This window comes from Stegostoma tigrinum, chromosome 10 (genome assembly GCF_030684315.1).
Source record: "Stegostoma tigrinum isolate sSteTig4 chromosome 10, sSteTig4.hap1, whole genome shotgun sequence".
Lineage (NCBI taxonomy): Eukaryota > Metazoa > Chordata > Chondrichthyes > Orectolobiformes > Stegostomatidae > Stegostoma > Stegostoma tigrinum.
The window spans coordinates 874,641-1,162,998 of NC_081363.1; the positions used below are offsets into that span (position 1 = coordinate 874,641).

The 288,358-nt window shown below is 46.1% G+C and overlaps 3 protein-coding genes across 13 annotated transcripts; 1 reads left to right on the forward strand and 2 right to left on the reverse strand.

Annotated features, from left to right (window-relative positions):
• The first annotated feature begins 2,028 nt into the window (after window positions 1–2,028).
• Window positions 2,029–26,384, forward strand: erg28 (ergosterol biosynthesis 28 homolog). 9 transcript variants are annotated; one of them, XM_059648879.1, is made up of 5 exons: window positions 2,029–2,057; window positions 7,990–8,123; window positions 18,658–18,748; window positions 18,986–19,104; window positions 19,639–26,384. In XM_059648879.1, exons 2-5 carry the CDS (start codon window positions 7,991–7,993, stop codon window positions 19,725–19,727), a joined length of 432 nt encoding a protein of 143 aa, XP_059504862.1. In that variant the 5' UTR covers window positions 2,029–2,057; window position 7,990; the 3' UTR covers window positions 19,728–26,384. The 9 variants fall into 9 exon arrangements, with proteins under 9 accessions (XP_059504862.1, XP_059504864.1, XP_059504863.1 ...); XM_059648881.1 differs by lacking the exon at window positions 2,029–2,057 and adding an exon at window positions 3,782–3,913; XM_059648880.1 differs by lacking the exon at window positions 2,029–2,057 and adding an exon at window positions 3,807–3,847.
• A 13,836-nt stretch (window positions 26,385–40,220) lies between these two features.
• Window positions 40,221–180,802, reverse strand: LOC125455671 (heme transporter FLVCR2). 3 transcript variants are annotated; one of them, XR_009446210.1, is made up of 12 exons: window positions 179,973–180,801; window positions 140,482–140,623; window positions 134,199–134,339; window positions 125,170–125,237; window positions 102,599–102,702; window positions 59,472–59,582; window positions 54,961–55,066; window positions 52,392–52,503; window positions 51,244–51,302; window positions 47,813–47,902; window positions 41,012–41,791; window positions 40,221–40,835 (listed from the first exon to the last, which is right to left on the reverse strand). XR_009446210.1 is itself a non-coding variant. In XM_048537964.2 (11 exons), the coding sequence occupies exons 1-11, from the start codon at window positions 180,486–180,488 to the stop codon at window positions 41,726–41,728; spliced, it is 1,515 nt and encodes a 504-aa protein (XP_048393921.1). In that variant the 5' UTR covers window positions 180,489–180,801; the 3' UTR covers window positions 40,221–41,725. The 3 variants fall into 3 exon arrangements, 2 of the variants coding, with proteins under 2 accessions (XP_048393921.1, XP_048393922.1); XM_048537964.2 differs by having other exon boundaries at window positions 40,221–41,791; XM_048537965.2 differs by lacking the exon at window positions 47,813–47,902 and having other exon boundaries at window positions 40,221–41,791; window positions 179,973–180,802.
• A 66,896-nt stretch (window positions 180,803–247,698) lies between these two features.
• batf (basic leucine zipper transcription factor, ATF-like) lies at window positions 247,699–266,307 on the reverse strand. The gene is made up of 3 exons (XM_059649418.1): window positions 266,155–266,307; window positions 259,085–259,189; window positions 247,699–249,116 (listed from the first exon to the last, which is right to left on the reverse strand). The coding sequence occupies exons 1-3, from the start codon at window positions 266,218–266,220 to the stop codon at window positions 248,913–248,915; spliced, it is 375 nt and encodes a 124-aa protein (XP_059505401.1). The 5' UTR covers window positions 266,221–266,307; the 3' UTR covers window positions 247,699–248,912.
• Between the last annotated feature and the right edge of the window lie 22,051 nt (window positions 266,308–288,358).

Genomic DNA, 288,358 nt, shown 5'->3' on the forward strand with positions numbered 1-288,358 from the left:
CCTCCTCATCTCAGTTCTGAAGTGTTGTCCCTTCACTCTGAGGCTGTGGATTATGGAATTCCCCCTGTTCTATATGATTTCAAGAATGAGTTGGATGATAAACCATCAATGCAATAAATGGAGCAGATTTGAAGAGCAGAATCACTACAGCTGCTCCAATTTTCTCTTATTTTCTGGCTGTTTATCATTGAATTGTCTTGTGAAATTTATTAAATTGCCCTTTTGTCCCAGGTGGTCATTGAATTATAAATTTATGAATTAGGAGCAGAAATAGTTAATTCCATCCCATGAGCTTACAGTGCAATTCTTTAAGATCATGTCTGATTTGTATATGAAGATACTGTGGTGCCACTCATAAAGTATCCATCTCACTGCTGTGAAAAATAATGTAATCCTTTGAAACTAAAACATTTGATCCACAATCCCAAATCATTTTCAAATCCAAGACTCTCTTGGTACATTGAGCTATGTACCACTGTTCAACTTCTTTTTCACAGTTTACAGACTAACAATATGTAGACCCATACAATGTTCAAATGTAGCAAAGATGTGGAGGTGCCAGTGCTGGACTGGGGTGGACAAAGTCAGAAGTCACACGACATCAGGTAATAGTCCAACGGTTTTATTTGAAATCACAAGCTTTCAAAGGCAGCCCTTTAGTCAGAAATAGAACATTAATTAATGAACTCCCAAATAATGGTGCAAGAAATAATAAGCCCCTAGTTAAGGAGCATGAAAGAAGAAACTGTCATGTAAGGGGACATTAAATAATAAAATCCGAAAGAACTGCAAATGTATTAAATAATAATCCACTGAGAAATGGAGGGTAAAATAGCAAACATCTGAGAAATGGGGTGTTAAATAATAAACCTTGGAAAAGGGAAATTAAAAATAATCCCTAGTGAAATGGAGAATTCAATTATAAAGCCCCAGGAGTCGATCAATAACAATGATCCGGGGGAAATGCAGTGACTGTGTGGAGTTTGCACATTCTCCCCGTGTCTGTGTGGGCTTCCTCCAGGTGCTCTGGTTTCCTCCCACAGTCCAAAGATGTGCAGGTTAGGGTGGACTGAATGTGGGAAATTGCACCATAGTGCCCAGGGATGTGATTAACCATGGGAAATAAAGGAATTGTCTGAGAAGCTGGTCGGAGGGTCGGTGTAACTCAATGGGCCAAATGGCCTGCTTCCAGACTGTACAGATTCTATAGTTCTTTGAAATGAGTCATTTGAAATAAACTCCCGGAAAATAGAGAATGAAATAATAAACTCCTGGAAATTGGAGAATTAAATAATAAAACCCGGGAAATACAGAATTAAATAATAAACTCCTGGAAAATAGAGAATGAAATAATAAACTCCCTGGAAAAGGAGACTTAAATGATAAACTCCTGAGAAATAGAGAATGAAATAATAAACTCCTGGGATTTGGAGAATTAAATAATAAATCCGGGGAAATACAGAATTAAATAATAAACTCCTGGAAAATACAGAATGAAATAATAAACTCCCTGGAAAAGGAGACTTAAATGATAAACTCCTGAGAATTAGAGAATGAAATAATGAACTCCCGGGAAATAGAGAATTAAATAATAAACCTCCAGGAAATAGAGGATTAAATAACAAATCTCTGGGAAATGCAGAATTAAATAATAAACTCCCGGGAAATGGAGAATTCAATAATAAATCCCCAAAAAATACAGAAGAGAATTAAATACTAAACTCCTGGGAAATGCACAATTAAATATAAACCCCCGGGAAAAGGGGAATTAAATAATAAAATCCGGGGAAATGGAGAATTAACTAAAAAAACGGGAAATACAGAATTAAATACGAAACCACTGGGAAGAAGGAGAATGAAAAGGTGGAGAATGGGCGCGGTGCTCGTAGTCAATCAGCATAGAGCAGAATCAGGCGGTGACGTCTAGGTGTTTGATTGGTGCAGACGTCTGCCAAACATGAACACTCCACCCGATAGACCACCCCAAGCCAATCGGCAACGGAGGAGGGTGGGAGATTGGACAAGCGATTTTTTTTTATACACCGCACTGTCGGAGGGTCAGTGCTGAGGGAGCGCCGCACTGTCGGAGGGTCAGTGCTGTGGGAGCGGGCGCTGTCGGAGGGTCAGTACTGAGGGAGCGGGCGCTGTCGGAGGGTCAGTGCTGAGGGAGTGGGCACTGTCGGAGGGTCAGTGCTGAGGGAGCGGGCACTGTCGGAGGGTCAGTGCTGAGGGAGCGGGCGCTGTCGGAGGGTCAGTGCTGAGGGAGTGGGCACTGTCGGAGGGTCAGTGCTGAGGGAGCGGGCGCTGTCGGAGGGTCAGTGCTGAGGGAGTGGGCACTGTCGGAGGGTCAGTGCTGAGGGAGCGGGCGCTGTCGGAGGGTCAGTGCTGAGGGAGTGGGCACTGTCGGAGGGTCAGTACTGAGGGAGCGGGCGCTGTCGGAGGGTCAGTGCTGAGGGAGTGGGCACTGTCGGAGGGTCAGTGCTGAGGGAGCGGGCACTGTCAGAGGGTCAGTGCTGTGGGAGCGCCGCACTGTCGGAGGGTCAGTGCTGAGGGAGTGCCACACTGTCGGAGGGTCAGTGCTGTGGGAGCGCCGCACTGTCGGAGGGTCAGTGCTGTGGGAGCGCCGCACTGTCGGAGGGTCAGTGCTGTGGGAGCGCCGCACTGTCGGAGGGTCAGTGCTGAGGGAGCGCCGCACTGTCGGAGGGTCAGTGCTGAGGGAGCGCCGCACTGTCGGAGGGTCAGTGCTGAGGGAGCGCCGCACTGTCGGAGGGTCAGTGCTGTGGGAGCGGGCGCTGTCGGAGGGTCAGTACTGAGGGAGCGGGCGCTGTCGGAGGGTCAGTGCTGAGGGAGTGGGCACTGTCGGAGGGTCAGTGCTGAGGGAGCGGGCACTGTCAGAGGGTCAGTGCTGTGGGAGCGCCGCACTGTCGGGGGGTCAGTGCTGTGGGAGCGCCGCACTGTCGGAGGGTCAGTGCTGAGGGAGCGCCGCACTGTCGGAGGGTCAGTGCTGAGGGAGCGCCGCACTGTCGGAGGGTCAGTGCTGTGGGAGCGCCGCACTGTCGGAGGGTCAGTGCTGTGGGAGCGCCGCACTGTCGGAGGGTCAGTGCTGAGGGAGCGCCGCACTGTCGGAGGGTCAGTGCTGTGGGAGTGCCGCACTGTCGGAGGGTCAGTGCTGAGCGAGTGGGCACTGTCGGAGGGTCAGTGCTGAGCGAGTGGGCACTGTCGGAGGGTCAGTGCTGAGGGAGTGCCGCACTGTCGGATGGTCAGTGCTGAGGGAGTCCCGCACTGTCGGACGGTCCGAGCTGAGGGAGCGCTGCACTGTCGGACGGTCCGAGCTGAGGGAGCGCTGCACTGTCAGAGGGTCAGTGCTGAGGGAGTGGGCACTGTCAGAGGGTCAGTGCTGTGGGAGCGCCGCACTGTCAGAGGGTCAGTGCTGTGGGAGCGGGCACTGTCGGAGGGTCAGTGCTGAGGAAGCGGGCACTGTCGGAGGGTCAGTGCTGAGGGAGCGGGCACTGTCGGAGGGTCAGTGCTGAGGAAGCGGGCACTGTCGGAGGGTCAGTGCTGAGGGAGTGGGCACTGTCGGGGGGTGTCAGTGCTGAGGGAGCGCCGCACTGTCGGAGGGTCAGTGCTGAGGAAGTGGGCACTGTCGGAGGGTCAGTGCTGAGGGAGCAGGCACTGTCGGAGGGTCAGTGCTGAGGGAGCGCCGCACTGTCGGAGGGTCAGTGCTGAGGGAGCGCCGCACTGTCGGAGGGTCAGTGCTGAGGGAGCGCCGCACTGTCGGAGGGTCAGTGCTGAGGGAGCGCCGCACTGTCGGAGGGTCAGTGCTGTGGGAGCGCCGCACTGTCGGAGGGTCAGTGCTGAGGGAGCGCCGCACTGTCGGAGGGTCAGTGCTGAGGGAGCGCCGCACTGTCGGAGGGTCAGTGCTGTGGGAGTGCCGCACTGTCGGAGGGTCAGTGCTGAGCGAGTGGGCACTGTCGGAGGGTCAGTGCTGAGCGAGTGGGCACTGTCGGAGGGTCAGTGCTGAGGGAGTGCCGCACTGTCGGATGGTCAGTGCTGAGGGAGTCCCGCACTGTCGGACGGTCCGAGCTGAGGGAGCGCTGCACTGTCGGACGGTCCGAGCTGAGGGAGCGCTGCACTGTCAGAGGGTCAGTGCTGAGGGAGTGGGCACTGTCAGAGGGTCAGTGCTGTGGGAGCGCCGCACTGTCAGAGGGTCAGTGCTGTGGGAGCGGGCACTGTCGGAGGGTCAGTGCTGAGGAAGCGGGCACTGTCGGAGGGTCAGTGCTGAGGGAGCGGGCACTGTCGGAGGGTCAGTGCTGAGGAAGCGGGCACTGTCGGAGGGTCAGTGCTGAGGGAGTGGGCACTGTCGGGGGGTGTCAGTGCTGAGGGAGCGCCGCACTGTCGGAGGGTCAGTGCTGAGGAAGTGGGCACTGTCGGAGGGTCAGTGCTGAGGGAGCAGGCACTGTCGGAGGGTCAGTGCTGAGGGAGCGCCGCACTGTCGGAGGGTCAGTGCTGAGGGAGCGCCGCACTGTCGGAGGGTCAGTGCTGAGGGAGCGCCGCACTGTCGGAGGGTCAGTGCTGAGGGAGCGCCGCACTGTCGGGGGGTGTCAGTGCTGTGGGAGCGCCGCACTGTCAGAGGGTCAGTGCTATGGGAGCGCCGCACTGTCAGAGGGTCAGTGCTGAGGGAGCGGGCACTGTCAGAGGGTCAGTGCTGAGGGAGCGCCGCACTGTCGGAAGGTCAGTGCTGAGGGAGCGGGCACTGTCAGAGGGTCAGTGCTGAGGAAGTGGGAATTGTCGGAGGGTCAGTGCTGAGGGAGCGGGCGCTGTCGGAGGGTCAGTGCTGTGGGAGCGCCGCACTGTCGGAGGGTCAGTGCTGTGGGAGCGCCGCACTGTCGGAGGGTCAGTGCTGAGGGAGCGGGCACTGTCGGAGGGTCAGTACTGAGGGAGCGGGCGCTGTCGGAGGGTCAGTACTGAGGGAGTGGGCGCTGTCGGAGGGTCAGTACTGAGGGAGTGGGCGCTGTCGGAGGGTCAGTGCTGAGGGAGTGGGCGCTGTCGGAGGGTCAGTGCTGAGGGAGCGGGCACTGTCGGGGGGTGTCAGTGCTGAGGGAGCGCCGCACTGTCGGAGGGTCAGTGCTGAGGGAGCGGGCACTGTCGGAGGGTCAGTGCTGAGGGAGCGGGCACTGTCGGAGGGTCAGTGCTGAGGGAGCGCCGCACTGTCGGAGGGTCAGTGCTGAGGGAGCGGGCACTGTCGGAGGGTCAGTGCTGAGGGAGCGCCGCACTGTCGGAGGGTCAGTGCTGAGGGAGCGCCGCACTGTCGGGGGGTCAGTGCTGAGGGAGCGCCGCACTGTCGGAGGGTCAGTGCTGAGGGAGCGCCGCACTGTCGGAGGGTCAGTGCTGAGGGAGCGCCGCACTGTCGGAGGGTCAGTGCTGAGGGAGCGCCGCACTGTCAGAGGGTCAGTGCTGATGGAGTGGGCACTGTCGGAGGGTCAGTGCTGAGGGAGTGCCACACTGTCGGAAGGTCAGTGCTGATGGAGTGGGCACTGTCGGAGGGTCAGTGCTGAGGGAATGCCGCACTGTCGGAGGGTCAGTGCTGATGGAGTGGGCACTGTCGGAGGGTCAGTGCTGATGGAGTGGGCACTGTCGGAGGGTCAGTGCTGAGGGAGCGCCGCACTGACGGAAGGTCAGTGCTGATGGAGTAGGGACTGCCGGAGGGTCAGTGCTGAGGGAGCGCCGCACTGTCGGAAGGTCAGTGCTGATGGAGTGGGCACTGTCGGAGGGTCAGTGCTGAGGGAGCACCGCACTGTCGGTAGGTCAGTGCTGAGCGAGTGGGCACTGTCGGAGGGTCAGCGCTGAGGGAGTGCCGCACTGTCGGAGGGTCAGTGCTGATGGAGTCCCGCACTGTCGGAGGGTCCGAGCTGAGGGAGCGCTGTACTGTCGGAAGGTCAGTGCTGAGGGAGCGGGCACTGTCGGAGGGTCAGTGCTGAGGGAGCACCGCACTGTCGGAGGGTCAGTGCAGATGAAGTGGGCCCTGTCGGAGGGTCAGTGCTGAGGGAGCGGGCACTGTCGGAGGGTCAGTGCTGAGGGAGCGGGCACTGTCGGAGGGTCAGTGCTGAGGGAGTGGCCACTGTCGGAGGGTCAGTGCTGATGGAGTGGCCACTGTCGGAGGGTCAGTGCTGAGGGAGCGGGCACTGTCGGATGGTCAGTGCTGAGGGAGCGGGCACTGTCAGATGGTCAGTGCTGATGGAGTGGGCACTGTCGGAGGCTCAGTGCTGAGGGAGCACCGCATTGTCGGAAGGTCAGTGCTGATGGAGTGGGCACTGTCGGAGGGTCAGTGCTGAGGGAGCGCCGCACTGTCGGAGGGTCAGTGCTGATGGAGTGGGCACGGTCGGGTCAGTGCTGACGGAGCGCCGCACTGTCGGGGGTGGTGTCAGTGCTGAGGGAGCGCCGCACTGTCGGAAGGTCAGTGCTGATGGAGTAGGGACTGTCGGAGGGTCAGTGCTGAGGGAGCACCGCACTGTCGGAAGGTCAGTGCTGATGGAGTGGGCACTGTCGGAGGGTCAGTGCTGAGGGAGCACCGCACTGTCGGTAGGTCAGTGCTGAGCGAGTGGGCACTGTCGGAGGGTCAGTGCTGAGCGAGTGGGCACTGTCGGAGGGTCAGTGCTGAGGGAGTGCCGCACTGTCGGATGGTCATTGCTGAGGGAGTCCCGCACTGTCGGACGGTCCGAGCTGTGGGAGCGCTGCACTGTCGGAGGGTCAGTGCTGTGGGAGCGCCGCACTGTCGGAGGCTCAGTGCTGAGGGAGCACCGCATTGTCGGAAGGTCAGTGCTGATGGAGTGGGCACTGTCGGAGGGTCAGTGCTGAGGGAGCGCCGCACTGTCGGAGGGTCAGCGCTGACGGAGCGCCGCACTGTCGGGGGTGGTGTCAGTGCTGAGGGAGCGCCGCACTGTCGGAAGGTCAGTGCTGATGGAGTAGGGACTGTCGGAGGGTCAGTGCTGAGGGAGCACCGCACTGTCGGTAGGTCAGTGCTGAGCGAGTGGGCACTGTCGGAGGGTCAGTGCTGAGCGAGTGGGCACTGTCGGAGGGTCAGTGCTGAGGGAGTGCCGCACTGTCGGATGGTCAGTGCTGAGGGAGTCCCGCACTGTCGGACGGTCCGAGCTGAGGGAGCGCTGCACTGTCGGAAGGTCAGTGCTGATGGAGTGGGCACTGTCGGGTCAGTGCTGAGGGAGCGCCGCACTGTCAGGGGTGGTGCCAGTGCTGAGGGAGCGGGCACTGTCGGAGGGCCAGTGCTGAGGGAGCGGGCACTGTCGGACGGCCAGTGCTGAGGGAGTCCCGCACTGTCGGATGGTCCGAGCTGAGGGAGTCCCACACTGTCGGAGGGTCAGTGCTGAGGGAGCACCGCACTGTCGGAGGGTCAGTGCTGAGGGAGCGCTGCACTGTCGAATGGTCAGTGCTGAGGGAGCGGGCACTGTCAGATGGTCAGTGCTGATGGAGTGGGCACCGCATTGTCAGAGGGTCAGTGCTGAGGGAGCGCCGCACTGTCGGAGGGTCAGTGCTGAGGGAGCGCTGCACTGTCGGAAGGTCAGTGCTGAGGGAGCGGGCACTGTCGGAGGGTCAGTGCTGAGGGAGCGCCGCACTGTCGGAAGGTCAGTGCTGAGGGAGCGCCGCACTGTCGGAAGGTCAGTGCTGATGAGTGTGCACTGTCGGAGGGTCAGTGCTGAGGGAGTGGGCACTGTGGGAGGGTCAGTGCTGAGGGAGTGGGCACTGTGGGAGGGTCAGTGCTGAGGGAGTGCCACACTGTCGGAAGGTTAGTGCTGATGAGTGTGCACTGTCGGAGGGTCAGTGCTGAGGGAGCGCCGCACTGTCGGGGGTGGTGTCAGTGCTGAGGGAGCGGGCACTGTCGGAGGGTCAGCGCTGAGGGAGCGGGCACTGTCGGAGGGTCAGCGCGGAGGGAGCGCCGCCCTTTCTCACTGTCCCCTCCCTCTCTTCCACTTGCAGGATGAGCCGGTTCCTCAACCTCCTTCGCAGTTGGTTACTGATGGTTGCTATTGTTGCTGCAGGAAACACAATTCAGTGTTTCTGGGACCACAGCTTTTTATCGGACAAATTGTACACTGGAAGCCCAAGGCTCGGTAAGACTTTTGGTCCCAGTGGGCTGTGGTATGCAAGACCGAGAACCACAGAAGAAGCAGTAGCAATATTTATGCTATTTGGCTCCTTGAACCTGTTCTCTGAGCGAGTGAATTCTTAAGAATAACCACGCTCTGAAAGATTTTCCTCTGCATCTCTGTTGTAAATCGTTGTCCCCTTATTTTGCGACTGTGTGCTATATTTGTGTATTCCCCCAAACGGGGAAACATCCTTTCACCATTCTCTCTCTCTCTCTCTCTCTCTCTCTCTCTCTCTCTCTCTCTCTCTCTCTCTCTCTCTCTCTCTCTCTCTCTCTCTCTCACTCTTTTCTCCCTCTCCTTCAATCTTGGAAGTTAGGCAATGGCCAAGGTGTTGAATAGGTATGTCTTGTCAGTCTTCATTGGAAGACACAAATAACGTGCCAATAATTGATGACCAGGAGGCTGTGGCAGGTGAGGACCAAAAAACGATCATTATCACTAAAGAGGTAGAATTGGGCTAAAGGTAGATAGGTCTCTTGTCCGTGTTGAAATGCATTTAAGGGTGCTAAAAGAGATGGCATCAGAAATAGCAAATGCGCTCGTGATAATTTACGAAAATTTGTTGGACTCTAAGATGAGTCTGACTGATTAGAAAACAGCAAATGTGGCGCCATTGTTCAAAAGAGAAGTAGGGAAAAGGCGTGTAATGATAGGCCTGTTAGCTTCATCTGTAGTGGGGAAAATGCTTAAATCTATCATCGGGGAGAAATAGCAAGACCTCTCGTTAGAAATTGTCCCATTGGGCAGACACAGTATGGGTTCATGAAGGGCTGGGCATGTTTACCTAATTTACTAAAAATATTTGAGAACATTACGAATGTCGTGGACAACAGGGAGCCATTGGACTGTGGTGTATCTGGATTTCCGGAACGCATTTGAGAAGGTGCCGCACAAAAGGCTGCTGCATGAGATAAAGATTTCCACAGTATTACAGGTAATGTATTAGTATGGATAGTAGATTGGTTAACTAACAGGAAGCAAGGAGTGAGGATGATTTGGTGGCTTTCTGGCTGGTGATAAGTGGCTGGTGATGTGCCTCAGGGATCAGCAATGGACAACAATTGGATAATTTATAGAGCTGCAGCTCTATAAAACCCTGGTTAGACCACATTTGGATATTTGTTCAGTTCTGGTCACTTCAATATAGGAAGGATATAGAAGCTTTAGAGAGGGTGCAGAGGAGATTTTTACCAGGATGCTGAGGAAAGGTTAAGGGAGCGAGCACCTTTCTCATTTGAACAAAGAGGAATGAAAGGTGACTTGATAGAGCTGTGCAAGAGGATGAGAGGCATACAGTGGATAGCCAGAGACGTTTTCCCAGGGCAGAAATAGCCATCACAAGGGTGCATAATTTTAAGGTGATTGGAGAAAGGTATAGGGGAGATGTCAGAGGTAGGTTCTTTACAAAGAGTGTGGTGGGTGTGTGGTATGCACTGCTGGTGGTCGTAGTGGAGTCAGATACTTTAGGGACATTTAAGCGACTCTTGGATAGACACATGGATGATTGTAAAACGTAGGATATGCAGGGTAGTTTGATCTTAAGAATACGATAATAGGTTGGCACAAGATCGTGAGGCCAAAGGGTCTGTACTATGCTACTCATCTATGTCAACAAAGTGTGGAGCTGGATGAACACAGCAGGCCAAGCAGCATCTTAGGAGCACAAAAGCTGACATTTCGGGCCTAGACTCTTCATCAGAAGGACTTGGATCGGAAATTCGCTTGCTGAAAGAAGACAGAGGGTGGTAGTTAATGGGAAATGTTCATCCTGGAGACCAGTTACTAGTGGTGTACCGCAAGGGTCGGTGTTGGGTCCACTGTTGTTTGTCATTTTTATAAATGACCTGGATGAGGGCATAGAAGTGATAATGGGAACTGCAGATGCTGGAGAATCCAAGATAATAAAATGTGAGGCTGGATGAACACAGCAGGCCCAGCAGCATCTCAGGAGCACAAAAGCACAAAAGGGCATAGAAGGATGGGTTAGTAAATTTGCAGATGACGCTAAGGTCGGTGGAGTTGTGGATAATGATGAAGGATGCTGTAGGTTGCAGAGAGACATAGATAAGCTGCAGAGCTGGGCTGAGAGGTGGCAAATGGAGTTTAATGCAGACAAGTGTGAGGTGATGCACTTTGTTCGGAGTAACCGGAAGGCAAAGTACAGGGCTAATGGTAAGATTCTTAGTAGTGTAGATGAGCAGAGAGATCTCGGTGTCCATGTACACAGATCCTTGAAAGTTGCCACCCAGGTTGACAGGGCTGTTAAGAAGACATACAGTGTTTTAGCTTTTATTAATAGAGGGATCAAGTTCTGGAACCAAGAGGTTATGGTGAAGCTGTACAAAACTCTGGTGTGGCCGCACTTGGAGTATTGTGTACAGTTCTGGTCACCGCATTATAAGAAGGATGTGGAAGCTTTGGAAAGGGTGCAGAGGAGATTTACTAGGATGTTGCCTGGTATGGAGGGAAGGTCTTATGAGGAAAGGCTGAGTGACTTGAGGCTGTTTTCATTAGAGAGAAGAAGGTTGAGAGGTGACTTAATTGAAACATATAAAATAATCGGAGGGTTAGATAGAGTGGATAGGGAGAGCCTTTTTCCTAGGATGGTGACAGCGAGCATGAGGGGGCATAGCTTTAAATTGAGGGGTGAAAGATATAGGACAGATGTCAGAGGTAGTTTCTTTACTCAGAGAGTAGTAAGGGAATGGAACGCTTTGCCTGCAACGGTAGTAGATTCACCAACTTTAGGTACGTTTAAGTCATCATTGGACAAGCATATGGACGTACATGGAATAGTGTAGGTTAGATGGGCTTGAGATCGGTATGACAGGTCGGCACAACATCGAGGGCCAAAGGGCCTGTACTGTGCTGTAATGTTCTATGTTCTAGAAAAGGGGGATGGGGAAAGGATTCTGAAATAAATAGGGAGAGAGGGGGAGGCGGACTGAAGCAGGATAGAGGAGAAGGTAGGTGGAGAGGAGAGGGTAGGTGGAGAGGAGAGTATAAGTGGTGTGGTAGGGAGGGGATAGGTCAGTCCGGGGAGGACGGACAGGCCAAGGGAGCAGGATATGCTTAGTAGGTGGGAAATGGAGGTGCAGCTTGAGGTGGGAGGAGGGGATAGGTGAGAGGATGAACAGGTCAGGGAGGTGGGGATGAGCTGGGCTGATTTTGGGATGCAGTGGGTGACAAAGGAAGTCAGGAAATATATCAAAGAAAGAGAGACAGCCTATAAAGTGGCCAAGAGCACTGGGAAATCAGAAGATTGGGAAGGCTACAAAAACAAAGAATAACAAAGAGAGCAATAACGAAGGAGAGGATCAAATATGAAGGTAGGCTAGCTAGTAATGTTAGAAATGATAGTAAAAGCTTCTTTCAATACATAAGAAACAAACGAGAGGCAAAAGTAGACATTGGGCCGCTCCAAATTGACACTGGAAGCTAATGGTGGGAGATAAGGAAATAGCTGAAGAACTTAATAAGTACTTTGCGTCAGTCTTCACAGTGGAAGACATGAGTAGTATCCCAACAATTAGGGAGAGCCGGGGGCAGAGTTGAGTGTGGTAGGCATTACAAAAGAGAAGGTGCCTGTCAGGAAACTGGTGAGTCAGAGATTTTAAATCTTTTAAAAAGCTTACCTTGAGTGCCGGTGCTTTCCATTTCTGGTTGCAGCAGCAGCGCGAGCGGGAGCTTGGAGCAGGAGCCTGTCGGGAAGCTGGTGAGTCACTGTTTTCAAATTTATAAATGTTTACCTCGTGAATAGGTGGAGTGTACGCTGAGCAGGAGCGGACACAGGACTGGTGAGTAAGTGACGTAATATATTTGTGTGGTTGCATTACCCGAAACACTACGCGGATAGTGCCTCCCACCCATCCTCCTCGTCTAACCAAAAAAAAAGGTTCTGTGTGCCTGATTGGTAAGGTAACAAATTTATTTTTTATTCTTTATTTTTTGAACAGTCTCTTTGGGAATTTAGAATAATGGGAACGGAGATCAGGGCAGTCGAATGTTCCTCTTGCAGAATGTGGGAGGTAAGGGTCACCTGCTGACTACATCTGCGGGAAGTGCACCCAACTCCAGCTCCTTGAAAACCGCGTTAGGGAACTGGAGCTGGAGCTGGATGAACTTCGGATTATTCGGGAGGCAGAGGGAGGTCATTGAGAGGAGTTACAGGGAGGTAGTCACTTCTCGGGTCCAAGAAGAAGGCAGATGGGTTACAGTCAGGGGACAGAAAGGGAACCAGAAGGCAGTGCAGGGATCCCCTGTGGCCATTCCCCTCAACAATAAGTATACCGTTTTGGATACTGTTGGGGGGGGCCACTTACCAGAGGAAAACAGTGGGGCACAGGTCTCTGGCACAGAGTCTGTCCCTGCTGCTCAGAAGGGACGGGGGAAGAGGAGCAGAGCAGTAGTCATTGGGGACTCCATAGTTCGGGGGGCAGATAGGAGGTTCTGTGGGGACGAGAGAGACTTGCGGTTGGTGTGTTGCCTCCCAGGTGCCAGGGTGCATGATGTCTCTGATCGTGCTTTTGAGATCCTTAAGTGGGAGGGGGAGCAGCCCCAAGTCGTGGTCCACATTGGCACCAACGACATAGGTAGGAAGAGAGATGGGGACTAAAGGCAGAAATTCAGGGAGCTATGATGGAAGCTTAGACCTAGGACGGACAGGGTTGTTGTCTCTGGTTTGTTGCCCGTGCCACGTGCTAGTGAGGCGAGGAATAGGGAGAGAGAGGAGTTGAACACATGGCTACAGGGATGGTGCAGGAGGGAGGGTTTTGGATTCTTGGATAATTGGGGCTCTTTCTGGGGTAGGTGGGACCTCTACAAGCAAGATGATCTTCACCTGAAACAGAGGGGTACCGATATCCTGGGAGGGAAATTTGCTGAGGCTATTTGGGTGGGTTTAAACTAATTCAGCAGGGGATGGGAACCAAAATTGTACTTCGAGTATAGAGAAGGTTTTGAGTAGGGAGGCCCGAAATAAAGTTTCAGGGAAGCAAGATGGCACCGGCAAGCAAGAAGTTGGTTTGAAGAGTGTCTACTTCAATGCCAGGAGCGTCTGGAATAAGGTGGGTGAACTTGCAGCATGGGTTAGTACCTGGGACTTGGATGTTGTGGCAATTTCGGAGACATGGATAGAGCAGGGACAGGAATGGTTGTTCCAGGTTCCGGGATTTAGATGTTTCAGTAAGAACAGAGAAGATGGTAAAAGGGGCGGAGGTGAGGCATTGTTAGTCAAGGACAGTATTACAGTTGCAGAAAGGATGTTTGGGGACTCGCCAACTGAGGTAGTATGGGCTGAGGTTAGAAACAGGAAAGGAGAGGTCACCCTGTTGGGAGTTTTCTACAGGCCTCCGAATAGTTCCAGAGATGTAGAGGAAAGGATAGCGAAGATGATTCTCGATAGGAGTGAGAGAGACAGGGTAGTTGCCATGGGGGACTTCAACTTTCCAAATATTGACTGGGAACACTATAGCTCGAGTACTATAGATGGATCAGTTTTTGTCCAGTGTGTGCAGGAGGGCTTCCTGACACAGTATGTAGATAGGCCAACAAGGGGCGAAGCCTCATTAGATTTGGTACTGGGTAATGAGCCTGGCCAGGTGTTAGATTTGGAAGTAGGTGAGCACTTTGGTGATAGCGATCACAATTCTGTTATGTTTACTTGAGTGATGGAAAGGGATAGGTGTATACCACTGGGCCAGAGTTATAGCTGGGGGAAAGGCAATTACGATGAGATCAGGCAAGATTTCGGGAGCATAGGATAGGGAAGGAAACTGCAGGGGATGAGCACATTAGATATGTGGAGCTTATTCAAGGAAAAGCTTCTGTGTGTCCTAGATAAGTATGTACCTGTCAGGCAGGGGGGAAGCTGTAGAGTGCGGGAGCCGTGGTTTACGAAGGAAGCGGAATCTCTGGTCAAGAGGAAGAATAAGGCTTATGTTTGGATGAGATGTGAAGGCTCAGTTAGGGCGCTTGAGGGCTACGAGGTAGCCAGGAAAGACCTGAAGAGAGAGCTCAGAAGAGCCAGGAGGAGACATGAAAAGTTGTTGGCGGATAGGATCAGGGTAAACCCTAAGGCTTTCTATAGTTATTTAAGGAATAAAAGAATGACGAGAGTAAGATGAGGGCCAATCAAGGATAGTAGTGGGAAGTTGTGTGTGGAGTCAGAGGAGATAGAGGAAGCACTAAATGAATATTTTTCAACAGTATTCACTCTAGAAAATGGCAATGTTGTCGAGGAGAATACTGAGATACAGGCTACTAGACTAGGTGGATTGAGGTTCACAAGGAAGAGGTATTAGAAATACTACAGAGTGTGAAGATAGATAAGTCCCCTGGGCCGGATGGCATTTATCCTAGGATCCTCTGGTAAGCCAGGGAGGAGATTGCAGAGCCTTTGGCATTGATCTTTAACTCATCCTTGTTTACAGGAATAGTGCCAGATGACTGGAGGATAGCAAATGTGGTTCCCCTGTTCAAGAAGGGGAGTAGAGACAACCCTGGTAATTATAGACCAGTGAGCCTTACCTCAGTTGTTGGTAAAGCGTTGGAAAAGGTTATAAGAGATTAATTTGATTAGGAATAGTCGGCATAGTTTTGTGAAGGGTAGGTTCTGCTTCAGAAAACTTATTGAGTTCTTTGAGAAGGTGACCAAACAGGTAGATGAGAGTAAACCGGTTGTGGTGTATATGGATTTCAGCAAGGCGTTCGATAAGGTTCCCCACAATAGGCTATTGTACAAACTGTGGAGGAATGGGATTGTAGGAGATATAGCAGTTTGGATTGGAAATTGGCTTGCTGAAAGAAGACAGAGGGTGGTAGTTGATGGGAAATGTTCATCCTGGAGACCAGTTACTAGTGGTGTACCGCAAGGGTCGGTGTTGGGTCCACTGCTGTTTGTCATTTTTATAAATGACCTGGATGAGGGCGTAGAAGGATGGGTTAGTAAATTTGCAGATGACACTAAGGTCGGTGGAGTTGTGGATAGTGACGAAGGATGCTGTAGGTTGCAGAGAGACATAGATAAGCTGCAGAGCTGGGCTGAGAGGTGGCAAATGGAGTTTAATGCAGACAAGTGTGAGGTGATGCACTTTGTTCGGAGTAACCGGAATGCAAAGTACAGGGCTAATGGTAAGATTCTTGGTAGTGTAGATGAGCAGAGAGATCTTGGTGTCCATGTACACAGATCCTTGAAGGTTGCCACCCAGGTTGACAGGGCTGTTAAGGAGGCATACAGTGTTTTAGATTTTATTAATAGAGGGATCGAGTTGCGGAACCAAGAGGTTATGCTGCAGCTGTACAAAACTCTGGTGCAGCCGCACTTGGAGTATTGCGAACAGTTCTGGTCACCGCGTTATAAGAAGGATGTGGAAGCTTTGGAAAGGGTGCAGAGGAGATTTACTAGGATGTTGCCTGGTATGGAGGGAAGGTCTTACGAGGAAAGGCTGAGTGACTTGAGGCTGTTTTTGTTAGAGAGAAGAAGGTTGAGAGGTGACTTAATTGAAACATATAAAATAATCAGAGGGATGGATAGGGTGGATAGGGAGAGCCTTTTTCCTAGGATGGTGACGGCGAGCACGAGGGGGAATAGCTTTAAATTGAGGGGTGAAAGATATAGGACAGATGTCAGAGGTAGTTTCTTTACTCAGAGAGTAGTCAGGGAATGGAACGCTTTGCCTGCAACAGTAGTAGATTCGCCAACTTTAAGTACATTTAAGTCGTCATTGGACAAATGGCTGATGAAATTCAATGTGAGCAAATGCGAGATTTTGCACTTTGGAAAAAAGAGCACAGGCATGGACTATTTGCTAAATGGTGAGAAAATTTGTAAAGCAGAAGTACAAAGGGATCAGGGAGTGTTGGTCCAGGATTGCTCTAAAGGTTAACTTGCAGGTAAAGTCCGTGATTAAGAAAGCAAATGTAATGTTGTCGTTTGTCTCAAGAGGGTCTGAATATGCAAGCAGTGATGTGCTTCTGAGACTTTGTAAAGCTCTAGTTAGGCCCCCATTTAAAATACTGTGTCCAAATTTGGGCCCTGCACCTCAGGAAGGACATACTGGTGCTGGAGCGTGTCCAGCGGAGAGTCACATGGATGATCCCTGGAATGATAGATTTAACGTATGATGAATGGCTAAGGATCCAGGGATTGTATTCATTAGAGTTTTTAGAAGATTATGGGGAGATCTAATAGAAACTTACAAGATGATGTATGGTTTAGAAGGGGTGGACGTTAGGAAGTTGTTTCTGTTAGGCGGGGAGACTTTGACCCATGGGCACAGCCTTAAAATTAGAGGGGGTAAATTAAAACTGAAATGAGACGACATTTCTTCAGCCAGAGAGTGGTGGGCTTGTGGAATTCATTGCTGCAGAATGTAGTGGAGGCCGGGACGTTAGATGCCTTCAAGGCAGAGATCGACAAATTCTTGATCTCAGAAGGAATCAAGGGCTATGGGGAGAGTACAGGGAAGTGGTGTTGAAATGCCCATCAGCCATGATTTAAATGGCAGAATGGACTCGATAGGCCGAATGCCTTACTTCCACTCCTATGTCTTATGGTCCTATTACCTTCTGTTACTGTGGAGCTGGATGAACACAGCAGGCCAAGCAGCCCAAAAGCTGACGTTTCGGACCTCGACCTTTCATCAGAAATGAGGGAGGGGAAGGAGGTTCCAGCTCCACACTTTGTTATCTCGGATTCTCCAGCATCTGCAGTTCCCGTTATCTCTAACCTTCTGTTAGTGTCCTGTTTACCTTCTGCACCTTTTGTGCCCCACTGCGTGTTTACGTGTGTGATGTAAAGCTATTTTTTGTATTCCCATGGTATTCCTTAGTCAGTTCGTGTTTGACATTTAGCTAATGCCCATGTCTTGTGCTGCCCCAGACCTCTCACCTCATGCGCCATCTTTTCTCCTTCCCTACACTGTGCCCATGCTCCTGCTGTTTTAGTTTACAATCTCCCTGATCTCACGAGTGAACTCCCAATCTGATCCCAGGCCTGCTGAGATGCACCCTATCCCTTTTGGATATGTGCCTTCTATCCCAGAACAGGTCTCAACAATCTGAAGCTGTCCCTCCTACACCATGATTCAAGTTGCACCTTGATCCTTTGCAGCTTCCTGCTTTTATCCTGACCACCACGTGGCGCTGACAATAATCCAGACATTACTAAACTCAATAACAAAGTGTGGAGCTGGATTAACACAGCAGGCCAAGCAGCATCTCAGGAGCACAAAAGCTGACGTTTCTGGCCTAGACCCTTCATTAGAGAGGGGGATGGGGAGAGGGAACTGGAATAAATAGGGAGAGAGGGGGAGGTGGACCGAAGATGGAGAGAAAAGAAGATAGGTAGAGAGGAGAGTATAGGTGAGAAGGTAGGGAGGGGGATAGGTCAGTCCAGGGAAGACGGACAGGTCAAGGAGGTGGGATGAGGCGGTAGGTAGGAAATGGAGGTGCGACTTGAGGTGGGAGGAAGGGATGGTGAGAGGAAGAACAGGTTAGGGAAGCGGAGATAGGCTGGGCTGGTTTTGGGACGCAGTGGGGGGAGGGGATGAGCTGGGCTGGTTTTGTGATGCAGTGCGGGGAGGGGAGGTTTTGAAGCTAGTGAAGTCCACATTGATACCATTGGGCTGCAGGGTTCCCAAGTGGAATATGAGTTGCTGTTCTTGCAACCTTCGGGTGGCATCATTGTGGCACTGCAGGAGGCCCATGATGGACATGTCATCTGAGGAATGGGAGGGGGAGTTGAAATGGTTCGCGACTGGGAGGTGCAGTTGTTTATTGCGAACCGAGCAGAGGTGTTCTGCAAAGCGGTCCCCATGCCTCCGCTTGGTTTCCCCAATGTAGAGGAAGCCACACCGGGTCCAATGGATACAATATACCACATTGGCAGATGTGCAGGTGAACATCTTGCTTGATATGGAAGGTCATCTTGGGGCCTGGGACAGGCGTGAGGGAGGAGGTGTGGGGCAAGTGTAGCCCTTCCTGCGGTTGCAGGGGAAGGTGGTGGGTGTGGTGGGGTTGGAGGGGAGTGTGGAGCGGACAAGGGAGTCGTGGAGAGAGTGGTCTCTCCGGAAAGCAGATAAGAGTGGGGATGGAAAAATAGGTTGGGTGTTCAGTTCCCATTATCACATTACTAAACTCGAGTCCACTCCTTTTTCACCACCTTCCTAGTTAGTGAAAATCTGACCATTGGACCTTATTTATCCACAATCTTCATATCATTAATACCAATGTATTTGGACAAACAAAGTAGGAACGGAGCAGGCCAGTCAGCCCTCCAGCCATTCCTACTTTATTCCTTACACTGCGACCCTGCCTCACTCTGTTCCACCTTGAGAATATTCTGCACTGTCTCCATGATGTACTTGACTGTGGCCCCCAGGGAGTCAGTACACTTTATGGGATTCATACTGACAGTAACAAAAATGGAGTTTTAGTTGTTTCTCTCTTGACCTTGTTTTGCTGATGGTTGTATTTCAATTTTGTTTCTGTGTAGTGAATGGTTTGCAGGCGAGGACATTTGGGATCTGGACTCTGCTCTCTTCCATCATTCGATGTGCATGTGCAGTGGACATTCACAACAGAACGTATGTAACTGTGGCACTACACCATAACATCGAGGGAATTTTACTCTGTATCTAACCCTATACTGTCCATGTCCTGGGAGTGCTTGATGGGGACGGTGTGGAGGAAGCTTTACTCTATATATAGCCCTATGCTGTCCATGTCCTGGGAGTGTTTGAATTGTTTGTCATGAGTCATTTTCTTGCTGGAGGATGTAGGATTTTGTGATGTCAACTGTTTGTTCCTTTCTGTACTCACAGGTTGTACCACGTGACTCTGTGGACCTTTATTCTTGCTCTTGGTCACTTTGTGTCTGAATCCATCATTTATCTCACAGCACCTATGACGAAAGCAGTGATGGCACCCCTGTTAGTGTCCAGTAAGTAGACCCTATGACTGTACCTTGGAGCAATCTGACAGAGAGGATACAGCAATTGGTAGCCTGAGAGGTCAGAGAGCACTGGCTAGAGCACCGACTTGTTGATTGGTACAGATGCCAAAATTAGCTGTCAGTTTCAGTTACAGAACTTAACAATTATCCACACCAATGCAGTACCACAGAATCGGCTCATCCTGTTGCTGAATTGCTTTTATCAATTTACCATTTGATTCTGTAAAATCTGTTGTTAATGCTGTGTAAATCACTCACCATCCTGACTTGGAAATATATTGTTGTTCCTTCACTGCTGCTGGGTCAAAATCCTGGAATTCCCTCCCTGAGGGCATTGTGGGTCTATCTATAGCATATGGACAGCAGCGTTTCAAGAAGGCAGCTCGCAACCACCTACTCAAGTGCGACTAAAGATGGACAATAAATGCTGGCTTTGTGAACAGAAGGATAGGGTTAGTATGTGTGTTGGATGTTCTGTTTGTTCCACCTCTTTGCATTGACTGTTGTCCCCTCTCTCCTGAGGTTTCTCGATCCTGGGAATGTTGGTTGGATTTCAGTACTTGGAAGATTCTCAAGAGGGAACCTCCATTCGACCAAAGAAAAGGATGTAGAGCCTCTGATGGCCTGGCTGCTCAGAATAATGGTGTACAGAGAGTGTACAGATAGGTTTCTGGCTGCTGCTCATTCAACTAGTTCACCTGGGTACTCTGTCAACTTCATTCATCACAATCAGTGACTGAAAGCCATTCGTTAGCTGGAAAGGTCTTTCCAATGTTCTGAAGTCATAAAGTGTGCTTTAGAAATAAGAGTTTATTTGGACTGTGATACAACATAGAAAGAGGCTATTTGGCTTATTGTATCCATGCTTGTCAACATTAATCCCATTTCCCAGCTCTTTGCCGACCACTCTGGAGACTACAGTAATGCAAGTGAACATTTAAATACTGCTCAAATGTTACAAGAGTTTTTGATTCAACTAAACAATTAGGCAGTGACTTCCAGAATCCCAACATCTTCCGAATTTAAAAAAAATTCTTAGCTCTTCTCTTCACTTTCTGCTTCTTACCTTGAACCTATCTCCTATGTATCAGGTCCCCTATCAACCTTCACTCCTCCATGGTAAAGGCCTATTCAATCTTGCCTCATTATTCAGACTCTTCAACCTGGGCAACATCCTAGTAAATGTCTTCTGCGCCCTTGCCAATGCAATTACATCCTTTTGTATAATATGCAACCAGAGCTGCACACTGTGCTCCTGCTGTGGTCTAAATTACATTATATACAGCTCTATCTTTGCCTGCTGTCTCTTGTATTCTCTGACTTGGCTAAGAAAGATAAGTAACCCAAACGCCTTCTTAACTACCGTCTCTACCTGTCCTGTAGCTTCAGGGATCTGTGGACGTAGTGGTAATAACACTGGAGTGGAAATCCCGAAACCCAGGTTCAATCTGTGGGGACATGGGTTTGAATCATGCCATGACAGATGGTGAAATTTGAATTCAATAAAAATGTGACAATAAAAGCTAATGTTCTTGTAATCATTGTCAATTGTCATAAAACAAATTGGGTTTACTGATGACCTTTAGGGAAGGAAATCTGCCATCCTTACTTGGTCTACCAAATACATGATTCCAGATTCACTGCAACATGTTGACTCTCGATTGGCAAACTTTTGCCCAGAGAGTGATGGGAATCTGGGACTCATTAAAGGTGGGAAAGGTAATAATATTGAAGAAGTATTTTGATGTGCACTTGCAGTGCCAAGGCAATGGAGACCATGAATCAATGCTGGAAAATGGGATTACAAAGAAGAACAAAGCAGCACAGCATAGGAAAAGGCCATCAGGCTCATGAAGACTGCGCTGGCCTGTCACACTTCCTAAACTAAAAACCTCTTGCCTCCACACGGTCCATATGTACATAGACGATTTAGAACTGGGAACCAAGTGTAGTGTGTCAAAGTTCACAGATGCCACTAAACTGACTGGTAGAGCAAAGTGTGCAGAGGACACTGATAATCTCCAGAGGGATATGGATAGATTAAGTGAATGGGCAAGCTTCTGGCAGATGGAGTACAATGTTGGTAGATGTGACACCATCCATTTTGGTAGGAATACCTGTAAGAGGGACTATTATTTGAATGGTAAAAAATTACAGTATGCTGCTGTGCAGAGGGACCTGGGTGTCCTTGTGTATGAATTACAAAAGGTTGGTTTGCAGGTGCAACGGAGAATTAAGAAGCTAAATAGAATTTTGTCCTTCATTGCTAGAGGGATTGAGTTGAAAAGCAGGCATGTTACAGCTGTATAGGGAGCTGGTGAGGTCACGCCGAGAGTACTGTGTATAGTTTTTTTCCTAGAATGATGACATCAGCTTGTATGAGGGGGCATAGCTGCAAATTGAGGGATGATAGATTTAAGACAATGTCAGAGGCAGGTTCTTTACTCAGAGAGTGGTAAGGGCGTGGAATGCCCTGCCTGCCAATGTAGTTAACTCAGCCACATTAGAGGCATTTAAACAGTCATTGGGTAAGCATATGGATAATGATGGGATAGTGTAGGGTGATGGGCTTAGATTAGCTCACAGGCCGGTGCAACATAGAGGGCCGAAGGGCCTTTTCTGCGCTGTATTGTTCTATGTTCTATGTTTTCGTCTCTTTGCTTGAGAAAGGATGTACTGGCACTGCACGGGTGCAGAGGAGATTCACTAGGTTGATTCCAAAATTGAAACTGTTGCCTTTTCAAAGAGAGACTGAGTAGATTGTGACTGTACCCACTGGAATTTGGTAGAATGAGACAGAGCGGGGTCTTATAGAAACATGTAAAATTATGGTGGGAATAAATAGGATAGAAGCAGGGAGTTGTTTCCAATGGCAGGTGAAACTAGAACCAGGGAGCATAGCCTCCAAATAATTTAATTTGAGTTTTTTTTTGACATATGTACCAAAGTGCAGTGAAAAGCTTTGTTTATGAGCAGTATGGGCAGATCAAACTAACATAGAACATTACAGCCCAGTACAGGCCCTTCGGCCGTCGACGTTGTGCCAACCTGTCATACCGATCTCAAGCCCATCTAATCTACACTATTCCATGTACGTCCATATGCTTGTCCAATGACGACTTAAATGTACTTAAAGTTGGCGAATCGACGACCATTGCAGGCAAAGCGTTCCATTCCCTTACTGCTCTCTGAGTAAAGAAACTACCTTTGACATCTGTCCTATATCTTTCACCCCTCAATTTAAAGCTATGCCCCCTCGTGCTCGCCGTCACCATCCGAGGAAAGAGGCTCTCCCTATCTAACCCTCTGATTATTTTATATGTTTCAATTAAGTCACCTCTCGACCTTCTTCTCTCTAATGAAAACAGCCTCAAGTCACTCAGCCTTTCCTCGAAAGACCTTCCCTCCATACCAGGCAACATCCTAGTAAATCACCTCTGCACCCTTTCCAAAGCTTCCACATCCTTCTTATCATGCGGTGACCAGAACTGTACACAATACTCCAAGTGCGGCTGCACCAGAGTTTTGTACAGCTTCACCATAACCTCTTGGTTCCGGAACTCGATCCCTCTATTCATAAAAGCTAAAACACTGTATGCCTTCTTAACAGCCCTGTCAACCTGGGTGGCAACTTTCAAGGATCTGTGTACATGGACACCAAGATCTCTCTGCTCATCTACACTACTAAGAATCTTACCATTAGCCCTGTACTTTGCCTTCCGGTTACTCCTACCAAAGTGCATCACCTCACACTTGTCTGCATTAAACTCCATTTGCCACCTCTCAGCCCAGCTCTGCAGCTTATCCATGTCTCTCTGCAACCTACAGCATCCTTCGTCACTATCCACAACTCCACCGACCTTAGTGTCATCTGCAAATTTACTAACCCATCCTTCTACGCCCTCATCCGGGTCATTTATAAAAATGACAAATAGCAGTGGACCCAACACCGAACCTTGCGGTACACCACTAGTAACTGGTCTCCAGGATGAACATTTCCCATCAACTACCACCCTCTGTCTTCTTTCAGCAAGCCAATTTCCGATCCAAACTGCTATATCTCCCACAATCCCATTCCTCCGCATTTTGTACAAGCAAGGGTGTACAGATCAAAAAGACTTAGACAGAGGCATGCAGGTTACATTGCACAGGGTTTGCGCTAGGTAAAAGCAACATGAGCAAGATCAATATTATGTGAGGCTAGAATCCATTCATCAGTTTAATGACGGCAGGGAGGAACCTGTGTGTGTGTTCAGACTTCTGAATCTTCTGCCTGACAGAAGAGGATGTAGGAGAGCATACCAGGGAAGGATGGGTCTTTGATAATGTTGGCCACCTTTCTGTGGCAGCAAGCCGGTTAAATGGAGTCCATTGATGGAAGGTCGGCTTTCCTGATGGCCTCGGCTGTGCATACAACTTTCGTAGTTTCTTACGGTCCTGGGCAGAGCAGTTGCCATACCAGACTGTTACGCACCCGAACAGTATGGTTTCAATGGTGCATCTGTAGAAGTTGGTGAGGGACATTATGCACATGCCAAATTTCCCAAGCTGCCTGAAGAAGAGTTGTTTTGCCTTTTTGACTGTCGCATCTGTGTGGCAGGAGCCCAAGGCAAGTTGTTGGTTATCGTCACTCTGAGGAACTTGACACCCGGCACCCTCTCAAAGTGAGTTCTGTTGATGTAGATGGGGGCATATTCTCCTCCTAAGAGGAAGCAGATTTAGGACTGAGTTGAGGAGGAAGTTTTTCACCCAAAGGGTTGTGAATCTGAAATTCCTTGCCCTGTGAAGCAGTTGAGGTTTCCTCGTTTTTAAGGCAAAGGTAGGTTTTTGAACAGTAAAGGAATTACGAGTTGTGGTGAGTAGGTAGTTAACTGGAGCTGAGTCCACAAAAAAAAAATGCCAGCCTTGATCTAATTGAATGGCAGAGCAACCTCAATGGTCCAGATAGCCCACTCTTGCTATGATTTCTTAAGTTCTTATATCGGTCTGCTCACTCCCTATTCATGTATCTGTCAAGGTGTTTCTTGTTGGCAGGAATGCTGTCATATATGTTTCTATCACCTCCTCTGCTATCACTTTCCAGGCACTCACTTCCCTCTGTGTGAAACTCTCACATGTTCTCTAAACTGTGCACCCCTTGTAATTGACATATCTACCATGGGAACAAAATTCCAGAACTATCCATTCTCTCCATGCCCATCATAATTTTGTAAACTTCGATCAAGTCACCCCTCAGCCTTCGATAATCATCAAGTGATAACAAACCCAGACTGTCCAATCTCTCCTCATAGAGAATACCCTGCAAATGAGCAACATTCCAATAAACTGTTTCTGACCCTCTCCAAAGCCTCCGCATCCTTCTGCTAGTGTGGTGACTAGAACTGCACACAGTTTTTGAAATGTGGCCTTACTAAAGTTCTATACAGCTGTAACATAACTTGCCAATTTTTAAACTCTATGCCCCAACTAAAGAAGGCAAGTGTGCCATATGACTTCTTGATCACCTTATTCATTTGCATTGCCACTTTCAGAGAATTGTGGACCTGTATACCTAGATCCCCCTGTATGTTGATACCACAAAGGGTTTTGCCATTTACTGTACAATTCCCTCCTGCATTAGATCTTCCAAAATGCATCACCTCGTACTTATCTGGAATTTCTCTGTCCAAGTCTCTCGCCTGTTTTATATCCTGCTGTATCCTCTGGCAATCTTCCTCATTACCTGCAGTTCCCCAAATCTTTGTGCCATCTGCAAACTTACTGATCAGACCTCATACATTCTCCTCCAAATTATTTTTGTATATTACAAACAATAGGGGCCCCACCACTGATTCCTGCAGAACACCATTGGGCACAGATCTCCAGTCAGAAACTATATCCTTCCACCACTACTCTCTGTCTTCTTTGACCAAGTCTGTTTGTATCCATCTTACCAGCTCCCTGCAGATCCCATGTTCACCCTCTGTATCAGCCTTCCATGAGGGACCTTGTCAAAGGCTTTGCTAAAGCCCATGTAGACAACATTCAGCACCCACAAGCATCATTTTCATCACTTTTGTCACTAGTTATTAGACTGGATGTTAAAAAAGAATTCCATCCTTTATCTACAGACAACAGTGTGGAACTGGAGAAACACAAGCAGGCCAGGCATCATAAGTGGAGCAGAAAAGTTGACATTTTGGGTCGGGACCCGTCTTTAGGTAACAGTTTTACTCCTCTGTCTGAGACTGGTCTACACGTTTGAACCTGACATAATGTTCCTGCTATGTCCGTGCCACCATCGCAATTCTTTTTATCAGAGCCTAGGATTCTGTACATTTTCTAGTCACTTATTCAATTTGCCCTGCCATCCTGATTTATGAACCTTTATTTCCAGATCTCTCTTGATTCTGTGCTCAGATTAAAATTGTAAGATTAGAGCACAAAGGCAGGTAAGTTATTGAAAAAGCTGCATAAAACACTAATCCAGCCCAAACTGGAATATTGTACCTTAAGAAGGATAGTAAGATATTAGAGAAAATGCGGAACAGCTTCATGAGAATAATTTCAGAGATGAGAATCTTTGGTTATTTATATTGGAAAAGTTAGGCTGTATTCCTTGGAAATCATTGAGGGATTTGATAACTATTTTGAAAAATCATGAGGAGACAACACTGAATAGACAAGGAGAAACTTCTGAATCATGAAAGGATTGGGAACCAGGTGGCACAGATTGTGGGTGATTTTCAAAAGTAAGTAGTGATCTGAGGAAAATATATTTTAGTGCAGCAAATGTCTTAAGTCATTCTGCTGAGCAGAAACATCTGCGCAGACATGATGATCTGAATGGCCTTCTTTGCATGGTAACAACTCTGTGACTTTCTGATCAAGATTTGGAACATACTGCTTGAAAATGCCTTGATGGGTAAGTCAATTAGTTACCAAAGAGGAAGGATTTACAGGAGAATGGGCTGTATCAATTGCCCTTGCAGTGCTAGCATGAACATGATGACCCAAATGGCCTCCTTCTGAGCTGTAACCATTTTATAATTGTATAAACACAAATTGTGATTGAACTTTCAAGGGACAGCTATATTTCTAAGCCAGAGAGCACCTTAACAAATGTTACATAATTGTTCAGTTTTATTATAGTGTTCACATCCACATGGGCAAGCACAGTTCGAACTTCAATCCCTGGTAATCTCTTCTGATAGAACACATAGTTCAAAAGAATCATTTCTTATAAAAGCTGCATTTTTTTCAGTTGTAATTAAAATATTTTAAATTTATGTCCTGAATGCAACTTGGTCTTTCAGATAATATCCAGTCTGATATTTTGATTAGTATTTCATCCTGAAGGGTTCGACTTGTCTTTGGGAATTAGCTGCATGGGTTTTGAAACCTCTAGCTAAATCTGAAACATGTGACCAACTCTGATACCAGCCACTGTTCCAAATCTCCAATGCTCCAGTCCTGTTGATGTTATTCATCTGTTTTTTGTTTGCAGTTAGAACTTAAAGTAGATTTCAGTTTAATGCCGAGTTGCCAGCCTTAAGCAGGGCTTTAATAGGATTTCCACTGACACAACAGCATAATTAAGCACTGGTACAGACTCTATGGGTTGAATACCATAAAATTGTATGATTCTAAAATTCTGTGACCTGAAACTGATTTCTCCACAGGAAGGTCAGTTTTGTCTAAGGCCCATATCAAAATAGCCAACTTAGTGCAACTTAGCACTTGAGTGTGCTTGCAATGGAGTGCCAGTGTTATGTAATTAAGGGAGTTAAGGAGATGACGGTCACTGGACTGGAAACATTAATTCTGCTTTCTCTCCACAGATGCTGCCAGGCTGGCTGATTTTTTTTTCCAGCAATTTCTATTTTTGTTTCTGAATTTCAGCATCTGCATTTCTTTGTTTTTTATTGTTTAAGGAAAAGAGGTGTTATGTCGCCTTCGCTTTTCCTCATCTTTTTCAGCCAGAGGAATTTATTCTCACTGAACCTGTTGACCAATCTATTGGATTTCTGGGGGTAAAAGGAAAACATAGATTCTGTGTATAGATTCCCAGATGACATTTGATAGAGTGCCACATGAAAGGGTACTTTATTCACATGGCTAGAAGATTGGCCCGCTGACAAGAAGCAGAGAGCTGACAGAAATGAGTCTTTTTAGGTTTGGAAGAATTTAATGAGTAGTGTTTCACGGGGGTTAGTGCAGTACAACAGCTGATTATGGACCCAGGTTCGATTTCACCCTTGGGTGACTGTGTGGAGTTTGCACATTCTCCCTGGGTGCTCCGGTTTCCTCCCACAGTCCAAAGATGTGCAGGTTAGGTGGGTTGCTAACTTGCCCGTAGTGTTCGGGGAGGTGTGCATTAGGTGGGTTATTGGGGGAGGTGGGTCTGGGCAGAATGCTCCGAGGATTGGTGTGGACTTGTTGGGCCAAAGGGCCTGATTCCATACTGTTTGATGATTCTATGATAAATGACTCAGATGAAGGGATAGAAGGTATAGTTAGTGAATTTGCTGACAACACAAATATAAGAAGGTAAGTTGTGATGAGGACATAAGGAGACTATGAAGAGATACAGGTAGTATAAGTGTGAGTGGCAAATGAACTTGGTGTGAGGAAATGTGAAATTGTCCTCTGGCAGAGAATAAATTTAAAAAAAAAACCATATTATGCAAGCGGTGAAAGATTTCTGAGCTTGCAGATGCACGTGAATTTGGGTATCCACGTTAATGAATTCCATATGGTTAGTGTGCAAATACAGCAAGTAATCAGCAAAGACAAGAGAATATTATCATTTATTGTAAGGGGAATAGAATTCAAAAGTGGGGAGATTAAACTTCAGTTACATAGAGGATTGTGAGACCACATCTGCTAAAAGACCAATTATCTTATTCAATGAAAGATGTAAACCTGTTTGAAGCAGTTCAGAGATTTACCAGAGTCGCATTAGTAAAGGGAATTAGTGATATAAGGATATAAAGGCTAGGCTTGTATCTATTGAAGTTTGGAAGAGTAAGAAATTACGTGCTTGAAACTTATAAAATCCTGAGGTGACTTGACAAGAAACCATCAAACCGAAACCCACCCACACCACAATTCACTGCTGCACACCGTGAAACATCACCCAAAGGGCACCCCACACCACAACATACCACCCATACATTGACTGCCTTCAGTCCTATTTGTTTGTCAAATATTTTTGCCCTTCGTGGTAGAGACTAGATCTTTCATTTCATCAGTACCTTGTCCATTTGTTATATTTCAGATGTTTATCATGTCCTCCATTTTGAAGACTGGTGCAAAATATTGGTTAAAATTGCCTGTTCCCTGTTATCAATTGCCCAGCATTAACCAAGGGTTCCTCTCTCATTCTAGCTACTCGCTTTTACTTCATGTATCTGTAAAAGCTCTTGCTGTTTGTCTTTATATTTCTTGCCAATTTACTGTCATTACAACTTTTTCCCTCTTTATTAGTTTCTTAGTCATTCACTGCTGAATCCTAAAACAGATTCCCAATCCCCTGACCAGCCACTAGTTCTCGCTGCTTTGAATGCTTTGGTTTTTGATTGGATGGTGTCCTTGACTGCCTTTGGTGACCATCAGTGGTTCATCTTGTCATTGGGTCCTTTCTTGGACTGGAATTTTTTTTTGTGATTATTACAAAATATCTGCTGCTCATCCACTCACCCTCTCCTTAGACTATTTCCCAGCCTACATTAGAAATCTCTTGTAATTGCCTGTATTTAAGTTGATGACATTGATTTGAGACCTGTATTGTCCTCCCTCAAACTGAGTTTGAAATTCCACTAAGTAGTGATCACTGCCCTGAGAAGAGGTACCCTTCTGTATCAGAAGTCTTACTAATTCTACCTCATCTAACATTACTGGATCTAAAGGAGCCTGTTTCTAGATGGGTTCTGCAAAGTACTGCTCTTAAGATTAATCCCTGATTCACTGTACAAATTCATCTTCCACATTACTCTTGCCCACCTAATTGTTCTAGTCAATATTCAGATTAAAGTCACATGACTTTTGTAGTGTCCTTTGTACATGTCTTTTCTGACTTACACTTTGCCTTGATAACTTTTGGGGGCCTCTACATGACTCCCTCTCATGATCTCATTTCTTTGATGCTCCATATTTCCACTTAAACCGATTCCACATCATGACATCTTGCACCAATGATCCTATTAAACCACCACACTGATACCAACCTTTATTGACAAAGCCACCTCCTTTTCCTTCTTGTCTCTTCTTCCAGAATGTCAAATGCCTTTGAATATGGAATTCCCAGTCCTTGTCACCCTATAACCACATGTCTAGAATAACTATCAAGTCAAATTCGTTTATTTGTGCTTCCAACTTACTTATCTTGATGCAAATGCTTTATTTTTAATTTCCCACATGTTGATTAGATTTGGTGTAGGTATAGAAGTATAAGAGGGAGAGAAATTTCTGAAATATCTTAGGAGACCAGCGCACTCTTGGTCTCAACTTGTAGCATGCACTCCTGGAGTGAGTGCTGTGGAATGAGGTGTGCAAAGTGAACCAGGTCTCAGCGAGGCAAAGATGTGGGAAAGAGTAATCATTCTATCACAAGATTTGGACTGGCAGTGGGGAAGGCACTATTTAACATATAACTGTAAGTTGGAAGAGTGATAATTTCAATGGGATGAGGGGGATTTAGTCAAGGAAAAATAATATGATAGAAAAAGCTGTAACTGAATAATAGGTAACCTTTAAGCAGCAGGAGTTTTGGGTACAGTCAAGGGCACATTGTAATAAGAGGGAAAGACAGAGTTAAACCAAGGCCAGTGATAATGGGAACTGCAGATGCTGGAGAATCCAAGATAATGAAATGTGAGCCTGGATGAACACAGCAGGCCCAGCAGCATCTCAGGAGCACAAAAGCTGACGTTTCGGGCCTAGACCCTTCGCCCGAAACGTCAGCTTTTGTGCTCCTGAGATGCTGCTGGGCCTGCTGTGTTTATCCAGCCTCACATTTCATTATCTTAAACCAAGGCCAGAGCTCTTTGAATGTTAGAGAGATAAATGACAGAATGAAACAAAACCAAAAATGGCCTTTGAGACATTCTTCAAATGAGATTAGAATCATAAAGTCATACAGCAAGGAAACAGACTCTTTGGCCCAATTTGTCCATGCAAACCAGATTCCCAAAATAAACCAGTCCCACCTGCCTGCCTGCATGTGGCCCATATTCCTCTGAATCTCTCCTATTCATGTACCTGCCCAAATAACTTAAATATTGTAACTGTACCTGCATCTACGACTTCCTCTGGCACTTCATTCCACACACCAACCACACTCTGTGTGAAAAGGTTGTCCCTTAGATCCCTTTTAAATCTTTCTCCTGTCACCTTGAAAACTAATTTTGAACTCACCGACCCTTAGGAAAAGGCCTTTGCTATTAACCTTATCTATGCCCCTCATGATTTATAAACCCCTACAAGGTTTACCCCCAACTTCCTACACTCCAGTAAAAAAGGGTCCCAGCCTAACCAGTCTATCCTTATAACTCAAACCCTCCAGTCCCAGCAACATCCTGGTAAATCCTTTCTGAGCCCATTCCAATTCAATAACTACAGCAGGACGACCTGAGCTGTACACAGTGCTCCAAAAATGGCCTCACTAATAATAATTTTTAAAAAGGCATGTCGCAGAGATTGATCTTTCTTTGAAATTAACATGCTCAGCATAGACATTGAGATAACTTGTCAGTTTTGATGCATTTAGAGAAATTTGATGCTTCAACACAGTGTCCTTCAAAGCAAGGAAGTCATAATTGGATGAAGCACATTGGATGAGTATTTATTGTAAAAATAGCATTGGAACAGGAACATTTTGAAGGGAGACTTTTTTCTGCCAGTCATACTGCAAGTTTTTACCTGTTTTGAATGAATAAGTTAATGTAAGTTTTATAAATAATCAGTAATGTGTGCACTTGAGGCTTAAAACAGAACAGAAAGTGCTATGCACATCAGTTGGTCTAAAACAAGTTCTTCTGGGTTTCAATACCATCAACTGTTATGAAGTTGTGTAGAGTAATCATGCATTGGAAGGCAGGAAACTCTATAATTGTTTTGCAAAATAATTATAAGGGAGGAAGACTGCGTAGTCACTTTTAGAGGTGATGTGCTTGTCTAAGCTTGGAGATTTAAATGAATAAGTATTTGTAAGCTAAATAGGTAGGTAGAGACAGTTCTGAAACTGAAACATGTATCAATTGGCAATGTGATTGTAAACCTTAAGCTTGTTTTGATGTTTTTGGCAACCAGCTGGAATCAGCCAATTAGTTTAAACCAAGCAGTTAGGGATTGAAAGTGAATTGAATTTAAATCTTATGGTTTTGACAACCTTGGATCATCTTACAGTTGTATAAGACTTTGGTTCATGTTATAGTTGTATAGGACTTTGGTTCGGCCACATTTGGAATACTGCATACAGTTCTGGTCGCCACATTACCAAAAGGATGTGGATGCTTTGGAGAGGGTGCAGAGGAGGTTCACAGGATGTTGCCTGGTATGGAGGGTGCTAGCTATGAAGAGAGGTTGAGTAGATTAGGATTATTTACATTAGAAACATAGAGCTTGAGGGGGGAACCTGATTGAGGTCTACAAAATCATGAGGGGTATAGACAAGGTGGATAGCAAAAAGCTTTTTCCCAGAGTGGGGGACTCAATTACTAGGGGTCATGAGTTCAAAGTGAGAGGAGGAAAGTTTATGGGAAATATGTGTGGAAAGTTCTTTACGCAGAAGGTGGTGGGTGCCTGGAACGCGTTGCCAGTGGAGGTGGTAGACGCAGACACAATGGTGTCTTTTCAGATGTATCTGAATAGGTACATGGATGGGCAGGGAGCAAAGGGATACAGACCCTTAGAAAATAGATGACAGGTTGAGACAGAGGTTTTTCTGATGAAGGGTCTAGGCCTGAAATGTCAGCTTTTGTGCTGCTAAGATGCTGCTTGGCCTGCTGTGTTCATCCAGCTCCACACTTTGTTATCTCAAATTCTCCAGCATCCCATGATCTCTTATACAAGTGAGACTTGGGTTAATTGGAACAGCATGCCAGTAGAATCTAGTTCAATTTGGGAATAGTTAGTAGTTAGGGGGTATTGGTCAGTTTGTTGAATTGGTCGAATAGATTCAAACAGGCTTGGGGATGAGTGTCCTAGATCTCTTTAAATAAAACTTAGGTGAGAGAAATCTATTTAATTTCGGTTACTTGTGGTTGGTTGAATCAAAAGTGAGGGAAATGGCTCTTAACATTGGTAAAGATGTTCTGGAATTGGAAGATGCTTCACAAATTTGTGAGAAAGTTTAGAAAAACAGAGGAAGGGTATTCTTCTGGAATTAGAAAACGGGCTAGAATTGGGTTTAACTAGGGACAAGAGGAAAGCTGAAAATGTAAAGGAGTTAGTCAAGCATTTAGGTGTATCAGAGAAACAGGAAAGTACAGGGGAGCTAGAAAAAATGAACTTGTAATTAAGACATTTGGAGTTAGAGAATGAAAGGGAATTGAAACAGTTTGAATTATGGTTACAAGCAGAGGAAAAATAAAAAGAGAGGGAGAGAGATGGAGGAAAAGAACGAGAGAAAGGGAAAGAGTGTTTAAGTTGGAAAAGATGAAGCTGGAACTAGAGGCAAAAAGAATTCAAATGGCAGAAGGAAAAGTACAAGAGGGAAGTGATGGTGAGCAAACCCAGCATAGCCAACATCCAGGTAGAGATATATTCAAATATGTCCAAATTCAATGAAAAAGATGCAAAAGCCTCTTTTATTTCCTTTTGAGAAAATGGATGACCAGACGAAGTGTCTGGAGACAGTGTGGGTAATGTGAATTCAGACCAAGTTGGTAGGCAGGGCTAGTGAGGTGTTTGTAATGCTGTCAGTGGAGGTTTCAGGAAAATATGACAAAGTAAAACAGGTTACTTTGAGTGCCTACAAATTCATACCAGAAGCAAATAAACAATGGTTCAGAAATATATAGAAGGAACCATGTCAGACTTATATCGGATTTGAAAGAATTGACCATGGCAACTTTGATAAATGGGTGAGAACGTTAAAGATAGAAAAGACATATGAGGATCTTCGAGAGATTATTCTGCCGAAGGAGTTTAAAAACTCACCTCCCGAAATGATAAGAGCATGTGTTCAGGAACAGAATGTCCAAACAGTGAGAAGAGATGATGGATGAATATGCATTAATGCATAAATTGAAATTTACCTTCCTAAGCAATTTCATTCAATGAGGGATAGAAATTGGGAAAGAGGGAAATCCTTAAATGAAAAACAACAAGTAGATCACACGGTAACAGATTACGATGTGAAAAAAGAGGGAAAAGGCATCAAGTGTTTCCACTGTAAAAGAGGGGGCACATAAAGTCACGGTGCTGGTGCTTGAAGAAAGGTGCTGGGAAAAAGGACGTGGTTAAAAAAAGAAGCTTATTTAAGGTAGTGAAGGAAATCCCAAAAGGAGTTGTGGAGCTGCAGGAGAGTGCACAGCATAGTCATGGGCTGGATAATGATATGGTGCCCAATCTCTACAAAGCCTTCACATCTGTGGGTAAGGTTTACTCTGGAAGAACAGGGAGAGAAGGTAAAGAAGTTAAAATATTGAGAGATATGGGAGCTGGTCAGTCTGTAATAGTTAGAGATGGAAGTATTAGCACTCCTTCTGAAATGTTACCTGAGAGAGTGGTAATCTGTGGAATAAATGAGATTTAGCGCTCCTCTGTGGAAGGGAAAGCCCAATCAAGACTGAAGTGGTAGTGATTGAAATAGTGCCTATTCCAGGAATGCAGTTTGTTCTTGCAAACAACTAAGCAGGAACAAAGGTGGAAGTGATGCCCTTTTTAGTGGAGAAGCTGACGGAAAACCAGGGAACTGAAGAGTTAGAAGAAAAAGTGCCCTGGAGATTTTCTGGACTGTGTGGCAACTAGATCCCACAGCCATAACAAAGCAAGAAGGGAAAACAAGAGAAAGATGAAGGAGTTAAGGTCCAGTTAACTGGCACTCTGTTTGATGAAATGTTGAAGGAAAAACCTGAGCAGGTAGTCATCAGGCAAAAGTGTTTAGTTCTGAAAAATTAATGGATTTACAACAAAAAGTTGAGACAATAAAAGGTCTATATCATAAAGCCTACTCAGAAAAGGAATCAGAATGGATTCCAGAATGTTATTACCTTAAGGATGGAATCCTAAGGTGGAATTGGAGCCCGTGACAGGTTAGTGCAGAGGAGAAATGGATGGAAGTTCACCAGATTGTGTTGTTAGTAGCACACAGACAGGAAATATTGTGGGTAGCACACAGACGGGAAATATTGTGGGTAGCACACAGACAGGAAATATTGTGGGTAGCACACAGACAGGAAATATTGTGGGTAGCACACAGACGGGAAATATTGTGGATATCACACAGACAGGAAATATTGCGGGTAGCACGCAGAGACAAGAAATATTGCGGGTAGCACGCAGAGACAGGAAATATTGCGGGTAGCACAGATACAGGAAATACTGCAGGTAGCACAGATACAGGAAATATTGTGGGTAACACACAGACAGGAAATGTGGGTAGCACACAGACAGGAAATATTGTGGGTATCACACAGACAGGAAATATTGTGGGTAGCACACAAATTACCTGTAGGAGGTTATCCAGGAGTGAGGAAGACTCAAGCTGCGATACAGCAGTATTTCTATTGGCCTGGATTACGTAAAGATGTGGTGGAACTTTGCTGTACCTGTTATACGGTGTGTTGGATGGCAGGAAATCCACAGGCAGTAATAAATCCAACACCTTTGATGGTAATTCCCTCATTAGAAGAACCTCCCACATGGGTTATGTTTGATTGTATGGGTCCCCTCACTAAAACCAAAAGTGGGAACCAGTATTTTCTAAACTTAATGTGTGTTTCTATCAGATTTCCGAAGGCAATTCCAATATGGAATGTCAAGGCAAACAAGGTTGTGGAGGAGTTAGTTGTGGAGGGAGATTCAGTCAGACCTAGGGTCCAAATTTACTGCCAAACTATTTAAGGAGGTCATGGATAGCTTAGGCATCAAACAGTTTAAATCAAGTGCGTCCTAAATGCTAGGGAGCATTGGAAAGGTGGCATCAGACCCAACAGATCATGCTGAGGGCTTATTGCCAGGTTTACCCAAATGATTGGGATATGGGTGTCCCATTTATATTGCTTGCTATTCGAGATGCTTCAAATGAATCGACTCAGTTTATTCCATTTGAGTCAGATATTCAGACACGAAATAAGAGGGCCTTTAAAATTAATTAAGGAAATGTTGATAGGTATGAAGTCGGAGATATCACAGTTTGATCATGTATCTGTGTTGAGAGAGAGATTAAACAGAGTCAGTGAATTAGCTAGATAACATCTGAAGGTGGCACAGCATCTAAGGAAGCAAGAAACAGATAAGAAATGTAAAATGTGTATGCCTGCCTGTGGGGATAGAGTATTGGTGCTGTTACCAGTGGTAGGTCACCCCTTCAAAGTGAGGTTTAGTGGTCCCTATTGGATTGAGAAGAAGTTAATAGACAATAGACAGTAGGTGCTGGAGTAGGTCATTCGGCCCTTCGAGCCAGCACCACCATTCGTTATGATCATGGCTGATCATCCACAATCAGTATCCTGTTCCTGCCTTATCCCCATAACCCTTGATTCCACTATCTTTAAGAGCTCTATCCATCTCTTTCTTAAAAGCATCCAGAGAGTTGGCCTCCACTGCCTTCTGGGGCAGAACATTCCATATATCCACCACTCTCTGGGTGAAGAAGTTTCTCCTCAACTCTGTTCTAAATGGCCTACCCCTTATTTTTAAACTGTGTCCTCTGGTTCTGGACTCACCCATCAGCGGAAACATGCTTCCTGCCTCCAGTGTCCAATCCCTTAATAATCTTATATGTCTCAATCAGATCCCCTCTCATCCTTTTAAACTCAAGCGTATACAAGCCCAGTCGCTCCAACCTTTCAACACATGATAGTCCCGCCATTCCGGGAATTGACCTTGTGAACCTACGCTGCACTCCCTCAATAGCAAGAATGTCCTTCCTCAAGTATGGAGACCAAAACTGCACACAATACTCCAGGTGCGGTCTCACCAGGACCCTGTACAGCTGCAGAAGGACCTCCTTGCTCCTATACTCAATTCCTATTGTGATGAAGGCCAGCATGCTATTAGCTTTCTTCACTACCTGCTGTTACCTGCATGCTTGCTTTCAAGTCAGGGAAATAATCTGGTAAAGAAACAACTTTATCGGGTATGTCATGTGAATATGCTAAAACCCTTCTATGAGAGGGACAGGGAACTGGAGAAACAGGTTTTAGTTACTGCCCCTCAGAGTGAAGAATCAAATCCAGATGATTTGGATTTTGAAGTGCCTCCGAATAAATTAAGTAATAAGGAAGTCCTTAAAGAATGGGATAGGATAATGAGCTATCCGTCTCAGGAGCAGAGAACTGAATTGAAAGGCTTGTTGTAGCACTATGAGGACATATGTAAGAATAGAATGAGGAGGACTATTATCAATGATTTGGGTGAGAATGTACAAGGCATGATTAGTAAGTTTACAGATGACACTAAAATACAGTATCACGGACTGTGACAAAGGTTATCAGAAATTGCAGCAGGGTCTTGATCAGCTGGGAAGTGGGCCAAGAAATGGTAAGTGGAATTTAATCTAAGATAAGTGTGAGGTGCTGCATTTTGGAAGGTTAAGGGGAATGATAGGGCCTTAAGGAGTGTGGTGGAACAGAGGGACCTTGGAGTTCAGGTGCACGGTTTTCCGAAAGTGGAGTCACAGGTAGACAGGGCAGTGAGGAAGGCTTTTGGCACACTGGCCTTCATCAGTCAGGGCATTGAGTGTAGAAGTTGGGAAGTTATGTTGCAGTTGTATAGGACATTGGTGAGGCTGCACATGTAGTATTGTGTTCAGTTTTGGGAACCTTGCTGTTGGAAGGATGTTATTAAACTGGAAAGCGCGCAGAAGAAATACAAAGGACTGAGTTACAGGGAGAGGACAATCATAGAATCACTACAGTGTGGAAACAGGCCTTTTTGCCCAACAGGTCCACACTGACCCTCAGTCTCCAGGGATGGATCTGGGTGGAATACTCTATGTGCAATTTAGCATGGCCAATCTACCTAGCCTGCACATCTTTGGATTGTGGGAGGAAACCGCAGCACCCAGAGGAGACCTATGCAAACTCCACACAGTCACCCAAGGGTGGAATCGAACCCGGGTCCCTGGCGCTGTGAGGCAGCAGTGCTAACCACTGAGCCACCATGTCAACCTAGGACAAGCTAGACTTTTTTCTTTGGAGAATAGGTGACTGAGGGGGGGAATCTGACAGAAGTCTATAAGATTATGAGAGGTGTGGATAGGGTGAATGCACTCAGTCTTTTTCCCGGGTTGGGGAATCAAGGACTAGGGGCATCAGTTTAAGGTAAGAGGGTAAAGAATACATGGGAACCTGAGGGGCAACTTTTTTACACAGAGGGTGGTACGCACATGGAATAAGATTCCAGCAGAAGTAATTGAGGCAGGTACATTAGCAACATTTAAAAGGGCATTTGGATGAATACATAGATAGGAGAGATTTAGAAGAATATGGGTCAAGTGCAGGGAAACGTAGTTGGACATTTTGTTCAGCATAGGCCTGTTTGGGCTGAAGGACCTGTCTCCATGCTGTAGGACTCTATGACTAATTTTATTGAAATGAGTTTGAAGTACGTATTGCTGTTCCAATAAAACAACACCCCTACAGGCTTAATCCTCTCAAAGCCACACAGAAGAAGCTGAGTCAAAGCAAGTGGAGTCCTCCGATCGTGTTGATGGTACTCAGTGATTCTGCATGGATTATCAGAAGGTCAATGCCCTAACTGAATCAGACTCATTACCAATTCCAAGCCTGGAGGACTCTGTGGTAAAGGTTGGACAAGCCACTTACATCACTAAGTTAGACTTACTTTATGGTTACTGGCAAGCACCTTTGTTGAAGAGAGTGAAAGACATTTCTGCATTTGTAACCCCAAAAGGGGGTAATTTTAAGTAATTTTCTTTGATATGAAGAACACACCAACCACTTTTCAAAGGCCTATGAACAGATTTGTGGCAGGATTGACTAATTGTGCCGTCTATATAGATGACATTGTGATCTTTTAGCCATTTATGGAAAGATCACCTGGTGCATTTGGTAGAGCTCTTTAAGACTATAGGTGACAAAACTGGTTATAAACTTAGCAAAAACAGAATTCACGAAGGCAAAAGTTAACCTTCTTGGGACACAACATCAGACATGGAAGGATGACCCCGAGGAATGTGAAGACAAAGGGCATCGAAGAATTTCCAAGATTATCCTCGAAGAAAGAGGTGTTTCAATTTTTGGAACTGAGTGGATTCTATCGGATGTTTGTACCAAACTTTAGCAGCATGATGGTACTGCTAGCAGATTTGATGAAGAAGAACATGAAATTTTGCTGGGCACAACATGCAAGGATACTTTTGAGAATTTACAAGCAGTTTTAACCACCACACCAGTTTTACCCAAATTTCTTGAAAACCCTTTAATGTTGCTATCAATGCCAACAATGTCGGAGTTGGAGCTGTGTTAATATCGGAGGATGACAGCTGAATTGAAAGGTCAATTGGTTATTTTTAAATGAAACTCAATATCCACCAGAGATAATATCCTCCGTTGAAAAAGAGTTATTTTGAGTTTGGTACTGGCCTTACATTTTAATCTTTATGTTACAAACAATATTTTGGAGATGGTTGTGTATACAGATCACAACCCTCGCACCTTGTATGGACAGGAAGAGGAGACTACTTTGTAGGAGTATTATGTTACAGACTTTTAGTTTATAGATTGTACATGCCGTGGGTCGTCAAAATGTTATTGCAGATGCGTTATTGTGGATTTAAAAGAAAATATATAGATAAGATAGAACCAATTTGATCCAACATTATATGGGTATGCAGAATTAGAATGGAAGGTGTAACTTTAGATTTACTGGCCTATGTATCTCGTGATTATGATGTTACGATTTAAAACAAAATGAAGACATCATTTCATAATGGTTCATTTTTTCTTGGGGAGGTGGTATTAAGTTGTGTAGAGTAATCGTGAATTGGAAGATAGGAAGCTACAATGTATTTGTAAAACAATGATAAGGTGGGGGGGAAGACTGTGTAGTCACTTTAAGAGGTGATGTGCTTTTCTAAGCTTGGAGATTTAAATGAAAATGTGTCTTTAAGCAGCTGAATAGGTACCGCCAGTTCTGAAATTGAAACGTGTATCAGTTGGCTGTGTGATTGTAAATTGTAGACTTGTTTTGTGTTTTGGCAACTAGCCAGAATTAGACAAATAATTTAGTCCAAACGCTTGATGATTGGAAGGCAGTTGAACTTAAATCTGATGGTTTTGACAACCTCAGATCAGCATTGTAAAAAAAATTGATATGTCATCAAAGGTATATAAGGAGAGGGTTTTTGATAATCAGTGTGAGAGTGAACTGCCATCTGAGAAATAAGCATCTAGCTCTCACAAGAAATCGCTGAGCTCCCTAAGAAAGCACCATGTATCCATAAAAGGTACCATGGCACTTCTAGCTAAGTGTCCTCACAGAAAAAACATCCCTGACAGTGGGATGGCACATTTCCTTCCCTCATTGGTGTTAGCGAACCAGATGGACCTGTCCCCAAAAGTGACTTATTTAGTAAAACAAAGAACCGCAGGTGATAGAGATCTGAAACAAAAATTGAAATTGATGGAGAAATTGGCAGCATCTGTGGTGAGAAAACAGAGTTAACTTTTTCGAGTCCAGTAACTATTCATCAGAACAGTGGATGCATGGTTATCATTAGATTAGCTTCCATTCCAGACTTTTACTGAATTCAGATTTTACCATCTGCCTTGGTTGGATTCAAACCCATGTCCCCAGAAAACCAAGCAATCTTAATCAGTAATCTGGTCATATTATCAGTCCACTACTGTCTTCCCTAAATTTAAATGTTGCACGGTCTGTGTCTTATGTTAAGGTCATGTTATGAAACAATCAAATCAATCACATTTTAGCCATTACAACTAAAATTTTATTTATAATTCTTAACCTTATCTCATTTTTCAATTTGAAATACCATCAACTGATCTTGAAAATTGTGCTGCTATTTTCCAAATGTTGCTGAATAAAATCTCAGTTTTCTTACTAAAAGTTAGAATACAGGCAAGTCAAACCAGTACAGAACCTGCTAGAGTTGTCCAGCACCCTCAGCTCTGTCCAAAGAGCAGTAATCGGGTTCATTACAGAGCTGTATCAAACAGTAATTACAATTCCCAGGGGACTTTCCGAATAATGCAGCTGACAAACAGTGATGGTTCATTCATTAAAGCAGAAGTAGTTGTCCAGAAATACAAAAATATGGGAGCATCAGGAAGCTAAATCATCTTAGCATTCCTGTTGTGCTGGCTTCAGAGAATGACAGGATGGTGCAGCACACACGGTCAACCTGTCCTTACTTAACACATTTTTTTTGTTGAGACCTTTTTAGCAGGCTTTGTATTTATTTCAAAAGTGCATTGAAGAAGATACATGATAATTGGGTTTACTCCGTGTTGCAATGCCAAAAGCAGCTTACAGATCTGCCTCTCCATACAGTACACCCAGATGTGGACTCCAGGCACCAGCTGTACCTGCAGCCTGTAGGCACAAGCCATAGGCAGGCCTGAACATGACATAGACTTAAATTACAGGCATGAACTGTACACAGGTTTGAGCGACAGGCCCAAACTACAAGCATGAACGTTATACAGGCCTAAGCTATAGGTATAAACCTTATACAGGCCCAGGCTACAGGCACCAACTGTACATAGGCCTGAACTACAGGCACGAACCATACGCAGGCCCAAGCTTTAGGCTCAAACTGGAGACAGGCCCAAGCTACAGGCATGAACGTTATACAGGCCTGAACTACAGGCACAAACTGTATGAGAGCCTGAATTACAAGCACCAGCTACAGCACACACTGACTACAGGCACAAGCTGTATGTCCAGGTTCTAAATGGAGGTAGCAGCAAATATCAGTTATTACTTCTGCAGAGTCTTCAATAAAATGTGAGGCAGAATATAGTCTTTTTCCCCAGGTGCCTGCAGGTGTTATTTATGCTTTAGTACAAAGTACTGTAAATCTTTCAGGGCCATGCTGAGCAGTGATAGCTATGAAGGAATCCTTCCAAAATCATGTGAGTGAGGCTCTGACAGCATGGTCTATGAATAGCAGCCCTGCTGTGCGTGTGCCAGTACATGTCCCTCAGAAGACGAGAGATTTTATTAAAGGCCACAATTTGGAAAAGAGCAGCATGGAGTCTTATTATGGAAATGCTTCCCCGCAGCATAAGGGTTTAGCTAATGCAGATGAAGTGATCATGATACATATTCAAAATACTAGGCTTTGTCAAAATCAGTTTCAAAGAAAATCTGCAGGTATAAAACAATCCCTGTCCTCCTCATCAGTGGGGCTCATGGTGCTGGCTGTGCGTTCAAGGTTGTATCCGCAAATATAGATGGTTCGCTGGAATTTTGTTCATAGTGCTGCCTCGTTTAAGATTATGGAACTGCAGACTCCCTCCTCAGCTTTCCTGGCAAATGGCTGTGAAAGGTAGGGGAATAAAAAAACAAAGCATGCATTAGGGACACAGTGACAATATCCAGCAGCTGCAGCAGCCTCTATTTATAGGTGAGGTAGAGAGCACACAGACTAGAACCCAAACTGTATGTCCCACTGGAGGTCGCAGACCTGATCCCAGAGTCACTCAAATTGCAGGCCACACTTCCACAGTCAGAAACCAAACAAATTACGCAAGCCCTTTAAATGCCTCCATAACAAAAGTTCGAGCACTTTATTACTGGATAGTGTGAATGATGAAACAGTGAATGGGAAAAGAAACACAAGAAAGTCAGATGTTGTTCAGTCACCCTGGCACCAATGGCAGTTCAATGTGATCACCTGCTGCCTTCAGCTACCTCCATAAAGCTCTGAATTCGGGGCCAACTTCAACTTCTACTTAATTACAGGATTTCAATTTATAAATATCCAACTGGGATGTCAGGTTCCCAACTCAGCTGTGCAAATCTGACTGTCAGACTTCACACTTGCCCCCCCCCCCCCCCCCCCCCCACCACCCAGCCCCGCCAACCCACCCCATCACAATGCTATGGCACTGAGCTCCAAACGCAGCAGCGTTTTGCTACCAGTGAAGTCCAAATCAAACAGAATGCAGTGTGCTTGTGCCCCTGGGCAGTCCCCTCTGTTACTGCTGGGGGAGGGGGAGGGTTGGGGGGGGGGCGTGTTGAGGACACAGCTGGGGAGGTCTGCACAATGCCAGCGAGACTGCTTACTCAATGTCCAGTTGGTACCTGCCAACCCCAGGCACTGTACTGCTGCCTTTGACAAAACACATGAAAATCGGAGCACATCAGTGGCAAAAACCAGTAAAAAACATTAATAATACTCAGAAATGAACACACCAGAGTTAGGACTGATTGTACACAAGCTAGGTCAGACCTGTATATGTCATTCACATGTTTTACTGGCTTCTCCTTCTGGTGATCCATCTGACATTTTCATTTCAAAATATTCTATGTTCTCACCTCTGCAGGCGACGAACATTTCAGCCATGCGTTAAAAGGGACTTATGGGAGGAAACTGGGAGAGCAAGAAGGAGGAGCAGGACAAATGGACACTGGGGTCTGTTTCAAACTATCATGGTTTTTCAGTATCTTTGGTCATTTTAAATGCCTCAGTTCAATTATCCCTCAATAGTTTACATTAAAGGGAACACAAACCAAGTGAAGGTAACCAAGAATTATCAGAATTTACAGCATTGATTGAGGCCATTCACCACAGTGTATTCATTCAGATAATCCAGCCTGACCAATTCCCCATGTCTTCTTTGAATGTTATAGTTCTTTAAGCACAGACAAACTTTCTGCTAGAAAAACCAGGGAGTTTTAGCGTCTTTACTTAAATCACTTTTTTGGTGAAAAATGTTATTCCTGAATTATTTCTAAATATTCCACCAATTAAGGACACTGCACTCAATCCCACTCCCCATCACCAACTCACCCCAGACCATCCACTCAATCCCACTCCCCATCACCAACTCACTCAGACCCTCCACTCAATCCCACTCCCCATCACCAACTCACCCCAGACCATCCACTCAATCCCACTCCCCATCACCAACTCACTCAGACCCTCCACTCAATCCCACTCCCCATCACCAACTCACCCCAGACCATCCACTCAATCCCACTCCCCATCACCATCTCACTCAGACCCTCCATTCAATCCCACTCCCCATCACCAACTCACCCCAGACCATCCACTCAATCCCACTCCCCATCACCAACTTACCCCAGACCATCCACTCAATCCCACTCCCCATTACCAACTTACCCCAGATCTGTCTTCACAAGTGAAGCAAATCATAGAAGAGCAACGGTTGAAGATTTTTCCTCGGGCTGGAGGCATGTGACTAATTGCGGCCCCAGGTGTCAGTGCTGGGACCTTTGTTATTTGTTATCTAATGTACAAGGTATGATTAGGAAGTTTGCAGATGATACAAAATTAGGAGGTATCATTGATAGAGAAGAAGGCTATCATCAGGATCCCTCGGTAATCATATGGGGAAGTGGGCTGAGGATTAGCAAGTCCAATTCAATACAGATAAGTGTGAGGTGTCACCCTTTGGAAAGTTAAACCAAGATAGGACTTATACAGTAAGTGGTAAGGTCCTGAGGAGTGTCGTGGAACAGAGGGACCGAGGAGTACAAGTATATAGTTCGTTGAAAGCAGCATCACAAGCGGGCAGGAAGGTGAAGAAGGCATTTAGCATGCTGGCCTTCATTGGCTCAGGCATTGACTATGGAGTTGGGACGTTATGTTATAGTTGTATAAATTGTTGGTGAGGTAGCACTTGGAGAATGGTGTACAGTTTTGGTCACCCTGTTTGGAAAGACATAATTACACTGAAAGTGTGCAAAGAAGATTTATGAGGATGTTGCCAGGACTAGTAGGCCCCGAGTTCTGGGAAGAGGTTGGCCAGGATAGGATTTTATTCCTTGGAACACAGGAGATTGAGGGGTGACCTTATTGAGGTGTGTAAAATCATGACCGGTACAGACAGGATGAATGAATATAGTCTTTCGCCTAGGGATGGGGAATTGAAAACTCGGGGGCACAGGTTTAAGATGAGAGGAAAAAGATTTAAGAAGGACCTGAGGGACAACTTCTTCCCGCAGAGCATGGTGTGTACATGGAACGGGCTGCTGGAGAAAGTGGCTGAGGCTGGTACAATAACATTTAATTAACATTTGGACAGATACATGGATGGGAAGGGTTTGGAGGGATATGGGCCAAATGAGGGCAATTGGAACTCGTTGAGTGGACTCCATGGTCAACGTGGATCAGTTTGGGCTAAAGGGCCTGTTTCCATGTTGTATTACTCTATGACTCTGTAGAATGTGATGTTGTGCTGTGAAATTTCCAATTAGACATACATTGATTTTTTGAGATATGAAGGATTTTGTGTGCTACATCTGAGGTCAACAAACCCAATAATTATTGTTACCCCACTTTTACAATTATTCTAATCTGCTTTGAAGTGGAAAAGGAATGCTTTGTATAAAAATCCCAATGTGAAGCAATAATGCATTCCTGGATAGGTCTTATAGATTGGGTCTTAGCTAAAACTGTGAATGGTGTATGATCTACAACCAACAGTTTTCCTTTCAGTGCTCTAATACTGAATGACAGGGAGTAATCTAGGAACATTGATATCAGTTAGTTACCATTGATCATTACTGGAAGCCAAAGTCTAATGATTTATTCTGAGGCAGGAATGCAGAGTCAATTAAGCACACTTCCTAGTTCAAAATGCTGCAATAAAATGTTAATACTGTGAGGCTAATTCCCCGCTGATGCACAGACAGAGTATGTGTACGCTGTGAAGTGAAGGCCTCGGACAGAAACATGAACATACAAACAAGAAACAACAGTACACCACTCAGCCCGGTCAGCCTGCTTCCCCCATTCAGTAAGATTGTGGCTGATCGGATTTTAACCTCAATTTTACATTCTTGCTTATTCCCCGGTTTCTTTTATCCTGTTCATCCATCAAGAATCTATCTACCTCTGCCTTAAAAAATATTTTAAAATGGGCCAGCATTTACTGCCCATTCCTAATTGTCCTGCAGCAATTTTTAAAGTTCATTCATGGGATAAGGGCATGACTGGCTTGGCAGCATTTATTGCCCGTCCCTAATTGGCAGTTAAAAGTCAGCCACATTGCTGTGGGCCTGGACCCACATAGACCAGGTAAAGGACATTAGTGATTCAGAGTGGTTCTTCCTGGCAATGGGCAATAGATTCATGAGGATCATTAGATTCTTAATTCCAGTTTATTACTGAATTCAAATTCCACCCTCTGCCATGGTAGGATTTGAACCCAGGTCCCCAGAACACTACCTGGGTCTCTGGATTAATAATCTAGAGTTAATACCATTAGGCCATCACCTTTTGAAGAAGGGTATCCTAAAGACTCTGAACCTTCTGAGAAAAAAATGCTTCTTCATCACTGGCTGGACCAACATTTATTATCCACGGATAATTGTCCAGAGGGCAGGCAACAGTCTGTCAATGACCAACAGTCTGATGTTGGGAAAAACCCATCTGGTTCACTAATGTCCTTTAGGGAAGGAAACTGCCATCCTTACCTGGTCTGGCCAACACTTGACTCCAGACCCAGTGTGTTTTTCCCTCTTGTTGGTTCCCTCACCGCCTCCCACAGACCCAGTCTAGCAGCTATGTCCTTTAGGACCTGATCAATTCGATCAGCTGCATAGCTGCTGAGCCACTCCTGGTGGTGGACATTGGAATCCCCCACCCACAGTACATTTTGTGCTCTCGCCATCCTCACTGCTTCCTCCAAGCATTGTTCAACATTGAGGAATACTGATCCATCAACTGATGGAGGACGGTGTGTGGTAATCAGCAGGAGGGTTCCTTACCCATGTTTAACCTGAAGCCATGAGACTTCATGGGGTCTGGAGTCAATGTTGAGGACTCTGAGTAACACCCTCCTGACTGTATCCCACCGTGCCACCCCCTCTGCTGGGTCTGTCCTGCCGGTGGGGCAGGACATATCCAGAGATGGTGATGGCGGTGTCTGCGACATTGTTTGTAAGGTATGATTCTGTGAGTATGACTGTGCCAGGCTGTTGTGTGACAAGTCTGAGAGACAGCTCTCCCAATGTTGGCCTTCATTAAATTCAAAATAGTCTTAGAGCACATGTCTCTCCCTAAAACTGTGTGTAAAATTCAAGCACATTATAGTTGCTGTTATCCAGGGACACTTTCACAATCCACTCTCATTGATCCACACCAAGTCAAGTATAGCCTGCTCTCCAGTTGGTGCCATAACATGCTAATCTAAGAAAATGTCCTGAAAACATTCCATGAATTCCTCATCTAGGCCACTTTCCTGTCTGATTTTTCAGTCCTTATGGAGATTAAACTCCCTCATGACGATTGGAGTACTGTTTTGACAAGTTCCCATTGGTTCTTTGATACCCTGTCCTACCATGTTGTTACTGTTGGTGGGTCTGTGCACAACTCTCACAAGTGACTTCTTGCTTTTATCAATCCACATCCATATTCTGGTTTCCTGAATTAAGGTCATCCCTCTCTACTGTGCTATTATCGTCATTAACACAGCCACCCCTCCACCCTTTCCTGGCTCCCTGTTCTTCCCCAGTGTGACATACTCTTCAATATTCAGGTCATAATCTCAGTAATTCCTTCTTCTGTTGCATTTCCCCAGTGATTGATTCACCACAACTTCTCAAATCAGTGACCCTGCCCTCACCATTTATTTTAAAATCCACTGTACTTCAGAAATGCAGTACTTTAGAAGCATGCTTTAGAAATGCAGTTGCCAAGATCACCAGTCCCTGGATGGTTCAGGTGTATGTTGTTCCATCATTCAGCTTCCACTTTCCCCAGTGGTGCCAGTGCTCCACAAAAGGAACACATTTCTCTCAGTCAAGTCTTTCAGACACGTATTAATCTCTCTACCCTTGTGGCTCAGGTAACTATCTAAATATTTGAGGTTCTGCTTCTCACTTTGGTGCCTATGGCTATGCAGAATCTCTTTCCTAGTTCTACCACGGGTGCCCACATGGATCACGGCAATTAGATCCTCCCCATCCCACTGTCAGTTCCTCTCCATCCCAGAGCAGACAAACAGAGAGCCTGGACTCAAGCTCCTTGCTGCAGACAGCAGTGTCAATCCCTTCGTGTAGTACATTGTTCAATGCTCATGGAGGGTAGAAAACCAACCCCAAAGTGTGAATGGTAAATATAAGCTCTCTCTTTGTTCCTTCATGGGATGTGAGTGACAATGGTTGGGTCAGCATTTATTGCTGGACCCTAGGAGCCCTGGAAAAGATGGTGGTGGGTGAGCTGCCTCTTAAACTGCTGCAGTTGCATGCTGTGAGTGCTGTTAGAGAGGGGGTCCCAGTGAAACTCATTGCTACCCAATGCTGGTTTCTGTGGGCAGCTCGAGCAGTGGAATTTAGTCATTCTGCAAAAGGAGTTTCTAATTCCTACCTGTGACGTCAACAACCGACGAGGCAAGATGAACGAGGAAATTGTGGCAGCTGTTGATCCATAATCGAGAAGGTGATTTGCTCCTAAGTTCTATAAGACATACACCATACATCTTGACACATTAATGACCAAACATCATTGACAGTTAGTGCTCCTCAATGTGAACAATTACTGCTCGACAGAAGGCATGTACTAGACAACATCATCCAATAGAAACACCAGAAACAACAATTAAACATCCTTCAATGGCTTTGTGAAAACACCACCATTGTCAACGTGTGGTTCATTGTCAACTCGAACTCAGAACACACCATGACTACATTAAGCATTCTTACAGACCCATGTGGATATTCTATACAATTCAGAGAGGCACTATATAGAATGCATTGGAAATTCTCGTCTCTCTCCTCAATGACAGATACAGAACATATGGACAAATTTCTTTTGCCCATACTGAACACAGTCCTCAGTGTTAATGTATGTAGCTTCGAAGCACATGTAAATGCACACGCTGTGAGCCCAATGGACAATCTTAAATTGGCTTCTGGGATAACTCTTAGCACAGTTGGGATTATGTAGAGAATGCTGTCCATTATGAGATTCACATCTGATGTTGGCCATGATGTTCTGAGGATTATAAGCGCAGGCTGATTAGCATGCTGCCCACTGTGGGTGGCCAAAGGGATGTGTTGTTTTGATATGGTCCACTGTCACTGGGATGGGTACCCTATGTACCCAACATCACACAGGCACTGTAACTCATATCACATTACACATTTGTGTGGAATGTGAAACATCTTTTTGGCTGAAAGGCAGTATCAAGCTCCTGAACTTGACAATTCACAGTCTCAGTTCATTGACACCATGTATACCAAAATAGCTGGCATTGCCCTGGGATCCCAACTAGGTCAGGATCTTGCTAACAAGAGCAGCTTGTCTTTGATTAAATAACCATTTGCGCATTTCTGATAAACAAATGATACATTTGTGATCTTTAAATTTGCAGCTGCTAAGAATTTCTTTACTCAGCTTCAATAAGCTCTAATATTCCGAGCTCAGTTTATCATTGACATGGAGAAATCAAACCAAGTGCCCTTGCTTGATGAGACAACAAGGTGTGGAGCTGGATGGACATAGCAGGCCAAGCAGCACCAGAGGAGCAGGAAAGTTGATGTTTTGGGTCTAAGAGTCCAGGCCTGAAACATCAGCCTCCCTGCTCCTCTGATGCTGCTTGTCCTGCTGTGTTCATCCAGCTCCACACCGTGTTATCTCAGATTCCACAGCATCTGCAGTTTCTACTATCTCCTTTGCTTGATGCATCAGTTGAGAAACTTGCCAATGGCTTCTATAGTTCCCAAGACCTGCCCCACCCCCACCCCCTACCACACACACCCCGTCACTGGGGCAGTCTGTGATCCCTACTCTCAGCTCCCCCAGCCCCAGGCTGAATGCCTGTGTCAGCCCACCCCAGTCTAATGGAAATCAAGCTCCTGCTATTTATGGAGTTGTCACAGAAGTTAGGGGCATAGGTTTTTTATAGCACAGAAAGAGGCCCTTCAGCCCATCACGTCCACAGAGGTCAGTAAACATCTGTCTATTCAAATTAACGATATTATTAAGGTACACAGAACTCCCAATTTCCCTGTCATTCAGACCTCAGGCTGACAGAAAGATCAGACCTACTTTCTATATTTAACAAGAATTACTATTTTTTAAATGAAGAAATAGATTCCAGCTAAGGTAAACAACATGGACATATAACGTCACTAGTTTTGTTTTATTCACCCACAGGGTGAGGTCATCTTTACTGGCCATCACCAACTGACAAGATGGCAGGTTACAGTTAAGAGTCTGGAGTCACATGTAGGCCAGATCAGGTAACAATGGCAGATTTCCTCCCTAGAGGACATTAGTGAATCAGATGGGTTTCTCTTGAAAATCAATTGGATAAAGAACAAAGAAAACAAAGAACAGTACAACACAGGAACATGCCCTTCGGTCCATCAAGAATGCACCAACACATGATCCCTTTCAAAACAAAAAGCCTTCTGGCTCTTTGCAGTCGTCTATTCCCTGCCTATTCTTGTGTCAGTCAAGGTGCCTCTGAAACACTGCTATTGTATTCCCTTCCACCACCTCCTCTGGCAGTACATTCAAGGCATTTACCACTCTAAAAAAACTTGCCTCTCACATCTCCTTTAAACTTTCCCCCTTTTTACCTTGAACCTATGCCCCCCAGTAATTGACATTCTATTCTGGGAAAAAGACTCTGACCATCCATCCTATCCATGCCTCTCATAATGTTGTAAACTTTGATCAGGTTGCCCCTCAATCTCCAATGTTCAAGTGAAAACAAACCCAGTTTGTCTAATCTCCTCTCATAGCTCATACCCTCCAAAGCAGGCAACATCCTGGTAAACTCTCTGACCCTCTCCAAAGCCTCCACATCCTTCTGGTAGTGTGGTGACCAGAACTGCAGACAACAGGGGGCCTAAGAAATTCTGTACAGCTGCAACATGACCTGCCAACTTTTATACTCAATGTCATGAAGGCAAGCTTGCCACACCACTTTGTGACCACCTTATTCACTTGTGTTGTCACGCTTCAGGGAACTGTGGACCTGTATGCCTGGATCCCCCTGTAAGTTGACGCTTCTAGGGTTTTTGCCATTTATTGTACCCTTCCCTCTTGCATTAGGTCTTCCAAAATGTATTGTCTTGCATTTGTCTGGATTAAACTCCACCTACTATTTCTCCCCTGAAGTCTTCAGCCTGTCAATATCCTCCTGTATGCTCCAGCAATCCTCCTCACTATCTGTAGCTTCTCCTAATCTTTGTGACATATGTGAACTTGTTGGTCAGGCCAGCTGCATTCTCCTCCAAATCATTGAAATATATAACAAACAAAGGGGGTCCCACCACTGATCCATGCAGAACAACACTGGTCACAGATCTCCAGTCGGAAAAACACCCTTCTGCTGCTCTCTGGTCTTCTCTGACTAAACCAATCATTAGACGCTTAATTTCACCATGGCAGGATTTAAACCTGGAATATTACTTGGGTCTCTGGATTAACAGTATAGCAATAATACCAATAGGCCACCACCCCTTTCTCACTGATTCGAAGCAGAAGGAAATTGTGAGCTTTGAGAGCTAGCAATGTTGGCCTTTGCAATGGATGCTATTCTTAAACATTTGTTGATTTTGGTCTTTACAAAGGTGGCAGGGCTAGCACATTATATGTGGAGATGATAAAGAACATTTACAGCTAGTCATAGTGCGGATCTGATACCTAATCATTTGTTGAATGATTAGTAATTCATTGTAACAGAGAATGACGTAAGTGTGAGGTTTGATGTGAGAACATTTGCAAAGGACAGATGTTACCTAAACATTGCCCAGTAGATGAAGGCTGAAAGTTGTTTTACTCACTGTGTCTGGTGAGGCATGCATGTTCGCCTTCTGTCTCCTGAGGTCTGCCTTAATTGTAGCTGTTAAATGAAACAGTTGCATTGTTAATTAACTTCCCATTTCTGTGCTCCCTGTTCCTCCTCCTTATTAACAATAAAATACCAGAAATAATGATTCTGAAGCCCAAACATAAAACCATTCCAGGGCATTTCAACAGACGTGTTGTGAGCTTAGAGAGAAGCAGCATTAATTTACATCACGGAAACAAGGCAACACTGTGCTGTCAGTAGCCAGTGTTGTCTGATTCTGACTGAGTTGTGTTCGGCTCTGTCATTTATCAAATTATAAAAGGACTTAGTAGCATGGCTTAATAAGTGAGTAGGCAGAATAAAATTTAACAAACAAATACGTAAATGATTGCACATAAGAAGCAACAATAGGTAACAAATGAATGGTGCTGAACTGTGATAAATATAATTCACACACATTTCATATCTCATATCTCTGGTCATGTTAAGAGATAAGATTTCATTCTTGTGGCGTATGGGTGCTGATGACATTTGTGAAGGGTCTGAGAAAACGCAAGGTCAGACAGTTCTTTCTCGAACCATGACCTAATACAGTTTGTATAAAGTTACAGGATGTCCCAGAATTTATTGCTCATTCCTAGTTGCCCTTTGAGAAGGTAATACTGATTGAACTGCTCCAGTCTCTGTGCTGAAGACTGACCTACAATGCCCTTAGGAAGGGAATTCCAGGATTTATACCTAGCGCCAGTGAAAGAACGGCGATACATTTCCAAGTCAGGATAGTGAGTGGTTTGGAGGGGAACTTGCAGGGGGTGGTGTTCCCATGTATCTGCTGCCCTTGTCCTTCAGGGTGGAAGTGGCCGTGGGTTTGGAAGGTGCTATCTGAGGATCTTTGGTGAATTTCTGCAGTGCATCTTGTAGATGGTACACATTGCAGCTACTGAGTGTCGGTGGTGGAGGGAGTGAGTGCTTGTGGATGTGGTGCTTATCAAGCAGCTGCTTTGTCCGGGATGGTGTCAAGCTTCTTGAACGTTGTTGGAGCTTAACACCCAGGATGTTGATGATGACTGATAATTCCTTTTTTGTGACTTTATCGGATCATACTGTAATTTCCAATATGTACAATACAGATTTTCTCACCTGTTATCACAGTTCCAATGAAGAGAAACACAGAGATGAAAATATTCCCTGCCACAGTCCCAAAGTGATCAATCAGTTTACCTTGTGCAATGGTAAAGGTAATCCCAAAAACCTAAAATATAAAAGCACAAATCTAAATTCAATTCAGCAAATTTTAACATGTTTTGTCTTTCCTTTATTCATTCATGGGATGAAGGAGTCAGCGACCAGGCAGCATTTATTGCCCATCCCTAATTGCCCAGGGGGCAGTTAAGAATCACCCACGTAGCTGTGGGTCTGGAGTCACATGTGGGCCAGACCAGGTAAGGATGGCAGTTTCCTTCCCTAAAGGACATTAGTGAACCAGATGGGTTTTTCCAACAATTGACAACTGATTCACAGTCATGATTAGATTCTTAATTCCAGATATTTATTGAATTCAAATTCCACCATCTCCTGTGGTGGGATTCAAACATTACATGGGTTTCTGAATTAACAGTCACTATCACTAAGCCATTGCCTCCCCATTTTCTCAAAGGTGAAATAATTTTTGGGACTAGATGAGGGTCTTGAAAAGCAAGTATGGAAAACAGAAATGTGATTTTTTTTTTCTAATGAAGGGTCTAGGCCCGAAACATCAGCTTCTGTGCTCCTAAGATGCTGCTTGGCCTGCTGTGTTCATCCAGCTCCACACTTTGTTATCTGTGATCCCATATATTGCCTTGTTTTTTTCCAAAAGTTGAATTTACAGCCAATGTGCAATAAGCCTTGGGGGATAAAGGGGAAGAAGTTAATTGAGAAACTAATCAGAAGACACCATGCCTGGTTTCTAAATTTTGAAGATGGAGGTGGAGGTGAGGATGAAGATGAATTTCAGAGTTTGAGGACCTGGGAAAGTATTTTTGGAGCCCCTACAATGAGTCCCAAAGGAGACCTGAAGATGTCAGAAGAAGGAAAACTCAGGGAAGGAGGAACTATGGGATGTGTACTTGATGTTTAGGTGGAATCTGACAGGAATTACGAAACAGAAATGACCATGCTAAAAGGGAGACAGTGTGATGGAGACAGAGATAAGGTGAAATAGGGAGGGAGAGAGAGAGAGAGAGAGAGAGAGAGAGAGAGAGAGATAATTGGATAAGTTTACACACTGAAGACAGGTGGCAGGGATTGGAAAAATTCCCGGACTTAGTTTGCAAAAACTGGATAATTTTATTTCTCAGTTTTTTTTATAGTGGCTGAAATGGGAAAAGGAATTCTTTTAAAAAGCCATGTGAAAAGGACTGTGAAAGGAATTGCTGCATGCATAAAAACAAGTTACTAAAACTCAATGCAAATCATGTTAACACTGAGTTGGGGAGCAGGCTGGGAGTGGGGGTGGGGGGGGGAGTTGTGGGGTTTGTGTGGGGATGCTGAGTTCTGATTAGTTCTGGCGCAACTGAGCAGTTTATGGGTGCACATGCTACTGTCCGGAGCTTACAGATTGCTGTAAGGACAGATAGCATGCATTTCTCTCCAGTAAAATATCTAAAAGATTGAAGAAAGCCAATTTATGACAATGTCAGGCAGAAAATAACTGAGAACCAGTTATGGGAAAGATGTTATCAAGCTGGGGAGAGTTCAGCAGAGATTTAGCAGGATATTGCCAGGTATGGAAGTTTTGAGTTATAAAGAAGGGCTGGATTGGCTGGGACTTTAACTGTAGCGTAGGAGTTTGAGAGGTGATCTGATAGAAGTTTATAAAATAATGAAAGGCATTGATAGAGTTTAATGGTAGTTGTCTTTACCCTAAAATGGGGAATTTCAAGACGAGGGGGCGCATGAGAGGAGAAAGATTTAAAAAAAGACATAAAGGCAAATTTTTTACACAGTGGGTGGTTCGCATGTGAAATGAACTTCCTGAGGAAGTGGGAGAAATGGGTACAATTACAACATCTAAGAGATATTTGGATGGATATATGAACAGGAAAGGTTTGAAAGGATATGGGCCAGGAGCAGGCAGGTGGGACTAGTTTAATTTGAGATTATGTTCAGCATGGACTGGTTGGGCCGAAGGGTCTGTTTCTGTGCTGTATGACCCCATGGCTCTATAACCAAAAGGAATATCGAAGGCTCTGCACATAGGTAGTAAAGCAAATGAGAGAATCACAGAGGAATGATGAGAGGAGCTGACATAATGAAGTGTCCCAAAGTCTTGCCCGTCCATCTATATAAACAAAAGGGTAGTAAAAGAAAGAGTATGTGTTGCAAATCCAGCATTAGCAAATTAGATCTGGTGTGGCTTGCTCTCCCTGTGTGACAACACAAGACGCAGGCCAATGAAACCTTAACAACGAGAGGAAATCAACAAGCACTAGGCAGCTGGTTTAAATGGGACTGGGGATAAGAAATCATCTATGTCCAGGATTTCTGAAATGTCCACATTGTCCAACTGATGCTTCAAATCCCATTTATCAGTGGAAGGTCACAAAGAGGGCGACTGGATGAGGTCTAGGCCCGAAATGTCAGCTTTTGTGCTCCTGAGATGCTGCTGGGCCTGCTGTGTTCACCCAGCCTCATATTTTATTAGACTGGATGAGTAATTTTGTTTTACCTGTGCAGATTCATTAAGCAGGCCGGAAGACGTCCCCTCAGACTCTGGGTAGGTAAGTTCTGCACCAAATTCAAAGCCAAGGGGTAAGTAGCCTGTCATAAAGAACCTGGAAAATAAACAAGAAGAATGGCTGCATGAGAACCATCCTCACAAACACAATTAACCTTTGTAGAACAAAAACAGACATTGCTGGAAAAGCTCAGCAGGTCTGGCAGCATCTGCTATGGTAAAAACAGAGTTAACGTTTCGGGTCTGCTGACCCTTCCTCAGAACCAGACTAGAAACATTAACTGTTTTCTCCTCCACAGATGCTGCCAGACCTGCTGAGCTTTTCAGCAACCTCTGTTTTTGTTCCTGATTTACAGCATCCGCAGTTCTTTCGGTTTAAACCTTTGTAGAAATTTACTTTCGGGATATGGGCATCATTGGACAGTTTGGCATTTATTGCCATTCCATTGTTGTTCACGCTTTCAGAAACTGCTGTCCCTGCTCTCTCTCAAGAACAGAAATATTGCAGAAACTCAGCAGGTCTGGCAGCATCTGTGGAAAGAAAGCAAAGTTAATAATCTGAGTCTGGTTACTCTTCATCAGAACTGACAGCAGTGAGGAAACGGTGGTATTTATGCGGAAGGTGGGGAGTGGGTATTTGGAGAAGAAGGAGAGAGGAGAGGTGAGTTGATAGGTGGAGATGGAGCCCAAAGAGAGAGGGGTATGAAAGGGGAGCGTAAACAAGGGCAGAAGAAACATAACAGGACAAGGGTGTGGGATGGGTAAAAAGCATGGAATGATGGAGTCAGGTTCTAAAGTGATTGAGCTGGATGTTGAGTCCTACAGGCTACAGGATTCCCAAGTGAAAATAAGGCACTGTCCCTCCAGTATACACTGAGATTTGCTAGAGCACTGCAGTAAGCCTGAGACAGAGAACACTGCAGTGTGCAGAAGTAGCAGGGAACAGGAATCTCGGTCTTTTTTCGCAGACAGAATATAGGTCACGCTTCGTTTCCCCAAGGGAATTGAAAAAGGGATTGCAGTTTAAGAATAAGGAATTGGTGTTGTGATTCTTTAGATTTCTGATGGGTCTTTAGCACAATTACTGAATGTAGTATTTGCCCCCTTACCTCAGCATCACTCCTGCAGAGGGTGTGTGGCAAAGGTTCACTAGATTCCATGCTCAGACAAGGAGACTGCCCTCTGAGGGGAAATTGAGGGCAATGGATCTATATTTTTGGGTGTTCACAAGGAGAGTTGAAAATTTTGGGGAATACAAACAACTGGGCCTCAATTTCTCCTCAAAATAGAATCCCAATGGATTAATTGAGTATCTTTTGTTGCATTCCCCCCTTCGGTAAGTATATCCTTCTTTCAATAAGGAGACCAACACTGAACACACTGCTCCAGGTGAGGTCTCACCAAGGCTCTATGCAATTACAGCGACTCCTGACCTTAGGTCCTGTTGTGATGGAGGACCATGCACTGTTTGCCTTTCCAGTTACTTGCTGCACCTGCATGCTAACTTTTAGTGACTCATGGACAAGGACACCCAGCTCCCCTTGGACACCTGCACTTCCCAAACTCTCCCACTTGTATTTTTTTCATCAAAATGAATGGATGAGAGTGTGCAGGAGTCACACAGGGTGTGTGCCAGCTGTTGAGACACATGGAAGGGAGAACACCTTGGAGGAGGGTAGTTCAGTAGATATGCAAATATATAAAGGGATTATACAGGAGGAAACAGTCAGGAGCCCAGAAAACTAATTGTTGTCAATGAATCAATCCTCAGGGAATGGAGCACAAAGGATGGGGTGGGATAGAGAATGAACTATTTCTAAATCCACCATCAAGCATCCCAGAGGGGGTGGCGTCTCCGTCAGTGTCAAAGCAAAAGGCATCAGATTCCCCAGTGGGAAATGACAGAGTTGGAAGCTGTGATATTCATCAGTAGCAACAGACAGCAAGAAAACAAGGTCCTGTGGAAGACCTCAGCAGCTAATGAGGAAGTTAAAAAGCAATATCTGGAAGGTAATCATAGGATGAGATATCGTTCAAGACAAAGGTTTCGGATTCATTAAACATTATGTCAGTCTCTTGTCATTCTTTGATCATCCTCTAATTCAGTCTCTCCCCCCTTACACTGAGGCACTCCCTCAATACTGTCCCTCCGACATTGAGGCATAATAAAGAAGAAGAAAATAAATATTGAGGGTAAACTCAAGCAATATCAAAATGGATAGTAAGAGCTTCTTTAGGTATATAAAATGGAAGAGCGAATCAAAATGAATATAGGCTGCTTAGAAAATGAGGTTAGGGAACTAATAAGATGAGAAAAATGTATGTAATATCGCTAAGTTTGCAGATGGCACAAAAATAGGTGATAAAGCAAGTGGTGAACGGTGACACAAACAGACTGCAGAGGGATATAGGCAGATTAAGTGAGTGGGCAAATCCTGGCGGAAGGAATATAATGTGCAAAGTGTGAGGCCATGCATTTTGTCAGGCAGAATAAAAGAGCTATTAAAAAGGGATAGGCACTTAAATAGGGTTAGAAAGTTACGGAACAGAGAAATCTGGCTGTTCTCATTCATGAATCGCAAAAAACTATCAAAGTTCAGCAGTTAATAGGGAAGGCAAATGGAACGTTGGCCTTTATTTCAAAAGGAATGGAGTATAAAAATAAGGAAGTTTTGCTAAAACAATACCAGGCACTGGTCAGACCGCAGCTGGAATCCTGTGAACAGTTTTGGACCCCTTATCGAAGGAAAGATATACTGGAGGCAGCCTAGAGAAGGCTCACCAGGCTGATACCAGGTACGGAGGGACTGTCTTATGAGGTGATGTTAAGTAGGTTTAGCCTGTACTCATTGGAATTTAGAAGAGTGAGAAGAGACCGTTTTGAAAGCAGCAAGATTCTCAGTGGATTTGATAGGGTGGCTGTGGAGAGGTTGGTTCCCCTTATGGGAAAGTCTCAAACCAGAGGGTCATTCAGGATGACTGCACTGGTCTAGTGGGAGATCTGAAATAGATGCCATCAAACTCTAACCAGTGTCTAGCAAGGCTGTGTACAGATCCTACACTATTTACAATCTACCTGACAGTCTGTATCTGCCTCAAAACAGTAACTATCCTATTGTGCCTATACTAAATACCATTTAGATTGAAAACTCTAACCTCAGATTATCTCCATGCCAAAACTAAACCAACTACCATTGACATTCTTGATGTACATTTTGCAGATGAGTGCAGTGACATGGTGCAGAGGGGATAATCTCCTCCACCAGTTCCTGTTTTCCCAACTCTCCAATAGCCAATGCTCCAGAGGAGGTCAAAGAAACTGCATCAATGACAGTTTGAAGCTTTCCTTGAAGAACAGAAACATTAATATTAACCGCTGGGAGGAATTTGCCATCAGGTAATTCAAATCTGCACCCCTGTCTATTGTACTTTCTGGACATAGTTTCTTCTTTGTTGCTCAATTTTGAAAACAAAATTGTGAATTGGCCTTCTTTGTTCTGAGGAAAGCCACTCCAGTTCTCTCGGCTCTTCTTACATCTGATGTCCTTTATCATTGCAGTAAATCTCCTCTGCATTCCTTTCCAAACCCTTTGCATTCAAGTGTAGTGCCCAGAACTGAATACATTTTTCTGGATTAACCAGTGACTTATAGAGGTTTAGAGCAAATTCTTTAATTTTTATTCCATTCCTCTGTTTGTAAAGTCTAGGTGATTGGACAATTGGACTCTCCTGTTGCTGATTACAAGGGCTTTCTGCTTGGCAACAACTATATGATTGGTTCTCAGGTAGGTGAACAACTTGAGGTTGGCAACAAGATGGAGAGAAACCTTCAGATCTCCACAGGCTCAGCAGCATCCCACTGTTCTCTGCAGTAAAAGCCATTTTATGCCTGTAGAAAATCAGTTTACTTTTCCTTCTATAGTTGCTCTAAACTGTGACTTCTAATTAATAAGTCTGACACCTTTTATAAGTTCCAGTCACCCTGTGGCTCCTACAAGCCAGTGGAAGCAGCAAGGGAAGGAAGGCCAATTTGCAACATTCTGACCAGCCCATGGTGCACCTCAGCAGCTCTTAAGAATAAGGACAGCTGAACTGCTTTTGATCTTTCCCTCTGCTCAGAACACCCATGTTAATTTTCATGCAAGCACAAGTGCGTATGTCTAAGAGGGATTTACTGAGGATTGGGGGAGAGTTAGGAGCTGACAGTTCCATATTGCTTACCTGTACCTACAATCTACTTACCGGAAATAAATAGCCATTTTTGTAAGAACAGAAACCTATTCTGTGCTTTCTGTAAATGTGAATCTAAACATTAGGTAAATTTCAGAATTCTGTATTTTTAAATAAAAATCTTTGACTCTGTGACAATTTGAAAGGCTTGATTTCCTACAGGCTACCCCAGCGAGGTGTAACATAACACATACCGACCAGTCAGCTTGAGAGGCTTCCCATCTGGCTGTTCTATCACTATCAGAAAACAGCGTAAAGATGCTTCAACTTACCCCAGCATTCCAGCAGTCAGAAAGACAACCCACAGGTGACCCAAGTTAAGCGTGAATGTGAAAGTCACCATCCCTGCGAAGGCCAGGAAGTAAACCACTGATGTTGTTTGTCTAAGAGAAAAGGAAAAAGATGAGCAGTTTAACAGGATTGCTAGTGTACGGGCTTCCCCTTTCTTACAACGGTGTGTTAGTATCTGTGAACTTTCCACAGGTAAAGTACATCACTGATGGTTACTTGCCCACCCATTCCTACTTGGTAGCTTGGTTTATCTTCATCTGTCAGTCTCTTGGAAGACTCCTACTTCAGGCAGGTGCATGAGGTATGAAGTGTCTTGATCTGTTTCATCCAATGACCAGTTCACTCTGTTCAAGATGAACTGCTGCTTCCCTTCTGTAATGTCCATCAGTGATGGTAATTACCCTGGAACTGCCTTCTTTATTAAAAGGAAGCTGCCACAAATATCATCAGCTATATTATTGTCAACAGAATAAACAGTGAAGCAGACGTCCTGTGTTGACATGAGCCACACAAACCATCCTAAATCACACATAACAGTTAAAAGAATCCCATTCGTCTTGTCCAGTCAGTCTAGCACACAAAGTTCTGCCCCTGTTCACTCTGACTTCATGCAGCCCAATAGCCCATGGTTGTGCAGAACAGGAGATGTTTGTGTTTAATATCTGGGGCAGTGCATTCAAACTGAGGCTGAGACCTCACACTCAGCCCTTTGAAGGAAATCCCTAGTCAAGCAGTTAGCCATATTAGCATTGCTTTGTTACATGAAAGCATTCAGCAGCCTGGCGAAGTACCGACGTGCTGTTCCACAGAGTAGTACGATGCAGGGTCGTGCACAGCGATGCTCCGAACGCCGGATTCCTGATCTCAGCTGGACCACCAAAGGCAGGGGCACCGAGTAGAGAAGAGGGAAAAATCGAGGAAGTCAACTTGTGGTCCTCCTAGCACCCAGTTAGAAAATGGATGGAACTGTTCTAACAAGAAAGAATAATCTCTGTTACACTGAGTCCCAGTGAAGGGACTGCTAGCACACTAATTAACCACGAGAAACACTGAAGAGGCCCAGAGGCTTCTCTGCCCAATCTCTCCCAAACAAAGGGTTGAGTTAGAAAGGGGAAGAAAGGAAGGCCTAAGGAAGGAATGAAACAAAACCACAATGGAAAAGCTCCCATCAGACTGAATTGCCCACCACAGCATGTGGTCAGCTCTCATTACAGCAAGGAAGTGGGTGATCTCCCACTGTGAGCACACCAAAGCAGCACATGGTAAACCTGCCATACTCAGTAGCTTGCTGCCCAAGGGAGTGAAGATGTCATCACTGCCCATCGCCCTCCCTCTGCCCCTCCTCCAAAATTACACAACAGTCGAGCCAACCCAGCACCCACCATCCCCCCAACCCCACCCAACAGCAGATGGAACCCGGGATCAGTCATGCTGTGTGTTGCAGCATCCACACTGTAGCCTGCTTGCATCAGTCATAACTGGTTTCACACAGATGTCACTGACACTGTCAGTCCTGTTAAACAGAGATGCACAAAACACTCAGGAAAGCTAAGCGTTAGTGGCACATTCAGAAATATACAGAGACATCTATTCATGGAAAATTTCAGCAATAGGTATACACAAAGAAGCACATTTTTATATTAATACCATCTTTACTGGTGAATGGAAATTTCCACAAAGTAAAACCTCCAGTCATAGAGTCATACAGCATGGAAACAGACTCTTCTTTCCAAGTAGTTCGCACCGACCTTGTACCCAAACTGGTCCCACTTGCCTACGTTTGGCCCAGATCCCTCCAAACCTTTCCTATTCATGTACTTATCCAAATGTCTTTTAAATATTGTAGCTGTACCTGCATCCACCACTTCCTCTGGCAGTTCATTCCACACACAAACCATTCTCTGTGTAAAAAGGCTGAACCTCATGTCCTTTGAATAACTTTCTCCTTTCACCTTAAATATGCCCCCTAGTTTTGAACTCCCCGACCCTGGGGAAAAGGCCTTGGCTATTCACTCCATCTATGTTGCTCATGATTTTATAAACCTCTATAAGATCACCCCTCAACCTCCTACGCTCCAGTGAACAAAGTCCCAGCCTATTTTTATAACTAACGCCCCATTCCCAGCAACATCCTTGTAAATTTCTCCAGTTTAATAATATCCTTCCTCTGTAAGGGCAACCAGAACTGGGCACAGAACAGGCCTCACCAACATCCTGTACAACGTCAACATGCCATCTCAACTCTTATACTCAAAAGGTATGAGCAATGAAGGCAAATGTGCCAAACTCCTTCCTCACCACCCTGTCTACCTGTGATGCAAACTTCAAAGACAATTATGTACCTGAACCCCTCGGTCTCTGTTCTACAACACTACCTAAGGCCCCAGCATTAATTGTAAAGTTCCTGTCCTTGTCTGTATTACCAAAATCCAATATCTCACTTTCATCCAATTGAAACTCCACCAACCATTGACCCAATTGTTCAAGATCACTTTGTAATCTTTGATAGCCTTCTTCAGTGTCCAGTCATTTTACAGAGTGTTACATAAAGAATCAACACAAGTGGGCTAGGAATCAGAGCCCCGGGTTCTAGGGACAACATTTCGAATCGCACCATGGGCAGATGATGAAATTTGAATTGAATATGACTACTGTCAATTATAGTCAAACTTATTTGGTCAACTAATTGAAGGAAATCTGCCATCCTTACCTGGTCTGGCTTACATGACTCCAGAATCACATCAATGTGGTTCACTCTCCTCTACCCTCTGGGCAATTAGGGATGGGCAATAAATGATGGTTTAGACAATGGCACCTATATCTTTTGAATGAATACAAATAAGCTAATCTAATAAATCAATGTGTCAAAGCAACATGTTTTGAATAGGTGTGCACATAAACAATGCTGGTACATCAATGTAACAACTGTTTTTAAGACTGAGCAGTTCAGCTCAGCAAATAAATGAATGTACGGGAGTGAAGAAAGAATATCAGAATGGCCAAGGCTCCAGTCTAACCTGTGCTGACAGCGGCTCTCATGTGGATGTTGCTGAACCGCAGTACTATAGAGGTCAGAAGGGGTGAGAAAATGCAAGAAAAGTCAGGAATCCCATTGGTATCTGTGCTCACTGATCCCTGCAGAAAAATGCAGACATGCCTTAGGAGAAGACCATCTCAAGGGCTCAGACTCAGGCTCCTTAATGACATTCACAGTCTAATGGCATCATTAAGAATGTATGAAGGTACCAGTGAGCTACTGGTCTGTGTGCATAACTGCAGCAAAAGAGTTCACAATTTTGAGGATGAGAAGTAGTTCTCAGAATTATTAAAGACCATTGCCAAACGAGTGCTGATGAAATCAAACTGTTACTGATCCACAGTTTGAGGAGTTGAACAATAAACTGATGATGGCACATATGCTAAAATCTCCAGTAGGTTAATCCAATTTCTTTATATCCAAACACAATATCTGTTGACCATCATCTGGGGAAACTGCCTAAAATTAAAACAGTTCTAAAAATATTAATGGAGTCATTGTATCAAATGTAAGATGATCTCATGTAATCCGAATATTTTATCACAAAAAGAATTTATATACACACAGTCAAGAGCACACTATGTTTTGTAAAAGGCACAGCCAGGCAAACATTTTGTATTTTTCTATGATGGAACCAAGGACTCAGATAAGAAAATAACCATCCAGAGAGTGATGAGACGTTGCGATAGAGATTCATCAGGGAGTGATGAGACGTTGCGATAGAGATTCATCAGGGAGTGATGAGATGGTGCGATAGAGATTCATCAGGGGGTGATGAGATGGTGCGATAGAGATTCATCAGGGAGTGATGAGATGGTGCGATAGAGATTCATCGGGGAGTGATGAGACGGTGCGATAGAGATTCATCGGAGAGTGATGAGATGGTGCGATAGAACATAAAACATAGAACAATTCAGCGCAGAACAGGCCCTTTGGCCCTCGATGTTGCGCCGACCTGTGAACTAATATAAGCCCCTCCCCCTACACTATCCCATCATCATCCATATGCTTATCCAAGGACTGTTTAAATGCCCCTAATGTGGCTGAGTTAACTACATTGGCAGGCAGGGTGTTCCATGCCCTTACCACTCTCTGAGTAAAGAACCTGCCTCTGACATCTGTCTTAAATCTATCACCCCTCAATTTGTAGCTATGCCCCCTCGTACAAGCTGAAGTCATTATCCTTGGAAAAAGACACTCACTGTCCACCCTATCTAATCCTCTGATTATCTTGTATGTCTCTCACTCCAGACCAGGCAACATCCTGGTAAATCTCCTCTGCACCTTTTCCAATGCTTTCACATCTTTCCAGTAATGGGGCGGCCAGAACTGCACGCAATATTCCAAATGAGGCCGCACTAGCGTTTTGTACAAGGAGCAAGACAGTATTTGGGGAAAGCATAGGTCCACTCAAGGTCACAGGAGGGAATTTATATGTGGAGCTGGAGGAAGTGGGTGAAGTCTTTAATGAACATTTTGTCTTGGTGTTCACGAAGGAGAAAGATGTGGTGGATGGTGAGTCGAGAGAGGGGTATGTTGATATTCTGGGGCATGTCAACACAGGAAAGGACATGGTGTTGGGTGGTTGGAAAAGCATTAAGATAATGGAAGAGCTTAGTTACATGGTTAGGGTGGAGTGACTAGGGTTGTTTGACTTGGAACAAGACAAGATTGAGGTGAAGTTTGTTTAGATAAGGTAGAGAAAGAAAATTTGTTCTCTTTATACAACTGAAGCAAGACTTCACTACTTTTGCACACAATTCCTATTGTAATAAAGGATAACATTCCATTAGCCGACCCAGTAACTTGCTGCCAATGCACATTAGCCTTCAGTGACTAATCAACAAGGCCACCAGGTCCCTTTGAACACTTGCACTGTCCAACCTCTTACTATTTCAGAAATACTTGGCACGTTTGTTCCTTACACCTAAGTGTATGACCTCACATTCTTCCAGATTATAATCCATTCACCATGTTTTTGTCCAGTTGTTGAGTCTGTCCAAATCCTCCTAAAGCTGCTTTACATCTTCCTCAAAATCTTTATCAAACCCCCACATATCTTCTTTCTTAGCTTCATGCTGAAGTTCCTCAATCCTGAACCAGTCTTGTGAACTGTTTCTGCACTCTCTCCAATGCTTTCATATCCTCTCTAAAATATGCTAGGATGCTGTATGCTTTACGAACCATATTTCCAACCTATTCCACCACTTTTTATGATTCACACACATGTACACTGAGATCCCTCTGTTCGTTAACACTGAATAGAGTAGTGCATCCTTTCATTTATACAGTCTTGCCATCATTTTGCAATCAAACTGAACCACTTCACATTTCTCCATGTTGAACTTCATCTGTCACATATCTACCCATTCCATAACTTGCCTACATCCTTGGAAGCTCTAAGCATTTATTTTCTCAGTTCATAATCCCTCCCAGCTTCGTATCATTTGCAAATTCTGAAGTGGCGCTTTGTACACTAAGGCTGAGTTTATTAATATCTATCAGGGAGAAAATCACAAATATTCTACCACTGAGCAATAAGATATAAGTATGTGTATAAACATGGCAATTTAGCTCATCATACTCTGGCTGCCAGATTTTCGCCCACTCACTCAACCTATCAATTCAGGGAAGATTGCCAATGCAGTACTGTTCTTTAAGAAGGGAGACAGACATGGTCATCATTGATCACAAGGAAACTACTCACTACAGTCTAGTGAATTGACCTTCACTGATGGGGGAATGACTGGAAGCAATTCTGAGGGATCGAATTATTTTGCACTTGGAGAGGTGAGGATTAAAGAAGAGCAAAGGCAGAAACCCTCATAACAATCCATAACAATTCAGGGAGGCAGTGATCTAAGTGGGATTATCATTGGGCTGTTAATCTGGAGACGCAGGTAAAGGTCGAGGAACCTGGGCTCAAATCCCACCACGGCAGATGGTGAAATTTAAATTCAATAAAAATGAGGAATTAAGAATCCAATGATGACCATGAAACCATTGTTGCTTGTCAGAAAAACCCATCTGGTTCACTGATGTCCTTTAGGGAAGGAAACTGCCATCCTTACCCGCTCTGGCGTACATGTGACTCCAGACTCACAGCAATGTGGTTGACTCTTAACTGCCCCCTGGGCAATTAGGGATGGGCAATAAATGCTGCCTGGTCAGTGACACCCTCATCCCATGAATGAATAAATAAAAGCATTAAGATCTACACGTGCAATGCCAAAGTACACAACGCTATGGACCAAGTGCTGGAAGTCGGGATTAGAATAGTTAAGTGGCTGTTTTTGACCATTGGGTTGAAGGGTCTGTTCCTGTGCTGTACTGTTCTATGTTAATTGGGTGCAAAACTGTGAAGTAGCCAAACTCTGATTGAATCGCGTAGTGTTTATTAAAACCATACACAACACTCCAGATGTAGTCTCACCAAGTCCATATACAATTTCAGTAACATGTTCCCACTTTCACATTCCATTTCTCCAGCAAGATATGACAAAATTTAATTGTCTTCTAAATCACTTACTATATCTACATACTACCTCTACTTGGTTCATACACCCAGACACCAAGATACCTGTGTACATGGGAGTTTTTCCATCTTCTCCATTTATCTAACATTTTGATTTTCTTTCCTTCTGGAAAAGTGGATACGTTCACATTTCGCCATGCCTTACTCCATCCGACAAAGTTTTGCACGTTCTCTTGAGTTAGCTGTATCTACCCAAATCCTCATTATTACCGACTGTCCTTTCTGTTATCAGCAAATTTACTGGCCGTGTATTGGTTTCCTTCTGCTAAGTCATTGATGACAGAATTGCTTCAGAGATAATGGGAACTGCAGATACTGGAGAATCTGAGATAACAAGGTGTAGAGCTGGATGAACACAACAGGCCAAGCAGCATCGAGGAGCAGGAAAGCTGACGTTTCGGGCCTAGGCCCTTCATCGATGATAAAACTGTAAATAGTTCACCATTCCTCTCATTACATCTTGCCAACTGCAAAATGGCCCATTTATCTCCACTTTTCCAAAGTCAAATACTCTTTCTCTTTCACAAACCATGTGCTTTTACCTGATTGCATTAACATTTCTAAGTGCCCTGCTATAACCTCCATAATAATGGGTTCTTAATATTTTACTTTTGCAAGCGTTAGGCTAACATGCCAAAGATTTCCCAGTTCTCATTTCCTTCCTTTCTTGGCAGAGTGGTCACATTTTCTATTTTTCTAGTGTTATAGATACATCCCTGTATCCAGGGAATTTCAGAGAATTAAAACAAATGAACCTATGATTTCAACAGCCACTTATTTTAAGAGCTTAGAATGAAGTTCCGATATTTTCTCAGGACCTTCTTCCTGGTGATTGTAATTGTTTGAAAGGAGTCAGTGCTACAGTGACAATGTCATGGATCTAGTAATCCAGAGTTCCAGATTAATATTCTGGGAATGCAGCTTCAAATCCCGCTGGTGGTGAGAGTTGAATTGAATAAAACTCTGGGATTAAGAATCTAATGGTGACCAGCTAATCTTCACTGATGGCTGCTAAAAAAAATCTGGTTCACTAATATACTTTCAGGAGGGAAATCTGCCAACTTTACCTGGTCTGGCCTACGCATAACTCTAGACCCAGAGCAATGTGATTGATTATTAAAACAAAAACAAAAAGGCAGATTACCACCCGAATGGCTGTAAATTGGGAGAGGGGAGTATGCTGTGGGGCCTGGGTGTCCTTGTGTACCAGCTGCTGAAGGTAAGCATGCAGATGCAGTAGATGGTAAAGAAGGCAAATGGTATGTTGGCCTTCATTGTGGGAGGTTTTGAGTACAGAAGCAGGGGTGTGTTGCTGTTGTTATACAGAGCCTTGGTGAGACCACACCTAGAATATTGTGTGCAGTTTTGGTCTCCTTTTCTAAAGAAGGATGCACTTGCTCTCAAGGGAGTGCAGTGAAGGTTTACCAGGCTGATTCCAGGGATGGTGGGACTGACGTATGAGGAGAGATTGACTAGGTTGGGATTATTTTCACTAGAATTCAGATGAATGAGGGGGATCTCACAGAGACTGATAACATTCTGAAAGGACTGGACAGGGTAGATGCAGGGAGGATGTTCCCGATGGTGGGTGTGTCCAGAGCCAGAGTCACAGCGTTAGGATTCGGGGTAGACCATTTAGGACAGAGACGGGGAGACATTTCTTCACACAAAGAGTGGTGAGCCTGTGGAATTCATTACCACAGGAAGTAGTTGATGCCAAAACACTGAATGTATTCAAGAGGCAACTAGATATAGCACTTGGGGTAAATGGGATCAAAGGTTATGGGACAAAATCAGGCCATTGAGTTGGAATGATTAGCCATGATTGTGAAAAATGATGCAGCAGGCTCAAAGAGCCAAATGGCCTGCTCCTGCTTCTATCTTCTATATTTCTATTAAGATCAGTTAGGGATGGGTGATAAATGCTGACCCAGGCAGTAACCTCCCCACATCCCATGACTGATTAAAAATTAAAGTTTTCTGTCAAGCACAAGATTAATTGGAACCTTTTTTTGTTTCCATTTGCTGTGTGTAATGGATTCTATCCACTTACTGAGCAGGCTCCAAGCAGCCATTGCTGCAGATCAACACCTTCCCCAGAATATCAGTTCTCTACACCAATTGAGCGGGCTCATCATTTCGAAATGCTGTCTCCCATTTTATATTAACAGCCTGCTGCAAAACAGGAGTCTCTTCCCTCGGAGATAGTAGGAACTGCCCATGCTGGAGAATCCAAGATAACAAGGTGTAGAGCTGGATGTACACAGCAGGCCAAGCAGCATCAGAGGAACAGGAAAGCTGACATTTTGGGTCTAGACCCTTTTCTGAAGAAGGGTCTAGACATGAAACATCAGCTTTCCTGCTCCTCTGATGCTGCTTGGCCTGCTGTGTTCATCCAGCTCTACACCTTGTTATCCCACACGTGTACTTCCTCATTCACGTTGCTGCTGGACTGCCCTGATGTTTGTTTTTGGCCATAAATGGGAAGTAAATGAGCACACAAAGTAGAAAATGTTCACCCACACACAGAGGTGACCATCACCGGGCACAAGCTCTGTAGCTAATCTACGGTATATGACTCAAGGGCCAGTCTTCCTCAAGTAAAATTCCACAGACGCTTTGCTGACAAAACATCCTACAATTCCTAGCACCTGATCCATTAATGCCTCCTTCGTGGTTTGATAGAGAACTGGTCAAAGAAGCTCTCATATTTCAGAAATATCCCTGAACCTTTCCCCTTGCACCAACATCATTCAATTGATATTTGGATAAAGAAAGTCTCCCAGTATCATCACTATGTTGTTCTCAATCGACAGGAATCAGAGAGTCAGGATAGTGGGAGAGAGCGGGGGAGAGGGAGAGATTGACCACTGAGGGGAGTGTTGATGTTCCAACATAGAGACTTAGATAGGGTGTAACAGACCAAGTAACAGATTGATGTGCCATTGTACATTCCAAACCAATCAGCCTGGTTTCCTCGACATTAAACACCACCCACAGAACTCCGAAAATGCTGTGTCGGATTTTTCAAGGATATTTTTGAGAGAGGTAGGGTGGGAAACAGAAAATGAGAGGCAGCTTTAGAAGAGTAGATGGAGTATAGACAACAAATTTGCGATCTGATGCTTCCAGCGAATGTTATAATAATTAAAATAATTGAATAATTAACTCAATTACAGAAAAATTAGCTGTTTGACAGCAGTAATCTCCTAAAATACACTTGCTCTGACTGCGACATAGGAAAACCAGCACAAAATATAGTTCAGAAATAAATACAAAATATTGAACAAACCCCTCAAACAGTGAAACAGGTTCAGTAAAGGATGACAGGCTGACCGGAAATGGCATTTTAATTTTCCAGTTAGTATGTAGTGTAAACTTAAAGTTTTTCTGAACACTAGCTACTTGTAAAATAATATTATTGTCCTTGCATTTGGACATTTCTAGCCCATATTCTGCAAGCTGAATCCTTTAAGAGTCATGGTTGACACAACAAGTTCTAAATTCCCTGGCACTCTGAGGCTTCAATTATTTACAATGGTTCTAGGGGTTACAGTACACCTCTTTTAAATGATGGCATCAAGAAAAACGAAATCTTTCACAGGAATCTAGCAAGATGCACTTGACAACTTTCATGGACATTACTCATTTAAGTTAAAATAAATGCCATGCACTTGCAGATCAGGCATGAGCTGATGTCTTCACAGTGAAATGAACTCAAACAATCCACTGTTTTTAACAATGGGCCCTAGCTGTATTATCTGCTGAAGGGGGAGATCGGATAATGATGAGATGATCCAGGAGGCTGTTTGACTGATCGAGTGTGTGCTGGCTTTTTCAAACAGCAATCAGTGGGACTCACTGCCACAGAAGGCTGAGAAGGCCAGGTCACGGAGTACATTTAAGACTGAGATAGATAGGTTCTTGATTATCAAGGGAATCAAGTGTTACAGGGAGAAAGCGGGAGAATGGCATTGAGGAACTTAACAGCCATAATTGAATGGTGGAGCAGACTCAATGTGTCAAATGGCCTAATTTCTGCTCCTATGTCTTATGGTCTTATGGTCAATCCATTTCCCATACTCCCACTCCCATTGCCCAACAGCTTTCATTCTTTGTTAGTGTGACTGGGGCTGGTTTAAACTAGAAAGGCAGGGGACTGGGAACCTACACAGGATGACAAGGGAAAGTGAAATAAGGTGGCACAGTGGCTCACTGCACCAAGGATCCTCGGTTGACTGTGCAAACTCTACACATTCTCCCTGCATCTGCGTGGGTTTCCTCTGGGTGCTCCGGTTCCCTCTCACCGTACAAAGATGTGCAGGTTGGGGCAGATTTGCCACGCTAAATTGCCCCATTGTGTCCAGGGTAGGTGAGAAAGCTGTGGGAAATGCATGGTTACAGGGAGGGGATGGGTCTGGGAGCTCTTCCAAGGGTCATTGTGAACTTGATTGGTTGAATGAGCTATTGTATAGGGATTCTAGGAGAGCAATAAAAGAAAGAACAGTGAAATGCAAAAAACAGTTAACAGGGTTATTGGCAAGAGAGAAAATGAATCGCAAAAGGGTAAGTTGTAAGATAAGAGCCCATGTGAGTGGAAGTGATATATTGGTGTGGATAGAGAATTGGGTCTTGGGTAGGATATAGTGAGAGGGGGTATGGAGTTCTTTTTCAGTCGGTGACCTGTGATCAGTGGATTCTACAGGGATCAGTACTGGGGCTACAATTGTTTACAACATAGATAAATGACTTGGAGGAAGGAAGTCAATGCACTATAGCCAAACGTGGAGATGGCACAAAAGTATGTGGAAAGGCAGAGAGATATTGAGAGGTTAAGTAAGTCAGCAACATTTGGCAACTGGGCTGTGTGGAAAATTGTGAAGGTGTTCATTTTGGAAGGGAGAACAAAAGAACAAAATATTATTTAAATGGTTAGGAACTTCTGAAAGCTGCAACACAAGGGGACTTGAAGATATTTGTGCAAGAGACACACAAAGATAGAACACAGGGAGAGCAGGTAATCAGGAAGGCTAATGGAATGTTGGCCCTTATTTCAAGAGGATTAGAGTATAAGAGTAGGGATGTCTGACTGCGACTGTACAAGGTGCCGGTGAATTACATGTAGAATACTATGAGCAGTTTAAACCTCCTGATGTAAGGAAAGGAATCATTACATTGGAGGCAATTCTGAGAAGGTTGATGAGGATGAACCCTGGTATGGATGCTCATTTTATATTTGAAGACTACACAGATTGGGAGCCTACTCACTGGAGTTCAGAAGAATGAGAGGCAATCTCATGGAAATATTGGATTCTTAAGGGGCTTGACAGGGTAAATGCTGAGAGGATGTTTCCCATCATGGGAGAGTCTAGGACCAGAGGGCATAGCCTCAGAATTCAGGGGTGCCAATTTAACACTGAGTCGAGGAGGAATTTCTTATTTCAGAGGGTTGAGAGTCTTGGAACTTTTTGCCACAAATAGCTGTGGGGGCAGAGCCCAGGACACAGACAGCACAGGTTCTATTTTTATTCATTTGGGGGATGTGGGCGTCACTGACTGGCCAGCATTTATTGCCAGTCCCTAGCTGTCCTTGAGAAGGTGGTGTGGTGAGCTGTTAAATACAGAGTAAATGTTCCTCTACACTTTTAAACTGAAAGTAAAGACCCCTAGAACATAGAACATAGAACATAGAACAGTACAGCACAGAACAGGCCCTTCAGCCCACAATGTTGTGCCGACCATTGATCCTCATGTATGCACCCTCAAATTTCTGCGACCATATACATGTCCAGCAGTCTCTTAAATGACCCCAATGACCTTGCTTCCACAACTGCTGCTGGCAACGCATTCCATGCTCTCACAACTCTCTGCGTAAAGAACCTGCCTCTGACATCCCCTCTATACTTTCCTCCAACCAGCTTAAAACTATGACCCCTCGTGCTAGCCATTTCTGCCCTGGGAAATAGTCTCTGGCTATCAACTCTATCTATGCCTCTCATTATCTTGTATACCTCAATTAGGTCCCCTCTCCTCCTCCTTTTCTCCAATGAAAAGAGACCGAGCTCAGTCAACCTTTCTTCATAAGATAAGCCCTCCAGTCCAGGCAGCATCCTGGTAAACCTCCTCTGAACCCTCTCCAAAGCATCCACATCTTTCCTATAATAGGGCGCCCAGAACTGGACGCAGTATTCCAAGTGCGGTCTAACCAAAGTTTTATAGAGCTGCAACAAGATCTCACGACTCAAACTCAATCCCCCTGTTAATGAAAGCCAAAACACCATATGCTTTCTTAACAACCCTGTCCACTTGGGTGGCCATTTTAAGGGATCTATGTATCTGCACACCAAGATCCCTCTGTTCCTCCACGCTGCCAAGAATCCTATCCTTAATCCTGTACTCAGCTTTCAAATTCGACCTTCCAAAATGCATCACCTCGCATTTATCCAGGTTGAACTCCATCTGCCACCTCTCAGCCCATCTCTGCATCCTGTCAATGTCCCGCTGCAGCCTACAACAGCCCTCTACACTGTCAACGACACCTCCGACCTTTGTGTCGTCTGCAAACTTGCTGACCCATCCTTCAATCCCCTCGTCCAACCCCTCAACCACTCCTGGACAGGGACAGCATGGGGTCAGGTATAGAGTAAAGCTGTTGCTACCGTAACCCCATCAAACACTTCCAGGACTCTCTATACCAATTCATCTCTGCAAGGTCTTCATAGAATAGAACCTTTACAGCATGTAAGCAGGCCCTTCGGCCCAACAAGTTCACATTGAACCTCAGAACATCCCACCCAGACTCATCCCCCTATAACCCGCCTAATCTACACCTCCCTGAACACTACAGGCACTTTAGCATGGCCGATCCACCTAACCTGCACATCTTTGGACTGTGGAAGGAAACCGGAGCACCCGGAGGAAACCCACGCAGACATGGGGAGAATGTGCAAACTCCACACAAACAGTTGCCCGAGGGTGGAATTGAACCCGGGTCCCTGGCACAGTGAGGCAGCAGTGCTAACCACTGAGCCACCGTGCCACTCCACGTTTGCTGAAGATGGGCATGTGACACCTAAGTGCTAAAACTGTTACTCCTGTGGTACAGAAGAAACAATGAAAACTAGATACAGTAAGTTTACAATGGATTCTAAAACAATGCAAGGGCTATACCAATATATTTATGGGTCAATTTCACCTATTTTATCACATACCTAATCACACACTTTGCAGTGAAATTGCACATGCAGAAGAACATGAAGAGGTTTAAATGTCTGCTGCCCTTATCCTTCTAGATGGAAGTGGTCGTGGGTTTGGAAGGTGCTGTCTGAGGATCTTCGGTGATATTCTGCAGTGCATCTTGTAGATGGTACACACTGCTTACTGTATCTAGTTTTCATTGTTTCTTCTGTACCACAGGAGTAACAGTTTTAGCACTTAGGTGTCACATGCCCATCTTCAGCAAACATGGGGTGGCACAGTGTCTCAGTGGTTAGCACTGCTGCAACTGAGCATCGGTGGGGGAGGGGGCAAATGTTTGTGGATGTGGTGCCAATCAAGCGGCTGCTTTGTCCTGGATGGTGTCAAGCTCCTTGAGTGTTGTTGGGGCTGCCCCCATCCAGGCAAGGGGGGAGTATTCCATCACAACCCTGACTTCTGCCTTGTAGATGGTGGACAGGATTTGGGGAGTCAGGGGGTGAGTTACTCCCCGCAGTATTCCCAGCTTCTGGCCTGCTCTTGTTCAAATGCAACACAATGTGGACTATATCTAGGCTTGGACTGACAAGTAGCAAGTGACATTCAAGGGCAGCAGATACATGGGAACACCACCACCACCTGCAAGTTCGCTCCAAGCCACTCACCATCCTGACTTGGAAATTCATCACCATTCCTTCACTGTCACTGGGCCAGAATCCTGGAATTCCCTCCCTAAGGGCATTGCAGGTCAACCTACAGCAGGAGGACTACAGTGGTTCAAGGAGGAAGATCTGCACCACCTTCTCAAGAGCAACTAAGGATGGGCAATAAATGCTGGGCCCAGCCAGAGACAGACACATCCCACACATGAATTGTTTAAAGAATGCACTGCTTCAGTATCTGAGGAGTCACGAATGGTGCTGAACATTGTGCAATCATCGGCGAGCATCCCCACTTCTGACCTTATGATGGAGGGAAGGGCATTGATGAAGCTGAAGATGGTTGGGCTTCGGACACTACCCTGAGGAACTCCTGCAGAGATGTCCTGGAGCTGAGGTGACTGACTCCAATAACCACGACCATCTTCCTATGTATCAGGTATGACTCCAACCACTGGAGCGTTTGCAACCCCCCCCCCCCCAACCCCGCCAATTCCCATTGATCCCGGTTTTGCTCGGGCTCCTTGATGCCACACTTGGTTAAATGCAGCCTTGATGTCAAGGGCTGTCACTCTCACCTCCCCTCTGGAATTCAGCTCCTTTCTCCATGTGTGAACCGAGGCTGTAATGGGGTCAGGAGCTGAGTGGCCCTCGCGGAACCCAAACTGGGCGTCACTGAGCAGGTGCCACTTGATAGCCCTGTTACTGACACCTTCCATCACTTTACTGATGATTGAGAGGAGACTGATGGGGCGGGAATTGGCCGGGTTGGATTTGACCTGCTTTTTGTGTACAGGACATACCTGGGCAATTTTCCACACTGGCGGATATACCAATGTTGTAACTGTTCTGGAACACTTGGCTCGGGGAGCAGCAGGTCTGGAGCACAAGTCCTCAGTACCGTTGCTGGAATGTTGTCAGGGCCAATAGACTTTGTGGCATGCACAGCTATGAATCATTTCTTCATATCATGTGGAGTGAATGGAAGGAGTTCAGCTGGCGAGACTCTCCTGTTGGTAGCTTTCATTTCCTGGTTATTCTGTTGTAACAACCAGAACAATGTGAAGTACGTGGCGAAGCTTCATGGAGCACTTTGGATATTTTTAATTAACGGTTATTACACACCTCTGGAGCAGGGTAGGATTTGCACACAAGCCTCTTGGTTCAGAGGCTGGGACACTACCACTTTGCCATGAGACCCTGCAATGAAGGACCTTTCTTTTCATATCCAGAATTGCTCTTATATGCAAGTGAACAATCATTCTGCCCACTGCCAAATCACTTAGTGGCACTTTTCATCTGCTAACCATCACCAGTAAACCACACCTGGTGTTCAGGTGATGAACTTATGTGCAAATTCCATTAAGGGTACGCAAACCATTGCAGTGAGGGAGAAGGGGAGGGGCTAAATAAACATGGAGTCGCCCACCGTTCTCTAAAGGCATCAATAGCATTGGCAGACGCCATGTGCTCCCTCTCCAAGGACACCCGGACCGTGGAGGAGGAGCAAACAGCCAGCAGAAATGGCCCTCTCCACAGCCTGTAAGCTGGGCCTGTTTACAGCCAGCCAGGCCAGGCGCATGAGCAGAATCATGAAGTGGTCTTTTGATCTGCTCACACCCCTCCGCACCAGGTGCTCAAAGATCAGGAGCATAGGACCGAAGAGCAACGCAAAACACAACAAAAGATTTTTCAAACAACTAAAGATATGGTGCAACCACCCATAACCAATACATACATGATTGGAGCACTTTTATTCGCACAGAAATCATTGCTGGAATTAGTGGGCAGGTATCTCACTCTAATTAACTGTCAGTTGGTAAATTTGGTTACATTAACCTTCCCTCCCATTCACACACTGCTGAGCTCTGGTATTGTTGCAAGATCATTTCATTTCAGATTTCCAATGTTATTGTGAAATCCATACCCCAATAAGGCCAACACACTGTCAAAACAAACGCACAAATCCCATCGGCAAGCGAAAGAAACTGACACCTCCAGTTTCATGTGAGATTCACCTCTTCATGACTCAGTAATTAAAACAAGCAAATCTGAGTGATAGACAGTCCTGGGATTGAAAAGCATAACCTACCAATCAATTAGAGTTAAATTCTTTCTGACACATTCATTTGCCCAGCACAGCTATGAGGAAGCAGCCAGTCAAGCGAACTGAACTGGATTAAGTTAAAGAAACATTTTCACATTCCAGCCGTGTCATACACATCCATTTGGTTAACATTAACATACTCCTCCCTATGGTCTGAGACATGCTGTCAACTGGCTGACCCAAAGTAGTAGGAGAAGGATGTGAGGGAGACATACAAGATTGAGGAACATGAGTAGCATGCATACAATTTGGATAGTTCTGGACAAACATTAATCTGACTCCGCTCACATTTGCAAATCACAGATAGTTCAATGCTTTTGATTCATGTGAGAAACTTAAATGCAGTTATGTACCTGGATTAATTGGGAGCACTGGCAGTGCTGTGTGCCATTTATTTGCAGCACTCAAACACAAAATAAAGTTAATTCATTTACAGTTATAATAATCAGAAGATATTGTCGAAGCTTGATTGTAAGCGACTGATGTTTACCAATTGTTTCATAAAGCTCAAATACAACAGGACTCTGTCAAACAGGTTCCCCACAGCAGTGGAATGCCATTCACTCCAGGTAATGAACAGTTCTTTGTTTGAGGTGTGCTTGCTGCAGGTGTAGATAACCAGTCTTTATAAACCCACTGACTAACATTGTACGTATATTTAGCAAATCGCAACAAGATGATACAGTTTCCACATAACGCTATCCTGGGCCTAACTCACAGTCATTGTTCAAGTTGGGGCTGCATTTTTTAAACACAAAAATTAAGTTCTTACCTGCTTGGCTTTCCGTGGTGTCCTTTTATTGCAAGCAAATAAATAAAACACTAAAAATGATTCTGTACAATGTAATAAGAACAATTAAGGTAATCAGTGATCACAATAAATGCAACAATTAAAATGTGCTTTTCTAAAAAGATTTTTTTGACAGAACAGCATTTAGTAAGGAAAAGTTAAAAGTTTAAACAATACTCCTTTACAGGCACAGAAAATAAAACTGGCTGGTAAATTCACAGGAGATTGATACAGGAGAACCATTTAACTCCTTTAATTATACCAACTGTAGAAGTGGGAAAATGAACTTTAGGTTAAAAAGATGTGACAGTATGGGCAGAGTCTGAGGAATCATAAAGAACAGTTGATGAAAAGATAATTTTCCAAATTAGCAATTAATTTGAATTCTTTAATGTGGCCCATCCCAGGAAATATCAGGGTAAGTTGCAAGGAATACTGTACTTTATGTTTGAAATACTTAAAGAAGCATTCTTTTCTGGCACAATTAGCAAGAGACAACAAACATTGGTCCTTTCAACATTGCTCACAGCACACAAACCCAGAAAAAAGTCCCATCTCCGGCACTTGAGTTAGAAATTAGGCAGGCATTCTCAAGACCTTGGATGGAGAGGTGAGATTCCAGGATTTAGCATATTTTTATAAAACAAAGAGTTTTGGGAGCTAGAGATCTTAAACAAACAAAAACAGAATTTGCTGGAAAAGGTCAGTAGATCTGGTACAATGAGTTGAGAGAAAACATTCAAGTTCTTCAATGCTTCGAGTTCTGATCAAGTGTCACTGGACTTGAAACATTAACATTGTTCCTCTCTCCACAGATCTGCCAGGTCTCGCCGAGTTTCTCCAGTCATTTCTCTTGTTTGTTTGTGAGCATACTTGTGTGTGATGGAAGAACCACAGAGAGTAACATGGGCTAAACACCACAGAAAATGTCCATTGAACCCAACCCAGAGGTTTTGGCTCAACCAAGCCTGTGATCAACATTCCTCCTCTAAATCTACCACCATAATCATCTTCTCCCACATTGTAGGGATTGTATTTTCTCCCTCAGAGAAAGTAGCCGCAGGAGTAAGCCAATGAGCTCTTCATGCTTTTCCCCAGGTCATTTGAACCCTTTAACTCTAACAGTTATATCTATCTCCTCTGAAAACATCCACTCTTTCAGCCACAACTGCTTTCAGTGGGAGATCGTTCTACAAGCTCACCATTCTTTGGATGAGAAAATTACTCCCCATCTCATCCTGAGACTTTAACCCCTAGTTCAGGACCCCCTGCTGTCAGAAACATCCTTCCACATTTACCTTGTCTAGTCCTATCTGAATTTTATAAATTTCCAACTTAGATCACCCCTCATCTTTCTGAACTCCAGTGAATATAACAAACCGATTCTACCTCCCGCTCCATACATCATTCCTATCATCCCATGAATTAGTGTGGTGAATCTTCATTGCACTCCCTCCATCACCGGAACATCTTTCCCCAGATAAGGAGATCAAAACTGCACAGGTGTGGTCCCACCAAGGTCCTGTACAATTGCAGTGAGATATCACTGCTCCTGTACTGGAATTCTCTGTGAAGGCTAACATATCATTTACCTTCTTTACCATCTACTGCATCTGCATGCTTACCTTCAGCAACTGGTGCACAAGGACACCCAGGTCCCACTGCATACTCCCCTCTCCCAATTTATAGCCTTCAACATAATAACCTGCCTTCCTGTTTTTGCTTCCAAAGTGAATAACCTCACATTGTCCACATAATACTGCATCTGCCATGTCTTTTCCCACTCACTCAGCTCATCCAAATCACACTGAGACATCTCTGTATCCATCTCACAACTCAGCTCCCACCCAGATTTGTGTCATCTGTAAATTTGGAAATATTACATTTGCCTCATTTAATCATTAATGCTGTACGCACTATGAATAGCTGGGGTCCAAGCACTGACCTCTAATGCTGATTCCCTTCAGCTCCTCCACGTCACTGAGTTCCCCAACCTTTCTAACGTGTCATTCGTGTCCTTCTTTGCGAACAGAGTCAAAGTATTTATTTAATTGGACAGCCATTTATTTGTTCCCCATTTATAAATTCCCTTGTTACTGACTGTCACGGACCTACATTTGTCTACATTAATCTTCTCCACATACCTGCAGAAAGTTTAGCCAGTTTTTATATTTCGTTCTCTCTTACTCTATTTTCCTCTTCCGATTCTTAATCAATCCCTCTGTCGTCCTTTCCTGAGTCCTAAACCGTTCCAATTTCTCAGATTTGTTGTCTTTTTCTTGACAATTTGTATGGCTCTTCCTTGAATCTAATACTATCTCCACCTTCCCTTGTGGCCAAACCGTGATTTACCTTTCATATTTTGCTTTGTGCTGGACAGGAATGAATAATTATTGTTCCAGAATTCTCAGAACTGGTGCCAATTCCTCAGAATCCCTCCCACCTAGATGAGTTCTCCAGCCAAGTGTCCAATTGATTGATCCTCCTTTTTTATGCTCAGTAGCACATGGCACTGGGAGTAATCTTGAAGTTACTTCTTGAGGTCCTGCTTTTTAATTTCTTTTCTTACACCCTGAAATCTGCCTTCAGGACCGCACCACACCGCCCCTCACTTCCGATCTATCGTGCTGGTACCAAAGTGGGCCACAGCTGCCGGCTGATCTCCCCCCTCCAGAAAGATGGCCTGTGGCCTTGTGAAGTACTGTACCATTCTGCCTCAGCAAGCCTTGTCTTCATGTGTACCATTTACATTCATGAGCATAATGCTGTTAGCAGTCGGTTACATTCACCACCCTCTTGGGCTGTCTATATTGACACAACACAGGCAAGAACTGCGCAAAACAAGAACACACTTTGGCAGATTTTGAAGTAGGAATTAAGAGGAATAAACACTGTAGAGAAATAATGTTACAAAGGAGTTGTGGAATCCCATTTGAAACACCCAGAGAAGCTTCACTTTGCCTCATAATCTGTTAAAGGAATGGCTAAATGAAAGAAATCCCTGATTCTCAATTTATAAATCAACAAGAAGCCATTTATTTATCTAACTCTAAAAGTTAACAAATTAACAGAACTGGCAACAAACAATTCCCCCTTAACTACTAACTATTCTCAAATAAAATAAAATTCTAATATTATGCTGTTCTAATATGTATAGCTCCCACATACATAAACAAAATTAATTTTTTAAAAATTAAACCTTAATCTCTCAAAATTACAGGCAGGATAAATCTTCCGGAATGCTCTTTGCCTTCTCTGCTGTCCTTCAGTCATAAACACCTTTCTCACTTGAATTCTTTTGTCAGGCAAATCAGGTAACAATGTCATAGTTGATTTAGATGGAACTTACTCTGAGGTCTTAGAGATTTCTGTGAGGGCCAGTGATTTTTTTTTTTCTTTCTTTAGAGCTGCTGGCCATTGAAAGTTATTCTCTTAGCAGATGGCAGTTTGCTCTCACAGCAATTTTCAAATGCCTCTTCTTTTATACCCTTAATGACCTATCAATCTCTTATCAGAGGATTGGTCCTAAGTTGACAAAATCATCAGATTTAAATTTAATTGGATTTTGGTTTCTAGGGCCTGGTTTAAATAAATTGGGTAAATTCAAAAAACTGTTATCTGGGTAAAAAATGCTGCTTTGCCTGATAACATTGTAGCCTTGTGATACAATGTTTGAATTTCAAGAACTCTCTGTGCATCTGCTGCTATCTACAAACCTTTTCTTTTTAATCTCAAAGCCTAAAATAAACACATTATTTAAAGGGACCACACACTCTTCACCCCTATCATTTCACAAAGAAATTCTAACTTCCTGCCTTCCAGTCTACAAATACAATACCAATTTCACAACACCCCCCCCTTAAAAAAATGAACCATCGTTATGAAAAGATGGCTTTGTTTTTTTTCTCTAAATGTTCACACCATTATCATGAGATCCAACGGGTCATTAATGTAGAGTTACACATTTCATTCTGATTCTATAAACATATACTTGACATTGAACACCTCCATGTCTATCTTATGTACACATTTTGAATTTAAACCTGCTACAATGCATCTGCGATAACGTTTTCATGACCCTCAACATTTACAGTCTGTAAGTTAATCGCTTGTAATGCAAGGCTCCAACGAAATAGTCTGGTGTTCTTATCTTTAACTCTTTCCAAAAATGTCAAAGGGTTGTGATCAGTGTACACAACCGTCTCTAATATGTTTTTTGCAACATAAACATTAAAATGTTGTAAGTCCAGTGCCAAATTCAATCACTCCTTTTCAAGGGTGGAATATTTTCTTTGGTGGATTGGCCTCTCAACACCACAATCATCCTCCTGCATCAACACAGCTCCAACCCCAACATCACTAGTGTTGATGGCGACTTTAAAAGGTTTCAAAAAATTTGGTGTGGTTAAAACTGGGGCATTGGTTAACATTGCTTTTAAATTTGCAAATGCCCCCGGTATTGTTCTGTCCACCAAAATTTTGTGTTCTTTTTCAACAAGTCCACCAGGGGTGCCACCACACCACTAAAGTTGGGACAAACTTACGACAGAATCTGCTCAGTCCCAAAAATCAGAGAACTTCTTTCTTTGAGGATGATCTTGGAAATTCCTTGATGGCTTTTGTCTTCACGTTCCTTGGGGTCATCCTTCCATGTCCGATGTTGTGACTTAAGAACATCACTTCGGTCTTTGCAAATTCTGTCTTTGCCAAGTGTATGACCAAATTTGCCTTCTGTAATCTCTCAAAGATCTCTGCCAAATGCACTGTGTGATCAGTCCACAAATTGCTAAATACTACTAAGTCATCTATATAGACGGCACAATTAGTCAATCCTGCCACAACTCTGCTCATAAGCCCTTGAAAAGTGGCTGGTGTGTTCTTCATATCAAAGGACACTATTTTAAATTGATACAGCCCATTTGGGGTTAGAAACACAGAAACATCCCACAGTATTTAAGGAAGTAGCTCTAGAAATAGTGGATGCATTGGTGGTCATCTTCCAGGATTCTATTGACTCTGGAACAGTCCCTGCAGAGTGGAGGGTGGCTAATGTCACTTCAATATCCAAAAAGGGACTTTTAGGGAAAACAGGGAATAATAGACCGGTGAGCCTAAAATCAGTAATGGAGAAATTCTCAAAGCCATCGTCAAGGACTGCATAGCCCAACATTTAGAAAGCAGTGGCAGGATCGGGCAGCGTCAGCATGGATTTATAAATGGGAGATCATACTTGACAAATCTGTTGGAATTCTACAAAGATGTAGCTAGTAGAGATGGCAAGCGGGAGCCAGTCGATGCAATATCTTTGGACTTTCAGAAAGCATTTGAAAAAGTCCCACATAAGAGATTAATGTGCAAGATTAAAGCGACTGGGATTGGGAGAAGTGTAGTGATATGGATAGGGAATTGATTGGCAGAGAAGAAACAAACAGTAGGAATTAATGAGTCCTTTTCAAATTGGCAGGCAGGAACTAGTGGGGTGCCACAGGGATCGGTGCTGGGACCCCAGCTATTCACAATATCTATTAATGATTTGGATGACGGAACAAAATGTAACATCTCCAAGTTTGCAGATGGTACCAAGTTAGGTGGGAGGGTGAAATTTGATGAGCATGCAGGGATCCTTCAGCTTGATCTGGGCAGCTTGGGTGAGTGGGTAAATCAATGGCAGATGCAGTATAATTTGGATAAATATGAGGTTATTCACTTTGGAAGCAAAAATAGAAGGCCGATTACTACCCGAATGGCTGTAAATTGGGAGAGGGGAGTATGCAGTGGGACCTGGGTGTCCTTGTGCATCAGCTGCTGAAGGTAAGCATACAGATGCAGTAGATGGTAAAGAAGGCAAATGGTATGTTGGCCTTCATTGTGGGAGGTTTTGAGTACAGGAGCAGGGGTGTGTTGCTGTTGTTATACAGGGCCTTGGTGAGACCACACCTAGAATATTGTGTGCAGTTTTGGTCTCCTTTTCTAAAGAAGGATGCACTTGCTCTCAAGGGAGTGCAGTGAAGGTTTACCAGGCCGATTCCAGGGATGGTGGGACTGACGTATGAGGAGAGATTGACTAGGTTGGGATTATTTTTATTAGAGTTCAGATGAATGAGGGGGATCTCACAGAGACTGATAACATTCTGAAAGGACTGGACAGGGTAGATGCAGGGAGGATGTTCCCGATGGTAGGTGTGTCCAGAACCAGGAGTCACAGTCTGGGGATTTGAGATAAACCATTTAGGACGGAGATGAGAAGACATTTCTTCACCCAAAGAGTGGTGAGCCTGTGGAATACATTACCACAGGAAGTAGCTGATGCCAAAACATTGAATGTATTCAACAGGTGACAGGATATATGATAAAAACCAAAAGAACTGTGGATGCTGTAAATGAGGAAACAAAAAAAAAATGCTGGAAAAGCTCAGGAGGTCTGGCAGCACCAGCGAGGAAGGGTCACTGGATCTGAAATGTTAACTCAGTTTTTTTTCCTCAACACTTGGGATGAATGGGGTCAAGGATTATGGGGAGAAAGCAGAATTAGGATATTCAGTTGGACAATCAGCCATGATTGCGAAGAATGGAGGAGCAGGCTCGAAGGGCCAAATGGCCTCCCCCTGCTCCTATGTTCTATGTTTCTAAACTTTCCTTTGCTGTCTCCAGCAAAGGTACTTTCTGGTAACCACAAAGTAACTCCGACTTTGCTATGTAAGTGGCTTGTGCAACATTTTCCACACAGTCCCCCAGCCTTGGAATTGATGATGAGGCTGGTTTAGTTATGGCGTTGACCTTCTGATAATCAATGCAAAATTGCTGAGTACCATCAGGTTTGGGAACCCACACGATTGTCAAACTCCACTCCACTAATACTATAGCACCTCATGTACTACAGTATTATTCCAACTCATTCTACTTCCGCACATGTCCTCACAGCATTATTACAAGCCTTTCAATTCAGTTCTCTAATCCTGAGACAGAAAGCTCATTATCCTATCCCATTCTTTAAGGACTTCCTTATTACTTAATTTATTCGGAGGCACTTCAAAATCCAAATCATCTGGATTTGATTCTTCACTCTGAGGGGCAGTAACTAAAACCTGTTTCTCCAGTTCCCTGTCCCTCTCATAGGAGGGTTTCAGCATATTCACATGACATACCCGATAAAGTTGTTTCTTTACCAGATTATTTCCCTGACAACTTCTTTTCAATCCAATAGGGACCACTAAACCTCACTTTGAAGGGGTGACCTACCACTGGTAACAGCACCAATACTCTATCCCCACAGGCAGGCATACACGTTTTACATTTCTTATCTGTTTCTTGCTTCCTTAGATGCTGTGCCACCTTCAGATGTTATCTAGCTAATTCACTGACTCTGTTTAATCTCTCTCTCAACACAGATACATAATCAAACTGTGATATCTCTGACTTCATACCTATCAACATTTCCTTAATTAATTTTAAAGGCCCTCTTATTTCGTGTCTGAATATCTGACTCAAATGGAATAAACTGAGTCGATTCATTTGGAGCATCTCGAATAGCAAGCAATATAAATGGGACACCCATATCCCAATCATTTGGGTAAACCTGGCAATAAGCCCTCAGCATGATCTGTCAGGTCTGATGCCACCTTTCCAATGCTCCCTCGCATTTAGGACGCACTTGATTTAAACTGTTTGATGCCTAAGCTATCCATGACTTCCATAAATAGTTTGGCAGTAAATTTGGACCCTAGGTCTGACTGAATCTCCCTCCACAACTAACTCCTCCACAACCTTGTTTGCCTTACATTCCATATTGGAATTGCCTTCGGAAATCTGATAGAAACACACGTTAAGTTTAGCAAATACTGGTTCCCACTTTTGGTTTTAGTGAGGGGGCCCATACAATCAAACATAACCCATGTGGGAGGTTCTTCTAATGAGGGAATTACCATCAAAGGTGTTGGATTTATTACTGCCTGTGGATTTCCTGCCATCCAACACACCGTATAACAGGTACAGCAAAGTTCCACCACATCTTTACGTAATCCAGGCCAATAGAACTACTGCTGTATCGCAGCTTGAGTCTTCCTCACTCATGGATGACCTCCTACAGGTAATTTGTGTGCTACCCACAATATTTCCTGTCTCTGTGCTACCCACAATATTTCCAGACTCTGTGTGTTATCCGCAATATTTCCTGTCTCTGTGTGCTACCCGCAATATTTCCTGTCTGTGTGCTACCCACAATATTTCCTGTCTCTGTGCTACCCGCAATATTTCCAGACTCTGTGTGTTATCCGCAATATTTCCTGTCTGCGCGTGCTACCCGCAATATTTCCTGTCTCTGCGTGCTACCCGCAATATTTCCTGTCTGTGTGTTACCCACAATATTTCCTGTCTGTGTGCTACCCACAATATTTCCTGTCTGCACGTGCTACCCGCAATATTTCCTGTCTGTGTGTTACCCACAATATTTCCTGTCTGTGTGTTACCCACAATATTTCCTGTCTGTGAGTTACCCACAATATTTCCCGTCTGTGTGCTACCCACAATATTTCCTGTCTGTGTGCTACCAACACCACAATCTGGTGAACTTCCATCCATTTCTCCTCTGCACTCGCCTGTGCTCCATTTCCACCTTAGGATTCCATCCTTAAGGTAATAACATTCTGGAATCCATTCTGATTCCTTTTCTGAGTAGGCTTTATGATATAGACCTTTTATTGTCTCAACTTTTTGTTGTAAATCCATTAATTTTTCAGAACTAAACACCTCTGACTCATCCTCTACCTGTTCAGGTTTTCCCTTTAACATTTGCCTGAAGAGATAGGAGAGGTCCTGAATGAAAACTTTTCTTCAGTATTCACAACTGAGAGGGGCCTAGCTGAGTAGGACAGTGTGAAATAGGCAGGTAGGTTAGAGGAGGTCAATGTTAGTAAAGAAGACGTGCTAGGAATTCTGAGAAAGTTGAAGACAGATAAATTCCCCAGACCTGATGGGATTTATCCAAGGATTTTATGGGAAGCGAGGGATGAGATCACAGGGCCTTTGATGATGATCTTTTCGTCCTCACTGTCCACGGGTATAGTGCTGGGAGATTGGAGAGAGGAAAATGTCATTCTCTTGTTCAAAAAAGGGAACAGGGATAACCCCGGAAATTACAGCCCAGTTAGTCTTAAATTACTGGAAAGGGCTCTGAGAGACAGGATTTATGATCACTTGGAAAGGCACAGTTTGATTTGTGACAGTCAGCATGGATTTGTGAGGAGTAGATCATGCCTCACAAACCTGACTGAATTCTATGAAGAGGTGACCAAACACGTGGATGAAGGTGGAGCAGTGGATGTGGTATACATGGATTTAAGTGACGCTTTTGATAAGGTTCCCCATAGTAGGCTCCTGCAGAAGGTAAGGAGGCATGGGATAAGGGGAAATGTGGCAGATTGGATTCAGAATTGAAGACAAAGGGTGGTAGTGGACAGAAAATATTTAACATGGTGCTTAGTTACAAGTGGTGTACCACAAGGATCTGTTCTGAATCCTCTTCTATTTGTGATTTTTGTAAATGATTTGGGTGTAGGAGTGGAAGGGTGGATTAGTAAATTCGCGGACGATACGAAGGTGGGTCGAGTTGTAGATAGTGCGGAGGGCTGTTCTAGACTACAAAAGGACACTGATAGGATGCAGAGCTGGGCTGAGAAGTGGCAGATGGAGTTTAACCCTGAAAAGTGTGAGGTGATTCATTTTGGAAGGACAAACTTGAAAACAGAATACAGGGTTAACGGAAAGATACTTGGCAGTGTGGAGGGGCAGAGGGAACTTGGGGTTCATGTCCACAATTCCCTGAAAGCTGCCACCCAGGTGGATAGAGTTGTTAAGGTACATGGTGTGTTAACTTTCATTAATAGAGGGATTGAGTTCAAGAGCCATGAAGTTATACACCAGCTATACAAAACTCTGGTTCAGCCACATCCGAAGTAGTGTTTCCAGTTCTGGTCACCTCATTACAGGAAAGACGTGGAAGTGTTGGAGATTTGCCAGAATGTTGCCTGGAATGGAGGGAAGGTCTTACGAGGGAAGGTTGAGAGAGCTCGGGTCTTTCTCTATAGAACGATGAAGGATGAGAGGTGACTTGATAGAGGTGTACAAAATGATCAGAGGGATAGAACATCGAACATAGAACGTAGAACATTACAGCGCAGAATAGGCCCTTCGGCCCTCGATGTTGTGCCAACCTGTGAAACCAATCTGAAGCCCATCTAACCTGCACTATTCCATTATCATCCATATGTTTATCCAATGACCATTTAAATGCCCTTAAAGTTGGTGAATCTACTACCGTTGCAGGCAGGGCATTCCACACCCTTACTACTCTCTGAGTAAAGAAACTACCTCTGACATCTGTCCTATATCTTTCACCCCTCAATTTAAAGCTGTGCCCCCTCGTGCTCCCCGTCACCATCCTAAGAAAAAGGCTCTCCCTATCCACCCTATCTAACCCTCCGATTACTTTATATGTTTCAATTAAGTCACCTCTCAACCTTCTTCTCTCTAATGAAAACAGACTCAAGTCCCTCAGCCTTTCCTCATAAGACCTTCCCTCCATACCAGGCAACATCCTAGTAAATCTCCTCAGCACCCTTTCCAAATCTTCCACATTCTTCTTATAATGTGGTGACCAGAACTGTACGCAATACTCCAAGTGCGGCCGCACCAGAGTTTTGTACAGTTGCAACATGAAGGAACTCCTTTTTTTCCCAATTTCCATCCCTCATGAAATGAAATTGCTGTTGGGAGGTAAAGTTTGAAAATGCACTAATGCGTATTCATCTGCATCTCTGCAGCTGTTCTCACTGTTTCAACTTTCTGTTCCTGAACAGCAGTCTTTATCACTTTGGGAAGAGAATTTTTGAACTCCTTCAGCAAAATAATCTCTCTAAGATCCCCATATGTCTTTTCTGCCAACGATGCTCTCCCCCGTCTGTCAAATTTGTGATTAAATTCTTTCAAACTCGATATTAGTGTGACTTAGAACATAGAACATTACAGCAGAATACAGGCCCTTCAGCCCTTGATGTTGTGCCGACCTCTCATACCAATCTGAAGCCCATCTAACCTACACTATTCCATGTACGTCCATATGCTTGGTTCCTTCTTTATGTTTCCGAGCCGATGCCTGTTTGCTTCTTGTGCCAATTTGTAGGCGCTCAAAACAGCCTGCTCACACTATTCATTTTCTCCTGAAACCTCCCCTGACAGCACTGCAGACACCTCACTCGCCCTGCCTACTAACTTGGTCTAAATTCACATTACCCACACTGTCTCCGGACACCTCATCTGGCCAATTTCTCAAAGGAAATGGCAGAGGCTTCTGTATCTTTTTCATCAAATTTTGGTAATGTTGGGACATATTTGTGTAGGGTCTGATGAAGGGTCTAGGCCCGAAACCTCAGCTTTTGTGCTCCTGAGATGCTGCTGGGCCTGCAGTGTTCATCCAGCCCCACACTTTGTTATACTATTTTTTCTTGTACTTTTCCTTCTGCCATTTGAACTTCAAGTTCCAACTACATCTTTTCTGACTCAAACATTCTTTCTTCCCTCTCTTTTTCCCTTTCTAACTCCAATAGTCTTATTTGCAATTTAATTACTTTTAATGCCCTGCCCTTGTCTGTTTTTCTGTATACCTAAATGCTTGACTAGCCCCTTTAACAATTTCAGCTTTCTGCTTCTCCCTAGTTAAACCCAATTCTAGCCAGCTTGCTGAGTCTAAAAGTATAAGCTTCCTCTGTCTTTCTAAACTTTTTTGGAAAATTTAGGAAAGAACTTCAAACCCAGAGCCTCTTTAGTACTGTTAAGAGCCACTTCCCCCACTTTTGATTGAACTAACCACAAGTAACCGAAATAAAACAGATTTTCCACTTCTCACACAAGTTTTATTCATGATTCACCACACTAATCCCCAAGTATGTTTAAATCTGTCCAAATCTGTTCAAATCCATTCAGATTACGCACACAAACCAGCCAGAACCCTGATTCAATCCCCCAACCTCTTACAAAGAGGTGGTCATCCCCCACCCCGATAACTATAACCGAAAAACCCAGGGAAGATCACCACACCACACAATCTATTAAAGGAGTGGTTAACTGAAAGAAATCCCTGATTGTCACTACATAATCAACAGGTAACAATTTATTCATCAAACAGTTAACAAATTAACAGAAGTACTAACAAATTGAACAATTCCCCCTTGACTGCTATCTAGTCTTGAATAAAACAAAATTCTAATATTATGGTGTTCCAATCGATATAACTCCCACTTATATAAACCAAATTAATTTAGACCATAAGACCATAAGACATAGGAGTGGAAGTAAGGCCATTCAGCCCATCAAGTCCACTTTGCCATTTAAATCATGGCTGATGGGCATTTCAACTCCACTTCCCTGCACGCTCCCCATAGCCCTTGATTCCTTGTAAGATCAAGAATTTATCAATCTCTGCCTCGAAGGCATCTAACGTCGTGGCCTCCACTGCACTCTGCGGCAATGAATTCCACAAGCCCGCCACTCTCAGACTGAAGAAATGTCTCTCATTTCCGTTTTAAATTTACCCCCTTTAATTTTAAGGCTGTGCCCACAGGCCCTAGTCTCCCCGCCTAATGGAAACAACTTCCTAGCGTTCACCTCTTCTAAGCCATACATTATCTTGTAAGTTTCTATTAGATATCCCCTCAACCTTCTAAACTCTAATGAATACAATCCCAGGATCCTTAGCCAGTCATCATACGTTAAACCGACCATTCCAGGGATCATCCGTGTGAATCTCCGCTGGACATGCTCCAGGGCTAGTATGTCCTTCCTGAGGTGTGGGGCCCAAAATTGGACACAGTACTCTAAATGGGGCCTAACTAGAGCCTTATAAAGCCTCAGAAGCACATCGCTGCTTTTATATTCCAACCCTCTTGAGATAAACGACAACATTACATTCGCTTTCTTAATCACGGACTCTACCTGCAAGTTAACGTTTAGAGAATCCTGGACCAACACTCCCAGATCCCTTTGTACTTCTGCGTTACGCATTTTCTCACCATTTAGAAAATAGTCCAAGCCTGTATTCTTTTTTCCAAAGTGCAAAGCCTCACATTTGCTCACGTTGAATTTCATCAGCCATTTCCTGGACCACTCTCCTAAACTGTCTACATCTTTCTGCAGCTTCCCCACCTCCTCAGTACTGCCTGGCTGTCTACCTATCTTTGAATCATCGGCAAACTTCGCCAGAATGCCCCCAGTCCCTTCATCCAGATCATTAATGTATAAGGTAAACAGCTGCGGCCCCAACACTGAACCCTGTGGGACACCACTCGTCACCGGTTGCCATTCCGAGAAACAGCCTTTTATCCCAACTCTCTGCCTTCTGTCAGACAGCCAATCCTCAATCCAAGCGAGTAGTTCACTTTGAACACCATGGGCCCTCACCTTGCTCAGCAGCCTCCATGAGACACCGTATCAAAGGCCTTTTGGAAGTCTAGATAGATAACATCTACTGGGTTTCCCTGGTCTAATATACTTGTTACCTCTTCAAAGAATTCTAACAGGTTTGTCAGGCATGAACTCCCCTTACTAAATCACTGCTGACTTGTTCTAATCTGACCCTGCCCTTCCAGGAGTTTAGAAATCTCATCCTTGACAATGGATTTTAGAATTCTACCAACTACCGAGGTTAGGCTAATCGGCCTATAATTTTCCATCTTTTGCCTTGGTCCATTCTTAAACAGAGGGGTTACAACAGCAATTTTCCAATCATCTGGGACTTTCCCTGACTCCAGTGACTTTTGAAAGATCACATCCAAAGCCTCTGCTATTTCGTCAGCCACCTCCCTCAGAACTCGAGGATGTAGCCCATCGGGGCCAGGAGATTTAGCAATTTTTAGACCTTTTAGCTCTTCTAGCACCTTCTCTTTTGTAATGCCTACCATACTCAACTCTGCCCACTGGCTCTCCCTAATTGTTGGGATACTACTCATGTCTTCCACTGTGAAGACTGACGCAAAGTTCTTATTAAGTTCTTCAGCTATTTCCTTATCTCCCATCACTAGCCTTCCAGCATCAGTTTGGAGTAGCCCAATGTCTATTTTTGCCTCTCGTTTGTTTCTTATGTATTGAAAGAAGGTTTTACTGTCATTTCTAACATTACTAGCTAGCCTACCTTCATATTTGATCCTCTCCTTCGTTATTGCTCTCTTTGTTATTCTTTGTTTTTGTAGCCTTCCCAATCTTCTGATTTCCCAGTGCTCTTGAAAACACGTTAAAAAAATTTTAAAAACTTAAAGCATTATTTCTCAAAATTACAGCCAGGATAAGTCTTCCAGAATGTCCTTTGCCTTCTTCGCTGCCCTCCAGTCAGGAATGCCTTCATCCCTTGAATTTTTGTGTCAGGAATATTAGGAAAGAGTTCAGTACTACCTTTATTTAGATGGTGCTTACTCTGAGATCTCCAGGGTTTCTGCAAGAGCAAATGATTTTCTCTTTCTTTAGAGCTGCTGGCTGTTGAGAGCTGTTCTCTTAACAGATGGCAGTTTGCTCTCACAGTGATTTTCCAATACCCTCTTCTTTTATACCCTTAATGACCTATTAATTTCTTACAGTAGGATTGGTCCTAGGTTGTCAAAACCATCAGATTTAAATTTAATTGGGCTTTGATACCTGGTGCCTGGTTTAAATTAATTGGCTAAATTCAAAAACCTGTTACCTTGGTAAAAATGCAGCTTTGCCTGCTAACAGTATAGCCTTTTGATACAATATTTGTTTTTCAAGAACTCTCTGTGCATGTGCTGTTGCATGCAGACTTTTTCGTTTTAATCACCAAACTTAAAAAAGCACATAGACATTTAAAGGGACCACGCATTCTTCCCACCTATCATTTTACAAACAAATTTTAACGTCCTGCCTTCCAAACCACAAATATGATACCAACTTTACAACAGTAGTCCTGTTTGATGTATGCAAGTGTTTGACGGTGTGCCAGGATGTTCAGAAGCTCAAACATTTTCATTTCAGCTGCCTCTGGAAGCTTTTGAAAATCAGACAGCCAGGACAACATACCAAACATCATGGCGATCAGCCAACTTGGCATGTCAAACATGTATGCCACAATGAGATGGTCACAACTGACCTGCTGATTTCGCCAAACTGCCTGACATTGATGCACTGCCCTCCATGGAGAGTCTAACTCTCGTCACGGTAGAGGAAGTGTTTCAAGAATACTCCCAAGACTTCACTTAGGAATGCTGCTATTAAGCCATAGCTCTGGGAGAAAGTCGCGCTAAATTATTTCAATAAGCAGTCAAATATAAAAATAGTTGGTGTAGCTCTCATCAGAAGCAAACATGTTTCAGAGGCAGTGAGAATACAGTAGGAGGAGCAAATCCTGAGCCCATGACTCAAGCAAAACTCAGTCATCTAAGTATCGTGCTATGTTTACAGAACATTCTGGTTGTAGATCAGCCATTGCAATCAGCTCTGCATTAACCAAATTCTGTCAAGACTCTACACAATATAGTCATCTTCATCCTAAAGGATAAGCAAGTGTCCATCAAGGTCAGTGTAATTTTGTGCTCCTGTGTGCCATTTCAATAATGACAACAGCTTTTACATATTGGAAAAAGAATCCATTCATTCAATAGTCTTTGTGCTTTCTCTGACAGTAAATCATTTAATGTATTTAAAGACTTAACATACCAGTAAAACTAAAACAAAAACCACTTGAGCAACCCACACTCTCGACAGAAATTATAGGTAATTACAAATAGAAAAAAAACAGAAAACATAGAATAACACTGATGTTACTCAAAGAAGACAAAATACTGTGGATGCTGGAAATTTGAAACAAATGTGGAGAATGCTAGAGAAACTCAGCAGGTCTGGCAACATCTGTGGGGAGAGAAACAGAATTAATGTCTCAGACTGAAGAAGAATCACACTGGACTTGAAACGTTAATTCGGTTTCGGTTGTAAGAAACCTATCCTTAAAAACCCTCACAATGTTGGAAAGGGGGTATGAAGAAACCAGGTCAGTGATAGGTTACCTTCCCCATGGAGAGGAGAAGGCTAAAGGGGCAGTTGAAGGAGGTATTTAAGATGTTGTAGGAATCGATTGGGTAAATCTGTGGGCAGTCCAACAACTGTTAGAGTTGGTGAGGCTCAGTTTACTCAGAGGGTGTCAGTTGCTGTGACAAAATCCACATTTAAAATATTGTGGTCTGAAGCTGTGAACAGTGATGGCAAAGACTGCAACTTCAGGCCATTAGATCATAAGATAAAGGAGCAGAATTAGGATATTCGACACATCGAGTCTGCTCTGCCATTCAGTCATGCCTAATGTGTTTCTAAACCCCATTCTCCTGCTTCTCCATTCACTCTTGATCTCTTTACTCATCAATAACCTATCTCTGCCTTAAATACACTCAATTCCTTGGCCTTTCCAGCCCTCTGTGACAATGAGTTCCACAGATTTACCACCTTCTGGCTGAAGATATTCCTCCTCATCTCATTTCTAAAGGGTTGTCTGTTCACCCTGAGGCTGTGTCCTCGGGTCCTAGTCTCTCCTACTGGTGGTAATATCTTCTCCACGACCACTCTATCCAGTCCTGCCAGTATTCTGTTTCAATGAATATTCTCCTCATCCTCTTAATCTACATCAAATACAAACTCAGAGTCTTCAACCATTCCCCCTATTGATAAGCTCTTCCTCCCCAGGATCATCCTTGCTAACCTCTTCTCCAAGACCAGCACGTCCTTCCTTAGTTATGGGTATTAAACTGCTCACAATATCTCCAATGCTGTCTGACCAGAGCCTTAAACAGCCTCAGCAGCACATCCCTGCTCTTGTATTCTAGCTCTCTTGAAATGAATGCTGACATTACATTTGCCTTCCTCACTGCCAACTGAACCTGCACGTTAATCTTAAGAGAATCCTGAATCATGTCTCCCAAGTCCCCTTATGCTTCAGATTTCTCAATCCCTTTCCCATTCAGAAAATAGTTTGCTCCTCCAAACGCACCAAAGTACATGACCTCACACTTTCCCCACATTGTATTCCATCTGTTACTTCTCTGTCCACTCTCCCAGCCTGTCCATGTCTTTCTGCAGCCTCCCTACTTCCTCATCATTACCTGTCCCTCCACCTTGTCTCTGTGTCACATACTATCATTTCCATCACATGCCTGATGCAGGCTGATATTTCATTGAATTGCTGGTGACACAAACTGCCTTTCTTGGGCATCAAGTCCTAGAGTTCGTTTGAAGCTCAAAGCTATTGGCTCAGGAAGGGTTGCTCCCAGCTGCATTGTAAAACCTGTATGGTCCAACAAGTAGAGGCTTAAAAACAACTATTTAAAAATGGCTCACTAATAAGTGAATAAAAACCAACATGGGATTTAGGAAAGAGATAATAGGAACTACAGACGTTGGAGAATCTGAGATAACAAGGTGTGGAGCTGGATGAACACAACTGGCCAAGCAGCATCTCAGGAGCACAAAAGCTGACGTTTCGGGCCTAGATGAAGGGTCCAGGGCCAAAACATCAGCTTTCCTGCTCCTACGATGCTGCTTGGCCTGCTGTGTTTGTCCTGCTCCACACCTTGTTATCTATGGAATTTGGGAAAATCTTATTTATCCATGAAATGTTTAGATCATAGAGCTTGGGATCACATTGAGCATTAGAGGAGAATTGCACGCATGCACAGGAGTATAGACAATAGGTGCTGGAGTAGGCCATTTGGCCCTTCGAGCCAGCACAACCATTCATTATGATCATGGCTGATCATCCACAATCAGTATCCTGTTCCTGCCTTATCCCCATAACCCTTGATTCCACTATCTTTAAGAGCTCTATCCATCTCTTTCTTGAAAGTATCCAGAGAGTTGGCCTCCACTACCCTCTGGGGCAGAACATTCCATATATCCACCACTCTCTGGGTGAAGAAGTTTTTCCTCAACTCTGTTCTAAATGGCCTACACCTTATTTTTAAACTGTGTCCTCTGGTTCTGGACTCACCCATCAGTGGAAACATGCTCCCTGCCTCCAGAGTGTCCAATCCCTTAATAATCTTATACGCCTCAATCAGATACCCTCTCATCCTTCTGAACTCTAAGTGTATACAAGCCCAGTCGCTCCAATCTAACAACATATAAGAGTCCTGCCATTCCAGGAATTGACCTCGTGAACCTACGCTGCACTCCCTCAATAGCAAGAATGTCCTACCTCAAGTATGGAGACCAAAACTGTACACAATACTCCAGGTGTGGTCTCACCATGGCCCTGTACAGCTGCAGAAGGACCTCTTTGCTCCTATACTCAATTCCTCTTGTGATGAAGGCCAGCATGCTATTAGCTTTCTTCACTGCCTGCTGGACCTGCATTCTTGCTTTCACTGACTGATGTACAAGAACACCTAGATCTCGTTGTGCTTCCCCTTTACCTAACTTGACTCCATTGAGATAGTAATCGGCCTTCCTGTTCTTGCCACCAAAGTGTATAACCGCACATTTATCCACATTAAACTGCATCTGCCACGCATCCGTCCACTCACCTAGCCTGTCCAAGTCACGCTGTATTCTAATAACATCCTCCTCACATTTCACACTGCCACCCAACTTTGTGTCATCAGTAAATTTGCTAATATTACTTGTAATGCCTTCATCTATATCATTAATGTATATCGTAAACAGCTGAGGTCCCAGCACCGAACCTTGTGGTACCCCACTGGTCACTGCCTGCCATTCCGAAAGGGACCCGTTTATCACTACTCTTTGCTTCTTGTCAGCCAGCCAATTTTCAATCCAACTCAGTATTTTGCCCCCAATACCATGTGCCCTAATTTTGTTCACCAATCTCCTATGTGGGACTTTATCAAAGGCTTTCTGAAAGTCCAGGTACACTACATCCACTGGTTCTCCCTTATCCACCTTCATAGATACATGCTCAAAAAATTCCAGAAGATTAGTCAAGCACAATTTCCCCTTGGTAAATCCATGCTGACTCTGACCTATTCTGTTACTGCTATCCAAATGAGTCGTAATTTCATCTTTTATAATTGACTCCAGCATCTTTCCCACCACTGACGTCAGGCTAACCGGCCTGTAATTTCCTGTTTTCTCTCTCCCTTCTTTCTTGAAAAGTCGGACAACATTTGCCACCCTCCAATCCGCAGGAACTGATCCTGAATCTATAGAACCTTGGAAAATAATTACCAACGCGTCCACAATTTCTAGAGCCACCTCCTTAAGTACCCTGGGATGCAGACCATCAGGTCCCGGGGACTTATCAGCCTTCAGACCTAACAGGCTATCCACACCATTTCCTGCCTAATATAAATACCCTTCAGTTCGTCCATTATCCTCGGTCCTTCAGCCACTATTGCATCTGGGAGATTGCTTGTGTCTTCCCTAGGAAGTATAGGACTTAGCAATAGAATATTAGGTCATTTAAACTTTGAACCTGCTTCATAGTTCACCACATTGTTTCTGGTCTGATTGTAATTTCAACCCCAGGTTTCCATCTGCCTTCGTGATCTTTAATGAAGGTTATTTTTATGGGGTTTGATGAATCAGGATGGGAAGGTACTCATGTGTAGTACAAAGACCACCAGGGATCTGGTTCTGTGAAGCAGATTTGGAGAGTTTGAGGAGCCTATGGACCATGTACAGATTTTCTCGCCTCTGATGCAATGCTACGCTGCGAGGAGAGATTGAGTAGATTCAGTCAGAGGATTACAAATGTGTTTCTCAGTCAGCTCTGACTCTCAGCCAATAAGCAGATTCCCGACAATGTCATTGGATTATTTTGGGCACGAATAAAATTAAGGAACATGTGGCAAGGACTGAGGAGTAAAAATGACACAGAATGTCATGGATAATTTTATACATAGATGGAGCAGGTTCATTCAGCCACATAAACCTCGCCCTCTCATCAAAGCCTCAACATAATGAACATATGAATTAAAAGCAGGAATAGGCCATTCAGCCCCTTGAGCCAGCTCTACCATTCAATAGGATCATGATGTGGAGATGCCGGTATTGGACTGGGGTGGACAAGGTCAGAAATCACATGACACCAGGTTATAGTCCAACAGGTTTATTAGAAATCACAAGCTTTCGGAGCCTCAGTCCTTCTTCGGGAGAGAGGCTTTATCAGACACAGAATTTGGAACACAGACCAGTACTGCATGGTACGTGCCCTTCAGCCCATGATGTCGTGCCAAACCTTTACCCTAAACCTAAGGTCTATCTAACCTCCACCCCTACCTTATACTATCATCAGAATTTGTAAGTAAAAGATGAAAAGTCACATCATTGATGAGGATACTTTAAACAAACCGAAGATGCTGTTAAATCTTTAATCAGTTAGTAGGTTTTAATTAATTAATATGTATATTTAAATCCCCAAATTCCTTTCAAGTCACGGTCCTGAGAGAAGTAAAGGTTTTATCAGTGCAAAAAAAGGTGCATTTTAGGTCAGACATATTATGTTAGGTGTGAGACCGTTTAGAAACTGTGTTTTAAGTTTCGAGTCAGACTGGTTTTATTTCTAAAGTAGGAATTTATAAAACACCGTATTGACTGACTCTATGAATTGTGTGTTTTTGAATAATAAAATGCATCTCTGATTCCTCCTCAGTCCCTCGTACCCTTGATAATCTTTCACTTCTTTATGTATTAAAAATCCATCTAGTACTGCCATAAGATATTCACGAGGAAGAGGGTTCCAAAGATTTACAATCCTCAGTGAGAAAAAAATGATCCTCCTCAGTTCTAAGTGGCTAACCCCATGACATCCTACACGGCTGTGGCAAAATTCAATCTTCCCGTTCTGTCCGCTGGTCCTTCCTGCAGCCTTAGACATGGTGACCATACCACCCTCCTCCAAATCTACTGCTCTCAGCTGCATTCTTTCTAACCTGGCAACCACTTTGAATAGCTTCTCCTCCTGCTCCTCTACCATTAATTTTGGTATCCCCAAGGATTGATCCTTGGTCCTCTCTTATTTCCCATCTCCATGTCGCCCCCTCAGTTACCACATCCAAAGGCACATTTGCTGACATTCACATGGAGCCTAACAACACCCAGATCACCACAACACCTCTTTCAACTCCTCTACTGTTGCTAAATTATCAGACTGCTCATCCTAACATCAAGTACTGGATAAACAAATTAAATACAGTGAAAAACAACCTGTAGATTCCAATCCCTGCTTAGACTTCCATTCCCTAGCAACTCACTGCACTCCTCTCCCTACCAACATTAACCCAGCCTGTTGCCTGGACGTTACACTTCGTTTGATCCAGGGAAAAATTTGTGAATTCACACTTGTGCTTCATGACACAGTTTGTAAGTTTGAGGTATGGTCTTCCACATTAGAAATTAAATGATAAATGTGAATTCAGTCAGCAAGAAAAGCTGACAAATATTCAAAGGTTCCCAAGACAAACAAACGCAAGATGGTTACAATTCAAAATGTAATTTACTACTTACTGGATAAGGTCAGAGTGACAGCCCTACAATGGCAGCTGGGTTACTGAGCCAAACATGACATCTGCAGTTATATCAGCAAAGGATATGTGACTCATGTAGCTTCTCAAAATTAAAATTTTGCAATTTAAAGGAGTTAATTTGCATTGTGACCAGGAAACAGGATGTGTGTCATATTGCCGTGGAGAAGAGGGAGCTTTATGGTTGCTCTGATTTGATCCTATCTCTGTGAATTCATTTTGTGCACAGGCAGCAGACAAGTCTGGCTGATATTTATTTGGAAAGCGGTTATTAAGGGATTGTGACATTTTCGGGTAATATTTAGTTGACGACTCATATAGAGTATATGGAAATGTGATGGAGTCTGGTTCAACTGAGGCATTGAAATGGCTATTTGGGCGTGCAGGGATACGGAGAAAAGGCAGGCCCTTGTTACAAGGTAACGGTGCTCATCAGTGTAAATACTAAGGGCCAGGTCTGGTGTCGTTCAGTGTTGTAACAATTATTTCACTTTCTGATTTTATTTTGTTCCTTAATATTTGTTCTGTGAGCTATGTAGAGCTTTAGTAAAGTGGCCCCCATCATCATTAACTCTCGGACTAGTCCATAAATGACCAGAGTTGACTGAATATGTGAGGGAAGAGAAATGAAAGCGCAGCACCAGGAGGTGAGGCAGCAAACCAGAAAATGATTGCAAAAATCTAACCTAACAGGTTAAGCATTTTCTCTTTAGGAACACTGAGACAGCCTATAGTTAGACATAACTCCCTCCCAACTGTTTAACCATTCCCCAAACATTTGCTTCACAAATTACTAACCATTCGCTAAACAACTGTTTAATGAGGTAGTACACTAGCTCACCTTGCCATTGTGTTTAAGTGCAGATGTTTTGTCACCATGCTCGGTAATATCGTCCGTGCACCTCCGGTGAAGCATCGGTGTTCTGTCTCGCTTGTTATTTATAGGTGTCAGTTTGTTGGGGTGGTTGGCACCATTTCTGGTTCTGTTTCTCACTGATTCACGTAAAGTGTTGAATTCAATGTGTTTGCTGATGGAGAATAGTGAGCCTCCAGGAATTCCCTGGCATGTCTCTGCTTGGCTTGTGCTATTATTGATGTGTTTTCCCATTCAAATACATGTCCCTTGTTATCCGTGTGTAGTGAGACATGTGAGAATTGGTCATGTCCCTTGGTGGCTAGTTGGTGTTCATGTATCCTGGTTGTCGGTTTTCTTCTGATTTGGCCTATGCAGTGTTTCTCACAGGCCTTAATTATAACAGTTCTGCCTGGCTTTGGGTTTGGGATCCTTTATGTTTGTTAATAGTGAAGAAAACTGACAGTACAGATACACAAACTCCAACCAGCCACCAAGAGACACTACCGTTTCTCACTTGTCTCACTGTACACAGACAACGAGGAACAAGAATTCAACTGGGTCAACACATCCATAATTGCACAAGCTAAACAGAGACATGCCAGGGAATTCCTGGAGGCCAGGTATTCCAACTGGAACCCCATCAACAAACACACTGTATTAGACCCTGTGTACAAACTACTGAGAAACAAAACCAAAATTGGTACCAACCACCCCAACAAACTGAGGCAAAGAAATAACAAGTGGGACAGAACACTAATGCTTCACCGGAGGCACACTGACCATGAGTCTGCAACCTCATCCACGACCTAAGCTACAAATCATCTCAGAAACTTTACACTGTCCAATTACCAACCCCCTCCCCCCCACCAATATCTGGTTCCAATATCCCTAACGACCGTATGATCACCTTTCTAACTGGTTATTTATCCACTCCGTTAAATGAAAGATGCAAATTGGCAGTGTCATGCACTCAGCTCCATGATGCTAACACAGGAACATGAACAGGCTGCTGAAGTTGATCAGCCACTGCTGTAAATGATGTAATGAGAGGAACAGCCATCTATACACTGTCCTGTCTGCTCTGATTCAGTGAGTGGCACTCTCACCTTTTAGTCAAAAGTTTGTGAATTTAAGGGGTACTCTAAACTTGAGCAAGCCAGACTCAGGCTAGTATCCTATTTCAGTACTGAGGGAGTACAGCACTAGGCGCCTAGTGCGCTAAGTTCCTTGTTCTGAAGAGACATTAAACTGAGCCATTTCAGGCTGGTGCAAAAGATGCCACAACATTATCTGATTGGAACAGGCAGTGGAACTATCTCAGTACCTTGGCCAATCTTCACCGACAAATTGTCTGGACATGATCACAGCACTGACCGAGAGGAATTATTACATTAGTGACCACATACAAAAACCCCACCTCAGCTGTCAATTATCCTAAGGATATCAAAGGGGCTATTTCAATTCAATACATTTTTTATTTCTCCTTTTGTGCTGAGAGATGACAATAGATTGGGACAAGCTGCTGAAAAGCATGCTAACCCCATATGTTCTAGGTTGCTAACATTACCAGTGGGAAACCAAAGTAATGATGCTCAGAAAGTTCAGTTGATGAGGGGAGTAATGAACTGCCCAACACATTATGGCAGGTAGCCAAGTGTCAGTGAACAGGTTTCTGAATTTACAGACAGTTTATTAGTTTCTTTTCCAGACACAAGCCAAAAAAAAACAAATGGATTCCGGACTATAACTCCAACCTTCAGAACAGTTTCAAATACTTACACGTTATTTGCAGTTAAAGTGGAGAGGCTGTTTGGAACACATTTCTTCCCAAGTGCAGCAAAGAGACAGAACAGGGTTGGAAACAAAATGCACACAATTCAGATCAGCAGTGTATATCCTCAGGTTGCAAATTACTTCATTCAAAAGTTGAACATTCTAGATTTCACAATATTTGTACAACCAGTAGAAAGCAAACCATGTGTAGCCCCTTCAGCACAAAGCAGTTTTGACACATATAGTTACAGTGATTTGCTACAAGGGTCTCAATAACTACGGCTTTTTTTATAAGTACATTCGAAGGCTTTACACTGAAACGGGTGGCACAATGACTTAACCCTAAACAATTCTCACTTGTCCAGAGTAGCAGGGCTAACATTTCAGTATCCCCAGAAATCAGCATGGGGACTGCAGAGCGCAATTAGCCCTTACCCAATCATGGTACTGCACTCAACATGCAAACATCATGCTGCCTGCAAATTTATCTGACTGTAGCATGCAACCCAGTGCTGAAGAGGTGAAAGAAGAGTTAATGAGCAGGACAAACCTTGAAAAAGTGGCTCAACGAGCTAGAGAGTATGTCCCAAGGTTCTCTGAGGTGATACTTGAAGTCTTGGTGCAGGAGATACTCAAGAAGAGAGAGCTTGTCTTCCTTCAGGGAATCAGAAGGCTTTGCAGGTAGATGTTAAGAAAGTGATGGGAACAGGAAGAGTTTGAGAGTGACAGGGACACTTTTCATACCATAATGGGATGAGTCATGCGTATCTCATGACAAGGAACACATTAGGAATTGCTATGTGACAGATTTAAACTTTAGTTCAGCCAGATTTTTCCAATCTTCACTGGTTTCCAATTTTGAACAGCAAATAAAATAGTTTAAAAGCACACAAAAAGTTATAATAAGCTAGTTACATCGGTCAACTGCTAACAATTTCAAAATTCCAGACAGCCAGATATAAAAAGGTAACAATTCAAACAAAAATTCGTAAAATGAATCTGTCTCCACAAGAAAAAAAAAGACAGATAGTACAGGTTGAGGTAGTGTCACCTTAGATCATCTATAATGCTGTACTTAGAGAGCAGACAATCGAACAGTATTCAACATCCAAGGGAAGGAAGAATTGTTACAAATTAAAGTCTCATTGGATGCTGTGTATTTTCTTCCATGTATTGGGTTCTTTGTACAAACTGAGCAAGAGACAGGAAGTGAACTGTCGATGAAAGGTACAAATACCCTCATCCTCAGGAAGTATTTCACCATTACACAACAACAACTCTGGGTAAAAATACTCACCACACAAACAATCTGAAGCAAAACTCAATGAAAACATTTGACAATACAGTGACAACCCTCCCAGAATTAAACTCCAATGTAAGTCATTCCTTCATGATATTGATCTCCTGCTTCTTATACCTGCGCTAACTGACACAGGGGATTTGGACTTTTCCACATAAGAGTAAATGAATCATCGTGGGTTTATTATACTGTACATATTTTGTAGTATCGGTTAAGTAGTCACATGGGATTTTCTTTGCCCTCTGCTAAGCTATGGTACCCAGAACATTGAGAAATGGTTTTGACAAAGAGAAGCCAATGGCCAAATTTTGAGAACAGATTGAAATTAGCTCTTACTTGTATGTTCGGGTTTTGTCCAACCAGATTCCGCAGATAATGGAACCAACCATTCCAGCAACCACAATAGTGAGCCCAATCCTCCCAGCGTTCAGTTCTTCACCCTGAGAGAAAGCAGAAAATAATCAGCACATTCCCCAATATTGACAGTGGCACCATTCTTCTCTGGTCTGCACTCGTACTCGCACTGTATGTCATCAACACTGAATCTAAAATCAGCTTTCTATAAATAGGGTTCACTTAAAAATAAAACCATTGGATTTCTGGATTATTTATGTTGTCAGTAATCGTTGTTGCTGATAGTTGATTTCTCCAGATTCTAATCTAGTAGGTAAGATCTCTTCAAGGTAAAAGTGGATTAGCATCTTGAAGATGGAACAATTAGGACAGTTGCCTGGAGATTTGCTAAGGGCAGGATTTTTTGACTGCGATGTTATCTGCCCTATTCCTTTGTTCATTATTCATTCACAGGATGAGGGCATCGCTGGCCAAGCAGCATTTATTGCCCATCCCCAATTGCCCAGAGGGCAGTTCACAGTCAACCACGTTGCTGTATGGGTCTGGAGTCACATGTAGGTCAGAACAGGTAAGGATGGCAGTTTCCTTCCCTAAAAGACAACAGTGAACCAGACGGGTTTTTATGACAAACAACAATGGATTCATGGTTATCATTAGGTTCTAGGTATTTTATTGAATTCAAATTCCACCATCTGCCACAGCAGGATTTGAACCCAGGTCCCTGGAAGTTATCTGGGCCTCTGGATTAATAGTCCAGTGATAATACCACTAGGTCATCACCTCCCCATTACCAAAAGAGCGCTGAACTTATTCTTGCTCATTCCTGCAGCTGTTTACTACCATGAGGCATTGTTGGCTCAAGGTGAGACCTCCACACCCCCACTTTGAAGGCAGTCCTGGAATTTTTTTTTGTTGGGAGGGGAGCTTCTGATGGACAAGAGGAACACTTGTACAGCATGAGCCTATGCAGCCAAGACTGACAGAACTCTCCTGGCTTCAGCTAAAATGGCGATGGGACAGAATGAGGGAACTGGCCATTAATTGGTCACTTAAGGGCCTCAACTGGCCCAGGGCAGATGTGTTGCCAATGTCTCCCTCACACTTCATTTAGGAGATAGGCCCAGGGCAAGCACACAGAGTGCAGGCAGAATACATTGTATCTTAAGAGCACCATTGTAAAATCCGTGGGGACAGAATCGTAAAATGTTGTCTAATATTTCATACTTTCACAGTTAAAACAGTTACATTGGGAATGAATTGATTCACATTTCTTGTGTTTATTGTTAAGGCTTGCTAAGAGGGCAGATTCAAATTACTTCCAAAGTACAAATAAAACTACAAAGTTTGCAACCAGTTACAAATGCCTCAAGCTCAAACTGCACACGTAAGGACCCGATTGAGTCAATAAATAGGGAAATACAAAACAGGCCAGCAATGTATTTACAACCTTTCCTAGTGCAGTACACAAGCCCTTATTTCAAAACCAGATCACTGCTCCTAAATCACCAATGAGATGGCTTCATGTCCTTAACTGGCAACTGGACAAGCAAGTGGACAGGTTTATGGTGTAGGTTTACATCTATGAGACTGAAGTTGGCCAACCAGGCAAAGTGAAATTCAATGTGACAATGTTGTGGTGAAACAGAATGCAACATACTGACATAGTACAAGCTATCAATTTCAGCTGTCTATTCATGGAGAGGCTGCAGCAGAATCCAATCCCTGCTCACAAAAAAGGAAGAAAACTTCGTGAAGTGTTATCCCAGACTCGAGTCTTGAACATCCCAACTGCCAATTTTCAGACTGAGGATAAGGAGCAGGTGTCCATTCCACCTCTCAACGGGGATAGCATGAGAGCAGAGCCCAGCACAAGAGAAAATATGCTAAAAAAGGTTTTATCCTAAAAATAAGTAGAGAGGTACAGATCGGTGTTTGCTGTGGGTATGCTTTCTGTACGTGGAATCTTACTGAACAGAAGGGGGCCCTTTGCCCCATCTTGTTTGCTGTGTCCTGTTCCAATGCACTGAGCTGGAAACTGGATCTTTATGCAGATAAACAACGCTATTCAGTTCGAGGTCCCTTCGTCTGATCAAATTGAACAGTTTCACTTGCCCTTGAAGGACTGAACAATACCTCCTACATTTGGCACATCGTATAGATACTTTACTCTCCTTTCCTTTCAAACATTGTGATCACTTACTGCTAAGTCACGATGCCTATGTTTGTTACTGAAAACAGTCAGGACAGAAATAAACACATGAATTTTCTTCATTCTTTAAATAAAAGCATTGGGATACAGCACAGAAATAAACACATGTAATTACTAAGGAAAGCACTGAAGGCAGTTTTAAAACTAACAACATTATGATGGGCTCCTTGAATTTCTCACTGAGTTAAAGAACCCAGTAATGGGCAAATAAATAAGCATCTCTCAGAAAGGAGACAATGACTGATGATAGGGGAGAAGGACGGAATTTTTTTTAGAGAAGTCCAGTCTATATGAAAGACACTAGCCTGTTGTGAAATGTTAGTGCTTTCCCTGATTATCTCCTGTTAGAAACAGGCATCAGCATCAATAGCCAACCAAATGATATAATTAAGTCTGGCATCTTTTTCACTGGTCCTTGTATGGACTAGTGCCACACCCACCCCCCAACACCCCCACCCCCAACAGACACTCAAATCCAAAGGTGACCGTTTCTGGTGATATTTAGGAGTAAAGGTGTGTGGTTATGTTAATAGACGCTAATCCAGAGATCTGGAATAATCATCTAGGAAATTGAGTTCAAAGTCCACTGTGGTCATTATAGAACTTGAATTCTCATTATGAAAATCTGGAATTAGTAACTTCTAAGACGCTAGTGTATTGTCAAAAAATTCCAATGGGTTTTCCAGTCTGTTTAAGGAAGGAATCCTGCTGCCCTTACTCAGTCACTATTTGGATGTTCTCTGAACTGACCTGAAATGACAGCTTTTGTATGAAACCTACTGATAATAGTTCAAGAAGACAACATACGTCCGGCTTCAGGGCAACCAACGACAGGCAAATAAATCAGAGAAGGCCATGTCCTAAGAAAGAAAGACACTCAGCAGCAATCAGTCTGATTTGGACAGATCTCTCTGAGACATTCGAGATAACAAGGTGTGGAGCTGGATGAAGACAGCAGGCCAAGCAGCATCTCAGGAGCACAAAAGCTGACTTTTCGGGCCTAGACCCTTCTTCAGAAATGCATTTCTGAAGAAGGGTCTAGGCCGAAAACATCAGCTTTCCGGCTCCTGAGATGCTGCTTGGCCTGCTGTGTTCATCCAGCTCCACACCTTGTTATCTTGGATTCTCCAGCATCTGCAGTTCCCATTATCTCTCTGAGACATTTTTGTGTCGGTTACAATATACCTTCCACTTGATTAGGTGTGAAAGTACTGTTGGCCCAGCAGTGTTTCACGCTGCCTCTTCGTGTTGCTTCTTTATAGAACATAGAACAGTACAGGCCCTTCAGCCCACAAGGTTGTGCCGATCTATATTATCTACTAAGATCAATCTACCCTTCACACCCTACATTTTACTATCCTCCATGTGCCTATCCAAGAGTCACTTAAGAGTCTCTAAAGTATCTGATGCCACTCCCACTGCCGCAGTGCATTCTGCATGCCCACCACTCTCTGTGTGATGAGTCTACCTCTGACATCACCCCTACACCTTCCTCCAGTCACCTTAAAATTATGCCCCCCTTGTAATAGTCATTTCCGCCCTGGGAAAAACTCTCTGACTATCCACTCTATCTACGCCTCTCAGCAGCTTGTAAAATGTATGTTCCAGATCAAAATAACACTTTGCCATGAAGAGGGGGCCTGTGACAAATGCATCACACAACGTTCCACCTTTTAGTGGGACATCCACTGGGAACATATTCGACACTGGCAGACTTGTTTGTTCTTGCAACGGGATGTGGCAAAGCCCATTATTTGTTCTCCATCTTTAAACGAGCCACCCATTTTAATCCCAGTCACCATTATCCTCGCAGGTTACAGAGCTGCAGCTACAGATCCAACTTCCTTTTAAGTGAATTGAGGGTTCCTGCCTCAACCACCAAAGTGGGCAGGGAATTCCAAACATTCTCCACATTGTGGATGGAATGTTTTTCCTCATGTCCTCTCTAATCCTTCTACCAATCACCCAAATCCTATATGCCCCCAGTAAATGATCTCTCCATGAAGGGAAACAGTCCATCTCTGTGCACTCTGTTCAAGCTCCTCAGTATTTTGTACACCTTGATTAAGTCACTTCTTACCTTCCCCTGTTTCAAAGGAAAATAACCCTAACCTATCCAATCTTTCCTCATAGCTGCCATTTTCAAAACCTGACAACAACCCTGTAAATCTCCTCTGCATTCTCTCCAAGGCAACTATCTCCTTCCTGTGATGTGGCAACTAGAATGGTATGCAAAACTCCAACCGGTATTGCATATAGTTCCAGCATTCAACATCCTTGCTCTTATATTCATTGCCTCTCCCAATGAAGGAATGCAACCCATTGAGCACCTTTACCAACCTGCAACTGGGTGGCCCTCTCTCTAGGTCATTTCAGAGAGCAGTTAAGAGTCCATCATACTGCTATTTGACTGGAGTCACATGTAGGCCTGACCAGGTAAGGCAATAGATTTCCTCCCCTCAGGGTCATTGGTGATCCAGGTGGGAATTTACAACAATCAGGGACTAGATCTCCATTAGACTGGCTTTTAATTTCTGAGTTTATTGGATTAAGATGTCTCAAAGATGGTATTTGAAGCCATGCCTCTGAGTATTAGCTTGGGCTTCTGGATTTACCACACCATTAGCATTACCACTGCACTAGCACTTCCAGTTTGAGCCCTAATATCCAGCACTGGCTGTAAAGCCAATTACTCCCATGTTTCAGATAGAGTTATGGTTAGGGCTCTCTTATTACTAGGCTTGAGGGCACACCTAACCTCATGTGAAATAAAGCACTGAATAATTGTTGCTGCTGATTAGATTGTCTTAGAGACTGAATTGATAGATTTTACAGAGTGGACCATAAAATTGCTCTACATTGTTCTTATGAATAATGTTCAGTTTAAAACAAAAATCAATAAAGTACAAGGGACTATCTATCAGTCATTGAAACAAAGAGCTACTGCCAGCTCAAGTAAAACATGGTTGTGTGGAAAGGGAGGATTATAGGGTCATTTCACGTGGTAAGAAAGCTGTCCTCATATTTTCCCTAGTGTGACAAGAACGTGCTTCTGTGGTATATCCAAGTAAGGTAGGATGAAGAATTATCATTTATTCACATCAGAAAATATGTTAATAAAAATATACAGCTCCTTTAAAATGCAGTTAAAAGAACTCTGCCTTGTGTTAAACCCTATGTTGCTGTTAGCAGAACATTTAAACAAACTCTGCTTCATGTGGGCAATTGAGTTTGTGATTCATTCTGGACTGAGTAACTAGCCCCTTATAAATTTTACCATTTAAAATGAACGTGAATTTAATGAACCATTTCATCACTTCCTACCAGCACTCTTCCAGCTGCGTTGTGCGTCTGTAGAAACCAACACAGTAGTACTGTACTCCAGCTACCCGGCATCCGCTGCAAGAATCTGTTTGCTGAGTAAGATGACACTATCATTTTGTACAATATATGGATGTCCCAAATAGGCACTCAGGAGTTTGCAGTATAAATTGTAGTCACATCAATTCAATGAAAATATTGAAGTTACATTTCTTTTACAGGATTCTATGTGTACCAAATCTCTGGCTAAGACAGTGCGAAAGAACAGGCTGCGGCACCTACCAGGACTGCTTTGCAAGCAGCTGGCAAATGGTGCACGAAAGGCCAGGACTCGCCCTTGGATTTCCTTCCATCCGTTTAGGGAAGCACCTTGTATCCACTCTGTATCTCCTCTGGACTGAACAATCAAGGTGGAGAAATTAGTGGGAAAACATAGGTGCAAGCTACAATCCTTTCGTTTCACAGCACAGCACACAGATACATCAACATGTCTCAGAGTGCTGCACAATACATTCTGTTTTCTACATTGAACAACTAGGGCTGATGGAAAGCTCATTGAGAAAAGATGATTGATCACAGAAGCTAAAGACACAAGAGTTTGCCCTACAGACCCATTCGAACCATACGTTAAATAAATTATCTTTAACAGGCATTCTGCTTTTTCTAAAACCATGGAATACACAACAACAAAAGTGAAGAACAGAAATGTAATGAAACACATTTATATAAATATTAATTAAAATAGTTACACATTTCCACGTGCACAGAGCAACGTTGAAACATTATACATACCTTAAACTGACTTGCTATTGCAGATACACTTAAAGATGTTTGTAACATTTTCGAAAACCAAAAATATAATTTCTTATTACTTCCAATAATTAGAATATGTTGTTTACTGATAACAATACTGCATACAACATCACATATTGCACCTCAATGTGCCACACACCAGGACTGATTGATAAAGGAGATACTCCTGTTTAAAATCCTCTTCCCCCCGATGCCAGGAGTTCACACACACACACACGCGCGCACACACACACACAGACACACACACACAGACACACACAGACACACACACACACACACACACACACACACACACACACACAGTAGATTGTTTGATTGTGTTGCTGGCCTCTTGTGACACACCCTAAACTCTTGCTCAAAATGATACCTAGATATCTTTTGGTAGGCAATTCAAAAGGCCAGGCCAATATTTACTGTCCCTGAAGAGGCAGTTAACAACCGGCCACATTGTTGTGGGTGTGCGTCACACGTAAGAATGGCAGAATTTCAGTGAACCAGATGGAGTTTTCCAAAGATTGACAATAGTTTCATGGTTGTCATTATATTCTTAATCCCAGATTGTTATTTCACTATCTGCTTTGGCAGGATATCGAACCCAGGTCCCCAGAATATTACCTGGGTCACTGGGCTAATAATGCTGTAATACTACCACTGGGTCATCCCTCTTCCTGTGAGGTGACAGTCTGAGTAGCACCTGGCACCAGCCTGACATCGACTAGGACTTGCTGAAGTGTTTTTGCCTCAACAATTTTGATTATAAATTTCCTGTTGTAAATCAAGATTAATGGAAGTTATGAGATCAAAGCAACATTGTATGGGCTCACATTAACAGAGAAAACATCCACTTCCCATCACCTGAAACAAGGCTAATGCATTTGGTACGCTGTTTGTACAGATGCTAACATGGTCATGTCATGGTTCAGCTGTATTTGAACTAATCATGCACCAATTTGTGCAGGTCAAGTTACAGAAGACAGGAATGAGAACAGGCCACTCAGCCCACTGAGTCTGCTCCACCACTTTAGATCATGATTAGTCATCTCTACACTATCATTTTCTCACACTATTTTCATAGGGTCATTAGTTTTAGAAGCCTATCAATTTCTGTTTTGAACTTAATTAATGATTGACCTAGCACAGTCCTCTGGGACAGAAATTCCAAAGAATCACTGCTCTCTGAATCATTATCGAGAAGATGTCAGGAAGGACAAAAGGTTTTTTAAATTCATTTGTGGGATGTGGGCACGTCTGGCTGGCCAGCATTTATCACCTTTCCAAAGGATGTAAAGAAGTAAGGAGAATGACGATGCAACAGATTAATCAGATCAAAATAGGAATCAAGGCTGGAGTGTGGGTGTGGTGTTCTTCAAAAGAGTTTAAATAGACAGATCAGGATGAATTTTACAGACAACAAAAACAGAGACCTAACATAACCAGCATGAGATTGTCATTAATCTCACAGCAAAGAACAATTCCAACATGCTATGATGTGGTGGAAGAATGCAGAAAGTGCAAAACCATTTATTTGGGATCAGTCACTAGGAAATTTCCTCAGAGTGAGTTTCAGGCTCGGTCCGAGCTTTGGGAATCAAAGTACTGGTAGGATAAGGTGTGCTATGTTAAACACCCCATTCTGGTTCCATTGTATTCAATGGCAGAAGGTATTGACAAGGAGTTTAAGAGAATGACGTAAATCCTCATTTATCATGAAAGAATCGGAACAGGCCATCAGCTGATTGGCAGTGTAACACAGAATCTCATTTCACTCCACCACTATAGGCCGGTTATTGAAAGCAGAAGTGCAGCTCTAGGCTTTGGTCTTTCACTGCATAATGATTTTGTAGTTATTACTAAATGAAAATATATTTTCAACAGCTATGATGAGAGGTTAGTAGGAGTGCAATGCACCCCAAACAGGAAAGCTGATAGACCACTGAACTTCATTTGGAATCTGCCAGAACATACGCAAACCTCACCATGGTCCCTTTCTCAGTTGGCAGCAATTTCATAGACTTCATAGAATTCCTACAGTGTGGAAACAGGCCATTTGGCCCAACAAATCCACATCACCCCTCCGAAAAGCATCCCACCCAGACCCATCCCCCGACCCTTTGCCTGTAACCCTGCATTTCCCATGCCTAATGCACCCAACTTACACACCCCTGGACACTACGGCCATTTTCCCAGAGCCAAATCACCTAACCTGTACACCTTTGGGCTGTGGGAGGAAACCGGAGCACCCAGAGGAAATCCACGTAGATTTGGGGAGAATGTGCAAACTCCACACAGACAGTCACCTGAGGAGGGGATCGAACCTGGGTTGCTGGCGCTGTGAGGCTGCGGTGCTAACCACTGAGCCACCGTGCCGAGAAATATTGCTCACCACCAACATTGCACTTATTTATGTTTCTGGTTAGAAGCATTCAATTAACTCAGTGTCGTCATTGACCTGGTTACCCCCTGAAATGCCAGGTGGATCGATATAGAACATAGAACATTACAGCACAGTACAGGCCCTTCGGTCCTCGATGTTGTGCCGACCTGTCATACCGATCTGAAGCCCATCTAACCCACACTATTCCATGTACGTCCATACGCTTGTCCAGGAAGTACCATAGAGTTATAGAAAATTTGGTATTAGCTCAGAAGTAGCACTTTGTAGATTCAAAACGTGAGGTCATAATTTATGAAGACTTGAGGGTATCACAAGAGTGTGTATTGCCCTAGGGGTGAGAACCTTGCAGCTGGATGTGAAGATTCAAAACATGAAGAATGGAATTATCCTTCAAGCAATACTGTCAAAATAGATTAATAGAACATAGAACATAGAACAGTACAGCACAGAACAGGCCCTTCAGCCCACGATGTTGCCACGATCAAGCCATGCTCTTCCACATGGTCATAAATCCTATCCCTCAGAATCCTTTCTAACACCTTGCAGACCACAGACGTCAGACTTACTGGTCTGTAATTGCCGGGGATTTCCCTATTTCCTTTCTTGAAGAGAGGAATTACATTTGCCTCTCTCCAGTCCTCAGGTACGACTCCAGTGGACAGCGAGGATGCAAAGATCCTCGCAAGTGGCGAAGCAATTGCATTTCTCGCTTCCCAAAGCAGCCGAGGACAAATCTGGTCCAGGCCTGGTGACTTGTCAATCTTAATGTTTGACAAAATTTTCAGCACATCAGCTTCCTCTATCTCTATCCATTCCAGCATGCAGACCTGCTCTTCAAAGGTTTCATTCACTACAAAGTTCGTTTCTTTCGTAAAGACAGAAGCAAAAAACTCATTTAGGGCTTCCCCTACCTCCTCAGACTCCACACACAAGTTCCCTATGCTATCCCTGATCGGCCCTACTCTTTCTTTGACCATTCTCTTATTCCTCACATAAGTGTAAAATGCCTTTGTGTTCTCCCTAAACCGTTCTGCCAAGCCTTTCTCATGCCCCCTCCTGGCTCTCCTCAGACCATTTTTGACCTCCTTCCTCGCCGGCCTGTAATCCTCTAGAGCTGAGCTTGACCCTAGCTTCCTCCACCTTATGTAAGCTACCTTCTTCCTTTTGATGAGATTGTTTGATTATAATCTCATTGCTGTTTTGAGAGTTTGCTGTGCCTACATGAAGAACATAAGAACTAGGAGCAGGAGTAGGCCATCCGGCCCCTTGAGCCTGCCCCGCCATTTAATAAGATCATGGCTGATCTTTGAGACTCAGCTCCACTTACCCACCCACTCACCCATAACCCTTAATTCCTTTACTGTTCAAAAATTTATCTAGCCTTGCCTTAAAAACATTCAGTGAGGTAGCTTCAACCGCTTCACTGGGCAGGGAATTCCACAGATTGACAACCCTTTGGGTGAAGAAGTTCCTTCTGACCTCAGTCCTACATCTGCTTCCCTTTATTTTGAGGCAATGTCCTCTAGTCCTAGTTTCACCTGCTAGTGGAAACAACCTCCCTGCCTCCACTTTACCCATTCCCTTCAAAATCTTATATGTTTCTATAAGATCTCTCCTCATTCTTCTGAATTCCAATGAGTATAATCCCAGTCTACTCAGTCTCTCCTCATAATCCAACCCTCTCAACTCTGGAATCAACCGAGCGAATCTCCTCTGCACCCCCTCCAGTGCTAGTATATATCTTCTCAAGTAAGGAGACCAAAGCTGCACACAGTACTCCAGGTGTGGTCTCACCAGGACCCTGTACAGCTGTAGCATAGCCTCCCTGTTCTTAAACTCCATCTCTCTAGCAATGACAGACAAAATTCCATTTGCCTTTTTAATTACCTGCTGCACCTGCGATCTTACTTTTAGCAATTCATGCACAAGGATGCCCAAGTCCCTCTGCACAGCAGGGTGCTGCAATTTTTTACCATTTAAAACATAGTGCATTTTGCTGTTATTCATACCAAAATGGATGATCTCACACTTATCAACATTGTACTCCATCTGCCAGAGCTTTGCCCACTCACTTAGACTATCTATATTCCCCTGCAGACTTTCAGTGTCTTCTGCACACTTCGCTCTACCACTCACCTCAGTGTCATCTGCAAATTTTGACACACCATGCTTTGTCTCCAACTCCAATTCATCTATGTTAATTGTAAACAATTGTGGTCCCAACACTGATCCCTGAGGCACACCACTAGCCACTGACTGCCAACCAGAAAAACACCCATTTACCCCTACTCTTTGCTTTCTACTGGTCAACCAATCCTCTGTCCATGTCAATACATTACCTGTAATACCGTGCAGCTTTATCTTGTATGGCAGCCTTTGGTGTGGCACCTTATCAAATCCCTTCAGGAAATCCAAATACACCACATCCACAGGTTCTCCATTGTCCACCATCCAAATAATGTTCTCAAAGAATTCCACCAAATTAGTTAAACATGACCTACCCTTCATGAACTTATGCTGGGTGTTCCCAATGAGACAATTTGTATCCAGATGTCAAGCATTTTCCCCACTACCAAAGTTAAGCTAATTGACCTATAGTTACTCGTTTTTGTCTACTTCCTTTCTTAAACAGTGGTGTCACATTGGGTTGTCCCCTTGTTCAAGAAGGGAGTAGAGACAACTCTGGTAATTATAGACAAGTGAGCCTTACTTCAGTTGTGGGTAAAGAGTTGGAGAGGAATATAAGAGATTATAAGAGAGTTATAATTTTCCAGAAAGGAATAATTTGATTAGGGATAGTCAACACGGTTTTATGAAGGATAGATCGTGCCTCACAAACCTTATTGAGTTCTTTGAGAAGGTGGCCAAACAGGTGGATGAGGGTAAAGTGGTTGATGTGGTGTATATGGATTTCAGTAAAGCGTTTGATAAGGTTCCCCACAGTAGGCTTTTGCAGAAAATACGGAGGCATGGAATTGAGGGTGATTTAGCGGTTAGGATCAGAAATTGGCTAGCCGTAAGAAGACAGAGGGTGGTGGTTCATGGAAAATGTTCTTCCTGGAGTTCAGTTATGAGTGGTGTACCGCAAGGATCTGTTTTGGGGCCACTGCTGTTTATCATTTTTATAAATGGCCTGGATGAGGGTGTAGAAGGATGGGTCAGTAAATTTGCGGATGACACTAAAGTTGGTGGAGTTGTGGATAGTCCGGAAGAATGTTGCAGGTTACAGAGGAACATAGATAAGCTGCAGAGCTGGGCTGAGAGGTGGCAAATGGAGTTTAATGTGGAAAAGTGTGAGGTGATTCCCTTTGGAAGGAGTAACAAGAATGCAAAGTATTGGGCTAATGGGAAGATTCTTGGTTGTGTGGATGAGCAGAGAGATCTTGGTGTCCATGTGCATAGATCTCTAAAAGTTGTCACCCAGGTTGATAGGGTTGTTAAGAAGGCGTATGGTGTGTTAGGTTTCATTGGTAGAGGGATTGAGTTTCAGAGCCATGAGGTCATGTTGCAGCTGTACAAAACTCTAGTGCAGCCACACTTGGAGTATTGCGTACAGTTCTGGCCGCTGCATTACAGGAAGGATGTGGAAGCTTTGGAAAGGGTGCAGAGGAAATTACCAGGATGTTGCCTGGTATGGAGGGAAGGTCTTATGAGGAAAGGCTGAGGGGTTTGAGGCTATTTTCATTAGAGAGAAGAAGGTTAAGAGGCGACTTAATAGAGACATACAAGATGATCAGAGGATTAGATAGGGTGGACAGTGAGAGCCTTATACCTCAGATGGTGATGGCGAGCAGGAGGGGACATAGCTTTAAATTGAGGGGTGATAGATATAGGACAGATGTCAAAGGTAGATTCTTTACTCGGAGAGTAGTAAGGGTGTAGAATGCCCTGCCTGCAACAGTAGTAGACTCGTCAAGTTTATGGACATTTAAATGGTCATTGGATAAACATATGGATGATAATGGAATAGGGCAGGTCAGACGGGCTTCAGATTAGTTTCATAGGTCGGCACAACATCGAGGGCGGAAGGGCCTGACTGCGCTGTAATTATCTTGCCCAGCATTGCCTCCTTAGTGATAATGATGATAGTTTCTACGTCCTCACCTGCTATAACTTCCTTGCCATTAGTTTTCGGCATGTTATTTGTGTCTTCCACTGTGAAGACCGACACAAAATAACTGTTTAATGTCTCGGCTATTTCCTCATTCCTAGTTATTAAATCGGCCTTCTCATCCTCTAAAGGACCAATGTTTACCATCGCCGCTTTTTTACGATTTACATATTTATAGAAACTTTTGCTGCCTGTTTTTCTATTCTGAGCTAGTTTACTCTCATAATCTATCTTATTTTTATTTTGTGGCTCTCTGTTGGCATTTTAAGATTTCCCAGTCTATTAGTTACCCATTAATCTTAGCTTTTTTGTATGTGTTTTTTTTCAATCTGATACTTTCCTTTATTTCCTTAGACATCCATGGCTGGGTCTCTCTTTTCTGACGGTTCTTCCTTATCCCTGGAATATACTTCTGCTGAGCACGGTGAAAACTTGTTTTGAAAGTCCTCCACTGGTCGTCCATTGACCCACCATAAAGTTTTTGTTCCCATTTCACATACCTAACTCCTCCCTCATCCCATCATAATCTCCTTTGTTTCAGCACAGTACAGGTGAGGTTATTCCCATGTTACAACACTGACTACTCTTTGAAACCTACTTCATTGCCTGTCAATTGTTTCCATGGTTATTGTCAGTGCGTATTATTTGAGATCCATGTTGATGAACCTTTCATCGGTTTACCGATGATTTGATGGGGACCAAAAGTCAGTAATAGGCCAGATTTGTTTGTACCATGTCATGTGGGAGGATACATCTGGACAATTTCAATATCACTGAACAGGTTGCCAGTCTCATGCTGAAACTTCACTGGAACAGCTGCGGCCTTTTCTGGTACGCCGGAACCAGCCCAGAACCCAAATAAAAGTTCAGGTGGCACTTGACAGAACTTCGGAAAAATTTTCAGTCTTGTCCGTGAATTTCGCCTGAACAAACACCAAAGCTTTAGGCATCACAGCTATCAGGTTTGGTTGTCCAAAGGATCAATACTCAAACAGATTTCTTGGAACCAGTCCAGTACAACAACTGAGGGAATAGAAACTTTCACTGACCAAACTCAAACACAACTCCACAAAAACCAGCAAGTTTCCAAAGACAGTCAGTTGTGATGTTAAAACTCTCCTGCAACTTTACAAAGTGATTCATAAAAGAAGAAACAAAACAATAGCTTAAGCATGGTTCTTGTTGTGTTAGCAATCAAACTGCTGTCAATTAATGATGGAAATGAAGCAAGTTTCCAGCACATGCTAATGTATGCATGGGATTGGAAGAAAGAGGAGATGTCATGCCTGAAAAATCTGTTAGAATTCTTTCAGGAGGTAACAGAGCAAGTTGGACAAAGGACAGCCAGTCGATGTGATCTATTTGGATTTCCAGGAGGCCTTTGACAAGGTGCCGCACAGGATGCTGTGAAATAAGATAAGAGCCCATGGTGTTAGGGACAATGTACTGGCGTGGATAGAGGATTGGCTGATTGGCAGGAGGCAGGGAATGGGGATAAAGGTGTCTTTTTCAGGATGGCAGCCAGTGACAAGTGGAGCTCTGCAGGGGCCATTGTTGTGACCACAACGATCCACAATCAGATCGAGCATCAAAATTATGCAGAGAAGTTATGAAAAGCTTAGGAATAAACCAATTCAAATCCAGTGTATCATTCAGAATCACAGGGAGCATTAGAAAGGTGGCATAAAACTTCAAAGAGCATGTCGAAGGCTTATAGTCAAGACTATGCAGATGATTGGAATAAAGGAAATCCATTTGGATGTTTTGCCATTAGGCATGCACCAAAGGAATCAACTAAATTCGAGCCATTTGAATTAGTTTTTGGACATGAGGTGGAAGGACCACTGAAATTAATTTAGGAGAAAGTAGTGAGACAGAGTTCAATAACCACATATTTGGACTATGTGCCAAATTTTAGGGAAAGATTAAATAGAGCAAGTGATTTAGCTAGACACATTTAAAAGTAACACAGCATGTGATGAAACAGGAAGCAGACAAGAAATCAAAACTTCACTTCCAGTGATAGATGAGTCTTTAAAAGCAAGGTTTGGTGGGCATTATCAGATCGAAAGGAGACTGAGTGAGGTAAATTATTTGATAAGGACTTCAGATAGAAAGAAATCTCACAGAGTGTGTCATGTGAATATGACCAAGAGGTATTTTAATAGGGAAGGAATGTAAAAGAGTATGTATTGCTGGTCACAACACCGAGTGAAGAACCAAGTTCAGAGAATGTAGAATTGGACATTCCTTAAATTAAGTTGGTCAATGAGGAAATTCTCAAAAGCTGGGATAAATTATTGAGTTACCTTGCAGAGGAAAACTGAAATGATCTGCAAGAGTTACGGCTATCACTTGGGGAGATATGTGGGAATAAGCTGGGAAACACTAATTTAGTTATGTGATATGGGAAATGCAGTTCCAATTAAGCAACATCCTTCTAGACTTAACCTTCTAATGTTGGTACGGGTTCAAAAGAGATTGAAAGCATGTTCTAAGACAATATAATCAAAGTCAGTTCCAGTGACTGGAGCTCACCTGTAGTAATGGGGCAAAAACCAGATGGTATCCAACAATTATGTGTAGATTATCGCAAAGTTAACACAGTTACAAAGTCTGATTCATGTCCGATTCCACATTTGGAAGACTGTATTGAGAAGGTGGGACAAACAACTTGTATTTCTAAATTGGACTGACTCAGAGGATACTGGTAAGTATCTTTATCCAGAAGACTGAAGACAATTTCAGCTTTCATAACACCAAATGGACTGCACCAATTTAAAGTCATCTCATTTGGTACGAAAAATGCGCCAGCCACATTTCAAAGACTAACCAATAAGTCATTTCTGGATTAACCAATTGTGTGGTGTATATCGACCGCCTGGTGATTTTTGGTCACACATCATTGGAACATTTACCACATTTATCAGAATTACTCGACTGACTTTCGGAGGCAGGCTTCGTGATAAACTTGGCTAACCGTGAATTTGCAAAAATCCAAGTCACATTCCTGGGCCATGTTATCAGACAAGGACAGATAGCCCGAAGGAAAGTTAAAACAAAGGTTATTGGGGAGTTGCCCATACCATCGCTAAGGACGGTAGGACGACCATTCCTGGGATTGACTGGGTTTTATCAGATATTCACACTGGATTTTAGCAGTGTGGTTGCTACATTGACTGATCTATTGAAGAAATGCAGAGAATTTCAGTGGACAGCAGACTGTCAGAAGGCATTTGACAGTCTGAAAGCTGTGTTAACCACTGCCCCAGTGTAAGCACCTAATTATACAAAGCCATTTAAGGTGGTTATCGATGCAAGGGATGTGGGTGTTGGTGCTGTCCTCTTACAAGAAGACAATGAGAAGATAGACAGACCTATTGGGTATGCCTCAGGAAACTGAATGATCATCAATGGAACTATTTCACAACTGAGAAAGAGACCTTGAGCTTGGTGTTGGCATTTCAACATTTCAACATTTATATTGCTGGTAATGTGTCTCAGACAATTGTATGTACTGATCATAACCCACTAAAGTCTCAGGAGAAATTTAACAACAAATATTCCAGACTGTTCAGATGAAGCTTATTATTGCAGCCATTCAGTTTGAAAGTTATACACATAGCAGGATGAGAGAACAAAATTGTCAACATATTGCCTTGACGTGGAAGAAGAAAGATGGAGGTGTTTAGTGGCAGATGTAAACAGACTGAAAGAGAATGTAGTAGTGAATGTTTGCATGGTTAGAGTCAATGGTATCTGTATGTTCTGCAGTGTATTAATAGATAACATCAAGGGTTTTAAAATGAAGCCTTCTTTGTTTATTGATGGTTCATTTTTTTAAGTTGGAGGTGTGACAATGCTGTCACTTTAGAAAGGTTATGTTGTCCCGTGCTTTTTTGAAGAGATGTTGTAAAAACAGAGGTGTTGAAGTGGCTATGGGAGTCAGCCTGAAACAATGGTGTTTAAAACTGTGTAACTATGGAAAGGGAGTGGCCAGTTCTCCCTGTTCAGGTTCTAGGATTTTTTAGCTGCAGCAGTCACCAGGATGTGTGAGTACCAGAACTGCTGGAAGCTTCAGTAAATGATTCCGAACTGACTTTCCCTGAAATCTCTCTCTGGATATTGTTCCCTCCTGCCTGTAAGAACCTGCGTTTGAATTTACCTTTTTGCCAAGGGGTGTATTTATGGGACGTTACTGTATTAGAACAGCTAATTCGTTAAATTACTGTATTGAGTATTCAGTTAAGTTTTCCCATAGTTACGTTATTCTAAATTCCACTTTCTTTTGTTTGTGTTTCAACTGTAGTGTTTAAATAAAAGCTGAGTGGCTTGACCAGTTGCATCACACCTGGAACACCCACTTCACATCTGCCTTTAAAATAAATAAAAAAGTTAGGGTCTAGGCTACCTCAGAACATAGAACAGTACAGCGCAGAACAAGCCCTTCGGCCCTCAATGTTACACCGGCCTGTGAGCTAATCTAAGCCCATCCCCCTACACTATCCCATCATTATCCATATGCTTATCCACCGACTGTTCAAATGCCCCTAACGTGGCTGAGTTAACTACATTGGCAGGCAGGGCGTTCCACACCCTTACCACTGTCTGAGTAAAGAACCTGCCTCTGACATCTGTCTTAAATCTATCATCCCTCAACTTGTAGCTATGCCCCCTTGTACAAGCCGATGTCATCATCCTCGGAAAAAGACTCTCACTGTCCACCCTATCTAATCCGCTGATCATCTTGTATGTCTCTATTAAATACCCTCTTAGGCTCCTTCTCTCCAATAAGAACAGACCCAAGTCCCTCAGCCTTTCTTCATAGGGCCTGCGCTCCAGGCCAGGCAACATCCTGGTAAATCTCCTCTGCACCTTTTCCAATACTTCCACATCCTTCCTGTAATGGGGCGACCAGAACTGCACGCAATATTCCAAGTGAGGCCGCACTAGCGTTTTGTCCAGTTGCAGCATGACATCCTGGCTCTGGAACTCAATCCCTCTACCAATAAAATCTAACACACCGTAAGCTTTCTTAACAGTACTATCAACCCTGGGTGGCAACTTTCAGGGATCTATGTACATGGACACCAAGATCCCTCTGCACATCCACACTACCAAGAATCTTTCCATTGACACAGTATTCTGCCTTCCTATTATTCTTCCCAAAGTGAATCACTTCACATTTATCTGTATTAAACTCCATTTGACACCTCTCAGCCCAATTCTGCAGTTTATCCAAGTCTCCCTGCAACCTGCAACATTCTTCCACACTGTCCACCATCCACCAACTTTAGTGTCATCTGCAAACTTACTAACCCATCCACCTATGCCTGCGTCCAAGTCATTTATAAAAATGACAAACAGCAGTGGTCCCAAAACAGATCCTTGAGGCACACCACTAGTGACCTGACTCCAGGCTGAATATTTTCCATCAACCACCACTCGTTGCCTTCTTACACAAAGCCAGTTTCTAATCCAAACTGCTAAGTCTCCCTCAATCCCGTGCCTCTGTATTTTCTCTAATAGCCTACCATGTGGAACCTTATCAAAGTCCACGTACACCACGTCAACTGCCCTACCCCCATCCACATGCTTGGTCACCTTCTCAAAAAACTCAGTGAGGTTTGTGAGACATGACCTGCCCTTGACAAATCCTTCTTAAAATATTTTGAGGGTGTTCTGGCCTGGTCCATAAAATTGTTGCTGAGTCTGCACATGACACAAAGGTAACGTGGAGGGACAGATAGTGTTGAGGAGGCAGACAAGCTGCAGAAGGACTTGGACAGGCTCGGAGAGTGAACAAAGAAGCAGCAGATGGATTAGAATGTGAGAAAGCGTGAGGTTATACACTTGGTAGGAAGAACAGAGGTGCAGACAATTTTCTAAATGGGGCAAGGCTTTTGAAATCTGAAGCACAAAGGCATCCTACTTCAGGATTCTCTTCAGGTTAATGTGCAGACTCAGTTGGCACTTAGCATTCATTCCAAGAGGGCTAGAATACAAGAGCAGGGACGTATTGCTGAGACTGTGTAAGGCTCGGGTTATACTATATTTGCAGTATTGTGAACAGTTTTGGGCCCTGTACCTAAGGAAGGATATGTGGCCGTGGTGGGGGTGTCCAGAGGAGGTTTACAAGAACGATCCATTTATGAATGATTTACAAGAATGCTACATTTACCATCGCCATGGAAAGGAAAAAGAGCAGTTACTAGGGGAAGATATTTAACTGAGGTAAAGGAAATTATGATGCTATCAGGCAGGAGTTGGGAAGTTCAGATTGGGAGCAATTGTTCCACAGAAGGGGCACAGCAGACATGTGGAGGCTGTTTAAGGAGCAGTTGTTGTGAGCGATGTATAAATTTGTTCCTCTGAGACAGTTAAGAAGGGGTAAGATTAAGGAGCCTTGGATGACAGGAACAGAGGTGCTTCTTGTCAAAAAGAAAAAGGCAGCGTACGTAAGGTGGAGGAAGCAAGGGTCTAGCACAGCTTTAGAGGATTACAGGCTTGCTCGGAAGGAGCTCAAAAGTGGACTGAGGAGGGCCAGGAGGGGGCAGGAAAAAGGTTTGGCAGGAAGGATTAGGGACAACCCAAAGGCATTTTACTCATACATGAGGAATAAGAGAACGATCAGGGAGAAGGTAGAGCCGATCAGGGATAGCGTAGGGAACTTGTGTGTGGTGTCTGAGCAGATAGGGGAAGCCCTAAATGAGTTTTTTGCTTCGGTTTTCACGAAGGAAAGGGACCTTGTTGTGAATGAGAACTTTGAGGAGCAGGAAAACAGGCTTGAACAGATCAGGATTGAGGAAGTTGATGTGCTGGAGCTTTTGGCAAACATTAAGATTGATAAGTCCCCAGGGCCAGACCAGATTTATCCTAGGTTGCTCTGGGAAGCGAGAAAGGAGGTTGCTATGCCACTGGCAAAGCTCTTTGCTTCCTCACTCTCCACGGGAGTCGTACCGGAAGATTGGAGGGAGGCAAATGTTGTTCCTCTTTTCAAGAAAGGGAATGGGGAAATTCCTGGAAATTAAGACCAGTCAGTCTTACGCCTGTGGTCAGCAAGGTTTTGGAAAGAATTCTGAGGGAGAGGATTTATGACTATTTGGAAAAGCATAGCGTGATTAAAGGGAGTCAGCATGGCTTTGTGAGGGGCAGGTCATGCCTTACAAATCTTATTGAGTTCTTTGAGGAAATCACGAGACAGGTTGGCAAGGTTTGAGCAGTGGATGTGGTGTACATGGACTTCAGCAAGGCGTTTGATAAGGTTCCCCACGGCAGGCTCATTCATAAAGTCAGGAGGTATGGGATACGGGGAGATTTGGCTGTCTGGATTCAGAATTGGTTGGCTGACAGGAGGCAGAGAGTGGTTGTAGATGATAAGTATTCTGCCGGGAGGTCAGTGCTGAGTGGTGTCCCGCAGGGCTCTGTTCTTGGGCCTCTGCTCTTTGTAGTTTTCTTAAATGACTTGGATGAGGAGGTTGAGGGGCGGGTTAGTATGTTTGCTGATGACACAAAGGTTGGAGGTGCCGTTGATAGTATCGAGGGCTATTGCAGGCTTCAGTGAGACATTGACAGTATGCAGAGCTGGACTGAGAAATGGCAGATGGAGTTCAACCCGGATAAATGCGAAGTGATGCATTTTGGAAGGTCGAACTTAAATGCTGAATATAGGATTAAAGGCAGGATTCTCGGCAGTGTGGAGGAACAACGGGATCTTGGTGTTCAAGTGCATAGCTCCCTCAAAGTTGCCACCCAAGTGGATAAGGTTGTTAAGAAAGCATATGGTGTTTTGGCTTTCATTAACGGGAGATTGAGTTTAAGAGCCGCGAAGTCATGCTGCAGCTCTACAAAACCCTGATGAGACCACACTTGGAATATTGTGTCCAGTTCTGGTCGCCCTATTATAGGAAAGATGTGGAGGCTTTGGAGAGGGTGCAAAGGAGGTTTACCAGGATGCTGCCTGGACTGGAGGGCTTGTCTTACGAGGAGAGGTTGACTGAGCTCAGGCTTTTCTCTCTGGAGAGAAGGAGGGAGAGAGGTGACCTGATCGAGGTGTACAAGGTAATTAGAGGCATGGATAGAGTCGATAGCCAGAGACTTTTCCCCAGGGCAGGATTGACTGCCAAGAGGGGTCATAGTTTTAAGGTGTTAGGAGGAAGGTATAGAGGAGACGTCAGAGGGAGGTTCTTCACCCAGAGAGTTGTGAGCGCATGGAATATTTTGCCAGTGGTAGTCGTGGAAGCGGAGTCATTAGTGACATTTAAGCGACTGCTGGACATGCACATGGACAGCAGTGAATTGAGGGGAATGTAGGTTAGGTTATTTTATTTTTGGATTAGGATTAGTCCATGGCACAACATCGTGGGCTGAAGGGCCTGTACTGTGCTGTACTTTTCTATGTTCTATGTTCTATGATCTGGGGGATGATCGGCTTGTCACATGAGGAGCGGCTGAGGATTCTGGGTCTGTATTTGATGGAGTTTAGAAGGATGAGGGCGATCTGATTGAAACTTATAGAATACAGAGAGGCCTGGGTAGAATGCACATGGAGATGTTTCTATTCGTAGAGGAGACTAGGGATTGAAGGCACAGTCTCAGAACGAAGGGACAACCATTTAGAACTAAGATGAGGAGGAATTTCTTCAGCCAGACAGTGCTGTATCTGTGAAGCTCAGTGTCACAGAGGGCTGTGGAGGCCAGGTGATTGAGAGTATTTAAGACAGAGATAGCTGGGTTCCTGATGAGTAAGGGGATCAAGGGTTACAGGGGGAAGGCAGGAGAATGGGAATATATCAGCCACGATTGAATAGCGGAGCAGACTTGATGGGCTGAAGGGCCTGATGAAAGGTTACTGTATGTCTAGTCTTATGGACTTTCCCTGCTTGGAATGTGTGTTTCACTGACCAAACCAACAGTAATTGTCCAGTCATGGAACCATCTAACCTGCCAGTCATAATCACAATGGGGAAGCCACTTTCCCCATCTCCCCAGTTCACAATTACTACAGTTTCAGTAAGTGATGGCAAGGGGCAGAATACTGATCCCATCCAACGTTGCTTTTGCATATCGAGGAACATTATTTTAAAATAAACAATAACATTGTATAACAGCTATTAAATATGAAAATCTGCAAATAATCCATTTTATGCAATAAGCAACTCATATTTGAGAGTCGTGTAATCTTCCGAATAGTAAAATGGTATAACACTGAATGGGCAGAAAATTCCACGTCAGGACCCAATCAGGGCCTGGGTTTTTTGTCAGGTTTTGTATTTCTCCATGCCCCACTATCTCAGATTCAAGCATTTCTGTTTCTATTGTGTGTGATGGGACAACATTCTCAAGAGAACGGTATGTAGTTTATGCCGACAATCCTCATGTATAGTCTTTGTCATATTCTAGGCCATTGGTCCCTTGAAAGGGAGCCCCCGTTCTGGGAATTTATGTTTGACTCATTTTCCTTAACATTTTCAGAACCCAAATGTAACACTGAGTTCACTAAACAGCACCCACTAATGAGAGAAATGACCAGATTGTGAGACCTGTGAGCCTCAGGACCCTGATCCACAACCAGCTGACTGCCTGCACTGGACATTTGGCATACGAGGTTGAAAAATACTCTTCAATTATAGTTATGATTCTTCCCGGCATTGATTCACTATCTGAGTAGGAAAAAAGAGGACATGAGAGGACAAGGTACATACTGGGTAATGTGTCAGCACCATCTTGTTCAGGAGTGTTGAAACTGCATAATAGGAACCTGTGTTAATTCCTGTGGAGAAAAAAAAATGAAAAAAAGAGTTTGCTCTGCACCTTGTTAGAATTAAATAACTCTCTTCTTGGCTGGTCAGAACTCACAATTAATCCGGGAGCTCAAGCACAATGTTTAGAATAAGGGGTAGCAGACTTCGAGCAGAGATGTGTGGGTTTTCTCCAGGTACGCTGGTTTCCTCTCACAGTCCAAAGATGTGCTGGTTAGATGGACTGGCCATGGGAAATAAAGAGTTAATGGGACTGGGTCAGGGGGTTTCTGTGTGGAATTCTCTTCAGAGGGTCAATGCAGGCTTGTTGGGCCAGAATACCTCTTTCTGCACTTTAGGGGCTGTGTGATTCTATGAGAGGTGAGGAGGGATTATCTCTCTCAAAGGGTCACGAATCTGTGAAATTCACTATCACACAGCGCGGTGGATCCTGGGACATGGAGTAAATTTAAGGAGGGCTAAAGACAGATTTTGAATGAGTAACGGGTTGAAGAGTTATGGACAGCGAACAGGAAAGTGGAGTTGAGGCTGAGACGAGACCAGCCAAGACCACATAGAAGTACAGCAGGCTTGAGGGGCTGAATGGCCTACTCCTGCTCTCAGTTCTCACGTTCTAATGAACATTTCATATTTAATTATTTTCAGGAGATGAATTTTTGAAGGAGTATCTCAAATATGTGCATACCTGGGCTTTTTTGAAGAGAGGTTGGGATTAGTAATGGAGTTAATATGTGGTTCTTTGTTGTCAGTTGTTGCAAAACCTACCTGGTTCACTAATATCCTTTACAATCCAATTCCAGACTCACAGAAATGTGCTGACTCTGAACTGTCTTCTGAAATGGCCTGAAGATCCACTGACTTCAGGCAGATCTAGGATTGGGCAGTAACTGCTGGCGTTGCCAGCGGCACACATCCCGAACGAACAGACCACTGCACTCCAGCTATGGGAGTAGACTGAACAAACTGAGACTATTATTCTTGATACCATGTGGAATGAATCAAACTGGCTGAAGACTGGTATCTTGATGCTGGGGACCACTGGAGGACGCTGAGATGGTTAATTAATTCTAATTCATTTACAGGATGAGACCAGCACTTATTGCCCATCATTAATTACCCAGAGGGCAGTTAAGAGCCAATCACATTGCTGTGGGTCTGGTATCACATGTAGGCCAGACCAGGTAAGAATGACAGTTTAGATAGTAGAGATGGTATAGATGATAGAGACAGAGTGGACAGCCAGAGACTTTTCCCTAGTGTGGAGGTAGCTATTACGAGGGGGCATAGTTTTAAAGCGAGTGGAGGTAGATACAGGGGAGATGTCAGAGGTAGGTTCTTTACTCAGAGTCGTAGGGTAGTGGAATGCATTGCCGGAGAGGGTAGTGGAGTCGGCCTCATTAGAGGCATTTAATCTGCTATTAGACAGGCATATGGATGGTAGTATAAGGTAGGGGTGGAGGTTAGATAGACCTTAGGATTGGGGTAAAAGTTCAGCACAACATGGTGGGCCGAAGGGCCTGTACTGTGCTGTACTGCTCTATGTTTTACTTCCCTAATGGACATTAGTCAATCAGGTGGGTTTTTCCCAACAATCAACAATGGATTCATGGGCATCATTAGATTCTTAATTCCAGATTATTTAATGAATTCAAACTCGACCATCTGCTGTGGTGGGATTCGAACCCGGGTCCCCAGGACATTATCTGGGTCTCTGTGTTAACAGTCCAGTGATTATAACACTAGGCCAACGCCTCCCTCATCCACTGAGCAATTCCAGCTGAAAATTGCTGTGAATGCTTCAGCCTTATTTTTTGCACTGATGTGCTGGGCTCTTCCATCATTGAGGATGGGGCTATTCATGGAGTCGCCTCCTCCAGTGAGTTGTTTAATTGTTCACCACCATTCACCACTGGATGTGGCGGGATTGCAGAGATTAGATCTGATCCATCGGTGTGTAATCACTCAGCTCGGTCTATCACTTGCTATCTCTGCTATCTGGCACATGATATTCGGAAATGATTGGAGACACTGGATACTGCAAAGGCTACAGGCCCTGATAACAAAGTGTGAAGCTGGATGAACACAGCAGGCCAAGCAGCATCTCAGGAGCACAAAAGCTGACGTTTCGGGCCTAGACCCTTCATCAGAGACCCTGATAACATTCCAGCAATAGTACTGAAGACTTGTGCTCCAGAACTTGCTGCTCCCTGAGCCAAGCTGTTCCAATGCAGTTACAACACTGGGATCTACCTGAGAATGTGGAAAATTGCCTAAGTGCATCCTGTAGAGAAAAAGCAGGACAAATCCAACCGAGTCAATTACTGCCCTATCAATCTTTTCTCAATCACCAATAAAGTGATGGAAGATGTCATCAACTGTACCAATAAGCAGCACTTGCTCAGTGATGCTGAGTTTGGATTCCACCCGGGCTACTCAGCTTCTGACTTCATTACGGCCTTGGTTCAAACATGGATACAGGGGCTGAATTTCAGAAGTGACGTGAGTGTGATATCCCTTGACATCAACGCTGCATTTGATAGAGTGTGGCATCAAGGGGCCGTTGCAAAACTGGAATCAATGAATCTAATCATCATGATTGACATTTAATGGCATTATCTTCACAGAATCTGCCACTAGCAATGTCCCAGGTGTTTCTATTGAACAGAAAGTGAACTGGACTAGCTGTATCAGAGATAGCAGGAAGTGCAGATGCTGGAGAATCTGAGATAACAAGGTGTAGAGATGGATGAACACAGCAGGCCAAGCAGCATCGGAGGAGCAGGAAAGCTGATGTTTTGGGCCTCAACCCTTCATCAGAAAAGGTGTTCATTCAGCTCCACACCTTGTTATCTTGGACTAGCTGTATGTGGCGAAAGAGAAGGCTGGAGCTGCATTAATCAGGCGAGGAGAATTCCATCACACTCCTGTCCTGTGCTCTGTGGAACCTTGTCAAAGTCTTTACTAAAGTTCGTATAAACAACGTCCACTGTTCTGCTGTCATTAATCTTTTTGGGTAACTTGCTAAAAAAATTCAATCACATTTGTGAGACACAATTTCCCTCGCACAAAACCGTGCTGTCAACCCATAATCAGAGCTTGTCTCTCCAAATGCATATAAATCCTGTCTTAGAGAAATACCAACCACTCACCCATCACTCATGTCAGGCTCACTGGCCGATACTTCTCAGGCTTCTCCTCGCAGCCTTTTTTTAAAAATAAAGGCACATTAGCCACCCTCCAGTCCTTCAGAACCTCACTCATCGTTATAGATGATACAAATATTTCTGCTTAGGGGTCCAGCAAATTTTTCCCCAATCTCTCACAAAGTCCTGGAATACACTTGATCTGGTCCTGGAGATTTATCCACTTTTATATTTTCTAAGACCTCCAGCACTTCCTCTTCTGTAATGTGAACTGTTTTCAAAACATCAGCTTTTATTTCGCCAAGTTCTGTCCTCTCCACTTCTTTCTCCACAGTAAAAACTGATGCAAAACATTCAATTGATATCTCTCACATCCCCCGAGGTTCAATACAAAGATGACATTGTTGATCTTTAAGGGGCCCTATTCTCTCTCTAGTTGCCCTTTTGTTCTTAATGAACTTTATGAATCTCTTTGGACTATCCTTAATTGGGGAGGTGATGGCCTAGTGGGTATTATCACTAGACTGTTAATCTAGAGACCCAGATAACATTCTAGGGACCTGGCTTCAAATCCCACCATGGCAGATGGTGGAATTTGAATTCAATAAAATATCTGGAATTAATAATCTGATGATGACCATTGTCAGGAAAAACCCATCTGGTTCACTAATGTCCTCTAGGGAAGGAAATAGCCATCCTTACCAGGTCTAGCCTCCATGTGACTCCAGACCCACAGTAATGTGGTTGACTCTTAACTGTCTTCTGGGCAATTAGGGATGGGCAATAAATGCTGCCTGGCCAGTGACACCCTCATCCCCGTTAATGAGTAAAGGAAAGAAAACCTTATTTGCTAAGGCCATCTCATATCGTCTTTTACCTCCCTTTATAATCTTCAAGAAATTAACTCGATCCCAGTTGTATGTATTTTTTATTCTTGACCAGAACCTCACTACTGCTATTCATCCATTGTTCCTTACCAGCCTTACCCTTCACTTTAACAGGAACATTATGCCTCTGAATTCTCGTTATCTCACCTTTGAAAGCCTCACGCTGCCAGTTGTCCTTTTATCTGCAAACTCCAGTCTACTCCAATCAACTTATGAAAATTCTTGTTTCATACCATTAAAATTTGCCTTACTCCAATTAAGACTTTTAACTTTTGTGGAAGCTTTGTCCCTTTTCATGACTATTTTAAAACACATCGAATTATGATCACTAGTTCCAAAGCGTTCCCCTAATAACACTTCAGTCACTTGATGAAAGGTTTAGGGAAAATCATTGGGATATTGGTTATATGGTTTCCTAAAATATCACTGAAAATCACAGACCACTTAGCCTACCTGGGTCTAATTAGATCAATGTCAAAATCCCTCTGGTTATTGGGTCAGAATTGGTTTCAGCTTGGACGTCGGCAGACAGGTTTGTTCATTAGTCTGTGCTCAGGTCATTATATTTTTACTATATATAAAAACAACTCAGAAATAGAGAAAATGTTTAAATGTGCCAATGAAACAGAATTTGGTTTGGCAAATATTGTCTGTGCAACTAAACTACTGCTCTAGTTCCAGTTGAGATAATGAATATTTAAAGATGAGATGCCAGTCACATGGACTTTATGATTAACTGTTCTTTTTTTCAAGTGAGAGAAGTCTGCGATAGACATGCCAAGTGCTACAAAACGAGGTTAGAATAGTTACGCAGTTGTTTTTAATTGGTATGAATATGATGGGCTGAGGGGCCTTTCTCCTGTGCAGTACACTTCTCTGGCTCTGTGTTATAATGTTATTTTATAGAATTTTATTTTCTTTCATCTATGCATTGGCACTGAGATCTTCCCATGGTAGACATCTGGTGAATCTGCCGTTGAAAGGACAAACAGTAATTGGCAGGAGAGGGCACAGGACAGCATGAGTTGACACTAATTTCACACAGAGGTTGCAAAGGGCAATGTGGGTGGCTGGAGGAACATAGATTGGAAAGAAGGGTTTGAGGGACTATGAGGGTAAGATAAGAGATGAACAAGACACAGGAGAACACAATAAATGATATGAACATTAAAGTGCATGCGACTGGGGAAACTGTACTGAAATGGATACTGGGATGGTTGGCAGAGAGGAAACAAACAGTAGGAATTAATGAGTCCTTTTCAAATTGTCAGGCAGGAGCTAGTGGGGTGCCACAGGGATCGGTGCTGGGACCCCAGCTATTCACAATATACATTAATGATTTGGATAAGGGAACAAAATGTAACATCTCCAAGTTTGCAGATGGTACCAAGTTAGGTGGGAGGGTGAAATTTGATGAGCATGCAGGGATCCTTCAGCTTGATCTGGGCAGCTTGGGTGAGTGGGTAAATCAATGGCAGATGCAGTATAATTTGGATAAATATGAGGTTATTCACTTTGGAAGCAAAAACAGAAGGCCGATTACTACCCAAATGGCTGTAAATTGGGAGAGGGGAGTATGCTGTGGGACCTGGGTGTCCTTGTGCACCAGCTGCTGAAGGTAAGCATGCAGATGCAGTAGATGGTAAAGAAGGCAAATGGTATGTTGGCCTTCATTGTGGGAGGTTTTGAGTACAGAAGCAGGGGTGTGTTGCTGTTGTTATACAGAGCCTTGGTGAGACCACACCTAGAATATTGTGTGCAGTTTTGGTCTCCTTTTCTAAAGAAGGATGCACTTGCTCTCAAGGGAGTGCAGTGAAGGTTTACCAGGCTGATTCCAGGGATGGTGGGACTGACGTATGAGGAGAGATTGACTAGGTTGGGATTATTTTCACTAGAATTCAGACATATGGAGGGGATCTCATAGAGAGACGTGTAAAATTCTAATAGGATTGGACAGGGTAGATTCAAGGAGGATGTTCCCGATGGTAGGTGTGTCCAGAACCAGGAGTCACAGTCTGGGGATTTGAGATAAACCATTTAGGACGGAGATGAGAAGACATTTCTTCACCCAAAGAGTGGTGAGCCTGTGGAATACATTACCACAGGAAGTAGCTGATGCCAAAACACTGAATGTATTCAAGAGGCAACTAGATACAGCACATGGGGCGAATGGGATCAAAGGTTATGGGGAGAAAGCAGGATCAGGCTATTGAGTTGGACTCTATCTATGGCAGCAAAGCCATGATGGTCATAAATGACGGAGCAGGCTCACGCAGCCGAATGGCCTCCTCCGGCTCCTATCTTCTATGTTTCTATGCTTCTATTAGGACCCTAGGAAGTACAGAGGATGACAGTTTAGCTTTAGATTACAGAAGGATATAGATGGGCTGGTCAGAGGGGAAGGTCAGTGTCAAATGGAATCCAATAAATGTGAGGTGATGCACTTGGGCAGGACAAACAAGGGATAACATGATAAACGGTAGGCCACATGGAAGCACGGAGGATCAGAGAGATCTTGGTGTGCACGTCCCTTAAGGCATACAGTGGTTAAGGAGGTACATGGTGTATGTGTCCTTATTAGTTGAGGTATAGAGTTTAAGAGCAGGGAGGTTATGCTGGATCTGTATAAAACACTGGTTAGGCCACAGCTACAGTATTGTGTGCAGTTTTGGAATCCACATTATAGGAGGGATGTGATAGGAGAGGGTGCAGAGGAGATTCACCAGGATGTTGCCTGGGATGAAAAGTGTAATTTGTGAGGAGAGGCATTTGTGCCTGAGAATAGAGGGCACACGTTTAAGATGACGAACAGGTGGTTTAGAGGAAATCTGAGAAAAATATTTTCACCCATGTTTGGTAGGAATATGGAACATGCTGCCTGAGAGGGTGGTGGAGGCAGGTACTCTCACAACATTTAAGAAGCATCTAGATGAGAACTTAAAATGCCAGGGCATAGGAGGATAAACAGGATGAGTGCAGTTTGTTGTTTGTTCATTGGTGTAGACATGATGGGCCAAAGAGCCTGTTTCTGTGCTGCGCGCCTCAAGGAAATAACAAGGCAAGAGGGATAAAAACAGAAATTGCTGGAAAAGCTCAGCTGGTTTGGCAGTGTCTGTGAAGAAAAGATCAGAGTTGTGTCTGGTGACCCTTCCTCAGAACTGCAAAAATGTTAACTCTGATTATTTTCTTCACAGATGCTGCTCGATCTGTACAGCTTTTCCAGCAACTTCTGTTTTTGTTCCTGATTTACTGCATCCACAGCCGGTTTTTATCAGGCAAGATGGATGTTGGGTTAGAACAGGGAGAAAACAGATTATATACATCCAAAACAAAAGGAATGGAGTCACAGAACCCAAGGATTCTGAAATAAGTACCAAGGTTAATTATCTAGATAACAGTAAGGTCCATGTTTGCTCTGGGTGAATAATTAATAGAAGAGAAATGTCGTTTAGGCTTAGTAATGAGTATGTATTTGTATTTGGGATGTATCTTGAACAATATCAGTATTTGTTGCATGTCCTGAACTGACCTTGAAAAGTGTTGGTGACCCCACCCTCTTTAATTGTTACAACACCCATAATGCAGGCACATCAAAATGGTGCCTGAGTGTGGCAACCCTTAATGCTTTTCACTGTTTTGCTTTAAATACATATCACAATAAGTCATTCAATCTTTCAGTTCAATTCACCCCACCCACTTATTTTATGTAGTGGTTTGATTCACTGAGTGGTGCGCTAGGCCACTTTAAAAAAATGTATTCTGTGATATCAATCAGTGCTGATTGCCCATCCCTAATTGCCCCTTGAGAAGGTGGGGGTGAGCTACCTTTTTTGACCATTGCAGTCCTCTCTGCTGTAGGGTGACCTACAATGCCCTGAGGGGGGATTTCCAGGGTTTTGACCCAGTGACACTGAAGGAACGTTGATCTATTTCCAAGTCAGGATGGTGAGTGGCCGGGAGGGGAACTTGCAGGGGGTGGTGTTCCCATGTACCTGCTGCCCTTGTCCTTCTAGATGGAAGTGGTCGTGGGTTTGGAAGGTGTTGTCTGAGGATCTTTGGTGCTTTTCTGTAGTGTATCTTGTAGATAGTATACACTGCTGCGGCTAGCCTGGGGTTCTGGAATACTGTTCCAGCAGCATTTTGCCCACAATATTTGTTTTGCTAGCACCAGGACATTGCGATTGTGGGAATTAAGTGATGGTAATGCCACTGTATGGCAATGGGCAGTAAGATTGGACTCTTTCTTGGTGGAGATGGTCATTGCTCGGCACCTGTATTACACAAATGTTATCAGAGATAATGGGAACTGCAGATGCTGGAGGATCCAAGATAACAAGGTGTGGAGCTGGATGAACACAGCAGGCCCAGCAGCATCTCAGGAGCACAAAAGCTGATGTTTCAGGCCTAGGCCCTATGTCAGAGAGGGTCTAGGCCCGAAACGTCAGCTTTTGTGCTCCTAAGATGCTGCTTGGCCTGCTGTGTTCATCCAGCTCCACACTTTGTTATCTTACACAAACGTTACGTCTGTTGCTGAGTCACAGAGGTTCTACGGCAAGCACAGTAGAAGGCCCTGCGGCTCATCATGTCTGCACCAGTCAAAGACAAACATTGGCTATTCTAAGATAATAAAATGTGAGGCTGGATGAACACAGCAGGCCAAGCAGCATCTCAGGAGCACAAAAGCTGACGTTTCGGGCCTAGACCCTTCATCAGAGGTCTGATGAAGGGTCTAGGCCCGAAACGTCAGCTTTTGTGCTCCTGAGATGCTGCTTGGCCTGCTGTGTTCATCCAGCCTCACATTTTATTATCTTGGAATCTCCAGCATCTGCAGTTCCCATTATCATTGGCTATTCTAATTCCATTTTCCAGTATTTCGCCCATAGCCATGTGTTCTTTCTTCTGCAACATTTCACTTCTGAATTAGAATTGAATGGAAACTTACCATAGGTAACAACAAGTAGAAAAAATGGCATATTTCTGATCAGTTGCAGTATTGATTGGATGTAGGAATAATCCAGCATAGGTTTGGCAAGGATAGCTGCCTGTGCTTGGCTCGGTGGAATATCTGGCTTCTCCTGAAAAACTGATACAAAAGGGCACGATTACAATTCAGTTCCAATGTAAGTTATTTCTGAGCCTTTAATCCCCCCTTTTGTCTAACGCAATGTCCATTGTCTTTGCATGCATTAAGTATTTTCACAGTCTTTTCAAACTTCCAGCATTGATCAGAGAAAGCACAAAAACTGGAATTGCAACAGGAAATAATATTTCCAGCAGCCAATAATAAAGAATTTGGTCACTATATCAAAGAAAGGTCAAGTTATGATCGTCCATAGGACCATGGGGATGCACTTACTTTAGACAGAGATGGCCGCTAATGGTTTATCCTGAGGGTCACCAGGCCCCAGGCAAGGGGAGAGACTGAGAAGGACAGTCCTTCATGACAAACTCAGCCAGTGTGGGAATTGAACCCAAGCTGTTGGTATCACCTTACATCACAAACCACCATCTGAGCTGAGCCCAAATATATTCTGTAAGTAAGACCTGGATATTAATACATAGCACACGCTCTTTTTAGATCTGAGGCCACACAGCCAGGGTCACAATCATTAGTGAAATAAAACAAAGAACTGCGGATGCTGAAAATGTGAAACAAACATAAATAGAACAGTGCTCTGAGGAAGGGTCACCGGACCCAAAACGTTAACTCTGTTTTCTCCTTCACTGATGCTGCCAGACCTGCTGAGCTTTTCCAGCAACTTTGTTTTTGTTCCTGATTTACAGCATTCGTAGTTCTTTCAGTTTTATAAACAGAACAGTTAATGTTTCAAATATGGTTCTGAAGAAGGATCACTATTCTCTAAATGTTATCTTTGTTTCTCTCTCCATAGATGCTGGCAGATCTGTTGGGCTTCTCCAAAAATTTCCGTTTTGATTGTTTCACACTTATTACTGATGTCTGACTCAATTTTTTAAATTCATTTTGTGGGGTGTGGGTATCACGGGCTAGGCCAGCATTTCTTGTCCATCCCTAGCTGCCCCTTGACAATAGACAATAGGTGCAGGAGTAGGCCATTTGGCCCTTCGAGCCAGCACCACCATTCATTATACTCATGGCTGACCATCCACAGTCAGTATCCTAAGAGAAGGTGGGGGTGAGCTGCCATCTAGAACAGCCGCAGTCTACCTGCTGTAGGGTGACCCACAATGATACTAGGGAGAGAATTCCAAGATTTTGACCCAGCGACAGTGAAGGAACAGCGATATGTTTCCCAGTCAGGACGGTGAGTGGCTGGAAGGGGAACTTGCAGGGGCTGGTGTTCCCATGTATCTGCTGTCCACGTCCTTCTGGATGGAAGTGGCCGTGGGTTTGGAAAGTGCTGTCTGAGGATATTTGGTGAGTTTCTGCAGTGCATCTTGTAGATGGTACACACTGCTGCTACTGAGTGTCGGGGGTGGAGGGAGTGGGATGTTTGTGGATGTGACGCCAATCAAGCGGCTGGATGGTGTCAAGCTTCCGGAGCGTTGTTGGGGCTGCACCCATCCAGGCAAGTGGGGAGTATTCCATCACACTGCTGACTTGTGCCTTGTAGATGGCGGACAGGCTTTGGGGAGTCAGGAGGTGAGTTACTCACCACAGTATTCCCAGATTCTGGCCCCTTGCAGCTCCTGTGTTTATGTGGTGAGTCCAGTTGAGTTTCTGGTCAATAGTAACCCCCAGGATGTTGACAGTGGGGGATTCTGTGATGGTAACATGAAATATCAGGGGATAATTGTCCTAGTTCTCAAACAAACATGCAACCTCATTTTCCTTTAGATTAAAGTTGCCCATTACACTACTGTCTACACTCCTTTATAAATTAAAAGCTACAATCATATGCTTATTATTGAATTTTGATACATCTAGAGGATTCAGAATGGGTGATGACTTTAATGAAGTGTATAAAATCCTGACAAAGTGGAAATAGTGTCTCATCTTGTGGGACAAGTCTAGAACTAGGGGGTATTGTTTTAAAATTAGGGGTCACCTGATTCAGATACAGATGTCAGTTTTAGGGAAAAAGAAACAGGTGTAGGCCATTCAGCCCGCCAAGCCTGTTCTACCATTCAACAGGATCGTGGCTGAGCTGTGGCCCAACTCCATGAGACTTTGGCCCATATCCCTTAATACCTTTACTCAAGAAAAATTTAACTAGTTCAGATTTAAAATTAACAACTGATCCAGCATCCAATGCTGCTAATGGAAGAGAATCCCAACCACCTACCACACTTTGTGCACAGAAAATGACTTTAATTCTCAGACTGTGCCCCTATTTCCACAATCTCCGACTATCGTTACGCTGTTTCTTCCTGCTAATACCTTGAAGATTTTTGAGAAGATTTGTAGTTCAGGTTGTGGATGAGGTTGTAGTCACACTCGCCAAGCCAATGTGTTTGGTTACGGACATTCGTCACCCTGCTAGATAACACCGTCAGTGCGCCCCTAGTGAAGCGCTGACATCTGTCCCTCTCGTTGTTTATATGTTTCAGTTTGCTGGAGTGGTTGGCATCACTTCCAGTTCTATTTCTCAGTGGGTTGTATATCGGGTCTAGGTCACTGTGTTTGTTGATGGAGTTCCGGTTGGAATGTTAGGCCTGCAGGAATTCCCTGGCATGTCTCTGTTTGGCTTGTGCTATTATGGATGTGATGTCCCAGTCAAAATCATGTCCTTCTTTGTCCATGTGTATTGAGACCAGTGAGATTTGGTCATGTTGCTTGGTGGTTAGTTGGTGTTCATGTATCCTTATTGTCAGCTTTCTTCCAGTTTGGCCCCTGTAGTGTTTCTCACAGGCCTTGCATGGTAATTTGTACATTACATTAATTTTATTGGCTATGGATATGGGGTCCTTTACATTGGTCAGTAGCTGTTGCAGGGTGGTTATCGGGCTGTGAGCTACCCTGATACCTAGGGGTCTGAGTAGTCTTGTGGTCATCTCTGATATGTCCCTGATGTACGGTCGGGTGATTAGTGTGTCTGGCCGTGTTGTGTGTTCTTGTTGTGGTCTGTCACAGAGGTAATGGCGGATTGTGCTTTTTGGGTATTCATTCCTTTTAAAAACTCTGTATTAGTGCTCCTGTTTCACTCTGTGCCACGTTACAGGGAGTATGTGGAGGGTTTGGAAAGGATGCAGAAGGGGTTTATTTGGATGCTGCCTAGTTTAGAGCTGTAAGGAGAGGCTAGAAAAACTCAGGGTATTTCCTGTTGAATGGCTCAGGCTGAGAGGAGACTTGATAAAAGTTAATACAATTATGAAATGAGAAGATAGGATTAAGGGTCAGAACCAGGGGCATACAATTAAGGTTAGAGGGAGAAAGTTCAAAGGAGATGTGAGGTGCAAGTTTTTTACAGAGAGTGGTAGGAGTCAGGAACACACTGCAGGATGGTGGAGGCAGATACGGTAGGGGTATTTAAGGGACTTTTAGATAAGCACATGAAAATGCAAGGAATGGAGGGACATGGATCAATGGCAGGCAGAAGGGATTAGTTTAATTTAGCATCATGTCTGGCACAACATTGTGGGCCTAAGGGCCTGTTCCTGCGCTGTACAGTTCGATGTTCTTAATTCTAGGAAGGGCTCGTCATATGAGCACTTGAGGACTCTGGAATTGAACTTGATGGAGTTTTGAAGGATGAGTTGAGATCTGACTGAAACTTACAGACACTTAGAGGCTTGAATAGACCGGACATGGAAATGATGTTTCCACAGTGGGACAGACTAGGACCCGAGGGCACAGCCCTCTAGAACTGAGATGAGGATGAAGTTTTTCAGCCAGAGGGTGGTTTAATTGTGGAACTCATTGTCACAGAGGGCTGCAGAGACCAGATCGCTGGGTGTATTTAAGGCAGAGGTAGGTTTTTGTTTAGTAAGGGGATCAAAGGTTACAGGGAGAGACAGGAGAACACGGTTAAGAAACATATTCAAATGTGTAATGGGTTCCCCATGGAAGGCTCATTCAGAAGGTCAGGAGGAATGGGATACAGGGGAACTTAGCTGCTTGGATACAGAATTGGCTGGCCAACAGAAGACAGCGAGTGGTAGTAGAAGGAAAATATTCTGCCTGGAAGTCAGTGGTGAGTGGGGTTCCACAGGGCTCTGTCCTTGGGCCTCTACTGTTTGTAATTTTTATTAATGACTTGGACGAGGGAATTGAAGGATGGGTCAGCAAGTTTGCAGACGACACAAAGGTCGGAGGTGTCGTTGACAGTGTAGAGGGCTGTTGTAGGCTGCAGCGGGACATTGACAGGATGCAGAGATGGGCTGAGAGGTGGCAGATGGAGTTCAACCTGGATAAATGCGAGGTGATGCATTTTGGAAGGTCGAATTTGAAAGCTGAGTACAGGATTAAGGATAGGATTCTTGGCAGCGTGGAGGAACAGAGGGATCTTGGTGTGCAGATACATAGATCCCTTAAAATGGCCACCCAAGTGGACAGGGTTGTTAAGAAAGCATATGGTGTTTTGGCTTTCATTAACAGGGGGATTGAGTTTAAGAGTCGTGAGATCTTGTTGCAGCTCTATAAAACTTTGGTTAGACCGCACTTGGAATACTGCGTCCAGTTCTGGGCGCCCTATTATAGGAAAGATGTGGATGCTTTGGAGAGGGTTCAGAGGAGGTTTACCAGGATGCTGCCTGGACTGGAGGGCTTATCTTATGAAGAGAGGTTGACTGAGCTCGGTCTCTTTTCATTGGAGAAAAGGAGGAGGAGAGGTGACCTAATTGAGGTATACAAGATAATGAGAGGCATGGATAGAGTTGATAGCCAGAGACTATTTCCCAGGGCAGAAATGGCTAGCACGAGGGGTCATAGTTTTAAGCTGGTTGGTGGAAAGTATAGAGGGGATGTCAGAGGCAGGTTCTTTACGCAGAGAGTTGTGAGAGCATGGAATGCGTTGCCAGCAGCAGTTGTGGAAGCAAGGTCATTGGGATCATTTAAGAGACTGCTGGACATGCATATGGTCACAGAAATTTGAGGGTGCATACATGAGGATCAATGGTCGGCACAACATTGTGGGCTGAAGGGCCTGTTCTGTGCTGTACTGTTCTATGTTCTATGTTCTATGTTCTATGTGATCAAGTGGGGAAGCTGGCTTGATGGGATCACTCACCTAATTCTGTTCCTATATCTTATCGTCTATGCTCCAATGGATAGGATCCTGAGGGATCTCAACTGGGTAGAAATGGAGAGGATTTTTATGGAAAAATCTGGAACTGAGGAAGTTACTCTTTAAAAATCAGGGATGGTCTGATTAACAGTGATTAAATGAAACAGATAAACAAAGATTCAATGAAACTTTTCACTTGGGGTCTGTGGGACTTTTGAACTCTGTCTAAGAAGGCAGTGGAAGTGGGTCATTGGATATTTTTAAGGCAGAGGTAGATTAAAGGAAAGAAAGTTCAGAAACTTGGAATTAAAAAGAAAAACAGTTCAGCCATGATCTGGCAGAGGAAGCTCAAAAATGCCAGACTGATTTCTGTTCCTATTTGATATTTTTATATACAAAATACCTAAAAACAACTCTTTAAAAAGTAGTGTGGAATACAATGATAAGTTGGTGTAAAGGATGAGTGAGTTTATGATTCACTGTTTAACAATAAATCACTCTGTTTAATTTACATTCCTGTGTGCGTACTCTGGACAAACACAATAACTTTCTATTAGTTAAACCTGTTTATGTTCAGCAAATTCAGAGACTGTGCAACATACACATGGAGTGCAAAAGGGAACTAGCTTCACCAAGCAAACAGCGACTGACACCATTAGTTACCACCTCTAGTTATAAAACACTTTTAAACGTTTGTTGAGGCTTGAGAGCACCTCTGCCTAGGTCAGCATTCATTGCCCATCCCTAATCAGCCAGAGGACAGCTAAGAGTCAACCACATTGCAGTGGGGCTGGAGTCACATGTAGGCCAGACCAGGTAAGGATGGCAGATTTCCCTCCCTAAAAGACATTAGTGAACCAGATGGAGTTTTACAACAAATGATAATGGTTTCACAGTCTCGCCTTTAGTTTTTTATTCCAGGTTTAAATTGACTTTTTGCTTTGGTGGAATTCAAACTCGTGTCCTCAGAATATTAGACGAGGTTTCTGGATTACTGGTCTAGTAATAATATTTTTTGATGATGGAACAAAATGTTTTCTTAAGGTAGGATGCCCGTAGCTCATTTAACAGTCTCCTCACCGAGGATAACGAGAATGAACAGCAGAGTTGCTACTGCGGCAGTGCCATAAAACATGATGTTGATATGGTAAGTCAGTTGATCCAAATCATCCACATTGGGTACAATCATGGGAGGGATTAGAAATCCCAGTGCAACTCCCATCTGTAGAGAGACAACAGGCAAAGCTTAGGAATGAAAAACCATTTACAGGATACAATTACTCACATTGCTGGGAGTAGGGAACATGAGAACAATGGAAAGATATTTGTGCATTACAGTCATATTGCTTATCACAAGCAGCATGTTGGGTTCATTTTCAGTTATGCATGCCAGGTTTTTTTTGAAACAGAATTCCTACAGTGTGGAAACAGGCCCTTCAGCTCAACAACTCCACACCGACACTCAGAGTATCCCACCCATCCCCATCCCCCTATAACACGCCTAATCTACACATCCCTGAACACTATGGGCAATTTAGCATGGCCAATCCATCAAGCCTGCACATCTGTGGACAGTGGGTGGAATCCGGAGCACCCAGAGGAAACCCACGCAGACACGGGGAGAATGTGCAAACTCCACACGGAGAGTCGCCCGATGGTGGAATCGAACCTGGGTCCCTGGCGCTGACAGGCTGCAGAACTAACCACTGAGCCACCGTGGTGTCATTCAGTGAAAGGATTTCCATCATCAAGCCTGGAAAGTTACCTCATGGCATGTTATTAAACTCACTTCATTAACCGCCAACCGTCACCTCCCCGTGGAGTCGGTCATGTCCAATTCTGGCCCCATCCCACACCTACCAACCCCTCCAGGAGTATCTGCTGAAAGACCAGCATCCTGCATCATCTGTAAAAATTGGGCTTTGGCCCTGGACGAGCGCTGGCAATCAGTGCTGGCACCCCTGCATTGCTGCTCACCAACATCCTGGCACAGAGGTCATAGGACCCACTGTCCAGGGCTCACAGCTGGCGTGGCAGACGCTCCCTCATACATACAAACCCATTCTCTCACCCTGGTCACTGTTTATCCACCAGGCCCCACTCGTGTCCTTAATTACAGGCAGTCTGAACATCCTCCCTCTGTCACCAACATTCTGTCCCTTGTGCCCACTGGAGATCCACATTCCATCATTGTCCAGTAGGGGGACAGCACATACAGTCAAGTAACTGGACAGCCCTAAACACAGGCTTTTATGTACAGATTAAACTAGCAGACACAGACAAAAGCAATAGAGGCTGCAGGTCATCCCCACAATCAATCAAATGCTTACATCATGTTGAACAACTATTCCCTGTTCTATGATAGTCACTGCCCCCAGATCTCAAACACCAGAACCAGGTGGAGGTCAGCTCCTCTCTGGAGTGCAGCACCCAAGACAGCTGAGCTCTGTCATGCACAAGGAGAGCTTCCACCTCCCCAGAGTCCTTGCCCTCCTCCTGTAACGACTGCTTCCATTCACCCACTTCCTCAGCATCCAGCACACGGTCCTGTTTCCTGCTCAAACTGTGCAGAGCCTAGCTCCCCAGGATGGTACAGCACATCCTGTCCACAGAGGACATCCTCTCACCCCACTCCCGAGACCGGTCAAAGTAGCAGACCCACATCTTCCACAGCACCTAATGTCTGCTCCCCCTTGAGACTGGTCAAAGCCTAGGCAGCATTGTATCTGCACTCTGCATTAGTCATAATGGCGCACTAACGTGGTCACAGTGTGTACGCCCTGACCCCCAAGGAACCAGCATTGAAAGGGACCTGGGTGTTCAAATGTACCAGGCACAGCAGAGTGCTCCAGGATTCCTGGTAATGGGCACACACCTCCACAAAGGGGTATTTTTTTAATTAACTCTTGCACCAATACATTGTTGAGGATGGAAAAAGTAATCTTACCAAAGGAGTTGTCAGTGGATTGGCAATGGTTCATATTTTAGATATACATAGAGACGAATTATAACAATTCTTAATTCTTATCTGGCAGAGAAATAAAAGAGGTAAGCTCAGAAACAAACTAGGGATGGTATTAGGCCCAAAAAAGAAGCATATAATGGTCAGGAAAAGTAGCAAAGCTGAGGACCAGGAGCAATAATGAGGTTGACTCTGAAACCTTTTATAATAATGATTTGGAGAAGCTGGGTGAGTGGGAAATGCAGTATAATGTGGATCAAAGTGAGGTTGTACACGTTGGTAGAGAAAGCAGGAAGCTGGATTATTATTGTAATGGCAGGAGATTGGGAAAACAGGGAAGTGCAACAAGAACTGGGTGTCATTGTACACATGTCACTGATAGTAAACGTGTAGGTGCAGCAGGCAGTGAAGAAAGCTAATGGTGTGGTAAGAATTCGAGTACAGGAACACAAATGTCTTGCTGCAATTACACAAGGCCTTGGTGTGACCACCCCTGGAGTAATGTGTGCGATGTTAGTCTCCTTATCTGAGGGAGAATGTTCTGGCTTTTGAGTGCAATGAAGGTTTAGTAGAGTGATTCCTGGGTTGGCAGGGCTGACATACGAAATGAGATTGAATCAGTTACGATTATACTGACTAAGGTTAAGAAACCAAAGGGATTTGGGGTGGTGGAACATTCTAACGGGATTAGACAAGTTAACTGCAGGAGGATGTTCCTAATGACTACGGCGTCCAGAACCAGGCGGTCACAGTCTATGGAAATAGGGTAAACCATTTAGGATGAAGATGGGGAGAAATGTTTTCACCCAGTGAACCATGAGCCTGTGGGATTCTCTGCTGCAGAAATCAGTTGAGATAAAAATATCAAATGCTTTCAAAAAGAAGTCAGGTATAGTTTTTTAGAGCTAAAAGGGATCAAAAGGTCAGGGTGGGGGAGAAAGGAAGAACAAATAACTGAGCTAGTTAATCAGCTGTGATGATATTGCATGGCAGACCAGGCTCGAAGGGCCAAATGGCCTACTATTTCTCCTATTTTCTACATTTTCAGATAGACATCATCCATAGGTGTTAACATTATCCATAGGCTTTAAGGCTAAAATGGAGTTAGGCGACAGATCGCATGATCTCACTGAACAGAAGCCAAAGGCCAAGAAGCTAAATGTCCTCCTGCTGTCCCTGTGGTTCCAGCAGTTAGTGACTTAATGACTTGGATGACTTGGATGAGGGGATTGAAGGATTGGTCAGCAAGTTTGCAGACGACACAAAGATTGGAGGTGTCGTTGACAGTGTAGAGGGCTGTTGTAGGCTGCAGCGGGACATTGACAGGATGCAGAGATGGGCTGAGAGGTGGCAGATGGAGTTCAACCTGGATAAATGCGAGGTGATGCATTTTGGAAGGTCGAATTTGAAAGCTGAGTACAGGATTAAGGATAGGATTCTTAGCAGTGTGGAGGAACAGAGGGATCTTAGTGTGCAGATACATAGATCCCTTAAAATGGCCACCCAAGTGGACAGGGTTGTTAAGAAAGCATATGGTGTTTTGGCTTTCATTAACAGGGGAATTGAGTTTAAGAGTCGTGAGATCTTGTTGCAGCTCTATAAAACTTTGGTTAGACCACACTTGGAATACTGCGTCTAGTTCTGGTCGCCCTATTATAGGAAAGATGTGGATGCTTTGGAGAGGGTTCAGAGGAGGTTTACCAGGATGCTGCCTGAACTGGAGGGCTTATCTTATGAAGAGAGGTTGACTGAGCTTGGACTCTTTTCATTGGAGAAAAGGAGGAGGAGAGGGGACCTAATTGAGGTATACAAGATAATGAGAGGCATAGATAGAGTTGATAGCCAGAGACTATTTCCCAGGGCAGAAAAGGCTAACACGAGGGGTCATAGTTTTAAGCTGGTTGGAGGAAAGTATAGAGGGGATGTCAGAGGCGGGTTCTTTACACAGAGAGTTGTGAGAGCACGGAATGCGTTGCCCGCAGCAGTTGTGGAAGCAAGGTCATTGGGGTCATTTAAGAGACTGCTGGACATGCATATGGTCACAGAAATTTGAGGGTGCATACATGAGGATCAATGGTCGGCACAACATCGTGGGCTGAAGGGCCTGTTCTGTGCTGTACTGTTCTATGTTCTATGTTCTATGCTCCCCCAATCATTATATAAGTCAGTTCCTAAAGAATGTTATCACCTTTTTAAAGATTCTGGATACTTAACAGTTTCAGCTCTCAGTTTTCTAGTACAGTGACAACACTGGCTGCTGCCTGAAAATGGGGAATATTGCCCTAGTACCGCCCCATCAGTCTCCTCTCGACCATCAGTAAAGTGATGGAAGGTGTCAGTAACAGAGCTATCAAACAGCACCTGCTCAGCAATAACCTGCTCAGTGACGCCCAGTTTGGGTTCCACCAGGGCCACTCAGCTCCTGACCTCATCACAGCCTCGGTTCAAACGTGGACAAAGGAGGTGAATTCCAGAGAAGTGACAGCGACAGTCCTTAACATCAAAGCTGCATTCGATTAAGTGTGGTTTCAAGTAGGACTAGCCTTGGAATTTATAGTAATCAGGAATGAAATCTTCACTAGTGGGAATCATACCGAGTACATAGGAATGGGTTGTGGTTGCTGCAATGCTGTTCCAGGACCTCTCTGCAGGAGTTCCTCAGGGTAGTGTCCTAGGCCCAACCATCTTCAGCTTCATCAATGACCTTCTCTCCATCATAAGGTCAGAAGTGGGGATGTTCACCAAAGATTGCTCAATGTTTGGCACCAGTCACAGCTCCTCAGATACTGAAGCAGTCCATGTCCAACTACAGGAAGACTTGGACACTTCCAGGCTTGGGCTGATAAGGGGAAATTAATATTTGTCCTACACAAATGCCAGGCACTGCCCATTTCCAAAAAGAGAGAATCAAACTATTGCCCCTTAACAATCAATGGCGTTACCATCACTGAATATCCTACTGTAAACATCCTGGGGGTTACCATTGATCAGAAATTGAACTGGACTCACCACATAAACATAGCGGCTACAAGAGGTATAGATACAGTAGACAACCAGACACTTTTTCCTAGGTTGGAGGTAGCTGTTACGAGGGAACATAGTTTTAAAGTGAAAGGAGGTAGATATCAGGGAGACATCAGAGGTAGGTTCTTTACTCAGAGAGTGGTCGGGGTGTGGAATGCATTGCCGGAGAGGGTAGTGGAGTCGACTTCATTAGGGGCATTTAAGCAGCTATTAGATCGGCATATTGATGATAGTATAAGGTAGGGGTGGAGTTTAGATAGACCTTAGGGTAAAAGTTTGGCACAACATCATGGGCCAAAGGGCCTGTACTGTTTTATGTTCTAAGAGCAGGTTTGAGGCTAGGAATACTATGACAAGTAACTTCTGACTCCCCAAAGCACAAGCCAGGAATGTGATGGAATACTCCCCACTTGCCTGGATAGGTGCAGCTCCAACAGCACTCAAGAAGCTTGACACCATCCAGGACAAAGGAGCCCGCTTGGTTGGCACCACATCCACAAGATGCTCATACATCTGCCAATCTCACACCAGCTGAATTGGGTGATAAATGTTGCCGCCAGCAATGCTCCATGGCAGACATATGTTAATTCCTCATTAATTTTGTCTGTTTTTTTGAGGGCAGACATGATGATAGAATCTCTACAGTGCGGAAACCGGCCTTTCAGCCCAACAAGTCCACACCAACTCTCAGAGTATCCTACCCAGACTCATCCAATCTACGCATCCCTGAACACTACAGGCAATTTAGCATGGCCAACCCACCTAGCCTGCACATCTTTGGACTGTGGGAGGAAACCGGAGCACCTGAAGGAAACCCACGCAGACACAGGGAGAATGTGCAAACTCCACATAGACAGTCGCCCAAGGGTGGAATCGAACCCGGGTCCCTGGCACTGTGAGGCAGCAGTGCTAACCACTGAGACACCGTGCCATCCCACAGTCCTTTGTACTGTAAATTAGACAATTATTAAATGTCTGCATTAAGACTGTCTCAGGATCAATGTTCAGGGTTCCCTCTGGTAGACAGCCATAGAGTTATAGAATCATACAGCACAGAACCAGACCCTTCAGCCCATGCAGTCCATGCCGACCAAGTTTCCCAAACTAAACCAGTCCCATTTGCCTGCACTTGGCCTAAACCCCTCTAAACGTTTCTTATTCAGGTACCTGTCCAAATGCCTTTTAAATGTTGTAGCTGTACCTGCATTTATAATTTCCTCTGGCAGCTCATAAAACACAAACCAACCCTTTTGTGATAAAGTTGCTCCTCAGGTCCTTTTTAAAACTTTCTCCTCTCACCTTAAAAATACACCCCCTGATTTTGAACTCCCTCACCCTAGGAAAAGACCCTTGCTATTCACCTTATCTTCACCCCTTGTGAATTTATAAACCTCTATAAGGTCACCCCTCAACACCTTACTCTCCAGTGAAAAAAGTCCCAGCCTATCCAGCCTCTTCTTATAACTCAAACCCTCCATTCCTGGCAACATCCTGGTAAATCTTTTCTGAACCCTCTCCGATTTAATAATGTTCTTCCTATAGCAGGGCAACCAGACCCCGCACACAATTCTCTAAAAGTGGCCTCACTAACTTCTTCTACCACCTCAACATCGATACTCAATGGTCTGAGCAATGAAGGCAAATGTGCTAAATGCCTTCTTAAGCACCCTGTCTGTAACGCAACTTTCAAAGAACCATGTACCTGAACCCCTGGGTCTCTCTGTTCAACATTACCCAGAGCCCACCCATTAACTATAAGTCCTGCCCTTGTTTGGTTTACTAAAATGCAAGACCTCACATTTATCCAAATTAAACTCCATCTGCCACTTACAAACAAAAAAGAGAAATTGCTGGAAAAGCTCTTCAGAACTGTTTTGAGGAAGGGTCACTTGACCCAAAACATTAACTCTGATTTCTCTCCACAATGCTACCAGACCATTTTTTCCCCTTTATTCATTCATGGGATGAGGATGTCACTGGCCAGGCAACATTTATTGCCCATCCCTAATTGCCCAGGGGGCAGTTAAGAGTCACCCACATTGCTGTGGGTCTGGAGTCACATGTAGGCTAAACCAGGTAAGGATGGCAGTTTCCTTCCCTAAAGGACATTCGTGAACCAGATGGGTTTTTCCCAACAATCAACAATGGATTCATGGTCATTATAAGATTATTAATTCCAAATATTTTTATTGAACTCAAATTCCACCATCTGCCGTGGTGGGATTCAAACCCAGATCCCCAGAACTTTACCTGGGTCTCTGGATTAACAGTCCAGCGATAATGCCACTAGGCCATCGCCTCCCCTGCTGAGCTTTTCCGGCAACTTCTGTTTTTGTTTCTGATTTACAGCATCTGCAGTTTTTAACAGTTTTTCCATCTGGCACATTGACCAATTGAGGTAAAAGGCTTTGTAATCTTAAATAGTCGTGGAAGCGGAGTCATTAGTGACATTTAAGCGACTGCTGGACATGCACATGGACAGCAGTGAATTGAGGGGAATGTAGGTTAAGTTATTTTATTTTTGGATTAGGAATATTCCACGGCACAACATCGTGGGCCGAAGGGCCTGTACTGTGCTGTACTTTTCTGTGTTCTATGTTCTATAATCTTCTTCACTATCAACTATACCACCAATTTTGGTATCATCCACAAACTTACTATCTGGGCCTCCCAGATTCTCATCCAAATAGAACATAGAACATAGAACATAGAACAATACAGCACAGAACAGGCCCTTCGGGTCTCGATGTTGCGCTGACCTGTGAACTAATCTAAGCCCATCCCCCTACACTATCCCATCATCATCCATATGCTTATCCAAGGACTGTTTAAATGCCCCTAATGTGGCTGAGTTAACTACATTGGCAGGCAGGGCATTCCACGCCCTTACCACTCTCTGAGTAAAGAACCTGCCTCTGACATCTGTCTTAAATCTATCACCCCTCAATTTGTAGCTATGCCCCCTTGTACAAGCTGAAGTCATCATCCTAGGAAAAAGACTCTCACTGTCCACCCTATCTAATCCGCTGATCATCTTGTAAATTGTTTACATAAATGACAAACAACAGTGGACCAATCCCAGTTTAACCATTGTCGTCACTAGGGATGTTATTATGCTGTTAATCCACGCATGCTGTTGGGTGGGGGGATTACTGGTAAAATATCAGTTCTGCTTCCAAAACCAATCAACAGCCTTTACTGGTGTTGTGGATGTTAAACATGGACAAAGTTGGTTCAGCTGCTCACAACCAACTAATCTTCCACCACATTTATGACAGAGCGGTATAAAGATGACCTTCAGGCAAGTTTCTGGAGTGTTGCTATAGCTGTACAATTATATCCCAGTTAAAATCAGAACCTCGGGAGAAAAGGTGCAGAAAAACAGAATCTTAGATGACGAGAGCGGTGGAGCTTCTTGTGAAAAGGAAGGTAGCTTACATAAGGTGGAGGAAGCTAGGGTCAAGTTCAGCTAGAGAGGATTACATGCAGGCAAGGAAGGAGCTCAAAAATAGTCTGAGGAGAGCCAGGATGGGGCACGAGAAAGGCTTGGCAGAACGGTTTAGGGAGAACACAAAGGCATTTTACACTTATGTGAGGAATAAGAGAATGGTCAAAGAAAGAGTAGGGCCGATCAGGGATAGCATAGGGAACTTGTGTGTGGAGTCTGAGGAGCTAGGGGAAGCCCTAAATGAGTTTTTTCCTTCTGTCTTTACGAAAGAAACGAACTTTGTAGTGAATGAAACCTTTGAAGAGCAGGTGTGCATGCTGGAATGGATAGAGATAGAGGAAGCTGATGTGCTGAAAATTTTGTCAAACATTAAGATTGACAAGTCGCCAGGCCCGGACCAGATTTGTCCTCGGCTGCTTTGGGAAGCGAGAAATGCAATTGCTTCACCACTTGCGAGGATCTTTGCATCCTCGCTCTCCGCTGGAGTCGTACCTGAGGACTGGAGAGAGGCAAATGTAATTCCTCTCTTCAAGAAAGGAAATAGGGAAATCCCCGGCAATTACAGACCAGTAAGTCTCATGTCTGTCGTCTGCAAGGTGTTAGAAAGGATTCTGAGGGCTAGGATTTATGACCATCTGGAAGAGCATGGCTTGATCAAATACAGTCAACACGGCTTTGTGAGGGGCACGTCATGCCTCACAAACCTTATCGAGTTCTTTGAGAATGTGACTAGAAAAGTTGATGAGGGTCGAGCTGTGCATGTGGTGTATATGGACTTCAGTAAGGCATCTGATAAGGTTCCCCATGGTAGGCTCATTCAGAAGGTCAGGAGGAATGGGATACAGGGGAACTTAGCTGTCTGGATACAGAATTGGCTGGTCAACAGAAGGCAGCGAGTGGTTTTAGAAGGAAAATATTCTGCCTGGAAGTCAGTGGTGAGTGGGGTTCCACAGGGCTCTGTCCTTGGGCCTCTACTGTTTGTAATTTTTATTAATGACTTGGATGAGGGGATTGAAGGATGGGTCAGCAAGTTTGCAGACGACACAAAGGTTGGAGGCTTTGTTGAAAGTATAGAGGGCTGTTGTAGGCTGCAGCGGGACATTGACAGGATGCAGAGATGGGCTGAGAGGTGGCAGATGGAGTTCAACCTGGATAAATGCGAGGTGATGCATTTTGGAAGGTCGAATTTGAAAGCTGAGTACAGGATTAAGGATAGGATTCTTGGCAGTGTGGAGGAACAGAGGGATCTTGGTGTGCAGATACATAGATCCCTTAAAATGGCCACCCAAGTGGACAGGGTTGTTAAGAAAGCATATGGTGTTTTGGCTTTCATTAACAGGGGGATTGAGTTTAAGAGTCGTGAGATCTTGTTGCAGCTCCATAAAACTTTGGTTAGACCGCACTTGGAATATTGCGTCCAGTTCTGGTCGCCCTATTATAGGAAAGATGTGGATCCTTTGGAGAGGGTTCAGAGGAGGTTTACCAGGATGCTGCCTGGACTGGAGGGCTTATCTTATGAAGAGAGGTTGACTGAGCTCGGTCTCTTTTCATTGGAGAAAAGGAGGAGGAGAGGGGACCTAATTGAGGTATACAAGATAATGAGAGGCATAGATAGAGTTGATAGCCAGAGACTATTTCCCAGGGCAGAAAAGGCTAACACGAGGGGTCATAGTTTTAAGCTGGTTGGAGGAAAGTATAGAGGGGATGTCAGAGGCGGGTTCTTTACACAGAGAGTTGTGAGAGCATGGAATGCGTTGCCAGCAGCAGTTGTGGAAGCAAGGTCATTGGGGTCATTTAAGAGACTGCTGGACATGCATATGGTCACAGAAATTTGAGGGTGCATACATGAGGATCAATGGTCGGCACAACAATGTGGGCTGAAGGGCCTGTTCTGTGCTGTACTGTTCTATGTTCTATGTTCTAATATACAAGCTTGTAATTGTCAATTATCTCGAACAATACACTTAATGTCGTGTGAATATCAGCAGCCCATGATTTTTAACTGACTGTAAACATTGACAAGGATCACTGGGTTGGAACTTTCTAGTTTAACATTAGGAAAAAGCTCTGCAAACCAGAACAGATCAGGAACTAGAACTGGATGTGGTCCAGAGTTCACATTAAAAATGTTTCACAGTGTTACGAAGATCCTTCAGATTTAATATTGCATGGCAGCGTTAAGTTTGGAAGGATTGTGAAACAATACAATTACTTCAAGTTTAATAGAAATACCTGGTGTGGTTTATCTAAAAGTGCCTATTGACAGTTCATTGCAGGCACTGTAGTGTATTTCAAATGGACCACATTCTGGTGATTACTGCTCGTTTTGCAGCCACAGTCCTGTTGGGGCTGTTCGAATAGGCTCAAGGTTGGAGATAGGCTTGGTTTATATGCTTCAGGTGGCCTGCTTAGAACAAGTTGCCCAGCTGATCGCTCCCATTTCTGAAAAGAAACCCCTCTTGGTATGTCAAGGGTTTATCTATTTCATTAGAAAGAGTAACTAAAAGGAATATTTCAACACTGTGTTTCCTGAGCAAACTGTGTCATAAAGACTGCTAAGGCAGCTGTGTGTGATTAGCAACATCCACATCAGGACAGACTCGGAGCATTGTCTTCCATGACCTTTGCCTTCAAGAATAACCCACTGGCCACAGTATTTTCTTCAGAAAGCCAACATCTGCACTGAAATTGTTTTCTCCCCTCTCTCCATGAAGTGCATGTTTATGCCTACATTTTGAGAATATTTAGAGGGATAAGAATTTATACTTGTTACTGTCTCTGTATATTAGCCAACTGTTGCTTTACCACTAAGTTTTGCTTTGATAATAAGCCGATATTTTAAGAAACCTTGTTGCTAGATTTTGTTGCTTAAACCTGACATAGCTAAGGTTTGTAATTGGTTGTGGAGTAGTGGGACTACAGAAACAAAACCTTTCTATAAAGTACTGGATTTACACGTCAGCTAACACCAGGAAAGCAGAGACCAGGTTGGCAGCGGATTTTAACTCATTTTTGCTACTTCCTCATTAAAGATCCATAAATAAGCAGTGACTGGAGAAAAGAAACAGCACTGAAAAAAAAGTTAAAAAATGAAACCTGGAAAAAAAATCAAAAGCAAAAAGGTGAGAAATGTCATTGATAACCATAAGGAGTGGAATTGAAATACTCACACTAAAGCAACAGGACCACAGTTGAAAATAAATATCATTTTTTTTGCAACAGTCTTTACTTTGGAATGAACAATGAGTGTGAACCAATAGGCTGTGGCTGGTTTTACTCGCCAGGTTCAAGATCCATTTATTTCCAGCAGAGACATCAGAAGCCAAACTTAATCTGGGCATGGAGGCTCTCAGAAGCAGCATGAGGCATCTTTACTCCTAAAACTCAAATCCCCTTGTAATAAACAATATGTACTATTAGCCTTCGTAATTACCTGTTGCTCCTGCACACTACTTTTTAGTAATTCACCAACAGAACATCCAGGTCCTTTGGCCAGCTGCACTTCCCAACATTTGCCTTGCTGCATTTCCTACCCACGTGAATAATTTCATTCTTACTCATTTTCTCCATCTGCCACATTCTAGGCCAATCACTGAGCCTGTCCAAATCAAAGAATCATAGATTGATACAGAGCAGAAAAGGCACTTTGATCCATTGAGTCTGCACTGACATCACTAGCACTAACAGTGCATGAATCCAATTTCCTGCACTTGAATATTTCAAGTGCTCATCCAAATATTTTTTAAAGAGTGTAAGGATTCTGACCTCTGCAGCTTTCCCAGGGACTGCATTCCAGATTCCCACCACCTGCTGAGGGAAAAATGCTTCAACCTAAATTCCCTCTGAATCTTCTGCCCTTTACCCTAAAACTATGACCCCTGTAACTGACCCCTCAACCAAGGGGGAACAGCTGTTCCATGTTCACCCTGTCCATACCCCTCACAAGTCCTCCGAAAGACCCTTTGCTTCTTCCTTATAACTTACACAACCGCCCATCATCAGCAGATTTGGAAATATTGCAGCGTTACCCACCTCCAGATCATTGCTGTGGAATGGGAACAGTTGTGTACCTAACCCTGACCCTTCCGGTATCCCTTTCGTAGCAATGTGCTATCCTGAGAATAATCTATTAGGCCCCAAACCCCACCTCTTCCTCCGTTACATTGATGACTGTATCGGCGCCACCTCTTGCTCCCCAGAGGAGCTCCAACAGTTCATCCACTTCACCAACACCTTCCACCCCAACCTTCAGTTCACCTGGGCCATCTCCAGCACATCCCTCACCTTCCTGGACCTCTCAGTCTCCATCTCAGGCAACCAGCTTGTAACTGATGTCCATTTCAAGCCCACCGACTCCCACAGCTACCTAGAATACACCTCCTCCCACCCACCCTCCTGCAAAAATTCCATCCCCTATTCCCAATTCCTCCACCTCCGCCGCATCTGCTCCCACGATGAGGCATTCCACTCCCGCACATCCCAGATGTCCAAGTTCTTCAAGGACCGCAACTTTCCCCCCACAGTGGTCGAGAACACCCTTGACCGCGTCTCCCGCATTTCCCGCAACACATCCCTCACACCCTACTTCCGCCACAACCGCCCAAAGAGGATCCCCCTCGTTCTCACACACCACCCCACCAACCTCCGGATACAACGCATCATCCTCCAACACTTCCGCCATCTACAATCCGACCCCACCACCCAAGACATTTTTCCATCCCCACCCCTGTCTGCTTTCCGGAGAGACCACTCTCTCCATGACTCCCTTGTTCGTTCCACACTGCCCTCCAACCCCACCACACCCAGCACCTTCCCCTGCAACCGCAGGAAATGCTACACTTGCCCCCACACCTCCTCCCTCACCCCTATCCCAGGCCCCAAGATGACATTCCACATTAATCAGAGGTTCACCTGCACATCTGCCAATGTGGTATACTGCATCCACTGTACCCGGTGTGGCTTCCTCTACATTGGGGAAACCAAGCGGAGGCTTGGGGACAGCTTTGCAGAACACCTCCGCTCGGTTCGCAATAAACAACTGTACCTCCCAGTCGCAAACCATTTCCACTCCCCCTCCCATTCTTTAGATGACATGTCCATCATGGGCCTCCTGCAGTGCCACAATGATGCCACCCGAAGGTTGCAGGAATAGCAACTCATATTCCGCTTGGGAACCCTGCAGCCCAATGGTATCAATGTGGACTTCACCAGCTACAAAATCTCCCCTTCCCCCACTGCATCCCAAAACCAGCGCAGTTCGTCCCCTCCCCCCACTGCACCACACAACCAGCCCAGCTCTTCCCCTCCACCCACTGCATCCCAAAACCAGTCCAACCTGTCTCTGCCTCCCTAACCTCTTCTTCCTCTCACCCATCCCTTCCTCCCACCTTAAGCTGCACCTCCATCTCCTACCTACTAACTTCATCCCACCCCCTTGACCTGTCCATCTTCCCTGGACTGACCTATCCCCTCCCTACCTATACTCTCCTCTCCACCTATCTTCTTTTCTCTCCATCTTCGGTCCGCCTCCCCCTCTCTCCCTATTTATTCCAGAACCCCTATCGCATCCCCCTCTCTGATGAAGGGTCTAGGCCCGAAACGTCAGCTTTTGTGCTCCTGAGATGCTGCTGGGCCTGCTGTGTTCATCCAGCCTCAGATTTCATTATCTATTTATTCCCACCCTCTGCTTTCTGCCTGTTAACCAGTTCTCACTTCTTTCTGGTGTCATCCCCCAAACCCAAGATCAAGTTTTACTTACTAACCTCCCGATTTTGGCAGTACAGAATTGATGGGCCAAAGGCCTTTTCTGTACAGTGTAGTTCTATGGTTTGATGGGGTGTTATCAAAAGCCTTCTGAAAATCCCATTACACCAGATCCACTGGCTTTCCTTTGTCTGTGAGACAAGTTAGACTCCAAAATAAAACTTCAACAAGTTTATCAACCCTGATTTCCCTTTCTTAAATCTGTGCTGCCTCTGCTGAATGGACCCATTCTTACCTAAAGCTTTGTTTTCTTTCAAATTTCCTCATGGATGTGGGCATCACAGGCTGGACTGCATTTACTGTTGGTCCCTAGCTGCCCTTCAGAAGACATTGTCTCCCACCTCTCAGTACTAAATCTCATTCACTGCCAACCCACCTGCTCCACCAACTCGTCAATACCCTTCTGGAGTTCCGCACTGTCTCCTCACAGTTTACAATTCTTCCAAGTTTACTGCCCTCCCCAAACTGTGAAACTGCTCCTGTATAACCAAGATCCAGATCATTAATGAATATCAGAATAAGCAAGGATCCCAATACTGACCCCGGGGATCTCCATTATAAACTGTCCTCCAGCCTGAAAAATATCTATTGACCGTTACTCTCTGTTTCCTATCACTCAGCCAATTTTATATTCATATCACTACTGTCCCTAACCCTAACCCTAGCCCTTTTACTCCATGACCTATAATTTTCCTCACATGTCTGGTTTGTGATCTTCCATTGAAAACCCTCTGGAATTCTCTGTACACCACATCAACATTAACCTTCATGGTCTTCCCTTCAAACAAAACTCCAACAAGTTAGTTCGACACAATTTTGCCTGAACTCATCTGTTTTGGCTGTTCTGAATTAAACTATAATTTCCAAGTGATTATTCATCTTATCCTGAATAATTATTTCTGAAAATTTCCCCACATTAAGTTAATCTGACTGGTTTGTAATTGCTGGGCTAATCTCAATAACGTATTTTTGAAGAGAGCTGTAATGTTTATAATTTTCTGATCTCTGGATTCCAGGGGAGATTCAACGATTGTTGCTGGTCCCTCTGCAATTTCCACTCTCATGTCCTTCAGTTTGGTTAGACACATCTCATCCAGCCCCAATACCTTCTCAATCTGAAGAGACAACCCAGTTTATCCATTATCTCATCCTTATCAATTTTAAAACCTTCGCATAACTGTCTTTTCTTTTCTAAATCCACTGACTGGGCAATATCTGCTTTGTGGGTAAAGAGAGATGTAAAATATTCATTTAATAACAGTTCTTCTTCCTCAGGCGGCTCAGGAAATTTGGGATGTCTATAAGGTCCCTCACCAACTTCTACAGATGCCTCAGTGAAAGTAAACTGTCCGGGTGCCTAACGGCCTGGTACAGCAACTGCTCTGCCCAGGACTGTAAGAAACCACAGAAGATGGTGTGTACAGCCCGGACTATCACAGAAGCCCATCTTCCATCGATGGGCTCCATTTACAAGGTGGCCAATATCATCAAAGACCAATCGCACCCTGGTAATTTTTAGATTCCCTGCAGTGTGGAAACAGGCCCTTCGACCCAACAAGTCCACACAGCCCCTTGCAGCATCCCACCCAAACCCATCCCCCTATAACCCACACACCCCTGAACACTACGGGCAATTTATCATGGCCAATCCACCTAACCTGCACATCTTTGGGCTGTGGGAGGAAACCCACGCAGACACGGGGAGAATGTACAAACTCCACACAGACAGTCACCCGAGGGTGGAATTGAACCTGGGTCCCTGGCGCTGTGAGGCTGCAGTGCTAACCACTGAGCCACCGTGCCGCCCTGAATCATCTCCTACAGCCTCTTCTGTCAGGTGGAAGATACAGAAGCCTAAACAGACGCACCAGCTTCTTCCAGCCGTTAACAGACTGTGAATAGACTCTAGGCTCAAATAAGCTAACTTGCATTGTAACCTGTTTGCCTCTAAGTCTTTTTGTCTGTCCATCCTTTGCTTGCTGTGATCTGCCTGTACTGCTCGTAAAAAAAACTTTTCACTGTATTTCGGTACATGTGACAATAAAAATCAATCAATCAAAATCAAAACCTAATACCTCAGCCTTGGCCTCACTCCTCCATTCCTATGCATACAGAAGACTTTGGGATTTCCTGTATGTTAGCAGTCAGTCTCTTTTCATAATCCCCTGTTTCTTTTCCCGCCTCACTCGTACATGAGGAGACATAATCGATTGCTGTGTCCCCTTCAAAATTCAGAGCTACCCTCCCAATTTCCCAACTGCAGACTGTATATTATCAAAGATCATAGTGCCTTGTTACTTCTCCTATTTGTTATTTTCATTTTTCTTCTGGAATATTCTGTTTTCATCTTGGTTCTCAATTGTATTTTCTATCAGACACACAGCTCAAAGACACGTCCTCATTTACTTATTTTCGATTATTGTCATCCACGGAGCTCAGGATTGCTTTATCCAACCCTTTCTTTTGACAGAATCTCATCACCTCATCAAAGGTAGCACATTGTTCAGCTAATGTTTTTCCCACCAACCTTTGGTATCTCTCTACGAAGCCTAGCTCTATTCTTGCCCCATCAAGGTTCACTCTCTACAAATTCATTAGTCTGACTCTGGATTGATCAATCGGTCATTTTCTACTGTCATCGTAAACCTTATATACAATGATCACTATTCCTTACACATTCCCCTGTTGTCACTTGCTCTAATTGGCTCACCTCCTTTCCAAGAACCAAATCTATCAACACTTCCTACCTTGCTGGGCTGGACAGATACTGCTGTTAGAAACTCTTCTGGGGCGGAATTCTTGCCCCTCATTGCCCCTTACACTCATTATCCCAGGAATTAAAGTCTCCAATTCTGACTGCTCTTTGCTGTTTACACCCAGCTGTAATTTACAGGGAGATTTGTTCTTCACTATTGTTCCCATCAGCTGATGGTCTATAGATTACACAGAGCAGTGTAATTGCATCTTTACTGTTCCTGAGAGCAAGCTAAACAGATGTTGTCCCCTGGGATATTCTCTTTCTCCAGCCCTGTAGCACTCTCCTGAACCAGTGTGTCTTTCTAACTTCTGTGGTTTCATCAATAATTTAGGCAGTATATTATAGATGTGAGAACCTCTGTTAAAATGTTGATTAAAAATTGTAGTAAAATAATTTCAGGAAGTTGAGATCATGTTACAAGCATACACGCACTACCAAGATATTGATAAACTATAATGATGGGCACAGCCCAGTTATACAGCTCAGGGAAAACACTCACCAATATTTCTGCACAGTCCTCAATAAGCAATGAAATAGCACATGGGATATTTTACTTTCTTCAAAGGCAGATACCTGACCATTCCAACAGAACAGAACTCTCTCAGTTCTGCAACTGTAATGTCAGCTCTGATTCCTGTACTTAAGACCAGGGGTGATACCTGTACTCAAGACCAGGGGTGATACCTGAACCCACAGACCCTCTGAAATAAAAGGTGGAGGCAATAATAATTGAATTCAAGCTGCTGCCTCACATCTCAGCTCAATGACCTATCAACAGAACTCAGAACAGAATGAAAACAAAGTGCTAGAGAAACTCAGCAGGTCTGGCAGCATCAGCAGAGAGGGTAAAGTTTCAAGTCTGGTCTGATTCTCCTCCAGAACTCAGCCGCAAATAAGAAGCACATTAAAGTGAGTTCTGTTTATCTCTCCATAGATGCTGCCAGGCCTGTCAAGTTTCTACAGAACTTTTAGATGTGTAAGTTGCAGAATTCCAGTATTCACAGTATTTTGTATTTATCAGAAAAGAACAAGTTTGGGTGAATGGCTGCCTTTTCAGTTTCAAGGATGTGATCTTCGCAGATTTACTGTTTAGGAACAATGCTGCTTTCGATACATATTAGCTTTAACTTGCATTACTGAGTAAGGAGAATGTCACAATTGCACTGAGAGAGAACATCTTGGAGGGCTCATCCAGTGAGGCTGTACGGGTAGAACTCCGGAATAAGAAAGGTAAAATCAGTGAGATTGGGTTTTTTTTTCTTATTTATCCATGTGGGATGTGGGCGTTGCTAGCTTATCCAGCATTTCTTGCCCATCCCTAGTTGCCCTTGAGAAGGAGGTGGTGAGCTGCCTTCTTGAACCGCTGCAGTTTCCCTGCTATTAGGGAGGGAGTTGCAGGACATTGACCCACCGATGGTGGAGGACGAGCGATATATTTCCAAGTCAGGATGGTGAGTGGCTTGTAGGGGTAAGGGACTGCAGATGCTGGAATCTTCACTGAAAACATAAATGCTGGAGATCACCGTGGATCAGGCAGCATCCATGAGGAGACAGCAAGCTGGCATTTTGAGTCCAGATGGCTATAATGAAACGTTAGCTTGCTCTCTCTTCATCATGCTGCCTGACCTGCTGTGATCTCCAGGATTTGTTCTGATGCCTTTCTCCTGCCCGATAGAAATCATCATGTGGTTTGGAAGGTGCTGTCTGAGGATCTTTGGTGAATTTCTGCAGTGCATCTTGTAGATGGTACACACTGCTGCTACTGAGCAGCAATAGTGGGGGGAGTGGGATGCTTGTGGATGTGGTGACAATCAAGCGGCTGCTTTGTCCTGGATGATAGAACATAGAACATAGAACATAGAACAGTACAGCACAGAACAGGCCCTTCAGCCCACGATGTTGTGCCGACCATTGATCCTCATGTATGCACCCTCAAATTTCTGTGACCATATGCATGTCCAGCAGTCTCTTAAATGACCCCAATGACCTTGCTTCCACAACTGCTGCTGGCAACGCATTCCATGCTCTCACAACTCTCTGTGTAAAGAACCCGCCTCTGACATCCCCTCTATACTTTCCTCCAACCAGCTTAAAACTATGACCCCTCGTGTTAGCCTTTTCTGCCCTGGGAAATAGTCTCTGGCTACGAGCTCTATCTATGCCTCTCATTATCTTGTATACCTCAGTTAGGTCCCCTCTCCTCCTCCTTGTCTCCAGTGAAAAGAGTCCGAGCTCAGTCAACCTCTTTTCATAAGATAAGCCCTCCAGTCCAGGCAGCATCCTGGTAAACCTCCTCTGAACCCTCTCCAAAGCATCCACATCTTTCTATTAATAGGGCGACCAGAACTGGACGCAGTATTCCAAGTGCGGTCTAACCAAAGTTTTATAGAGCTGCAACAAGATTTCACGACTCTTAAACTCAATCCCCCTGTTAATGAAAGCCAAAACACCATATGCTTTCTTAACAACCCTGTCCACTTGGGTGGCCATTTTAAGGGATCTATGTATCTGCACACCAAGATCCCTCTGTTCCTCCACACTGCCAAGAATCCTATCCTTAATCCTGTACTCAGCTTTCAGATTCGACCTTCCAAAATGCATCACCTCGCATTTATCCAGGTTGAACTCCATCTGCCACCTCTCAGCCCATCTCTGCATCCTGTCAATGTCCTGCTGCAGCCTACAACAGCCCTCTATACTGTCAACGACACCTCCAACCTTTATGTCGTCTGCAAACTTGCTGACACATCCTTCAATCCCCTCATCCAAGTCATTAATAAAATTACAAACAGTAGAGGCCCAAGGATAGAGCCCTGTGGAACCCCACTCACCACTGACTTCCAGGCAGAATATTTTCCTTCTACTACCACTCGCTGTCTTCTGTTGGCCAGCCAATTCTGTATCCAGACAGCTAGGTTCCCCTGTATCCCATTCCTCCTGACCTTCTGAATGAGCCTACCATGGGGAACTTTATCAGATGCCTTGCTGAAGTCCATATACACCACATCCACAGCTCGACCCTCATCAACTTTTCTGGTCACATCCTCAAAGAACTCGATAAAGTTTGTGAGGCATGACCTGCCCCTCACAAAGCCGTGTTGACTGCATTTAATCAAGCCACGCTCTTCCAAATGGTCATAAATCCTATCCTTCAGAATCCTTTCTAATACCTTGCAGACGACAGACGTGAGACTTACTGGTCTGTAATTGCCGGGGATTTCCCTATTTCCTTTCTTGAAGAGAGGAATTACATTTGCCTCTCTCCAGTCCTCAGGTACGACTCCAGTGGAGAGCGAGGATGCAAAGATCTTTGCAAGTGGCGAAGCAATTGCATTTCTCGTTTCCTAAAGCCGCCGAGGACAAATCTGGTCCAGGCCTGGCGACTTGTCAATCTTAATGTTTGACAAAATTTTCAGCACATCAGCTTCCTCTATCTCTATCCATTCCAGCATGCAGACCTGCTCTTCAAAGGTTTCATTCACTACAAAGTTCGTTTCTTTCGTAAAGACAGAAGCAAAAAACTCATTTAGGGCTTCCCCTACCTCCTCAGACTCCACACACAAGTTCCCTCTGCTATCCCTGATCGGCCCGACTCTTTCTTTAACCATTCTCTTATTCCTCACATAAGTGTAAAATGCCTTTGTGTTCTCCCTAATCCGTTCCGCCAAGCCTTTCTTGTGCCCCCTCCTGGCTCTCCTCAGACCATTTTTGACCTCCTTCCTTGCCTGCCTGTAATCCTCTAGAGCTGAGCTTGACCCTAGCTTCCTCCACCTTATGTAAGCTACCTTCTTCCTTTTGACGAGAAGCTCCACCGCTCTCGTCATCCAAGGTTCCTTTATCTTACCCCTTCTTGCCTGTCTCAGAGGGACATATTTTTCCATCACTCGCAACAACTGTTCCTTAAACAGTCTCCACATGTCTATAGTGCCCTTACCATGGAACAATTGCTCCCAGTCCATGCTTCCTAACTCGTGTCTAATCGCATCGTAGTTTCCTCTTCCCCAATTAAATATCCTCCCATTTTGCCAAATCCTCTCCTTCTCCATAGCTATGTTGAATGTGAGGCAGTTATGGTCACTATCACCAAAATGCTCTCCCACCACAAGATCTGATACCTGCCCCGGCTCGTTTCCGAGCACCAAGTCTAGAATGGCCTCTCTCCTCGTTGATGTTGAGCTTCTTGAGTGTTATTGGGGCTGTACCCATCCAGGCAATTGGGGAGTGTTCCATCACACTCCCGGCTTGTGCTGTGTAGATGGTGGGACAGATTTTGGGGAGTCAGGAGGTGAGTTACTAGCCACAGTACTCCTAGCCCCTGATGTACTCATATAACCACTAGTGAAAGGGTGGTACTGTACACTGTGTCAGAGAATGAGCCCGGCCAAGTGACTGAAATTTCAGTGGGGAAGCATTTTGGGAACAGTGATCATAACTCCATATGTTTTAAGATAGCTACGGATAAGGATAAGACTCGTCTTCTGGAGAAAGTGCTAAATGGTGGGAAGGCTAATTGCAATGCTACTGGGCAGAGGCTGGAGAAATTAGATCACCAGTAGTCTGACTTTTACGTCTGAAGATGACTCACAAATTAGTGGGACCTGTAGAGGGTGAGGAAGATTATCAAAAGATACAGCAGGATATACATCAGTTGGAAATTTGGGCAAAGTAATGGCAGACAGGCCTTAATTTAGACAAGCGGAGGTAATGCATTTTGGGAGATCAAATACAAGAGGAAAGTATACAGTAAATGGTAGCAACTTTAGGAGTGTCGATATACAGGGAGATCTTGGGTGCAAATCCATAGCTCCTTGAAATTGACAACACAAATGGATAAGGCAGTCACGAAGGCGTATGCCATGCTTACCTTCATCTGTCAGGGCACTGAGTATAGATGTCATTTATGACAAATGACATCACCAACGCAGAAAATGACATCACCAACCCAAGGAAACCTAACCAGATAAATAGAAAGCGGGACTTAACACCAGCGCTTCGTCGGAGGCTCACTGATGATGTTACCTAGAATGGTGACGAAACGTCTGAAAACGAACCTTCCAGCTCAGCGAGCAAACTCATATCCACTGAGTATAGAATTTGGCAGGCTCAGTCACAATTATATAAAATTTCAGGGAGGCCATGCAGTTCCAGTCCTCACACTATGGGAGGGATGTGGAGGCTTTGGAGAGACTGCATAAGAGGTTTACCAGGATGCTGCCTGGATTGGAGTGTATTGGGAGGTTGGACAAACTTGGATTGGCTGCGGGGTGACCAGACATAAAATGGTGAGGTGCGAATAGGGTGGAACTAGTGAATAGGTCAGCTAGTTGGGCACATAGGATTAAGGTGAGAGGGGCAATGTTTAATGGAAACATGCAAGGAAAGTATTTTTTTACATAGAGGATGGTAGATGCCTGGAACACGCTGCCAGGGGTTGTTGTAGAAATCAATACAATAGTAATGTTTAGGAGGCATTTAGACAGACACATGGACAGGCAGGGAATAGAGGGATATGGACCATGTGCAGACAGATGGGATTCGTTTAGAATGGCATTGTTTTTGGTGCTGACATGGTGGGCCAAAGGGCCTGTTCCTGTACAGTACCGTTCTGCATTGCAATGCTTAAATCTGCAGGTGACAAACTGTAAATTTCCAAACATGGAAGTGCAGGGAACTGTGAGGAAGACAGAAGAAAATGGAGAGGTTGGGCGAATATATGGGAGATAAAAGTGAAACGTTTGTAGAGGCTTGCGTTTCGGACTGGAGGCCTGTGACTATGAATGGTTGGGCCTTGGGGAGTGTTATCAAACAAAGAGACTATGGAGTACAGGTTCATAATTGTTTGAAAGTGGAGTCGCAGGTAGATAGGAAAGTGAAGATGGTGTTTGGTACGCTTGCCTTTTTTGGTCAGTGCATTGAGTGTAGGAGTTGGGACGGTCATGTTGTAGCTGTACAGGATATTGATGAGGCCACGTTTAGAATACGGCGTACAATTCTGGTCACCATTCTACAGGAAGGACGTTGTTAAACTTGAGAGGGTGCGGAAAAGATTTACAAGGATGTTGCCAGGTCCAGAGAGTTTGAGTTATACAGGCAGGCTGAATAGGCTAGGGCATTTTTTCTTCTAGAGCATTGGGAGGCTGAGGGGTGACCTTATAGAGGCTTATAAAATCATGAGGGGCATGGAAAGGCTGAAAAGTTTTTCCCCAGGGTGGGACAGCTCAAAACTGGAGGGTATAGGTTTAACGTGAGAGGGGAAGGATTTCAAAAAGGACCCAAGGTGCAGTTTTTTCACACAGAGGGTGGTGCATGTATGGAACGAGCTGCCAGCGCTGGTGGTGGAGGTTGGTACAATTGTAACATTTAAAAGGCATCCGGATGGGTTTATGAATAGGAAGGGTTTAAAGGGATATGGGCCAAATTCCAGCAAATGGGACTAGGTCAGGTGGGACGTATGGTCAGCCCAGATGGGTTGCATCAAAGGGGCTGTTTTGTGCTGTACAACTCTAAGAATGAGGAGAAATAAAATGTGCTAAAGGGATTGCGAGAGCAGAGAGACAAGTAGAGCTTATACACAACCTTTGAAGCTGGAAGGTCAAGTTAACAAAGCAAGCTTTGTAATTCAAAGTGGAGGATAAATTGTGAAGTTGTATGAAACCTACATAGATCAGGAATGTGGTCCTTTCTGACAGGCTGCATTTAATTCTGGATACCACACCTTAGGATGAACGTAAAGTCTCTGGAGATAGTTTAGAAGAGATTTACTGAAAATGCCCTAGCCTATTCAGCCTGCTTGTATAACTCGAACTCTCTAGTCTAGGCAACATCCTTGTAAATCTCGGGCTGAGGGATTATAGTCATGTGGATAGAGCAGTGAAATTGAAGTTATGCTCCTTAAAGCAGTGAAAATTCAGGAGAAGGGTTTCGATAGAGTAAATGATGAGTAAGCATTTCCAAAAATTAAAAGAGCTGACAACAAAAGGCAAAGCCACAATATGTTTTACAGAAGATGTGAAAAAACAATTCTGGTCTCCCTGCTATAGATAAGAATGTGAAATTTGAAAGGGGGCAGAAAATAATTCAAAAGATGTTGCTGGAACTGGATGGTTTGAGCCACAGGGAGGGGCTGAAGAGACTGAGACTTGTTTCCCTGCAACATCAGAGGCTGAGGGCCGACCTCACAGAGGTTTATAAAATCATGAGGGACAGGGATAAGGTGAAGAGACAAGGTCTTTTCCCCAGAATAGGGGAGTCCAAAACTAGAGGGTATAGGTTTAAGGTGAGAGGGGAACTATGTAAAAGGGACCTAAGAGACAACTTTTTCACACAGAGGATGGTGTGTATACGAAATGAGTTGCCAGAGAAAGTGATGGAGTTGGGTACAATGACAACATTTAAAAGGCATCTGGATGGGTACATGAATAGGAAGAGTTTAGGGAGACAGGAGCCAAATGCTGGAAAATGGGACTACGTCAGATTGGGAAGTCTGGTCAGCACAGACAAGTTTAACTGAATGGTCTATTTCTGTGATGTATGACTCAATGACTCTATCTGATGCAATGTGTGGTCAGAGCTCAGAGCTCTGTTAGAGTAGAAGATCCAGATTCAGTGGAAAGCTCAAACCAAATTGAATAAATGCTTGATAGAGTGAGACGAACTGAATCACTCTTCTAAAAGGTTGGTCCAGACTCAATGATCTAAACAATCTCCTTGTCTACGACTAAAGCAGAGAGTGATGGAGGGACTCAGCAGGTCTGAACAGAGAAATATAGTTAAAGTTTTGGATCCAGCGGCCATTTGTGAGAACAGCATTCTGCTTAATGAGGCCAATATCGTGGTGAACGAAAAGGACCAGTGTAGTATGGCATATTATAAAACTCTTCCGCCCTCAAATGAAAGAGATCTAATGTCATAATTCTAAAGAAAGGGTCACTGTTACTCTTTTTTCCATCCCCAGAGCTCCCAGGTTGGTATCCTCTCTCATAAACACCAAGGCCAACAGTATTGGCGGATGTGCTGCCACTGTGCAAGTTTCCAAAAACTTTCACTAAATTTTGGGAGGTAACATCAACAGGAATGTAATTAGTGTTTAGAAACAATGCCATGGTTTTACCTGTGACGTGTTGAAAATCTACCTGACTTACTAAACAGGTTTGACTCCTTTCAAAGAAATGTAATGCACCCATATCAATGTGAGCTGGAATGTTTGTATGTGAACTCAAACTTCCACAGAGCAAACAGCCTCGTATTTAACATGAGCTGGTGTGGGAGTGATGCTGCATAAACTGTACTTTTGTGGGCGACAGCATTGTCAGTAGCTCCGGGAACCTAATGAGAAAAGGTAAAGGCTACACTACATGATGTATTTGCCTCATGTAACAATGAATCTTAAAATAGTTAGTGCTTTCACAACCGAGGTCTTGGGTGGTCTGGGAATTGCAATCAGTTTTGTAACTCCACCACAGCAAAATCAAGTATCCAGGGGTTGGTGAGATAGCGTACAAGACTGAAGCTATAAAAACAAGGATGTGAGCTATGTTTTGTGGCCCTCCAATCTAGCAAGGCTGCTTTGTAAGGTGAAAAATAAGCAATGTTCTGCACCTGATTGCTGTCCAATAGCCAGTGCAGTCACGATGAGAATTCATCCACACCCTCCACAGCACCGTCCAAACTCATGACCTCTAATACATACAAGGACAAGACCAGCAGATACAACAACTCCCTGTGAGCCACTCATCATTCTGACTTGGAAACAGGTAAAAGAATAATAAAGAACTTTATAACTCCCTTCCTCATTTTTATCCTTTGAGACACTCCTTAAAACCAAACACTTTGACTGAGCTTCACACTCTGTTCACACACAGTGTGGCGGGCGTGCGGAATGCACTGCCAGCAGTGGGAGTGGAGTCAGATACTTCAGAGGCTTTTAAGCGACTCTTGGATAGGAACATGGAGGATAGTAAAACGTAGGGTATACTGGGTAGATTGATCTTAGTAGGGTAATAGCTCTGCACAACATTGTAGGCCGAAGGGCCTGTACTGTACTGTACTGTTCCATGTTCTATGTTCCACTAAGCTTTTAGGGAATTGCTCTAACATTGATCTCTTTGACTGGGTACCAACATTTCCTGTGAAATACTGATAGGAAGATTTATTACATTAAAAGTACTACACATTGACAGTGTTCTGCTGTAAGCCTCTCTTTAGCCCTCAACAAGGTACCTCACAGAAGGTTATATCATGACATAGGAGCCCATGGTGTTGGAGATCACGTAATGGTGTAGATATAGAATTGACACATGGGCAGATGACAACAAGTGGAGATAAGGGGCTCTTTTTCAGGTTGGTGATCTGTGACCCAGTGCAGTTCCACAGGCATCTGCGTTGGGACCACAACTGTTTACATTAGTGATGTGAAGGAAGGAAGTGAATGTACTGTAACCAAATTTGCAGATGACACAAAAATAGGTGGAAAGGCAGATTGTGAGGGGGGTACAAGTAGTTTACAGAGAGATATCGAGAGGGTAAATAAATGTGCAAAGTATTGGGAAATGGAAATATAATGTGAGAAATTCAAAGCTGATTGAAAGAAGAGCAAAACAAAAGAATATTATTTAAACGGGGTAAAACTACAGAAAGCTGCAATACAACAGGACTTGGGGGAATTTGTGCAAGAAATTTGTGCAGGCAATCAGGAAGGCTCATGGAATGTTGGTCCCTATTTCTAGGGGTTTGGAGTATAAGCGTAGGGAAGTCTTACTTTGACTGTACAAGGTGCCGATGAGACCACATCTAGAGTATTGTGAACAGGTTTAGTCCCCTTACTGAGGTAAAGATATAATTTAATTGGAGGCAGTTCAGAGAAGGTTCACTAGGATGATTCCTGATATGGCAGGGTGGTCTTATGAGTGAAGTTGAACAGGTTAAATGGGCCCTATTCATTGGAACTTAGAAGAATCGGAGGTGATTTCATTGGAACATAGGATTCTTAAGGTGCTTGAAAGCATGAATGTTGAGAAGATGTTTCCCCTCATGTACAGTCTGGGACCAGAAGGTTTAGTCTCAGAATAAAGGGGCTCCAATTTAAGACTCAGATGAGGAAGAATATCTTCTCTCGGAGGGTTGTGAGTCTTCAGAACTCCCTGCGTCAGACAGCTGTGAGGCAGAGTCCTTGTGTATACTTAAGGCTGAGATAGATTCTTGATCAGTCAGGGAATCAAGGATTGTGGGGGCAAGGCAGGAAAGTGGATATGAGGGATGTCGGACTGGCCATGATTCTATTGAATGGTGAAGCAAGCATGAGGGGCTGAATAGCCTGCTCCTGTCCTATTTTTCGGGTCTTTCTGGAAGTGTACAAGAAAAATTGCATTCAATCCATCTGGCCTGTACCAGCTTGCGGCTGGAGCAACTGAAAACCCCAGTGCTCCTGTTGCTCTCTCTGTGCACTTTTTTGTATTTTCCTTTTGCTTTGAATACTTTTTCAAAGTTTTGTTAAACGTGCAACTGTCTAACTAAATCACTCAATGGCACCTTGAAATGCTCCAGGCCTTACTTGGAAAGAAAATTCTCAACATCCCTCCTTGCTCTTTGTAATAATTTCAAATCAGTGGCTTTTTGTTAATAACTCCTGAAGGAAATGCATTTTCTCCATTTACCAGTAAAATCACTAGAGCTGGCATAAAACTCGAATAAATCTGTATTTATGTTTTTAATTAATTGAAACAGTATCTTATGTCTTACAATCAGAGCTTCTCATCCATTCACCATTGAGAAACACTGGAGAGATTACTCTCCTCAGATGCAGCCTATCATGCTGAGATTTTACAACATTTTCAGCATTGACTTCAGAACGCCGACATGCACAGCACTTTACACTTTACAATATTTTCTCTACAGTCCTTTGGCTTAAAGCCAACACAGCTGCCTCGAACCTGTGCCACATCACAAGTTTTGGCTGTGTGCCAGGTTGAAACTGTACCTGTGTCAGGGCGTGCCTCACACTCCAACCTTTTTATAGTACCCATTGAAATCATTTCGGTATGCTGCCCAGCCTCCTCTGGAGAGCCAGCCTGAAATAGGGGAACAATATGTGGCTGCAGCTGTCTTACACAGGACCAGGATTCGACCATTTACCCGTCAAGCTGGTCGAATTTAGTGCTACCTGGTAAAACGGTTTCTGGTAAAAACTCAAAATACTTCAAAACAATACCAAGTCTAACATTCCTCCACAAACTATGTTATGCTTTAATGGGTTTCACTCAGGATGGAAAGTTTAAGTTTATGTGGAAAGGTTGTTTTAATTGGAGCAGAGTAGAGTGAGGGCAATCTGATTGGGGTGTACAAAATTATGAGGGGCGCGGGCAGAGTGGATGAGGAGCAGCTGTTCCCCTTAGTTGAAGTATCAGTCACGAGGAGACACCAGGGGTGGTGCAGGAGGTTTAGGGGGAATGTGAGGAAAAGCATTTTTTCCCTGTGGTGGTAACGGTCTGGAATGCACTGCCTGGGAGGGTGGATGACACAAGTTGCCTCACATCCTTTAAAATGCATCTAGATGATCACTTGGCACATCTTAACGCTCAAGGCTATGGGCCAAGTGCTGGTAAATGGAATTAGGTTGAAGGTCAGGAGTTTCTCACATGTTGGTGCAGGCTTGATGGGTCAAATGGCCTCTTTTGGACTGCATGATTTTACATTCTGTGAGCTTCTGCCCAGGGTGAGAGGGTCATCAAAGCAACGAGAAGGGGTCAAACCCATAGCACTGGAGACAGTCCTGTAAAATAGACCACCAGGCTGGACTTAGGATCCTAAGGAAGGAACTACAGTGAAAATCATTTAAATACATAAAGCAAAAAAGTCAATTAAAGACACTTTTATCTCTCGAAAAGGTGCAGTGAATGCAAAGGTAAAGTGACCCATTAGTTACTGTTTTATCTTTATAATCCAGAATTCAATTCCACGTGGTATGAAAACCTTAATCATATTGACCTGGAAATGTGGACTATGCCATAATGACAGATCAAAGCCTTGAAATAAATTACCAACACATTGAACTTATGGCGTGAATATGGCAAGAGCCTAAGATGACAGCCATACCTGGCTGATAATGTAACTTAAAGATTGGAATTCCCTGAATGAGCACCTGGAATGTTGCACCTTGTAGAGTGCCAAGGCTGCTTCAAAGAGAGAGGCTTTAACAAGGCAAAGTTCCTTCTCTCAACAGGAAATAATGACCCACCACCTACAGAAAGTAGGTTGACCTTGTCAACAATGTACAAAACAGGGGGTTAAAACCAACTGCTACCCCTGGTCTGTGTGTGATAGTAAGCAGATGTCTGGCATCAGGACTATGGTGTTGTGAAGCTCATATAGTTTGAAAGCATCCATTTAACTCCCCTATGCTGCAGGTTAAAGAATAAACACCCTTGGTCTGAACACTGAAGTCCAATCAACAAGGAAACACAACAACAGAATCTCAGAGAACCAGCAAAGTTAAGAATCTTCAAATCAACTACACAACTGATAATGTCAATGTTACCAGTAAACTTCCACAAAGTTCCACTATAATTCTTCACAAACAACCAACAGACTGTTCCAAACACCTTTATAAAACTGGATAACAAGGTGTAGAGCTGGATGAACACAGCAGGCCAAGCAGGATCAGAGGAGCAGCAAAGCTGGCGTTTTGGACCTAGACCCTTCATCGAAATGCCAACTTTCCTGCTCCTAAGATGCTGCTTGGCCTGCGGTGTTCATCCAGCTCTATACCTTGCTGTCTCAGATTCTCCAACATCTGCAGTTCCCTTTATCTCTGATACACCTTTATAAACCTTTAGCTTTTTGGACTCATCTCCCATTTCTAATGTCAGTGTTGCATTAGTATTTCCTCTTGAGTTTTGTGACTAATAAACTTACTCTCTCTTAATTTAAGAAAGCCTGTTTAAGTTTAAACACAATCCAATATGATCTGGTAGGAAGATATTCATAACGGAAGAGTTTATTTATGAATTAGGCTTGTTCCAACCATCTGAGGTGGGGAGGAAGGGAAACAGGTGAATTAAAAGGAGTCAGCTCACCAGGAGCTTTATAATTTGGTATCTATCTGGAACCATAATTAATTAGGGAACCCTGGCTTTCATAATAACAGGAAATAAATGACCTTGGAAACTTATGAATTATCATAAAATGCAGATAAGAGTGTCTGCCACCTAATTATGTAAACAGATGCGTACAATGCCATGTTATACATCTAGCTCTATGTTTTCAAGACATTGCACTATCATCAAGAAGAAACATTCTATTCAAACTTAAATCAACAAGAGAATGAGATAAACACTGACAACGCTAGAGAAACTCAGTGAATCTGGCAGCATTTACGGAGGAAACAGAGTTAACTTTGAATCCCATCTGACTTCTCTTCAGAAGACATATCAGACTCAAAACACTACCGCTGTTTCTCTCTTCTCAGACACTGCCAGCCCTGCTGAGTGTCTCCAGCATTCTCTGTGCTGGTTTCAGATTTCCATCATCTGCAGTATTTTGATTTTCTTTGAGAGAAAATGAGTTACTGTGTTCAAAATCTTGAAACACAGCCCAAAGGTATAGTATGAACATTCATAGCATTGTGCTCTTATAGATTTTCACTCAGCCAAACAGTAGCAAATGGCAGCTCAGGTTTTCTCTGGATTGCCGCAGTTTAAAGTTGCAATTTCTCTTCATACATCCCTTGGCTTCTGAAAAAAACCTATATTTTAAAAACGTTATGTTGCCTTTTGAGCCAAATCAAGGTTATGATTTAACTTCTATAGCTTTAGAAATTAATTCACAGGATGTGAATATACATAAATGACACAGATGAAGGCGAAGCAAGTTTGCAGATGACACCAAGATTGGTTGAGTGGTTAATAGCAAAGAAGATTGTTGTAGGTTACAGGAACAAACAGATGGGTTGGTCAGATAGGCAGAATAGTGGTAGATGGTATTTCACTCTGATAAGTCTGAGATGATACACCTTGGAAGATGAAACAAGATGAGGGAAATATTTAATGAATGGCAGGATGCTGGGTAGCTTAGAGGAATAGAGGGATCTTGGGGTAATTATTTACAGATCCCTGAAGTCAGCAAAGCACATGAATAGGATAGTTAAAAAGGCATAGAACACAGAACATAGAACAGTACAGGCCCTTCAGCCCACTGAGGTCTATCTAACGCCCAACCCTACCTTACACTATCATCCATATGGCTATTTAATAGCCGCTTGAATGCCCCAATGAGGCTGACTCCACTACACTCTCCAGCAATGCATTCCATGCCCCGACCTCTGACGTCTCCCCGATATCTACCTCCACTCACTTTAAAACAATGCCCCCTCGTAACAACTACCTCTACCCTGGGAAACAGTCTCTGTCCACTGTATTGAAACCTCTGATCATTTTGTACACCTCTATCGAGTCAAGACAGAGTGCACATGGGGCATTTGCTTTCATCAGCTTTGGCACCGTGTAAACATAGTGAATTGGGGGAGTAGACCATTCAGCCCTTTGAATCTGCACCATATTCAATTCGATCATGGCTGGTCATGCAATCTCAGTATCCCATTCCCACCCTCTCCTCCAAACCCCTTGATACCTTTAGCTGCAAAGGCTGTGTCCAGATCCCTCTTGAATATATCTAATGAACTGGCCCCAACAGCTTCCTGTGGTAGGGAAAAGGGTATCAGAGCAGGGAGGTAATGTTGGAGTTGTACAGAGTGTTGGTCAGGCCACAGCTGAAGCACAGTGTGCAGTTCTGGTCACCTCACTTCAGGAAGGGCGTGATAGCACTAGAAGGGGTACAGATGGAGAAACTGAGCCATAAGCAGAGACGAGATAGGCTTGGCTTGTTTTTCTTGGAGCAGAGAAGACTGAGGGGGGATATGATTGAGGTGCATAAGAATATGAAGGGTAGAGGCAGGGTGAATAGAAAGCAGCTGTTCCCCTTGGTTGAGGGGTCAATCATGAGAGGGCATAGTTTTAGAGTAAAGAGCAAGAGATTCAAAATACTTTTTCATTCAGTGGCTGGTGGGAATCTGGAATGGACTGACTGGGCCAGAAACCTTAAAATCTTTAAAAAATATTTGGATGAGCACTTTAAATATTATAACATTCATGGATGTGGGACAAGTGCAGGAAATTCGGATTGGTGCATTTGTAGTGGTGGTTATGTCAGCACAGACTTGATGGGCCAAAGGGCTTTTTCTGCACTGTATGACACCGGCTATTGCCCTAGTTGCCCTATGTCACCCACACTGCTGTGGGTCTGGAGTCACACGTAGGCCAGACCAGGTAAATATGGTAACTTCCCTCTCTAAAGCATGTAAGTGAACCAGATGGGTTTTTCTAGGCAATCAACAATGGGTTCATTGTCAACACTAACACTTATTCCCAGATTTACATTTAATTCAAATTCCACCATTTGCCAAGGCTGATTCAAACTCCAGCCTGCACAACATTATCTGTGTCTCTGGATTAATACACCAGCAATAATACCACTGGGTCAAGTACAACATGAGCTCTGGAATTTTCAGGGGTCCCCTTCCCTGTGTTTTCAACTTTCTCTAATGACCTTGAGCTTATTCCAGTTCAACCACTTTATTTTAACTCGGACATACATCTAATTTTGGCTCTTTAACCACCCTATCTGGCTGTCCGCGTAACATGATACTCGTGGTGGTGTTGTGTTCTTGGCTACGTGCTGATCATTGCCATTTTCCTGTTTGTTTGTTTGTATGCATGGTCTCAAAACCATCATCCTTCCCCTCTCCTTCCTATCACTGTTTTGGTTTGCTTTATGCACCAGGCAACAGTTCATCGTGTTCTTCACAAGCCTCTTCCTGAACATTTCAAAAACAAGCAACAGAAGATATTTTCATTGCTGTTTTCAAACGAGGGTGTCACTGGCTAGGTTAGTAATTATTGCCCATTCCTAATTGCCCAGAGGGCAGTTAAGAGTCAACCACATCGCTGTGGGTCTGGAGTCACATGTGGGCCAGACCAGGTAAGGGTGATAGTTTAGTATTTTTACTGTACTTCATGTTCGTGGGTGAGGTTGTTGACTTGCTTGCCGAGCTGCCTTGTTTTTGTTCAGACATTTCATCACCATGCCAGGTGACATCATCAGCAGAGCCTCCGATGAAGCAAAGATAATGGGAACTGCAGATGCTGGAGAATCCAAGATAATAAAGTGTGGAGCTGGATGACTCCATACTTTGTTATCTCGGATTCTCCAGCATCTGCAGTTCCCATTATCTCGGATACAATTTTAACCTCACTGCGAAGCCTCTTCCAGGGATGCCTAACCTGAAGAAGTTACCCTCCTCCCTCCAGACCAACCTCAGGGAATCTCTCTCCCACTGCAGCTCTCTTGCAATCTCCTCCCTGGACTGACCTATCCTCTCCCTACCTCACCACCTCTCCTCTCCTCTCCACCTATCTTCTTTTCTCTCCATCTTCGGCCCGCCTCCCCCTCTCTCCCTAATTATTCCAGAACCCTCTCCCCATCCCCCTCTCTGATGAAGGGTCTAGGCCCGAAACGTCAGCTTTTGTGCTCCTGAGATGCTGCTTGGCCTGCTGTGTTCATCCAGCTCCACATTTTGTTATCTCCGATGAAGCAATGTTATTCTACTCCACTCGGAATTTATACTGTCTGGTCCGTTATGGTGAGTACTGTCATTTCAGGTTACAAACCCATACAGATCAAAACCCAAAATGACACTACTCCCCATAACGGACCAGACAGTATAAATTCCAAGTGGAGTAGAATAACATTGCTTCATCAGAGGCCTCACTGATGATGTTACTTAGCATGGCGATAAAATGTCTGAACGGGAACAAACCAGCTTGGTGAGCAAGTCAACAACCTCAAGGATGGCAGTTTCCTTCTCTAAAGGGCACTAGTGAAGCAGGTGGGTTTTTCCAACCATCAACAAGGAATTAGGGGCGGCACGGGGGCTCAGTGGTTAGCACTGCAGCCTCTCAGCACCAGGGACCCAGGTTCAATTCCATTCTCAGGCGACTGTCTGTGTGGAGTTTGCACATTCTCCCTGTGTCTGCGTGGATTTCCTCCGGGTGCTCCGGTTTCCTTCCACAGTCCAAAGATGTGCAGGCTAGGTGGATTGGCCATGCTAAGTTACCCATAGTGTTCAGGGAGGTGTAGATTAAGTCAGTTACAGGGGAATGGGTCTGGGTGGGCTTGTTGGGCTGAAGAGCCTGTTTCCATGCAATAGGGATTCTATGATTCTATTCATTGTCATCCTTACTCTTAATGCCATATTTTTAATTAGATGCAAATTCTCCCAGCTACCATTAACAAAAATCTGGTCCTGCAATGTCCTTTAGGAAGAAAATTTGCCACCCTTTAGCCAGTCTGTATTATTGAGACTCCAGACCCACAGCAATGTGGTTGATTCTCAACTGCCCTCTGAAATGCCCAGTAAACCACTCGATTCCAGGGCAACGTTGTCAATGATGCTCACATCCCATGAGCAAATTTTTTAAAAAATATTTTGGCCAAATTCTCCATATTCACAGGTGATAAAAAGCTCAGTGAAGACACTCGCCCCTCCACACAAACACATAGAATAGAATCCCTACAGTGTGGAAACAGGCCCTTCAGCCCAACAAGTCCACACTGACTCTCAGAGCACCCACCCAGACTCATCCCCCTATATCCCACCTAATCCACACATCCCTGAACACTACGGGCAATTTAGCATGGCCAATCCACGCACCCTGCACATTTGGACTGTGGGAGGAAACTGGAGCGCCCGGAGGAAACCCATGCAGACACGGGGAGAATGTGTAAACTCCACACAGACAGTTGCCTGAGGTTAGAATTGAACCCGGGTCCCTGGTGCTGTGAGGTAGCAGTGTTAACCACTGAGCCACCGTGCCACCCCTAAATAATCTTTACTGACACCCACCAAGACAAACGTTCCACTGCTTTCTGTGTACCTAACAAACCTCACTGCTCCTCCTGCACAGGTCTTCCTGGAGGCTCAAGTGGTAACTTCCCCCGAGCCTGCCCTCAGTCTCTTTGTTGTTTCCACGACTTTCCCAGATAGCCTCCTCCCAGCCTTGGCTGTATTAGAGAAAGCAGTGTCTGAGCAAAGAGATAACAAAGTGTGGAGCTGGATGAACAGAGCAGGAGCACAATCACAAGCTTCAAAATCTCCCCTTCCCCACTGCATCTCAAAACCAGCCCAGCTTGTCCCCACCTCCCTAACCTGTTCTTCCTCTCACCTATCCCCTCCTCCCACCTCAAGCTGCACCCCCATTTCCTACCTACTAACCTCATCCGGGCTCCTTGGCCTGTCCGTCCTCCCTGGGTTGACCTATCTCCTCCCTACATCCCCACCTACAGTCTCCTCTACTGGCTCCATCCCTGCCTCTTTGACCTGTCTGTCTCCTCTCCACCTATCTTCTCCTCTATCCATCTTCTATCCGCCTCCCCCGTCTCCCTATTTATTTCAGAACCCTCTCCCCGTCCCCCTTTTCTGATGAAGGGTCTCGACCCAAAACACCAAAAAAGCTTTTGTGCTCCTGAGATGCTGCTGGGCCTGCTGTGTTCATCCAGCCTCACATTTTATTAACTTGGATTCTCCAGCATCTGCAGTTCCCATTATCTCTGATACAGTGTCTCAGCAAAGGTGGACATTATGAAAAAAGATCACAATTCCATGATTTAGAAGCTAGGATTCTGCCTATTGGCAGAAATGTCTCATCCCTGCTCGTGCCAAAAGGACTGCAAGATATTAGTCTTGCTAACCCTGCCCACCCAAGTTCAAAAGATGGAAAAGCCAGCCACAGACCAGTCAGTTTGACATCAACGGGAGGAAAACAGTCAGGACTGCAGATGCTGGAAACTAGAGTTAATAAACATGGAGCTGGGTAAGCACAGCAGATCAGACAGTATCCGAGGAGCAGGAAAGTCAATGTTTCAGGCTGAAATGTTGGCTTCCCTGCTCCTTAAATGCTGACTGACCTCCTGTGCTTTTTCAGCTCTGCATTTATTGAGACCAATGGAAAACCTTTCAAAGACATTAATCTGAACAAAAATTGACTATCGGCTGGAAAATTATAAGTGATAACAATATCAGCAAGGATTTATAAAAGACTAACTGTGTTTAATCGAATGAAGTTCTTTAGTGAAGTAATGGAGGAGGGTAATGCCAGTGAGACTGTAAATAAGCTCCCAAAAAGGTTTTGGTAAAGGCAGTAAGACCAAAAGGTACAGGAGAAGAATTAGTCCTTTCAGCCCATTGAGTCTGCCATTTGATCATGACTGATATGTTTCTCAGCCCCATTGCCCTGCCTTCTCCCTGTAACCCTTGATCCTATTACTCATCAGGAACCTTACTTCTGTCTCAAATACAGTCAATATCTTGGCCTCACAGCCCTCTGTGACAATGAGCTCCACAGATTCATCACCCTCTGGATGAAAAAATTCCTCTCATCTCAGTTCTAAATGTGATCAGAGACAGTGGGAATTGCAGATGCTGGAGAATCCAAGATAACAAAGTGTGAAGCTGGATGAACACAGCAGGCCAAGCAGCATCTCAGGAGCACAAAAGCTGATGTTTCGGGCCTGGACCCTTCATCAGAGAGCTCTTTGATGAAGGGTCTAGGCCCGAAACATCAGCTTTTGTGCTCCTGAGATCCTGCTTGGCCTGTTGTGTTCATCCAGCTTTACACTTTGTTATCTTCAGTTCTAAATGGTTGTCCCTTCACTGAGGATGTGCTTTCAGATCCGAGTCTCTCCAACTAGTGGAAACATGTTCTTCACATCCACTCTATCTTTGCGTCTCAGTATTCTGAAAGTTGCTGTCAAACAGATCCCCCCTCATCCTTCTAAACCCCATCAAGTACAGACCCAGATTCCTCAAACACTTATCATTTGACAAGCCCTTCATCGCCAGGATCATTCTTGAATGTCTTGTTTGGATTCCCTCCAAAGCTAGCCCATCCTTCCTTAGATACAGGGTCCAAAACTGCTTGCAATATTCCAAATACAGTCTAACCAGAACTTTCTACAGCCTCAGGAGACATAGAACATAGAACATAGAAAAGTACAGCACAGTACAGGCCCTTCGGCCCATGATGTTGTGCCGTGGAATAATCCTAATCCAAAAATAAAATAACCTAACCTACATTCCCCTCAATTCACTGCTGTCCTGTACATGTCCAGCAGTCGCTTAAAATGATAAGTGGTTGAGGAATCTGGGTCTGTACTTGATGGGGTTTAGAAGGATGAGGGGGGATCTGTTTGACAGAAACTTGCAGAATACTGAGAGGCCTGGATAGAGTGGATGTGGAGAACATGTTTCCACTAGTTGGAGAGACTCGGATCTGAAAGCACATCCGCAGTGATCTCTGCTCATTTTCTAGCTCTCTTGAAATGAACACAAACATTGCATTTGCCTTCCTAACTGCCAAATGAACCTGCATATTAATCTTGAGAGAATCCTGAACTTGGATTCTCAACTCCCTTTGTGCTTAAGATTTCCAAAGCCTTTACCCAGTTACAAAACAGTGTGCTCCTCTTTTCTTCTGACAAAAGAGCATAACCTCACTTCCCCACATTGTATTCCACCTGCCACTTCTTTGTCCACTCTCTTTGCAATCCTTCTGCAATCGTCAACACTACCTGACCCTTCACCTTATCATTATGTCATCTGTAGATTTAAGAACAATGGTCTCAGTTCCTTTGATCAAGTCATTAATATATAGCGTGAACAGTTACGGTCCCAACATGGGCCTCTGAAGAACTCCATTCTAGTCACCAGCTACTACCCTGAAAAAAAACCTTTATCTCCATTTTCTGCCTTCTACCAGTCAGCCAATCCTCTATCTGTGCCAGTACTTTGTCCCTGGCACGATGGGCTCTGATTTTACAGAATCACAGAATCTCTATGGTGCAGAAGCAGGCCATTCAGCTCATCAAAACCACACTGTCCCACCAAAGAACATCCCACCCAGACTCACCCTCTCTCTGTAACGCTGCACTTCCCATAGCTAGTGCATCCAGCCTTCACTTCCCTGGACACTTGAGCATGAACAATCCACCTAATCTGCACACCTTTGGACTTCAGGAAACCAGAACTCCCTGAGGGAACCAATGCAGACACAGAGAGAATGTGCTCCACATAGACATTTGCCTGAGGTTGGGATCGAACCCAGATCCATGGTGCTGTGAGGCAGCACTGATAAACAGTGTGCCCACAGTACGACACATATTTAGTAGCCTCCTGTGTGGCAACTTGCCAGAGGTCTTTGGCAAATCCAAATGGATCACATTGTTAACTCTCCTTTGTCTAACTTGCTCTAGTGTGATATTATAAACTTGTCAGTAAGGTTGAAGCCTATGATGAATATTAAATGGATTAAAGGTAAGCAAAGCTCACAATAAATAATCATTTATCAGTGATTATGATTCAAGGGTTTTTAAAACTTTTTTTAATCTAAACACAGAGGAACTGTCTAGTTCTGAAATGGTTAAAGATCATAGAATCTGTACAGAGAAGATACAGGCCATTCAGCCCATCAAGTCTGCACCAACTCTCTAGAAAGGGTCACTGTGCTGCCCAGCTGCCAAGGAGGAATATCTGCAGTGGAGGCTATGAAGAAACAGAGTTGAATGAACTGGACAAATCTCTCAAAGAAGCAGCATCAGCCCTTCTCTGTGATTTAACATTCAACAGAGTAGGTTGCAGAGACTAGCTCCACTGAAATCTCTCAGATTGTTATCTCAGATGGATGTGGTTAGGGCTGTCTGTCTGGCTGATGTGTTGAACCGCTGGGGTTTGATGCCCTATTTTGAGATTGTGACAGAATGCTCCCAACCGTCCAAAACAAAGTTTATTCCTAAAATGTTCAGCACTACAGGACTTAAAGATAACCTACAGACCTGAACAAAGCCGTAATAACAGAAGGTTAGGTTGGCTTGACGTTTGTACTGAAGAAAGGCTGGGTATTGGAACAGAGTGACCAAGAGAAATATATTGAACACCAAGACACAGACAGTGTGTGGTTGGCCAAGATCTAGTAACAGGAGGTGTAAGGTGTTTCTAGATTCTGCAGTGAGCGAATATTTCAGGGCTGCCCCAATGTGTTTGGGACTTTTGTGAAGTGCTGGGTGTGGAGGGAGAGGTCAATCTCATTTGTAGCGCTATCAAACCTTATCGCATTTGCGTTTGTTTTATCGGGATGTTGGCTCAGTCAGGGATGAAGTGTCAGTCTGACAGATCCTGTAAAAGGGCTGGATTGCCTGCCCATTTATTGTTCCCTGAAAGGCTGATGGGGGTCACTGCCAAGATACACAGCAAGTGGCAAAAAAGTCACCAGGATGCTGTGAACCAGTTCAGCCCCTCCCGGATTCTCCCAACAGACTGACAGCCCCAGGCATGAGGCACAGGATACGGCTCTTCGGCCCATCTCTCCCCGTGCAAGCGCTCATTCTTTTTAATGTACATGTTCAGAAGGGTGACAGCACACCTCTGGGAGGTGAAGCCGTGCCTCCTGGCTCAGAGGTAGGGGCACTCCCCCTGCTTTGTGGGGTCTGGAGCCCACGCCCCCACAGGCACTCACCTGGTTCCCAAAGACGGCGATGGCACAGGCGGTGGACACCTCGTTGGCCCCGAACCAGACGGAGGCGATCCGGGACGGCATTCCCAGGATGAAAACCTGGGCGATACCACACACGGTCTGCCCTAAGAAAGTGACGGCGAACAGGTCCGGCCGAACGCTGGCGATCTTGATCCAGGCGCCACAGCAATTCAGTCCGCTGCCGACCAGGGCGATCACCCGGAGGCCCTTACGGTCCAGAAGCCAAGTGACGGGGAAGATGATGGGGATGTAGGCGACAAAGTAGATCATGGAGAGCCAGTCAATGGTGAACGAGGCGACACTGTAATACTTCATGATGATATTGTTGATGATCCCATACTGGATCCACTGGAACGCGTTACACAGCGAGTACGAGCTGAACAAGAAGACGATCACCCAGCGCCTCCGGTACAGCTTGGTGTTCAGGGGCAGCCCCCTGCCCCGGGGACCCTCTCCGTCCCCGGCCCCCGCCCGGGGCTTCTCCTCAAACTGGTACATCACCGGGAGCGGGGCTTCCCGGGAACAGGCTCCGGCCGGGAGCCGCCAGCCACCACCCCCAACCCGTCACACACACCCTCACACACACCCTCACACACACCCAGGCTGCCCCTCACTCACACCGCCCCTCACACTGCGTGTGGCCGGCTCTCCCTCTGCCTCTCGCTCTCCCTCCCTCTCTGTCTGTCTGTCTGTCTGTCTCTCTCTCTCTCGCTCCCTCCCTCTCTCTCTGTCTCGCTTGCTCCCTCTCTCTCGCTCTCTGTCTGTCTCTCTCGCTCCCTCCCTCTCTGTCTCTCTCTCGCTCCCTCCCTCTCTCTCTATAAGGAGCTGAGCTGTTACAGCTCGCCCCGCCCCACACTGTCCCTCCCCCACCCTCACCCTCACCTCTCTCTCCCTCTGTGTCTCTCTATTCCGGGCTGGGCTGGAGGTCACACTGAGACCCCACACCTGCAGCCCACCCCAACCCCCTACCACACTCCCCACTCCCCCTCCTACACACTCCAACCCCCTACCACACACCCCATCCCACACACCCCCAACCCCTCCCCACACACCCCTCCCACACACCCCCAACCCCTCCCCACACACTCCCAACCCCTCCCCACACATCCCCATCCCCTCCTACACACCCCAACCCCCTCCCACACACATCCCCTCACACACACACACACACTCCCCTTCCCACACACCCACTCCCACACATACTCCCTCCCCCTCACGCATACACACACGCAACACACCGTAACACACTCCCCAACACAGATACACACACATACACATACTCTCACACAGACACCCTCACACGCACGCACACCCTCACACACACACCTTTACACATATCCTCACACAGACACAACCCCTCACACACGCACACACAGAAACACACACACATACACACACCCTCACACACGCAGAGGCACACACAGAAACACACACACGCACAGAAACACACACACACACACACACACACACCCCGGGCTGAATCGAAGCGGAGTCAGTGGCTGAGGACGTGGATATGGAGCTGGAATAACGGAGACGCGGTTGGGTTGGGGAGGGGGTCGCCCATTTCTGACCGGAGACACAAAATTACAGACTGGCCTTAAATCATTTCAAAGCGCAAACTGCAAAGCGCTTCGGGGCGCGTTGTTGGAGAGAGGGCAGATTCTGAGCAGCTCAGGGTCACAGCAATAGGATCCAGCTCTCCCTGAAATAATACTCACCCTCTCTAAGGTCACTATTAGCACGCCCAGCTCACCCTCCCCTTCCCTAAGCACTCCCAGCTCACACTCCCCTTCCCTAAGCACTCCCAGCTCACCCCGACATTCCCTCTGCTCTCCCAGCTCACCCCCACATTCCCTGAGCTCTCCCAGCTCACCCCCACATTCCCTGAGCTCTCCCAGCTCACCATTCCCTTCCCTGAGCTCTCCCACCTCACCCTCCCCTTTCCTTAGCACTCGCAGCTCACACTCCCCTTCCCTAAGCACTCCCAGCTCACCCTCCCCTTCCCTAAGCACTCCCAGCTCACCGACACTTTCCCTGAGCTCTCCCAGCTCACCATTCCCTTCCCTGAGCTCTCCCACCTCACCCTCCCCTTTCCTAAGCACTCGCAGCTCACACTCCCCTTCCCTAAGCACTCCCAGCTCACCCTCCCCTTCCCTAAGCACTCCCAGCTCACCGACACTTTCCCTGAGCTCTCCCAGCTCACCATACCCTTCCCTGAGCTCTCCCACCTCACCCTCCCCTTCCCTCAGCTCTCCCAGCTCACCCCCACCTTCTTTGAGTTCTCCCACCTCACCCCGACATTCCCTCAGCTCTCACAGCTCAACCTCATTCCCTGAGCTCTCCCACCTCACCCCCACCATCCCTCAGCACTCCCAGCTCACCCTTGCCTTCCCTCAGCTCTCCCAGCTCACCCTCCCCTTCCCTGAGCTCTCCCAGCTCATCTCCACCATCACTGACCTCTCCCAGCTCACCCTCCCCTTCGCTGAGCTCTCCCACGCACCACCCCGAGATTCCCTCCGCTCTCCCAGCTCACCCCCACCTTCACTGAGCTCTCCCAGCTCACCCTCCCCTTCCCTGTGCTCTCCCAGCTCACCCCACCCTCCCTGAGCTCTCCCAACTAACCACCCCCCCTTCCCTGAGCTCTCCCAGCTCACCCCGCCCTTGCCTGAGCTATCCGAACTCACCCCCACCTTGACTGAGCTCTCCCAGCTCACCCCCACCTTCCCTGAGTTCTGCCACCTCACCCCCACCTTCCCTCAGCTCTCCCAGCTCACCCTCCCCTTCCCTCAGCTCTCCCATCTCACCCTCCCCTTCCCACAGCTCCCCCAGCTCAGCCTCCCCTTCCCTGAGCTCTCCCAGCTCACGCCCACCTTCCCTGAGCTCTCCCAGCTCACCTCCACCTTCCTGAGCTCTCCCAGCTCACCCTCCCCTTCCCTGATATCTCCCACGCCACCCGCCCTGAGATTCCCTCGACTCTCCCAGCTCACTCCCTGCTTCCCTGAGCTCTCCCAGCTCACCCCCTGCTTCCCTGAGCTCTCCCAGCTCACCATCCCCTTCCCTGAGCTCTCCCACCTCACCCTCCCCTTCACTCAGCTCTCCCAGCTCACCCTCCCCTTCCCTCAGCTCTCCCAGCTCACCATCCCCTTCCCTCAGCTGTCCCAGCTCACCGTCCCCTTCCCACAGCTCTCCCAGCTCACCCCCACTTTTCCTGAGCTCTCCCAGCTCACCCTCCACTTCCCTGATCTCTCCCAGCTCACCCGTACCTTCCCTGAGCTCTCCCAGCTCACCCCCTGCTTCCCTGAGCTCTCCCAGCTCACCCCGCCCTTCCCTGAGCTCTCCCAGCTCACCCCCACCTTCCTTGAGCTCTCCCAGCTCACCCCCACCTTACCTGAGCTCTCCCAGATCACCCTCCCCTTCCCTGTGCTCTCCCAGCTCACCCCCACCTTCCCTGAGCTCTCCCAACTAACCACGCCCGCTTCACTGAGCTCTCCCAGCTCACCCTCCCCTTCCCTGAGATCTCCCACGCCACCCGCCCCGAGATTCTTTCGACTCTCCCAGCTCACCCCCTGCTTCCCTGAGCTCTCCCAGCTCACCCCCGCTTCCCTGAGCTCTCCCAGCTCACCCTGCCCTTCCCTCAGCTCTCCCAGCTCACCATTCACTTCCCTGAGCTCTCCCACCTCACCCTCTCCTTCCCTCAGCTCTCCCAGCTCACCCTCCACTTCCCTGATCTCTCCCAGCTCACCCGCACCTTCCCTGAGCTCTCCCAGCTCACCCCCTGCTTCCCTGAGCTCTCCCAGCTCACCCACCCTTCCCTGAGCTCTCCTAGCTCACCCCCACCTTCCTTGAGCTCTCCCAGCTCACCCCCACCTTCCCTGAGCTCTCCCAGATCACCCTCCCCTTCCCTGTGCTCTCCCAGCTCACCCCCACCTTCCCTGAGCTCTCCCAACTAACCACCCCCGCTTCACTGAGCTCTCCCAGCTCACCCTACCTTTCCTTGTGCTCTCCCAGCTCACCCCCACCTTCCCGGATCTCTCCCAACTAACCACCCCACCTTGCCTGAGCTATCCCCGCTCACCCCGCCCTTGCCTGAGCTCTCCAAGCTCACCCCCACCTTGACTGAGCTCTCCCAGCTCACACCCACCTTCCCTCAGCTCTCCCAGCTCACCCTCCCCTTCCCTGTGCTCTCCCAGCTCAACCCCACCTTCCCTGACCTCTCCCAACTAACCACCCCGCCTTCACTGAGCTCTCCCAGCTCTCCCTCCCCTTCCCTGTGCTCTCCCAGCTCACCCCCACCTTCCCTCAGCTCTCCAAGCTCACCCTCCCCTTCCCTCAGCGCTCCCACCTCAACCCCCTTCCCTGAGCTCTCCCACCTCACTTCCACCTTCCCTCAGCTCTCCCAGCTCACCCTCCCCTTGCCTCAGCTCTCCCAGCTCACCATCGTCTTCCCACAGCTCTCTCAGCTCACTCCCACCTTCCCTGAGCTCTCCCAGCTCACCCTCCCCTTCCCTGAGGACTCCCAGCACACCCCCACCTTCCCTGAGCTCTCCCAGCTCACCCTCCCCTTCCCCTAGCTCTCCCTCCCCTTCCGTGAGCTCTCCCAGCTCACACCCACCTTCCCTGAGCTTTCCCAGCTCACCTCCACCTTCCCTGAGCTCTCCCAGCTCAACCCCCTTGCCTGAGCTCTCCCACCTCACCGCCACCTTCCGTCAGCTCTCCCAGTTCACCCTCCCCTTCCCTCAGCTCTCCCAGCTCACCATCCCCTTCCCTCAGCTCTCCCAGCTCACCTTCCCCTTCCCACAGCTCTCCCAGCTCACCCTCCACTTCCCTGATCTCTCCCAGCTCTCCCCCTGCTTCCCTGAGCTCTCCCAGCTCACCCCGCCCTTCCCTGAGCACTCCCAGCTCACCTTCCCCTTCCCACAGCCCTCACAGCTCAACCTCCCCTTCCCTCAGCTCTCCCAGCTCACCCCCACCTTCCCGGATCTCTCCCAACTAACCACCCCACCTTGCCTGAGCTATCCCCGCTCACCCCGCCCTTGCCTGAGCTCTCCAAGCTCACCCCCACCTTGACTGAGCTCTCCCAGCTCACACCCACCTTCCCTCAGCTCTCCCAGCTCACCCTCCCCTTCCCTGTGCTCTCCCAGCTCAACCCCACCTTCCCTGACCTCTCCCAACTAACCACCCCGCCTTCACTGAGCTCTCCCAGCTCTCCCTCCCCTTCCCTGTGCTCTCCCAGCTCACCCCCACCTTCCCTCAGCTCTCCAAGCTCACCCTCCCCTTCCCTCAGCGCTCCCACCTCAACCCCCTTCCCTGAGCTCTCCCACCTCACTTCCACCTTCCCTCAGCTCTCCCAGCTCACCCTCCCCTTGCCTCAGCTCTCCCAGCTCACCATCGTCTTCCCACAGCTCTCCCAGCTCACTCCCACCTTCCCTGAGCTCTCCCAGCTCACCCTCCCCTTCCCTGAGGACTCCCAGCACACCCCCACCTTCCCTGAGCTCTCCCAGCTCACCCTCCCCTTCCCCTAGCTCTCCCTCCCCTTCCGTGAGCTCTCCCAGCTCACACCCACCTTCCCTGAGCTTTCCCAGCTCACCTCCACCTTCCCTGAGCTCTCCCAGCTCAACCCCCTTGCCTGAGCTCTCCCACCTCACCGCCACCTTCCGTCAGCTCTCCCAGTTCACCCTCCCCTTCCCTCAGCTCTCCCAGCTCACCATCCCCTTCCCTCAGCTCTCCCAGCTCACCTTCCCCTTCCCACAGCTCTCCCAGCTCACCCTCCACTTCCCTGATCTCTCCCAGCTCTCCCCCTGCTTCCCTGAGCTCTCCCAGCTCACCCCGCCCTTCCCTGAGCACTCCCAGCTCACCTTCCCCTTCCCACAGCCCTCACAGCTCAACCTCCCCTTCCCTCAGCTCTCCCAGGTCACCCCCACCTTCCCTCAGCTCTCCCAGCTCACCATCCCCTTCCCTGAGGTCTCCCAGCTCACCCTCCCCTTCCCTCAGCTCTCCCAGCTCACCATCCCCTTCCCTGAGCTCTCCCAGCTCACCATCCGCTTCGCTGAGCTCTCCCAGCTCACCTTCCCCTTCCCACAGCTCTCCCAGCTCACCTTCCCCTTCCCTCAGCTCTCGTAGCTCAACGGCACCTTCCCTGAGCTCTCCCAGCTCACTGGCACCTTCCCTGAGCTCTCCCAGCTCTCCCTCCCTTTCCCCCAGCTCTCCCAGCTCACCCCCATCTTCCATGAGCTCTCCCAGCTGACCCCCACCTTCCCTCAGCTCTCCCACCTCACCCCCACATTCCCTCAGCTCTCCCAGCTCAACCCCCTTCCCTGAGCTCTCCCAGCTCAACCTCCCCTTCCCTGAGCTCTCCCAGCTCACCCTCCCCTTCCCTCAGCTCTCCCAGCTCACCCTCCCCTTCCCTGAGTTCTCCCACCTCACCCTCCCCTTTCCTCAGCACTCCCTGCTCACCCCCACCTTCCCCGAGCTCTCCCAGCTCACCCCCACCTTGCCTGAGCTCTGCCACCTCACCCCCACCTTCCCCGAGCTCTCCCAGCTCACCCCCACCTTGCCTGAGCTCTGCCACCTCACCCCCACATTCCCTCAGCTCTCCCAGCTCACTCTCCCCTTACCTGAGTTCTCCCACCTCACCCTCCCCTTTCCTCAGCACTCCCTGCTCACCTCCACCTTGCCTGAGCTCTCCCAGCTCACCCTCCCCTTCCCTTCAGCTCTCCCAGCTCACCCTCCCCTTCCCTCAGCTCTCTTCTCCCAGCTCACCCTCACCTTTTCTCAGCTCTACTAGCTCACCCTCCCCTTCCCTCAGTTCTCCCAGCTCACCCTGTCTTACCTAAGCTCTCCCAGCTCACCCTCCTCGGCCCTCAGCTCTCCCAGCTCACCCTCCCCTTCCCTCAGCTCTCCCATCTCACCCTCCCCTTTCCTCACCTCTCGCAGCTCACCATCCCCTTCCCTGAGCTCTCCCAGCTCACCTTCCCCTTCCCACAGCTCTCCCAGCTCACCCCCACCTTCCCTGAGCTCTCCCAGCTCGCCCTCCCCTTCCCTGAGCTCTCCCAGCTCACCCCCACCTTTCCTGAGCTCTCCCAGCTCTCCCACTCCTTCCCTGAGCCCTCCCAGCTCTCCCCCACCGTCCCTGAGCTTACCCAGCTCACCCCCAAATGCCTCAGCTCTCCCAGCTCACCCCCACCTTCCCTCCGCTCTCCCAGCTCACCCTCCCCTTCCCTGAACTCTCCCAGCTCACCTTCCCCTTCCCTGAGCTCTCCCAGCTGACCATCCCCTTCCCTGAGTTCTCCCGCCTCACACTCCCCTTTCCTCAGCTCTCCCAGCTCCCCCCCACCTTCCCTCAGCTCTCCCAGCTCACCCTCCCCTTCCCTGAGCTCTCCCAGCTCACCCTCCCCTTCCCCCAGCTCTCCCTCCCCTTCCCTGAGCTCTCCCAGCTCACCCTCCCCTTCCCTCAGATCTCCCAGCTCTGCCTCCCCTTCCCTGAGCTCTCCCAGCTCACCCTCCCCTTCCCTGAGCTCTCCCAGCTCACCCTCCCCTTCCGTCTGCTCTCCCCGCTCTCCCTCCCCTTCCCTGAGCTCTCCCAGCTCACCCTCCCCTTCTCTCTGCTCTCCCAGCTCACCCTCCCCTTTCCTCCGTTTAAATCCCTTCACTCAGATTCCTGGCCTTGCCATGTAAGTACGATGCTACCAGCTAAGGCTGTAGGAACCGACCCATCTTATCCTTTCACGTCAGCCTGCAGCCTTTCACAGAGATGACCAATCATTAACCTTTTAATGTTTCTCCTGAATTTGTCCCCATTTGTCCAGTCTAATGGCACAGCCCCGATCTGCTTTCTCTCGGAATTATCCAAATGGGAGGTGATGATTTCTTGAACTGCTCTGGACCAGGGCATTTTTGCCCTTTGTGCTTCACTCCCCTGTGGATATCGAGGACCACTTTGTTCCCTCACTCTCAACCCATCTCTTCCCCCACGCAGAGATTGTCTTCAATTATACATTGAGAAGACTGAAGCGTGTTCTTTGATACAGAGATAGTAGGAACTGCCGATGCTGGAGAATCTGAGATAACACGGGTGAAGCTGGATGAACACAGCAGGCCAAGCAGCATCAGCGGAGCAGGAAAGTTTGACATTTTGTGTTATCTCAGCATGGTCTTTGATTCCTGCTTCCCAGCCAATGACTCCAATGTGCCAGCTCAGTCCTAACTGAAGCTGAAGCTGAGACCTCTTTGCATCCATCTGACTTTAAGATGACTGTCCAGCTCCATTGTCAGAACCACTGACTCCAATTTTCATAACATTTGCTCTTCTGCATCCTGCTTTAGCTCATTTGGTGCTGAAACCATCATTCACTCTGAACTTTGGATTTTTCTGATGAAGGGTCGAGGCCCGAAACGTCAGCTTTTGTGCTCCTGAGATGCTGCTTGGCCGTTGTGTTTGTCCAGCTCTACACTTTGTTATCTGAGAACTTGAAGATCATGGTGTTGCTTAACCAGGAGAAAATGTAGGTCAGAGCACAGGGAGAATAGGAGAGTGAGATTTTGGTGTAAGTTAGGTACAGGTACCAGGTTTGAATAATCTCAGATTCATGGAGGTTTGAATGTGGGATACCAGGCATGAGCCATTTGGAACAGACCGTCCAGAGTGAGTAGAGACAGTAGGAACTGCAGATGCTGGAGAATCCGAGATACTAAGGTGTAGAGCTGGATGACCACAGCAGGCCAAGCAACATCAGAGGATCAGGAAGACTCTCTGATGAAGGGTCGAGGCCCAAAACATCAGCTTTTGTGCTCCTAAGATGCTGCTTGGCCTGCTGCGTTCATCCAGCTCCACACTTTGTTATCTCGGATTCTCCAGCATCTGCAGTTCCCATCATCTCTTCAATTTCTCATCTTTATTTTCAAAGCACTCCATGACCCCATCCCTCCCGATCTCGTTGACCTCCTCCAGCAGTCCCCTTTCCCAATCCTCCGAGATCTCTGTGCTCCCTTCATTCTGACCTCTCAATCATCTCCAAACGTCATCTCTCCAACACCAGTAGCTGAGATTCCAGTTCCTGGTTCCGAAGGAATTCTCTTCATTCTTTCTCTTTGAAGATATGCCTGAGAAACTACTTTATAAAAATTCATTTAGGGGATGTGGGTGTCCCTGGCCAGGAAGCATTTATTACCCATCTGTAATTGCCCAGAGAGCGTTTGAGAGTCAACCACATTGCTGTGGGTCACATGAAGGCCAGGCTAGGTAAGGGGAACAGTTTTCTTCCCTAAAGGACATTACTGAACCACTTTGACAAAGCTCTCTTCGACCAGCCGATGTACTGGCTCAGCTCCCATTTCCCCAACAATGAATATATCTGTGTGTGGAGCTGTACAAATGGTGTACATAATTTGAATGTGAGGGACAGGGATGAAGCTGACACATTAGATAGAATGAAGGTCTCAATCCCTCAGGACCAGAACATTTTCCATTTGGTCTGGAGTTCACATCAACAACTGTCTGAGATTCCCAATTTCGTTAAGATGACCACTACAGACTTTTACCAGTGATATCAAACTAAACTGGCGGCATGGTGGCTCAGTGGTTAGCACTGCAGCTTCACAGCGCCAGGGACCCCGCTTCGATTCCAGCCTCGGGCGACTGTCAGTGTGGAGTTTGCACATTCTCCCCGTGTCTGCGTGGGTTTCCTCCGGATGCTCCGGTTTCCTCCCACAGTCCAAAGATGTGCAGGCTAGGTGGATTGTCCATGCTAAATTGCCTGTAGTGTTCAGGGGTGTGTGGATTATAGGGGGATGGGTCTGGATGGGATGCTGCAAGGGGTGGTGTGGATTTGCTGGGCCGAAGGGCCTGTTTCCACACTGTAGGGAATCTAATCTAATCTTAACCTGAACAACATTGAACAAACCCTCAGACTGCAGCCCAAACTCCAACATCAGATAAATCCCCAAAATCCCCAAACTCTAACATTGCATAAGCCTCAAACCCCAACCTGGATACATTTTATCATTCAATAATAATAATGACAATGACTGACATTATCAATACTGGATTTGATTTGATTAATTGAAAATTGAGGGAGGCAGACCAAAGTGGGGGGAAGGGAGGGTGAGAGAAAGAGAGAGAAGGTGAGAGGATAGATGGAAAAAGACGGGGAGGGAGACAAAAGGAGAGAGGGGGTCGAGAGGCAGAGACAATGAGAAGGAGAGTAAAAGACGGGGTTAGAGGAAGCGAGAGAGAGAGAGATAGACAGTGAGTGGGAGAAAGAGAAAGGGAACAGGGGAACAATAAAGAGAGATGCAACAAGGTGTGATGATACTGTGCCTTTAAGAGATGTGTTCAGTTTCCCTTGCAGAGGGCTGTTGTCCCAGTGGCGCTGGAATGTCTCCATCAGACAGGCAACTGGTAAACAGCCTTAAATTCTCCCTGGATATGGGCGGGCTTGGCTCACGCAGACCAGAAAAATTTAGTTTTGCCCTCTGTTAGTGAGAAGGTTTTTGCTGGTGGTTGGAGCTGAAAGCGTGAGCTTTCTGCTGCTAGAGTGAAGTCTTAAATAGAGAGCTTCCTTTTAAACATCACAAGGGGCAGATTGTTTCTTTTTACTGGACTGGAGAGATACAGTGCATGAGAATAACACAGAGATGGTCAGAACTACCGATGCGGGAGTCTGAGATAACACAGTGTGGAGCTGGAGGAACACAGCAGGCCAGGCAGTGTCAGAGAAGCATCCTGGAGACCCTACAGGAAAAGGAGAAGCTCGAACCTGTTGGGTGGTTCCTTGAGCAGACTGTCAAAGTCATTTGCTACAATGCCTCATCACCAGAACTTTCCAACAAACATCAAGACATCATTTGGCTACTGGTGAGGAGGGCTCAACCTGTGAGATCCTTCTTCTGTGACCAGTTGGTCTGTGCCACCGCATGCTACCCTCAAAGCAGCTCAGTGTGGGTGGGGGTGGGGGTTGGGGGGGAGGTGTGGACGGGAGCTACGGGGAGTGTGAGGGATGCAGGATTAGAGACTGTCACACATCTCCTTCTGGAATGTATCAGAGATAATGGGAACTGCAGATGCAGGAGAATCCAAGATAATAAAGTGTGGAGCTGGATGAACACAGCAGGCCCAGCAGCATCTCAGGAGCACAAAAGCTGAGGTTTCGGGCTTAGACCCTTCATCAGAGAGGGGGATGGGGTGAGGGTTCTGGAATAAATAGGGAGAGAGGAGGAGGCGGACGAAGATGGAGAGAAAAGAAGATAGGTGGAGAGGAGAGTATAGGTGGGGAGGTAGGGAGGGGATAGGTCAGTCCAGGGAAGATGGACAGGTCAAGGAGGTGGGTTGAGGTTAGTAGGTAGTAGATGGAGGTGCGGCTTGGGGTGGGAGGAAGGGATGGGTGAGAGGAAGAACAGGTTAGGGAGGCAGAGACAGGCTGGGCTAACGCTCCCTCAAATGACCCCTTCACCCACTTCCAACACAAGTCCTCCTCCTGGACACCACCCCCAGGCCTCCTACACTCCCTCAAGCTCTTTATCTCCAACTGCCGTCAAGACATCAACCGCCTCAACCTCTCCACCACTCTCACCCACTCCAACCTCTCCCCCGCAGAACGGGTAAGCCCTCCGCTCCCTCCGCTCCAACCCCAACCTCACCACCAAACCCGCAGACAAGGGTGGCACAGTGGTAGTATGGCACACTGAACTCTACAACGCCGAGGCCAAACGCCAACTCTCCGACACGTCCTCCTAACGCCCCCTTGATCATGACCCCACCCCTGAGCACCAAACCATCATCTCCAACACCATCCATGACCTCATCACCTCAGGGGACCTCCCACCCACAGCCTCCAACCTCATTGTTCCCCAACCCCGCACGGCCCGTTTCTATCTCCTTCCCAAAATCCACAAACCTGCCTGCCCCGGTCGACCAATCGTCTCAGCCTGCTCCTGCCCCACCGAACTCATCTCCACCTATCTGGACTTCATTTTATCTCCTTTGGTCCATGAACTCCCTACTTAGGTCCGTGACACCACCCACGCCCTCCACCTCCTCCAGAACTTCCAATTCCCTGGCCCCCAACAACTCATCTTCACCATGGACGTCCAGTCCCTATACACCTGCATTCCGCATGCAGATGGCCTCAAGGCCCTCCGCTTCTTCCTGTCCCGCAGGCCCGACCAGTCCCCCTCCACCGACACCCTCATCCGCCTAGCCGAACTCGTCCTCACCCTCAACAACTTCTCTTTCGATTCCTCCCACTTCCTACAGACAAAGGGGGTGGCCATGGGCACCCGCATGGGCCCCAGCTATGCCTGCCTCTTTGTAGGTTACGTGGAACAGTCCCTCTTCCGCACCTACACAGGCCCCAAACCCCACCTCTTCCTCCGGTACATTGATGACTGTGTCGGCGCCGCCTCTTGCTCCCCAGAGGAGCTCGAACAGTTCACCCACTTCACCAACACCTTCCACCCCAACCTTCAGTTCACCTGGGCCATCTCCAGCACATCCTTCACCTTCCTGGACCTCTCAGTCTCCATCTCAGGCAACCAGCTTGTAACTGATGTCCATTTCAAGCCCACCGACTCCCACAGCTACCTAGAATACACCTCCTCCCACCCACCCTCCTGCAAAAATTCCATCCCCTATTCCCAATTCCTCCGCCTCCGCCGCATCTGCTCCCACGATGAGGCATTCCACTCTCGCACATCCCAGATGTCCAAGTTCTTCAAGGACCGCAACTTTCCCCCCACGGTGATCAAGAACGCCCTTGACTGCGTCTCCCGTATTTCCCGCGACACATCCCTCACACCCCGCCCCCGCCACAACCGCCCAAAGAGGATCTCCCTCGTTCTCACACACCACCCCACCAACCTCCGGATACAACGCATCATCCTCCGACACTTCCGCCATCTACAATCCGACCCCACCACCCAAGACATTTTTCCATCCCCACCCCTGTCTGCTTTCCGGAGAGACCACTCTCTCCGTGACTCCCTTGTTCACTCCACACTGCCCTCCAACCCCACCACACCCAGCACCTTCCCCTGCAACCGCAGGAAATGCTACATTTGCCCCCACACCTCCTCCCTCACCCCCATCCCAGGCCCCAAGATGACTTGCAACATTAAGCAGAGGTTCACCTGCACATCTGCCAATGTGGTATACTGTATCCACTGTACCCAGAGTGGCTTCCTCTACATTGGGGAAACCAAATGGAGGCTTGGGGACCGCTTTGCAGAACACCTCCGCTCGGTTCGCAATAAACAACTGCACCTCCCAGTCGCAAACCATTTCAACTCCCCCTCCCATTCTTTAGATGACATGTCCATCATGGGCCTCCTGCAGTGCCACAATGATGCCACCCGAAGGTTGCAGGAACAGTAACTCATATTCTGCTTGGGAACCCTGCAGCCCAATGGTATCAATGTGGACTTCACCAGCTTCAAAATCTCCCCTTCCCCCACCGCATCCCAAAACCAGCCCAGTTCGTCCCCTCCCCCCACTGCACCACACAATCAGCCCAGCTCGTCCCCTCCACCCACTGCATCCCAAAACCAGTCCAACCTGTCTCTGCCTCCCTAACCTGTTCTTCCTCTCACCCATCCCTTCCTCCCACCCCAAGCCGCACCTCCATCTCCTACCTACTAACCTCATCCCACCTCCTTGACCTGTCCGTCTTCTCTGGACTGACCTATCCCCTCCCCACCCCCCCACTTATACTCTCCTCTCCACCTATCTTCTTTTCTCTCCATCTTCGGTCCGCCTGCCCCTCTCTCCCTATTTATTCCAGAACTCTCACCCCATCCCCCTCTCTGATGGAGGGTATAGGCCTGAAACGTCAGCTTTTGTGCTCCTGAGATGCTGCTTGGCCTGCTGTGTTCATCCAGCCTCACACTTTATTATCCTTCTGGAATGTCCTTTGCAAAGGAAGTCTGGACATGGATGCTGTGGTTTTTGTTGGGGCTCATCCCAAGCAGCTCCATGATGCAGGACTCTGTGCTCGATAGCCTATTCCTCAAGATGTTCACTGATACAAACATTGACTGCACCTGGAGGGCCATCAACTTGGTGAAAGAAGCTCTGGTCTGCCCAAAACTTGTTAGTTTTCCAGTTGTAAGAGCTGACCTCGACCAAGTGCTGCAGACTGGCTCATTCTAAGGTCCACAACTACATGCTGATAGACCGTAAAACCCTGGAAGCAGCCATTGCATTTCCTAAACCCCTCAACGGCCACTGTCATTTTGCTCTCTTTGCACCTGTCAGACATCTCTCTTTTCCTTTTTATCCAGTGTTGAATGTGCCTGGCCCTTCAGGGTTCTCTAGGTTTGCAGATCCTACATTTCACCCGAAAGGGAACGAATTGGTCCTGTCCTCCCCCACCCAGTACGTTTCTGAATGGTGTCGATTTACCTTCAAGTAGTTGTTCCCAGTCTATTTTGGACAGACCCTGCCTTATATTATTAAAATCTGCCATGCCCTAATCCCTAATGACCATCATTCTCCTTTGGTATAAGAAACATAAACTGTGCAGTAAAGTGGTCACTATCACAAAAATATTCATTTCCCAGAATACAGACCAGTACTGCACCATCCGTTGTTAGAGTATCTACACATTCATATAAAATACTCTCCTGAATACATTTCAGGAAATTTGCCAGAAAACCCTTTACACAATGACTATTCCAGTTGAATTGAATTTGGTTTATTGTCATGTGTACTTGAATGAGTGCAGTAAAAAGTTTGTAATGCCACTACATACGACACTATCTCAGATATAGGATACTAAAGATACTAAAGTACTAAAGATACAGATACTAAAGTATTTGGTACAAAACTGAAATAATAATAAACAAAAATCCAGCATAAGAACAAAGGTTATAAAAAGAATACTTGATTTACAGTCCTCTTCACCCCAGTCAGTGCCAGCACCTAGCCTCCAGACTGCATCGGGCCAAGTCTCCAGACAACACCAGGCTTGAAAACTCGAGGCCTTGCCTCCAGTCTGCAAGGGCCTTGCCTCCCCGCACCGGCATGTGGTCCAGGACTTGCCTCCCCCCCACCCCCCCACCCCAGTCTGGGACAACCTGCTCCCGGTCTAGGACTCCTCTCCCTGCGCCGGCCCCTGGTCAGGGACGCCCCGGAACCCCAATCCGGGACTCCCCTCCCCCCACCCCGGTCAGGGACACCCTCCTTCTGGTGTGGGACTCCCCTCCCCCCGGACTGGGACTCTTCTCCTCCTGGTCTGGGGCTCTCCTCCCTGCGCAGGCCCTTGGGTTGGGGCTTGCCTGGATTGTGGCCTCCAATCCTCTCCAAGTAAGTTAAAGAAGTTAAAAGTTTGAAAAAAAAGCCAGAAAAGAGAGAAAGAAAGAAAAGAGAAAAAGAACATGTGGAGCAGAGGAGCACCGGCTGCAGCATCTTACTCTGCCACCATCCTGCTAAGAGGGAGAAACATCCCACCCAATGTTGGGTAAGTTCAAATTCCCTGATATACTTACTGTATTTCAGTTTTTACACACCTCAGTGAATTGTCTACATATCTGCTCCTCTGCTGCCCACTGACTGTTTTGGATCTAATATGTTCTCCGAACAGTGTGACTGCCCACCCCCTTCCCTGACAAAGCCTCACACCCCAGAATGCTAAGTTGTTAGTCCTGCCCCTCCCTCAGCCATCTTTCTGATGGACTGAACGACCTGCTACCGCTCTTACATCTTATGATTCTACAAGTGCAACGTGCTCGATGGAAACATGTTGAAGTTAATTACAAATGCTGCAATGTTGAGGATGCATTGTTTCTCCAGATATTTTTGTAATTTTTTTATGACTAAAGCATATTTTCAAAACATAATTGTGAGGTTCAGTAGATCATTGTGGATCAAAATTATGCCCCCAGTCCCTGATTTGTCAGGAATTGTAGAATTTATCAGTAGATATCTTAGCCGTGTTCAAAAGTCACAGACGGACGGCCTGATTGCAGAAATCTCTGGTGTCCTTTTTGGATCTTGGTACAAACTGGTCGTGCAGTTAAAATTCAGCCCTTTACATTTGTTCAGTTGATCAGTAACTGAAATCTCAAGCTTGTACCATCAGCTACACCTCCAACACTTTCTGGAAATAAATGACAGGAGTGCTGCGGTATGATCTCCAAGTATGTTCATCATTTTGGTGAATTTTAATCGTTAATGATTTTTGATAGCGTACCTTTCATAGAAAATTCCTATTTTATGACCTTGAATATACAAAATAGAGATAACTTGAATTTAAAAAACCTGAGTTCAAGGAAGCAATTCATCAAAAATAGGTCACTGCACGATGGTGTTTGAAGACAGCTAACTAATATTTAATCATCAGTTTTTGTGCACAATCGATTAAAAGTGTGAGGAATAACACTACCTTCAGATTCAGAATGGGGTCTGTTAAAATTCTACCCTTATTGAATGTGGAGATAAATTAATTATTTTCCTTTAGGGAAATTTCCACTGGCGCAGAAATTAAAGAACAACAGGTGATGTATCGATTTTGTAGAACTAGCTCAAACTGGGCTTTCAGTAACGCAAGGACGTGCTTCTCAAGATGGTCCCACCATTCAACAGGATTGTAGAATCATTGAAATATTACAGTGGAGGAGGCCATTCAGCCCACCATGTCTGTGCCAGCTTTCTGAATGAGCAACTTACCTTGTGCCATTTTCCTGCCTTCTCCCCATAACTTTCCACCTTTAGCTAACCATCCAATTCCCTTTTGAAAGTCCTATGGAACTTGGCTGCACCACATTCTCCAGCAACGTATTCCAGGTCTGAAAGACTCGCTGCATGAAAATGTCTCACTTCATCTCCCCATTTATCTGCCTGCTAATTACATTAATTTTGTGCATACGCAGCAAGTGATAGACAGACCTGAGCAATTCCACAACCAACGGATCAGATCCAAGCTCTGCAGTCCCGCCAGAGCTAGTCATGAATTCCCCCACTCACAACACCCTGGGGTTACTATTGACCAGAAACTCAACTTGATTCACTGCACAGTGGCTACAAGAGCAAGTCAAAGGCTGGGAATTCCTCGGTGAGTGACTCACCTCCTGACTACCCAAAACCTGTTCACTGTGCTCCTGAGATGCTGCTTGGCCTGCTGTGTTCATCCAGCTTCACACTTTGTTACCATCAACTAGACACTTGCTTGGATGGGCAAAAGAAGCTTGACACCATCCAGGACAAAGCAGCCGCTTGATTGGCACGAAATCCACAAGCATCCCACTCCCCCCACCACCGACACTCAGTAGCAGCAGTGTGTACCATCTACAAGATGCACTGCAGAAACTCACCAAAGATCCTCAGACAGCACCTTCCAAACTCACAACCACTTCCATCCAGAAGGACAAGGACATCATATACATGGGAACACCACCCCCTGCAAATTCCCTTGCAAGCTATTCACCATCCAGATCTGGAAATATATTGCTGCTCTTTCAGCATTCCTGGGTCAAAATCCCATGTCCAACAACATTGTGGGTCTGACTGCAGCACATGGACTGCAGCGGTTCAAGAAAGCAGCTCGCCCCCATCTTCTCAAGGGGCAAATGTTGTTGGAGCTGCACTCATCCAGGCATTTGGGGAGTATTCCATCACACTGCTGACTTGTGCCTTGTAGATAGTGGACAGGCTTTGGGGAGTCAGGAGGTGAGTTACTCACCGCAGTATTCCCAGCTTCTGGCCTGCTTGTGTAGTCCCTGTGTTAATGCGGTGAGTCCAGTTGAGTTTCTGGTCAATGGCAACCCCCAGGATGTTGATGGTGGGGGATTCAGTGGTGGTAACACTATAGAATGTCAAGGGGCAGTGGTTAGATTGTCTCTTATTGGAGATGGTCACAGCCTGGCATTTGTGTGGCGTGAATATCACTTGCCCCTTGTCAGCCTAAGCCTGGATATTGTCCAGATCTTGTTGCATGTGAACATGGTCTGCTTCAGTACCTGAGGAGTCACGAATGGTGCTGAACATTGTGCAATCATCGGCGAACATCCCCACTTCTGACCTTATGACAGAGGGAAGGTCACTGATGAAGCAGCTGAAGATAGTTAGGCCTAGGAAACTACCCTGAGGAACTCCTGTAGAGAGGTCCTGGAGCTGAGATGACTGACCCCAACAACCACAACCATCTTCCTGCATGTCAGGTATAACTTCAACACCATGGGCTTCAGATCAGTATGACAGGTCGGCACAACATCGAGGGCCGAAGGGCCTGTACTGTGCTGTAATGTTCTATGTTCTATGTTCTACCAGAGCATTTGCCCCCACCCCTATACCCATTGATTCTGGTTTTGCTCGGGCTCCTTGATGCCACACTCAGTCGAATGCAGCCTTGTTGCCAAGGGCTGTCACTCTCACCTCCCCTCTGGAATTCAGCTTCTTTCTCCATGTGTGAACCGAGGCTGTAATGGGGTCAGGAGCTGAGAGGCCCTGGCAGAACCCAAACTGGGCGTCACTGAGCAGGCTCTGCTCGATAGCGCTGTTACTGACACCTTCCATCACTTTACTGATAGTTGAGAGGAGACTGATGGGACGGGAATTGGCCAGGTTAGATCTGTCCTGCTTTTTGTGTACAGGACATACTTGGGCAATTTTCCACACTGTCAAGTAGATCCCAGTGTTGTGTGTTTTGATAAATCATTATTGGGAGCCACATGTTTCCAGAAGTGAAATTTATTCTTCAAATGTGAATGTGTAAGCACTGAGCTGAAGGCACTCAATTGTGTTCTATGTTGCCCTCATATTGCCACCTCATAGTTTTTGTTTATAGACTATTTATGGAGCCGAATAAATAGCTTTTTTTGTCAGCAGTTTGTACCCTGAAACAGTTTACAGTTTACATTCTAGTAGTTACCACGTTGTTGAGATGATTTACAACATTCTGAACATTTGCAGTGAACCTAAAGCATAGACGTCACTTTGTTAAATAATTTAGGGGCACCAATTGTTGATCATTTGCAACAAGAGATCATTAACAGGAAAGTTCAGATAATACTTTACTGAAATAGAAAATGCATCATATACAGCAAGATAAAAACCTCCATTAATGTTTTTAATAACTTACCATGGAAAATTCCCAGTCTCCCAGCCCAATTGAAAAGCTGGCATCACTGGGGAATGATCTGGGTCAGGAGTCTTTGTGGGGACACTTGGGGAAGAGTGATCACTATAACAAAAGATTTAGACTAGCATTGGAGGAGAGCGAAGAACAATGTAAAGTAGAAATTCTGAATTAGAAGTGAGTGAATGTGTAATGAGAGGGCTGTGATTAATTCACATATATATCATTTGTCGAGTTTCAAAACAGTTGAGTTTGGTGTTGATGACATTTGTCAACCTGTTTCTAAATAAAAAGTAAACATTCCTTCCAGAACTGTGAACTAAGCCAGTGTGTATTAGAAACAGGTAACTATGAACCCGTTGAGTATAAATGGAATAGGATGTTGTCATATTCCAGCTCTGAGGAAGGGTCACCAGACCCAAAACGCTAACTCTGTTTTCTCCTCCACAGATGCTGCCAGACCTGCTGAGCTTTTCCAGCAACTTTGATTTTGTTCCTGATTTACAGCACCCACAGTTCCTTTGGTTCTTATGATGTTGTTATAGTTTGTGGCTGTGTAAACATTGAAGTTAATTAAGTTGTTTTCAGTTCAGAATAAACAAGCATTGATTTAAACTTTAGAAAAGCCAGAGATGAAGAGTGTTCATTGAAATGAGGAGGAAATTACTTGGGAGAAGGAACAACAATTTTACTCCTGAATGGGGTTCATTCACAGTAATTAAGAAACTGAGACAACAAGGTGTAGAGCTGGATGAACACAGCCAGGCAAGCAGCAACAGAGGAGCAGGAAAGCTGACGTTTCAGGTCTAGACCCTTCTTCACTGGCCGTTGCATCTGCGGTTCCTACTATCTCTGTAACAATTAAGGAACTGAGCTGCCTAAGTAGCATTGTCTAGTTTGTGAAAGTTAAAAATCAGGAGCTTTTGGATGGAAATCCACAGGGTATGCAAACTGAAAATGTTTAAATTTCAGGTTTGTGGACATTTGTTGAAAAGGCTTACAGGACAGAAATTGGGGAGAATTCGTTAAGGAGAACAGAAAGATTTGATATGCGGGTAATTTCTCTGATATTGAATAAGGAAAAGTGTAGAAAACAACAAATGCTGGAGATCACAGCACGTCAGGGGGCATTCATGGAGAGAGAGCGAGCTCACTTCTCGAGTCTCGATGACTCTTCATTACAGCTGGGCTGAACTGTGGGGGAGGCAGCATTTATGCTATAGCTTGGAGGGGGGAGCGTGTAGAGTGCTGGAGGAGAAAAGGAATTCCAGTAGTTTGCTTTTTCATAGTGTTGGAAAACGGAGTCAGAGAGATACACACCACACAAACAGAAACAAAAGCATAAACAGATAGAAGATAGGAGCAGGAGGAGGCCATTCGGCTCTTTGAGCCTATTCTGCCATTTTTCACAATCGTGGCTAATCATCCAACTCAAGAGCCTGATCCTGCTTTCTCCCCATAACCTTTGATCCCATTCGCCCCAAGTACTATATCTAGTTGCCTCTTGAATACATTCAGTGTTTTGCCATCAGCTACTTCCTGTGGTAATGTATTTCACAGGCTCACCACTCTTTGGGTGAAGAAATGTCTTCTCATCTCCGTCCTAAATGGTTTATCTCAAATCCTCAGACTGTGACTCCTGGTTCTGGACACACCTACCATCGGGAACATCCTCCTTGAATCTACCCTGTCCAATCCTATTAGAATTTTACACGTCTCTCTATGAGATCCCCTCCATATGTCTGAATTCTAGTGAAAATAATCCCAACCTAGTCAATCTCTCCTCATACGTCAGTCCCACCATCCCTGGAATCGGCCTGGTAAACCTTCACTGCACTCCCTTGAGAGCAAGTGCATCCTTCTTTAGAAAAGGAGACCAAAACTGCACACAATATTCTAGGTGTGGTCTCACCAAGGCTCTGTATAACAACAGCAACACACCCCTGCTTCTGTACTCAAAACCTCCCACAATGAAGGCCAACATACCATTTGCCTTCTTTACCATCTACTGCATCTGCATGCTTACCTTCAGCAGCTGGTACACAAGGACACCCAGGCCCCACAGCATACTCCCCTCTCCCAATTTACAGCCATTCGGGTAGTAATCGGCCTTCTGTTTTTGCTTCCAAAGTGAATAACCTCATATTTATCCAAATTATACTGCATCATTTTTATATTAATTTGTGGCACATGGGTGTCACTGCCTGGCCAGCATTTCTTGCCCACTCCTAGCTGCCCCTTAAGAAGGGTGGGGGTGAGCTGCCTTTTTGAACCTCTGCAGTCCACCTGCTGTGGGGTGATCCATAATGCTCTCAGGGAGGGAATACCAGGATTACGACCCAGTGACAGTGAAGGAACAGTTCCCTCACCATCTGCCGCAGACCCAGTCTGGCAGCTATGTCCTTTCGGACCCAACCAGCTCGATCAGCAGTAATGCTGCTGAGCATCTCAAAGCACTTCATGATTATTGAAGCCAGAGCTATTGGGCATCAGTCATTAAGGCACACTCCATGTGTTTTCCTGAGTATGGGGATGGTGGTCTTCTTGAAGCAGGTGGGCACTTTGGCTTGTAGGAGAGAGAAGTTGAAGATGTTGGTGGGTGTTGAAGGGGGAGGATGTTGTACTGTACCTCTCGCAGAAATCACTTCACAACAAAGCCCACAAAATGATCACATGATGCAGCGTGGGAACGGGATTCTAAAAGAATTGTGAAGGCAGGTGGCAGTGGAGTATGAAACAAAGCTTATAGAGGGGGTTAGAGACAGCTTCGGCGTACTGTGAACACAGACAGGTAATAACTGTGATTTGTTACACAGAAGGATAGGATGAAACATTTATGGGTTGGCACGGTGGCTCAGTGGTTAGCACTGCAGCCTCTCAGCACCAGGGACCCGGGTTCAATTCCAGCCTCGGGCAACTGTCTGTGTGGAGTTTGCACATTCTCCCCATGTCTGCATGGGTTTCCTCCGGGTGCTCTGGTCTCCTCCCACAGTCCAAAGATGTGCAGTTAGGGTGGCTTGGCCATGCTAAATTGCCTGTAGTGTTCAGGGAGGCGTAGATTATGTGGGCTTATAGGGGGATGGGTCTGGGTAGGATGCTCTGAGGCTCAGTGTGGACATGTTGGGCCAAAGGGCCTGTTTCCACACTGTAGGGATTCTATGTTTTCTGGATCCAAGGAGTGGAGGAAATGTAGGGGAGCAGAGCAGTGTTGGAGAGATCAAGGACAGACTCCAATTGAGGAGTTGATTCAGCTACAAGCTGGGAAAATGTAATAGCACAGGGCCAGAGCTCTCTGGATGGTGAAATTATTAGAGAAGTGGAAGCAAGGAGCAATTGATCAGCCTGGCAGGATCTGTGGAGAGAGAAAGAGAAGGGAGTTAACATTTTGGGTTAACCCCCACCATTGCTCTCTCTCCCTCTCTCTCTCTGTCTGATTCTCCATCTCTCTCTCTCTCTCTCTCTCTCTCTCTCTCTCTGTTTCTCTGTCTCTCCCTTTCCCTCTCTCTCTCTCTCTCCCTCCCCCTCTCTATCTCTCCCTCTCTCTTTTCTCTCTCTGTCTCTCCCCCCAACCCCCGCTCTCTTTCTCTGTCTGTCTGTTTCTCCCTCTCTCTCTCTCCATTCCCTGGGGCTGTGTGAGCTAAGGTTCTGCAGTGCTCTGTTTCTATTTCAGTATCTGCAGTATGTTGCTTTGAGAGAATAATGTCAGTTTGACCATGCAAGTCAAATCCAGACCCAGTAAATATTTGATAACAAGGTGTGGAGCTGGATGAACACAGCAGGCGAAGCAGCATCAGAGGAGAAGGAAAGCTGACGTTTCTGAAGAAGGATCTGGACCCGAAACATCAGCCTTCCTGATCCTCTGATGCTACTTGGCCTGCTGTATTCATCCAGCCCTACACCTTGCTACCTTAGATTCTCCAGCATCTGCAGTTCCTACTATCCCAGTAAACATTTGCCCAATTTAGAGATAATGGGAACTGCAGATGCTGGAGAATCCAAGATAATAAAATGTGAGGCTGGATGAACACAGCAGGCTCAGGAGCATCTCAGGAGCACAAAAACTGACGTTTCGGGCCTAGACCCTTCATCAGAAAAGGGGGATGGGGTGAGGGTTCTGTAATAAATAGGGAGAGAGGGGGAGGCGGACCGAAGATGGAGAGAAAAGAAGATAGGTGGAGAGGAGAGTATAGGTGGGGGGGTGGGGAGGGGATAGGTCAGTCCAGAGAAGACGGACAAGTCAAGGAGGTGGGATGAGGTTAGTAGGTAGGAGATGGAGGTGTGGCTTGAGGTGGGAGGAAGGGATGGGTGAGAGGAAGAACAGGTTAGGGAGGCAGAGACAGGTTGGACTGGTGGTATACTGCATCCACTGTACCCGGTGTGGCTTCCTCTACATTGGGGAAACCAAGCGGAGGCTTGGGGACCACTTTGCAGAACACCTCCGCTCAGTTCGCAACAAACAACTGCACCTCCCAGTCGCAAACCATTTCCACTCCCCCTCCCATTCTCTAGATGACATGTCCATCATGGGCCTCCTGCAGTGCCACAGTGATGCCACCCGAAGGTTGCAGGAACAGCAACTCATATTCCGCTTGGGAACCCTGCAGCCTAATGGTATCAATGTGGACTTACCAGCTTCAAAATCTCCCCTTCCCCCACCGCATCCCTAAACCAGCCCAGTTCGTCCCCTCCCCCCACTACACCACACAACCAGCCCAGCTCTTCCCCTCCCCCCACTGCATCCCAAAACCAGCCCAGCCTGTCTCTGCCTCCCTAACCTGTTCTTCCTCTCACCCATCCCTTCCTCCCACCCCAAACCGCACCCCCAGCTCCTACCTACTAACCTCATCCCACCTCCTTGACCTGTCCGTCTTCCCTGGACTGACCTATCCCCTCCCCACCCCCCCACCTATACTCTCCTCTCCACCTATCTTCTTTTCTCTCCATCTTCGGTCCGCCTGCCCCTCTCTCCCTATTTATTCCAGAACCCTCACCCCATCCCCCTCTCTGATGAAGGGTCTAGGCCCGAAACGTCAGCTTTTGTGCTCCTGAGATGCTGCTTGGCCTGCTGTGTTCATCCAGCCTCACATTTTATTATTTGCCCAATTTATTCTGTTTGTGTGTTAATAGAGGCTTCCTGTTCAGAGGCTCTCCAGCACTTTCTACATTTTATTTCAGCCCTGCAACACCTACTGTGTTTTGCTGTGGTAGCATTCTGTACAGCTGGCCAAAGATTTTCTCTAACCTGAACTTTGTACTATTTTACCTGGAAACGATAAAAATGATATACCTATTTTGGGCAAACTTGGATACCATGAACAAAACAAATAAACATTAAGCTTTCGATACACTGAGTGAGAGCTGTGCTAGGCAGAAATGTGTAAAAGGATTGACAATGGCAGATGCTTGGAAATTCTACACCAAAACAGTCATTTTCAGCTCAGGGCCACAATGAAGGTGCTGCTGATTGTGTGAACCAGCGTCCCGAGTTCCAAGCTGCACTGAGCTGGAGTCATTCAGACAGTCCTGTCCATTGCTCTCTGTCTTATTCATAATCAGATGTTCAACGGGATTATTATTCACCCAGCAAATAATTATTTGTTGATTCCGAAAATATTAGCAAAGATGAAGTTGTCCCCTCACTGAAATAATAGGGGTGGTCTTTTCTTGTGTTTTGTGTGTTTACCTAAAGTACAGAGCTGATGGATATTTCAAGTGCACATCAGCACATGGAATGGTGAAGCTCAGACAGACTCTGAGTGAAGGGACACACGACAGTTCCAAACCAATTCAGTGAAGATTCTATATTCCATCAACATCTTCGTATTCACAGGGATACAGTAAACATTGATACACGTTTAGTGAAATTGCAACTTTAAAATCTCATCCTTGTCTCAAATCCCAACATGGCATCACTGCTCCCTATCTCTGTCACCCCCTCCAGCCCCTTCCCTATCCCTGTCACCCTTCCTGTCTCTGTCACCTGCTACACCCCCTCCCCATCTCGGTCACCCCCTACAACCCCTCCCTATCTCTGTCACCCCCTCCAGCCCCTTCCCTGCCTCTCTCACCTCCTCCAGCCCCCTCCCTATCCGTCACATAATCCAGCTCCCAGACCCCTCCCTATCTCTGTAATCTCCTCCATCCATACACCCCCTCCCTATCTCTGTCACCTACTCAGCACCTATGCCCCCTCCCTATCTCTGTCACTTCCTCCACCCCCCCACTCCTCTCTCCATCCATGTCACCTCCTCCAGACCCTACACCTCTCCCGGCCTCCGTACTCTCCTCCAGTCCTCACACACCCCTCTATCTCTGTAGCCTCATCCAACCCCAACAGCCCTGCAATGTGCAGTGTTGGGGAGAAAGGTTCACTCGAGTGGTTAGGGCCTGGAATGTACTGTCTGAGAGTGTGGGGATAGGAGGCAGGTTCACTCGAGTGGGTCCTGCTGTAGACCTTCCCCAAACGATAGCATAAATGCTGTCCCCTCCATACTTCACTTCAACTGTCTTGTTTCCTGGGAGAAATCCCAGAAACACAAGGATCCTCAAAATGCAAGCTCTGGGCTAATTTTTGGAGGAATAAATTGAAAAGGAAAGAAGCTAAGTGAAACTTGTAAAGAAAATGACGGTAGCAAAATACTGCAGATGCTACAGTCTGTCATCTTTCCACGCCGACAGCTCACTTACTATTCACCAGATTCTGGGCTTTCATCCAAATTCTACAAATCTAATTTACGTTTTTCTGTATTTTCCAGGTCCTTCCTCGTCCTCCTTTCATTCTAACTTGAACCTTGTCTCCTCTGTGCTCTGAAGAAGGGTCTAGACCCGAAACATCACCCTTCCTGCTCCTCTGATGCTGCTTGACCTGCTGTGTTCATCCAGCTCCACACCTTGTTGTCTCAGATTCTCCAGCATCTGCAGTTCCTGCTGTCTCTCCTCTGTGCTCCCTGGGTTTATTGTTTAATGTCACCTTCCCAGAGACCAGCTCATCCGCCTCAAACAGGTCTGTCCTGTCACTAAACTGGTTCCTCTCTCTGAAATATGATCTCTCTCTGTCTCAGGCTAGCTGACCGATCCTAGCACAATCCAGAGATTATTCAAATTTGTGTTTCGACTTTCTCCTGAGCTTCTTGAACTCTGATTGCAACATATTAGCCCCTTCTCTCGACTATACGGACCTGACTTTCCCAACCCCAGCCGCTCCGTACATCTCACACATGGGCAGGAACAGTCTTACTTCCCACTGCCCAGCACTCAGTCTCCTTGCTGTAGCCCAGCCCTTTTGTCTGTGTGAGTGATAATGGGAACTGCAGATGCTGGAGAATCCAAGATAATAAAATGTGAGTCTGGATGAACACAGCAGGCCCAGCAGCATCTCAGGAGCACAAAAGCTGACGTTTCGGGCCTAGACCCTTCATCAGAGAGGGGGATGGGGTGAGGGTTCTGGAATAAATAGGGAGAGAGGGGGAGGCGGACCGAAGATGGAGAGTAAAGAAGATAGGTGGAGAGGAGAGATAATAAAATGTGAAGCTGGATGAACACAGCAGGCCAAGCAGCATCTCAGGAGCACAAAAGCTGATGTTTCGGGCCTAGACCCTTCATCAGAGAGGGGGATGGGGTGAGGGTTCTGGAATAAATAGGGAGAGAGGGGGAGGCGGACCGAAGATGGAGAGAAAAGAAGATAGGTGGAGAGGAGAGTATAGGTGGGGAGGTAGGGAGGGGATAAGTCAGTCCAGGGAAGACAGAAAGGACAAGGAGGTGGGATGAGGTTAGTAGGTAGGAGATGGAGGTGCGGCTTGGGGTGGGAGGAAGGGATGGGTGAGAGGAAGAACAGGTTAGGGAGGCAGAGACAGGCTGGGCTGGTTTTGGGATGCAGTGGGGGTAGGGGACGAGCTGGGCTGGTTTTGGGATGCGGTGGGGGAAGGGGAGATTTTGTAGCTGGTGAAGTCCACATTGATACCATTGGGCTGCAGTGTATCAGATTTAAACAGATTCTCACTCTTACAGGGCCTCAGTGCTGTACAGGAACAAGCTGGGAGCAGGAATCGGTCACTCAGCTCCTTGAACCCCCCCTTTGCTGACAATCTTGAAATTGTGACCCAAAGTTACTGAAATACCAACCACTAGAAACAGAATGTTACTCTTTACCCCGTCAAAATTGTTCATCATTTTGAAAACCTCAATAAGGTCATCGATAATGGGAGCTGCAGATGCTGGAGAATCAGAGATAACAAAGTGTGGAGCTGGATGAACACAGCAGGCCAAGCAGCATCTCAGGAGCACAAAAGCTGACGTTTCGGGCCTAGACCCTTCATCAGCACTTTCCTGCTGCTAAGATGCTGCTTGTGTTCATCCAGCTCCACACTTTTTTATCTCAATAAGGTCACCTCTCCTTTTTCACTACTCCAAAGAGAATAGGCCCAGTTTCTCTAATCTTCCTTTGTATCCAAAATCCCTCATTCTGACCATAATCCCATGAGTTTTAAGTTATTTGTGGATAGCGGTAACAGCAGCCCTTGGGTGAAGGTGTTAAAGTGGGGGAAGGTGAACCACAACAATATGGCACAGGAGTTGGAGAATGTAGGTGGGAGGGCAGCTGTTTGAGGGTAAATCCGCATCAGGAGATGTGCAGCTGTTGGTAACAGATCAGGAGCAGCACGTTCCTGTGAAAAGGAAGGATAAGGCATGGCAAGTTTGGTGAACCTTGGATGACCAGGGATATTAGAAACTTGACCAGAAAGAACAGAAAGCATATGTAAGCGAGTTTTGAGAAGATTTGTAGCTCAGGTGGAGGTTCTGGATGTGAGTTTGCTCGCTGAGCTGGAAGGTTAGTTTTCAGACGTTTCGTCTCCATTCTAGGTAACATCATCAGTGAGTCTCCGACGAAGCTTCACCGGAGGCTCACTGATGATGTTACCTAGAATGGAGACGAAACGTCTGAAAACTAACCTTCCAGCTCAGCGAGCAAACTTACATCCAGAGCATACGTAAGGTCTAGGAGGGTGGGCATCGATGAAGCCCTTGAAGTGTATAAGGAAAGTAGGGCTAAAAGGGGTCAGAAGGAGAACCCCAGGCCTTTTTATCCAGCCATAAAAAGCTAGAGGGTACCAGGGCAAGGGTTGGCCCTCTCAAGGTCAAAGGAGGAAAAGTATATGTGGAGACGAAAAGATGCTGGAACCCAGGTAGACAAACGGGAGGCTGGCAGAACACAGGTCAGGGAGCATCTGCAGGAAAGGGGCAGGCAACATCTCGGTTATTACCCTTTTTAAGGTAGGGGTATAGGGGTAGGGGCAGACACAGATAAAGATGCGGAATGGTGATGATTGGTGGGCACTGATGGCAGGTACGACCTGGTTATTCAGTGGGCGGAGATGGATCTGATTGGTGGCTGGAAGGGAGGGTCAGAAGGTGGAATGGAAGGAAGGAGGTGGTGCTGGAAGGGGAAACAGGGGAATGGGTAGGAAGGTGATTTTAAATTAAAGAAATCAATATTGAGTCTTCTGGTCGAGAGGGTGCCCCGGCAGAAGATAAGGTGTTGTTCTTCAAATTTGTGTTCCAGGTCACTGGTACAGTGGAGGAGGCTGAGGACGGACATGTAGGAGGTAGAGTTGGTGGAGGGGGATTGGGGAGGGAGAGTCGTTGGAGGAGGATTGGTGAGGGAGAGTTGGTGGGGGGGGATTGATGAGGTAGAGTTGGTGGAGGGGGATTGGGGAGGGAGAGTGGGTGGAGGGGGAATGGGGAGGGACAGTTGGTGGGGGGGGAATGGGGAGGGAGAGTTGGTGGAGGGGGATTGGGGAGGTAGAGTTGGTGGAGGGGGAATGGGGAGGGACAGTTGGTGGAAGGGGATTGGGGAGGTAGAGTTGGTGGAGGATGATTGGGGAGGTAGAGTTGGTGGAGGGCAATTGGGGAGGGAGAGTTGGTGGAGGGGGATTGGGGAGGTAGAGTTGGTGGAAAGGGATTGAGGAGGGAGAGTTGGTGGAGGGGGAATGGGGAAGGAGAGTTGGTGGAGGGGGATTGGGGAGGGAGAGTTGGTGGAGGGGAAATGGGGAGGGAGAGTTGGTGGAGGGGGAATGGGGAGGGAGAGTTGGTGGAGGGGGATTGGGGAGGTAGAGTTGGTGGAGGGCGATTGGGGAGGGAGAGCTGGTGGTGGGAGATTGGGGAGCTAGAGGTGGTGGAGGGGGATTGGGGAGGGAGAGTTGGTGGAGGGGAATAGCAGAGGGAGAGTTGGTGGAGGGGGTTGGGGAGGGAGAGTTGGTGGAGGGAGATTGGGGAGGTAGAGTTGGTGGAGGGGGATTGGGGAGGGACAGTTGGTGGGGGGGGGAATGGGGAGGGAGAGTTGGTGGAGGGGGAATGGGGCGGGAGAGTTGGTGGAGGGGGATTGGGGAGGTAGAGTTGGTGGAGGGGGATTGGGGAGGGACAGTTGGTGGAAGGGGATTGGGGAGGTAGAGTTGGTGGAGGATGATTGGGGAGGTAGAGTTGGTGGAGGGCAATTGGGGAGGGAGAGTTGGTGGAGGGGGATTGGGGAGGTAGAGTTGGTGGAGGGGGAATGGGGAGGTAGAGTTGGTGGAGGGGGATTGGGGAGGGAGAGTTGGTGGAGGAGAATTGGGGAGGTAGAGTTGGTGGAGGGGGATTGGGGAGGTAGATTTAGTGGAGGGGGAATGGGGAGGGACAGTTGGTGGAGGGGGAATGGGGAGGGAGAGTTGGTGGAGGGGGAATGGGGACGGAGAGTTGGTGGAGGGGGATTGGGGAGGTAGAGTTGGTGGAGGGCGATTGGGGAGGGAGAGCTGGTGGTGGGAGATTGGGGAGCTAGAGTTGGTGGAGGGGGATTGGGGAGGGAGAGTTGGTGTGGGGGAATAGTGGAGGGAGAGTTGGTGGAGGGGGATTGGGGAGGGAGAGTTGGTGGAGGGAGATTGGGGAGGGAGAGTTGGTGGAGGGGGATTGGGGAGGGAGAGTTGGTGGAGGCAGAATGGGGAGGTAGAGTTGGTGGAGGGGGATTGGGGAGGGAGAGTTGGTGTGGGGGAATAGCGGAGGGAGAGTTGGTGGAGGGGGATTGGGGAGGGAGAGTTGGTGGAGGGGAATAGTGGAGGGAGAGTTGGTGGAGGGGGATTGGGGAGGGAGAGTTGGTGGAGGGGCAATAGCGGATGGAGAGTTGATGGAGGGGGAGTTGGAATGAGCAATGATCGGCCGTTACAGGCCAGGCGAATATGCTCGGTGAAATGGTCACCTAGTCGATGTTTGATCTCGCTGATATAGAGAGCACAGGATGCAGTAGATGAGGTTGGTGGAGATGCAGGTGAAGCTCTGTCTCACCTGGAAGGGCTGTTACGGGCCCTGGATGGCGATGAGGGATGTGGTGTGTGGGCAAGTATTGCATCTTATCCAGTTCCAGGAGAAGGTACTAGGCAGGTTGGAGTGGTTTGTGGAGACTGTGGCACAAACTAAGGAAAAGTTCATTCTAGAAGGCAGAGAGGGGTGGGGATTGGAGGATGTTCTGGGTGGTGGGGTCTGATGGGAGTTGGCAGAAGTGTTTGAGGATGATGTGTTGGATGCGGAGGCCGGTGGGCTGGGAAGTGAGAACATGGGGGATCCTATGTTTATTATGTTTGGGATGGGGGGCAGGTGGCAGCTAAGAACTGTGGAGTGGGGAATGGAGGGGGCACGGTGGAGGGCTGTCTGGATGACTGAGGGGTGGAAAAAGAATGTTGACTGAAAAAGGTGAACATCCAGGATGCTTGGGAGTGGAATGTCTCCTCGTCAGAGCAGATGTGACAGAGATGGAGGAATTGTGAAATGGGATGGAATATGTGTGGAGCCAGAAGAAGTAGTGGAGGTCCTAAACAGGTACTTTGTGTTGATATTCACCAAAGAGAAGGAATTGTTAAAGGATGAGCTCAGGGAAGGGAGTGTGGAATTTCTAAGCAAAGTTGCTACTAAAAATGAAGGAGGTGTTGTGCATCTTGAAAAGTATTAATGTAGACAAGACCCCAGGTCCTGATGGGATCCGTCCCAGAATATTGAGGGAGACAAGAGAAGAAATTGCTGGAGCATTGACAGACATCTTTGTATTGCCTTTGGCCACAGATGAGGTCCCACAGGCCTGGAGAATAGTCAATGTTGACCCATTGTTTAAGAGGTGTAGAAGGGATAATCCTGCAAATTACAGGCCTGTGAGTCTCACGTCGGTGGTAGGGGAATTATTGACAAAGATTCTCAGAGACAAGTTCTATTTGCATTTGGAAGCAAATGGACTGATTAGTGATAGGCAGCATGGTTTTGTACAGGGGAGGTCGTGTCTTACCTTCTGAGGAAGGGTCACCGGACCTGAAACGTTAACTCTGACTTTTTTTCTTCACAGATGCTGCCAGACCTGCTGAGCTTTTCTAGCAACTTTGTTTTTGTTTCATGCCTCGCTAACTTGATTGAGTTTTTGAGGAGGGGATGAAGATGAGGGAAAAGCAGTTGATGTTGTCTACATGGTTTTCGGTAAAGCCTTTGACAAGATTCCTCATGACAGACTGGTACAAAAAGTGAAGTCATAAGGTAACAGGGATGGGCTGACAAGATGGATACAGAACTGGTTTGGTCATAGCAGACAGAGGGTAGCAGTGGAAGGATGCTTTTTGGAATGGAGGGCTGGGATGAGTGGTGTTCCACAGGGATCAGAGCTGGGACTTTTGCTGTTCGTGGTCTACATAAATGATTTAGAAGAAAACATGATAACAAAGTGTGGAGCTGGATGAACACAGCAGCCAAGCAGCATCTCAGGAGCACAAAAGCAGACATTTCGGGCCTGGACCCTTCATCAGAGAAGAAAACACAGCTGGTCTAATTAGTAAGTTTGCGGATGACACAAAGATTGGTGGAGTTGTGGATACTGAGGAAGATTGTCAGAGGATACAGCAGGATATAAATCAGTTGGAGGCATGGGCAGAAAAATGGCAGATCGAATTTAATCCAGACAACTGTGAGGTGATGCATTTTAGAAGGTCAAGTACAGGTGGAAATTATACACCGAATGGCATAATCCTGAAAAGTATTGATATGAAGAGGAATCTGGGTGTGCAGCTCCACAGATTACTGAAGGTGACAATGCAGGTCGATAAGGTAATTAAAAAAAAAGGTCTATGGCATGCTGCCTTCCTTGGAAGGGGAATTGAGTGTAAGCTTAGTTAGGCCACACTTGGAATATTGTGTAGAGTTCTGGTCACCACACTACCAGAAGGATGTGGATGCTTTGGAGTGGGTACAGAAAAGGTTTACCAGGATGTTGCCTGGTATGGGGGACTTTAGCCATGAAGAAAGATTGGACAGACTGGGTCTATTTTCAGTGGAATGCAGGAAATCGAGGGGTGACCTAATAGAAGTTTATAAGATTATGAATGGCATGGGTAGAGTGGAAAGTAAGAGGCTTTTTCCCAGGGTGGGGAGGTTAATTACTGGAGGGCACAGGTTCAAGGTGCGAGGGGGAAAGTTTAAAAGAGATGTGCGAGGCACGTTTTTCACACAAAGGGTGGTGAGTGCCTGGAACACGCTGCTAGAGGAGGTGCTGTAAGCAGACATAATAGCAACATTCAGGAAACACCTGTACGAAAACATAAACAGGAAGGGAACAGAGGGATACGCATCCTGTTAGTGGCTACAGTGACAGTATGGAAGGGCGAAATGTGTGAGCACGGGATTGGAGGGCTGAAGGGCCTGTTCCCGTGCTGTAATGTCCTTTGTTAACATAGAACATAGAACATTATAGCACAGTACAGGCCCTTCGGCCTTCGATGTTGTGCCGACCAGTCATACCGATCTCAAGCCCATCTAACCTACACTATTCCGTGTACGTCCATATGCTTGTCCAATGACGACTTAAATGTACCTAAAGTTGGCGAATCTACTACCGTTGCAGGCAAAGCGTTCCATTCCCTTATTGCTCTCTGAGTAAGGAAACTAGCTCTGACATCTGTCCTATATCTTTCACCGCTCAATTTAAAGCTATGCCCCCTCGTGCTCGCCATCAGCGTCCAAGGAAAAAGGCTCTCCCTATCCACCCTATCTAACCCTCTGGTTATTTTATACGTTTCAATTAAGTCACATCTCAACCTTCTTCTCTCTAATGAAAACAGCCTCAAGTCCCTCAGCCTTTCCTCGTAAGACCTTCCCTCCATATCAGGCAACATCCCAGAAAATCTCCTCTGCACCCTTTCCAAAGCTTCCACATCCTTCTTATCATGCGGTGACCAGAACTGTACACAATACTCCAAGTGCGGCCGCACCAGAGTTTTGTACAGCTTCACCATAACCTCTTGGCTCCGGAACTCGATCCCTCTATTAATAAAAGCTAACACACTGTACGCCTTCTTAACAGCCCTGTCAACCTGGGTGGCAACTTTCAAGGATCTGTGTACATGGACACCGAGATCTCTGTGCTCATCCACACTGCTAAGAATCTTACCATTAGCCCTGTACTTTGCCTTCTGGTTACTCCTACCAAAGTGCATCACCTCACACTTGTCTGCATTAAACTCCATTTGCCACCTCTCAGCCCAGCTCTGCAGCTGATCTATGTCTCTCTGCAACCTACAGCATCCTTCGTCACTATCCACAACTCCACCGACCTTAGTGTCGTCTGCAAATTTACTAACCCATCCTTCTACACCCTCATCAGGTCATTTATAAAAATGATAAACAGCAGTGAACCCAACACCGACCCTTGCGGTACACCACTAGTAACTGGTCTCCAGGATGAACATTTCCCATCAACTACCACCCTCTGTCTTCTTTCAGCAAGCCAATTTCCGATCCAAACTGCTATATCTCCCACAATTCCATTCCTCCACATTTTGTACAATAGCCTATTGTGGGTAACCTTATCGAACGCCTTGCTGAAATCCATATACACCACATCAACCGGTTTACTCTCATCTACCTGTTTGGTCACCTTCTCAAAGAACTCAATAAGGTTTGTGAGGCACGACCTTCCCTTCACAAAACCGTGCTGACTATCCCTAATCAATTTATTCTTTTCTAGATGATTATAAATCCTATCCCTTATAACCTTTTCCAACACTTTACCAACAACTGAGGTAAGGCTCACTGGTCTATAATTCCCAGGGTTGTCTCTACTCCCCTTCTTGAACAGGGGAACCACATTTGCTATCCTCCAGTCATCTGGCACTATTCCTGTAGACAATGACGAGTTAAAGATCAATGCCAAAGACTCGGCAATCTCCTTCCTGGCTTCCCAGAGGATCTGAGGATAAATCCCATCCGGCCCAGGGGACTTATCTATCTTCACCCGCTGAAGGATTTCTAATGCCTCTTCCTTGTGAACCTCAATCCCACCTAGTCTAGTAGCCTGTATCTCAGTATTCTCATCGACAACATTGTCGTTTTCTAGAGTGAATACAGTTGAAAAATATTCATTTAGTGCTTCCCCTATCTCCTCTGACTCCACACACAACTTCCCACTACTATCCTTGATTGGGCCTAATCTTACTTTCGTCGTTCTTTTATTCCTTAAATACCTATAGAAAGCCTTAGGGTTTACCCTGATCCTATCCACCAACAACTTCTCATGTCTCCTCCTGGCTCTTCTGAGCTCTCTCTTTAGGTCTTTCCTGGCTACCTCGTAGCCCTCAAGCATGCTAACTGAGCCTTCACATCTCATCCGAACATAAGCCTTCTTCTTCCTCTTGACCAGAGATTCCGCTTCCTTCGTAAATCACGGCTCCCGCACTCTACAGCTTCCCCCCTGCCTGACAGGTACATACTTATCTAGGACACACAGGAGCTTTTCCTTGAATAAGCTCCACATTTCTAATGTGCTCATCCCCTGCAGTTTCCTTCCCCATCCTATGCTCCCGAAATCTTGCCTGATCTCATCGTAATTGCCTTTCCCCCAGCTATAACTCTGGCCCAGTGGTATACACCTATCCCTTTCCATCACTAAAGTAAACATAACAGAATTGTGATCGCTATCACCAAAGTGCTCACCTACTTCCAAATCTAACACCTGGATGGGCTCATTACCCAGTACCAAATCTAATGTGGCTTCGCCCCTTTTTGGCCTATCTACATACTCTGTCAGGAAGCCCTCCTGCACACTCTGGACAAAAACTGACCCATCTATAGTACTCAAACTATAGTGTTCCCAGTCATTATTTGGAAAATTGAAGTCCCCCATGACAACTACCCTGTCTCTCTCGCTCCTATTGAGAATCATCTTTGCTATCCTTTCCTCTACATCTCTGGAACTATTCGGAGGCCGATAGAAAACTCCCAACAGGGTGACCTCTCCTTTCCTGTTTCTAACTTCAGCCCATACTACCTCAGTTGACGAGTCCCCAGACATTCTTTCTGCAACTGTAATACTATCCTTGACCAACAATGCCACACCTCCGCCCCTTTTACCATCTTCTCTGTTCTTCCTGAAACATCTAAATCCCGGAACCTGCAACAACCATGTTCTTTGGTATCATTGTGGTAAATCTTCTTTAAACTCTCTCCAGGGTTTTAATATCTTCCTTAAATAAAGTGTCCAGAACTGAATAAACTACTCCAAAATGTGGTGGGATCAATGATTTGTGAAGGTGAAGCATCACTTCCTTGCTTTCATACTCTGTCACTCTGTTTATAAACCTATAATATCCTATAATAAATTGCTGGAAAAATTCAGCAGGTCTGGCAGCTTCTGTGAGCAGAAAAGAGAGTTAGGGTTTTGTTCCAGTGACCCTTCTTCAGAACTGATTGTAGCTTGGAAAATCTTGGTATACAGGGAAGGGAAGGAATCAGAGAATCCCTACAGCATGGAAACAGGACATTCAGCCATCAAATCCACACTGAACCTTAAACAGCATCCCATCCAGACTCACAACCACTTCCCGGACGCAATAGGCAAATTAGCATATCAAATCCACCTCACCTGCACGTCATTGGACTGTGGGAGGATACCCAAGCATACACAGGGAGAACGTGTAAACTCCACACTGCCAACCAAGGCTGTAATTGAACCCAGGCCCTTGGTACTGTGAGATAGCAGTGCTCACCTCTGTGCCACTGCGCTGCCCAGGAGGAGTGAACAAAAAGTCAGCATGGAACCCCAGGAAAGAGAAAAAAACAGTTGGATAGACAATGGACTCGGTAAAGGTTAGTCTGGGAGAATGAATAGCTACTAATGGGGGCTATTAGTGGCTAACAATGGGTTATGTGCAATAGCAGAAAACAAGGCCTGGCGTGTGAGATAACAAGGTGTGGAGCTGGATGAACACAGCAGGCCAAGCAGCATCAGAGGAGCAGGAACGCTGACATTTCAGGCCTAGATCCTTCTTCAGAAAATTCCTACTGGTTTCTACTATCTCTGGAGTGTGTGGGTTGGGTAAGGACATGGGAGAAGGTGCTCAGGCCCAAAAAGTATTGAGCTCGATATTGAGAAGGCAATAGAGTTCCCAGGTGGAAAACAAGGTGCTGTCCTTCCAGCTTGTGCTGAGACTCACTGGAGCTATCCCATGGGTTTGGAACCTGGCCAGCAGACGCTGCGTTGTTATGTGTCCTGAAGTCCACCTTGGAGGATGTTTAGCTGAAGATCTGCCGAAGTGTTTCCCCACTGAGAGGGAACATTCCTGCCTGGCGATTGGTGCATTGGCGTCCGTTCGTCTGTTGTCATAGCGTCTGCATGGTTTTGCCAAAACCAGCTCATTTTCAGAAACCTGGTCAGCGTGGATGAGTTGGACCAGGTCTGGTTCCATGCAGTAGCATCAGGCCCAAACATTTCTAAGTTGCTATCCAACCTGCGATGTGGCACCATTCCTAATGCATTCTGAAAGTGCAAATATATAACATCCACAGCACCACGCCCATCCACTGCACGTGTCACCCAGACAAAGAACTCAATTAAACTTGTCAGACATGACCTTCCCACGACATGGTGACCGGCAAACATTGACTTATTTTTCCCTAAGTGTATTACTTACCTTATCTTGTTTTATGGCTCCAATCAGCTTTTGTACAATTAATGCTCCTTTCTTAAACAACAGCATCACATGTGCAATCCCAAGTCCCTTGGGACTAATCCTGTTGACAGAGAGAGGCCTGAAAAATTTCTGTCAACAATTCTGTGATTTGCCCCCTTCTCTCTCTCAGCAATTTAGGTTACAGCTCCCAGCCAGACCTGATGACTTCCTTCCATCCCTCGAATGCTGCCAGCCTTTTAGCACCTCATCTTGATCCACAGGGTGTGTTCCAACCTGTCACACATATCTTCAAGTAGGTGAGCTCACTAGTCAGGAAGCCCGGGTGCAGGATGTTAAAGCTATCTTTTGGTTTGAACTTGATGTCAAAGCCCAGGCCCCACAATCCTCACTGACTGACTGACTCCTGACATTAACCTCAAGCTCTCCCTCTCTTACAATAACCTCTTTTTTACTGCACTGCAGGGGCCATCAGCTGGGACAGAAATCACATTTTATTAATTTAAATTGAAACCATGTTGAACAATTAGGGGAGGCAGCAAATCTGGGTTCATGGGCAACACGTGAACAGATGACAGTGGGGAGAAGGCTGTATCGCATGTTGACTTGTAGCTCGGCAGGGGAATTGAGTTTAAGTAGGTAGCAGATTCACCAACTTTAGGTACATTTAAGACGTCATTGGACAAGCATATGGACGTACATGGAATAGTGTAGGTTAGATGGGCTTGAGATCGGTATGACAGGTCGGCACAACATCGAGGGCTGAAGGGCCTGCACTGTGCTGTAATGTTCTATGTTCTATGTTCTATAAGAGCAGTGAGGTTACACTCAGCTCTATAAAGCCCGAGTTAGACCACACTAGGAGTATTGTGTTCAGTTCTGGTCACCCCATTATAGGAAAGATGTGGAAGCTTTAGAGAGGGTGTAGAGGAGATTTACCAGGATGCTGCCTGGTCTGGAGGGCAGGTCTTATGAGGCAAGATAATGAAATGTGAGGCTGGATGAACACAGCAGGCCCAGCAGCATCTCAGGAGCACAAAAGCTTTTTTTTTGTGCTCCTGAGATGCTGCTGGGCCTGCTGTGTTCATCCAGCCTCACATTTTATTATCTTGGATTCTCCAGCATCTGCAGTTCCCATTATCACTCTTATGAGGCAAGGTTGAGGGAGCTAGGGCTTTTCTCATTGGAGTGAAGACAGATGAGTGGTGACTTAATAAAGGTGTACAAGATGATGAGAAGCATAGATAGAGTGGATAGTCAGAGACTTTTCCCTAAAACAGAAATGACTGTTACGAGGGGGGCATAATTTTAAGGCGATTGGAGGAAGGGAAAGGGGAGATGTCAGAGGTAGGTTCCTCACACACAGAGTGGTGGATGTGTGGAATGTGCTGTAGCAGTGGGAGTGAAGTCAAATACTTTAGAGACTTTTAGGCGACTCATGTATAGGCACGTGGAGGATAGTAAAATGTAGGGTATGCAGGGTAGATTGATCTTAGGAGGATAATAGGTCAGCACAACATCATGGGCTGAAGGGCCTGTACTGTGCTGGACTGTTCTGTGTTCTATGTTATGACTTTACCTCGGTTACATTAAAGTTATAGTCAGTTAGACAGGCTGTGAACAATGATTGCTTTGCACAGAAACAAGGATTTTAATGTTCGATTGTCCTATGGCGCTGCTTTTTAATGAATGAGGGGCACAACCAAGTCATGTATGACATCAGCGAAAGCTCCAGCCCCATTCCTATGAAATATTTACTGGATCATTGGGGTTAGAATGCTCCAAATCCTTCCTTAAAAACTGCAAGTTTGTCAGGCCAGTCCTTAATTTAAAGAGCCTGTGTATTTTGCAATGACATTTCATTCCCTTTCTCAAAGTTCTTTCTGATAATTTTCCCACTGTGAAGGCTAAACCACTGACCCTGGAACGACACGGTCTCCTGTTTTTAAACCGCAATACAATGTTCACTGTCTGCTTGCACTCTGGGGATGGTTAGCTCAGTTGGCTGGATGTGATAGTGTGGATTCAATTCCTGCACTGGGCTGAGATCTCGCCCCCACCCACAGCCCCCACTCCACTCACCCTGCGCCCTCACCAGGGTCTGGAGACCCTCATCACCTGCTGTCTCTCTCTAATGGGAGAACAGCTCAATGGGAAGATGGTGACTTGACCAGTCTTTTGCGATCCCACCTGTACCCACAGAGGATTGGAAAGTGATAGAATGGGTTGTTGGAGTCTTTCTGCCAGGGTAGAAATGTCAATGACCAGGGGACATAGGTTTAAGGTAAACGGGGGAAAGTTTAAAGGAGATGTTAGATGGAGGGAGGTTTTTACACAGAGGGTGGTAAGTGCCTGGAATTTCAGGCCAGAGGAGGTGGTGGAGATGGATACAGTAGCAACATTTAAGAAGCATCTTGCCAGAGAAAGGAATAGGCAGGGTATAGAGGGATATGACCACATAAGTGAAAAGGTTTTAATTTAGAGATGCATAGTCTTGGTGGGCCGAAGGGCCTGTTCCTGTTTCTTTGCAAGGCCTGGAGCCTTACTCAGTGAGGACTGAGTGATACTGGACTCTGTCACCAGCGTCAACTCACCTCATCCTTACAAATGAGAAATGAACCCTTCCCCACAGTTTGGGGCAGTGTGTGAAGCTACAAGATTCTGGTGGAGGGGGTAAAGTTCATTCACACTGCCCAGATGCTGCTGTGTGGAGTGTTAGAGGGAAGTGTGCCCCGTGCTCAGTAAGAGATGCATTGGGAATGGGGATGTCACAGCAGGATGGTGTTTGTTGGATCTCTTGCAGGCCCTGGTGCAGCATGATTATCTCTTTGAGCAGCAGTTCAAGGAGCTCATACAGGACCAGAGATACCAGAGGTCAATGGAGAGTGCAGGAGGGTATGCCAGGAGCAGCACCAGGCATACCTGAAGATGAGACATCAGCCTAGTGAAACCACCAAACTACTTGCACAGCAAACAGCGAAAGCAGCAAGTGATTGGCAGAGCTAACCAGTCCCACAAACTATGGATCAGATCTAAGCTCTGCAGTCCTGCCACATCCAATGGTGAATGGTGGTGAAGAATTACACAACTCACTGGAGGAGGCAGCTTCACATATATCCCCATCCTCAATGATGGAAGAGCCCAGCAAATCAGTGCAAAAGATACATGACATGTTGGAAGATGGCCGTGGTTGTTGGAGTCAATCACCTCAGCTCCAGGACATCTCTGCAGGAGTTCCTCAGGGTAGCGCCCTAGGCCCAACCATCTTCAGCTGCTTCATCAGGGACATTCCCTCCATCAGAAGGTCAGAAATGGGGATGTTCGCCGATGATTGCTCAGTGTTCAGCATCATTCGTGACTCCTCAGGTACTGAAGCAGTCCTTGTTCAAATGGAACAATTGTGCAACCAGCAGGTTTGGGCTGACAAGTGGCAAGTGACATTCGTGCCACACAAGTGCCAGGCTGTGCCCATCACCAATAAGAGGCCATCTAACCACCGCCCCTTGACATTCTATAGTGTTACCATTGCTAAATCCCCCACCATCAGCATCCTGGGGGTTACCATTGACCAGAAGCTCAACTGGACTCACCACATTAACACAGGGGCTACATGAACAGGTGAGTAGCTGGGAATACCGCAGTGAGTAACTCACCCCCGACTCCCCAAAGCCTGTCCACCATCAACAAGGCACAAGTCAGGAGTGTGATGGAATACTATCAGAGATAATGGGAACTGCAGATGCTGGAGATTCCAAGATAATAAAATGTGAGGCTGGATGAACACAGCAGGCCAAGCAGCATCTCAGGAGCACAAAAGCTGACGTTTCGGGCCTAGACCCTTCATCAGAGAGGGGGATGGGGGGAGGGAACTGGAATAAATAGGGAGAGAGGGGGAGGCGGACCGAAGATGGAGAGTAAAGAAGATAGGTGGAGAGGGTGTAGGTGGGGAGGTAGGGAGGGGATAGGTCAGTCCAGGGAAGACGGACAGGTCAAGGAGGTGGGATGAGGTTAGTAGGTAGCTGGGGGTGCGGCTTGGGGTGGGAGGAAGGGATGGGTGAGAGGAAGAACCGGTTAGGGAGGCAGAGACAGGTTGGACTGGTTTTGGGATGCAGTGGGTGGGGGGGAAGAGCTGGGCTGGTTGTGTGGTGCAGTGGGGGGAGGGGATGAACTGGGCTGGTTTAGGGATGCAGTGGGGGAAGGGGAGATTTTGAAACTGGTGAAGTCCACATTGATACCATATGGCTGCAGGGTTCCCAGGCGGAATATGAGTTGCTGTTCCTGCAACCTTCGGGTGGCATCATTGTGGCAGTGCAGGAGGCCCATGATGGACATGTCATCAAGAGAATGGGAGGGGGAGTGGAAATGGTTTGCGACTGGGAGGTGCAGTTGTTTGTTGCGAACTGAGCGGAGGTGTTCTGCAAAGCGGTCTTTGTTGCGAACTGAGCGGAGGTGAGAACGCCCTTGACCGCGTCTCCCGCATTTCCCGCGACACATCCCTCACACCCCGCCCCCGCCACAACCGCCCCAAGAGGATCCCCCTCGTTCTCACACACCACCCTACCAACCTCCGGATACAACGCATTATCCTCCGACACTTCCGCCATTTACAATCCGACCCCACCACCCAAGACATTTTTCCATCCCCACCCCTGTCTGCTTTCCGGAGAGACCACTCTCTCCGTGACTCCCTTGTTCGCTCCACACTGCCCTCCAACCCCACCACACCCGGCACCTTCCCCTGCAACCGCAGGAAATGCTACACTTGTCCCCACACCTCCTCCCTCACCCCCATCCCAGGCCCCAAGATGACATTCCACATTAAGCAGAGGTTCACCTGCACATCTGCCAATGTGGTATACTGCATCCACTGTACCCGGTGCGGCTTTCTCTACATTGGGGAAACCAAGCGGAGGCTTGGGGACCGCTTTGCAGAACACCTCCGCTCAGTTCGCAACAAACAACTGCACCTCCCAGTCGCAAACCATTTCCACTCCCCCTCCCATTCTCTTGATGACATGTCCATCATGGGCCTCCTGCACTGCCACAATGATGCCACCCGAAGGTTGCAGGAACAGCAACTCATATTCCGCCTGGGAACCCTGCAGCCATATGGTATCAATGTGGACTTCACCAGTTTCAAAATCTCCCCTTCCCCCACTGCATCCCTAAACCAGCCCAGTTCATCCCCTCCCCCCACTGCACCACACAACCAGCCCAGCTCTTCCCCCCCACCCACTGCATCCCAAAACCAGTCCAACCTGTCTCTGCCTCCCTAACCGGTTCTTCCTCTCACCCATCCCTTCCTCCCACCCCAAGCCACACCCCCAGCTACCTACTAACCTCATCCCACCTCCTTGACCTGTCCGTCTTCCCTGGACTGACCTATCCCCTCCCTACCTCCCCACCTACACCCTCTCCACCTATCTTCTTTACTCTCCATCTTCGGTCCGCCTCCCCCTCTCTCCCTATTTATTCCAGTTCCCTCCCCCCATCCCCCTCTCTGATGAAGGGTCTAGGCCCGAAACGTCAGCTTTTGTGCTCCTGAGATGCTGCTTGGCCTGCTGTGTTCATCCAGCCTCACATTTTATTATCTGTGATGGAATACTCCCCACTTTCCTGGATGGGGGCAGCCCCAACAACACTCAGGAAGCTCGACACCATCCAGGACAAAGCAGCCACTTGATTGGCATCACATCCACAAACATCCCACTCCCTCCACCACCGACACTCAGTAGCCGCAGTGCGTACTATCTACAAGATGCACTGCAGAAATTCACCAAAGATCCTCAGTTAGCACCTTCCAAACCTACAGCCACTTCCATTCTGAAGGACAAGGGCAGCAGGTACATGGGAACACCACCCCCTGCAAGTTCCCCTCCAAGCCACTCACTATCCTGACTTGGAAATGTATCGCCGTTCCTTCAGTGTCACTGGGTCAAAATCCTGGAATTGCCTCCCTAAGGGCATTGTGGGTCACCCCACTGCAGGTGGACTGCAGCTGGTGGGCTTTATGTCAGGGAAAAGCTCATGATTGGTTAAGAAGCTAAACCACAAGCAAAATAGTGAAAAATCCAATCTCAGTGTAATGAACCAGTGACTTTCCAAATAGTCCGAGATAACAAAATGTGGAGCTGAATGAACACAGCAGGCCAAGCAGCATCTCAGGAGCACAAAAGCTGACGTTTCGGGCCTAGAGCCTTCATCAGAGATGGTCTATGCCCGAAACATCAGCTTTTGTGCTCCTGAGATGCTGCTTGGCCTGCTATGTTCATCCACCTTCACACTTTATTATCTTGGATTCTCCAGCATCTGTAGTTCCCATTATCTCTGATCACCTTCCAAATAGTCAACTGGTCAGTTTCCAGAATACCCTAAGAGCCTGTTCGTTTGTTCGATGATGAGAGTCTTACAGAGAAGTAGAGGCATTGGCCTGCTGATATTGTCACTGGACTGTTAATCCAGAGATCCAGTAACATTCTGGGGACCTGGGTCCAAATCCTGCCACAGCAGATGATGTAATTTAAATTCAATAAAAATAAATTCTGGAATTAAGAATCTAATGATGACCATGAATACATTGTCAATTGTTGCAAAAACCCATCTGGTTCACTAATGTCCTTACCTGGTCTCGGCTACATGCGACTCCAGACCCACAGCAATGTGGATGACTCTTAACTGCCCTTAGGGCAATTAGGGATGGGCAATAAATGCTGGCCTGGCCAGTGATCCTCTCATCATGCAAATAAATAAGAAAAAGACAGACAGAGGTGTAGTGATTGGAGCCAGGTGGACGTATTGATTAGAAGGTCATTGATTGGGATTGTTAACCTGGGCCAACCGGTAAAGCCCTGGCTGACCAGGAGCTTAGAATCTCCTCAGTTCAGGGGGACTGACTCTGAGCTGGATGACCACAGTCAGGGGACTGTGCGCAAGTAAGTAAAGCGTGACTGGTTGATGGGATACCAGCCTCTGTGCAGTTCTTTCAAGAGACACACACTAACATATCGATTCCTGAATTACAATTACATATAGGATGACACGGTGTCTCAGTGGTTAGCACTGCTGCCTCACAGTGCCAGGGACCCAGGTTCGATTCCAGCCTCGGGAACTGTCTGTGTGGCGTTTGCACATTCTCCCCGTGTTTGCTCCGGTTTCCTCCCACAGTCCAAAGATGTGCAGGCTAGGTGGATTGGCCGTACTAAATTGCCTGTAGTTTTAAGGGGTATTTGGGTTAGAGGGGGATGGGTCTGGGTGGGATGTGTGGACGTTCAGTGTGGACTCATTGGGCTGAAGGGCCTGTTTCCACACTGCAGGGATTTTATAGAACATAGAACATACACAGAACATTACAGCACCTTCAGCCCTTGATGTTGTGCCGACCTGTCATACCGATCTCAAGCCCATCTAACCTACACTGTTCCATGTACGTCCATATGCTTGTCCAATGACGACTTAAATGTACCTAAAGTTGGCGAATCTACTACTGTTGCAGGCAAAGCGTTCCATTCTCTTACTACTCTGAGTAAAGAAACTACCTCTGACATCTGTCCTATATCTTTCACCCCTCAATTTAAAGCTATGCCCCCTCGTGCTCGCCGTCACCATCCTAGGAAAAAGGCTCTCCCTATCCACCCTATCTAACCCTCTGATTATTTTATATGTTTCAATTAAGTCACATCTCAACCTTCTTCTCTCCAATGAAAACAGCCTCAAGTCCCTCAGCCTTTCCTCGTAAGACCTTCCCTCCATACCAGGCAACATCTCAGTAAATCTCCTCTGCACCCTTTCCAAAGCTTCCACATCCTTCTTATCATGCGGTGACCAGAACTGTATGCAACACTCCAAGTGCGGCCGCACCAGAGTTTTGTACAGCTTCACCATAACCTCTTGGTTCCAGAACTCGATCCCTCTATTAATAAAAGCTAAAACACTGTATGCCTTCTTAACAGCCCTGTCAACCTGGGTGGCAACTTTCAAGGATCTGTGTACATGGACACCGAGATCTCTCTGCTCATCTACACTACTAAGAATCTTACCATTAACCCTGTACTTTGCCTTCTGGTTACTCCTACCAAAGTGCATCACCTCACACTTGTCCGCATTAAACTCCGTTTGCCACCTCTCAGCCCAGCTCTGCAGCTTGTCTATGTCTCTCTGCAACCGATAGCATCCTTCGTCACTATCCACAACTCCACCGGCCTTAGTGTCGTCTGCAAATTTACTAACCCATCCTTCTACACCCTCATCCAGGTCATTTATAAAAATGACAAACAGCAGTGGATCCAACACCGACCCTTGCGGTACACCTCTAGTAACTGGTCTCCAGGATGAACATTTCCCATCAACTACCACCCTCTGTCTTCTTTCAGCAAGCCAATTTCCAATCCAAACTGCTATATCTCCCACAATCCCATTCCTCCGCATTTTGTACAATAGCCTACTGTGGGGAACCTTATCGAACGCCTTGCTGAAATCCATATACACCACATCAACCGGTTTACTCTCATCTACCTGTTTGGTCACCTTCTCAAAGAACTCAATAAGGTTTGTGAGGCACGACCTTCCCTTCACAAAACCGTGTTGACTATCCCTCATCAAATTATTCTTTTCTAGATGATTATAAATCCTATCCCTTATAACCTTTTCCAACACTTTACCAACAACTGAGGTAAGGCTCACTGGTCTATAATTACCAGGGTTGTCTCTACTCCCCATCTTGAACAGGGGAACCACATTTGCTATCCTCCAATCATCTGGCATTGTTCAGTTGTTAAAATCAGCCAGATGACATGCTAGTTTTCCGAGATGTTTTCATTTTGCTGATGGGGAATCTGGGGAAGCCATCAGCTCTGTGAGCTAGTGAGCACTCGGTTTCCATTTCACATCTCGAGGCTCTCAGCTCATCAACTCACTCATCATTCTCAAGTTGAGAATGCTACCATGAAACCAAAAGCTTACCGGACAACATTATAAAAGAAGATGAAAAATATTATTTGCCGTCAAAATCGTTGAAACTTGTAGGAGACAAAGGATAGGAAACATTGCTTTCCTCTCTCTGAGCTTTCATCGAACTGCATTGGCACAGAGTGAGCCTGGAGCAGGGTGAAAATCCGCTGAAGAAGACGGTTCGGTTCTCTAACTCCATGACCGAAAATGAAGGGGTTATTTCTCTCTGTTGGTATGTTGTGAGTAAATTAACAACAACATCGTTTAATCAGCTTGGTATATCATCAGTAATTCCGCAATGTAAAAAGTCTCTGTCTTGATGATTAATGATTGTGAATCATTGGATTCTTAACCTCAAATTAAAAAGATTACAATGTAATATTCCACTGGTGAACGGATACCTTTGGAAGGTATTTGATTAATTGATGAACTTGGGCTCGAATTTTAATTACTGAATTTGCAGCCTCAGGGAAAACCACAGTCAAAACAGTGACCAGTCATTTTGTGTTTGATAGCAGCTGGTGGCCTTCCAGTTTATTGTCGTCATGTGGGACGCCGACCCTCCACAGCTGATACATAACCCAGGGTCATACCCACTGCATGTCCTTTCCCATCACCACCTTCCTCAAGGCGGGGGGAAGAGGTGGGGAAGAATGTGGGGGGTAAGGGGAGAGGTGGGGGAGAATGTGGGGGGGGTAAGGGGAGAGGTTGGGGAGAATGTGGGGGGTAAGGGGAGAGGTGGGGGAGAACGTGGGGGGTAAGGGGAGAGGTGGGAGAGAATGTGGGGGTTAACGGGAGGAGTGGGGGAGAATGTGGGGGGTAAGCGGAGAGGTGGGGGAGAATGTGGGGGGTAAGGGGAGAGGTGGGGGAGATTGCGGGGTGTAGGGGGAGAGGTGGGGAAGAATGTGGGGTGTAGGGGGAGAATGTGGGGGGTAAGGGGAGGGGTGGGGGAGAATGTGGGGGCTAAGGGGAGAGGTAGGGGAGAATATGGAGGGTAAGGGGAGAGGTGGAGGAGATTGTGGGGTGTAGGGGGAGAGGTGGAAGAGAGGTGCAGGAGAGGTCGGTGAAGTCCACGTTGATACCATTGGGCTACAGGGTTCCCAAGCGGAAGATGAGTTGCTGTTCCTGCAACCTTCAGGTGGCATCATTGTGGCACTGCAGGAGGCCCATGATGGACATGTCGTCTAAAGAATGGGAGGGGGAGTTGAAATGGTTCGTGACTGGGAGGTGCAGTTGCTTGTTGCGAACCGAGCGGAGGTGTTCTGCAAAGCTGTCCCCAAGCCTCCGCTTGGTTTCCCCAATGTAGAGGAAGCCACACCGGGGCTTCACCAGCTTCAAAATCTCCCCTTCCCCCACCGCATCCCAAAACCAGCCCAGTTCATCTCCTCCCCCCACTGCACCACGCAACCAGCCCAGCTCTTCCCCTCCACCCACCGCATCCCAAAACCAGTCCAACATGTCTCTGCCTCCCTAACCTGTTCTTCCTCTCACCCATCCCTTCCTCCCACCCCAAGCCGCACCTCCATCTCCTACCTACTAACCTCAGCCCACCTCCTTGATCTGTCCGTCTTCCCTGGACTGACCTATCCCCTCCCTACCTCCCCACCTATACTCTCTCCACCTATCTTCTTTTCTCTCCATTTTCGGTCCTCCTCCCCCCCTCTCCCTATTTATTCCAGTTCCTTCACCCCATCCCCCTCTCTGATGAAGGGTCTAGTCCCGAAACATCAGCTTTTGTGCTCCTGAGATGCTGCTGGGCCTGCTGTGTTCAACCAGCTCCACACTTTGTTATCTTGGATTCTCCAGCATCTGCAGTTCCCATTATCACTGTTACATATCTACCTGTTTTTAACATTGCTCTTCAGCATAAATAGGTATTCCCAACAAATTAATCCTTTCTCAGTGACTTAATTGAAACATATAAAATAATCAGAGGGTTCGATAGGGTGGTTAGGGAGAGCCTTTTTCCTCGGATGGTGACGGCGAGCACGAGGGGGCATAGCTTTAAATTGAGGGGTGAAAGATATAGGACAGATGTCAGAGGTAGTTTCCTTACTCAGAGAGTAGTAAGGGAATGGAACGCTTTGCCTGCAACGGTAGTAGATTCGCCAACTTTAGGTACATTTAAGTCGTCATTGGATAAGCATATGGACGTACATGGAATAGTGTAGGTTAGATGGGCTTGAGATCGGTATGACAGGTCGGCACAACATCGAGGGCCGAAGGGCCTGTACTGTGCTGTAATGTTCTATGTTCTATGTTCTAATTCCCCTGTCACAGGAATTCGCTCACAAACATTTCTCTCTTTCCAGGCAAGTGCATCTGTGATTTGGTAAAACTGCGCACAATATTCCAGCTGAGCTTGTTTGATATTTATTAATTCACGAGATGTGGATCTTGCTGACTGGACCAATACTCATTGCCCAACAGTAACTGGCCTTGAGAAGATCTCACCAAATTTCTACATAATTACAGGGAATGACCTTTGCCCCTGTATTCCAACCTTTGGTCATAAAGGCTTACATACCATTTCCTCAGGAAATACATTCAGTTTCTGCATGTTCACTTTCAGTGACTCATGAGCACAAATACCCAATTCCCTTTGAAATTCAAGTAGATGAACCCACATTTCCCTACATTATATTCCATCTGCCTATTTTATTTCCTCAATCACTTCAGCTCTCTGAATTCCCATGAAACAGCTTAAGTCATTCTCCCAGCTCACATTTCCGCTTAGCTTTGTCTCATTTACAACTGCAGAAGATTTGAGGGCTGGTTAGCTCAGTTGGCTGGACAGCTGGTTAGCAACACCAGCAGCATGGGTTCCATTCCACTTTCCATGGGAGGCGATGGTCTAGTGGCATTATCACTGGTTAATCCAGAGACCCCAGCTAATGTTCTGGGAACCCAGGTTCGAATCCCACCACGGCAGGTGTTGGAAATGAAATTCAATAAAATATCTGAAATTAAGAATCTAGTGATGACCACGAATCCACTGTCGATTGTCAGGAAAAACCCATCTGGTTCACTAATGTCCTTTTGGGCGGGAAACTGCCATTCTTACCTGGCCTGGCCTACATGTGACTCCAGACCCACAGCAATGTGATTGACTCTGAACTGCCCTTTGGGTAATTCGGGATGGGGAATAAATGCTGCCTGGGCAGTGATGACCTCATCCTGTGAATGAATAAAAAAAAATCAGCTGTTGTTACCATGAAGAATCCTCCTTCTGCCCTTTCCTGAGGTGGTGGTGATCCTCAGATTAAGTCACCAGCCCTTGCCTCTCTCAAATAAGACAGTGAAACCATGATGACTTTACTTACAATTGGAAGCATTGTATTCCTCACAAGGAATCAAGGGCTACGGGGAGAGTGCAGGGAAGTAGAGTTGAAATGCCCATCAGCCATGATTTAAATGGCGGAGTGGGCTCGATGGGCCAAATGGCCTTACTTCCACTCTTATGTTTTATGGCCTTATGGCCTATTTAGCCGCTATACCCAAAGCATTGCTGTAGATTGTGAATGGCAGAGATATACGCAATGATCTTTGTGGTTGGTGTTTCAGTAGTGAGAGGCACTGAGCTGAAAAGGGGTCATTCAGCTTGCTAGAGATAACCAGGTGTAGAGCTGGATGAACCCAGCAGGCCAACCAGCATCAGAGGAGCAGGAAAGCCGATATTTTGGGCCTCGACCCTTCTTCAGGCTGTTTTCTGATCATTTACTGTCTCTACGTCCCACCTTTACCATTTTACTGGTGATCGAGAGTAGACTGATAGGGCTTTAGTGGCAGGTCGGATTTGTCCTTTTTTTTAAGTGGACAGGATGCTCTTGAGCCAAGTGCCATCACTGCCCTCGGACAAGACAAAGTGTACATACACCGTCAGAACAGAAACCATCAAATGTATTCGTTTGGACTTCAGCTGTTAACTGAAGATTCAATACCAGCTGCACAGCCAGATCCCAGGAGAACTGTAAGAATGGGCAGTAATGGATACTGGGTCAATTAACATCCTGGAGACTTTCCCAAACTAGTGGATAATGAATAGCCCCAATAGGATAATGATTAAATTGTGATTCAGACAAGGCTTCCCTGGTAACTGTAGAAATAATTCTTCTTTTCTATCCACACAGGTGTGCTGCCCTGGGTCACAATCCATCATATTTCATGTTTCCGCTCAATAACACCAACTGTCAGCAACTCCGAGTTGGTCAGAGAACCTTTCTCTCCATCAACACAGCTTTGTTGAATCTGGCTGAACTCAACGCATTTCCCCTTTCAATCATGATGCTGTTCTCCTCCTGGCTCCACGAGCTAATATTTTACTTTTGTTAATCAGTCTTAATAGTGATTTGGCTGAATGTCAGAACAGCTGATGGTCCAAACGAACATTTAATCCAAGGATAAGAGAGTGGAATGTTGCCTTATTGAGAGTACTTGTTCAAAGTACGTGGGGTGTGCAAGGGTCTCTAATCAGCTGCATTATCTGTTGGTTTGACCTATGGGCTATCAGTGAGTGTTAATATTCTTTGTGGTGATGCTAAGCTGTAAAAATTATCACCTGCTGATGTTGTAATTAGTAGATTATAACATTTCCCAGAGGAGAGGAGTGGATTGTTGTAAGAGAGTGGATAGAGAACTATGTGGAATCGACACACAACTAAAGTCTCGTTCTGATTTGTCATCTTCACCTGTTCCTGTTTTATGGCAGCACAGGTTCCAAAGCAAAACAAGAAACTCCCAGTGTGAAATCGGAAAATATTCAGCCCATATATGACCTATTAGAAATAATTGGACTATATTCACTGGAATTGCGAAGAATAAGGGAGAACTCCTGGAAGCCTATAAAATCTTAAAAGGACAAGACAGAGTAAACACAGCAAGGATGTTCCTGATGACTAGGGGTCACCATCTGAAGATACAGGCTCGGCCACTAGGCTACATAGACTATCACACTGAATCGTATATTTCCAAATCATATAGCTCTGAATCATATAGCTCCAAGTCATAAAACCCCGACTCATAAATCTCCGAATCATATAGCTCTGAGCCTTATAGCTCTGAATTATAAAGCTCTGAATCACATACCTGTGAATCATGAAGCGCAGAATCATGTAACTCTGAATCATGTAGCTCTGAGTTGTGTGGCTCTGAATCATAGAATTTTGAAGCATATAGCTCTGAATCATATAGCAGAGAAGGTGAATGCATTGATGAGAAAATATAAAAAGAACACAGCTGGGTCCTTCCATTATTTCAGGGTGGTGAGCGGTAGTGACCCTGCTTCTGGGCCAGGGGACCTTAATTCAAGTCTTGCCTGCTCCAGAGACTTGGTGTGTGTGCCATTGTGTGTGTGTGAGTGTGTGTGTGTGTGAGAGAAAGGGTGTGGGTATGAGAGTGTGTGTGTGTGATCGTGTGTGTGTGAGTGAGTGAGTGTGTGTGTGTTTGTGTCTGTGAGCGTGATTGTCTGTGAGTGTGTGTTTGTGTGTATGTGTGTGTGAGCGTGTGTTTGTCCGTGTGTGTGTGTGTGTGTGTGTGTGTGTGTGTGTGTGTGTGTGTGTGTGTGTGTGTGCAGGGCTGAGTGTGAGAGTGTGTCAGTGCAGATGTGGTGTGAGTCAGTGGGTGGGTCTGAGTGGGCGTCTGTGTCTATGTGAGTGAGAGACTGTGGGTGAGTGGGTGGTTGTGTGTGTGGGAGGGATGGTGAGGGTGTGGGGTGGATGGTGAGGGAGTGGGGAGGGCTGGTGAGGGTTTGGGGAAGGACGGTGAGGGTGTGGTGAGGGACGGTGAGGGTGTGGGGAGGGACGGTGAGGATGTGGGGAGGGACGGTGAGGATGTGGGGAAGGACGGTGAGGATGTGGGGAAGGATGGTGAGAGTGTGGTGAGGATGGTGAGGGTGTGGGGAGGGATGGTGAGGGTGTGGGGAGGGACGGTGAGGGTGTGGGGAGGATGGTGAGGGTGTGGAGAGGGTGGGTGAGGGTGTGGGGAGGGTGGTGAGGGTGTGGGGAGGGTGTGGAGCGGGTGTAGTGAGGGTGGGGAGGGTGTGGGGAGGGTGTGTGGAGGGATGGTGAGGGTGTGTGGAGGGATGGTGAGGGTGTAGGGAGGGTGTGGGGAGGGATGGTGAGGGAGTGGGGAGGGTGTGGAGAGGGTGTGGTGAGGGTGCGGGGAGGGATGGTGAGGGTGTGGGGAGGGATGGTGAGGGTGTGGGGAGGGATGGTGAGGTTGTGGGGAGGGTGTGGGGAGGGTGTGGAGAGGGTGTGGTGAGGGTGATGAGAGTGTGGGGAGGGTGGTGAGGGTGTGGGGAGGGTGGTGAGGGTGTGGGGAGGGTGTGAAGAGGGTGGTGAGGGTGTGGGGAGGGTGGTGAGGGTGTCGAGAGTGTGTTGAGGGTGTGGGGAGGGATGGTGAGGGTGTGGGGAGGGATGGTGAGGGTGTGGGGAGGGATGGTGAGGTTGTGGGGAGGGTGTGGGGAGGGTGTGGAGAGGGATGGTGAGGGTATGGGGAGGGTGGGGAGGGTGTGGTGAGGGATGGTGAGGGTGGTGACTGTGTGGGTAGGGTGTGGGGAGGGTGGTGAGGGTGTGGAGAGGGATGGTGAGGGTATGGGGAGGGTGGGGAGGGTGTGGTGAGGGATGGTGAGGGTGGTGACTGTGTGGGTAGGGTGTGGGGAGGGTGGTGAGGGTGTGGTGAGGGTGTGGGGTGGGTGTTGTGAGGGTGTGGGGAGGGTGGTGAGGGTGTGGAGAGGGTAGGTGAGGGTGTAGGGAGGGTGGTGAGGGTGTGGAGAGGGTGTGGGGAGGTTGTGGGGAGGGATGGTGAGGGTGTGGGGAGGGATGGTGAGGGTGTGGGGAGGGATGGTGAGGTTGTGGGGAGGGTGTGGGGAGGGTGTGGAGAGGGTGTGGTGAGGGTGATGAGAGTGTGGGGAGGGTGGTGAGGGTGTGGGGAGGGTGGTGAGGGTGTGGGGAGGGTGTGAAGAGGGTGGTGAGGGTGTGAAGAGGGTGGTGAGGGTGTCGAGAGTGTGTTGAGGGTGTGGGGAGGGATGGTGAGGGTGTGGGGAGGGATGGTGAGGGTGTGGGGAGGGATGGTGAGGTTGTGGGGAGGGTGTGGGGAGGGTGTGGAGAGGGTGTGGTGAGGGTGATGAGAGTGTGGGGAGGGTGGTGAGGGTGTGGGGAGGGTGGTGAGGGTGTGGGGAGGGTGTGAAGAGGGTGGTGAGGGTGTGAAGAGGGTGGTGAGGGTGTCGAGAGTGTGGTGAGGGTGTGGGGAGGGATGGTGAGGGTGTGGGGAGGGATGGTGAGGGTGTGGGGAGGGATGGTGAGGTTGTGGGGAGGGTGTGGGGAGGGTGTGGAGAGGGTGTGGTGAGGGTGATGAGAGTGTGGGGAGGGTGGTGAGGGTGTGGGGAGGGTGGTGAGGGTGTGGGGAGGGTGTGAAGAGGGTGGTGAGGGTGTGAAGAGGGTGGTGAGGGTGTCGAGAGTGTGTTGAGGGTGTGGGGAGGGATGGTGGTGAGGGTGTGGAGAGGGATGGCGAGGGTGTGGGGAGGGTGGTGAGGGTGTGGGGAGGGTGTGGGGAGGGATGGTGAGGGTGTGGGGAGGGATGGTGGTGAGGGTGTGTGGAAGGTGGTGACGGTGTGGAGAGGGATGGTGAGGGTGTGGTGAGGGTTTGGGGAGGGTGTGGGGAGGGTGGTGAGGGTGTGGGAGGGTGTGGGGAGGGATGGTGAGGGTGATGAGTGTGTGGGGAGGGTGTGAGGAGGGATGGTGAGGGTGTGGTGAGGGTGTGGGAGGGGTGTGGGGAGGGATGGTGAGGGTGTGGGGAGGGTGTGGGAGGGGTGTGGGGAGGGATGGTGACGGTGTGGGGAGGGTGGTGAGGGTGTGGAGAGGGATGGTGAGGGTATGGGGAGGGTGGGGAGGGTGTGGTGAGGGATGGTGAGGGTGGTGAGTGTGTGGTTAGGGTGTGGGGAGGGTGGTGAGGGTGTGGTGAGGGTGTGGGGTGGGTGTTGTGAGGGTGTGGGGAGGGTGGTGAGGGTGTGGTGAGGGTGTGGGGTGGGTGTTGTGAGGGTGTGGGGAGGGTGGTGAGGGTGTGGAGAGGGTAGGTGAGGGTGTAGGGAGGGTGGTGAGGGTGTGGAGAGGGTGTGGGGAGGTTGTGGGGAGGGATGGTGAGGGTGGTGACGGTGTGGTTAGGGTGTGGTTAGGGTGTGGGGAGGGTGTGGTGAGGGTGTGGGGTGGGTGTGGGGAGGGTGGTGACGGTGTGGCGAGGGTGTGGGGAGGGATGGTGAGGGTGTGGTTAGGGTGTGGTGAGGGTGTGGGGAGGGTTTGGGGAGGGATGGTGAGGGTGTGGGGAGGGTTGTGATGGTGTGGAGAGGGATGGTGAGGGTGTCCGGAGGGTGGTGAGGGTGTGGGGAGGGTGTGGGGAGGGATGGTGAGGGTGGTGAGTGTGTGGGGAGGGTGGTGAGGGTGTGGGGAGGGTGTGGTGAGGTTGTGGGGAGGGTGGTGAGGGTGTGGGGAGTGTGTGGGGAGGGTGTGGGGAGTGTGTGGTGAGGGTGTGGGGAGGGATGGTGAGGGTGTGGTTAGGGTGTGGTGAGGGTGTGGGGAGGGTTGTGAGGGTGTGGAGAGGGATGGTGAGGGTGTCCGGAGTGTGGTGAGGGTGTGGGGAGGGTGGTGAGTGTGTGGGGAGAGTGGTGAGGGTGTGGGGAGGGTGGTGAGTGTGTGGGGAGAGTGGTGAGGGTGTGGGGAGGGATGGTGAGGGTGGTGAGTGTGTGGGGAGGGTGGTGAGTGTGTGGGGAGGGTGGTGAGGGTGTGGGGAGGGTGGTGAGGGTGTGGAGAGGGATGGTGAGGGTGTGGAGAGGGTGTGGGGATGGTGTGGGGAGTGTGGTGAGGGTGTGGGGAGGGATGGTGAGGGTGGTGAGTGTGTGGGGAGGGTGGTGAGTGTGTGGGGAGGGTGGTGAGGGTGTGGGGAGGGATGGTGAGGGTGGTGAGTGTGTGGGGAGGGTGGTGAGGGTGTGGGGAGGGTGGTGAGGGTGTGGAGAGGGATGGTGAGGGTGTGGAGAGGGTGTGGGGATGGTGTGGGGAGGGATGGTGAGGGTGTGGGGAGGATGGTGAGGGTGTGGGGAGGGTGGTGAGGGTGTGGAGAGGGATGGTGAGGGTGTGGAGAGGGTGTGGGGATGGTGTGGGGAGTGTGGTGAGGGTGTGGGGAGGGTGGTGAGTGTGTGGGGAGGGTGGTGAGGGTGTGGGGAGGGATGGTGAGGGTGGTGAGTGTGTGGGGAGGGTGGTGATTGTGTGGGGAGGGTGGTGAGTGTGTGGGGAGGGTGGTGAGGGTGTGGGGAGGGTGGTGAGTGTGTTTGGAGGGTGGTGAGGGTGTGGAGAGGGATGGTGAGGGTGGTGAGTGTGTGGTGAGGGTGGTGAGTGTGTGGGGAGGGTGGTGAGGGTGTGGGGAGGGTGGTGAGGGTGTGGAGAGGGATGGTGAGGGTGTGGGGAGGGTGTGGGGAGGGTGGTGAGGGTGTGGGGAGGGTGGTGAGGGTGTGGTGAGGGTGTGGAGAGGGATGGTGAGGGTGTGGAGAGGGTGTGGGGATGGTGTGGGGAGGGTGTGGTGAGGTTGTGGGGAGGGTGGTGAGGTTGTGGGGAGGGTGGTGAGGGTGTGGGGAGTGTGTGGGGATGGTGTGGGGAGGGTGTGGTGAGGGTGTGGGGAGGGTGGTGAGGGTGTGGAGAGGGATGGTGAGGGTGTGGAGAGGGTGTGGGGATGGTTTGGGGAGTGTGTGGGGATGGTGTGGGGAGGGTGGTGAGGGTGTGGAGAGGGATGGTGAGGGTGTGGTGAGGGTGTGGGGAGGGTGGTGAGGGTGTGGAGAGGGTGTGGAGAGGGATGGTGAGGGTGTGGAGAGGGTGTGGGGAGGGTGTGTTGGTTAGCTGATGCTGACTGTGGGTGTTGGGTGAAGCCTATAGCGTAGGGAGGGACAGGGCAGTGAGGACTGGATAGTTTGTTAGAGCCGGCGACAGTCTGCAGTGATCTACAGACATAACACAGCGACTCAATGTAGGGTCAGTAATGGGTGCAGTGTCTCTGGGAAGGATTGGAGAACGGTTAATCTCAATAGAAATGGAGTGAAATTAATACATAATGAGACGTAACTGCATGGAGATGAGCTGATCTCAGTCGTTGGAGAGATTCACAACTCACCACCTCAGCCCCAAGAGGAAATTTGGGAATTGTTTCTTTGACATGGAGAATTTGTTGCTCTCTTCCAGCTGTATTTCCAGAACTTTTTTCCCATTTCCCCTTTGCCAATGGGGAAATTCTGCTCTTAGACTGGGTGATTCTTTATGGATTGGATCGAGGGAGATTGGAGGCCCTTCAGCCTGACCTGCTGTGTATTCAGATCGCTGTTGGTCAGTACCCCACTCCAAACGCTCACGACATCCTGAACCAACAGAATTCTGTCAATCTCAGTTTTAGAAACTCCAGCTGGTCTCTGCGAGTCACGCATTCTCAGGGAGAGGTCTCCATTTTCCCACACTCCATTGTGTGAGCAAGATCCTGCTGATTTCAAAGTTCTGGCTTTTTGATCTAGATTCCCGTGACAACAGAAAATAATTTCTCTGTATCTAGGATGAGACGAGGAGAATTATATTCACATGGAAAATGGTGAGGCTGGGGAATTCACTGCCAAAGAATGCTTTTGAGGTCAAAGCATTGAACATTTTCAAGAAAGAGTTAGATACAGATCTCAGCCAAAAGGATCAAAGGGTCTTGAGAGGGAACAGGAATGCGGTTCTGAGTTGGATGGTCAGTCATGACCATATTGATGCTACTCCTATTTTCTGTTTCTATGTTTGTCAAAGTGAAACGAGCCTCAGACAGTAGCTACAGGGAGATACACAAATTTAACAAAAAATCTTGCAGCTGCTCTTGTGATTTCAGGCTCACTTCTAGATCTCTTACAGTTATCACATTTCAGTAGATTTTTTTTATTTTGACTCATTTTGGTTCTTCTATATTCAAAAAACACAGCGCAAACAAAAACAAAATACAAGCTTTTGTTCAAACTGAGTTCTTTCATACACAGCTATTGGAGTGGACTACATCTGGACGGCTCAGATTTATTTTCCCTAAGTTGTATGGATGGCTAAAAAAAGTTCATATGTGTTGCAGGAGATTTTTTTTAAACAAAGAAACCTACAGCACAGGAATAGGCCCTTCGGCCCTCCAAGCCTGCGCCGATCGAGATCCTCTGTCTAACCTGTCGTCTATTTTCTAACAGTCTGTCCATTTGCTCCCTGCCCATCCACGTACCTGTCCAGATATATCTTAAAAGACGCTAACGTGTCTGCGTCTACCACCTCCGCTGGCAACGTGTTCCAGGCACCCACCAACCTCTGTGTAAAGAACTTTCCACGCATATCTCCCTTAAACTTTCCTCCTCTCACTTTGAACTCATGACCCCGAGTAATTGAGTCCCCCATTCTGGGAAAAAGCTTTTTGCTATCCACCCTGTCTATACCCCTCATGATTTTGTAGACCTCAATCAGGTCCCCCCTCAATCTCCGCCTTTCTAATGAAAATAATCCTAATCTATTCAACCTGTCTTCATAGCTAGCACCCTCCATACCAGGCATCATCCTGGTGAACCTCCTCTGCACCCTCTCCAAAGCATCCACATCCTTTTGGTAACGTACACAGAACTGTACACAGTACTCCAAATGTGGCCGAACCAAAGTCCTATACAACTGCAACATGACCTGCCAACTCTTGTACTCAATACCCCGCCCAATGAAGGAAAGCATGCCGTACGCCTTCTTGACCACCCTATTGACCTGCGTTGTCACCTTCAGGGAACAATGGACCTGAACACCCAGATCTCTCTGTTCATCAATTTTCCCCAGGACTTTTCTATTTACTGTATAGTTCGCCCTTGAATTTGATCTTCCAAAATGCATCACCTTGCATTTGCCCGGATTGAACTCCATCTGCCATTTATCTGCCCAACTCTCCAGTCTATCTTAACAGCGCCAAAGAGATTCTTTTAAATTGTGGAAGGGAGTTTATTTTAATGTGCTCCTGAGATGCTGCTTGGCCTGCTGTGTTCATCCAGCCTCACACTTTATTATCTTGGAATCTCCAGCATCTGCAGTTCCCATTATCACTTATTTTAATGGAGTTGTTTATGGAGGTTTTAGAGAGGCCTGCAACATGATCAGCTCTGGAATGGGTTTCTATTTAATCAGAGGATTGAAAGCTCTCTGCTGAGCTACTTGAGCTGTATTAATTCAGTCGTTAGCTAAGTGGTTGATTTTAAGATTTTTATGTTTGTTTTTTTGTTTTACATGCTTATTATCAAGTAAATGGCACAGTGTCTCAGTGGTTGGCACTGCTGCCTCACAGCGCCAGGGATCCGGGTTCGATTCCACTGTCTGTGTGGAGTTTGCACATTCTCCCCGTGTCTGCGTGGGTTTCCTCCGGGTGCTCCGGTTTCCTCCCACAGGCCAAAGATGTGCGGGCGAGGTGGATTGGCTGTGGGAAATGTGAGTAGGGGGAATGAATCTGGGTGGTATACTCTTTGGAGAGTCAGTGTGGACTCAATGGGCCAAATGGCCTCCTTCCACATTGTAGGGATTCTATTCCATCGTTCTCAAATTGTTTTAAGACCTTAAATACCTCAATACGATTGAATCCCCTTTCTATTCTGTATGTAACAGAAGCTAACCCAAGTTTATATGAAACATAACAGAAAATGTTGAGGAAACCCAGCAGGTCTGGCAGCATCTGTGGAGAGAAAGCATATTTAATGTTTCATGTTCGGGATTACTAAGTATTAGCGCTGCAGCCTCATAGCACCAGATTCCTGGGTTCGATTCCACCCTTGGGTGACTGTCTGTGGGCAGTTTGCACATTCTCCACGTGTTCTGTGTGGGTTTTCTCCGGGTGCTCCGGTTTCCTCCCACAGTCCAAAGGTGATGTGGAAGTGCAGGTTAGGGTGGTTTGGCTGTGCTAAATTGTCTATAGCTTCCAGGGATGTACAGGCTAAGTGGTTTAGCTGTGGGAAGTGCAGTGCTACAGGGATAGGGTGGGGTGTGGATTGGGAATGGATGCCCTTTGTAGGGTTTTTATGGGCCAAATACTTCTTTCTGCGTTGTAGGGATTCAACAATCTGCAATCCTTTACAACAAAATGTGAGGCTGGATGAACACAGCAGGCCAAGCAGCATCTCAGGAGCACAAAAGCTGACGCTTCGGGCCTAGACCCTTCATCAGCTCTCTGATGAAGGGTCTAGGCCCGAAGCGTCAGCTTTTGTGCTCCTGAGATGCTGCTTGGCCTGCTGTGTTCATCCAGCCTCACATTTTGTTGTCTTGGAGTCTCCAGCATCTGCAGTTCCCATTATCTCTGCAATCCTTTAGTTTATTTGCCAAATCTGTACGAGACTGCCACCTAGAGCTCACGAGCAGACACTGACTCAGATTTCAATTCATCAATTTCAAAATCTGAACACTAATCACTTCAGTTCCACCTTGACCCAAATAATTCACAAATCGGTTTTAACTAGAAACTAGCAAACTATATAAAAGACTGCTGACTGGCTGAATTCTAACCATTTTACATTGTTCACAGGGAAAAGCCAAGTACAATGCTTGTCCCTTGGTACTGTGCACCACTGTGTAAAATGTCCCCCAGCTCCTGGTCACTACAAACTCAGTCAGTGTTGGCTTTCTGTTGTCACTGAATATTAGGCACACAGCATGAGAGGCAGTGGGAGCATTTACCACACTGTGATGTGGTTCCCAGGTGTAGCCCCTGCAGACCCACTGTCCTGGCAAAGGATAATTCCCAAAATGTTGATTACTCCTTTCTCCCAGATGTTGCTGGCCCGCTGTGTTCTTCCAGCCTCCTGATTTTGTACCTTGCATTCCAGCATCTCTAACAGCCCCAGAATGGGTCAATGGGGTCATTTATTTGCTCTTTATTTGATACAGCAAGCCCTGTGTTTATCCCCATTACTCTCAGGGTGAGCAATCCTGCCAAATGCAGCAGTTATTAGACATCCTGGGGTCTCCTCAGGATGCAGATGCTGATAGTCAGTTTTATCCCTTCCTGCACCTGGCTCTGTTGGTGCAAAGTCTCGTCCACAAGAGCTCTCAGAATTAGCTGGCCTCAGGACCACATGGAGGCTTGTTCTCACTGCTCAGTGTGGGGCTGAAGATTAATTGTCTGGGCTTGAATGGCTTTGAAGTGGGAACCAAACGTCCAGTTGATATATTTGTTAATCCACAGATAGTTGTGAAGATAATTCTGAAGAGGACTCAAGCAGGTGGTAGGCAGGGATAGACAACGAGTGAGCCGATGGAGTGGGAAAATGGGAAGTTGTTCATGTTGGGAGGAAGAATGAAAAAAAAGTGAATTATTTCTGTGGCAAGAGATTGCAGAACTCTGAGGTACAGAGGGAGCAGGATGTTCTGGTGCATAAATCACAAAACGTTGGCAGTTCCTGTCTCCTTACTTCGGAAACATGAATTCTGAAGAAGGATCACTGGACTCAAAATGTTAACTCTGTTTTCTCTCCACAGATGCTGCTGAGCTTCCTCAGCAATTTCTGTTTATGTTTCACAATTCCACAGAAAACAGTTTTGAGAAGGGGCGGGTGACTTGATTCCCAGGGAACAGGAATTATTGCCTTGTGTCCGCTGGAGTTTAGATAAAGGAGAAGTGAGTTTTTTGAAACAGATGGGATCCTGAGGGGAATTGACATGATGGATCCCTTTATGGAGAAGTTTAAAACTTGTGGACATGATTACCAGTTTCATGGTAGCAGGAGCTAGTATAGAACCGGACCCGAAACATTAACTCTGATTTACTCTTCATAGATGCTGCCAGACCGGCTGAGTTTTCCAGCAACTTCTGGTTTTATTCCTGATTTACAGCTTCTGCAGTTCCTTTGATTTTTACCCAGAGACTGTGGTCCATGTGGCCCCCAACAACCCAGGGAGAACTGGGAAAGAGGTTCTATGGAGAATTTGAAGGCCTAGGCACTAAATTGTAAAGCAGAACCTCAAAGATCATAATCTCTGGGTCATTACCTGAACCATGTGCAAATTATCGTCGGATACAGAAACTTAGCTGGATGAATTTGTGTCTCAGTGTCTAGTATGAGAGAAACAAGCTTCAGTTTGTGGGCCACTAACACCAGATCCTGGGAAACTGAGGCTGCATTGATGAGATGGTCCACCCCTAAATCATGCTGGGTTCCTCAAGTGTTCTTTAGAACTGCATAACTAGGAAGGTTGGGAGGATTTGAGCCTGAATAGTGGGGTCAAATGATTAAAATATGGTAAATTGATTATAATCTACATACAAACTGAGAAAAATCAGATGACAAAGGTAGCCCAGATGAGGGGTTCATAGAATGATTTCAAGATTTTTTATGTTGAACATCTTATTCTGGAGCCAACCAGAGAATAGGCTGTACTAGACATGGTATTGTACAACAGAAGGAATCATTAATGACCTTGTAATGAAAGTGCCCTCTAGTAGCAGCAAGCACAATGCGACTGGATTTTCCATTTGGTTTGAGGGAGAGAATAGTTTGTCCAAGGCCAGTATTTTCAACTTAAATGATGGTGATGAGGGTATGAAAGCAGAACAGACTGGCAAGCTGGCAAATTAGCTTAAAGGATAGGTCACTTGAGATTCAGTGACTTATATTTGAGGGGATATTTTAAAATACACAGAATTGATCCATTCTAATGAACAAAAATTCCCAGGGGAGGGCCCACCATCTGGGGTTAACTAGAAATGTTAAAGTTAGTATCACAATGAAAGAAAAAACACACATCTGTGTAAGGATTGGACATATTTTTTAAAAAAAGACTTCAAAGAATGACTAAGGGGTTAATAAGGAAGGAAAAATTAGAGTATGAGACAAAAACTAGACAAAAGTATAAAAATATATACTGAGTGTCTATAAATATTTCACAAAGAAAAAGGGTTAACAAAGTCAACATTGTTCTATAGAAAGTGAGACTGGAGAGTTAATAATGGAAATCTGGCAGATGAATTGAGCAGGTATTTTGCATCAATCTTCACTATAGAGCTCAGAAGCAGCAATAAATCAAGAAATGGAGGAATTTAGGAAAAATACATTCACCACTGAGTAAGATGGGCTGACACATGCTCAGTTTCTAACAGATTTCATCCTGGGGATTTAAACAACATCACCACAGAAATAGTTGATGCATTGGTTTTAATTTTCCAAGAATATTGATATGGGGAAGGTCTCACTACATTGGAAAATATTGAATGTAATTCCTTTGTTCTAAAGAGGAGAGAGAAAACAAAATCTTGCAGACCAGTTAGCCGAACATCGATCATAGAGAAAATATTAGAAGCTATTAATAAAGATGTTTTAACCACTTGGAGAAGTTCAAGGTAACCAAGCAGGGCAAACACGGTTTTGTAAGAGGGAAATCTGTTTTGCTCATTAATTGGAGTTCAATGAGTTGTTTGGTTACATAAATTGTGACTGTTGCTGAAGAAAAGACACATTTTGTTGGAGCTTTCCACCTTGCCCTCATTAGGACACTTTGCAAGAATACCAATTCATGGGGGAAACCAACATTCATTCTGCATGAGAGGAGAGTGCTGATTGGTTGGGAGGTGGACTCTAATTGTTAGAGGTGTTGCCATGGAGAATGGACTAGCTAATGATAGTGTTAGGGATCTAAATGCACTGGAAGCAGTTCAGGGAACACCTTTCAGACTAATACCTAGAAGAGGCCGTCGTCTTGGGAGGAAAGATTGAATAGGTCTGTACCCACTGCAGGTGACTCAACTGAAACAGATCATATCCTGAAAGATCTTTATGGAGGTGATTGTTGGGAAGAGGGAGGTGGTAGATGTGAGGGGTTGCCTCCTCTTGGACAAGAATCTAGAACAAGGGCCCACTGTTTAAAAACTTGTGTTACCCATTTAAGACAGGGATTTGGACTGTTTTTTCTCCCTCAGACAGTTGTGAGTCTTTGGAACTCTCTTTCTGAACAAGTGTTAGAAACAGAGTCTCTGAATTGTTTTAAGGCTGAGGTAGATAGATTCCTCATCAGCATAGAACATAGAACAGTACAGCACAGAACAGGCCCTTCAGCCCACAATGTTGTGCCGACCATTGACCCTCATGTATGTACCCTCAAATTTCTGTGACCATATGCATGTCCAGCAGTCTCTTAAATGACCCCAATGACCTTGCTTCCACAACTGCTGCTGGCAACGCATTCCATGCTCTCACAACTATTTGTGTAAAGAACCCGCCTCTGACATCCCCTCTATACTTTCCTCCAACCAGCTTAAAACTATGACCCCTCGTGTTAGCCTTTTCTGCCCTGGGAAATAGTCTCTGGCTATCAACTCTGTCTATGCCTCTCATTATCTTGTATATCTCAATTAGGTCCCCTCTCCTCCTCCTTTTCTCCAGTGAAAAGAGTCCGAGCTTAGCCAACTTCTCTTCATAAGATAAGCCCTCCAGTCCAGGCAGCATCCTGGTAAACCTCCTCTGAGCCCTCTCCAAAGCATCCACATCTTTCCTATAATAGGGCGACCAGAACTGGACGCAGTATTCCAATGCGGTCTAACCAAAGTTTTATAGAGCTGCAACAAGATTTCACGACTCTTAAACTCAATCCCCCTGTTAATGAAAGCCAAAACACCATATGCTTTCTTAACAACCCTGTCCACTTGGGTGGCCATTTTAAGGGATCTATGTATCTGCACACCAAGATCCCTCTGTTCCTCCACACTGCCAAGAATCCTATCCTTAATCCTGAACTCAGCTTTAGGAAACTATGATGCGATTAGACATGAGTTAGGAAGCATGGACTGAGAGCAATTGTTCCATGGTAAAGGCACTATAGACATGTGGAGACTGTTTAAGGAACAGTTGTTGTGAGTGATGAATAAATATGTCCCTCTGAGACAGGCAAGAAGGGGTAAGATAAAGGAACCTTGGATGATGAGAGCGGTGGAGCTTCTCGTCAAAAGGAAGAAGGTAGCTTACATAAGGTGGAGGAAGCTAGGGTCAAGCTCAGCTCTAGAGGATTACAGGCAGGCGAGGAAAGACCTCAAAAATGGTCTGAGGAGAGCCAGGAGGGGGCACGAGAAAGGCTTGGCAGAACGGATTAGGGAGAACAGAAAGGCATTTTACACTTACGTGAGGAATAAGAGAATGGTCAAAGAAAGAGTAGGGCCGATCAGGGATAGCATAGGGAACTTGTGTGTGGAGTCTGAGGAGCTAGGCGAAGCCCTAAATGAGTTTTTTGCTTCTGTCTTTACGAAAGAAACGAACTTTGTAGTGAATGAAACCTTTGAAGAGCAGGTGTGCATTCCGGAATGGATAGAGATAGAGAAGCTGATGTGCTGAAAATTTTGTCAAACATTACGATTGACAAGTCGCCAGGCCCGGACCAGATTTGTCCTCGGCTGCTTTGGGAAACGAGAAATGCAATTGCTTCGCCTCTCGCAAAGATCTTTGCATCCTCGCTCTCCACTGGAGTCGTACCTGAGGACTGGAGAGAGGCAAATGTAATTCCTCTCTTCAAGAAAGGAAATAGGGAAATCCCCGGCAATTACAGACCAGTAAGTCTGACGTCTGTCGTCTGCAAGGTGTTAGAAAGGATTCTGAGGGATAGGATTTATGACCATCTGGAAGAGCATGGCTTGATTAAATGCAGTCAACACGGCTTTGTGACGGGCAGGTCATGCCTCACAAACCTTATCGAGTTCTTTGAGGATGTAACTAGAAAAGTTGATGAGGGTCGAGCTGTGGATGTGGTGTATATGGACTTCAGCAAAGCATTTGATAAGGTTCCCCATGGTAGGCTCATTCAGAAGGTCAGGAGGAATGGGATACAGGGGAACGTAGCTGTCTGGATACAGAATTGGCTGGCCAACAGAAGACAGCAAGTGGTAGTAGAAGGAAAATATTCTGCCTGGAAGTCAGTAGTGAGTGGTGTTCCACAGGGCTCTGTCCTTGGGCCTCTACTGTTTGTACTTTTTATTAATGACTTGGATGAGGGGATTGAAGGATGTGTCAGCAAGTTTGCAGACGACACAAAGGTTGGAGGTGTCGTTGACAGTATAGAGGGCTGTTGTAGGCTGCAGCGGGACATTGACAGGATGCAGAGATGGGCTGAGAGGTGGCAGATGGAGTTCAACCTGGATAAATGCGAGGTGATGCATTTTGGAAGGTCAAATTTGAAAGCACGTTTTCTGTTGTCTCATGGTCAGTATACGTTTAAGAAATTGCTCACAATAACACCACTACATCACAGCATGTGATCTGAGAGAATAAAGATCTCACACACCATCTTTCCTTGGATTACTTCAAGCATGACACCATACTGTAATAGCTCAATGTTAGCCCAAACACCTATGTGTCAGAGGAATGTAGTGTTTGTACATAATAGTTAGTTACTATTGTCTGTTGGATTCTTCAATACCATAATATTCATGCCCAGTTTTGTAGGTTACGAGCGCTAAAATAGACAGTACCACATCTGTACCACTCCACAACAGGTAAAATAACAGTAGCAGCAACGGCTGCCCATAAAGGACTCAAAATGCTAGCAGTAAATACACAGAAAACTAACTGAAGACCAACTGGACAATGGGAGAATTTCTTAACTTTAAAATGAATCAGTTTCTGGGAGTACAAACATGTGTACACAAATGGTGATGGGGCATTTACTAAATTGTATGCTTGCTTGAAGATAATGTATTTAGGTTACTTCGCCAAATTATTTTCCTGGCCTCTTTAAACAAAGTTACCTTCACAGACTAAAACCAAAACCTATCAGCCCCCATTTCGAGAAAACCACATTGCTAAATGATAGAATAAATTAGATAGAAACTTCATGAAGTCTAACTTGATGAAACACAGGTCAGAGATAATGGGAACTGCAGATGCTGGAGATTCCAAGATAATAAAATGTGAGGCTGGATGAACACAGCAGGCCAAGCAGCATCTCAGGAGCACAAAAGCTGACGTTTCGGGCCTAGACCCTTCATCAGAGAGGGGGATGGGGGGAGGGAACTGGAATAAATAGGGAGAGAGGGGGAGGCGGACCGAAGATGGAGAGTAAAGAAGATAGGTGGAGAGGGTGTAGGTGGGGAGGTAGGGAGGGGATAGGTCAGTTCAGGGAAGACGGACAGGTCAAGGAGGTGGGATGAGGTTAGTAGGTAGCTGGGGGTGCGGCTTGGGGTGGGAGGAAGGGATGGGTGAGAGGAAGAACCGGTTAGGGAGGCAGAGACAGGTTGGACTGGTTTTGGGATGCAGTGGGTGGGGGGGAAGAGCTGGGCTGGTTGTGTGGTGCAGTGGGGGGAGGGGATGAACTGGGCTGGTTTAGGGATGCAGTGGGGGAAAGGGAGATTTTGAAACTGGTGAAGTCCACATTGATACCATATGGCTGCAGGGTTCCCAGGCGGAATATGAGTTGCTGTTCCTGCAACCTTCGGGTGGCATCATTGTGGCAGTGCAGGAGGCCCATGATGGACATGTCATCAAGAGAATGGGAGGGGGAGTGGAAATGGTTTGCGACTGGGAGGTGCAGTTGTTTGTTGCGAACTGAGCGGAGGTGTTCTGCAAAGCGGTCCCCAAGCCTCCGCTTGGTTTCCCCAATGTAGAGGAAGCTGCACCGGGTACAGTGGATGCAGTATACCACATTGGCAGATGTGCAGGTGAACCTCTGCTTAATGTGGAATGTCATCTTGGGGCCTGGGATGGGGGTGAGGGAGGAGGTGTGGGGACAAGTGTAGCATTTCCTGCGGTTGCAGGGGAAGGTGCCGGGTGTGGTGGGGTTGGAGGGCAGTGTGGAGCGAACAAGGGAGTCACAGGTCAGTTTGGTTTAGAGAGAAGAGCCTTCTTTCACTTGTCCCAGGGGTTTATCATTTTACCCAACTTGCTGATGTTTTGTTGAGTCACTTGTTTTGAAAGGATTGGAAATGGCTGCAGAGGAGAAGTATTCACAGAGATACACCTCTCAAAGTTTATCAGGCAGGTTCAAAGTTTCCAATGTGCGTACTCATTAATCAGCGAGATGAAAGGTTGTTTTAATAACAATGTTTAATGATCACTACCCTTCATCAATAACGATAATGGATGGAAAAAAGCTTAGAGTTCTTTCTAATTGCGATCTGAGAAAATTAGTTTTAGTGATTTCCAGTGACAGAATGTGGAAGAGCAGGGTGTAAATTAACTGAGGTTTAAAACTTACTTACGGATGCTGAGAATTCAGGTGAAGTATATTGATAACGTTTCATTTCCACTCTCTCATTCAATGACTAAGTTGACTCTCATTCTCACTATCACTTCTTTCACTCCATTATTAACTCTTAATATTTCTGTTATATGGAACATTCCTCAAATTGAAATGTAACTCTAATGTAAACCTGGTGAAGCATCAGAATTGAACTGCAAATGTATTTAGATGTCAGTCAGCAGAGTGGACAAGACATGGGCAATGAGAGGCAGGGTTTTATTCTGGTGCAGTGTTTAACCCCGAGTCCCAGAGGGAGCAATACATATTTAAACACTATTTCAAAGAAAGTTTTAAAATTTGTGACCTGACCCCCTCAAAAGACACTTCTGTGTGTGTTATACAAACAGGTTCAGAGATTGAAAATCACACGACACCAGGTTATAGTCCAACTGGTTTATTTGAAATCACAAGCTTTCTGACTCTCACCCCTTAATCAAGGGGCAGTGCTCCAAAAGCTTGTGATTTCAAATAAACCTGTTGGACTATAACCTGGTGTCATGTGATTCCTGACTTTGCCCACCCCAGACCGATACCAGTACCTCTACGAGTCAGAGGTTTAAGGTGACACGCAGTTAGTTTCAGGTATCTGAGGGCCTTACAGTTAGCTACAACCGGTCTGACTCCAACACAACAAGGCCAACCCAGACTATGTGGGGATGGGGGTGGGGAGGGGGTGCAGGTGTGAGACTAGAAAGGACTGTGAGGCCAGGGTCAGCAACTTAAATATTAAAATTCCCCAAACACTGACTCATGTCCAGAGCCAATGGGAATGGAGTGAAACCTCCAGGGGATGGCTGTCAGTGCTGGAGAGGACAGTCGCAGAAACCCTCCCAGATGGAGTAGGCATGGCCTTAGGCCTGTGATAGGAAAGCCCCTGGGTCAGGGAGGACTTTCCTTTGTCCACCCCAGGCCCCTGATTCCCAGAGCTGTCCATGATGGCTCAGAGACAGATGAGCTGCCAATCAGATCCCAGTCCACCTTGGGGTCAGGTGTCTCAGTGAAACCAGAAAACATGAAATGGGATGGCTCAATGACGAGATCCCACCCTCATGCCATCTCTCCCCACAGCCTGCTTAGAGATGCTGCTTGACCTGCTGTGTTCATGCAGCTCCACACTTTGTTGTCTCGGTGTCTCATTGCCTCTGCTTATTAAGTATGTGAAACTCTGTCCATACAAAAAAAAATTCATCATTCAGGACTTTTCAACACATGTAAAATTGATATAAAATGTCTATTCCATTCCAAACGAGCTGGATGAACTTGATTTCCTTACAGTGACTGAGAGAGTCTTGCTCCTGAGATTGATCTCCCACAGTTGGTCAGGTTCTCTGTGGGACTGTGATGATTTGGTCAGAGAGTTCAGCAGCTTATATCAGTGAATCTCTTGTGACTGTGTCTCAGCCACACGCTCTGTGTCAGAGGATTTTGATGATCCTATGTAAATGTCCAGGTGCACAGGAAGCTGCCCTACCTTGGAGTCAGGCTGGAGCAAAGATCTCTCTCTCTCTCTCTCTCTCAACCAAGTGGCAGTGTGCGGAGTGAGAGTTCAGTGAGACTGGCACTGACTCAGCATGTGTGTGTATGTGTATGAGGCTCCTTGAGGCAAGGTGAAACCAGGAGTGTCAGTTTGTGTCAGGTCTCACCTCGGCTTATTATGTTCACAGCTAATTCCAAGTGTCCTTTCTGTCAGACTCACAGGTGAAGCCGCGCTGAAGTGTTGCTGTGCGTCTGCTGAAAAGAGTGACTCTGATAAACCAGCTCATCACTTGGGGACACCATCATTGAACACAGGCCCTCATGACTTTTCAACACACTGCTGAAATATTTCAGCTCTTCATTCAGCTGTTTAATCTCCTTCCTTAGGGCAGCGTTTTCTTTCTCTAAATATTCGCTTTCCTGCAAAAGAAAACAAAACAAAAATATTGGAGGAACCTTTCTGGAAAGTCTTATCGAGACTCAGAGATTGGTGTGGGAGAGAGAGTTTGAGTTCCTGGAACATGGACAGGTTTTGGGAAAGTGGGAGCTGTACCAATGGGATAATGTTTCCGGAGCCACAGTGAGACCATGTTCTGGCAAACTGTATAACAAGGAAAGTACAGGCTTTAAATGAGTGAGAGCGAGGGAAGATGTGATACATTAAAGAGAGACAAGACTATACAGTACGGCAGCAATAAGGGAAGTTATAATCAGAGGTTGACAGGAAGCAGCAGAGCGTATAATCTTCAGAGTGTGCCAGTAGATAAAGCTAGAAGGTTGTGAAAATGGTACAAAGACGGAACTAAAGGCTCTATATCTGCACATGGCATTTATAACAAACAGATGAGTGGTGTTCTCAAATAGGAAGAGATGTGTCTGGTCTGATAACCAACATAGAGCTGTGAGTGCAAGATGTCAAAGGCAGGGACATGAATGTTGAAGGTCTCTTGTGATATTTAGGGAGGGGAAATAGAGGAAGGGTAGCGTTGTTAATTAGGAATGTCGTAACTACCACAACGAGAATGACCCTATTCCTAAAGATCAAGATGTACAGTAGCTTTGGGTAGAGATCACGACTAAAATGGTAAAAGGCCACCCCTGAGGTTAAGTGTACAAGCTCCACAGCAGAAATGACTTTGTAGGCCAGAAAATATCAGAATAAATAATGCACCTCGTGAGAAGCATAGAAATTATTTTAATCAACTCATACCATCAACAAATCAATTGTCAAAGGCAGCCAGGGAACTAAAAAACAAAAACACTTGTTTCCCAGTGCAGCATGTTCCAGAACGAACCAGAGAGAAGACTATTCTATTTTTAATTATTCATTTATTATTGTGGGTGTCACTGCCTGGCCAGCATTTCTTGCCCATCCCTAGTTGCCCTTGAGAAGGTGGGGGTGAGCTGCTTTTTTGAACCGCTGCAGTCCTCCTGCGGTGGGTTGACCCGCAATGATACAAGGGAGGGAATTCCAGGATTTGGACCCAGCGACACTGAAGGAACGTTGATACATTTCCAAGTCAGGATGGTGAGTGGCTTGGAGGGGAAGTTACAGGGGGTGGTGTTCCCATGTACCTGCTGCCCTTGTTCTTCTAGATGGAAGTGGCCGTGGGTTTGGAAGGCGCTGCCTGAGGTTCTTTGGTGAATTTCGGCAGTGCGTCTTGTAGATAGTTTGTGTTTCACTAACTTGATTCAGTTTTTTTGAAGAAATGACAAAGAAGATTGATGAAGGCAGAACATTGGACATAGTTGCTATGGGCTTCAGCAATGCATTCGACAAGTTTCTGCACATAGACTGGTTAATAAGGTTTGAAGACCTGAGATCCTGGGAACCATCCAACAGGATACAAAATTGGCCCAAATGTAATCTTCAGAGGGTGATAGAACATAGAACATTACAGCACAGTATAGGCCCTTCGGCCCTCGATGTTGTGCCGACCTGTCATACCGATCTCAAGCCCATCTCACCTACACTATTCCATGTACGTCCATATGCTTATCCAATGACGACTTAAATGTACCTAAAGTTGGCGAATCTACTACCATTGCAGGCAAAGCATTCCATTCCCTTACTATTCTCTGAGTAAAGAAACTACCTCTGACATCTGTCCTATATCATTCACCCCTCAATTTAAAGCTATGCTCCCTCGTGCTCGCCGTCACCATCCTAGGAAAAAGGCTCTCCCTATCCACCCTATCTAACCCTCTGATTATTTTATATGTCTCAATTAAGTCACCTCTCAACCTTCTTCTCTCTAATGAAAACAGCCTCAAGTCCCTCAGCCTTTCCTTGTAAGACCTTCCCTCCATACCAGGCAACATCCTCGTAAATCTCCTCTGCACCCTTTCCAAAGCTTCCACATCCTTCTTATAATGCGGTGACCAGAACTGTTCGCAATACTCCAAGTGCGGCCACACCAGAGTTTTGATGGTGGAGGTTTGTTTTACAAACTGGAGAACCTGTGACCAGTGGTGTGCTGCAAGGATCAGTTCTGAGTCCACTGCTTTTTAACATTTATCTAAAAGATTTAAATGTGAATGTATCAGGTTTGGTTAGTAAGTTTGCAGATGACGCCAAAATTGAAGGTGTAGTGGATAGTAAAGAAGGTTACCTCAGAGTACAATTGGGTCTTGATCAGATGGACCAATGGGCCGAGGAGTGGGATGCATTTTGAAAAGGTAAACCAGGCAGGACTTATACAGTCAGTGGTAAGGTCCTGGGGAGTGTTGCTGAACAAAGTGACCTTGGAGTCCAGGTTCATGGTTCCTTGAAAGTGGAAACGCAGGTAGATAGGATAGTGAAGAAGCCATTTGGTATGCTTGCCTTTATTGGTCAGTGCATTGAGTATAGGAGTTGTGAGGGTCATGTTGTGGCTGTACAGGACATTGGTTAGGGTCACTTTTGGAATTCTGTGCAATTCTGGTCTCCCTGCTACAGGAAAGATACTGTTAAGCTTGAAAGGATTCAGAAAAGATTTACAAGGATGTTGCCAGGGTTGGTGGATTAAGGTATGGGGAGAGGCTGAATAGGCTGGGCCAGTTTCCTTGGAGCGTTTAAGGTTGAGGGATGATATTATAGAGGTTTATGAAATCATGAGGGGCCTGGGTAGAGTAAATCACCAAGCTCTTTTCCCAGAGTCACGCAAAACCCGAGACTGTCAGATTAAAGTGAGAAGGAAAGGATTTAAAAGGGAACGAGGGGGTAAATTTTTCACACAGAGGGTGGTGCTTGTATGGAATGAGCTGCCAGAGGAAAGGGGTGGAAGTTTTTTTTCTCCTTTATTCATTCACAGGATGAGGATGTCACTGACCAGGCAGCATTCATTGCCCATCCCTAATTACCCAGCCAGCAGCTCAGAGTCACCCACATCACTGTGGGTCTGGAGTCACATGTAGGACAGACCAGGTAAGGATGGCAGTTTCCTTCCCTAAAGGACATGAGTGAACCAGGTGGGTTTTTTCTGACAATTGACGATGGGTAATTTAGGTAGGTGATGGTCTAGTGGTATTATCGCTGTTAACTTGGAGACCCAGATAACATGTCGGGACCGGGGTTTGAATCCTGCCACAGCAGATGGTGTAATTTGAATTCAATAAAATATCTGGAATTAAGAATGTAATAATTACCATGACAGCAATGTGATTGGCTCTTAATTGTCCTCTGGACAATTAGGCATGGGCAATAAATGCTGCCGAGCCAGCGATGCCCTCATCTGTGAATGAATGAAGGAAAGAAAAAAAGCCTCTGTGGCAGAATTCAGACCCAGATCCCACAATGATACCTGTGGCTGAGGATTAACAGCTACCACTAGGCCATCACCTCTCTCACTAGAGGACACATCCCCAGGTTATACAATCCATTCATAATAAAATGTGAGGCTGGATGAACACAGCAGGCCAAGCAGCATCTCAGGAGCTGCTTGGCCTGCTGTGTTCATCCAGCCTCACATTTTATTATCTTGGAATCTCCAGCATCTGCAGTTCCCATTATCTCTGATACAATCCATTCAGTTCCCTCAAGTGAGGGATGGAATGTAACGCCCAGGACTGGCTGCTAACAGGAAGCAGAGACTGGTGTAAATGGGCTAACTTTGTTGCTGATACAAAGGCTGGCTCAGTAAGAGGAGATGAGGAGTCTGGCTCAGTAAGAGGAGATGAGGAGCCTGGGAAAGAATATAGAGCACTTGAGTGATAGAGTGAAATGTGGCAGATGGAATATAATGTGGGGAAAAAGTGAGCTTTTCTACCTTGGCGAATAGAATGGGAAAGCAGCAAATTATCGAAAGGAAGAGATATTGGTGAAATCTGAGGCACAAAGGTGAATAAGCAGCAAAATGGAAAGGGAACAAATGAAGCGTTGTCTGTCAATCTGAGGGGAATGGGATAAAAAACTTAATGTTTCTTATGGATGTATGTAAAATGTTGGTGTCTACATCTGGAGGCAGTGAACAGTTTTGGTCTCTTTGCTTAGAGAAGCAGTTTAGAGAAGTTCACTTGACTGATTCCTGGGATCAGGGATTGTCGTACAAGAAAAGATTAAACAGGCAGATATATCTTCTGGCATTGTATTTATTATGGAGTGGGAGTGCGAGAGAGAGAGCAAGAGAGAGAGAAGAGGTGGAAGTGTGTGGGGATTGACCATCTCTCTGTAAACCCTATGCACACAGTGACTTGGGAGAGACTGACTGGCTGGAATGCAGAGTGACGCCAACAGCGTAGGTTCAATTCCCTGCACGTCCCAAGGTTACCACAAAGGTCTGACTTTCTCAAACTCTCCCCTAAGCTGAGGCATGAATCAGAATGGATTGCCTGATGAAAAGGAGCAGCCTCTGGTATTGTAGGGCGATGCCTTTATGAAATTTGCTCATCAGTATCTTGAGTGAGAAAGAGATGTGAAATGATGGCAGGCCCCTGCTGTGAATTATTCCAAACTAAAAAAAACTGAGGAACTGTAAGATATCAACAGGAATAAAAGAATTAATGAATTTTTTTCCCAAGTGGCAGCTGGTGACTGGAGAAGTACAGCAGAAATCAATGCTAGGACCCCAGCTATTCACAAAGTATATTATATGTGACATAGATGAGGCAAATAAGCATAAAATCTCAACATTTACAGATGATACAAAGCTGGGTGGGAGCTGAGTTGTGAGATGGATGCAGAGATGTCTCAGTGTGATTTGGATGAGCTGAGTGAGTGAGTAAATCAATGGCAGATGCAGTATAATTTGGATAAATATGAGGTTATTCACTTTGGAAGCAAAAACAGAAGGCCGATTACTACCCAAATGGCTGTAAATTGGGAGAGGGGAGTATGCTGTGGGGCCTGGGTGTCCTTGTGTACCAGCTGCTGAAGGTAAGCATGCAGATGCAGTAGATGGTAAAGAAGGCAAATGGTATGTTGGCCTTCATTGTGGGAGGTTTTGAGTACAGGAGCAGGGGTGTGTTGCTGTTGTTATACAGGGCCTTGGTGAGACCACACCTAGAATATTGTGTGCAGTTTTGGTCTCCTTCTCTGAGGAAGCGAGACCTGGTGATGGAGGGAGTGCAGCAAGAGTTTACCAGACTGATTCCTGGGATGGCAGGGCATGAAGGGATCGCAGGGCCTGGTGTGAAGAGAGACTGGATCAATTAGGATTATATTTTCTGCAGTTTAGAGAAAGAGGGTCAATCTCACAGAGACGTGTAAAATTCTAACGGGATGTGACAAGGTAAACACAGGAAGCATGTTCCCAATGACTGGCAATTCCAGAACCAGGAGGTCACAGTCTAAGGATAAAAGTAGGGCCATTTAGGACTGAGAAATGTCCTCACCCAGAGAGTGGGGAGCCTGTGGGATTCTCTGCCACAGAAAACAGTTAAGGCCAAATCATTGAATGTTTACAAGACAGAGTTAGATAAAGTTCTTAGGGGCTAAAGTAATCAAAGAGTTTGGGGGAAAAGCAGGAACAGGAGACAGAGTTGGATGATCAGCCATGATCGTTTTAAATGGTGAAGTAGTGTTGATGGGCTGAATGGCCTAATCCTGCTGATACTTTCTATATTCCCATCTTGAATCTGAAAGGATATTGGTTACTGAGATATGGTAAATTTTCCAGAAAATCACTATCATGTATTCTAGCCCTTAATCAGATAAAAATCAGGCATTTCTCATCCCCCTTGTTCCTGCTGAGGTGGGTAGGGGAGGGTCCTCTCACATGATGGTGGAAATTCTTGACATTTTTTGATGGAAACCATTCTCGCCCACACTCTCTAGTTTGTGACTCCAAGACTAAGTACAACATCACTAGGTGAACAATAGCCAGGCCTGAAGCTCGCGAATCTCTGACTCAGACCACATTGTCTCTGCTGCTTCATTATAAAAGGGAGAAAAATCCAATTCTACAGTCTCAAAAGCACTGAGGCCCTGGGGTGAAAGGTCTGATTGTTTTAGAAGTGGATTGAAGTAGACATGATGTGAGAGTGAGAGAGGTAAAGGAAGAGAGAGAGAGAGAGAGAGAGAAGGAGATGTCCTGTACCAAGCCTTCAGTAGACCCTTGGTCAGGAGCACTGCGATTCATTCATTTCAGAATGTGGGACACTTGCTGTGTTAACCTGGCTAAACCAACCAACTGCAGGAAATGTGCAGTTCATCGGCAACTTACAAACCAAATTCACTGCTTCCTCTGACAGTTTCACAAACATAACAACCACAGCAGTACTTCAAACTGAACAGTTTCTCACAGAAACTCTGCACTCTTGCTGCATTCGGCAGGGGGGGGGGGTGGTGAATGATCACGTGTGTAATATATACTATATATTATTTATTACAAACCACATGCTACATGTGACACAGTATATACTATATACTGTTTGCTATGTACTGCATATTATAGATTGCATGTTACACGTGATATTATGTTACTCCCATAAAGATAACGGTGTTTCACTAGTTACTGAAGTATTTTCCAGAGGAGGGAAAAAGGATACCACAGATCTCTTGTTGCTTGAATGAATGAGAGAGGGTGGTTTTCAGTTTGACGTGGAGATAGATTACTCCCACTCTCGACAGAAACCTGCAGTTGGAGGTGCTCAGACTCTGTTGGATCCTGAGCCGCAGGGAAGGGCTCAGAAACAAACTAGTTTTTTTTCAAATGAACATTTAGGGCAACACAATGACAACATCTCCAAATGCCCTCACAAAGCCAGCAAGGGTTGAAAGTTGAAACAAACATGTGCAAAACATCAGAAGCAACATGAAGGAGGACATTTTGAAACAAAGAATAGGAAGGGTTTGGAAAGCACAACCTATGAAATGAAGGACAGGAAAGAATTCATCAGATCACCTCATTCTCCAAATAAAACTTTCACATTTTCAGCTGAGCTCGACAAGCAAAACATCTCCCTTAGCATCTTACCCCCAACAGTGCCCACTCCCTCAGCATCTTAACCCCGACAATGCGCGCTCCCTCAGCACTGACCCTCCGACTGTGCCCACTCCTCAGCGCTGACCCTCCGACTGTGCCCACTCCCTCAGTACTGACCCTCTGACAGTGCCCACTCCCTCAGCGCTGACCCTCCGACTGTGCCCACTCCCTCAGCACTGACCCTCCGACAGTGCGGTGCTCCCTCATCACTGACCCTCTGACAGTGCCCACTCCCTCAGTACTGACCCTCCGACTGTGCCCACTCCCTCAGCATTGACCCTCCGACAGTGCCCACTCCCTCTGCACTGACTCTCCAACAGTGCCCACTCCCTCAGCATTGACCCTCCGATAGTGCCCACCCTGTCAGCACTGACTCCCCGACAGGGCCCACTCCCTCAGCACTGACCCTCCAACAGTGCCCACTCCCTCAGCATGACCCTCCGACAGTGCCCACTCCCTCAGCACTGACCCTCCGACAGTGCCCACTCCCTCAGTACTGACCCTCCGACAGTGCCCACTCCCTCAGCACTGACTCTCCGACAGTGTAGCTCTCTCATTGTCCCAGTGTAAGTTTCAGTCCAGGTTATGATGATTTAATTTGCTGGAGTTTCCAGTATTGATGAGCTGACCAAGATGAAACACACAGGGCTCTGAGGAGTATCTCAGGGATGCTTTTTCCCCTGAGCCAGGGGAATCCAGAACTCTGTAACAAAATTCCATCCCCTATTCCCAATTTCTCCGCCTCCGCCGCATCTGCTCCCACGATGCGGCATTCCACTCCCGCACATCCCAGATGTCCAAGTTCTTCAAGGACTGCAACTTTCCCCCCACAGTGGCCGAGAACGCCCTTGACCGCGTCTCCCGCATGTCCAGCAACACATCCCTCACACCCCGCCCCCGCCACAACCGCCCAAAGAGGATCCCCCCCGTTCTCACACACCACCCCACCAACCTCCGGATACAATGTATCATCCTCCAACACTTCCGCCATCTACAATCCGACCCCACCACCCAAGACATTTTTCCATCCCCACCCCTGTCTGCTTTCCGGAGAGACCACTCTCTCCATGACTCCCTTGTTCGCTCCACACTGCCCTCCAAAACCACCACACCCGGCACCTTCCCCTGCAACCGCAGGAAATGCTACACTTGCCGCGACACCTCCTCCCTCACCCCTATCCCAGGCCCCAAGATGACTTTCCACATTAAGCAGACGTTCACCTGCACATCTGCCAATGTGGTATACTGCATCCACTGTACCCGGTGTGGCTTTCTCTACACTGGGGAAACTTTGCAGAACACCTCCGTTCAGTTCGCAACAAACAACTGCACCTCCCAGTCGCAAACCATTTCCACTCCCCCTCCCATTCTTTAGATGACATGTCCATCATGGGCCTCCTGCAGTGCCACAATGATGCCACCCGAAGGTTGCAGGAACAGCAACTCACATTCCACTTGGGAACCCTGCAGCCCAATGGTATCAATGTGGACTTCACAAGCTTCAAAATCTCCCCTTCCCACACCGCATCCCAAAACCAGCCCAGTTTGTCCCCTCCCCCCACTGCACCACACAACCAGTCCAACCTGTCTCTGCCTCCCTAACCTGTTCTTCCTCTCACCCATCCCTTCCTCCCACCCCAAGCCGCACCTCCATCTCCTACCTACTAACCTCATCCCACCTCCTTGACCTGTCCGTCTTCTCTGGACTGACCTATCCCCTCCCCACCCCCCCACTTATACTCTCCTCTCCACCTATCTTCTTTTCTCTCCATCTTCGGTCCGCCTGCCCCTCTCTCCCTATTTATTCCAGAACCTTCACCCCTTACCCTCTCTGATGAAGGGTCTAGGCTCGAAACGTCAGCTTTTGTGCTCCTGAGATGCTGCTGGGCCTGCTGTGTTCGTCCAGCCTCACATTTTATTATCTTGGATTCTCCAGCATCTGCAGTTCCCATTATCACTCTGTAACAACATTCTCTGGTTCGTGGGACCCAGAGGAGGAGAAATGTCTTTATTTGGAAGGCTGGGAATCCTTGGAATTCTGTGTCACTGAGGGATGGGGAGTCTCTGTATCAAAGGGTGGGACAGAATGAATTTTCTTCTCAAGGACATGGGGATGGGATTAGCCATGATTGTAAAAAATGATCCACCATGACAGGCTGTACAGATAGATTTTTTCAATAATTATTTCTGAACTGTGAGGGGATGTGCTGCAGAATTTGAGCAGATTGGGCTGTTAGCTTGAGTGGACTGAGTGGCGAACCAGTTTTGGGGGGTGGGAAGGTGGGAGGTGGTTGATGGTGGGGGGGACCTTTGCGAGTTTGAAGGGCCTTGAGGAGGTGGGTTTAGAAAAACTGTAAACTGTACCATTACACAAGGGTCAAAAATATGAGTTCCAGGAGAAACGCCATTCCCCAGGCAGCAGTGAGAGAGTCGGACCCAGACAGAGTGGGCAAGGAGAGATAGGTTTGATGTGTTAAAAGGAAAAGCTGGAAAAACACATGAGGAAGAAAGACTGGTTTAATGTGAGAGGGGAAAGCTTTAAAAGGGATCTAAGGGGTAACTTTTTCACCCAGAGGGTGATGTGTGTAATGAATGAGCTGCCAGAGGAAGTTGAAGCATATGGGCCAAACGTTGGCAACTGGGACTAGATCTATCCAGGACATCTGGTTGGTGTGGACAAGTTGGATCGAATGGCCTGTTTTCGTGCTGTACCTCTCTATAACTCTGTGAATGGAAGAAGATGGTGATAGGGTCAGATGAAGAGAGGAGTCATGACAAGCAGAACTTCCAGCACTGAGCCCAGGGGCTAACTGGCCTGTTTTCATGCTGGATCTGAGCCTGTACTCTGTACCTTCACTTTAGACAGATGGGAAAGCAGTCGCTGCCTGCTTCGGGACCTGTTACTCCCTGTTCTCTGTTGCTTTGAGACTTTATCCTGTTCCTGATTAGTGAGGATGTCTATCCATTTTGACCCCATCATCTTACCTGGTGTAGTGTATCTGCTTTCAGGGTCTGTCTCTGCCTACTCTTCTGAGCAGCAAGACGATTCTTCTCCCTTCGCAAGACCTTCTTTGTTTCTTCAAAGTTTTCCTGGAACATTGGAAAGGAGGGATTGCATTATTTTCCTATCAATCTAGGTAAGGAATGTGTGCACCGCCTGTCCAGTGTGTGACTGCACTGTGTACAGTTGGATCAGAGCTGGGTACAGAATGCATGCACCGCCTGTCCAGTGTGTGACTGTACTGTGTACGGTTGGATCAGAGCTGGGTACAGAATGTGTGCACTGCCTGTCCAGTGGGTGACTGTACTGTGTACAGTTGGATCAGAGCTGGGTACGGAATGTGTGCACTGCCTGTCCAGTGTGTGACTGTACTGTGTACAGTTGGATCAGAGCTGGGTACGGAATGTGTGCACCGCCTGTCCAGTGTGTGACTGCACTGTGTACGGTTGGATCAGAGCTGGGTATGGAATGTGTGCGTGAGTGATAATGGGAACTGCAGATGCTGGAGAATCCAAGATAATAAAATGTGAGGCTGGATGAACACAGCAGGCTAAGCAGCATCTCAGGAGCACAAAAGCTGATGTTTCGGGCCTAGACCCTTCATCAGAGAGGGGGATGGGGTGAGCGTTCTGGAATAAATAGAGAGAGAGGGGCAGGCGGACCGAAGATGGAGAGAAAAGAAGTTAGGTGGCGAGGAGAGTATAGGTGGGGAGGTAGGGAGGGGATAGGTCAGTCCAGGGAAGACGGACAGGTCAAGGAGGTGGGATGAGGTTAGTAGGTAGGAGACGGAGGTGCGGCTTGGGGTGGGAGGAAGGAATGGGTGAGAGGAAGAACAGGTTAGGGAGGCAGAGACAGGTTGGGCTGGTTTTGGGATGCAGTGGGTGGAGGGGAAGAGCTGGGCTGGTTGTGTGGTGCAGTGGGGGGAGGGGACGAGCTGGGCTGGCTTTGGGATGCGGTGGGGGAAGGGGAGATTTTGAAGCTGGTGAAGTCCACATTGATGCCATTGGGCTGCAGGGCTCCCAAGCGGAATATGAGTTGCTGTTCCTGCAACCTTCGGGTGGCATCATTGTGGCACTGCAGGAGGCCCATGATGGACATGTCATCTAAAGAATGGGAGGGGGAGTGGAAATGGTTTGCGACTGGGAGGTGCAGTTATTTATTGCGAACTGAACGGAGGTGTTCTGCAAAGCGGTCCCCAAGCCTCCGCTTGGTTTCCCCAATGTAGAGGAAGCCACACCGGGTACAATGGATACAGTATACCACATTGGTGGATGTGCAGGTGAACGTCTGCTTAATGTGGAAAGTCATCTTGGGGCCTGGGATAGGGGTGAGGGAGGAGGTGTGGGGGCAAGTGTAGCATATCCTGCGGTTGCAGGGGAAGGTGCCGTGTGTGGTGGGGTTGGAGGGTAGTGTGGAGCGAACAAGGGAGTCACGGAGAGAGTGGTCTCTCCGGAAAGCAGACAGGGGTGGGGATGGAAAAATGTCTTGGGTGGTGGGGTCGGATTGTAGATGGCGGAAGTGTCGGAGGATGATGCATTGTATCCGGAGGTTGGTGGGGTGGTGTGTGAGAATGGGGGGGATCCTCTTTGGGCGGTTGTGGCGGGGGCGGGGTGTGAGGGATGTGTTGCGGGAAATGCGGGAGACGCGGTCAAGGGCGTTCTCGACCACTGTGGGGGGAAAGTTGCGGTCCTTGAAGACTCCCTTGTTCGCTCCACACTGCCCTCCAACCCCACCACACCCGGCACCTTCCCCCACATCCTCAGGAAATGCTACACTTGCCCCCACACCTCCTCCCTCGCCCCTATCCCAGGCCACAAGATGACTTTCCACATTCAGCAGAGGTTCACCTGCACATCTGCCAATGTGGTATACTGCATCCACTGTACCCGGTGTGTCTTCCTCTACATTGGGGAAACCAAGCGGAGGCTTGGGGACCGCTTTGCAGAACACCTCCGCTCGGTCCGCAATAAACAACTGCACCTCACAGTCGCAAACCATTTCCACTCCCCCTCCCATTCTTTAGATGACATGTCCATCATGGGCCTCCTGCAGTGCCACAATGATTCCACTCGAAGGTTGCAGGAACAGCAACTCATATTCCGCTTGGGAACCCTGTAGCCCAATGGTATCAATGTGGAGACAACAAAATGTGAGGCTGCATGAACACAGCAGGCCAAGCAGCATCTCAGGAGCACAAAAGCTGACGTTTCGGGCCTAGACCCTTCATCAGAGCTCTCTGACGAAGGGTCTAGGCCCGAAACGTCAGCTTTTGTGCTCCTGAGATGCTGCTTGGCCTGCTGTGTTCATCCAGCCTCACATTTTGTTGTCTTGGATTCTCCAGCATCTGCAGTTCCCATTATCTCTGGTATCAATGTGGACTTCACCAGCTTCAAAATCTCCCCTTCCCCCACCGCATCCCAAAACCAGCCCAGTTCGTCCCCTCCCCCCACTGCACCACACAACCAGCCCAGCACTTCCACTCCACCCACTGCATCCCAAAACCAGTCCAACCTGTCTCTGCCTCCCTAACCTGTTCTTCCTCTCACCCATCCCTTCCTCCCACCCCAAGCCGCACCTCCATCTCCTTCCTACTAACCTCATCCCACCTCCTTGACCTGTCCGTCTTCCCTGGACTGACCTATCCCCCCCACCACCTCCCCACCTATACTCTCCTCTCCACCTATCTTCTTTTCTCTCCATCTTCGGTCCGCCTGCCCCTCTCTCCCTATTTATTCCAGAACCCTCACCCCATCCCCCTCTCTGATGAAGGGTCTAGGCCCGAAACGTCAGCTTTTGTGCTCCTGAGATGCTGCTGGGCCTGCTGTGTTCATCCAGCTTCACATTTTATTGTATGGAATGTGTGCACTGCCTGTCCAGTGTGTGACTGTACTGTGTATAGTTGGATCAGAGCTGGGTACGGAATGTGTGCACCGCCTGTCCAGTGTGTGACTGTACTGTGTACGGTTGGATCAGAGCTGGGTATGGAATGTGTGCACCGCCTGTCCAGTGTGTGACTGTACTGTGTATGGTTGGATCAGAGCTGGGTACGGAATGTGTGCACCGCCTGTCCAGTGTGTGACTGTACTGTGTACGGTTGGATCAGAGCTGGGTTTTGGTGTTTGAAAGGTTCACATTCTGTTTCAGGCAGCCCTAGTTGTTGCTGCTGCCTCTGACTCAAACTGTCCTCCTTCTGGGAGTGTCCTCTCCCCAGTGTGTGACTACCTCATATGTACCATGCCCCCCAAGTGACAGAGGGAGGCGATGGCCTAGTGGTATTATCACTGGACTGTTAATCCAGAGACATGGATAAAAGTCTGGGGACCTGGGTTCGAATCCCACCACAGCAGATCATGGAATTTGAATTCAATGAATGTCTGGAATTAAGAACGTTATGGTGGCCATGAATCCATTGTTGATTGTTGGAAAATCCCGTTAGTGTTCTTTAGGGAAGGAAACTGCCATCCTTACCTGGTCTGGCCTACGCGAGACTCCAGACCCACAGCAATGTGGTTTACTCTTAACTGCCCTCTGGGCAATTAGGGATGGGCAATAAATGTTGGCCTGGCCAGTGACACCCTCTGCCCATTAATGAATAAAGTGTTGGGGGGGGGGGGGTTGCAGGGGGCGGTGGTGGGGAGGAGAAAGCAACCGTGAGAGTTCTGCACAGCTCTCATGCGGTACTGTGAATCCATCAGAGTTACCGTCAATGCCTCGGGAATCTCTCCACATAAAATGCTTCAATAAATTTAAAACAGCTTGTTACCATTGCCCACTGTAACTAAAGTGTCGATCACCTTTAATTTGTACAAAGAACAGGCCCTTCAGCCCTCCAAGCATGTGCTGACACATTTGGCCCTTCCATACTTTAACTATAGTCACTAACAGGATGCGTATCCCTCTGTTCCCTTCCTGTTTATGTTTTCGCACAGGTGTTTCCTGAATGTTGCTATTATGTCTGCTTCCAGCACCTCCTCTAGCAGCGTGTTCCAGGCACTCACCACCCTTTGTGTGAAAAACGTGCCTCGCACATCTCTTTTAAACTTTCCCCCTCGCACCTTGAACCTGTGCCCTCCAGTAATTAACCTTCCCACCCTGGGAAAAAGCCTCATACTTTTCACTCTACCCATGCCATTCACAATCTGATAAACATCTAGTCAGTTGCCCGTCAGCCTCCTGTGTTCCACTGAAAACAAATCCAGCCTCTCCAACCATCCTTCACAGCTAAAATCCCCCATGTCTGGTAGCAACTTGATAAGCCGTTTCTGTATCCTCTTCAACACATCTGCATCCTTCGCGCGGTATGTACCCAATAATTCTACGATTCTGATATGCAGCACAGCGGTACTATTGGTTGTTAACTAATCGGTCACTTGTGTTGGACACCCTAATCCGTGTGAACCACTCTACACCAATAAACATTGCTGTTCTCTTTCTCCTCATCTCACATTCAACCAATACCAGCATCCAACTGTTTCTGAGGATAGACAGAAGGAGAAAACCACCTGCGGCTGGTGTTAGCAAGCTCTGTACAAGCTGCTGAGAAATCCCTCATGATGTCTTACACTAACAGCAGGATACAAACAGAAGGTTCGTCGCCATGAATCCGTCTCACACCATGGTGCTTATCTCACCTCCATCTCCCCAAATTTGCTCTGAATCCCTTAAACCACTTCCCCAACTCAAACTTCCTTTCAAAACTGGCAATAGGTTGACAGCACCAATAGCCTGAGAGAGAAAGGGAGAGAGTGAGAGAGACAGCGAGAGATAGATAATGAGAGAGAGATGCACACAAAGGCAGAGACAGAGATCCAATCTTCTCTCCCCCTCGGAATGTCCTGGCTCTAATGTTAACAGTTGGATTTTTCACTGCACTGCTGCAAATTGAAGCTGTTGAAATCATCAACTGTTTTTAATCACTTTGATTGGTCCAGCCCTTAATATCTGAAAACCCAGAGGTTTCAAACTCACATTTCTATAAACAGCCGCCAATATCCCACCCAAATAATCCCTGGGTGAAAATGAAATCAAACACTCTTTTACAAAACCAAAATCATGGATAACCCAGAAATTAGCTGCACACAAACTGACTAAACATGCAGAACTAGTCAACTTATAACTTTAAGGATATGAGAACAATCATTCTCTTATTCCAGAAGATGAAGGTCGGTTTTATACATCAGATAAAGGAATGAATTTATGTTCAGAGAATGTCTTTAAGAATCATTAGAGAATAGAACATATTCTACATCTTACAGACCATTGCTTCCAGAGATACACAGTAAAGCTCTCTCTACACTGCCCCCATCAAACACTCCCAGAAAACAGGCAGCACGGGATTAGATACAGAGCAAAGCTCCCTCTACACTGCACTCATCAAACACCCCCAGGGACAGGGACAGCACAGAGGTAGCTACAGAGTAAAGCTCCCTCTACAGTGTACCCCATCAAACACACATAAGGACAGGGACAGCACAGGGTTGGATACAGAGTAAAGCTCCCTCTACACTGTTCCCCCATCAAACACTCATACAGGGACAGCACGGGGCTAGATACAGAGTAAAACTCCCTCTACACTGCCCCCCCTTAAGCTCCGGGTGAAGCTAAAAACTGTGAAGCAATCGATAGTTTCTTGTTGTTTTCTTTTCAGAAAATAAAATGTGCAGCCATGGAAGTGAGTTGTGAAAGTGCCTGAAGGTGGCTTAGTGTGATATTGAGAGAGAGGCCTGTGGTATAGAATTGAGTTGTTAGGAAGTGGGACTGCGCCATGAGAAGCTCTGGGACCACAGCGTGTGATAGTGAGCTGTGGTTGTCAGAAACATTACAGAAAATGGTTGTGCCAGTGAAGAGCAAGCCATTTGTAAATTGAACATTAAAATGATTTGCAGATGTCATAACCTGAATTAAACTTTGAAAAAGAAAGCATTTAGACACAAACAGTGAGAAGTGATCAAGCATTGACTGGTTTGGACTGGGTGTCTGCTGGAAGCTGGAGAAGGGAGATAGTTCAAGCACAATGTTTACCCAGAGGAGATTCACTACCAGCTTTCCCTTTGGAGGAGCTGATGGCAAACAACATCTAACTGTACATACCCTGATCAAACTCAGGCAGAGAGGGGTCAGCCTCTTCCTGCATTATACCATGTGTCTTTTTCATTTGCCTAGTGATATTATAGCTGGGTTATTACTCCAGAGACCAAGACAATGATCTGGTTCAAACCCTGCCCTGGCAGATGGTGGAATTTAAGTTCAATAAAAAAATCTGTAATTAGGAATCTAGAGATAACCACAAATCTGTTAATGTTTGGAAAAAGACCACCTGGTTCACTAATGTCCTTTAGGGAAGGAAACTGCCATCCTTACCTGGTCTGGCCGACACATGACTCCAGACCCACAGCAATGTGATTGACTCTGATCTGCCCCCGAACAATTAGGGATGGACTATCAATACTGGCCCAGCCAGTGATGGGCTCAACCCATGAATGAATAAAGAAAAGCAGTTCTTTTTCTGGTTAAACTTGCAGAAATTTTAAAAGCACCATCTCAGCAGATTGCAGCTTGAACTCAGAGGCTCTTGGCTGAGGTTCGGGAGAGGGTTGCGGGGTGGGGGGGGGGGTCGCGGGGGTTGGTGATGTGAGCTGACAAGTGGAGAGTGATCAAGCACACTGTCCCTGAGCCTGCGCTGCACTCCCCACGGAGACTACCACAACTGGTCTCACACTGAGGACCAGGAGAAATCTCTCAGCTACTCTCACTGACCAGGAGCTGTGCTAACCAGCCGGGGAAGGGACAGACATTTCCACGAAGAAAACGAGAAACTTAGAAAACACAGAGAAGAGAACAGGTGCAGGCTGTGATAACATGGCCCACTCTTTAAGAATTTATATTTAAACATAGTAGCCCTGAGAGAAACTGGGTGAAACATTTAAAATACAGTTTCAAATACAATATCTCTTGCATTGCATATTCAGTTAAACCTTCAAAGGTACTGCCACCTCCACCCCTCCCTCCACTGCAGGTCCCCACCGCAGCCCAGTGGCATTCATCTTGCATGTACCTGTTTGCCATTGTTAGGCTGGTACCTGCTGTAGCTGCTGTCACTGCTGTCAGAATCGTGAGCCATCCCTTTCAAAGCAATCCTTGGTGTACTCTCCAGCTCTCTCACTGAACTTGCCTCTCATCTCACTTTTCTAAACTCTCAGCCTGCCTCTTCTGGTAACTAACACGGGGCCCATGAAGCTGGAAGTCATGTGATTGTGGCGGAAACTGTGTCACTCACATCTGGGAATAGAAGCCCAAAAACCCAGCAAAAAAACCCAAAGTCTCTCTTGAGGGGGAGGCAGACAGAGAGAACTGGCAAAAAAAAACTACTGACAGACACGGAGAGCAGTTACAAACAAATTCACTGCAGAGAATTCACTTCAGAAAAGGTCAGGATTTTCAAACCTCAAACAAATACTTTTTAAATTGTTCAGGGCAAGTGGGCACCACTGTCTGGGCCAACGCTTGTTGCCTGACCTTAAATGCCCCCAGAGGGCACTTAAGACTGAACCACTTTGCTGTAGGTCTGGAGTCACATGTACGCCAGCAGACCGCCCTCGGTAAAGAGCAGGAATGAACCAGATGCAACTTGATTACAATCATCAATGATCATCGATCATCATCATCAATGACAAAATGACAACCTCCATCTCCATTAGACCGGTTCTTGATGGATGATTTTTATTGAACAAAACTTTCACCAATTTCCATGTTAGGATTTGAACTCAGATCCCCGAAGCATTAGCCTGGTATTTGCTGGATTGCTAACCTCATGACATTACCACCATAAATAAAGTCAGAGAGTTATATACCATGGTAACAGTCCCTTCAGTCCAGCTCATCCACGCTGACCAGACATCCTATTTAAATCTAATCCCATTTTCCAGCATTTGGTCCATATCCCTCTAAACCCTTCTGATTCATACACCAATCAGGTGTCTTTTAAATGCTGTAATTGTACCAGCCTCCTCCACCCCTTCCTCTGGCAGCTTATTCCGTACATGCACCACCCTCTGTGTGAAATAGTTGCCCCTTAGATCCCTTTTAAATCTTTCCCCTCTCACCTTAAACCTATGCCCCTCCAGTTTTGGGCTGCCCCACCCTGGGTAAAAAGACCTTGGCTATCCATCCAATCCATAGAACACAGAACATGGAACAGCACAGCACAGTACAGGCCCTTCGGCCCATGATGTTGTGCCGAACTTTTACCCTATTCCTAAGGTCTATCTAACCTCCACCCCTATCTTATACTATCATCCATATGCCTATTTAACAGCTGCTTAAATGCCCCTAATGAGATCGACTCCACCACCGTCTCCGGCAATGCATTCCACGCCCCAACCACTCTCTGAGGAAAGAACCTACCTCTGACGTCTCCCCTATATCTACCTCCACTCACTTTAAAACTAATTCCCCTTGTAATAGCTACCTCCACCCGAGAAAAAAGTGTCTGGCTGTCCACTCTATCTATACCTCATGACCCTTGTGAGTTTATAAACCTCTATAAGATCACCCCTCCACCTCTGACACTCAGGGAAATTCAGCCTCTCCCTGCAGCTCACTATCACCATCCTGATAAACACACAATTATTAAGTTTAAGCGTGCTCCAGGTTGCAAATGAAAATGAGAAAATGTGTTCAGTGAAATCACCAAGATCATGTTTGACTGGGAAAGAATGTGGGAGAGAATTATTTCCTCAGAAATATGTCAATTCCTTCATAATAACTCAAAGTAGATTCCCTTCTCGCTGCTGCCGTGCATTTTGACCCTGTAGTCTGCACATTGGCAGTACTCTGGGTCATTATATAATCCAGTGTGATCTTGGAAGCAGAAAGTGTCCAATGTGAGATCAGTGAATGTAGAGCATTGAATGTCCTCATGCAGGGAGAATGTGAGAACTGATCCAAATCTTCACAGTAGCAATGAGGAGTGACTACAGGGCTCATCCAGTGATGGTATCTGACTGAGAAACAGATTAACCTAAGTTTCTATTCTCTAATTCACTCAGGGACTCTCTGTAAATAAAAACAGAGAATTTTGGAAATAAAATCATTGAATCTGAAATATCTGGAATTAAGAATCTAATGATGACCACGAATCCATTGCAGATTGTCGGAAAATCCCATCAGGTTCGCTAATGTCCTTTAGGGAAGGAAACTGCCATCCTTAACCAGTCTGGCCTACATGTGACTCCAGACCCACAGCAATGTTGGGGAACTGCCCTCTGGGCAGTTAGGGATGGACAATAAATGCTGTTCCAGCCAGCGACTCCCTCATCCTGTGAATGACTAAGGATCCTCATCTGGTCTTGTTTACATAGAACATATAGAACATAGAACATTACAGCGCAGTACAGGCCCTTCAGCCCTCGATGTTGTGCCGACCTGTCATACCGATCTCAAGCCCATCTAACCTACGCTATTCCATGTACGTCCATATGCTTATCCAATGTCGACTTAAATGTACCTAAAGTTGGCGAATCTACTACCGTTGCAGGCAAAGCATTCCATACCCTTACTACTCTCTGAGTAAAGAAACTACCTCTGACATCTGTCCTATATCTTTCACCCCTCAGTTTAAAGCAGTGCCCCCTCATGCTCGCCATCACCATCCAAGGAAAAAGGCTCTCCCTATCCACTCTATCTAACCCTCTGATTATTTTATATGTTTCAATTAAGTCACCTCTCAACCTTCTTCTCTCTAATGAAAACAGCCTCAAGTCACTCAGCCTTTCCTCGTAAGACCTTCCCTCCATACCAGGCAACATCCTCGTAAATCTCCTCTGCACCCTTTCCAAAGCTTCCACATCCTTCTTATAATGCGGTGACCAGAACTGTACACAATACTCCAAGTGCGGCCGCACCAGAGTTTTGTACAGCTGCAGCATAACCTCTTGGTTCCGGAACTCGATCCCTCTATTAATAAAAGCTAAAACACTGTAAGCCTTCTTAACAGCCCTGTCAACCTGGGTGGCAACTTTCAAGGATCTGTGTACATGGACACTGAGATCTCTCTGCTCATCTACACTACTAAGAATCTTACCATTAGCCCTGTACTTTGCCTTCCGGTTACTCCTACCAAAGTGTATCACCTCACACTTGTCTGCATTAAACTCCATTTGCCACCTCTCAGCCCAGCTCTGCAGCTTGTCTATGTCTCTCTGCAACCTACAGCGTCCTTCGTCACTATCCACAACTCCACCGACCTTAGTGTCGTCTGCAAATTTACTGACCCATCCTTCTACACCCTCATCCAGGTCATTGATAAAAATGACAAACAGCAGTGGACCCAACACCGACCCTTGCGGTACACCACTAGTAACTGGTAAGCGACTGCAGACTCACAGCCATGTGAATGATGCTGAACTGCCCTCTGAGATGACCTTTGAGAGCTAGTCATCACAACTCAAAGGCAGCAAGTGCTAGCTCAACATCCCATAAATAAAAGAACACTGAAGCCCTTCACTCTATTGACCTGGTTAAAGGGCCCTGGTTCTACTGACCTTTCACCTGCCCATGTTAATTGCTCACAGTGGGGAAGGAGGTGTGAAACAATATCTGTGCTATTATAAAATGCATCCAAAATGGTCCTTTAATCGGTTGTAATGGTGTGACTTCTGAATATTTGTCCTGGGAAAGTCCCCATTCAGAGGCAGCCGTCAGGAAATCCCATTCTTCCTGCCCACTCTCCTGCTAGCCCATCACACAAGCAGGCCTGCTGACTTGGTATTAACCATAAGATCAAAGCCTATTACACACAGAAGTGAAAACAAAATTAAACAACGTGACCTTGAAAAGTTTCAAAATAAATTGCCATCTACTCCAACACCACTTCACCACAGTACTGAAACATCCAGAGAAATTCCTTCCTGACAAATTCTTTCATTTTGACTGAACTGTTTCTGTTCTCGTCCCATTAACTGCGAGTCCTTTTCCAATCACCATTCACACGGAGAGCTTAGACTTTCCCCCTCTTTAAACATTTGCAGCTTTCAAACCAAACACTTCTGGTCTGAAAGTTTCACAAATGACACTCTTTCCCTAAGGCAATTTATTTCCTTAAGTGCCCTGAACAATCTCCTGTTTCTAGGAAAGAATATACTTGCATCAGAATGCAGCCATATCTCCTCCAAACTGACTCCGGAAGCTTCCCGATCTCTGAGGGGGTAGAGTGGGACAGGGCTGTAAAACAAAACTCAACCCTTGAACATTAGAAACATGACAGCAAGTGATGCCTTTCAGTGTTTCCTCTCTCCTGCCCTCAACGCCCACAATATCAACAATCTTCCACAGAGACTCCAAGAGCTCCTCAGTCACCTTCTCTCAGGTTTAAAATTATGGTTCCTGAAAGACTAATCGATTTGCACTCTAGATCCCTTGGTAAAAATAAACTCACACACCCATGGGCACCTGGTGGTTTTATCGCGAGATCATTAATCCAGCGGCGCAGGTAATTGTTTGGGGACCTGGGTTTGAATTCTGCCACAGCAGATGGAGGAATTTGAATTCAATATATTTTTAAAAAACTGGAATTTAAAGTTTAATGATGACCATGAATCCGTTGTCGATCGTCAGGAAAAACCCACCTGGCTCACTAATGTCCTTTAGGGAAGGAAACTGCCATCCTTACCTGGTCTGGCCTACATGTGACTCCAGACCCACAGCAATGTGGGGGTCTCTGAACTGCCCTCTGGGCAATTAGGGATGGGCAATAAATGCAGCTTAACCAGCGATGCCCACATCTCCATGGCTGAATTTAAAAAGCCTCTAATTTAATAATAAAAAACACATGTACAATTCACACATTTTGCGTCACTCATGTTGAAAGGTATATGAGGGCAAATGTTTTTCTTGTGACAATGTCATTGGCCCTTTTAAAAACTCTCCCTTTTTTCCCTCAACAGCTGACTTTTGCTCACATTTGGGGAGGGGTTTGATGCAGCTTTTGACATTTCACCCTCAGACATTTCCCCTTCTCTCAGATTCAATGAGAAGTGTTTTCAGTAACTTAAACACTGCAGCAGCTGGAACAAACCAATGGGTTTTAATCAAGCCCTGAATAATTGTATCCAGAAGGCATTTGATAAGATGCCACATCAAAAGAATGAAAGTGTGAAACTGTCTGTTTTCACAGGAAATAGAGAAAAGGAAGTATCTTATGTAAATGGAGAGAGATTGCAGAGCTCTGAGGCGCAGAGGGATCTGGGTGTCCTGGTGCAAGAATCAAAGAAGATTAGAACATGAGAACTAGGAGCAGGATTAGGCCATTCAGCCCCTCAAGCTTGCTCTACCATTCGATACATTCATGGCTGATCTCATCTTGGCCTCAACTCCACCTTCCTGCCTATTCCCAATAGCGCCTCCACCCAATACTGACTAAATATCTACATCCTCCTTAAATTTACTCAATGTCCCAACATGCACCCCACTCTGGGGTCGTGAATTCCGCAGATTCGTGACCCTTTGAGAGAAGTAGTTCCTCCTTATAAGAACCACAAGAGCTGTGGATGCTGTAAATCAGGAACAAAAACAAAGTGGCTGGAAAAGCGCAGCAGGTCTGGCAGCATCTGTGGAGAAGCAAACAGAATTAGCGTTTCGGGTCTGGTGACTCTTCCTCAGAGCGAAACCAAAGCCCCATATAGTACTGTGGGTGTGATCTCACCAAGGCTCTATATAACTACAATAACACATCCCTGCTCCTGTACTCGAAACCTCACTCCCCATACCCCTCCTCTCCTCAATACCCCTCCATTCCTCAATCCCCCTCCTCTCCTCAATCACCCTCCTCTCCGCAATCCCCCTCCTCTCCTCAATCCCCCTTCATTCCTGATCCTCCTCCTCTACTCAATCCCCCTCCTCTCCACAAACACCCTCCTCTCCTCAATCCCCCTCCTCTCCTCAATTCCCCTCCTCTCCTCAATTCCCCTCCTCTCCGCAATCCCCCTACATTCCTCAATCCCCCTCCTCTCCTCAATCCCCTTCCTCTATTCTCCTCTCCTCAATCCCCCTCCTCTCCGCAATCCCCCTCCTCTCCTCAATCCCCCTCCTCTCCGCAATCCCCCTCCTCTCCTCAATCCCCCTCCATTCCTCAATCCCCCTCCTCTCCTCAATCACCCTCCTCTCCGCAATCCCCCTCCTCTCCTCAATCCCCCTTCATTTCTGATCCTCCTCCTCTACTCAATCCCCCTCCTCTCCACAAACACCCTCCTCTCCTCAATCCCCCTCCTCTCCTCTATCCCCTCCACTCCTTAATCCCCCTCCATTCCTCAATTCCCCTCCACTCCTCAATCCCCCTCCTCTCCTCAACCACTCTCCTCTAATCAATCCCCTTCCACTCCTCAAACTCCTCCACTCCTTAATCTCCCCTCCTCCCCTCAACCCCCCTCCTCTCCTCAATCCCTCTCCTCTTCTCAATCCGTCTCCTCTCCTCAATCTCCCTCCACTCTTCAATCTTCCTTCCATTCCTCAGATGAGGAGTCAGACAATACAGGCAGTGACTGATAAATCAATCAGGAGCTCAGAGAGTAAATAGTCCCTGGGGACTGTCGAGGTGAATACTCTTGATGTATTGAAGGAGGGTGGGGTTGGGGATAGACACGTGAGGGGGAAAAGAAGTGAAAAACATGGTCAGGACTGAGGGAAAAGCAGACAGAATGGAATCTCACCTGGAGCGTAAATACCAGCTCAGATATAATGGACAGAATGGCCTGTTTCTGAGCTATGTGTACACCATAACTGACCAGTATTAACACCACAGGTAGTGAAGTAGGTAGAACGCAATGCTCCATCTACACTGATCCCCTCCCACCATCAAACACCCCCAGGACACCAGCAACATGGGGTTAGATACAGGGCAAAGCTCCTCTACACTGCCCCCATCAAACTTCCAAGAGACAGGGGCAGCACAGTGTTAGATACAGAGTAAAGCTCCCTCTACACTGTCCCCCATCAAACGTACACAAGGACAGGGACAGCACAGGGTTGGATGCAGGGTAAAGCTCCCTCTCCACAGTTCCCCCATCAAACACTCCCAGGGCAGGGACAGCGCAGGGTTAGATACAGAGTCAAGCTCCCTCTACATTGTCCCCATCAAAATCTCCCAGGACAGGGACAGCACGGGGTTAGATACAGAGTAAAGCCGTTTATAATACTGTGCTTTTGAGCTTCACTTGGATTCAAATCAACTTGAGTTTTTATTTTTAGCTTTCAAAGGGAGATGTTACTTTGGAGGTGTTAATGTTTGAGAAATGTCCCTCAGGACAGATGCTGTATGAATGGCTCACAGCATTGGGCTCAGAGTGGAGTTTCCAGTTCACTCTGAACCGTTTAATGACAGTAAACACCTCTTCAGCCTTAATGTTTTTATCAGACAGCTCAATGAAAATAACGGACTGTGAGCTCACTGTGATGAGAAATCCGAGTGAGCTTCCCCAGCAGTGAGCTGTGTTTATCTGTCGCTGTCTCAGTGAACCGCTGCTCACATCATTGCGCATATACCCTGAAAGGGTTAAATTATCTAATTCTCCAAATTGTTCCCCAGTGGCCCTTCCAAAACATTAATGTTCATTATCTCCTGCTGGAGGAAACTCGCACACGTGATCCTGGATTACTCAGGCATATTCAGATCGAAATGGCACTCTGTGACCTCACCTTCCCAATGGCAACAGGCCAGAGGCTGAGAGGATGCAAATGTTGCCCCCTCAACAACCCCTCCGTCACCCCCTCCCTCTCCCTCATCCCTCCACTTTCCTCCCTGTCCGTCATCCTCAACGGAACCCTCCCCCTCCCTCTCATCATCCTCTACCTCACCCTCACCCCCTCCCTCTCCCTCATCCGTCCTCTTTCCTCCCTGTCCGTCATCCTCAATGGAACCCTCCCCCTCCCTCTCATCATCCTCTACCTCACCCTCACCACCTCCCTCTCCCTCATCCCTCCCCTCCCTCTCCCTCATCCCGCCCCTTTCCTCCCCCTCGGTCATCCTCAACGGAACCCCCTCCCTCTCATCACCCTCTACCTCACCCCTCACCCCCTCCCTCTCCCTCATCCGTCCTCTTTCCTCCCTGTCCGTCATCCTCAACGGAACCCTCCCCCTACCTCTCATCATCCTCTACCTCACCCTCACCACCTCCCTCTCCCTCATCCCTCCCCTCCCTCTCCCTCATCCCGCCCCTTTCCTCCCCCTCGGTCATCTTCAATGGAACCCCCTCCCTCTCATCACCCTCTACCTCACCCCTCACCCCCTCCCTCTCCCTCATCCCTCCTCTTTCCTCCCCCTCCGTCATCCTCAATGGAACCCTCCCCCTCCCTCTCATCATCCTCTACATCACCCTCACCCCATCCCTCTCCCTCATCCCTCCCCTCCCTCTCCCTCCCTCAGCCTCAACGGAACCCTCCCCCTCCCTCTCATCATCCTCTACCTCACCCTCACCCAATCCCTCTCCCTCATCCCTCCCCTCCCTCACCCTCCTCCCTCCCCTTTCCTCCCCCTCGGTCATCCTCAACAGAACCCCCTCCCTCTCATCACCCTCTACCTCACCCCTCACCCCATCCCTCTCCGTTATCCCTCCTCTTTCCTGCCTCTCAGTCATCCTCAACGGAACCCTCCCCCTCCCTCTCATCATCCTCTACCTCACCCCTCACCCCATCCCTCTCCCTCATCCCTCCTCTTTCCTTCCTCTCTGTCATCCTCAACGGAACCCTTCCCCTCCCTCTCATCATCCTCTACCTCACCCTCAACCCCTCCCTCACCCCCCTCACACCCTCATCCCGCCCCTCAATCCCAGCCCCACGCTCAATCCTCCCTCTTCCTCACCTTCACCCCCTCCCTCCACCTCTTCCTCACCCCTTCACCCTTCCCTCAACTCCTCCCTCACTCCCTCATCCCTCCCTCAACTCACCCCTCACCTCCCTTTGACTCACCCTGTCCTCACCCTCACCTAGCCCCTCACCCTCAACTTAACCTCATCCCTCCCCTCACCCCTTCCGTCATCCCCACCCTCGCCCCCTCCTTCTCCCTCACCCCTCCTTCCCATCACCCCCTACTTCACCCTCATCCCTTCCCTTGCGCCATCCCACACCCCCACCCTAAACGCTTCCGTAACTCCCACTCTCACCCTCTCCCTCACTGTTTGGTCACCACTAAGTTTGAGCTGAGGATTTGGGATTTGGTCCCCAGCTCCCACAGAATCCAATCCCAAGGTAACAGGAAACACACACAACCTGGGTCATAGCTCCCACCCTGTCACCGACTCTTGAAGCTGCATCTTCAGGAGCCTGTGTTCTCAGCACCTTGCTGTGTAGCTCTGAAACAGATTAAAAATAGCAATGTGACAGATTACTGCCCGAATGGCCGTTAACTGGGAGAGGGGAGTATGCTGTGGGGCCTGGGTGTCCTTGTGTACCAGCTGCTGAAGGTAAGCATGCAGATGCAGTAGATGGTAAAGAAGGCAAATGGTATGTTGGCCTTCATTGTGGGAGGTTTTGAGTACAGAAGCAGGGGTGTGTTGCTGTTGTTATACAGAGCCTTGGTGAGACCACACCTAGAATATTGTGTGCAGTTTTGGTCTCCTTTTCTAAAGAAGCGAGACCTGGTGATGGAGGGAGTGCAGCGAAGGTTTACCAGGCTGATAAAAACTGAAAGAACAGCGGGTGCTGTAAATCAGGAGGAAACACTGAAGTTGCTAGAAAAGCTCGGCTGTTCTGGCAAAATCTGTGAAGAAAAACTCCAAGTTAACATTTTGGGTCCAAGTTCTGAGGAAGGTTTCACCAGACTTGAAACATTAACTTTGAATTTTTCCTTCACAGATGCTGCTCCATCTGCTGAGCTTTTCCAGCAACTTCTGTTTTTGCTCCTGCTCTTACCAAACTGAGCGCTGGGATGGTGGGACTGATGTATGAAGAGTGGTGAAGTCGGTTAGAATTACAATCAGAGAGTTGTGAAGAATGAGGCAAATGAGGTTTGAGGTTCTCATAGAAACCTATAAATTTCTAACAGGTTTAGGTAGAAAGGATGTTCCTGATGACCAGGGGTCATAGCCGAAGGATAATGGCTGGGTTCTGAAATAAAGCTGCTGTTAGTGCTGACGGAGGGAATTCGGTCCCTCATTGATCTTTGCATTTTTATTCAGACTCTTCAACCTCTCTGTCCATTCCCCTAACCCCTGTTGTGGGGACACACGGATACCTCTCAGCTGGAGACTTGTGCCCTGGAATGCTCTGGGCCTTCAGGGGAGACATCAGGGTCAGACAGGGTAGACAGACAGAGGGACGGGTCCCAGATCACTGCCCTCTCCCCATACCCCACCCACTTGTAGGAAGCCTCAAGCTCGATCTGTCTGACCCCTGCCTCATCCCTACCCCGCTGCAGCTACCTCACTCCCTACTCAACCCACACCCCAATGTTGGCCTTCTGCCTGGCAACAGCTGGAGCACAATGATTGGCTGACAGCTCTGGTGGGTGTGGTTTTGGAGTAGGTTTGATGTTTCCTGATTGGAGGGAAGGATCTTTACCTTGCTCTGAAGGTCAGTGCACATGAGTGAGATGCCCAATGAGGCTGAAAGATTCTGCTAACGATAACACGACATGGCGAGCCCCATAAATCCTCTCAGCTCTACAGAAATTATAAGAACAAAGAAAGGCAAAAGCATGAGGGGTCTGGACAGATAGACGAGCTGATCCTATTGCAGTATGGATCGAGAACCAGAGGGGCACAGATTTAAGGTGATCACTTCGGAGTCCAGCAGCTCCCACATGCTGCAGAGGCAACACACAGTCAATGAGATGACAAGGGAGTACCCAGGCAGCAGGTACCTGCGATCTAGAATACACTGCCTATCACAATCACTGAGGAATACAGGACTGAGTTGATAGGGTGGCACGGTGTCTCAGTGGTTAGCACTGCAGCCTCATAGCACCAGGGACCCAGGTTCGATTCCCACCTCGGGCGACTGTCTGTGTGGAGTTTGCACATTCTCCCCGTGTCTGCATGGGTTTCCTCCGGGTGCTCCAGTTTCCTCCCACAGTCCAAAGATGTGCAGGCTAGGTGGATTGGCCATGCTAAATTGCCTGTAGTTTTAAGGGGTATTTGGGTTAGAGGGGGATGGGTCTGGGTGGGATGCCCCAAGGGGCAGTGTGGACTTGTTGGGCCGAAGGGCCTGTTTCTACGCTGTAGGGAATCTAATCTAATCTAATCAAAGGGAGTTCCAATCAGTTTTATAAGAGAAAACTGCCGCAGGACTGTAATTGGAGTCACCGGACCCAAAACATTAACTGTTTCTCTCCACAAATGCTGCCAGACTTGCTGAGATTTTCCAGCAATTTCTGCTGTCAGTGGTGAGTTTTGGGGAATGGGCAGAAATAAGGGAGAACTGGCACAATGGATAAGGTGCCCTCTTCCTGTGCCCTGCACCATTTGGGACAATAATCTCACAATTCAGTCCATTATCTGCCCAGTTACACAACAGGGCAACGTTTGTGTGAAAAACGCATGCCCCTTTGAGAAAAAAAAATCACTGAACACAGAGATCATCCCAAAGACTAGTCCAACCAATAGGAACAGCTGCCCCACAGCCGTCTGCAACACCCTCCAGTATTCATCCCAGTATACCCCTCCCCCAATATACCCCTCCCCAATATCCTCTACCCCTCATAAACCCCCAATCCACCCCTCCTCCATATACACCCAATACCACATACCCGCTATATACCATCTAATACACCCCCTCCTGTATACCTTCAATAATCCCCTCCCTGCCATATACCCTCTAATACACCTCTCCCCCACACATCGCTCCCCCCATACACCCCTCCCCAATACTCCCCTCCACCAACTCAACCCTCCCCCAACACACACCCCCAAATAAATCACTCCCCATACACACCTCCCTAATGCACCACACCAATGCATCCCTCCCCAATACACCCCTCCTCCATGTTCCCACATCCCACGATGTTCACTCTTCCTTCTGTACATCCCACTCCTCCTACACATCCTCCTTGACGGTACACCGCCACCGTATACCCCACTCCCCACTGTACCACCACCACCACCGCCTTCCCCCCTCCACGCCCCGCGAAGTGTACACCTCTATCCCACTGGAACTGGCTGAAGACTGGTATCTGTGATGCCGAGGACCACTGGAGGAGGCCGAGATGGATCATCCACTCGGCACTTCTGGCTGAAGATTGCTGTGAATGCTTCAGCCTTATCTTTTGCACTGATGTTCTGGGCTCTTCCATCATTGAGGATGGGGATATTTGTGGATCATCCACTTCCAGTGAGCTGTCCTCCAACACTCCCAAGTGACAAATGTCTCAGGGATAATTTCAGTTATCATCGGTTCAGAGCCTGGTTTCAGGCTCCCACTCTCCCATCTCAGTGAAATTGTGAAGTTGGGGTCATTGCCGTTAATATGTGTATTCGCGTGTAACATGCATGTACATTCTGAGACACAAGTTATTCAAATGCTGGTAATCTAACCACGACAAATGAACCACAGGTTTCAAGCCCATCCGTGTGGGTTAAACGATTTAACCATTCTAACTGAATGTAACGATGTGGGAGTGTGATCAACAAGGCAGAGGAAAGCAGTGAAAGGGTTAACAGTGTGGGTGTCTTAACATGTGGACCATATCTCTGCTCATGCTGTTTGAGTGCAGAGCTCTTGGAGATTTTTCTCACCAATGTCTCAAACATGACGTCAGTGCCTGATCAGATAAAGTCGTGTGTTAGTGAGGATGCATGTGAAGCAGGACTTCCAGAAAAAAACCTCAAAAATACATCTCTTACAGTCAGTCACAACACCCTCTTATAACCCACAAAAAAACCAATGAACAGCTCTTCGTCTCTAACACGGTGAGGCAGTGACTTAGTGATATTATCACTGGGCCATTAATCAGGAAACTCAGCTAATGTTCAACACAGTGTTGAGCTGGAGGAACGCAGCAGGTCAGGGGAGCAGGGAAGTTGACATTTAGTGTTGAGATCCATCATCTGAAATTTTCAGGAGACCTGGAATCCTGTCATGGCAGATGGTGGGGTTTGAACTGAATGAAAGAAAGAAAATTCAGAATTATTATTCCATTGATGATCGTGAAATCATTATCAATTGTCAAAAACCCACTAATGTCCTTTATGGAAGGAAACTGCCATCCCTACGTGGTCTGGTCTACACGTGACTCCAGACCCACAGCGATGTGAGTGATTCCTAACCACCCCCTGAAATGGCCAAGCAAGCCATTTAGTTCAGGGACACGAGGATGGGCAATAAATGCTGGCCCACGTCCCACAGGTGAATTAAGTAAAAAAGCACTGTTCACTGCCCACTGTCCTGAACACCCAGTTCTTCCAACACAGTTTGGTACATCCCACCCACCATGTGTAACGCACAGGCTGGGAAGAGAGTCCTGTTGAAAACAGCAAAAGCGATATATCACAGAAATTCAATAAGTTTGTTGGTTGGTATTGGAAATGGAGGAGTTGACAGCAAGGACGTAAGTACAATATCAGATCAAGACCTGACATAGACAGTTGTTTTTCAAGCGAGATTATCTGATCGTCAGTTGAACCTTATTCAATTCTTAAGTTTTAACATGGTAATTGATATCTGTGTTCTAGACTGCTGCCAGGAATGTGCTTCTCTGTATTCCCTTTCCCCATCGATAAGACATAAGACCATAAGACCATAATACATAGGAGTGGAAGTAAGGCCATTCGGCCAATCAAGTCCACTCCGCCATTTAAATCATGGCTGATGGGCATTTCAACACAACTTCCCTGCACTCTCCCCATAGCCCTTGACTCCTTCTGAGATCAAGAATTTGTCAATCTCTGCCTCGAAGGCATCCAATGTCCTGGCCTCCGCTGCACTCTGTGGCAATGAATTCCACAAGCCCACCACTCTCTGGCTGAAGAAGTGTCGTCTCATTTCAGTTTTAAATTTACCCCCGCTAATTTTAAGGCTGTGCCCTGGGAAAAAGTCTCTGACTGTCCACTCTATCTATGCCTCTCGTCATCTTACAAACCTCTATCAAGTCACCTTTCATCCTTCTTTGCTCCAATGAGAAAAGCCATAATTCCCTCAACCTTTCCTCATTAGACCTCCCGTCCAGTCCGGGCAGCGTCCTGGTAAATCTCTGCATCCTCTCTAAAGCTTTCACACCTTTCCTATAATGGTTTGAGTGCAGTGTTCCAGTGAGCCATGCCTCTGTGGAGAGGAGATACAGTCAGTTCTGATATAATGTGATAGCTCTGTTCTCGTGTGATCTTGCATTATAAGATAACCGCGAAATAGCCAAGTCATTTAAACTAATGGGAAAGAATCGGGCTGTAGCCAGTACTGGGAGAGAAAGTTCGCGTTCTACAAATGCTGGTCTCAATTCTTCAATCGTGTTAAAGCCATTTTGCATTGAAGAAGCACACGTTAGAACCGACTGTAAAATAATATCACTGGCATCGCTGGATGGTACTGGCTCACTGACTCTGGAAGTTGAGCAGTAGGTTTTGAGCATCTTGATTTTGCCAGTCTGTGGAAATTCTGTTGATCTGGGTTTTTTTTTGACAGTTCCTGAATAATAGCATTCCGTGTGAAAGAGTGATTTTTTTTCCCCATTCTGAGGGGGTAATTGAGAGGAATAACAGGGAGGTAGTCACACCTCAGGTACAGGAAGAAGGTAGATGGGTTACAGTCAGGGGATGGAAAGGGAACAGGAAGACAGTGCAGGGATCCCCTGTGGCCATTCCCCTCAACAATAGAACATAGAACATAGAAAAGTACAGCCCAGTACAGGCCTTTCGGCCCACGATGTTGTGCCGTGGAATAATCCTAATCCAAAAATAAAATAACCTAACCTACATTCCCCTCAATTCACTGCTGTCCATGTGCATGTCCAGCAGTCGCTTAAATGTCACTAATGACTCTGCTTCCATGACTACCACTGGTAAACTATTCCATGCGCTCACAACTCTCTGGGTGAAGAACCTCCCTCTGACCTCTCCTCTATACCTTCCTCCGAACACCTTAAAACTATGACCCCTCATGGCAGTCAATCCTGCCCTGGGGAAAAGTCTCTGGCTATCGACTCTATCCATGCCTCTCATTACCTTGTACACCTCGATCAGGTCACCTCTCTTCCTCCTTCTCTCCAGAGAGAAAAGTCCAAGCTAAGTCAACCTCTCCTCGTAAGACAAGCCCTCCAGCCCAGGCAGCATCCTGGTAAACCTCTTTTGCACCCTCTCCAAAGCCACCACATCTTTCCTATAAAAGGGCGACCAGAACTGGACACAATATTAGAAGTGTGGTCTCACCAGGGTTTTGTAGAGCTGTAGTAAAACCCCTCGCAGCTCTTAAACTCGATCCCCCTGTTAATGAAAGCCAAAACACCATATGCTTTCTTAACAACCTATCCACTTGGGTGGCAACTTTGAGGGAGCTATGCACTTGAACACTGAGATCGCACTGTTCCTCCACACTGCCGAGAATCCTGTCTTTAGTCCTATAAATAAGTATACCGTTTTGGATACTGTTCGGAGAGACGACTTGCCAGGGGTAAGACATGGGGTACAGGTCTCTGGCACAGAGTCTGTCTCTGCTGCTCAGAAGGGAAGGGAGGAGAGGAGGAGAACATTAATCACTGGGGACTCCATAGTTAGGGGGACAGATAGGAGATTCTGTGGGAACGAGAGAGACTCACGGTTGGTGTGTTGCCTCCCAGGTGCCAGGGTGCGTGATGTCTCTGATCATGTTTTTGGGATCCTTAAGGGGAAGGGAGCAGCCCCAAGTCGTAGTCCACATTGACACCAACGACAGAGGTAGGAAGAGAGATGGGGACTAAAGGCAGAAATTCAGGGAGCTAGGATGGAAGCTGAGAGCTAGGATGAGCAGAGTTATCATCTCTGCTTTGTTACCCATTCCACGTGATAGCGAGGTGAGGAATAGGGAGAGAGAGCAGCTGAACACGTGGTTACAGGAATGATGAAGGAGGGAGGGATTTAGATACCTGGATAATTGGAGCTCATTCTGGGGTAGGTGGGACCTTTGCAAACAGGATGTTCTACACCTGAACCGGAGGGGTACCAATATCCTGGGGGGGAAATTTGCTGATGCTGTTCGGGAGGGTTTAAACTAATTCAGCAGGTGGATGGGAATCTGAATTGTAGCTCCAGTGTATAAGAGGTTGAGAGTACTGAGGTCATAAATAAGGTTTCAAGGTCGCAGGAGTGTACCAGCAGGCAGGAAGGTGGTTTGAAGTGTGTTTACTTCAATGCCAGGAACATCCAGAATAAGGTGGGTGAACTTGCAGCGTGGGTTGGTACCTGGGACTTCGATGTTGTGGCCATTTCGGAGACATGGATAGAGCAGGGACAGGAATGGTTGTTGCAGGTTCCGGGATTTAGATGTTTCAGTGAGATCAGGGAAGGTGGTAAAAGAGGGGGAGGTGTGGCATTGTTAGTCAAGGGCTGCATAATGGTGGCAGAAAGGACTTTTGATGAGGACTTGTCTCCTAAGGTAGCACGGGCTGAGGTTAGAAACAGGAAAGGAGAGGTCACCCTGTTGGGAGTTTACTACAGGCCTCTGAAAAGTTCCAGAGATGTAGAGGAAAGGATTGCAAAGATGGTTCTGGATAGGAGCGAAAGTAACAGGGTAGTTGTTAGGGGGGTCTTTAACTTTACAAATATTGACCGGAAACGCTACAGTTCGAGTACTTTAGATGGGTCAGTTTTTGTTCAATGTGTGCAGGAGGGCTTCCTGACACAGTATGTAGATAGGCCAAGAAGAGGGGAGGCCACATTGGATTTGGTACTAGGTACTGGCCAGATGTCAGATTTGGAAGTAGATGAGCACTTTGGTGATAGCGACCACAATTTGGTTATGTTTACTTTAGCGATGGAAAGGGATAGGTATATACCGCAGGTCAAGAGTTATAGCTGGGGAAAGGCAATTATGAGGCGATTAGGCAAGATTTAGGACGCATGGGATGGAGAAGGAAACTGCAGGGGCTGGGCACAATTAAAATGTGGAACTTGTTCAAGGAACAGCTACTGCGTGTCCTTGATAAGTATGTACCTGTCAGGCAGGGAGGAAGTGGTCGAGCGAGGGAACAGTGGTTTCCTAAAAAAAAATCAAACCTCTTGTCAAGAGGAAGAAGGAGGTTTATGTGAAGTTGAGGCATAAAGGCTCAGCTAGGGCACTTGAGAGTTACAAGTTACTCAGGAAGGACCTACAGAGAGAGCTAAGAAGAGCCAGGAGGGGACATGAGAAGTCTTTGACAGGTAGGATCAGGGAAAGCCCTAAAGCTTTCTATAGGTACGTCAGGAATAAAATAATGATGAGAGTAAGATTAGGGCCAGTCAAGGACTGTAGTGGGAAGTTGTGCGTGGGGTCCGAAGAGAAAGGAGAGGCGCTAAATGAATATTTTTTGTCAGGATTCACGCAGGAAAAAGACAATGTTGTCGAGGAGAATACTGAGATACAGGCTATTAGACTAGATGGGATTAAAGTTCATCAGGAAGAGCTGTTAGCAATTCTGGAAGGTATGAAAATAGATAAGTCCCCTGGGCCAGATGGGATTTATCCTAGGATTCTCTGGGAAGCCAGGGAGGAGATTGCAGAGCCTTTGGCTTTGATCTTTATGTCGTCATTATCTACAGGAATAGTGTCAGACGACTGGAGGATAGTAAATGTGGTTCCCCTGTTTAAGAAGGGGAGTAGAGACAACCCTGGTAATTATAGACCAGTGAGCCTTACCTCAGTTGTTGGTAAAGTGTTGGAAACGGTTATAAGGGATAGGATTTATAATCATCTAGAAAAGAATAATTTGATTAGGGATAATCAGCATGGTTTTGTGAAGGGAAGGTCGTGCCTCACAAACCTTAGTTAGTTCTTTGAGAAGGTGACCAAACAGGTAGATGAGAGTAAACCGGTTGATGTGGTGTATATGGATTTCAGTAAAGTGTTCAATAAGGTTCCCCACAGTAGGCTATTGTACAAAATGCGGAGGAATGGGATTGAGGGTGATTTAGCAGTTTGGATCAGAAATTAGCTAGCTGTAAGAAGACAGAGGATGGTGGAAATGTTCATCCTAGAGCCCAGTTACTAGTGGTGTACCACAATGATCTGTTTTGGGGCCACTGCTGTTTGTCATTTTTATAAATGACCTGGATGAGGGTGTAGAAGGACGGGTTAGTAAATTTGTGGATGACACTAAAGTCGGTGGAGTTGTGGATAGTGCAGAAGGATGTTGCAGGTTACAGAGGAACATAGATAAGCTGCAGAGCTGGGCTGATTGGTTGAAAATAGAGTTTAATGTGGAAAAGTGTGATTCACTTTGGAAGGAGTAACAGGAATACAGAGTACTGGGCTAATGGAAAGATTCTTGGTTGTGTGGATGAGCAGAGAGATCTCGGTGTCCATGTGCATAGATCCCTGAAAGTTGCCACCCAGGTTGATAGGGTTGTTCAGAAGGCATACAGTGTTTTAGCTTTTATTAATAGAGGGATCGAGTTTTGGAGCCATGAGGTCAAGTTGCAGCTATACAAAACCCTGGTGCGGCCGCACTTGGAGTATTGTGTACAGTTCTGGTTGCCGCATTATAAGAAGGATGTGGAAGCTTTGGAAAGGGTGCAGAGGAGATTTACGAGGATGTTGCCTGATATGGAGGGAAGGTCTTACGAGGAAAGGACAGGAGGTGGTTTTCGTTAGAGAGAAGGAGGTTAAGAGGGGACTTAATAGAGATATACAAGATGTTCAGAGGATTAGACAGGGTGTACAGTGAGAACCTTTTTCCTCAGATGGTGATGGCGAGCACGAGGGGGCATAGCTTTAAATTGAGGGGTGATAGATATCGGACAGAGGTCAGAGGTAGGTTCTTTACTCAGAGAGTAGTAAGGACATGGAATGCCCTGCCTGCAACAGCAGTAGACTTGCCAAGTTTAAGGGCATTTAAATGGCCATTGGATAAACATATGGATGATAATGGAATAGTGTAGGTTAGATGGACTTCAGATTGGTTTCACAGGTCGGCACAACATCGAGGGCCAAAGGGCCTGTACTGCGCTGTAATGTTCTATGTTGTATGTTCTCTGTTCTTCAGCTGCAATGCTGGAGTGTTTAAAAAAGCTGCTATAAAAACTGTGACCCTCATTTGGCCACATATGAGGGCATCTGGTCGATAACCCACCCAGACCAGTGATGCGATTGGTTTATTAGTTCTTATTTTACATGTTGAGACGATGAAACTGACCTGCTGGTGAGGGATGGTTTTATGCAGCTTCTTGTTACATCTTACTAAATCACTCTCTGTTTGAATTCTCCCTGACACTGTTCATAGAGCATGAAGTAGGCCATTCGACCCCTCAAGTCTGTTCTGCTGCTCATTATGATCAGGGCTGATCAACAAGCTCAATGCCTTAATCCCAACTGTGTATCGAACCCACCCCCCCCCCCCCCCCCACTTGATCCCTTGAGCCACAAGCACTATACCGACCTGCTTCCTGAAAACACACAATGTCTTGGTCTCAAACATTTACTGCAGTAGTGAATTTCATAGGTTTACCATCTCAAGTGAAGAAATCCTGGCCTCTCAGTCACTGGGAACACCCCTCCAGCATTGGGCCTGATAGAATTGATAGGCATCCATCAGATCGGCCTTCATTCTTCTAAACTCCAGTGGATACAGCCTTCATCAACTAAATCTCTCCTCAGGCATCATTCCTGCCATCCCAGAAACTAGTGCCCTGAGGGAGGGTCAATGGACCTGAAACATTAACTCTGCTTTCTCTCCACAGATGCTGCCAGACCTGCTGAGTTTCTCCAGCAATTTCTGTTTTTGTTTCTGATTTCCAGCATCTGCAGTTCTTTGGGGATTTTTCTCTCAAATTTATTCCTACTCTTTGTTTCCTGTCAGCCAATGAGTGTTCTGTCCACCTCAATACCCTATTTCCAATCGCAAACACTTCAATTCCATGATGTGTTGGTCTGGGATGGAATAGGTCAGAAATCACACAACACCAGGTTATAGTCCAACAGGTGTATTTGAAAACACAATCTTTCAGAGAGCTGCTCTTTCATCAGGTGAAGTGGATGGAAGTGCATGGGAACAGAATTCAGAGAACATAGAATATAAAGCATTACAGTGCATTTGGGGTGGCACAGTGGCTCGGTGGTTAGCACTGCAGCCTCACAGCGCCAGGGACTGGGTTCAATTCCAGCCTCGGGCGACTGTCTGTGTGGAGTTTGCACATCCTCCCTGTGTCTGCATGGCTTTCCTCCAGGTGCTCCAGTTTCCTCCCACAGTCCAAAGATGTGCAGGTTAGGTGGATTGGCCATGCTGAATTGTCCCATAGCGTTCAGAGGTGTGTGGGTTATAGGGGGATGGGTCTGGGTGGGATGCTCCAAGGGTCAGTGTGGACTTGTTGGGCTGAATGGCCTGTTTCCACACTGTAGGGAATCTAAACAAAATTACAGCGCAGTACAGGCCCTTCAGCCCTCGATGTTGTGCCAACCTGTGAAACCAATCTGAAGTCCATCTAACCTACACTATTCCATTATCATCCATATGTTTATCCAATGGCCATTTAAATGCCCTTAAAGTTGGTGAGTCTACTACTGTTGCAGGCAGGGCATTCCACGCCCTTACTACTCTCTGAGTAAAGAACCTACCTCTGACATCTGTCCGATATCTATCGCCCCTCAATTCAAAGCTATGTCCCCTCGTGCTAGCCATCACCATCAGAGGAAAAAGACTCTCACTGTCCACCCTATCTAATCCTCTGATCATCTTGTATGTCTCTATTAAATCCCCTCTTAACCTCCTTCTCTCCAATGAGAACAGATCCAAGTCCCTCAGCCTTTCTTCATTGGGCCTGCGCTGCAGACCAGGCAACATCCTGGTAAATCTCCTCTGCACCTTTTCCAATGCTTCCACATCCTTCCTGTAATGGGGCGATCAGAACTGTATGCAATATTCCAAATGAGGCCGCACTAGTGTTTTGTACAGTTGCAGCATGACATCACGGCTCGGGAACTCAATCCCTCTACCAATAAAATCTAACACACCGTCAGCCTTCTTAACAGCACTATCAACCTGGGTGGCAACTTTCAGGGATCTATGTACATGGACACCAAGATCCCTCTGCACATCCACACTACCAAGAATCTTTCCATTGACGCAGTATTCTGCCTTCCTATTATTCTTCCCAAAGTGAATCATCTCACATTTATCTGCATTGAACTCCATTTGCCACCTTTCGGACCAATTCTGCAGTTTATCCAAGACTCCCTGCAACCTGCAACATTCTTCCACACTGTCCACTACTCCAACGACTTTAGTGTCATCTGCAAACTTACTAACCCATTCACCTATGCTTGTGTCCAAGTTATTTATAAAAATGACAAACAGCAGTGGACCCAACACCGACCCTTGTGGTACACCACTAGTAACTGGTCTCCAGGATGAACATTTCCCATCAACTACCACCCTCTGTCTTCTTTCAGCAAGCTAATTTCTGATCCAAACTGCTAAATCACCCTCAATCCCATGCCACCGTATTTTCTGCAGTAGCCTACCATGGGGGACCTTATCAAATGCTTTACTGAAATCCATATACACCACATCAACTGCTTTACCTTCATCCACCTGTCTGGTCACCTTCTCAAAGAACTCAATAAGGTTTGTGAGGCACAATCTTCCCTTCACAAAACCGTGCTGACTATCCCTAATCAAATTATGCCTTTCTAGATTATTATAAATCCTATCCCTTAAAATCCTTTCCAACACTTTACCAACAACTGAGGTAAGGCTCACTGGTCTATAATTACCAGGGTTGTCTCTACTCCCCTTCTTGAACAGGGGAACCACATTTGCTATCCTCCAGTCATCTGGCACTATTCCTGTAGACAATGACGAGTTAAAGATCAATGCCAAAGGCTCGGCAATCTCCTCCCTGGCTTCCCAGAGGATCCTAGGATAAATACCATCCGGCCCAGGGGACTTATCTATCTTCCCACTCTGTAGGATTTCTAATACCTCTTCCTTATGAACCTCAATCCCGTCTTGTCTAATAGCCTATATCTCAGTATTCTCCTCGACAACATTGTCTTTTTCCTGTGTGAATACTGACGAAAAAAATTCATTTAGCGCCTCTCCTATCTCTAAAGGCAGAGAAATAATTGCAAAGTAATTCTTTTCTTTGGCTGCTGCACTGTGGATCTCTCTGTTGACT

Coding starts and splice junctions, on each gene's coding strand:
- erg28 (XM_059648879.1), top strand. CDS start 7,991: ATGAGCCGGTTCCTCAACCTCCTTCGCAGTTGGTTACTGATGGTTGCT. Junction 8,124..18,657: donor CACTGGAAGCCCAAGGCTCG/GTAAGACTTTTG, acceptor GTTTCTGTGTAG/TGAATGGTTTGCAGGCGAGG. Junction 19,105..19,638: donor GGCACCCCTGTTAGTGTCCA/GTAAGTAGACCC, acceptor CTCTCTCCTGAG/GTTTCTCGATCCTGGGAATG.
- LOC125455671 (XM_048537964.2), bottom strand. CDS start 180,488: ATGTACCAGTTTGAGGAGAAGCCCCGGGCGGGGGCCGGGGACGGAGAG. Junction 140,624..179,972: donor TCGCCGTCTTTGGGAACCAG/GTGAGTGCCTGT, acceptor GTCTCTCTACAG/ATGGGAGTTGCACTGGGATT. Junction 125,238..134,198: donor TCTACTTGTTGTTACCTATG/GTAAGTTTCCAT, acceptor TTTTCTCCACAG/GAATTAACACAGGTTCCTAT.
- batf (XM_059649418.1), bottom strand. CDS start 266,220: ATGGCTCACGATTCTGACAGCAGTGACAGCAGCTACAGCAGGTACCAG. Junction 259,190..266,154: donor AGCCTAACAATGGCAAACAG/GTACATGCAAGA, acceptor CCAATGTTCCAG/GAAAACTTTGAAGAAACAAA. Junction 249,117..259,084: donor AAGCAGATACACTACACCAG/GTAAGATGATGG, acceptor TTTCTTTTGCAG/GAAAGCGAATATTTAGAGAA.